This window comes from Gambusia affinis, linkage group LG01, assembly GCF_019740435.1.
Source record: "Gambusia affinis linkage group LG01, SWU_Gaff_1.0, whole genome shotgun sequence".
Classification (NCBI taxonomy): Eukaryota; Metazoa; Chordata; class Actinopteri; order Cyprinodontiformes; family Poeciliidae; genus Gambusia; species Gambusia affinis.
The window spans coordinates 32151941-32406773 of NC_057868.1; the positions used below are offsets into that span (position 1 = coordinate 32151941).

Below are 254833 nucleotides of genomic sequence, written 5' to 3' on the forward strand. Positions count from 1 at the left end.
TTTTCACCACCGGTATGCTTTTTATCTGTTCTGGTATGACCTGCCTAAGGTTCCCAAAATGCTTCTGTATGTAAAAATACTGAATTGTGGATTCTTGTTTTGTTTTTGTTTGTTTAGTTGTTTTGGTTGGTGCGATACTAAATGCTTCTGTGTTTAATGTGTCTGCCCTGCCACTTAGGGCATGCTCTTGTTTCCCTGCTTCGCCTTTTCAATGATCCTGGCATTGCCCTTGCACTCTTTACGATCGTAGATGAAGTTTCTGTGCACAAGATGTCCCTTCCCAGGAAAGTCGGAACTAAATGGCTGCTAACAGTCTAAAGACTGGGATCTTTTGGTTATAATGGCCCTAAAAATTCCATGGTTTCAAAATATTAACACACAAATGTTAAACATGCTCTATATGCTTTTATTTTAAAAACAAAAGCAACAATTATTCCTACTAATTGTAAAATAATAAGAATATATATTACATCTATAATTGGGGATGTCCCAATCCCGATGAAAGGTACGTTTGTATGGGTGTTTCTATGATTGTTTTTGTTTTTTTGGTTTTTTAATAATCCTTAATTATTTTTGAGTCCTTAATATAACATACATATTGATATCTAGTGTCGATCTATTGTCTGCAGTTACACTGTTTGATTTCCATGCCATTTTTATAATTAAGCCTAGTTAGTTCCACAAAACTTGAAAAACGATGCTAGTTTGCATGAAGTTATTTGTTGATCATTTCTGTTTAGCTTAGAAGCCTTTTTCGCCCAACGGTGTTCTGCTCACAATGGAGAACAATGGCATTACGTTTTCCAACTCCAAAAACAATATTTCTGAAGCAGGAGAACATTTTTTTCTAAGTTTGTCTTTTAACAATTCGCAGGAAACCCAAAGAAATGTTGGGGCAAGTAATTTCGAAACGAAGCGTAAAGATGCTAGTAGCTTAGCATTTAGCTAACTACGCCAGAAAAAAACAACAACAAACAAACAAAACTGGGTTTGCAAACATATGTATTAATTTGATAAAGCCTGAAGCAGGGACTAAATTGGCCGATGTCTGGTCTTATTGAGATTACCATAATTTTTTCAGCAAGTTTGAATTAGTTTGTCAATCTTCTGACTAGTAAATTGGATTTTGATCACCACTTGGTAATTTTGTCAGCTATATTTTGCCTTTCAGTTTTACTATATACATATATCTTTTTAAGAAAATTATTTACACTTTAAATATCTCTCCTTGAATATACAACTATCATAAAGCTATTTCTTTTCGAACAGATTATGTCCTCTAATTGTGGCATCCTCCCTAATTATTAGGTATGTTTATGTTATCTATCATATTTATTTTAATTTTACACTAACCTATGTGAAAATATGGGATAAACACTCGTAGCATATGGAGTATAACAAGATGGTAAATTTGTCAAGGTCTTTGCTCCAGTAGCAAACCAACTGTAGTTTCCCCACCATGGCTGAAAAACTACAAATGGCTACCTAAGGGAAAATAAAACTGGAGCTCAACAATATGTTGTGCTATAAACAGCCTCTGAAAACTCCAGTAACTCCAGACATTCATCTGGAATCTTAATGAATGGTCTTTAAATCTTAGGAAGAGTATGATGGAAACTTGTGTGGTTTTGAAACTGTGACTTTTTAAAACCTTGGTTTACTTTGATTCCCGAAAATGGCGTACAAGGAAGAACACAAGGATCCAAGCTATAGCAACTTGGGGGTTTTGGTTGCCTTTAAGAGCAATTTGTGTAACATTTGTGTGGCATTGTCAAGGGAGAAAAGGAAGAGCAGTGGAGTAATATACCAGCCTCTCATTAATCTATTTTAGAAGCAAAATATTTAAAAAAAGAGAGAAATGTACACTGTACTTAATTATGTGTCAGATTTTTAAGCTATTTTTATAAGGGGAGGAAAACTGTTCAAATTGACTGTTTAATATACACGTGTGAATATTTGTTTTGCATCCATGTTATGAGTTGTTTGGGATATTATTTTTAAATAGGATGACGCTTGCTGAATTAAGTGTATACACATTGTGGTATGAGTGTAAACTTTATATAACCTATTGGTTTATGTAAAATCATGGCCTTATTAGAGCAAGTTGTACTCTGTTGTATAACACTAAGCTGCAGATGTACATTGCAGCTTTCACAGCTACACATTTTTATAGTTACAATGAGGTGTTTTGTTTTTTTGGAGCAGGAGTTTAGGATGCGGATTTTTCCCAGTGAAAATGTAAAACCTTCCCCCTCACTCTGACACAAAACATTAAGTTTAATCTAAGGCGAATGATTCTTGCTTGATTTTGTTTCTTTTTGCGTTGTGTGCATTATGCACTACAATACTGCTGTTGGTGAAATACAAACTGGACTGCATTTTCATGATTGCTGAAAACTGAAACAGAAAGCAGCAAGGACAAATGTATGTGGAGCCTCTCAGTCCTCAACACTCATATATATATATAGATCTATATATATATATATATAAACTAAACATTAAAGAGGCACATTTCTTGTACTTTCTGAACTGTACCTAATTGTACCAGATTTCTTTTTTTAATTTGCAGCTTCTTTATAATGTTTTTGTATATTTTCCTTTTGAAATATGTCACTTCTGACCTTCTCTGAAAATATATATAGATAGATATAAATATATATTTATGCAAATTGTTGCTTATTTGTTTTTTGTTTTTTCCTGTCACTTTTTTTATTTCATGTTTGAATAAAGCTTTTGTTCACTATCCAAAACTTGAACGTATGTTTTTAGCAGAATTTTGTCTGATCTCTTCATCGGTCTCTATGGAAACTTGATGGGAAAAACACACAAAGTGCACAGAAAATTATGATGGCTGTGAACAATCATGTTTTTAAAACGGACCATTGAGGAAAATATATTTTATGCAGGAGACACTCTTGGAGCATTTGCTGGTATTTACAGGTTCACTTTGATAAACTAGAGAACATTTGAAAAGTACATATATTTTTTGCTTTTTGAGTTACACAGTTTGATATGTTAAAAGTGTTAATTCCTGCTAATTTTTATGTAAATTTTAAAATGTGAATCTAAACATAAGAACAAAACAAAAAATGTTCACACAAAAGTTTCGCCCTTCCTAAAGGCATGTATGTGTACTGTAGCATATGTATTCAGATTGATTCGGGTTCCTTTTGCATAAATTAATGTATTGTGTCTTTGATGTAATAACTCTGTTGTTAAAGCCCAGCTTGCTCTGAAAGTGGACTTCAGCTCATCTTCATTGTTGAGTCTGGTATCTCTCCTTTAAAAAAATTAATATTCCATAGATTATCTGTGGCGTTTAGGTCTGGTGAGTTTGCTTGGAAATCAATCAAAAGGCGTTGGTACCTTTGGAAACACTGGTAGACACCAAGTCCTGCTGGAAAATGAAATCAGCAGTTTTGAACCAAGTCCAGCATAATGACACACCACCCTAAACTATTACTGACTGCAGAACGTCTCACTGAACCCTGAATAACTTGTGAATTTGTCATTTCATCACTGATTCTTTCCCAAAGTATTAAAAAGACTTTGATTCACAGCACCTCCCCACACTGTGGTTATCCCTTGTCGCTTGTGTACTTTTTTCTTCCACTCAATTGTCCCTTTAATACACTTTGATTCATCCCTCTGGAAACATCTGCTGCTTTGGGAATGACCTTCTGTGACCTCTTTGTTGGACAGCTGTCAAGTTTGCAATCTTCCTCATGACTTTGTGGGGCTTAATTTACATAACGAAATTTCTCATTTATTCATTTTAAGCAATGTTTATGTTTTCAGAGTAGCTAAATGTTTGGTTTTTATTAACCCAGCCATAAATAACAGATATTTATCTTCAACACCTCAAAAGCGTAACATTTTACCAAGATTTTTTGTTCTAGTTTCTAGTGAAAATATCTTGGATAACTTGAAATAAGGCAAAATTAACTCATACATAACTTTTCAGTAAGCCATAGAAGATTGTTTTAAATAAATAATTCCCTAATATTTTAAGAAGTACTTAGTTTGAGTGGCAGATTACTTCACTTACAAGACATGTTTCCCATGTTATAGGTGAAATAACTAGTCATTTTTAATCAATATCAAGAAATTATTGATGTAAACCAAGCTTCAATATGTTTTGAAAATATATTTGTAAGTTAGTTTCTTTTATTTCATATGTAGATGCTAGACACTACACACTACACTACTTTTAATATGAATGTATGTAAAATATGGTTGCATTTACAAGTTTCACGTTTTCAGTAGATTTGCTGAAATATTTTTTTGATGCAGCCGTATTCCAGGATGTGTCGACCTTTGCCATGTATGTGGGATGGGTTTAAAAGGAATTGAGAAGGAAAAGTGGACAACCGTTTGTTTGTTTTACCTAAATACCACCAGGGGGCAACGCGGAGCTGCTTGCCTGAGGGACAGAGGCAGTCTGAGGGCATAGCTGCAAACAAACCTGCATTAATAAATCAGTACTCAGTGGCAGAAAGACAGAAACATTGTTTTATGAAGAAATATTTTGCTCATCACCCTCACACAGACAGACGGGATAAAGAAGCAACAACAATGGTCTGAAAAATATCTTAATCTGGATATAATCCTGTTTTTTAGGCAGAAAATCTACACCTTCCTGCTTTTTGACAGCTGGAGCATTGGAAATCTGACATCCATGAAGGCTGAAGAAGAATCACAGTACAGACAAGAGACACCTGCAGCTCCCAGCCCATGCATTGTGTTGTTTCAGACTAATGGCTTTTCTCCAGCCGATCAGACAGCTTGATGGATCAGAGGGAACCAGAGAGGCAGGCCGAAGCTCTGCAGGGTTAGCACAAGGACAGGAGTTCACTAACATGCTCTCCATCACTGCACAGGCACTCGCTGATGGCTGCATCTTAAACCCAAACATACAGTGCTGGAATATTCTCGAGGTGGTCCCAAAACGCAGGGGAAAAAAGTATAAAAAGCAGGGACCGAGTGAGACATTCTTCGTTTTCCCCCCTCCATCCAATGAGGATAAATGTCCCGCTGAATCGTCAGTATTATGTGTAATTTCCATATAAATTAGCTTCATTAAACTGGGAGTACTTTCTTGTTTAACGAAGCTCATTTGGAATTCTGTATTTAATAAGACATGTAATCCCAGACTTGCAGACTAATAGCCAACAATTAGCAGGACAGGAGCTTGTGTGTGTGAGAGTAGGGAGAGAAAGGGAGAGAGCGTTTAATCTCTCAGAAGTATTGTAGCCCTTCAGTGTTATTATCATTGATTGTCCCAAATAGGAAAATTGGACAGCAGCTGCTTTCCCAGTCTAGTTTATTTATGGTGATCCACCTAGCTTGAAGACATAAAAATGCTCAGAACCCTCCTGGTCATTTAAGGGGGAGCAGAAAAGGGAAGTGTGTGAGTGAGGTGTGCTGTAGAGCAGGTGCAGACTGATGAAAGGGGAGGGCGTAGATGGGATGAAAACATCTGGAAGGATCTAATGAGCATTAATGAAGAGTGGCCAAAATGATTTCTAAAGACAAAATATTAAGCCAATGCTTTGATGAGAATGTTGCTGAATAACAGAAACTGGGTGATGAGAGTTTTTAGACCCATGTTTGTTGGTTCCAGGAAATAAAACTCGTACATCACAGATAAGAAGCAGAAAGATGACAAAAGAGGCAATGTTTAGAGTTGTGGATAAAAACAAGGCTATAAAACCGTTTCTACCCGATGGCAATCATGGCACTAAATTTAAAGGCATAAGAACTTCTGCTCTTGACACCACTCTGTTAAAAATGTAAATTCTGTATACTCTGCGACACCTCCAGGCGCTGCAACCATCTTCTGATGTCTATTTATTTCTCGTTTTTTTCTTTATATTTTTATGTATGTATATTTACATTGTGTGTTGTGTCTGTGTATATAACCTGCACTCTAACTCGAGTCAAGCACGGTCTCAATCTCGTTGTAATCTGTTGATGACAATGACAAATAAATCTTATCTTATCTTATCTTATCTTATCTTATCTTATCTTAGTAAGAAATTAAAAGACACTCTTCAAATAACAGATATAAATACCTGTATCCCACTAGTAGTATACATACCCTGGAAATTGTTCAGATTATGTCACTTTGCAACAATGTTTTTATCAAATATATCAACACAAACTTGTGCATTAATAGTGCAGTGCAGGGAAAAGGAAACATGGTTTTCATTTTTATAAGTACAATTATTTTAAAAAACGAACATTTGAAACGATAAGCATGAATATCTATTTGTTTTTACACACCTACAGCAATAAATCTTTTCTGTACTTCAACTTTGACTGAACCATTTGAGTTTTACTATGATTTGATCAAAACCATACTCTTGTATCTCTGGTTGTGTATTTAAGATTGTTCAGACGGCAAAACTCCAGCTCAGCTCATTTCTACCGAAAACATCCTGAATCCAGCATGGAGAACTAGTTTTCCACTACAAATAGCTTTTAGCCTGCAAGTTTAAAAGTTACTATTTTGTCTCATCTAATCAAAACACCTTCTTAGTTGGTTCTTTAATTTTTTAAAGCATATTGCAGACAGCACTCTTGATAATTTTGTCTCATTGTTGACCTTCTTCTGTTTAGTTTATTCAATCTAAAACACTCGGACACACATTATAGTTGGTACAGACAAAAGTCCAACTACAAATCAAAGAAATTCAAAACAAAGTCAATCAAAAATAATTCATAAGTGTATAAATCAACTGGCTGAAACTACTCAGATTATATGTGTTAATGTGTTAATTAAATATACAATTTTGACTCTTCATAGCTTTAGTATATAAGAAAAATTAACAGAATATATAAACAATTAAATACAGACTAGAGAAGAAATATTTCATTTTATACTTAAATTCCCAATACAGACAAATTTGTGGAGTGCATGACTCCAAAATATTTGTTGATATAATTGTTAAAAGTTTACCAATTATGAATTTTGAAGGATGTTGTTTGCTTTGGTAAGTCAATTAAAGTTAAGAGGGACTAATTTCAAATTTACACCTCACTTTTCAGATTTTTAATTTGTAAAAAAACATGTTGAAAGCCATCAATTTCCTGTTACTTTACAGTGCCACCCTACTTAATGTTGTTCTATCAAATAAAATGCTAATAAAAGGGAATAAACCTGTCATTTTAATTTGACTAAAAATGTGAAAAAGTAACAAGTGTCAAGGGATATAAAGGAGAACAATAGAGAGGAGAATAATAGACAACAATAATTAAAGATTGTAAGTTTAAACAGCACTGCTTTTGTACAAAAGTTCATTTATTGCAAAATAACTGGAAATGACTCATTAAAATGCTAATTTCAATGTTTTTCAGAGCTGGATTTATGTGATGGGAAAGAAACATTAGCACTACCACAGAGCTTTGAGTTTTGGAAATATTCTTTACATGATGTGCTGAATAATTGTGAAGTAGAAGGAAAAAAAAATGGGGTTAAATTTATTTGTGAACCTCTGGGGGCTGAAATTTTCCCCATTTTTCTTTGCAAAACAGTTCAAACAGAGCTCAGTTTCCACTTGTTCAAACCATTTTTATACAGCATTTTGTTCTTAACTCAATACTTGGCCATCTCATTTGAATTTTTATTGAATAACACCTTTAAAAACAATCGTGCCCCAAAACAGACACAGAATGAATATATATTGAATGCCAGCAGATAAAAACAGATCAGATTATGCAAATGCACGATGCTGTTTTGTTAATCAGATCACCAAGAGGTTTTCATTGGCCTTTTCAATCTGATTTAACAATAAATCTTATAAAGCCAGATCAGCTCAGTCTGTTCTCATGCAGCTGGTTACAACCTGTTTTAAATCGTTGTTGAATAGCACACAAAGCTAATATTGGCCTGGAAGGAATGAAGATACTCCTGTCTTTCTGCTGTTTCTAGGGTTGTTTCTTAATAATATTCCTCTTTAAAGGACATTTCCTCTCTGGAATTGGACAAAATTACTTCTTATACTATTTCAGTGTTTTGAAATGGATCCATTCTCTCTAGCATTTGATAAACAGTTATTTTAAATACATCTCTGTTAATCCATAATTAACTTACAAACCATCAGCAGAACGTACATCCCAACTCCGGTGGGTTTCTATTTTCTACTGCATGCATAACTTTGTCATGTAGAATATAATATCCACTAAAGCAGTTATTAATCTGGTAGGTGATGCTGAATCGCTATCATTTTGAACATAACATAGAAATATGAACTACAACTCCATGATTATCTGAAGCTAACTATGATGAGCTAATGATGCTCTTTCTATACCAGCATGAAAAGGTGCAACAACAGGCTGTGGATCTGGAAGGTGAGCACTTAACAAGCACACACACATGTACGACAGCACGGTTCAGTCAATAAATGGGACAGCTGACAGCACCAGGTCACATGAATTTACACAGCCTCATCAATCTTTTTGTTGCCTAAACCCTCTTGGCACCCAGTTTGTGCATTGAGATGGTAAACACACCATCTTCCTTCCTCAGTCGTTGCATTTCCGTTCTGTTTTTTTTTTTTTTTTCTTTTTTCACAAATAGCAACTTTATGGTCCCCCGAGGCTTTCAGGCCAACAATTTAACAACTGCACCCATTTCTGCTTTAACTGCTTAATCATGTTGTATTGATTTTGCATTGCAGGATCCTGAGGGAAAAACAGAAATGAAGTTTGTCTGTAATTTGAACCCCTCCAGACTTCACGTCCACTGGGAGGGATATGCCTTTAAATCTCTGAGTGCCTTTAAATCTCGAGTAAAAACACACCCCACACCAGTTGCTTATGAAACATAATCAGTGAAACATTAATCAATATTTTGATGTCTAATGACACCTGACAATTGTTGATTTGTGCTCTACAACTTTGTATTTTGTGTGTGTGTTTTTATGATGTTTTAAAATTGTGCTATGCAAATAAATTTGATTCATTAATTGTTGATTTCCGGATTTAAGCTGCATTTCGCATTTGGACGATGCTCGCTATTGATCGGTTTCTTATTGACCAATTAATCGCACAAGGCAAGAATAGAAGTAAGCATTTATTTCCAACCAAAAATATCAATTTAAATTCATGGTAGCCTAATAAAATTTCTCTCAGGTCAATTTGAAGTTAATTTGAAAACTATTCAAAAATATTTATGAATGTCCATCCTAATGGACACCAGGAGTTGGAATAGCCTATATTAGTCATAGTGTTACCTTCTATAAGCATTTCAATGCTTTTTTTCCTGATTTCACAATAAGTTTTACTTTTTAAGTTTTTTAAAGCATAAGATCTCAGACTTCATTGAACTGCTTGTAAAACAAAATCTTTATTATTTTCACTTTAATTTCATGGTAAAGAGGAGTAAAACTCAGTTGGCTAATCAGCTGAAAAGAAATTCAGTTTGAATGGGTTAAAATGGGAGCCGAGCACATCACCTTAGTCATTAGTTGAGATATTGCAAATATTATTTTCCCATCTCTCCTACATTCATTCTGTGTATATTTTTTTATCCATGTCACCATTAAAAATGGGGCTTCAAATGATAATTTTAATAACAAACAGCTTAATTTAAAAAAAACAACAACAACAACTGTGGACTGATTTGTCAGGAAATTTGAAAAAAAAAAAAGTAATAAAACAAAAAAACAACATGAAGTTCTGTTCAAAAATGTCATCTGAGGTTCGATTTTGTTATGTTGTCACCTGAGGGCCACTGGAGAAACGCCTTGGGATGGAGACAGTTTTCTACAGGCCAAGCTAATGTTTTGAAATGTTGTGTTTTATCTTATTAGCAGCACAAAGCCAACCTGCTCTATGTCCTGTCTCATTATGAGAATAATTAGGCCTATATTTAGTCACACAGCTGACCATTCAAATTAACTCCGCATACAAATCTGCCGGTGCGCTCTGCATATGTTTCTGCACACATCCAAGCGTGAATGGGCGTGTGTGGGTGTGTGTGCGTGTGTGTATCCGTGCATGTTGGGAGATGTTCCACCTCCTTCCTGAAGGCTCGTCACTACCTGTTTCGAATTTTAAACAGCTTCCTCGTTCCTCTCACCTTCCCGCAGCTCTCTCTGCAGTCCTCTAGATTCTAATGGAAAAAATGTCTCCATAATAAAATATTTTCCACCCAAACAAAACACCGTCACACTGAATCCTGCCTTAGTGTCTAAAGGAATGAAAACAAACTGGATGAAATTAACTTTATTTTCACATTCAAGATGAAATATCTGATCATGGTGCTATTAACCATCCAAAATAAGCAAATGGAAACATTAGAATAAAGAAAACTGCAGAATGGCTCAAATATGAATAATTAAAAATATACAAAGAGAAACATTTATTTTGAGTTGTAAAAGCATCAGTAAACGATGCACTTTTTACAGATATTTGGAGGCTGAAAATTTATGAGGATGAATCTAAACACAACTGCTCAGATGACCTAACAACTCCAGTGCACACAAAAAACTTCAGATTTGACCTTTCAACTGCAAACCTGCTTTCCCTTCAAATGTCCTTTATGAGTGATCTTTTCTCTTCATTATTTAAATCACCATTTGAAAACTGCATTTTGTATTTACACGAGTTAAAACTAAAATTTGTTCAAGGATCTGAAACACAAGATTGAAAGAAAAGAAAAAAAAGATACAAAAATTAAGCGCTGATAAGAAATTTAGGTCTCTGTTCTATTAATGATTAGCTTTAAATGCCTCGGGATCTTTGACTAAAATGCTCATTTTCTTCCCCCTGTGAAATAATCCTGGCAAACAAATGTTGCTTCTTTTTATGTGGAAGTTCAAATGAAAGTGTCCTGACCCGTCAGAAATAATCCTTCAGAATGATTTCTGATAGGTCATGATTGATTAGTACTTAATTTAACGCAGCTTGAAAATGCTCCACAAGGAGCCAAAATAAGGAAAAGACAATCAGAAATATTTCTGTGGGGAGGCCTATAATAAGCTTACAGAGTTGATATTTCTTAAAATCAAAAGTTATAAGTGAAATAATCCGTAAAAGACTAATCAGTTTTTTAAAATTAATATCAAGGAATTATTTACTTAAATCAAACTCTTATATCTTGAAATGCTCCTTGTAGGTTAGTTTTGTCTAATTTTAAGTTTGCTAAAATATTTGTAAGAGAAACTCGAGCAAAAATACATTTTAAGTTATCGTGTTTTTTCAGTGTACTTTGGGGTGTTCTAATTTATTCCTCTCCAGAAATTAGATTTTGTTTCAATGTTCATTTCATTCATTTTTTTGCTATTTATTTCTCAGTCTAATTCAAATTTAGAAATTAAATACTAATTTGTCCAAATATATTAGAAAAACACAGATTGTCCAAAATGTTTCAAGTGGCTGTAAATCTGTGATCTATAACTAAACTAAATGTTGAAATTATTTATGGAAAACTCAACTATCATAAGCATGTGTAATGAAAATGTAGTTAGTCAGTTTGCATGTCGGCTTTGGGGTTTATTGTTTATATATTTCATTTATATAGCAGCCTTGTCAAAATCCATTGTCTTTGAGGTGACAGAAAAATTTGAGAGAAAATCCCCTAACAAGTAATATTAACAAACACTATTGTTGAAAGCACTCAACCATTCAGTAAATATTTAGCAGTGAAATTATTTAAAACAACAGGTTTCAGAAATGTCCCAGAAGAACCTTATTTTAGTGTTGCAATCAGGATTTTAGTGTTAGATCAAAGTGAGCTAAATGTCCATTTGAAAGATTTAAACCATCATGGTGTTTTGTACTTATAAACATCTTTGCCAAAAGTTTTCCTGTTAAAATTGTTTTGCCATGAAATAAAACCCAAAAGAAACAAAAAAGTAAAAAAATAAAATAAAAACATAAATAAATGAGTAAGACGCAGTAATTTGAAATAAAAGGATCAGATTTTGTTTAAGCCATTGCAGCACTGCTCCAGATGAAGAAACTTCATTTTCTTTTTTTGTTGTATGGTAGAAACTGTTCAACAGGAAGGCAAATAATTCACTTCATCATGATAAATAGAAAGGCTGGCTAATTAATTATGCAATGGTGTAATTGAATTTAGCACCAGATTCCCTTCTTTCCGCAGGTGATGGATTGACAGATCAGCAGTAATGCAAGCCTGTGGGGGTGAAGAAAGAGCTCAGCCTAACAGTGAACATCTCAGATTAGCACTTCACCTATTTTTCTAAGCTCGCCTACAGTTCAGACCTATTTATTGAGACAGAAACAAAAACAATCCTATGACAAGCAGCTGAACAATACTTCTTCCTCTAGTTTGGCGGTGCTTAGACTCAGAGATAAGAGCTACTGCTTCTCTGCATTCACAGGGTCAGTCGAGGTGGTTCAGAGTTTGATTACAATGCCACTGACCCTTGGCGGGGTTTTTTTCTGGACCCGTCCCACTGCGAGATGACCCCAAACCAGACCCAGAGCTCAGCTTTAATAACTTTTCTGACTGTAACTCCTCCAGTCAGATGCTGCTCTAAATGTTTCTAAAACTGCCTCCTCCGGGCAGGACCCAGAATCGTCAATTAATTAAAGGAATGATTAAAAATAAAACAATGTTTCTCCATCTCTTTGACAACTCCACTGAGTCTACTGTGGCTGATCAGAGGAGAACTGCAACCCAATGAAAAAATAATTTGCAAATGGATTTAAGGTTTGCATGTATTTGGTGCAACTCGCTTTGGGAATTTTGAAGAAATTCAGTAAGCAGCAAATGCAAAACAGCATTTTTTACATGAGATTTGTATAGAAGAGGAATAGCACCACTGAAAAAAAAGAAATTCAGACTTTTTCTCATAAATGTATTCGAGTCATTGTGGATAGAAGAAAAAGGAGAAGTGAATTTGGGCCAAAAAAGCTCAGACATTTTCTAGAAAAAACATGAAATTTCAGCAATTTCCAAAGTTTCCAAAAGTTAAATACTGTTTTTGTTTTTTATGGAAATCTTTTCTTCTTTTTTTCTATCTATTATGACCCAAATTAATGCACCACTGAAAAAGTTTGACTTTTCTCAAATTTTTGATTTCAAAAGATTAAAGTCAAAATCCTGAGAAAAAAGTGAATTTTTTTTCAGTAATCTATTCTTCACCTCTTCTCATGTCTTACTTATATCTCTTCATATAGCATAATAGCTTATGTCGTTATTCTATTTTAATGCTGTCCAGAAAATTTCAATATTAATTTTCCTTATCAGTGTTTTATGCGTCCAATGCACCACAAGACTCATACTTTACTTTTTCAAATAAGTCCTTCTTTCTTCCTCCTTGCCACACTTCAAGTTTTTTTTTCATTTCTTCACTTACTCGTGCGTCTTTAGCACATTTATATTTTCTTCTTTTAGGCAACAGATACGATTTCTTTCAATCTGTGTTCGTGTTCCTGCATCTTTTAAGACTTCTTCTAACTGTAACTCCACAATCCCATCATCTAGTCTCACTTCTCTCTCTGCATCCTCCTCTTGCTCAGTCTCAGTGTTATTGACACAGCAGGATCCCTTTCTGTATCTGTCACTTTCTTTCTTTTTTTTTTTTTTATCTGTCTGTGTATCTGCGCTGTTGTCTGTCTGGCGTCACCATGGCGACGGATTTCAGAGCTCTCCATCCCAGTTCATAGGCCACCATTGCTTGTCGTCGACCCTGCCAGCTTTCATATGGAGCCCACATATGGGTCTCATCCGTGAGAGATGCGTGGCCTGAAGAAGTCGCAGCCCCTCCGGGGAAACAGGACCAGTTCAGTAAAGGATACACGATGTGAAGTGACATTTAGTATTTGTCTGCAACAACGAGCAACTGGAGGGATATGTAACAAATACAAGCATGTGGTTCATATAACCGGATATTCACAGAGCAGAGAGGTAAACGTCAAGGTGGGTTTTAGGCAAGGATGTTTGATTCTTCAAAAAGAGCAAAAGGAGTTATGATTCACCATTTGATGACAACTATATCCTTGTCTAATTTGTTTTGTTAAATTTAAATGAGTGTTTAAGTATTATGTTGTGGACCCAACACAGAAACCACGACCTAATTAACGTAAAATAGTTTTTATTGACAAGAAATGTGAAAATGTCCAAGCAGGAACAGGGCAGCATCTCTGTCAGAGATCTTTGGCTTTCTGTCTTGGATTTTTGAACATTGAAATACTGGATTATTTAAAGTAAAGACGACAAGATAGAGGAGATTGTCCATTTACTGGGGATTGTTTCACCTGCAGGACTGGACAGAAACTGAAACTCCGTGTGCTGGCAACAGGGAGTGGTGAAGCCTTTGTGAGCCTTGCAAGGTTCAAGGATTGATCCCTGACACAGCCAGGCATGTGTTTCATCATGGTGAAGTTAAAGACCACATCGAGTTTATTGGTCTGGTAAATAGTCCAGGCCAGCAACAGAAAAAGGCATTGAGACCTGTTTTATTTTATTGTATCCCATAAAAATGCAGAGATATGATCAGAAAAGGCAGGAAGCAGGCAAAGGTGACAGTAAGAAGACGAAAAAATAGGTCAAGCATAAAATCGGGATACTTGACCAGTGATTGGCAATAGAAAATCTCACCCTAAAGGAGTAAAAAGTAAAGGTTTATGTAGACAGCAGCACAGGTGACAGCCATCAGCAATCAGCTGTCAACAAGTGTAGAAGGAGCAGAGCTACAGGTGAGAGCAAGAGCAAATCAGTAGGTAAAGGAAATATATGGAGGAGCAGCATGAATCATGGCAGGAAACAGGGAAATCATGACAAAAAGAGCATAAAACATCTAAAGTTCGACAGGCTTCACTTGCCTTAAGGTCAGTGTCCAAAATGAAAAAGTCTGAGCAACAATCCAAACATTATCAAGTGGTTTTGGCCCTAAACCTTTCCCACCCCTGGTAATGTTTCACAGAAAAAATGCATTAGTTTTTCCAGATATCTGGCTAGACGCTAGACCAAAGTCCAGGCTTGAAATGTAAATTTGTTTGGTGATCCTGAAAAAAAGTCCAAAACTCATCTTAAAGGCATTGTACAAGCATAGCTGAGTCTTTAAAAAAAATTTATATCTCCGCTACATTAAAAATAAAATAACATTGTATTCCCAAAATTGGTTTCAGAAAAGTTTTCACCCACACGTGATTGTTTTAAACATGCCAAACGCATAGGGGGTAGTGTAGCGCAAAACTAAAACCTACGTCAGCCAATCAGATTGCTTCAAAACAAACAGGACTTGTTCTTAGGAATTAAACATGGCGCCAGGAAGTTCATTTGAGTGGACATATATCTAGATCCTACTATAGATAAACTACTTGTAAGTATCATATTAGAGTATAAAGTTAATACGACACAAGACAACATCGACTGGGAATCATGTTAAAGGAACTTTATGGATTTATTGGTGAATTATTTGTTGCAGACTGTAATGTGCCAGACCACAAATCTCTGCTTTCGAATGTACAGACGCAAATACAAAAACGTAGTTTCCTCAAATCTCCACTTTGGTCAGCGTTTTTCTAAATAATTGATTTTGGTTATGTTAAACAGAGCTTTAGAGAGATGTAGAAATGCATAAAAAATGTACTTGTTTTCCCAGATATCCGGATGATGTTTGATGATTAGTAATGGAAAAAAAATATATAGAAAAAAGATATATGAGGGAAACTTTGCTGAGACTGTAAATGGGTGAGGAAATTAATTTCTGCCCAGGGACGCAAACAAACCTGAGCTGGCTCTGGTAATTTGTGTTCAGTCTTTATACGTTTATTTATCCAAACAACAGAAATGCAATCTAACTTGATTTAATTTAATTTAATGAAAAAAAAAACTTCAGAGAGCTGATTTATAGACTCCGTATATGTTCTTTGGTGAACAGATAAGACACCGAGCTACCATCCTCTCTTCAGTGGCTGACATTCGTCTGTAGGCTGCCAGACAGACGGTGCCTTTTCTGTCACCTCCTCCGCCTCCTCCTCCGGTCTGGTGGAGTCTCGTCTGTAGTCCGTTTCCGCGTTGAACCAGGCAGCAGGAAACTCTCTGCTCCTCATTTCCGAACTCGCTTCCCCAGAAGCCACCGCGCCTCCTCAACTTACAGACCTGGCTAAGGGCTCCGGGAGTGTTTCCCATTTAAACAAACAGTGCCGAAGATGGCGGAGAGTTAATGGTGTAAAGAAGAAATTATCGATCCGGGAGGGAGATAACGCTTTTCTCCAGGTAAGACCGCGCTGCGTGCTGGAAGACATTCAGCTAATTAAGCCGGACTTTGTTTGTGGTTTGCATGTCGACACAAGTCGGAAATGGACTGAGACGGGTCTCCAGTGGCGGTGCACACACACACACACACACATGCACGCACCTACACACAAACGCACACTGATAACTGGCCGGGCATCAGTGGGTTGCGGAGGGCACAGTGCACGGTCTCTCAGTGCATGACAGCAGGGAATCACCCCACTGATCTCTGCTCTGGGGTGCACGGTTGTTGTCACGTCTGTGTGACAGTCGGGGCTGCAAAACGAGTCGATGTGCAGCTTTTAATCAACTTAACTTGGCGGATCAAGCGGCTCCGTTTACGCGCAAGCTGCTGCTGGATCACAGTTGTGTTTCCAACATAGAGCTCAGGGAACACGGGGAAGTTTTTTTTTTTTCTTTTTAGGAGGAACAGCTCACTTTTTGTAACGTGGTTTCTGCACAGTTCAACACAGCGCATGGTTATATTCTAATCGTTTGGTCTCAAAGACTGGACAGTTACACCTTAACCTACCTCTGTCTTAACTTAAAGGAATTGAAACGCTGTTAATTTTTACTTGTATCGACCATGATTGCCCAGAGATCACCCTGCTGTTTTTACAGCTTTATTCCCGTGCATGGATGCAGGCGATGGTGACTGCTCTCGCTAGGACTGTATGTTATAAGAGCGGAGAGAAAAAAGTGCAGCGGTTCTGGGATGTGTCGTAACTGTGCACTGAATAACCGATGCATTGTCTTTAAATGTGTGCGTATGCGCACGTGTGTGTGTGTGTGTGTGTATGTAGCGGAAGAAAGAAGGATTTAGCAGTTTCTGCTCGCTGTTATAAAATGTGCCCGTGTGGGTCTGCAGGGGGCAGCAGCGTGGCCCTGTGCGATCCCGCTGCCCTGCGCCTCGTAAGGTTCAAGGTTTGATCCCTGACACAGCCAGGCATGTGTTGCTGTGTGTTTGTCTGCGTGCGCACACATGCTGGGAAAAAAAAGCCACCGTGTCCTTGAGCGTGACACCAGATCTTTACTACAGCACAGGTTTTCAGGGGATAATAGCAGTCTTCTTTTCAGTGTGTGTGAAAACACGGGTTGAATGGATGCAAGGCTGATGTGTGGACTGCAGGTGAGTGATAAGAGCTTGAGGTAATTGCAGTAAAATCCGTGAATAAGTTTAATAAGTCTGTTTAAGATTTTACTCAAAAGAAATAATTTGGAGCTGCGTCCAAATTTCCAGTACTGTCAACGCTTTCCCCATTTGTCACTCCATTTGAGCCCAACTCTGCTTTCTTTGTTTGATCACATTCTTCTGTTTCTTGCTCGCAAGTGTGCACACCTGTGATTTTTCACCTTATCATGCAAACCCCCAGAGTAAAATTAAATGACTTGTGCAACATTAATAAAAAAAAAAACATCATCCCCCCTTTTCTTTAGATAGCATCTGACTCAAAATGTGAAACAAATTTACTGGATAATTTCTTGTCATTTACCCTCACTAAATACATGTGAAAGAAAACCATTCAGTTGGAAAACACTTTAAATTAACTTTCAATTGTCCAAAAATCTCTTGACATATTTTGCCAAGACAATTGGTTGTAGGACTTAATAAGGTTTTGCTTCTTCCTATTCCTTTTCAAACTGGATATGAAACTTTTGTTTGTTTTCTTATTTATTTTATTTTTCCTCCAACATTTTCCTTGTTAAAAATTAATAAGGACTTATTTCATTTCTTGCTATGATGATTTATGTAGGTTTAAAATTAAGTATTTTAAAATCTGAATGTTTGGGGTAATGTGTCTCCCTCAATTTCTAAGTAAATCTGGGGAAAGTTATAACAAAACAAACATTTTAAATTTCACAAAAGTTTCTTGACTATTCTTTCTGCAAGTGGTCAAAGTTAGTATTAGTTAATTACCTAGCTAAATTAATGCTGCAAAAATAACATACACTGTATTCCTATTTACAGCATTGTATAAAATCTATGTATTACTATTTTAAAATCTACTTACAAGTAAAACAAACACCTGATAAATCTAGACATTCTGCTTTCCATGCTTTCCACATTTGTCCATATTTTTTTTCAACCAGAAAAATTTCCAAATACTCTATCCAAGTTTTTCTTTGTTGTAAGCAAGAAAATCCACAGGAATTCTGTTTCAGCCAGCTGATTGACAGTGTGCAGCAACATGTGGGGAGTTGCAGTTCTGCTCTATGTTCCAGGGAGTGGGATAACTCTCATTTCACTCTATTATTTTCTTAAAGTATGAGGATAACTTCTTTTTTTGGCATTGAAGCTAAGTTTTCTGTCACACCAGGATAATCTGGGCGACTCGGTTTAACAGTTTGACAAAATAAATTACATCTTCACTTGGTTTGATTCACTTTAGCATAACATTTTTAACTATTTCATACATTAACGTCAGCTACTAGGTTGACACAATATCGCAACAAGCTGCCCAGTATTAGCAGCAGGTAAGTATGGCAAGACATTATTAGATTTAGTCAAAAATGTGACATAATTTTTTTCTTTGGAAGGATTTCGTTTGACATCAATAAAATGTTTATTGTGGATAAGAAGAATATCATCATGGATAACCTTTTCTTTTTACCAGGAAGAGATGATAATAATTATTATGATAAACAGTTATTTAAAAATTTTAATATATTTTGTTCAAGATCCACCCTGGTTGTTGGATGTTAAAATGTTTTGCCTCATATCAGACAGAAATCTATAATCATTACTGTTTATATATATATATAAGATGAATGCAGCAGTATAGAGAAAAAGAGTTTGCTTGTTTTGTCTGCACTAGTTTTCTGATGGGCTTCCACTCCTGTCCAAAAGAAGAGGTGATCCAAAGCTGTTTAAAGTTGACCGAACATGAGTGTAAAAATGCCAAACTTACCTTCATATCTGCAACCAGTCTATGTCTAGTTAGAAGATCCAAGACTGTAATGCAGACATTGACTTCTTCTGTTTGTGATTATGAACCTAGATTTAAGGCATATGAAGAGATTAGTGTGCTCTCAGTGAAACTGCGGTGGAGATAATTTTATACAGTTATTCATTTAGAAAAATGATGACTTTAGTCCCTGCCTGCAGTCCTTACTGCCTGTTCTGCAAATCACTCCAGGCTGTTTTTATCAGTCTCAATGACATTGGGTTAAATTTAACTTTCACATATTTTGCCACCCTCTTTCTGGGTAAGTTTAGTGTTGCTCCTTTGATTTAAAAACGATACATTAATCATCACCAATACTAGTCGAAGTCACAGCATTGTGCTCTTCACCGACTTTCTGTCAGTTTTGCTGCTCTGCACACTCGCCTACAGCCCGGTCGCCAGGCCTTGAGGCTGGGTTGTGGAAACCTTGTGAGGGGTTTTCCTAAGTGGATGGAAGGACGGTGGTATTGATGATGTGGAGGAGGGTGACAGTGATGCATTATGTTTGGTGAATCGGGGTGGGGGAGAGAGGGACAAAGCTGAACTGGGGATGCTGGTGTCTGGGTCAGGCTCTGGGGTTCTGGAGATAAGACCTCATACACCAACAGGGTTGGTCCTGGTGTGTGTACTGGTAGGAGAAAGAGGGAGGATGTTTAAAATGCTGGGAGGAGACGGATCAGGCAGGGCGTCCTGCTGGATATCTGCCTGGCAGTTTTGTCCTTTGTGCCCATCCTGGTTGATCTTATTTCTCAAACCTTTGTCATTTCTCTTGTGGAATCATGAAGTTTCTGGGATCAGACGGTTTGCATGCTTTGCTGTGTAGACTTCTCCTCTCACTGTCCCCTGAATCCCGTTGAATGCAGCACAGTGAGTGGATCTGTTGTGCCGTTGTTATAGAGACCTCTTTCTCCATGTCAGGAAATGTTAAACAGGGAAATAATCTTTAGCAGGTTTCCCAGATTTCACGCATCTCTACTCCAGACTCTCACATCTTATTTGATTCTATATATCTATTTTTAAATCGCATTAAAATACCAAATTTTATTGTGTAACTTGATATTTCTGGAATTGCTACAGTTAGGGCTGCAAGTACAGCTAACAATCATTTTAGTCATCGTTTAATCTGTTGATAATAATAACAACGATTAGTCAGACAAAAAAACCTGGCAGATTTCCACAAACCTTTGTCATACAATGTTAGAAATAATTAAGAGATGCAAATAATTCATTTCTTTTTAAATAATAAAATAAACATTATACTGCCTAAAATGCAAATACAACATTCCTTTAATGAGTGCTTGATCATTTGTAGCGAAAGATGCATTGCAGCTAAAACATGCTTCTAATATCAACATGTGAAAAGATCAGCTCTTTCTGCTCGGCATCATTACAGTACAGGGCCGATCTGTTGAGTCTTTTTTAGATTAACTAATGAATAATTAGATATCAAAACGTGCTAGATAGATTATTTTTCTTTTACAGATTTTGAACCAGGTTAAGGTGAAGCTGTGCCACTTGATGTGTTCTGAGTACAATATATTTACAGAAAAAGTTTTTGTTATTTTAAATGCAAAATGTTTGTATTTTTTGTAAAGTTGTTGCTCTGAGTATGTTGTCCTTTTTTGAGTCTATATACTCCAGTTAACAACTTATTAATTTCTAGATTAGATGACGGATCATTTCCAGAATTGATTCACCACAATTAATTGTTTCCTAACAGCAATAGATGAGGAACTGAGTCACCATTAAGTCCAACAAACAAGAAAATTTGTGACTTGACTTTGACTGAAGGTCTGAGACTTGAGGTTTGCAAATTTAGGTGGAAATTAGCTGGTTAGACGTGTGATAAACTGAACTTCATATTAAAAATATGGGAACTGGATAGTGAATAATGGAAATACTTTGTGCTGTACATATGCTACAGAAAGTTATTTCATGTTTATTTTCTTTTTTTCAAATACAAGCATTTCTTATGTTTTCCAACATTTAAATCCACTTTTGTAATTTTCAAAAAACAAAACAAAAGAGCACTAGAGGAATTTAGTTTCCTGAAAAACAAAAACTTGTCCCAGAGTACTTGGGTTCTGTGCTGTTGTTCTCTGAATGTGCTTTCTAAAAGGCATAAAACTTGGAGCCTGAATGACTCTCACAGTAGAGGAGGAAACATCTTATAATCACTACAGACTGAGATTATTCTTATTCCAAAGAATTACTGAGGAGCATTATTTTAAAACCCTATTACAGCCGCGCACAGCTGTGGCTGCAACATGTGGTGGCTTTTCTCAGAGAGAGTTTGGGAGGAAAATCGGGATGCAGAAAAATATGTAAGCAAAGAATATGAAGGAATCACAAATTTTGTAGCAAGTTTTATAACAAGGCAATGACCTGGAGTTTAACCTCCAGTTATAATCTGATGTTTTTGTTATTCGGCTGCTATTAGCTCAATGCTTGATAAAGTTTGAGGCTTCTTTCCGGAGCTTGGAGCTAAAATGTGAAGTGGCACATTTTCCTGCTACTCTACTGAAGGTTGGCAGGCAGTTTAATGTGTAAGTTGAGTTTGCATTTATCGCCCAAATCAGCTCTTTTTTTGTTTTCTTGCTCTCTTGCTCACTTCTTAAAAGCATCTCTTGCCTATAAAATTACTTTAGTTTGTCCTCGCCTGAATTGTTTTTAATTTATCAACTAGAAGAGACGGAAGTGTCTCTTGAAATGCTAAATATTTAAATCGTGTGTTTATTTTATATGATGTGATAGATTTTTCCTCCATAGCTGGAGCTTTCTAAATATTTATACAATAATACTTTGTAATTTCTGTCCCTGTTACATGCATAATGCTGCTATTTATATTATGAGTAGTTTAAGTTGCATTGCAGCCCTGTGTGAGTTTGAGTCGGTGCTCCAGCTGCTGAACAAGAAGCTGTTGCCCTGTTCGAGTGAAGACAACACAGGAAGTGATGATAGTCTCACACAAACACCGTTTCTCAGCAAGGCTGATATTTTTCTTTCATCTATAATCTATGATGATGCAAAAAATATTCTGAAAAGTACAAGTCAATGCGAATACATGAAAAAAAAAGAAAAATAAAATTAACAAGTGGTTTATGATCCTAGCTTCTCTAATGTGTCGCATACAGCCATTTTACTTAGCCTCTTCTCAAAATGGGAACGATAAGAGAACATACAATTCAAGTAAGGCAGATGTATATTAATCTTTCCAAAGTAGTACATTAATGAGACTACAAGTGAATTGCAGCACAATTTCCAGTGTTAGATTATGCTGCTGCATAAAAGACGGTTCTTTTTAATAATGCAGTTTTATATGAGATGTCATTAGGTTTGTAGGATGTTTCCCAAAGGCACAAGAGGGTGTTAAATATTTAAATTTATGTGCATAGTAGTACACAATCAGCAGCATAGTTATTTTGTGAAGTGGTAGGTACCGGTTTTGATCAATTGTATGTGCGGAAAAGAAAAAGAGTTTTTATACAACACCCTAAAATATCTACACTGTTACAGTCTCGAAGGGTGTGATGTTTTAAAGGAGCTTATAAATTCATTGTCTTTTTTTTGGTTAGAAAAGAAAGAGGTCAGCTTGTGTTAAACAAAATGATAAGACCATAAACACGACAGAGGTTTTAGTGAATTCCTGCACGTCAAATGTGAAGCCTGTGAATTGCTAGTGGTTTAGCAAATAGGAAGAACCTATTCTCCCAAATAGGAAATATAAAAAGCATAATGTAAATATGTGATATGCCCTCTCTATGAACTCCTGCTTGGTTTGTCCCTGCGGGTGTACTGTGGAAACACGGTGGCTAATATAAAGGTGGTATCAGGCTTCCAATGCAGGGTTTACCAACATGTTGATTGTAATTATCCACTCGATCTTTAAAACCTTACTGGTGGGCTGCAGAGACACTTGGAAGACTTAGTGCACAGATGCGTTGTGACTAATGCTCCATTTGGCAGCACCTCTCTCTCACCTGTTTTTCTTGTGTCTATGGTCAGATTTTAGCCGGATCCTCTCAATAACTTGTTTTCCAAATATACAGATAATTGGTGACTTTTGCTGGCAATGAGCTTTCTGAGATTTATTTCACTGTTTGAGAGTAGAACAGTGAAATTGCCAAATTCATGGGAACTTGCCTGGATTAAGACGCAAGGTGGGCAATCAGAAGCAAACAACTTGAGAATGCTTGAGTTGATGAACCATAAAAATAAAAATTGTATCAATATGTTCAATGTTGAAGATATTTTTTGGCTGTTTTTAGCTGGTAGCTATGTTTTAAGCAATGACATGCAGTATTTTTCCTTGCCAAGTTGCATTAGATCAATGAATCCTATAGTCAGGGTTAAAAATAAAGTACACACACAGAATGCCATGCGCTATAGTCCACTTCCTGCTTTTGGAGCGATCTAAAGTCCACTTAGGATTTAGATATGCATTCAAACCGCACTAGAGTTCATTCCGACCAAGCCAAAGTCTAGGTTTATAAGAGAACCAGAGTTTAGACCACATCAGAGTTTAATTGTCTGTTCACACCTCCTCTATAAAACTGGATTTTACAGGCAAACAAGCTATAGTTTGATTAAATTGGACCAAGCAGAATCCAGCCTAAGACCATTATTACAGAGTTAAATTGTCTTCTATGACTATATATTTTTGTTTTTATGATGTGAAACTCTTTGAACTGCCTTGTTGCTGAAATGTGCTACACCATCTAATTGATTAAATTAGCTTTGCCATCATATTAGCAATTAGCATGACCAGCTTTACAAAAATACCAATCATCTTCATGTATATTCTTGCATTGATTATAATTTATCTTATAGAAAGCTTCAAGCCTAATATTTCATCTTGGAATGTTTGTCTGTTGAAGGCTAAATTAATTGAGTTTAAAATAACTTTCAAAATCTCTTAGACAGGTCTTTTAGATTGCAAAATGGTTAATAACAAATCAGCATAAAAACCTGAAAGAAAGAAATCCTTTTTCAGATAATGAGGACAAACAACCAAAAAACTCAGATCAAATGTCTGATCTGGTTCATCTTTTTGTTCATTCAAGGAAGAAAAACGTGCTAAATTTAGTTGATACCATTTATTTTGTCAGATTAAGTATTGAATGAAGTTTAAGGGGGAGGAGGCAGAAAAGATTAACTAAGTATTAAGGAAAGTTGGGGGGGGGGGGGGGTGAGAGGAGGCAAAAGGAGATGTGTGGGTTGAGCTGATGGGCTGTCAGAATCGTGCAGTGCATCCTCACTTTCTATTTCCTTTCTTTCTCCAAGAATGCCTCAGTGCAGCTCATGTCCTCTGCCGCCTTTTTTTTTTCTTTCCGAGAGCTATTTCCTCTGTGAGAGGAATGTCAAGTGCCCATCTCAATGCGCTTTTCTCTGTTTCGTTTTGTTTTGTAACTTGTGGCTCACTCTTGATTTCTGGCTCTTTCTCTTTACCACCGTCTTTGTCCTCTCAACTTGTCAGGGTTTTTTTTTTTTTTTCCCCCTCCGCCTCACAGTCAGCGGGTTGCCAGGACTGCACATGGCCAACTCGCATCAATTAGACTCAATTAGCTCATGTAAAACAAGCTAAATTGTCGCAGAAAGAGAAAAGCAGCTTGTAGCGCAGTTCCATGTGAGTCTATAAAGATTTGAAAGATGAAGGCGGTGATGAAGACCGAGTAAGAAGAAAAAAAAAAGAAGGAGGAGGGGGGAGGAGACGGAGAGAGTCGCTTTATTAACATCGTGGCACCCGCTAAAATTCAGGGAGTGCTGTTGCATCCAGCTGTTACTGGCTGCGCGAGGCTTCGTTGCCATGGCAACACAGCCCTGCGCGACTGCTCAAGGTCGTTCATCCAACTCTGAACCGAGCAGCAGCGCGCCACACATCGGATGTGCACTGAGAGAGAGGCAGCGAGGAAAACAGACGGGTAACTTCAAAGTGACCAATCAAAAGCACTTCAGTGACGGCGTGGTCGGTGGAACAATCTCAGATGTCGCTTCATCTGCCCTTTGACACTGTCACATGCACATGCAAGCACGCACTCACTCACACACACACACCACATGCACATTTACAGACAGACAGAGACAGACCAGTACTTTCCTCCATGAAGGAACAAATAACAACAACAACAATCGGACAAAAGAATCCCCGCCAGTCTTGAGACCGGTAGATTCTCCTTCCAGCTGATACAATATTTAGCTGGTCAGTGGGAGACGGAGGGATTCACTGGCTGGAAAAGATGTGAGCAGCAGTGCTTTTCTCTGTCTCTTCCTGTTTCTCATGGTGCATTGCTGTGAGGCTACCTGGGGCTTCTTCCACCTCCTCTCCTCTCTTCCACAGACAAATCTGCAGGAGCTTCTCCTGGGAGTTTGTTGGTGCGGCAGCTGCACACATTGTACCCTGAAAGCTTTTCTACAGTCTCTTTGTAAAGATCTTACACAATTATTACACGTAATACAGTGTGACCTCTGTGAGAGGGGTATTTTCAGCTTAATACCACTGCTAACAGGACATGCCTATACTGGTAATACTGGTATTTTCATGCTTTCAGAGTATGATGCTGGGCTACTGAAAACTGGTGCAATTTAGTTATTAGCATTGAATCAAATTGAAAACTACAATGCTTACTTTCTTCTTTAAAATGTTGTTAGACTAGCTAATGGTTGGGCAACAAATGGATAATATGTATTGCAACATGATCAATATGAAATAAGTAATTATTTCACTGAACTCCAATCCAGAGCCACACGGCATTCTGGGAGTTGTAGGCAAAGAAAAGACTTCAGCTGCTCAGTCAGTCAGGTTGGTGGCAGCAACTTGCTTGCTATTTGGTTACCTAGCAACAGCCTGTTGACTAAGTTGCGCAGCAGCAGTTTCATGTTTTATCTCATAGCTGCTCAAATGTAAAAATAATGGTGTGAAGGAAGAAAATGAGAAGAAAAACTCAAGAAGAAACTGTTGATAAAACAGGAAATGTCACCAGTTTGGCAGTATTTCAGATATTTTAAACAAAACTCTAATGTATAATTTTCTATATCAACTAACGTGAAAATATCTTGATTCATTTTTCAGCCATATCATCCAGTCATATGATAGCAATTTGTCTGTTACAATATTGTCCCTCATCGATCCATCATCTGCTCCAAACAGCATGTTGCTGAAAGTACCAAAAACTTTTAGACGTTTTTAAAATATATATACATATCAATCATGTAAATTATTTATAAGGAAATGATTCAAATGTGTGAATGGATGCATTTTTAGCTGGTGAGATTAAAGTTTCAGCATACAAGTGTAGCCTGCTGTCAAAGTCTGCTGCACATTCAGACGTTTCACAGTAGAAAAGCAGAAAATAAAAGATAAATTAGTTTCAGTTTTTTCTATAAAAAATCTAGAAGTGGTGGGAGTTTTATCTCAAATTGCTGGAGTAAAAACAACAGAGAAAACTTTGGACCCCTGTACAGGAACAACAAGAAGGCTAAGTTGAAGACAGCTGCTCTAGTTATTTCCTTTTTCATCCATCTGACTTGTAGCTTTAAAGGAAATGGAGATATCACCATCCTATTGACACAAGGAAGAATTAGGAAGCCAAATAATTTAATTTAAATAGTGTGAAGTCAAGTTTATTTAAAGAGCACATTTTCAGAAACAGGGAAATTAAGAGCTTCACATAATAAAATCAAAGCACACATCAGAATGAAATATATTTGCAGCAGAAATCTGTTTTCTAACATAATTATTAGCATTCCCATACATTCTCAAAATATTTTTTATTATAAACACAAAATAGAAACTCAAAATTGTTTGCTATATATCTAAATTTATGTGACATTTAACCTCCCAATTAAGGAATTTTCACCTAAGTTTTGACATTGCTAGCCCTGCTATTGTCACCTCTTTAGTGCCTCTATAAAGAACAGATACAAACCACAAGTTGTTGGCACAATTCAATGCAGAGCAGAGGATGGATAATATCAAAATAAAGAGCTAAAATGAGACGGCTCACTTAATCCCAGAACTAATATGGCCTTTTGTTGTTACTGAATATTTGAGATTTCATCTGAAATTATATTAAGATAAAATCATTTTCATCCTGGGTCTTCAGTAGCTGCTGAAGGAAGTCTTTCATTCTTGTTGTCCAGCCAATAGTTGGAACTGATATTTAATGTTTTCTATTATTATAAAGTAGTTTCTTGTGGTAATGAAAACTGAAGAAAAACTGGCACCATTTTAATTCAATTGCATTTACAGCTTGTAATAAAGTTGCTTTGATAAATAAAAATAAAAAGTAGTTTTTCCTGTGTGTGATTGAAATTGAATCTCTGAAAATAATAATAAAAAATCACGGATGTTAAAGTCTTGGGAAGCAGAAAGTTCTTTAAAAACCCAGCATGTTGTCATCCAGGTGCCGTTCAATGCCGGTACTCCCTCTGCTGCCAAATATTTGACCCATTATTTGTTTTTGAGATCTAATCTCCTGCACAGTGACCAATGTCACAGGGCTTGTAGAGTAAATATTCAGGAATCATCTGCATCGTAATGATTAACTTTGAAAGGGGCAGTTTGGAAAAGGCAAAAGTGTCAGTTTGTTTGATAGACAGCTAAGTACCACTTTGTTTCTTTTTGGATGTTTTGAGCAGGTATAAGCTGTAAGACAATAATATAAAAAAAATTAGACTTGTTCCAGATTGGTGCTTCATTGGTTAATGTAGGGTTAGGGTTGCTAAAATTGGGATGCAATATAACTAATCTACAAGTAATGTCTTACTTCAGTAAGTAAGTAATAGAGTTGCATCTGTTTTTATTACTGTTAAGGCATCTAAATGTTTTTAAAAGTCGTAGTTTTAAAAATTTCAGTCATTTTATTCTCACGATTTAAAGTAATTAGTGAGTGTAGACAATGGCTAGATAAAAAACAGTCTAATTTTTAGTTTATTTTTTCTGCATTCTGTTTAACTTTTCTGCATTAAATAAGAGCAAATAGATTATGGTAAACAGTCTTGTTTAAATTTTTGGTGTTAACACTGTAAAACTATTATCATTCTTTGCATGCTGACTCTACCTGATTTTCCTTCAAACAGAAGCATAGTAGGATTTTTTTTTAACTCTTATTGGCCGGTGACGTGATGCTGAAAGGCAGTTGTGTGTGAACAACTGTTTAAAAGTAAGAAAAACACAACGTGTCTGTGAGCACCATTCAGGAGGTCGGGGATAGTTTCACGTTTCCTCTTTGCTGTAATGTAATAGACGCTTGTTAAAGGCGTCCTTGCGATGGTGTGTTTCTAACAAGGAGAGTTCTGTTTTTCTTACTCGTTTTCCATTGTAGAAAAAAAAAATCTAGGCTCAGTTTATATGTTTTAAGGCTTCTCTCCTCGCTTAAACACTCGCACGCGCACACATGCGCAACATTTTATGGGGTAGGAGTTGAGGTAAATGTTACCAGCTGCAGCACAGCAAGCGAGGGGGCTTTAACTCTGCCTGAACCCAACTGTTACATGACCGCCTCCTCAACTTAATTCACTCTGGTCCAGCCTTCCCCCTCAGCCACCACATCCCTTCATAGCCAACGCAACACATGCCGGCGTGGACTTACAAATGTTTTCATATCGCTTGAACTAATTCTCTGTTTTGTCACGATACAACCACAAACTTAAATTTATTTCCTTGGATTTTGTTCCATTTATGGTTTGTGATAAATAAAATTTTCTGTCCATGCATTTGTCCAGCCATCGTCAAAAAGGACACATAGTTATCAAAATTTGTTGTGATGCAAAATCGTAAAGGGGTAGTGTTATGTAACGTCCAGGCTAGCACAATCAAGTAACTAAGTCAACTTCACTTGTTAAAAATGCTGTATATATGAAATACAACTTAGGAGAAATTTGACTGTATAATTTAATGCCTTGATTTGGGCCGCTGTCTCTTTAAGAAGCTCCTACTTTTCTGAAACTGCGCCTTCAGGAAGTCATCACAACAATGCTCCTCTGTTGCTCCTCTGTTAATCCTCTGACAATGTTTTTGCCAGCGTTTTAGTGAGAAGTGGCTCATATAAAGAGCTCAGCTGATGCATAGTTTCACCAGGAGTTTGCTAATTTCTGCTGGCTAGTCTGAAGGAGCTTAATGGGGGAGAGTGAAACTGCAGCTCTGAGGTGGAGTTGTTTCTCAAAGGCGATGCTAGGTCCAGCCAGACATTTTTCACAGCTAAAAAATGTGAAAGATTGAAGGATTTCTCAAACATGGATGAAATGGATGTATGTTTGTGACGACAGAATAACTTTTTAACAACATGTAGAGCTCAAAAAAGTTAACTTTCCATAATACTGCCCCTTTAAATGTTGTATGCATGTGTTTTCAGTCCAGTGTAACCCCTTTACTCCCAAATAAAACCCAATGCAGCCAGTTACCTTCAAAAGTCCAAAGGTTAGCAATTTAATCTCAGTAGAGACCGAGCTGTTCTGTGAAGAACACACACCCTCCCAATGACCAAGGAGCACTTTGCATTAAACTTTGGAAAAGTTTAATGCAAAGTTAGATAATAAAACTGGAACTCTATAGTTTTAAACATTGCACCAAATACTGTTTAATCCGTCATCTGGAAATAGTGTGGCACACTTGTCAGTCGAATAAGACATGGCTGTCTAGCTAAACTGTAAGGCTGGGTGAGCAGAAGATTAGTCACAGAAAGAACCAGCTCTGGAGGCGCTGCAGAGATCCACAGCTCAGGAAGGAATGCTTTTATTTCGATTCTGTTGTGATAACAATAAAAGTGATAAGAACTATTTACTTAAGTTAACTGTATGTCTGTGGCTGCATGCCACTGCCATCGTGACCTCGCAAACAAATGCTGCTCCTGAAAAACATTCCCACTTCTATCACGATTCCTTAAGATACCAGTCACATAAAGCAGTGTGACTTGTATCACTAAACTGAACACTAAAACTGCATTTAATCATATATTTAAAATTATTGGTATACTCTGAAAAAAAAAAAGAGTAAAATTAACAATCTCGTCAAAATGGACAGTTTTGGGGTACTGTAAGCATTATTAACTAGATAAATCAAAACTCTTTTAATTAGAAATTTCTCATGATAAGTGATAAATTATACAATAAACGCCAACACCACCAATAGCAATAAATTTGCGACATATTTTGAGCCGTATAAAGACACCAACATATCTCAGTGTTCGGCATGACGAGCAGCATTTGACGGGGAAGAAGCAACACAAGGTCCACCAGCCCACACCCTCTAACCAGGTGTGAACCAGTGTGCTGGTTGAGCAGGCTTTACGTTATTGGTTGTGTTTCTGCCTCCCTTTTGAGGTCACGATATTGGTGTTGTGACGACACCTGGAGCTTGTTCATCTGTACCTCCTGTCAAGCTTAGTTTGCTGTGCACTGCAACATTTAGCAGAAGCACTGAGCTTTCGTCGCCGCTTCGTTTGACTGCATGTACACAAAGTCAAATGAGACGCAGCAGCCAAGCTTCGCCTCCTTAAAACGGTTGTGCAACAGTTTTTGTTTTTTTTTTCTTTATTATTTTCTTGCTCAGCTGAAGGTCTGATTGAGGAGATCCTGATGTATTTCATCATGTGATGTGATGCGAGAGCCTGCAGGATCACACCGCAGATTTTGCTGGTGTCCAGAAGTGAGCGGGGTCACTGCCATTATGCCATGTGTTTCTCCCAAGCTCACAAGTGGAAATAAGCTCTCCACGCAGGGGCCCCAGCTCAGGCAGGGGGAGTGTCTTCAGTCGAATCAGCTTTTCCTCTATAAAACTTAACCCCTCTCATTTTCTCTCCCTCCCTCACAAAGAGTGGTAGTAAACAGTCTACAGCTCTCTATGGAGAAAATAGGCTGTAATTTGGTCACTGATTTGATTCAGTGTGAACCAACAATTGTGGTTTCTTTTGCAGTTCTTGTTATTCAGCATTAATCTTTTTTTAATAATCAAGTAAATCAGACCTTGCACTAAACCCCACATATCAGTTCAACCATTAAGAACGATGCACCGGATGAAATATCACCTCCTGTTGTTGCCCGCTCCGGTAACCAGGGTGAGCGCCTAGAATTTCAGGCACTTTCAAGCATTTGTTAGGGTTGCATGAACTGGGGCGCTCCCTGAAGTACGACATGCCTTTGAGGGATTTTACTCTTGTTGCTCTGCCAAGCACAACAATACCATGAAAATGGTGGGAAAAAAAGAAGAAAGAATGATGAAGTTTTTCCATCAGATAAAAACACCGTTGCTCCTTTCCTCAGCTGTTTATTTACATTCATATTGACTTTTATTAGGTCATATTGTTTAAGTAACTCACTTTAATTAAAATTTGTCGCCTAAATCCTGTATGTTGTTAAAGAATTAATTTGTAATGTGTGTTTTTAATTAGCAAACTTGGAAATTATTACTATTATTTTTTTTCAATCACAATTTTTGTTGCAGTAATCAATCACTGGACAGCTCTATTGCGGTTTAGTTTTTGCCTCAAGGCAACAATATCAAGATATAAGGATTTCACATCATAATATAATTATTGATTCCTTTTTTGGGGGCTGCACAGTGGCGCAGTTGGTAGAGCTGTTGCCTTGCAGCAAGAAGGTCCTGGGTTCAATTCCCGGCCCGGGGTCTTTCTGCATGGAGTTTGCATGTTCTCCCTGTGCATGGTGGGTTCTCTCCGGGTTCTCCGGCTTCCTCCCGCAGTCCAAAAACATGACTGTCAGGTTAATTGGTCTCTCTAAATTCTCCCTAGGTGTGAGTGAGTGTGTGTGAGTGGTTGTGTGTCCTGTATGTCTCTGTGTTGCCCTGCGACAGACTGGTGACCTGTCCAGGGTGAACCCCGCCTCTCGCCCGGAACGTAGCTGGAGATGAACCAGCAACCCTCCTGACCCCATTAGGAACAAGGGTGAACAGAAAATGGATGAATGGATTCCTTTTTTGTTTTAAATATCCAAATAATAGCCAAACTGGTGACATAACCTATCTTCTTTTATTCACAATTTTCTCTGAAGCTGTTGCTCTCATTCTCTGCCTTCACTCCACCCTGATCTCTTTTTTTTTATTTTTAAGCAGTTGCTGTCGCAAAATTAGAAACTTGTGAGGTGTACTGAGAAGTGTTTTCTGTGAAATCTGTGCACGCGCCATCATTTAGATGTCATAGTTGAGCGTACCGATTACCTACATTTCTAGTGACGGATTCTTTAATTTCCCACAATCCAAATGGATGCTAGCAAGTCTGGCGCCTCGCCTGGTTTGTTCTCCAGCAGGGCAACCACCGAACAACGATCAGTACTGCTTGTAGCGTGGCGGTCACACTACGCGTCCTTATTCCGACTGGTTGGACTGACTCAAAATGGTTTGATGTGAACATTGTTTTCTACTGAGCAGTTTTCTTTGCGAGTCTTGTCATCAAGTACAGCGTCGTAAAAATTTACCTTTGTGAGGACGTTTCCGGTCGACATTCGCATTGAATCTGCCTCAACTACGCGCAGAGTGGACTTAGAAATGTGTCAGAGTATGTCAGAGGCAACATGGAACTGCTGCTGCCCAAGTTACTCAACTGGTTGTTGCCGGGCAACCACTAAGATAGTCGCTGCTAGTGCAGAACTACAAAAGCAGCATCAGAAGAGTGTCCTGAGGTGTGAATGAAAAACAGGAGGCATTGCTTTTAGTTTTGGTGTGTATATATATTAAGTGATTTGAGTAAAAACAGATGACAGACAAGTCCATCTTGGATGGGTTCTGGTAGAAAATTGAACTTTCCCAACCAATCCCCATACCTGTATAAGTGATTTTATTTCATTCACTTATTATCATTGAGCTACAGCAGTTTGAGAGTTATAAACATGACTGGAAACTACAATAGGAAATAGTTCTCGGAGTGCTGAAACAAAAGAAAAGGAGATCGACCACCAATAGATTTCCAGAACTAGGAAATAGATTTTGCTGTCTGAAAAGAACCTACTGGTTGGAGTACTGACCCCTGTAAGCCATTGGGCTTTGTTTTTGTTGTATTGATTTATAGTAACTTTCTTTTAAACAAAGATGCTGTACTTTTGAAGGGGATATGGCTGAGCACTACTTACAGTACATGATGCAACAGTAAACTGACAAACCCACTTTGGAAACGTGTGCACACTTTACTGTTTTTTAGAAACTGTTTTTTTTTTTTTTTTTGTACATCTCAGTGACAGGTTTCCAGTAAAGGCATTGTGGTGAGTATGTTTTTGGGAGAGTGATTGTTCTGGGCTAAAAATCAAACCATTGCTAGTGCTAGACTTGGAGAAACGGAGGGACTGGAGAGAGGTGAACGTGAGGATGGTGGAAGTAGAGCTGTGAAACTACAAAAGGGCCGGAGAAAGGACAGAGATGAACAGAAGAAGCCCAAAGGGTTAAGCCAGGAAATGACAACAAGCCATTAATAATTTACCGGCAGGACACATCCAGTTCAACCACAGTCTGGTCAGTGGTGCCCAACTGTGGGAAGGCATGCAGAATGGTTCTAGCATAAAAAGCAGAATTTAATTTGCAAGAAGAGGAAGCATCATCAAAGAAGATCAGTTTGCTGAAAGACTGAACCTGATAAAATCTGCACAGCTTTGCACTTCGAGGATTTCATAATCCTCAAAACTTGTAGTGAGGAAAAAGCAACCTCTTTGTCATAACATTACAAATTAATATGCCATGAAGCAGCCTATGCAGGATGCAAGATCTATTGTACATCTGATGCCATGTGTGTAAAAATACTTGCCCACTTGTCAAGTATCTTTGATCTTAAATAAATGTGTGCAGCCTCAGCAAAACAGAATAACTGACGATATTAATAAAACTGGCTTAACATTTTTAAAGGCATTTTGTAACTGGAGCTTGTTTCAGCTTTGGAGGGATTACACTTCTCAGTTTCTCTGCAAATAATGTTTACTTTAGCAAGTTTGAACAGAGGCTTTGACCGCCTGCCAAAAGGTCAAATACAGAAGGAGCAGTTTGGCTCTCGCCACCATTTACCAGATCTTTCCTGAATGGAAAAAAATTGCTCAACTGAGTTTACAACAGAGAGTAACACCACAGTGAGACCAAATGTCATCACTGACTGAACCCCTACGCTCCAGGTTCACAATATTTTAACTGCACAACAATTTATGTTAGAGTAATTTGTTCATACAGATTCCTAAAGATGAACAGTTTTAGTCTTTGTATTCCTGTTGCTTTAGGGGTATTATTGCTCCTTTTTGACATGGCATTACTCATTGATGCACACTCTCGTATATTCAGCCTCGACAGCCCTAAACTAATTTGCGGCTGTTCTGCATTTAACCTTTGTCCTGACACACTTCAGCTGCTCAAAAGAGCAGAAATACAGCAAGAGGGGTCAAAGGTGGCAGGGTCGACTTGTTGCTCTCTGACAACTGTGACAAACATTGCACTGCTGGTAGTTTTTACATTCAATTAGATATAAGATGCTGTGATACGTATAATTTTGTTCACAAGCTCAATTTTTCTTACAGTTTACCTAATAGCTTTCTGCACAAAAGACCAGAGGTGACGAGGTGAGGGAAAAGAGAACAGTTTTTGATTGTATTGCCTCAGGAGGGGTTGGAGTTGAAAACAGCACATGTGGCTGACACGGAGTGCTTTTTCCATTTATTGTGTAGCCTCAAATCTATGGGTATCACTGCTTGAGGTGGGGAGGTTTCAAAGTGTGACTTTTAAGCTAGAGAAAGTTCGGCTGGTTTGAGAGTTTTGATCATTATTTGACCATTTTTACCTCTGAAGGCTTTAAACATTAAGAGGAAGCTCAGAAAGGAGGACATCATCACATCAATGTCTCCTTGAATGGGTTTGAAACCACGTTAGTTTCAACAGCATCCTGTTTTTTTCTGTTACATTTGATTTAGACTTTTCAGGTTTTACTTCTAAGATATCAAACAGTTACACCGACATTAAAAGGCGGCAAAATCTGAAACTGTGCAAGTTACTCAACTTGCCTAGGTTATCCAGCAGGTTGTTGCTAGGTAACCAAAGAATGAGTGAGTTGCTTGGTAACCAAAGAGCGAGTGAGTTAGTTGATGTCACCAACCTTGCTTAGCTGACTGAGAGGTTGAAAGGCTAAAGTTTTTCCTCTGCTGTTCGGTTCCGGATTGGATATCAGTGAATATTCTATAAATTGGATATTCTCTCAGATCGATTATCTATTGATATATTTATTGGGATATGTATTGCTATTGATTTATTGTCTTGTCCTTATAGGAGATATTCTACATTTGAAAGTAGAATATTTCTGCTGTAGAGCTTCTATAAATTGTTATATACAGCATGTGAGAACAGCTGAGTTTCTGGGCTATTGATTTGCTTTTGCTCTTTTATTTGGACCTATAGCACTTCGAAGTGCTTGTCCTTCATGTGCAGCTGTTGTAGTGGATGTATTTCACTTTGTGCCCGGAGAGCTGAGTGAAAAATCAGTGCCTGCGAGGCAAAAGTCCACCACAGGTGGAAGCAGGCCGTATATCTTGTCTCGTCTCGCCGTCTGCTTTGTCTAGTTTTTGTCTGAAGATTCACGGCGGCTGTTCCCTCTGAGGAAATGCGCTCTCATGCGCGCGCCTCTCAGCCAGGTGGATGTAGCCATAGTTGTGCTGCTGATGTGTGGAGAATAGAGCAGCGGGGAGCTTCTTCAGTAGCTGTTAATTAGTCAAACACACGATTAATATGCACTTCCTTGTCTCCTTACGAGCGGCTCGCAGCCGCTCTATGTGTCGTTGCCTGACATGATGCCCACTCTCTATTTGCAGTGCTGCCCCTCCCCTGCCTGATGCTATGATCTAACTGCAGCCTCCTCTCTCTGCACTGGCATGTGGATGAGCACACACACACACACACACACACACACACCCTCACAGGGCGCTTTGGCAGCATGTGGGGTGTGTCGCTTCTGTATTTACGTGTGTGTTGTTTGGAAGTGACCTTAACATGGACTCTGGCTTGCCCTGTGATGTAACATTTTGTTGGTTGTTTTTTTTATTATTATTTTATTGTGTTTTAGAAAAACTGCACATTTTCTCAGTATCCTTTCAAATAAACACTTTTCTTTATTCCTTTGTCTTCAAGTCTTTTCAAATAAACACAGGTACAGGTTTGCTCTGAAAAAAACAAATTTCCAAAGTGGTAAGAAAGGAGAGGATTGATTTAGAAGAAAAGGCGAGTTTCGGATCTTTCCAGTCACATTCTTGGAGTTGGTCAAAGTTCCCCCAGCACCAGGAGACGCGTTCTGATTGGCTGCTGAAAGGTGAAATTAAAACCACTGTAAACTTTTGACCTCGTAGGAGCCGTAGAGAGGAACGCCCATCGCTGTATCGAGAGCGATCATCCCCCTCCTCCTTCTCAGCACTACCTTCCTACCCCTTCTCCATCCTCCATCTTCTGCCTTGCTCCTCTTTTTACTCCCTGTTTGTTTGTCATCTGGTCTTGTTTTGCTCCCTTTCATTTCTTCCCCCCTTTTCTCTGGTTTTTATTCACTCTCTCTCTCCCTCCTCTTGATGAATTTGTGCCTTGCTTGCATATAGCCTGATGAGATAGGGAAGGAGGGAGGGAGGTACAGAGCAGGAAAGAGCAGGGGGAAGGGTATAGAGTGGGAGGAGATTGCCAGAGAAGGGGGGATGGGACGAGAGGACAGTGAGAGAGAGAGAGAGAGAGAGAGAGGGGAGTCAGCAGCAGAAGAAGAAGAAGACATGGGGAGAGAAGGGCAGGAGGAATGCAGGATTGTTGACTATGTTGTGCACAAACTGTGCTCTGTTAGAGGGGAAGAAAATCCAAAGAGGAGTGAATGTATAAATAGACATGTAACGGCAGCTCTGACTAAGATCTGCTGAGCAGTGGGGCGGGGAGAGCCCATTTTTACTGCTAATGGTTTCTCTCATTACACATCAAACGGACGGGGGTATGTGCGTATGAGTGTGCGTGTGCAGATGATTTTAAACGATTGTACGAGCCAAGTAAAGGAGCAGTCGAGTCGCTCGCTGCTTTGATGCCACGTGGGCAGACATACAGTCTTGCAGATGCGTTTTGTCAGCAGCTGTTTTGTAGCTGTACAGTGAGGTGAATTACTGTCTAATCCTCACTGCTGTTCACAAGCAGACACACCAGGGCCGACTGAAGATGCACACCGCGAGCAAAAATAGAGATGCAGGGACGTTTTATCGACTTTATACCTGCTGATGCAGATTTTTGATTTCCCTCTAAGATCTGTAATTGACAGTGTTCAAAATATTTATTTCTAGCCGTCATTTTAGGAATAAAGGCATTGCTCTCATGTGCAAAGTGTGTGTGTACTTGTTTAGCTACTTTATTTAGGACAATTTCTTGCATATTTACTGACCTTCTGAAGACCAATGGGCCTAAGGTGGACACTCTTGTGTAGGGTTAGGAGTTTGGATGCCAGTTTTTTGTTTGATTCTGATTTTGGCCGATACTGAGTATTTTTTATCGGAAATTTTTCTAAATATACCAAGAAAGTCACTGAGTTGGCAACAGCGGAGTGACTATCATTAACTGCAGACGTACAGACATGACTCATTCAGTGTCTCGCAGCAGAGCAAAAGAGGGCAGTGGCTGGTTTTTAGACCTTTGGTGAGGTCGATAAGATCTGTCGATAATCAGGAAATCGGCTGGCTGATTTATAGGTGCACCTCTAGTGGACACCCTTGTTTATGATTAGGAGTTACGTTTAGAGGAATAGGTGTGAATTAAGTTGCAAATTTTGAACTCTACTACCTACTAGTCTTCTATCGAAGATTTACACAATTATCACTTTTAGCATTTATAACTGCATCTTTGTGTGCTCCCAAGAGCCCATCCATCCATCCATCCATCCATCCATCGATTCATCCATCCATCCTCTTTACCAGTCCGTGCCCCATCTCTAGAAGTCCATTGCCAAAAGGCAGCAGCATTTTTGGGGGAAAGATGATTGAGCAGGTAGTTGGGGTTGAGAAGAAGTGCAAGATTCTTTGTCTTGAGCTAAGAGAGGAGACTCCAAGACCACATATACATATAAAGATGGATAAACGGATTGATGGATAGATAGACTACTGGATAGATAAATAGCAAGCTTTAAGTTTGTCCTGCCTCTCTAAACCATCTTTTCTCTTCTCCTTTTTTGACCCCTTTATTGCTTTACTAGGTAATTACTTCACCCAAGAGACAACCCATTAGATAAAACACACACATGCAAACACACACTGACATCCACACTCCCACCATGCATCCCATTAGGTAAGGAGCACCCCACAGGCACACGCCATCTTCAAGATAACAGGCGCCTCTAACAAACACTCGGGTCTACAAACATCTACGCAGAGCGTTTGGATGTGGGAACCCCTCCCCCTCTAATAGTAAGGAAGATTGATAAAGTCACAAACGATTACTCAACGTGTCGTTTAGCTCGTGCATCTTAAAATTTTCAAAGCAACCATAGTATGTTGTTGTTTAGTTGCTCTTGTTTCTGATTTCTGTGTAACTTTGGAGTGAGCAGCTACAGCTCTGCAAATGAGCCCATCTCTAAATGTGCGATAGATGTGAGCTGACAGTGATGTGCACGGAAGCCAATGGAAGTTGATTTGTGACTGTTCGTAATGAGATTGCGTTTTCCTGTGTGCTGTCTCCTGGTTTCAAGGTGTGTTTGCTGCTCTATGACCGATTGTGTGTGTTTGTTTGCGTGCGGTTATACATGTTGCCATGCAGTTTCCCCGCCTCTCCTGCATGTGCTTTTGTCTGTAGGAGTGATGGATGGCAGGCAGGCGGCTAATGTGATTTAGATGCTCAACCAGGAGTGTGTGTTTGTGTGCGAGTCCCATCCACGTGTGCGCAGATGAATTTGCAGTGTGTGTTTGTGTACCTGTCTCCAACCCTTTCGCTACTGTTTTATTCCTGATGCTTTGCAGTTCTTTGGACTTGGAGCAAATAAATAGATGGAGGAGGTTGCTTAGAGCCACTTCCTCTTTGTTAAAGCAAAAAACAAGTGAGAAGAGGAAGGTAGAGGTGGACAAGAAAATGGTATGCTCCCATCAAGATCTCACTTTAAATAGTAAAATAAAATCTGTGTTAAAAATGTTAGTAAGACTCAAACAGGCTTTTATGTCACCACTCTCAAATACTGCTAGAAGTGCTAGTTGGCCTACACAGACTTTAATATGTAGTCTTGTGGGGACCAACATCTTTTAAGTACTTTTGCTTGTATTTATTTTATACCATGCAGTTTTTTTCCCTGACTTTAGTGTAGGGGGGCTGTATTTCTCTCACACAGAACTAGTTTGGTGGCCATTTCTTTTAGTAAACTTATATAAACTTTGGAATAAGAGAATTGAGAAAAACTTTGCTGTAGTACAGTTCAGCCTTCCTGTTACTCCAGCTCAATTTACCCATTCCCCAAATCACTTAAGTGTTCATAGCAATGTCGCTTTTTGATCCTTCGTGTCGGGTCTTCCTATCATTGTGAAGCAGAATTCACCAAGCGTTGGCTTGTTCAGCCACTAATAGGGAACGTGAGCTGGGATTAGACTGTCGTAAGACAGGTTAGTTTTACCCTATTGATAATGTGTTGTTCCAATAGTAATTCTGCTCAGGTAAGTTTTCTTAAACATCAAGAAAACTTACCTTTCTCATATGAAATGGCAAAAGAGCAAAATGAGTAGCTCTATGTTGTAGCAGCATAGTTGTCAAATAGTTTTCATAAGATGCTTGCAACTTTATGCTTCCCCTGACTTCATTGTCAAACAACTTTCTGATGCTCCTGCCAAGTATGTTTTCATCTGGAGATGAAATGTTTGCTAAAGTGCTATAGACCAGAGTTGCCCAAGTCCAGTTCTGGAGAGCTGCAACTTTCTGATACTTACTTGCTCCAGCGCACCTGAATCAAATGACTGATTCATCACCATTCAGTCCTTCAGCTCTGAAGAGGCCTGGTAGTGAACCATTAATATGATTCAGGTGAATGTAAAAGTTGCAGGATGGTAGCTCTCCAGGACTGTGCTAAGTTAACACTAATGCTGTGTTGATACAGTTCATTGGTTCTGGTAGAGAACCGGTTCTCAATAGCTCAATTCCTTGGATTTGCTTTTAGCTACCCCTTTCATCAAGGCAGGGAAAAGTAACATGAGAGAAGTGAAAATAAATAACCTTTAAGCGGGTATTTTCCACAATTGGACTTAAAATATCCTTCCCGAAAAGGCAAAGTTGTCCGTACATTCTTATTTTTTAAGCCAGCTTTAATTTCGTCAGAATTGAATGGAACATGATGCATATTTTGAATGATTAGAGAATAAGGAATCTATTTCATAAGTGAGATCAATAATGGAATCTGTATCATTAAATTTTTATCAGTTTCTATCCCTATTGCAGACAAAGCCTCATATCCTATTTCATAAACTTCATAGCATTTTTGTGCTTCAGTGACATGAGATCATATTTAGTCTGAAGAGGTTAAAGCACCGATTATTTTTGAATGAATGTATGTTTTTACATAGTAGCTTGCAAATGTCTCTTAAAAGTCATAAAAACAGAAAGTAGTTTGTACTAGCTTGTTTGTATTGCATAGTAAAAACTGGTTGCACATCTGAAATGTTTGCACATCTGCCTTAAATTTCAATAAACATATAATATGTCTGGTTCAGTGTATCGAGCCCATAATGCAGTTTACTGCCTCTAAAGATAAAACAGTTTCTGGATCAAAGAGATTCTTACTGAGCCAATTTCATCCTTTAACTAAACAAAACACTTTATTTAGACCAAATTAACTTACATAAATGTGACAATTTTTCTGTATATATATATTTTTTTTAATCAAACAACCTAACAGATGAAAGATGGGCTTTTCCAGCAGTGGTTATATTTGCAGACAGGCCAGTAATGCAAAAATACAGTTACAAGACTTTAAGTCTAATAAAATTTGGTAATAAATCCAGCTTTTAGGTCAGTTTGTGAGTCTTTATGTAAGCTTGCACTGTTGTTTCCATCAACTAGCAGTTGGTTGTCGTTCTTTGTGTAGATTGTTGCCGTGGCAGCAGATTAATAATCAAGTTTGTGGTTAAACAGAAAAGGGGGTGACTTGTTCATTGCACTGTATGGCTTATTAAAGTCAACCACAACCATAAAACTGATATTGTTTATGTTTAATTAATTTAACAGGCCAATTAAAAGTAAAAGGAACTGATTTTTTTCAATTCTTTTTCAACCATATTAGGTTTGTTACTTTTTCATTTATTCGCTTTAATGACATGTTTTCAGCTTTCGTGCATGACCCTGTTTGTATAGTTAATTGTTACATTTCTAATAAAATGATATAGCAGTGTGTAAACCTGGCATAGTTGGTGAGCACCAGTGAGGTTTTCATCACGTTCACAAGATTTATTTCTGTACCGCAGTTTTCTTCTCACTTTAGCCGAAGTTGACAGATGAGTATGCCCGTGGCTTACTAGGCATTTGTTTTTAGAGAAGTTTAGTTTTTCTGTAACATTTGCAACACACTGGAATTCTCCTAGGTTTTTGTATTGTGTCTACAACTCTTTTTTTTCAGCTGCTGTAGCAAAATGTGTTTACAATTTAGCAAAACTCTTTAATGGTGACATTTTTAAGTTAGAAGAGATCCCCACTGTGGCCTTACAGCTGATCAGTGATGACACATAAAGTTACACAATTTTGAAAAACAAAAGACATTTACTGAATAACTATAAACTGTGTTAGTGCTGTCTATGGTATCTTGCAAAACCCATAATGTAGTTTCACCCATTTTTTTTCCCAATTTTGTCCCAATACCAGCTTTGCCCATACTTCTTTGCAAATGTCAATTTGATTTCAGTTCTGACTTTGACTGGGCCATTCTAACACACAAGATTGGATCTAAGCCATTTTATTAACCCTATGGCTTTATGTTTATGTTAGATTGGTCCTCCTGGGAAGTAATCTCAGTCTTAAGATTACTTCCCAGTAAACTGGGATTACTGGGAATTACTGTTAGATCCCTCTTGTGAGGGATCTAACATATTTCTCCCTGCATATGTTGCATTTTTCTTCCTATTAAAACAGCACTGTCATTGCATGATACTGCCACCTCCATGTTTGTTCCTGTATGCAAACAGGATTTCTTACTTTAACAAAGTTTTTGTTCTTGGCCAAATTTATGGAGCTCATGACTAATAGTTTTCACGTTAACTCACCAGAGGATCTCTGCAGCTCCTCCAGAGTTACCAGTGGCATCTTGATTACCATATTTTCTGGAGTGTAGGGCGCACCTTGCTTTAAACTGAATCCACAAAGTTTAAAAAAAAAAAAAAATGGAACTGTACAAAAATAAGCCGCTGGTATCTCCGCTGCTCTGGGTTTTCCACAAGGATGCATCCTTAATAAATCTGCTATTAAGGATGCAGCCCTCCGTCTCCAACGCTGGACCATGGATTTGTTCATGCCGAGCTTGCGTACAGTGGCTCTAGATCTGTACTGCCAGATCGATAGCCTTCAACTTGAAACCTGCATCATATGAACTTGTTCACGTAGTTTCCATTATGGGGGTATTAGTTTGAAAACATTTCTCCGTCGTGCCTGCTGCTAGCATGTAATTGTTCTAAATGAAAATTAGCGCTTTCCTCTTTGATTTCCAATTTTGACTTCCAGTGATTCACTTCCTGCTAACGAGCCCCCTGGTGGTTGAAGAAAAATCCACAGAAAAGCTGCACCGGGTTACAAGCCGCATGGTTCAAAGCGTGGGAAAAAAAGTAGCGGCTTATAGCCCAAAAAATACGGTACTTTTCTAAGTAATCAATAAATAAATAAATGCAGCTTAAAGTGTTTTACATCTTAAAAACATAAAAAATGTCATAAAACAGGGGTTTTCAAAGTATGAAAGGGTGAGCCCCCCTTCAAGGAGCTTAATGCCTGCTGCGCCTCCCCGTGAAGGGGGGCAGAGTTCTAAAAACTCCACCTTCAGCCCCGCTCTGGCCAAAACCAGTGATGGCATAGTTACTTTGAAAAAGTAACTTTAATCGGACTACTGATTACTCCTCGAAAAAGTAACTTAGTTATATTACTGACTACTTGATTTGGAAAGTAACTAAGTTACTTTCCAAGTCAAGTAGTAACTAACTGCAGGATTAAGTAACTTTTTAGTTACTTTCAGCAGCTGCTAACAACAACGCTCTGCCTCCTGTGAAAATCACATTGATCTTTGCCAATACTTAATTGTAAGTTATTTTATAATGGTAACATCAACAATGTGTCTCCACTGATAAGGTTGAACTGAAGAGGAGATTGTACAAAAATAAAAAACATGAGTAATTTGTGTGGTCCACTGTTGTCTGGAAAACTCTAAGAAGGATTTTAAAGCCCCCCTGCCTCCAGATTCTGCGTTACGCCCCTGCGTTTGATGTCGCAGCGCACAGAGCTCCTCCTGCAGCTCCACAGCTCAGATGGCTGCGACACTTACCGTAATATTAATAATTATAACGGTGCTAACTTGCCATTATAATCATTGCCAACTATGGACACGTTCATTCGTGGCTGTTTTCACGTTTATTGCGCTGTTCATATTGGTCTCGATGTTTGCAGTTTTCTGGAGCGCAACGCGAAGCTCGACGTCATTCAGAGGTAATATATTAACTTGACATTAACAAAGACTCAGCGGGACGGATCATCCAGGAAATGATGAACAGGGAGAGACTGACTAAAACTACCTTAATGACGGACAAATTCTGGGATTTATTATGAGTCTCTGCTTATTTCCAAGCCCAAATGAGAAACTTCACGCTCAAAAAGCGAGCCCAAAAGGCGCAACCCGCCACTCATTAAATTTTGCGACTTTTAAAAATGAAGCCCAAAGCCGCTTATAATAATCGGACTTGGCGACAGAAACTGAAAATAGTTCCAGTTTTCCACCAACAAAATCGCATCTCCCTCCCTTGTCTACATTTCCGTCGCATCGAGACGGCGGTCACGCGACAAGACGAGTAGAGGAAATACGATAAAAGAACAAAAGAACATAGAAACGCAAAAATGATATTGAAAAGTAACTGTAGTCTGACTACTGGATTTGAAATAGCAACGTTATATTATTCGTTACAGAAAAGTGGTCCGGCGTCAATGCGTTACTGACATCACTGGCCAAAACATCCTCTAAGGTGGGAAACATTTCCACTGATCCCCGCTCCACACGCGCACCCCACAGTACCAACTTTTTCCTAAATCCACAGAGTTGATCGTGTGCGTAAAAGACGTTTCTCTCACATCAGTAGACAGCAAGCAGATAGCTTTTCCGGTTTATTTTTTCCCTCGCACCGCGCCTCCCCTAAAGTGCTCTGGCGCCCCCCAGGGGAGGCGCGCCTCACACTTTGAAAACCGCCGTCATAAAACATCATACAGTCACCAATTATTAAACCAGTGACAAAAATTACATTTTGTCGAGTGCCATCATTAAAATCAACTCGCATCAAATATGTTGGTGATTGTTTCATTTATTATGGTTCAACAGCAACTCTGAACATGTTATTAGTCATGATTTAAAGGAACTCAGTGTTTTAGCTGTTCTGCTGTTTTCTGGACATTTGTTTCAGATTTGTGGATTACAGATTGTGCAGACCAGAACCAAAAGACTTGAGAGGTCTGGATGGTTGATACAACTGCAGATCTTTAATGTATTTTGGTGCTAAGCCATTCAGTGATTTACAAACCAACAACAGTATATTAATGTAAGAAAAATGTGCCAAAATAACAGATCAGTTGTTTTTTTTTGCTTGAGATTTATCCACCATCAGAGATTCGCTGCTGTATCTCTGCATATTATTTATTAGGGCTATAGGTAATAAAATGTTGCACTTGAATCCCTGGGTAAGGATGACTCATTCGCATACCTAAAACTCTTTTTTTAATGTAAATCTACTTATGATGGCAGCTAGCAGCCAAAGCTTTGCACCCTGGAAGCTTGGATGAGTTTGAGTTTTAGACCTGCTTGGTCTGTTTCTTCCTTGAGCCAGACAGACACTCTGCTTTTCTTCATCCGCCACCCCATCTCTTCCCTCTCTGGAGTGTGAAGTTTGACGCAGCAGCCTCTATTCTGTGATGGCAGTAATTGGTCTAAAGATGGACCTCACTCTCTCTCTGTCTCTGAGCTAAAGAAGCAATTTGTTTCCAACGAGTGAGTTTGTTTTCTGAGACACAAGGAACAATATGAAACCAAAGCAATATCTAACAGTAATGAAGGGCGGTTGTGTATGTATGCACGTGCAGGTGAGGCTTGCTCTTTTTGCTTCTTGTGAATAGCACTATTTGGTCTTCTGCAGGGTAGCTGAGAATATCTAGCTCCCCTCTTTGGTACCTCCTTGTCTGTGGAAGCAAGGGTTGCACTCAGACATATTTTTATTAGTCTCCACGGTCTGATTTGTTTAAGAGGAGGCAAGGTGCCAATATGTGGCTTAGCTCGTATTTTACTCCAATGTGTTCGCTGGGTTTGCTGGACGGGGGCTGAATGAGAGTCATCCAGAGTGCAAACACTTCCATACGATGTACTGTTAGGTTTTCCTCACTGTGCTGTTGTGTAAATGACTAGCAAATGGGATTTCTGCTAGATTAAAATCATTTCACAGAAAATAAACATGCAAAAGGTAAAATGAGGAAAAAGAGTAAAGGTCACTAAGAAACAAACTGTAACTGTGGATCAACTTTTAATGTCTGAAAACCTTTTAACCTTTTATGAGAACTGTGTTAATAACATTGTATTCATACCCAATGATGTTTTGCTCACACTCCACTTTCATTTTGTAGCCTCACAATAAGCAAACTTTATAGTATTTTATTGGGATTGTATTTGGTTAACCATTACAAAATAGCATGTAGTTGTACTTTCAATATTTTTCAACCTTGTCCATCTGGAAGGTGAACCTCTATTCCTGTCTTCGGTCTGCTGCTGCCTGTTTGCAGATTTTCTTCCAGCTGAACATCTTCCTTGATTCTTCTGAAAATCATTCCCATAGCATGATGCTCCCCCCACCATGTTTCACTCTGGTAACGCATGTTCAAGGTGATAAATAGTTTCTGTTTTTCATTTAATTAGCTTACAAGATAAAAAGTCAATTTTCTTCTCATATGACCAGATCTTCATAGTGCAACAAACCTAAAGGCATTTCACAGAACAACTACATTTATCCTGAAATTAAATTACTACCAAGTGGATTCTATTTATTTAGTAGGAAGGCATTTTATTTAGAATAGGACAAAAACTGCAAATGCACACCAAACTTCTCAAAATTGTATTTACAAAAGAAATATATCAAAAATGGTTACTAGGACTGCACAATGTCATGGTAACATGTCTTTAAAGATTTCATATTTTACCTCAATCCAGTCCTTTAACTACATTTTTCTGTTGGTAAACAGAAAATGAGTAAGTAATAGAAAACTAAAAGTGTATCAACATGAACTGACACATGATCTACTCAAAAGATGCAGCACCATCGCGTCCTTTTAGTAGCAAAACTATTAATTACAAAACAACCATAAATTAAAAGTATTGAAGGGACATAATGACTTCACCTTGGGCAAACACATCTATGCATCTAACAGCATGTTGTTATCACTTATCAAAAGCATAGAAACAACGTCTTAGTGGGTTTGCCTGCCTTATTTGGCTGCAAAATGCAAGATAGATACAATTTAATTTTACATTTAAATTTTGGATAATAAAAAAAATCTAAATAAAACACCAGAAACAACAGCTATTGCTTTTGTGCTTCTTACTCTTTGAAGAAAACAGTTGTCAGCTCTTTTCAAGGCTCAAGCTGACTTTCAATCCATCAATTTTTGATTCACACATTGTATCATTTCCAAAGGCTGCACACTCTTTGGAGATTTTCTTTTGCAGGATTGATTGTTTTTACCCAGCAACCCTGCAGTCGTTTGCTCTGCAGAGGGTGGGAATGATGCAGGCACCAAGGTTTAAGCAATGACATAGAGTTAACATAAAAACTCAAAGTTTCCGCTGAAATGGCAATCTAGTTTTTAAAAAAAAAAAAAGTTGTAAATAGCAGCCAACTTTTGTGTGACTCAGTTTGTTATGAGTCAGGAACAATTTCTGTGAGTGTGTCTCAGCAGCTCCAACTCAGTGACTGAAACACCCTCCAGTTAATAAATGATTTGCCTTACTAATAGTTTCTGCTTTAACGTATCCTTCTTACTTTTTCTGCCATCCTGGTTATTACAAATTCAAATATAACAAAAATCAGTTGATGATAAACTGTGACTTGAATTAGAAATAAATTATGTCACTCACACATGTATAATATTTGTCTCCAAGTTGCTTTCTGATTTTTAGTTTGGAACTTCTCACTGATGTTAACTACTCCGAAGAAAGTGTGATTAAAACGTTAAGGGGAAGCTCCTTAAAACTTAACTTAATTGCTAATGTTTTAAGCTAAACCTAATCAGATTTGATGGGGGATTTCAAAGGATTGGGTTTTCATAAGAGGATTTCATTCTGGATCAAATTCAACAAAGTCTTTCTTTAGTTAAAAGCTTCATAATTTTAACTGCTTTTGTTTTTCAATATTATTGTATAACACAAGCTCAAGTTATTTCTTTTTCTGAAGACTTGAGTTCAATCAGATGGGAAACCTGTTTACGTTTTGTCCTGACCAACATAAACTAAAGACTAAATCTGGATTTAGTCAGATTTAGTCAGAATTTTAATGCAATTAAAATTAATTAAAATTAATGTCAAATGGTGCATTAGGCAAGAAACGAGCTCAGTGTTCATCAATCCTTTAGAGGAAGCTAAATCTCATCCAACTTTTGTATAATTTTGAATATGTGATAAATTATTTGACCTTAGATGTTCTTAAAATTGGGGAAATATGCCAGGTAAACAACTAACAATAAATAACTAATACTAACTAATAAAATGCAAACAATAAATTAATCAAAAAGCCAACATTCAGCCTAATCTTCCTCATTTCATAAAATTTTATAGTTAAAATGGCAATTTGCAGTTAGGTGTAGCAATTGCCCTGCTCCTGATCTTTCAATCGTTGGTGTCACTGAAGAAATTCTGCCAGTTTGCTGTCATAAACCACTGTGCTAATGAGAAAATACATTGACTATGATTTTAAACAGATGCAACTGCTGCTGCTAATCTTTCTGATAAAGTTATGGAGTCCTTTCCAGATTATCTGGCCTTCATCATATAATAAAGTATTTCTAGAACTGGAAATGCTTAAAAAACAGACCCCATTTTTTCCGTGAGCGGATATCCCAGCAATGAGTTCATCTTGACATCAAACATCCCATAGCTAGAGTGCTGATTTTATATGCATTTGCTCAAGTACTGGGAATTAAATGTCATGAAATATATTTTGGAAAAATACCAAACACACTTGCTTTTTTGCAGCATTTTATTTTATAAGAACACAAAACCTCTGAGACAGTTTTTGTTGGACAGCCCTTATACAAAAGATTATTTCCTCTTTTTGGGGGTCTTCTTGCCTAAATCCTAATTCTGTTAGTGTAGTTCTTTGATTAAGTGTTTAAAACAGTAATTGAACCCGTTCGTTACCATCCATCCATTTTCTGTACACCCTTCATCCCTAATGGGGTCGGGAGGGTTGCTGGTGCCAATCTCCAGCTACGTTCTGGACGAGAGGCGGGGTTCACCCTGGACAGGTCACCAGTCTGTCGCAGGCCAACACAGAGACATACAGGACAAACAACCATTCATACACACACTCACACCTAGTGAGAATTTAGAGAGACCAATTAACCTGACAGTCATGTTTTTGGACTGTTGGAGGAAGCCGGAGAACCCGGAGAGAACCCACTCATGCACAGGGAGAACATGCAAACTCCATGCAGAAAGATCCCCGGCCGGGAATCGAACCCAGGACCTTCTTGCTGCAAGGCAAAGGTGCTTTTTTTTTTTTTTTGTGTATAAGTTGCTATGGCTGTGTTGGACCTAGGTTAGTGTCATACTTGAGACATTTTTAAGCGGTCTTCAGGGTTCCTGTGCAGTCTAAAAAAGTGTGGAAATATTTTTCACGTCTTTATCCCTGTCTCGTTGTGTCAATGTTGCATTTATCTATCTATTCATGGGCCTGTCCATCATCCATCAATCTATATATATTTCTGTCTGTCTGTCCGCTTGATCGCTGCTGAATCAGAACTCTGAGTGTTTCTTGAGTTTTGACTGGTACCGGTCTTGGGTGAGCTGTAAGGCAGTAAGATGTGACTTTCACAAAAGCTGAAGATTTTCTATCCACAACGACTCATCTGTTTGTCCTGAAGGCCATGGAAAGATTTCTTTGGAAACCTACCACCAAACTAAATCAGCTTCTCTGACAGTTTGAAATGCAGAAATGTCACTGAGATAAGATCTCTGCAGCACGTGAGTCTCTTTTTGCTGCTAATCAGCACAAGCTAACTAGTAGCTTCTGTTCAAGCAGTCACAGCCAAAATTGCACTTGAGGTCCATCTTTATTGGACCTTTAATTTGTGTTTTTACAACTGGAAGATGATTATATTGCTCAAGTGCGCTGGCAAAAGACAAGCCGATAGAAATTTATAGAATGCTGTCGGAGGTTTTATTCAGCTTTCTGGCTGTCAAGCGCAGGGAGACGATGAGAGAGGTTTCTAATACCAGAGCTGACTGTGAGAAGACCTTGGCGTCTGCGAACCGAACATTTCTCCATTGATTCACAATCTTAAGCTCATTCACACCGCTTTTATATTCAAGGCTTTATGCCGGTATGAGCAACCCCACATGCTGTTAACTATCATTTTATTCATTCCCACCTTTCATGGCTGTGTGAAAGTGAGCACAAAGAAGTGTAATAATCACACTAAAGGCACTAAAGGGCCTGCTCGTGCATGTCCCAAATTACAACCTTTTAACACGTGTAAAAACGAATCAGTTTGTTTGTCTTTATCAATGCAGATCTATAGATTCTCCCAACTTAAACAATGTTCTGTTGGCTCTATTTTCTACCCCTGCGATTAATAGGAAACGCATAATTTGCAATGGGGTCTTTGTTGGTTTGTGAGAGTACCATATATCACCTAAACTAGAGCACCCACTCTTCCTCCTCTTCTTCTTCCTCCTCCTTTCCCTTCCTGCCCACTAACCCACACATGCACACTCCCGACAGTCCCCATCTGCTCCCAATCAGGGGTGCAGCCAGCGGTCAGGCACGTGCTAACATATTCGCACACATAAACATACACACTGCAGTCACTCCAGGCATGAGATCAGCCATGCAAACATACATACACTTGAACTGGACTTAGAGATTTGGTTGTAAATGTGCCCTCCCTGCTGTGATGTTCTGCATGTCCGCTCAAGAAAAACAAAAGTTTACCTGAGTGCAGAACTTATTACAGTCAGGTATTTCTAGGAAAAGATTCTCCATTGGGAAATTTTACGGCATAACACTTTTTGTCATGATAATTAAAGAGCAATGAAGACTTAAAGTAATCAGATTAATCATGATAAAGCAATTATTCAGGCTTTCACATGATTTGGGTCTGTGCATTGAAATGACCAAAGAAGAAGTTAAATATTTAGATTCTGGCTAAAACCACCATTTTTTGTCTACATGTTCCAGTACTGTGGAGAGTTTAAAATGCTATGAACAAACCCACAGCATCACAGATCTTCTACTGTACATAACAGCTGACATGATTTACTTCTCCACATATTCACCCTCTATTGGGATAAACTGATCTAAACCTCTATTTGGAACAATGTCCCTGTAAAAGAACAAGAATGCTTTTAAACAGCAATTATCAAATCCTTCTGGTTTTCTCACTTGCAACCAAAACATAAATAAACCAGGTTTGGCCTTATTCTCATGTTTAAGTTCCAACTTTTGTGGAAAATGGGATGCAACTTAAGTACCCTCACTTGTTCACACAGCAGCCTCTCCCCAGAGGGAGTTATGGGAGTTTCTAAGCAAAAATCAATGTTCTTGAATTACTAATGTAAGTACTCCCACTTATTTGTTATATATATTTACCTAAATAGCTTATAGCAAAGTTTCCTATGGGTACTACTAATACTGTAACAATAATCAAATAATCTCATAAGAAGTTATAATGAGCTTGATAATTTCTATTCTGATAATTAATGGTTTTTGAAAGAAAATGTATTTATATGTTATTCATGGCTTAGGTTGTGTGTGTTTTTTATTTCTGTTTTATTTATTGTTTTTGATTGTTGTGTTTCATTTTGGATATATAAAATGTCTTCCAGTTCCAGTTTGAAATGTTCTTTACAAAGTTGAACTGTATTATTCTTCAAGTGAGGGTCATTATCAATATATTACTTGAACATTGTGTAAAATTAAATATCATTTATTGCAATAATTACTGGGACAAATTGTCATCAACCAAAATTTGTTACCATAACAAGCCTATATCTACCCATTGTCCTTATACCACAGTTTGAAGAACATGTGCATGTAACATGTAACATAACATATCATAACATGTTTTCTGTTTTAATGAGAAAAAACACAAGTTACCTTTATTTTATATATTTTAACTGTTAGTGGCACTAATAAATAGGCCTGTCACAATAATCAATAAAGTAATTAATTGCACGATAAATTAAAACAAGGTCAATAATTTGCATTTGCATGATTCATAATTTTTCTCTCTGTCCAACAAAAACTGTGTAAAAAGTCTTCAGTCTGGTGCTTTTGTCTCAGCTAGAGCTTTTTTCAAGGACAGTTTTGTTTACAGAGACTTCATAATTCACTTTATATGTATTTGTTTATTTTTTCTGAATATTTAAAATGTTCCAATGTTAAATATTTAGATCATTTTAATCTTTGACAATGTGTTCTTGTATTACAACTATATTACCTGAAAATGGTCTCACAACAACAATATTATTGTTTATCGCATTAACTTCTGGGACAATTTATCATCCAGAGAAATTTGTTATTGTGACACGCTTAATATTAAATGTATTCTACCTATTTTTACGCATTTTTCTCATAAGTTGGGTATAAGTGTAAAGGGTCGTGTAGTTAACTAATCCTGACCCTTACCTTGTGCTTTGGTGGCCATAATCCTTAAACCTGTACCTTAATCCTCAAAAAACTACATCATAGCTGCAGGAAAAGCAATTTAGTCCCCACATTCACAGAATGTCCCCAAAGTACGTATCATTGAGAGGCCTGGACCCCTTCATGACGTAAAAACCAACCAACACACACACACACACACACACGCACAAACATATTGATGCGCAAAGACTGATGAAGATGAGCGTTCCTGTTGGTGAGCTTCATGGATGACAGGGTGTCATGGAAACGCCCAGTGTTCTCATGGTTACGAACTGTTTACCTCTACGGAATAGTCTCTTGTGAATGTTCAGACAGAACACTTGAGCTACTGCAAAAACTCAGTCCAGCCAAAATACACAGGCGAACACACTCCGGTTCTTATCGGGATCTAAATAGGCACAAATTGGTCTGTTATATTCTACTGGGATTAGCGCTGCAATTTAACCTAATAGTTTGCCGGCGGGGTGGGGGGTTCTACTTTTGCTCTTGAATCCTTCACGCACGGATCTTTGACATTAAGTTCTTGAAGTTATCATTCCGCCTTTTCTGGATCTGTAAGGCTTGTTTTAGATGAAAAGATACAGAGGTGCTCTCTGTTGATTGACTGGTTTTTAAAAGTGCCTCTTTCAGGTTTCAGCTGTGTGGCTTCCTGTAAAAGTTGTGTCTCAGCGTCACTTTTTCTGTGTAGTTGTGCGTGTGTGGTCGGGCATTTTCGTCTGGTGAGTGGGAGTGGTCTGGGCATCAATGCAAATGAGCAGGAGCCACAGCGCGTGTGCTCTGCACTGGTAATGAAGACAAAAGTGCATACAGATGCTCTCTCATAGTTCCTTACTCATTAGGGAACTGACACAGCCTCTGTTTGGGTTTTTTAATGCTTCTGATTAATATGGCTGCTGCCAGTTATTTATTAATACTGCCATAATGAACTTACACTGGTGAGCGTGAGAGCTAAACTTTTCCTGCATGTTTTTCTTTTTTCTCTCCAGAGTCAATTGATCAACCCAGATAGGAGAACACCCTCAGAGTGAGGGGAGGGGGCCATCTGACCGTCTGTCATCTTGGCGCCATCACAAGGTGGGCTAACATCCTGTATGGTTGGCATGGAAACGGCCTGCTGGGTTTAGGATGAGCCGCTTGTCAGACTCAGTTTCTTGTTGTTGCCACATTCTTGCAACATCTTCCTGACCTGAACACTGAAATTCAGAGAACACTGCATGTTTTCTTATGCGGATGTTTTGTTGAGATGTTATTTGTTTTTGTTTTGTTTTTTTCTTGCATGTATGTTTAAGGTGTTAATCTTGGCTAGCAGAATAGCTTGCTCTAAAAAAAAAAAAAAAGCTGGTGGGTTTTGTGATAGGAAAGAAAAGAAAGAGAGTTGACTACTTTCAGACAGTCGAGAGAATGAGGAAGGAGGAGGAAGACAGCAAGGAGACAGAAGGAGAAATCAAATTATTCTTTGTGCTCTACCTGCCACAGAGGCTGTAGGAGAGCATTAATCTCCCCCCTCCCCCATCTCACCCTCAGTCTGCAGGTAACAACAACACACACACTACTGTACCCAGGCTTCACCAAACCACACTTTCTCTTTCGCTCATGTGCGTTCTCACACAAATGTTCCTGCAGACATGCTGCTGTTGCACAGGCAGCAGGAGTGACGGTGGGAGAGTTGAAGTTATTTGGAGTGGGGGAGGGCAGTGAGGAAGAGGAAAATGTGAAAGCACTAAGAGTTCGGGAGACGAGAGATGGAGTTTTCCTACAGCCACTGAAACTAAATTCACACAGCGTCTAAAACGTGTTCTTACAGTTTGAACGTTTTGAGAGGTTACAACTGCAAATTTTAATGAGATTTTATGTTGTAGAATAATACAGAATAGTACCTAATTGTTAATTAGAAGAAAAAAATGCTGAATAAATTTTTAAAAATGGATAAATAAGAACCTGAAAAACGTGGAGCGCATTTAGCCCATTTGAGCCGATCAGGTGGTGATACCAATTTTCAGTTTTATACATTAAAGTTGCAGTATATAACTTTTATAAAATATGTTATTTATATATTTGTTAAAACAGTTACCATGTCATGACAGTATAGAATGAGACAGAAAATCTGTGAAATGATCGATCTCCTCCACCACGTCCCTGTGCTGATATTTCTGTCTGAAGAAATGCACCAAAAAACAACCAATCAGAGCCAGGAGGCGGGACTTAGCGCTGTCAATCAATCTCACGAAAAACAAGTTAGTGTTACAGGAAAACTGTTTATCCACCATCATCCTTGGCTTTGCTAACTAGTCTTAGCATTAATGACTATGGCTATGCTAGCTGCAGCTTAGCAAAGAGCAAGTGGGAGGGGAAAATGGAGATGAGCAGTGCCAAACGGAATGGTGATTGATAGCGCTAAGACATTCCTCCTGGCTGTGATTGATTGTTTCTAATTAGCACTGGGAGAAGGCAGAGAAGCTCAGTTTTTTTATGCATTATCAGTTTTAACAAATATTTAAAAAATATGTTTTTTATAAAAGCTACATACTTCATCTTTAACAGACAGAAATGTTTTCTTATTCACCTTTGCAAAACAGACGAAGAGTGTCTCGAACAGCACATTTCATCTTTGGCATGACAAGCACATGAACTTTGATTGAACTGTTCTAATGACAATACTGAGCCACCTAACAGGTTTTCTTCACTTTCCTGTCCCTGTTTAAGAAAGGTTTTCAGCTTTTGGACGTTATTTAGGCTGTCATCTTTCTCTCACATATACTGTCTTGTCATTTCACATAGTATTCTGGCTAAAAAAATTCACATTTGCTTTTGTCTTATCAGGCCACCTTTTCCCCATGTTTGCTCTGTCTCCTGCATGAATCGAGGCAAAGTGCAAACAGAACCTCTTATGGCTTTCATTCAACAATGCTCTTCTTCTTTCTTCTTTTATAAAAGCCAGATTTGTGAAGCTCCACGGTCACCATGGGCTTCTTGGCTGCTTCTCGTTTTAAGGCTTTCCTCATCTGTCCTGTGAGTTAAGGCAGCCGACCGTGTCTTGGCAGGTTTGGAGTCGTACCATACTCTGTCCATCCTCATATGAAAGATTGAACAGTTCTGTGTGAGATGTTCAAAGCTTGCGATGTTGGTTTATAACCTAAATCTGCTTTAAATCTCCCTGGAGTTTTATCTTTTTTATCTTTGTTCTTCAGGATGCTGATTGTTCACTAATGTTCTCTAATAAATCTTCAAGGCTCTCAAGGCGATCTTGAATTTTTTTAATAAAATGATTGTTATTTAATGTGTAAGCAGTTTATCCCTCTGCCCCCACAAATCAATTGTATAACGTCGGGTGCATTCAAACCAGTCCTGCTCAGTCTGCTTTAATTAACTGCAGTTTTTTTGCCTATCAAGTCTGGTTCATTTGGGGAGACCTGAAAATAAAAGAAGAAAAGCAAACTCTGGTTCACCTACTAACCTTAGTTTCTGTTCGGTTGAAGTGAACTCTGGTGCAGTTTGAGTCCATATGTGAATGCCAAGTGGACCGGAGACTGCTCCAAAAGCAGAAAGTGAACTATAGTGCAGGGCATTCTGGTTAAATACAACCAAAGCACACCTAGCACTAACGTGTCTAGCGCTAACGGGAGAAATGATTCGTAGCTTTTTGCCAAAGACAAAAGAGAAATCCTACAGCTAAAATCTGACTGTACTCCATTTTTTTTCTCCATTTCATGAAGAATTAAGTTGCGCTCATGTCTTCTTCAAAGGTTTTCACGTTGATTTCTTCAGTGGTTCTTGGTGCAGCGCCACCACAGGTTAGGAGGGGAACAGGTGAAATGGTTTCAGTGTGAAAGCGAATCATACCAGATGAGAATGCAACAAATGTTGTAATTTGAAAGTCAGGTGTGAAAACATTCTCAAAGCTCCCAATTTTTATGACATTCATACTGATGATGAGTGTATGTAATCTTCTGACTGAGAACGTATTTAAATTTTCTTTTTCTGGTTTGATAAGTGGTTACCCTTAGCGACACGTCACCAGTGTGAGTTCACATGTCCAGACTGCGGCTGTGCGCCACTGTTTTGCCAACAGATGTTATAAAAGAGTGTCAGGCAGGCGGCTATTTGCATCACTTATCTAGTACAGTCCTTTCTCTCTCACTTTGTCACTTTACCTCTTCACCTTCCTGCCTTTTGTCAGCAGCAGCCTGCTCTGACCCTGCTGCATTCTCTGTTTTGTCAACTTTAATGAAGAGAATAAAAACGGCTCCATTCAGGAGTTTGATGCCTCCGAGCATCTCGGTTTCCTCATTTCAGTCAGCGGTGAAGCCGTCAAGCTGTTAAAACAGATCTTCATTTTTTAATTAAATTAAACTTTCTTTTATGAACTTGAGTTCTTTTGTGTTCCTCGAAGTGTAGGGGCCTGAATGAGGCGTTTTATGATCAGGGTGGGGATTCCCTAGAGGTTAATAATGATGTTCAAACAGGAATAATCCTTCCTTTGTTAATGAAGTTCATGACAGGTTGACTGTGGATCAAGGTGGCGGTAGTTGCTCATGTTTTCCTCGTCCGCCATCAGTAGCTCTCTGCTTCATATTCTTGTTTGTTGCATTGTTTCAGTCATCCCCCCACGTACGCCATGACTCACTTTGCTGTGGGAGTTCTGTCGTCTCTCAGCTGTGTTTTCTGTCTCCCCAAAACCATAGTTTTGCTTTTGCAGCCGCCGTTCATCCATTTTGATTCTGCTTTCTTAAAGTCTGTTAGCTTAGTGATAACAAACTTCACCAGTGATCTGCTGCAACGCGCAAAAACGTGACGACAGAAACAACCGCCTGAGGTGATAGAAGGAAACTGTCTCCGCTTGAATATTTGCTGTTTAGCATCCATTATATGAACATTCAATACTTTAGGATTAATCCTCACACATTTTAAAAAGCTTTTGGGTAAAATTATTGAAAGCATTCGCAAATTTTCTTTTATTGCGGCACTGGACGGATTTTGGGACTTTTTTGCCTTCATTTTGTTCAAACTTTAAAACAATAATCTCCCATTGCACATTCTTGATTGTCAAAACTTTAACATTCCAGATACTGGATTTTAATGCAAGAGAACTGAAGATAAGTTGGTGCCAAGTGATAATAGCTGTTGGGGATATTTAAGGACCATTTTACAACAAATAATAAATTACAGAACATTTACGTAGAAATGAAGCAACATGATTTAATTTCTGTAGAGTCTAAATCTAATCTCTGAAAACGCTGAAAGCTTTTATTCATCCTCCTCACTTGTGGCAAGATAAGCCTGGGTTCTTGTTGTTCTTGTAGTTGTAAACATTTTAGTGTCGCTTTGACTCTCAAGCTAAGGTTCCTGTCATAAACTGTCAAACAAATGTTTATATCGTCAAAAGATTACCTTAGTAAACAAAAAAAAAGTTTTCAAATGATGATTTTCATTATTAAGGGGGTAAAGCTGCTCAAAACATCCTGGCCAGGTGTGAGAAGGCACCTGAGAAGTTATGAATTGCTATTTTCTCACTTCCTGCCAGTCAATCAACGAACACTTTGCATGCACAGCATGGACAATATAAAGTGGTTTGCATAAATGTAAAGTAAGATAAAACGGATCAGACCTGAAGCCAACACTCAATCAACTTATGTAGCAGGACAATCATCTAAGCACACAAGCAAATCCACCTCCTAGTGGATATAAAATAAAGGTTTTCAAGTGGCCTAGTCAAAGTCAAGACTGAAATAAAACAACTCTTGGACCGGAATGATGTAAAAGACTCATTGAAAAAAATATTTATGGCACAACCAGTTATTAGGTTTAGAGATCTATTACCTTTTCACGTAAAAAAAAAAAAAATTGAAAGCAGATGTTTGTGTTTACCTCGATTGTCCATTGAAGTGAAAAATGTTTTTACAGCGCTGTATGCTTAGAAGAATAAATTTTATGTTAAAACAACATTTGAAAGCTAAAATGTTAAATAATAATTGGTTTTAATTGGTGGTGAGGAAAGTAAAAACTACTTTTTTCCCCACACTTAGGCATAAACCATGTTCATAAAGTTAGTAGATCAGAAAAACAGAAAATAAATAGGAATATGCTTCTAAAATTATACATTGACTCTCAATTAAGTGTCATTTTCATTAAAAATTACCAAATTTAAGTTATGGGCAGGTTAGGAAACATGAATTTTTAGGCCAAATGGGCAAAAAAAAAAAAAGCTCTTTTGAATAATTTGGAGTATGAGATTTATGAGGCAGTTATTTTAATTTGATCATTTTCTTCAGGTTTAACCTTTAACCTTTGGATTGTGAGCTTTAGCTGGACTCCGAGGGTCACTGTTTGGTTTGGATATTTTAGCTTTAAAAGTGGTGGTGACACATCGGTGTTGATCCAGTGATTCCTCTGACCTGGAAAATACACAAGTCACAGCGGAGGTCGTGACCCCAGGGGTCAAGATCAGGGTTGAGAGTCAGGTTAGAGTTCATGGTTCACTGTTCAGAGCCATTAAATACGCTCTAACCTTTTACAGGCTGGGAGTTGAGCTGTTGTCTTTCCTTACCATTAAAATCCTCACTTCTGCAACAGACTCCCTGAAAATAACCGAAAGTGTTAAAAACAAGTTTTGTGCTTAAATTTTAAATGTAGCATTTAAACGTCATTTGGACTTTTTATTCTTGGCCAGATTTCCAAAGAGCTTTTACCTCCTGTTGAGTTTTTATGTTGAATTTATAACAACAATAATAATTTTCAGTTTTGGACCATTTTATTTGAACTCTTTTATTTGATATCTGTGATTATTAATTTGTGGGGGGGGGTTGTGCACATTTACCTTTTTTGACATGTTTTAAGTGTTTTGGGTGGGAGGATCTCTTTTTAATCCTGTAAAACATTTTGTTTTGCACAACGTTGCATGAAAAGTGCCTTACAAATACGTTTGAATGGTTCAAGTCTCTAAAAGCAGCTCTCATCAAGACCTTTAGCGTTCTCGCTCCGCTTGATGCCTTTATTGAATCTCAACAATGTGATTAAACCTCCAAGCTCGCAGAAGAAGTCAATCTTATCCATTTAAGTGGCTCTTGTATCTCTCTTGTTTTTGCACTTAATTCCCACCAAGACCTTTTCCCCTTTCATTTCTGTTTTTACACCTCTGATGTCCTGCTGGCTGTGCTTCTTAGCATTTTTACCTCAGTTGACTCTCCTGTTTTTCTTACGTCGTCTAAGGATCTCAAAAAGAGAGAGATTTATTCTGAAAAGCAGCAGGTTTATATGCAGGATTGCACTTAGACAGAGCCAGTTTATGCAGAAGTTTGTTCAGCCCCATCAGAAAGCAACACCACACCCAAACAGGGACCCGTTTGGATTTTCTGTGACATAAATTTTCCATGCTGATGCTGGAAATTTCCTGAGGACATGGACGTGGGGTTTCTGAAGTCATTCAGCCATCTGAGGAAAACTTGGCACTTAGTAAAGTTTCCTTAACTCTTCTGTTGCGCTTATCCCAGCATGGCGCCACATATGTGGAGGGGTGTAAAATCAGGCAGATGATTTTAGTTTCACATGCATTTTGGATTCTTCCTTTTATTGCTGATCCAAACAAGCAGCTAAAGTATTCACCTCTCTTGAAATTATTCACATTTTCTCACACTAAAACCTCAACCTTCCATGGATTTTATGTGACAGACCAAAACAAAGTGGGAGGAAAATGATGCATGCTTTTCACATTTACATATCAACATCAGTTTTCGTATTTCGGTTTATTGGAAAATAGACAGCATTACAAAGACCAAAAAATAAAAATGAAAAGAAATAAGAAAAGCACAACAGACAGGGCAGGGAGAAAGTTTTCAAGCAGAATTAGGTTGTGAAAGTCTGTAAGCAGAAGATTTCCCCTCAGTCGTTCATGGAAATCCCCCACATGGTTTAGACCTACTGGGATTTGTAAGCTGCTGGCTTGGCAGCATCATGCTGTGGGAATGTTTTTGTCTGTTTGTTGTTTTTGGTCAGAGTTCATGAGGAACTGGACTGTGCCGAATAGGCCGGTCACGATAAAAAAAAATGTACTGGATAATAAATTGTTCCAGAAATTATTGTGATAAATGATAATATTGTAGTTTTGAGACAATTTTTGAGTGATATATTGATAATGGAATAATAATACAAGTTCGCCCTCTCGTTCACTTTTTGTGCTGGAACTGAAAGATAATATTTTTTATTTTTTTATTTTTTGCTGTTATCCTTACCTTTTTGTCTTTATTTTGGTTTTGTTGTTTTGTTTGTATTTTCTTCTAATTCAGAGCACTTTGAACTACCTTGTTGCTATATAAATAAGATTGCCTCACCTTACCTTACCACTCAAAGAAATTGAATGCAATTGAGCTCCACATTTTTCAGACTTTTATTTGGTCTACTAGATAAAAATCGCTGGTGGTTGTAACGCAAGAAGAAATCGAATGTATAATCAACCATCTCATGTTTAAAGGCTGCATCCTCCGTTTCTATTTACATTTTACTGTATTTGATCATTATTTCCCATTAGACCCAAACCTAGCCTAAAACATGTTAAACAAATAAAGTTCTACTTCTCCACCCTATCCGCCCACTCGATTTTTAAAATACCGTCTTCATGCCCATTCCTATTTTCCTCTTGCTGCCCTCGATTCTGCCATCACCCTCTCCTGTTTCCCCTCTGTGCTCATCTCACCCCCCACAGCGCTGCTGCATTGTACCAAGCGCAGCCCCCGCTGCACCCTCTGCCACCAGGCCCCAATGCCTGTAGCGTGTAATTGACTTTCTCCCCGTCCTGGAATAAGCGGGCGGCCCGCGCCAGGCTGGAGGTGACCCATTTCCCTGGGGCATTCAGCAGCCTCCTAATCAACCATTCTCTGGGGCAGCCTCATTCACTCTGCAATTAGAGCGGCTCCCCCTTTGAGAACTCCATCAATAGGCGAGTGGGCAGGCGGGCTTGATCGGTGCAAGAGCAAAGGCAGAGTTTTTACTCCAGCACTTTGAGTTCTCAATCCTCCCGACTTTGCGCCTCCTCCCTTTGCTGCTCGCCTTCTCGAGCGCTGGTTTTGTCTAATGGGGAGCAGCAGAGACAAACAGGTAGACGGGAAGCAAACCAGGGGTTTAAACAAGAGGTGATGCAGGCAGGTAGACAAAGACAGACAGCCAGTCTGATGGGAGGGACTCCAGGGAATGATTAAAGCAGAAATCTGAAAGAAACTTGTAGAGGAAGGAACGGGGCAACATTTTTGAGAACGCACAAGTATTCGCTTTTGTCACCATGCAAGAAAATGCTGTGTTTTTTTATTCAAGAACATCCACATGCATACATTCATGCAAGAAGGATGCAAACAATTTATCGACTTGCTTGCAATACTTTTGTGTGGTAACACAAACTAACAAAATTCTCAATGTTCCCTCTGTGGCTCCTGTGTTTATATTTTCCAAAGATGTCGGTTTAATTTTCTGTTTATTCAGACACAAAATAATGCTTTATTTTAATTCTGCATACTTTGAAAAATTCAACCCTCTTCAAAGGCAGTAAACCATCTTATTAATTAATTGTTAATTGTTTGATAAGGTCTATTCATAAATTGATAACTTGCATCCCTGATGCCTAATGGCTGGGAGTTTGTCCCAGAAAGAAAGGTGTGTTTCGGACCTTGTTGTCAACGAAGACAAACTCAATTACATAGCTTCTTGGGCTCCTCGGATCTCCCATGAAGGAGTCAGAGACGATGCTGCGTGATGATTAAATAACGGCCTGGCATCTCTCCCCTGTTGCTGGCCTGATTTGCCATGCGGCAGAGGCAGTCATCATGGATAACCATGTAATCAATGGAATGAAAAAGCTGCTCTGGCTGTGAAGGTTAAGAGGGGTACTGATGCGTTCAGCGCTCTCTGCACCGCACACGTGCATCTAAAACACACTCCAGACGCTCTGGATGCTCCACACCTCCCTCCTCCTCCTTTCACCTGCTCCCTGTTCCTCCTCTCTTTCTTTGGCATGCCTTTATCTCTCTCTCTTCCTCTCTCTCTGATTATCCCTCTGTTTTTTCTCCCCCTATGCTTCTGCTTTCCTGTCTTTCCTCCCTCCTACCTTTCCCCAGTGTCGGCTGCTGTCGCCGTGGCGAGGCAAGTGACCAATCAGCAGTCACTTTCTCACTCTGGCTTCTCCCTCCCTCGCTGATATCTTCCACTCCTTCTCTCTCCTCCTCTTTTTTACATCCCATCTGCATCTCTTCCCCACAACCTTTATCAGCTCACTTCCTGGAGACGAAGTGTGATGCATTATGGGAGAGAGACGCCTGTCTGACGGGGTTAGTTGTGCTTATCATCAGAGACACTGCTAATCCGGTGTGTGTGTGTGTGTGTGTGTGTGTGTGTGTGGACTGAACTGATGAACTCATGAATGCACAGGTCCACACACACCAAACATAACCTCACATTCTCCACTCAGCAGCAGCAGCAGGAGGAAGAGGAGGAGGATGCTGACGAGACATGTTTATGTTCGTCAGTCGCTACCAGGAGAATATGATTTGCATGATATAAGCATATTTCCCCCTTCTGTTTTTGCTTCTCCTGCTTCACAATCGTGCCTCTTTCTACATGACAACTGTCTTTCTTCCCTTCACAATTAGCAGAGTAACCCTGGCTAAACAGTGACCTTATAATCCCAGGCTCTGCTGTAATGTGTGTTGCTGTTTCGTCTTCCCCTCAGGTGCTGATATGTGCACACGATGAGCGGACTGGGGGACAACTCCATGGAGCCTCTGAGCTCGGAAAACCGCAAACGCAAACTGTCCACTTGCGACACGCCCGGTCTGGGGTAAGTTCATGGCGTCGGCACATGAGGAGGGGGGAACTGAAAGAAAGTGGGCTAGTGGGTCAGTCAGTGGTTGCTCGAGCCTGGACCCAGACATGAACAGAGTGAAGTCTGCTGTGATGGGGAGAAAACTCAACCAATGAGGAGACTTTAAGCTTCAAGCTGAGACAATGTGGCTGCACCGAAAGATTTCTGATTGGTTTTAAAGTGAGATGTTTCCAAAATACATGGATCTCACATTTTGGTTCTTCTTAATCAGGATTTTTTTCTTTTGTTAGCTATATCACACACTATTTCTTATTTTTAGATTACTTAATTATGGAAAGTATACATTATATTGCATAAATAGAAAACAGGGATTACCAACATTATATCTATCTCTTCTTTATTAACTAAGAACAATTGAGGGATTATTGTTTGATTTCTTCAAATTCAGATATTTGGTTTTCTATTATCTTTTTCCTTTCACAAACATAAAAAATAATACATAAATAAGTTTATTTTTGAGTATTTTCTCTGTCCTCTCAAACCCCCAGTCTCAAACCAGAGTCTGGTTCTGGTTCTGCCGAAGGTTTCTTCCTGTTAAAGTTTTGCCTCTTCACTGTCGCTACATGCATGCTGGGTACGACAAATTGATGTAAAGTCAACGACACAATGCAGCTCGTGCAGAAGGAATAAGTGCTGCAAGTCAGGGCCTTAATGCAATCTTTCCTAAGATACAAACTTTTTAACTACTTTGAATAAGTTGCTTTCTGTTCTCCTTGATAACTAGGATCAGTTGGAACGTGTGTTACTTAACAAAGAACCACAAGAAGACATTTGTTGTGAATTGGCGCTAAATAGATAAACTGAATTTAAATGAATTGCCTTTCTGTTGGGATGATGTCATGACACTCCAATTTTAGCTTCCTCAGCAACAGAGATGTCTTTGAAAATGAATGGCTTTATCCAGAGCTGGAAGCTGTAATCTGATTTTTATTTACCGCTTTTTGAGAAATGGCTTCTTCCTCTCTGAACGGCCTTTCAGTCCGTGTTGGTACAGGACTAATAGATAATGACACAACCTCAGCCAGTCTCCTAAAAAGATCTTTTTCTTCTTCTTTGGGGTTGACATGCACATTTTGAAGCAAGAAGAAGTGATTTCTAAAACACAGAGCTCCTCTCCTCGTGTTTATACTTGGATATTGTTTTAACAGATGGGACGTGGCTTCTGCAGGCATCTGGAATTTCAACCTGGAGGTGACCCAGATTTGTGGAGATCCACAGTCATCTTCCCTTTTTTTTTCTGATCTCATTTGATTTTCTCCTTGATGAGACAAAAAATAAGAAGCATGTTTCAGGTGTGCTGCCAATTAACTCAAATGTTGTTATATGAGAAGCATAAGATTTATAATAACTTTGTCTTAAATAATAAAAATTTGATGTAATGTCAGATTGGGAGGGGAACATTATTTATACGTGGTAATAAATCCTAGTAATTCCTACGACTTGTAAAATCATCTGCAATTGAGTGTATCTGGTTAGGTTTGTTTTTGTAAATGTTTTTGAGAGTTAAATTTACAAAATTAAGCCACTAATAAACATCAAACCCAGACTGACGTATTTTGACAAAGATATTTCCAAATACAAAATGTTAGAATTTCATAATTTTCTTCTGCCTCTATAATTTCCTCTCTGATTCATTCATTACATTTTTAGAGATATGTTCGGATCGCTGAAGAATGAAGAAATTCTGATTTGCTTTTGTTCCGTTTGTTCTCCAAAGAGCCGTTCAGATTCAATGGCGCCATTTATTTTCATTTCCTACTTTTAAGATGTTTACCTGTGTTGTTCACACATCTTGCCTCAAAAACAGAACAGAAACCTAAAGTTGCTAAAGGACAAGCTGGTTAGCTCTAACCTCTTCTCTTTTTGTGGATGCTATAAAAATGGAAATGACCACATCGACACCATCTAGAACGTAAAGCTTTTTCTCAAAGCAGGATAGGTTTACTGACTTTTGCATTCTGCTCTACTTTGAAGCAATCAGCTACTGCTTTCAGAGTTATGATTAAAGAAAATTGCAGCAATGGTTCAGTCTGGCTCCAATGCCTGTAACTGGTCTCCTGCAGGTGTGAGAGGAAGCGTCGGGAGCAGGAGAGCAAATACATCGAGGAGCTGGCCGAGCTGATCTCGGCCAACCTCAGCGACATCGACAGCTTCAACGTCAAACCGGACAAATGTGCCATCCTCAAAGAGACGGTGCGCCAGATCCGCCAGATCAAGGAGCAAGGTGAGCGGACGCCCACGTCTGGAATCATAAAGGCCGCACCAACACACACTCCTCTGAGCCCAGGTGCAAGGACAAATCAGCCATTCATCTCCCACAAATTTCACAGCTTTTCCTGTTTTGGGTGGCGTTTGCGTGCGTGTATGATCATGAACAGCTGTGTGTGGGCCTCGCCAGGGTCTGCCTAATTGGATGTTTGCAGGTAGACACATGGCTCTCCGTTCTTCAGATCGTCCAGGTAATCAGCTCTGCTGCAGCGGCTGTTCTCTCAGCTTCTGATCTGGTATGTTTCTGCTGTTTCCTGCAGCAGCCACATGGAAAAGCTGCCAGCTGCGACGTTTGCTTTGCAGATGCTCCATTAGGGAACAGATCAACACCACACACACACACCGATTTTCGCATTACAAGCACAAAGTTCAACATATTTTGTTTGAGTTTCATGTGACCAGAAAAATAGTGGAAAGAAAATTATACAATCAATTATGATTAAACAATTATTGAAATAACCGTCAACTAGTTTAGTAATCCATTAATCATTAATTGAACAAAAAACTGTATAAAATTATATAAATGTTGCATTACGATAAAAACACCTTTGTCTGTAAGTATGTTTTAGGTAAAACTCCACAAGGTGTATAATTTACTTATTCAAAACATTTGATTGATTATTTATTTGAAAGTTTAATAAACTTCTAATATTATATATAAAAGAAACACCTACGTGGTTAAATGACAGATCTGTATATTGTGCAATTTTCTTATCCAATTAATTGTCAGAATAATCGAGGGATTAACTGATTACTAAAATAATTGTTAGTTGCAGCCCTAAAAATAAGACCCTCTCTACACTGATACCCCTAAATTTACACAGCTCAGGTGGAAGAACCTGCAAACCAAACACCTTTCAGTCACCTACTCCATCATGAAACTTTTAAACAAAACCTAAGTTTGAACTCTGCAAGCATGAGATAGAAGATGCTCTGATATCCACATTGGCATACAAATCGTCGTTATTTCTGGGTAAAAGTGTGACCCTGAACTCACCATCCAGTGCTTTAGGAATGTTTTTCTCTGAGTTGATAGGTCTATGGATGGAGGTAAATGTAGGGCAGGGGGAACCTGTGAGAGGCTGCAAGCTTTCCACCACAACAGGGACCCTAAACATACAGTCAGAGCTGCAATTAAATGGTTTAGAAAGCCCGTCACACAGTCTTGGAATGCCAGTCGCTCTTTGTCCACTCAGACTTGCTCTATTTTGTAAAGAAAAATGGTAAAACTTTCAGTTTCTGGATGCAGAAAAAGCAATAAAGGGTCTCTAAAGTGACTACACTTTTAAGATTTTTTGTTGCAAAAACACAACTCTGCGTTAGTGTCTCTCATCAAATACCATTTGAAAATACACCGAACTCTCTTGTTAAAATGTGACAAAATGTGCAAAAGTCCCAGGAGTGTGAATATTTTTACGTGGCTCTGGATTGGAGCACGTGTGATATTTCCTTTCCACTCAGGCTGAACTACTGGGAGACAGCTCTGCTGATTTTTCTTGTTTCTATTGGGGCTCAGTCAGTCAGCGTCTTCAACCTCAACAGGAAGGGGAAGAGGCAACGGCCAGCCCTGACTGGCTGCTGACAGGTTGCCGTGGTTACAGGAAGTGATGACAGACATGACACTGGCGTTGAGGCTCTTCTGGCCACTCGATACCTGTTTGTTTCCCCGCCACGTGCTCTCTCAGCTGCTCAGTCTTCCTGTTTCTCTGAACTCCTTCGGTTCTTCTCTGGTTTCCTGAAATCGTGTCTCATCTGTCTAAATGCACGACGAGGCTGGCTCAGAGCATTTACCTCCCATGTTTCTTGTTGTTGTTTTTTTTTTTCCCCCTCCCCTCTCTGCTCATCGTACTGAACTTCACAATGCGTAGTTGTTTGTGGTAGCGTCCTCTTTTTTACCCCCTTTGTGTGGATTTCTGTGCCTCTTGGGAGCCAATCAGACAGAATAATTCCTGTAGTCAAGCAGCCGCTGCCTCGCTCTCACTCCAAAAGCCCACATTTACACAACAACCCAACCACTATTAGTTTTTCCCAGCATCGCTCCGGACCTTTCTCTTTCTTCCTTCCTCTTTTTGTCTTTATATATCCCCCCTGGATGCCCCTGCCTCCCTCCTTCTCTTGGTCCCAGCTCCATTAATTCAGGTGCCTCAGCTCCTGCCCCTGCACCATTACGGCTTCTTCCACAGCTCCTCTGGCTCTCTCCCACTCCCTCTCTCTCAGACAATCCCTCACAGTCTGACACTGAATATAAAGCATGAGGACAGCAGCTACCTGCTCCACATGCTCCTCTGACGGGCTCCCTGTAGAAACCTGCCTCTGTCCGTCTCCCTCCTCACCTGTAGTTTTAACCCCCACCTGCCTCCCCCCTCCTCCCTGCCTTTAAAAAAAGAAAGAAAGAAATTGGAAACTGTGGAAGCACTGCCTCCTGCTGGTCTATCTAGGTAGTAAAATGCTAAAGTTTTGGCTTTTTCAGGGTTTTTGTTTTTCTGGTTTTAAAGACATTCCTCTGCTTTCTTTCACACAGGAAAAGCTTCATCCAACGATGACGATGTCCAGAAATCAGACGTGTCGTCAACCGGTCAGGGGGTCATTGACAAGGACCACCTTGGGCCGCTTCTACTGCAGGTGAGTCCGGATTTGATCTATTGTGCTGCTGTTTTTATCTACTGGTGATGATAATGGTTGATCTCCTGTCTCTGCGCCAGCAGATTCTGTTTGGGTTGGGCATTTATCATATCCTTTATCATTTATCGGGATTAATTTCTTTTCATGATGGGAGTTTTGATTTATCATTGTCACTATAAATTCTAATTAATGATGTTTAATCCCCTGCAAAAACTGTCTGAGATTGTTAGTTTTAATATTTTTTGCACAGTTTGTTCATTTAGAGTATCAATAAATATCAATAAATTTGGAAATATGATTAAATGCAGTTACTGATATTTTACTGGTGTCTCAAAGTCATTACAAATGGAAATGGTTTTTTCCTTGCATTTCCATTTATATGGTTACCTAAAAAAGACATTATAAGAATTTCTTATCCTCACTTTCATCGTTGTCACAACAGTACCACAAAATATTGCGATAAAAATGTTTTGTGGTACGTATCACACGATCCCAGGCTCTGGACGGCTTCCTGTTTGTGGTGAACCGGGAGGGCAGCATCGTGTTCGTGTCCGACAACGTCACCCAGTACCTCCAGTACAAGCAGGAGGAGCTCATCAACACCAGCGTGTACAACATCCTGCATGAGGAGGACCGCGAAGAGTTTCACAAGAACCTGCCCAGGACCAACAGTGAGCAAACACACACACACACACACAATATCTGAATATGGGAGAATTTCATTCTGAATGCTTGGAAAATGTGTGTGGTGTGCCACAGGGGTGTGTGTTCGAATCAATTTTTTTCAGAATTTTTAGCCACTTTAACATCTAAAAAAATCTAAATTAATAGTTTCTGGGTAGAGTAAAGCAAAACATCTGACAAAGGTTGAAGATTTTTATGTAGAAAGCACCTAAAACGCAATTCCTGAGTGTGACAATCAATATCAAAGTTTGCTAGAAAACGTTAACAATTTTATATTGAGAAGAAAATGTATAATTTCCTTACGTTCTTTTCTTTGGTGTAGCCATCTATTCAAGTTATTGTGTAGAGGTTTGGGTAAACACTTACTACTGTACTTGTTGCAAAAAGAGCCGGAAGAATTATAATATACATAGTTAGATTTGAGAACGTCAACCAAAATCTAATCTGGTTTTGGATGAAAGGTGTGAAATTGTGGAACATTTTTAAGAAATTCTGGAATTCGCTCAGATTAAAATTATTATTGGAGATAATCTGGATGTTTGAAATAGGATTAAATCAGTGTGAGTGTCCTACTCAGTTTTACAGATGTAAATATATTGGATACTGGTGGCTGATTTGTTGTTTTATTTCATCTTCAATAAATCAAACGCTTCGCTGCTTACATTTTATTCTTACTCGGAAGTTAAAACCAGATGACATGTTCCAAGTTGATAAAACTTTGTGATCAAATTGCATGAAAATTCACGCTTCTCAGCTCCTCTTTCTAATGAGGAGCTCCTGGGAAGCACCAGAGCTGTTCATACACACATACACACCTGAAAAAACATACACTCGCTACGCGGATGCCCCCACCTACTCTTTGCTAATCAGGCAGAGCGTAGCGCAGCTGTCTGTCAAATTCAGTGGTCCAGACAGCGTAAAACAGGCCGGGCTCAATTCAGATCCCACTGCTACCACATAAGGGCTGAGTAACGCACCTCCTCACTCCCCTCTGCTTAATTCACCATGTGTTTCACCGTGATTTGCTCCTTAATATTGTACTTGAGTAAATTCACTTATTTACACCCCCTCATTATTCTCTGTATTGACGTGTAAATGACAGTGATGCATTTTTTAGGGAGCAGCGTGAGCGTGTAAGCCCATAAGTATGTGCACTATTTATAATGCCGATTAATTATGGATGTGTGTGTGCTCGGCTGACCCCGCTTCTCGATTAGCTCTGCAGTAACGTTCTCGAGCAGAAGTCGGCTCATCGACTTGGCCGCCTGCTTCCCTCTGCGCCCCGTCATTCATTCTCTCGCTTTTCCCCCTCTAACCATCCCTCTTTATGCACTTTTCCTCTCGCCGTCCCTGGTGCCTTCCTCAGCTCGCTCCTTCTCAGCCTCATCCATACTTAATATGGCTGCTTACTAAGATGAATATTGTGGCTATCCGTTTCTCAGGCTGCCTCCCTCTCTGCCGCTCCCACCTCTCTTTTTTTCTCTCTCTCTCTCTTTCTCCGTGTGTCTGCATTATCTTTTTGGCCCATGAATGAAATGCCTTCTCTGTGCACATTCCTGTGGGATGAACACATAGCACAGTGGTTACAGTTATACACACACTCAAACACTAAAACACAGATTGATGGTGAGATGTTGTTTTTACAGTTCGAACGGTATGTGCTCCATTACTGCTTGCTTTTTTTGTTGTCAACATTACACGTTTCAGATTTAACTAATCTTATTACACTGCAAAAACACAAAATCTTAGAGTATTTTCTTTCCAGTTTCTAGTTCAGATAAAGTAAGGTAAGGTAATTTTATTTATATAGCACATTTTCAGCAACAAGGCAATACAAAGTGCTTTACAGCAATTAAAATAAAATAACAAACCAAAGGAAAGAGTAAAGGAAGAAAAATAATCTAATGTTGATCTAAAGTATGTAAACTTAGTGCTCCTGTTCAGGGTTGCTAGATAAGTATAAGTAAATATCTTCTGGTCTAATTCCCTTTCTGGTTTGAAAGAAAAGGAGTCTAAAAAGTGATTGCTACATTAGTTTTTCTGGATTTTAAGTTTGATTTTAACCCCTGTTCTGGGTTGATAAATAAGTATAAGTAAGTATTCTATGGAGCTCCTAAGTATACTCTGAATTTGTAAAAGTAATTAGTACTCCACAGTTTCTAAGTAGTAATAAAAACTAAATGTTCCTGTCCACGGAGAATAAAACAAAACTAACTTACAAGTAACTTTTAAGCAAGATTCCTTAATTAATTCCTTAATATTGATGAAAAAAACTACTAGTTCCAGTGGCAGATTATTTCACCTGCATACATTTTTCCCCACATTATAGTATGCACATTGTACAATACTTTTTAAATCAATATTAGTGAAATATTTGCTTAATATTTGCTGAAAGGTCACTTGTAAGTAATCTCATTTCAAGTGAACTAAGATATTTCCACTAGAAACTATACAAGAAATGCTCTGTAAGATATTATGTTTTTGCTGTGTATGGTCCACCACAGACATTTGGAAAGTACCTGGACTTCTTGTTTGGGAAGCGTCCAGTTGGAAATGCTTTTGAGTTCACCACAATGCTGAGTAATGGAGTCTGGGTTTGACTAATTTATGACAACAGCGCTGCTGTTTTGTCAACTCTCACACAAGGCACACTTACTGTCTTTCAGATCGCTCGCTCCGATAAACTGCCCTCTACACCTGCCGAACAGAAACCTTTTGCCAGCTGATTTACTCTCCAGACGAAAAAAAAGATCACATTTTGAATGTTTTTTTTACTTCTATTTGGGTCTCAGCTGCTTCTAAAAACAAGCCAAGTGTTTAAAAAGAAACACTGTCCAGTCATTTTTTTTGGCAGTAGTGTGTTTTGCTGCTGGAAAATGAGCCTCTTCAAAAGCCTCCAGATTATTAAGTCGCATTCAACAGGCTCTGTGCCGTTACCTAGCAACCTCGGCCAAGCCCAGCCCGTCACCTAGCAACCCAAGCGAAACTCCAGCAGGTTTGATGATCTAGTTTTACTCTCTGTAAGCCCTGGATAATGGCGGCTGAAAAAGAAAAGTGTTTTATTGTTGACTCACCATCCGGAAACCATATCTGTCAAGTTCGACGAGTGTGCACTTTGAAGTCAGACGCTTGACATTTTACTCTAAAATGGCTCCAGGCGGATGTTAAGAGCAAACTCATCGGCATATGTTACCTTCAAACTCTTTCACGGTCTCCTGTTTATTTTTGTCTAAATAAATTTGTTTATAACGTCTATTTAACGTGACTCAACGTTTTTGCTGGATAGCTCAAAAGCGGGGAAATATTTTCAAATGGTAAAAATTATAACTAACTCGACAGTCCAACTTCCTCGCCGATCCTCTTCCAAGCAAGATCCTTTCTACTCCTGTCTCTGTAGTCATAACTTTATTTGTCGTAGATTATAGGACTAGAGCAAACAGTGACAATTAATTTATCCTCCATAGTTGTTTTTTTCTCGAGATCACGTTGGAAAATGCACCACTACGCCATGTAGTGGAGGCGCTCTGATTGGTCGATGGTCTGTCGAGTGGCGAAAGTTCAGACTTTCCAACTCCAGCGCTGGACTCATTGGTTGCACCAAAGGCTAGAAACGCTTGAAATACTTCAAATTGTGCAGTGCTCGACGCTCGAAACATGTTTGGCGTGAACGCACCATAAACGTTAAGTTGGGGGCGTGTCCTGCAGCAACTTATTTGGATTTAAAGTGACAAGAAGCTCCAAAATAGCTCGTTCTGACAGAACTGACCAGATTTAAATCTCATTATTTAAGAATGATTTTTGTGCAAAAAAAAAAAAAATGTAATGAACATGTCTTAGACCTCACCTAACGGTTTAGTCACCGTTAAAGGACACTTTGCTGTCGCTCTCTAAAGTTTGCCTCCTTTTCCTTCTCTCTGTGAAGGTGACCCCATCCAAAAGCGTTTGTGTGCATGTGGTTGTGTGCCGTGATGAGTAGTCAGAACCTAAATGAGGATAGATGGTGGCATGTCCCCGGCCTCGGCGGCTGCAGAGCCACTGAGACAGAGAAATATTGGAAATCGACGCCTTTGCTACATTAATCCCATGGTCCATTTAGCCAGCGGGAGAGGCTTTAGCTTCTCAGTTTTAGAGACACAATGCTTGTTTGTGGTGGTGTTTGTTTGTTTTGCTTTGCTTGTACAGTTGGATGCGAGCCATTGGTGATATTTAATTAAAGGCAGTCGGTTTACAGCTCCTGTGGTTTTCAGTCCCAGAAGCTTTGGGTTCATTCCTCTTAAGTAATCGTTTCTTGGTTCGCTTTGTATTTTTAGTAAATGGCGTGTCGTGGGGGAATGAGGCGACTCGACAGAAGAGTCACACCTTCACCTGCCGGATGCTGGTCAAATTTGGCCACGCCCACGGCCCAATGGAGGAGGGACCAGGAGGACCGCGCTACGAGACAATGCAGTGTTTTGCTCTCACGCAGCCCAAGGCCATGATCGAAGAGGGAGAAGGTAGGTGGAGGGACCAGTGATGGCCAAAAAATGGACAACTAGATCCAGAAATGTGTTCCTGCATGTGTGTGACATTGTCTTTCCTTTTAACAACTGCAACACACTTAGTTGGAAGCCTCACATTGAATATATTTGAAATAAAGTTCCAAAATCTACTGGATTATTATTTAAAATAAAAGATTTAATTAAAGGTTTACATATAATGTACTCCTTGGTTATGCCCTCTTTGTCATATTGCTCAGAAATATGGGAAATCCAAATAAAACAATTATCGACATACTTGTTAAGGAACACAAAAAAAACTATTGAGCTTATTACTGTAAAACATCTACTAGATCTTCCATTCAAAGTAATAAAAATCTTCCTTCTGGAAATCATAAATTATTTAAGTTAAAAGAGAGTAAATGTAAGCAAGTTAATTTTTAATATGCAAAAGAGAAAAGTAAAGCATACTTTGGAATGAACTGAATGATGATCTCAAGTTATGTGCTTTGCTTGGTGAGCTTTAAAAGACCCTTAAAATGTAAAATTCTAAAAACTAATATTCTTTCCCTCTCCTTCACTATTTATTTTTTTATTTAAACTTTTTTCTGACCTTGTTGTCTAGATGTAGAGTTCACAAATAGTAGCAAAGCAACAAACAAAAACCTTTTCTTTTAATTATCACACATACATTTAAGATTTAACATGTTATGTTGACAATGTGAAAGCTAAAACCGATGGTAGTCATCGTTAGTGAGCAGTGCAGCGCATCTGATGTCACGTTGCAATGCGTCTAAAATTACCTAATATTTCTTAAAGCAAAACATAAAATGAGATCATAAAAAAGATGAATAGAATCACTAGAAACACTTAATGGCGTATTTTCGGGATTTAAATTAAAAACCAGTATAGCTTGTTCCAGCATTTGTTTGTTAACTCCGTCTCTGCTCTCCTCTCCTCTGCAGACCTTCAGTCATGTATGATCTGCGTGGCCCGTCGGGTCACAGCCGTGGAGCGGACCGAGAGTTTCAACACCCGACACGAGCTGTCAGGTCAGGAGCTGGACTCTGACTGAGCGGCACGCTGCGTTGACTCGGTCACGAGTGGGTTTGACCCGTCCTCCCTGTGTCTCCCTGTGTCTCCCTGTGTCCGTCGTGTCTCAGGTAAACTGATTCAGATCGACCAGAGCTCCCTGCGAGCATCCATGCGTCCGGGCTGGGAGGATTTGTTGCGGCGCTGCATCCAGATGTTCCTTCAGCACAGCGACGGGCAGCCGTGGTCGCACAAGCGGCACTATCACGAGGGTGGGTTCGGACCTGGAACCTCACAGCTGCTGTCAACAACTGCAGCGCTTTTAATATTAATAATTAGAAAACTGGAGGTGCCAGCAAAGAGATAACTGGATTAAGTAGCGACACTGTTTGATTCCAAAGTTGTTTTTGTTTTGGCTTCATTCAGACAAAGCTGAGGGTGAACAAAAACTTCAGGTAGGCTAAAGAAAATGTGTTTGTTTTCACCTTTTAGGTTTTTCTCCTCCATCTCATGGAATAAGTTGCATCTAACTAAGGTCTCACTAACTTTACCATTTATGATCACAAATTTATATTACACATCACACGATGTGAGTTTTAGAGGAACTGTGTGCAGTGGTGGTTTTAAAAAAAAAGAAGCCTCAAAAATAACCAATATTGTAACTTTTTCAATTGCCAATTATGCTATAAAATATTGTATTCACCCATGAATCACAGGAAAACATAAGTGATAAGTTTTACTTGGAAAACAGTTGTGAACTCATAACCAGGTGGATGGCAGGTACTTTTTCTGTTTTAATATTTTTACTCTGCAGCTTTTAAAATATCAAGAAGGAAGCATAAACAGCAAAAAATTTCAAACATCAGCAAACCAATGTGGTGTGTTTACTGATTAGAAAAATACTTAATTTTTTTTCGCCAGCAATGAATAAAATTTGAGGGATTATTTTTGTTGCGATTTGTTCGCAGCTTTTCTCCAGGGTCATGCCGAGACGCCCCTGTACCGCTTCTCCCTGTCTGACGGCACCCCAGTTACAGCCCAGACCAAGAGCAAGCTGTACCGACACCCCATGAGCAACGAGCCGCAAGGATTCATCTCCACTCACCTGCTGCAGAGGTCAGAAAATCTGTAATCAAACATATAGCACACATACAGCTCTGGAAAAAAGTAAGAGACCACTTAAAATGATCCATTTCTCTGATTTTAGTCTTTATAGGTATATGTCTGAGTAAAATGAACATTGTTCTGTTATTCTATGAACTACTGAGAACATCCATCCATCCATCCATTTTCTGTTCACCCTTGTCCCTAATGGGGTTGGGAGGGTTGCTGGTGCCTCTCCAGCTACGTTCCGGCCGAGAGGACAGGTCACCCTGGACAGGTCGCCAGTCTGTCGCAGGGCAACACAGAGACATACAGGACAAACAACCATTCACACACACTCACACTGACACCTAGGGAGAATTTAGAGAGACCACTTAACCTGACAGTCATGTTTTTGTACCGTGGGAGGAAGCCGGAGAACCCGGAGAGAACCCACGCATGCACAGGGAGAACATGCAAACTCCATGCAGAAAGACCCCGGGCCGGGAATCGAACCCAGGACCTTCTTGCTGCAAGGCAACAGCTCTACCAACTGCGCCACTGTGCAGTCCAACTACTGAGAACATGTCTCTGAAAATCCAAGAAAAATTTTGTATTTATTTGCAGAAAATGAAGTCTGAAGCAGTGCTTACAGACCTCAAGTAATGCAAAGAAAAGTTCATATTGATTTAGAAACAACAATATCGAAGTTTTGACCCAGGAAGAGTTCAGGAATCGATATTTGGTGAAATAACCAGGAGGTTTTTAATGGAGTGCAGTGGTCTCTTCATTTTTACCAGAGCTGTACATACAGAGTACTTCTAGAGTGAGTTACATCGATTTGAATATATTTTTGGACAAAATGTACTTCTAGGAGTCTGTTTATTATGCTGGACTTTTTACTTTGACTTGAGTAATTTTTATATGAAGTCTCGCTATTCTTACTTGAGTAAAGTTTTTGGATCCTCCTCCAAAAACTTCACTTCATGATGAACGCGCTCGTTTTAACCAAAAAATTCACCGGGCACAGACACACACCTGCAGATTTTGTTAGTTTCATGGATTTTATATTGAAAAAAAATGTATTTAGAAAAATGTTTTGTTTGCTTGATTTTTGTTACAAGGCGACAAGACATTTCAACTTGAAATACGGGGGAAATGTCTTGTACCACGTTGGCGAAATATATAAAAAAAATAAACTGCAATAGACCTTCTTTCAAATGGTTCAGAAAGTGCAATCAGGAATATTAAATATAATTTAAAAATAAATAGAAAAGCATGATGTGGCTCAGAGCACCAATCACAGAATTAGACTGTTAAGATAAATGTTTGAATATGACTTGTTGATAACACTATATTTGAAGGGGTGTGAATGTTTGTGATTGTTTTTATCATAAAGTCTCACTCAGTAAGTAATGACACTTTTCATGCAACTTCTAAAGCAGTTTTACATTAAAAGTGTTATAATTTACAGAATCGCACTTCATGGTAACATCATAAACATTCATGTTTATGTCATGTCAGTCTTATTCACACTCCCTCAAATAAATGTTACTGAATAGTTTTATAATACTTGGTGCTCCACCCAAAGCTTAACCTCAAGGTTTTCATGGTTTTCCCATTTATCCAAACATTTTTGTTGTTTTTTTGTTTTTTTAACGTAGGGAACCCAATGGTTACCGCTCGGCACCAGGCGGCAACATGATGCCCAACAACATGAGGCAACAAGGGATGGGTAACGCCAACATGAACCCCCAGATGAACGTGAATGCAGGCGGCGGGATGGGGATGGGAGGAATGGGCGGCATGAACCGGGGCTTCGGCATGAGCGAGCAGAGCCACATGGGCCACATGGGTCCGATGGGAGGCGGCTCTGTGTACGGAGGGAACGGCGGAGGAGGAAGTGGTGGCGGAGGCCTGGGCAGCCGCATGATGCAGATGAATCAGATGAGCCAGATGAACCAGATGAATCAGGTGGGGCACATGAATCAGATGAGTCAGATGGGTCCCATGAATCACCCCGGGTCGGGCATGCAGCAGCACCCGCAGCAGCAGCACCCGCAGCAGCAGCCCCCGTTCCAGAGCGCCGGAGGCTTCGGGCTCAGTGGGATGAACAGTCCGTCAGGGAGCCCCAGGATGGGCGGCCCCCAGCAGGGACTGCTGATGTCCCCCCGGAACCGGGGAAGCCCAAAGATGGGGGCCAACCAGTTCTCACCTGGAGGTAGGATTTTTTTGTTCTTACTGATTTGAATTGTATCTCTTTAGTTTGGATTGGAAATAAAATAAGAATCAGACAGAAACTCACTTTTTTTTTATTCTAACCTTCCAAACATTTTCTTCTCCACACTTTTACACTGATGATGATTAAAAATGATATTGCTTCATCAAGTGAAACATTTTAACTTATAATATGGGAAAATGTCTGGTTCACTTATAAATAGTACTGTTTCATTAATATTAAGGGTTAATCGTTGACTTGAAATGATTTCGGACTGGAAGTAAAATAAGATACAGGCAGAAGTTCACTTTTTTTACACTGATTTTCATGCATCACCCTGATCCTGGAGGATTTTTAATATAAATTATACTCTTCACATACTAATGACAAGTAACAAATGACTTATCGCTTTACACTGAATTTTAAAATTATCATAATTTACCAAGAACCTGAAATTTGAATGCATTAAATTTGAAAAAGAGGAATTTTCACTGCAAAACCAAAATCTTACCAAGTATTATTGGCCTATTTTCTAATGCAAATGTCGTGTTACACTGGAAATACCACAAAACTAACCTACAAGTGACATTTTAGCAAGAAACAGGAGCTTGTTTTAAGTCAATAATTTCTTAATATTGATGAAAACGTGTAGTTATAAGTGAAATAATTTCCCATATCGTCAACTTTCAAAAAGTATTTTTTTTGTTTTTGCCAAACTCCCTAAAAAAATCAATTAGGCCAATATTTTAGGAACGTGACAATATTATAAGTTAAAGTGTGAGAAAAACAAACAGTAAAATGATAAACTAATAACATTGATGCATTTATAGTAGTGATAAAATTTGTAATCAAAATTAAAATTATTCAGAAAACTAAAAGTTGGCTTGCAGTTGATATTGAAAACCCTTTCCACACCCGTTCGATGCTTTGTGTCATCAGCATTACACATTTATCAGTTTACAACATAAAATATTACATATTATTAAGATACAAAAATAAACAACCCTGGTCTCGACACTGAACCGCGGGGAACCTCATAAACAACCTCCAAACAAATTATTATGGTAACTTAAACGCGTTTAAATTTCACTAGAAACAGTTTTACCTTCACGAAACATGATTTTGTTTTTTTCTTTGATAGTGCACTAACCCACATCTCTCTGCTGCAGGAATGCACTCTCCTATGAGCGGCCTCGGCGGTGGAGGAGCAGCCGGAGGCAACACCTGCACCTTCTCCAGCAGCTCTCTGAACGCTCTCCAAGCCATCAGCGAGGGAGTCGGGAGTTCGCTCCCCTCCACTCTGACGTCCCCCTCAGCTGCCCACAAACCAGACAGCTCTCCCAGCATCCATTCCTCCTCCCAGCCCAGTCATCAAGCTAAACCAGGACAAGATGGCTCCAAGAGTCCGGCTGGGGGCTTGGGGCCCGGACCCGGAGACCACCACCTCCCGGTGCACCACCACCACCACCATCAGCATCCTCAGGCGGAGAGTTCTGCAGAGCGACCGGACAGCCAGGCGGCTTCAGCAGCTAAAGAGTGTGGAGAAGCGAGCGGCGAGGCGGGGATGGCGGGCGCCGACCCCCCTCGGAGGCTGCCGGACAGCAAAGGACACAAGAAGTTGCTGCAGCTGTTGACTTCCCCAACCGAGGAGCTGGGAATCAGTGCAAGCGGACCTACGGGGCCCGCCGGACCTCCTCCACCGAACAGCAGCGGCGCTTCAGCGGGGTCGGACAGCAAGGAAGCCACTGGCGGGATGACCAGCCCTTCCTCCACAGGCGTCTCCTCCTCTTCCTCCGCCAGCGGCGGCGCGGGGCCGGCGGCCGGCCAGGGCGGCGCATCGGCCTCAGCTCACTACACCGGGTCGCTGCAGGAGAAGCACAAAATTCTCCACAAGCTTCTTCAGAACGGCAACACTCCGGATGAAGTCGCTAAGATCACAGCGGAGGCGACGGGGAAAGTGACGCTCGGAGGCCAGGAGGGCGGAGAAGGTGCAGCTGGAAGCTTGGCGGCCGGGTCGGGGCCTGGGTTGATTGCGGACCCCAAACAGGAGCAGCACAGCCCGAAGAAGGAGAAGACCCACGCTCTCCTCCACTATCTCCTCAACAAGGACGACTCCAAAGAACAAACGGACGTGAAGCCCAAACTTGAAGATCTAGAAGGGAAAGGTCTTCCTGGAGCCGGCGGCAGCGGCGGCCCTGCGGTGGAGCACGCTGAGAGCAAGATCAAATCAGAACCTCCTGATGATGTAAGAGCATATTTCTGTTAAATGATAATGACTTTTATAGATATTTGCAAAAATAAAAGCAACTGCTCTATTTTTATAATTTAGTTGCACAACCTGGAGTCTATTCTGGGCGATCTCAGGGGTTCAAGCTCCGACTTTTACCCTGATCAGACCGGAGGTGCCGGGGCAAACAACACAGGAAACAAACCACAGGGGTGCCTTGATGACGGCCTGCAGGGTAAGCGGTTCAAGCACTAAATAACCATGAGAAGTGACAGTTTCACACAGAGTGGGTGTTGTAACATCACATGTGATGATATCAAAACAAAATGCCACTGAAACTGCATCTGGCACCATCAGAGGCTGTCTTTTCGTATCGCTTTCTTCCTAAAGCAAATGTCATGTCTTTCTCAGCTGTGTCTTTTTGAAGCTGGTACTTTTATACCAATAAACTGAAAAAACCGACTTAACATAAATTGAAAGAGACGTCCAGCCCTGTTCTCTGCTTTATAATTGGTCCTACTGGAATACAGCATTTTAGTCTGAGAAAATTCTTGTTTGCAGATGTATATGTAATGTTGAAATGTGTTTTAAAATTGCATTGCTGCTCAGTTTACAGTACAGAAAATTCATTATGTCTTCCTTATCTGTATAAATAAGTGTGTGTAAATGCAGTAGTGTTAAAATGAGAGTGCATGTCACTATGTACGCCGTAAGTGTTCATATCCAATTTTTTGCCATGTTATAACAAGAAACCCCAATACATTTTATTGGAATTTTATTGATTCAAATCACAATCAGTTGTGTTAATCACACAACAGTGGAAGAAAAATGACACATTGAGACTTTTTTTTACCTAAAAAAGTCTCAAAAAGTGAGGCTTCAAATAAATCTCCAACTGTATTGAGGTATGTAATGCCACAGCATGACGCTGCCACCACCGTGTAGTGGGGATGATGTGTTCAGGGTCAGGTGCATTAGTTGTAAAGCCTGTTTTCGTTAGCTCAGTTATTTTCATTCAGTTAATTTTATATGATTTTATTCTAGCGGGGTTAAAATCCCCATTTTAAGACTTTTTCTAATTTCTAACAACATTCAAATGCTGTTTAGTATTCGCCTTCCACTTCACAATTTTGTATTACTTTTCTAGTTTATCTCCTACAAAAACAACAGAAAAGACCAACGTATTTGGTTTTAAGGTGAAAAAAATTGCAAGGATTAGGAATAGTTTTGCAAGATGTTGTATATATTTAATATTTAAGCAAGGTACAGTTTTTCTGAAAAGTTTTTTTCTCTTTCTTTGCTTGCTCTGTCCAGGGAGTCCAGTAATGGGTCCAGGACCTCGAGGGCCCTTCCAGAGGACCATGTCCTTGGATGGGAAGCCACTGGGTGGGCCTGGAGGAGCTGTAAGACGTCCGATGCTCATAAAGCAGGAGAACATGATGGGCAGCCCAGACAGCTTCCCAGGAAACATGGGTGTGTGTCTCAGCATATTTTTTCTTCATTGTTCCTTTGCCTTTCCCTCACTGGTATCTGCTCTCAGATTCAATAAACTGCGTTACACTTTTTGTAAACAACCACACACACACACACAGTCTTTTATTAATAAAAGTGTGGGGTCAAATAGATCTCCAAATATTTTGGGATAAGTCATAGCACAACATGATACTGGAACTCCAAATCCAACTACAGTTGGACTTACATTTTAGCGACCAGGACCAGAAAATCAATCGATGATTCCAACTAGGGATGCAAAAACAATTTATTGTTGTAGTTTAATCGCCAACCAGTAGAGGGGGCAGCACTGGTCATTCTTAAGCACAGCCCATTGATACAGAAATAAAGGTGGCGGGGCCTTACCAGAGCAGAAAATTGCTGAGCTGCATAACTTCAAGCAGCATCAACTTTTCAAACAAAAAAACAAAACAGAATAGTAGAGAAAGTGGCGAAAAAGAAACATGATGGCAATAAGCAAGGTTGATTGTGAGTTAAATAATGCGCTTCATGGAGTGAAGTTTTAACATTTTGTCAACAACAACCACAGACAATACTTCTGTTCATGGGGAATTAAGTATATCACATATTTTATTCTTTTAATTTCTTTTTTTTTCTGTTCAGCAACTTTCTGTTTTGTTCTATTTTATAAATACATTTAATAATGTGAGAAAACCACAATTTTCAGTTTATTCAGTCAGTGTTTAATACAACTGACATGAAATAATGAATTTGTGGGGGGTTTTTTATGGAAATATAGTCAGCCCTCTTGACACGAGAAAACTCAGGTTTTTAAGAAATGGACACATCAATTAATCATTAGTCAGTGGATAAGATCAGTCAACATTAGATTAACTCTTTAATCAATAACTTGCAATCCTGATTCCAACCAATGCTCTTCGGTCATTTGTGCATATCCAGGGCCAATGAATAGAGGCGCGGGACCCCAGAGGTCTCCCATGGGGAGTTCTGGGGACTGGAAGCCCCGTTCCAGCACCAGCCCTGTGAGTTCAGCAGGACATCCATCCATGATGCGCCCAGGCATGGAGTACAACAACGGGAAGAGCGTGATGTCAGGACCCATGGTCAGCCGCTCCAACAGCGTGCCGGGCAACAGGTCGATGCTGCAGCAGCAGCTCATGGATATGGGTACGCTGCTCAGACTATTGCCTTGTGGTGATGCTAAGTAAAAAACCTGAGAATTTGGAGAGATTCAAAAATGCAGAGAAACAACTTGGTATCCAACCCGGTGGCTCAGTGGTAAAGATCCATTTCTGGGTACTGAAACTTTTTGGAAACCTTCAACGTTTATTTCATATTAGTCAGAAACTGTTTCCACGGGTTAAAGGTGAAAGATAGAGTAGGAAAGTTAACAATAAAAGAGGGTGAAATTGTATGCACAGGCTCCAATAATCCATTTATGAATCATTTAGTATATCACAGTTTTCTCTTTGTTCTTGCATATTTTTGCAGAAATTGGACTTTCGTTGCAGAATTACCTACTAAAACCTCTGTTTCTTGCTCACCATTAACTTATTTTGTCTTTCTGTTCTGGTTTAGGAGGTTCTTCTGATATGGGCATGGGTATGAGTCCCTTCAGCCAGCAGGGCCAGCCCAGCCAGTCCCCATCCTGGCATGAACCCATGATGAACATGGAGGGAAACAGGTCTGTGGATCATTTATTATGAGCTGCATTGCTCATGATAATTTCGTAAATTGGAAATACAAAAATAAATTTGCTTAATGCAAACATGGCAATTTTAAAAACTAGGATAAGGTGGTTTATCAGCTGTATCAAAATTTGTGTATTTCGCCAAACTGCAACTTTTTTCACTTCAAAAACTGGCTGTTACTACTGGCGGAAATGACGAAGAAAACGACAGGAAGTGGTAGGAAGATGCTGATGCGACATGTTTGAGCAAACTTATTCACATGTGACTTTAATTGTGTTTCTAATTTGATGGAAACACCACAGTTACAAAATAATCTTTTTAAACTTTAGAGCACTATTTTAAAAAAAATTCGCACATATTTGCAATGTTTTAATTGAAGCTATAGTTTGCATTCATATCTAACTGACAGTCGTGACTCAAACCTTTTTATTTTTTTCTGTTTGCATGATGCAGACGCCAGTTTGGCAACCCCTTAGATGATCTTCTGGTCCCTCCCACCACCAGTGAGGGTCAGAGCGATGAGAGGGCGCTTCTGGACCAGCTGGATTCGCTGCTGAACAACACCGACGGCATCGCTCTGGAGGAGATAGACCGAGCTCTCGGTATCCCAGACCTTGTCAGCCAGGTAAGATGTCAGAAAGAGCCACACTCTGCAGCGTAGCGCTCCCTGAAAGTGCTGCAACAGAGGGAAAAGATTATTTGTCATAGTGCGAGTCTCGACAGACCATCATATTAATTTTTGCATTCGATATTTCAGTCATGACTCAGTGTGTCTAGGCTGTCGTCTCACTGAAGGGAGATAGATGAGCCTTAAGGAGTCCGTCTGTGCTGCTTAGAAAAAGGCAATTACCGAGCCGACCAGGCGGAGATGAATCAATTAAACTGAGAAGTTTGACAAACTTGTCTTTGTCCTCCTTGTCTTGTGTGCTGCAGACCCAGGGAGCAGAGCAGCAGCTGGAGCATTTTGGAGGACAGGACCCATCCATGCTGCTTGACCAAAAGCCTCTGTATGGATCAGCCTATCCCGGACCCCCTGCTATGCCGATGCAGTCTGGCTACGGAGGGAACCCCATGCAGGGGCAGGGACAGCAGCCCGGGTTTGGGCCCATGCTCTCCCCGATGGGCCAAGGCGGGAGCTTTCCCGGTATGGGTGGGATGGGGGGCATGGGGCATCCTCGAGCCAACATGATGCGACCCAGGATGATGAACACCAACAAGCCCATGAGGCTGCAGCTGCAGCAGCGGCTTCAGGGACAGCAGGTAGGACACCACACTGAACATACGCAACGATCAGTTACAGCTTTGGGAGATTTTGGTATAAGCTATTTTTTATTTATTGACTCCTTGAGACGTACCGTCTCAATTTCATGGGGCTCGTTAGAAAATAAAAAAACAAAACAATAATAGTTTTAAGGTGAAATCACCAACAAACAATTTATTTCCTAATTCTGGGTGTAGAAAAAAAGTAACTGATCTGCAAGTCTCAGGCTATGTTGTGAACTAAATGGGATTATGTTTTGTTTAAAAATAGTGGAAAATTAAAATGAGTACATTTAAAAGAAATTCGGTGTCAGTCAGTCTGGAAAATGGTGCAACAAAGATTATAATTATAATTTAGATTATTATTCAGGTTTGAATAAGTAGGAAGAAAGAAAGAAGAGCTTGAAAAATGTTCATCTATTTATCCATCTGTTTGTCTTTTCAACCATCCATGGTTTTATTTTTAAACAATGGATTAAATTGATTATTTTACAGGCTTTGCTGATCGTTTTTTGTTACACTTTTTTCCTGATTAAATCAGCAGACATTTTTTTAAATTATCCAATGTACATGGTTGTGCATTAAATTTTTGTTTTGTTTTTCTGTATTTAGTTGTACCATCGTGATTAGCTGCAACTATCCTGTCCCTGTATTCCGTAATCTATTTCTTAATTTTAGAGAAAAATATCTTTTACATTAGTCTTTAGGACTAATTAATTTTCAGAAAGTTTTAATATTTCTGTATGTTATTTCCTCTAATTTCTAATATTTATTTTTATTTCTTCTTGTCAAGTTTATGAATCAGACACGGCAGGGCATGGCGATGAAGATGGAGAACCCAGGAGGAAACCCTGGCATGAGGCCTGGCATGCAGCCTGGCATGGGAGGACAGGTAGATTATTGAAATTACTTTTGGAATATCTCAAACTAAAGACTATTTATGGTATTTTCACCAAAATCTAGGATAAATATGATTTCCACACGACAAACGTCTCCTTCAAAAGATTCAAATCTTCTTAAATGCGTGTAAAACATAACCAGAACTTCGGAGTAAACACAATATTGCATCTGCTTTGTGCAGCAGGGCTTCCTAAACGCTCAGATGATGGTTCAGCGTAACCGAGACGTTGTCAACTTGCACATGAGGAGGCAGCGCATGATGATGCTGATGCAGCAGCAACAGCAGCAGGCGGCAGCAGCCGCTGCAGCAGCTGCAGGGGGGTTCAGTCCGCCTCCGAACGTCACGGCCCCCGGGGGCATGGACAGCCCCATGGGGGGGCCAAACATGGGCCAGCCGGGACCGCAGCAGTTTGGCTACAGTGGGAGCTACGGTGAGTTCAGTGAATGCTGCTGCTCTCTTGTGGTGGATCTAAGCTTTGCAGCAAACTTTAGGTAAAATTAATTATTCACAGAGAACCCAGTGAGGTTAAATGTTATCTTTGGTGTCTGATGTTTGATATTTTCAGTGAGTAGAAGGAGAGAGCTGAAGGTTTAGGGTTTTTTTCAACAGGCGTGACCCAGCAAGGTGACCCCTCTTTTGGCCCATCAGGTGGAAGTCCGCCTAATACCATGATGCCAGGCCGCATGGGGCCTCAGAACCCCATGATGCAACAGCACTCACAGGGGGGGCCTATGTACCCAGGCGCTGATATGAAAGGCTGGTCACAGGGCGGCATGGGACGCAACAGGTACGACGCCATCACTTTGCCTGATGATTTTCAAAAGATAGTCCTGTAGACTTGGTTTGATTGGGGACCAAAACTGCAACGTTTTTTACATTTTCAGCTGGTGCAGCTTAATTTTTTACTGCACTATGATAACCAACCCAAACCCTTTGGAGAAACCTGATTAGCCCGTCATCTGTGCATCAAAAACCACCGAAGAAAACATGAATGCAACTTCTTCCGTCACAAAATGTAAACAAAAAGCTACAGCTCATCAGATTTGATGAGTTGTAGGATTTCTCTCATGTCTGGCAGAAAACCATAAGCCATTTCTCCCTCTATCGGCAGACTCGAGAGTTTGTTTTGCTTGTATTTACCCAGAATGCCTTTTGTTTCCTGCTTTTGGAGCGTTCTTTGGAGTTCACTGAGACCTAGATTGAGCACCTCCCCAATCAAACTGAACTTTCTAGACCAGTGGTGCCCAAAGTCGGTCCTGGATGGCCGCTGTCCTGCATGTTTTAGTTCTGTCCCTGGTTTAACGCACCTGGATCAAATAATGGCTCATTAGAAGACCTAAGAAGAACACTGGCTTGCTGAAAAGGTTGTTACTACCACCAGGGAGAGAACTAAAACGTGCAGGATGATGTCGAAGACCGACTTTGGGGACCCATGTTTTAGACAAACGAACTGTAGTTTTACAAAAGCGGACTAAACAGGGCTGGTGTGAATGCACCCCTACTTAAAACCTGTGTGTATTTTTTTTTTCTTTTTTATCTCCAGCTCATACCCTCAACAGCAGTTTGGGCCGCAGGCACCACTGGGTCAGCAGCAGTTCGGACAGCAGGGAAATCCCGGGCAGTACGGAGGCATGATGATGAACGGCGGCATGCCGGCCAGCGGAGGAGGCGGTCACATGGGACAGATGGGGATGAACCCAATGGTGATGGGGCGCATGCCTATGGGGCCAGATCAGGTATGTGCAGAGTGCGAGTCTCAATACTTAAAGAACATTTTTTTATGTTTATTCTGAGGATGGTTTACACATCTGAATGCATCTCAGGAGGATGTCAGCAAGAGGAGTGCCACAGGGATCTATTGTTGTCCCTCTGCTTTTCAAAACTAAAACATGCAAATAATATATTTTAATTTTAAATCAGTTTTAGCTTCACATACACTAAATGTGGCCAGAAAAAAAAAAACATCCTGGCTGGATAATATAACAATATTAACAAGCACATTTCTGTTTTCACACAGGAGCAAATAGATAAATAATATTTGTACTGTTAGTCTAATTCTGTTGTGAAACTCCATGGCAATTATTGCATGAAAAAAACTGCTAAAACCTGCATTTGTTATATTTTTATCTAAAAATGTTAGTTGGTTTGCTATGATTTTCAGCTAAAGTGTTTGTGGTTCTGGAGACACTTGTCTTCTTGGTCTCAATCTTTCTTAGCAAAGAGATCCATTTTATAAGCTTAGATAAAAATATTTTATTTGTTTTTTTTTTTTTTATTGTTCAAATATCTAATTTCTGTCTCTTTTTTTGCTACATCTCAGCATGACAATCATTTTTCTTCAGATACATGAATCAATAATCTTTGCTGCTTTACGATGAACTCTGCGTGTTTTTCTCGGTGGGTTTCTCTTTAAATGCTCTTGCTCTGCTCTCTTCCCCCTGATGATCCAGAAATACTGCTGATGGATGCGCCAGAAGCTTTTGTCTCACTGTGATCTCCACCCAGATTTGGCAGACGGCTTCTGCGCTGCAGTGTGTGTGGAAATAAACCAGGCGTGTTATGATCCTCCGTGTAGCGCCACATTCCCACCAGACGGGGGAGTGAACTTCCCTCTGGAATGATGGCCAGTCATGTCAAGCCTCACCGCCGGAGGAAAAGCAAGACAGACTGTCACATGAAAACACACAGCCTTCCTAAAAATCTGACAAACTGTTTATCCATCATGCACAGAGAGACGGACATGAATTTAATGTTCCTCCCTTCCTGAGAAGCCAGTGTTCCTCAGTATATCCTTTCATTGGACCAAACAGTAAAGCTACTTTATATGGACAAATGTATTTAAACAGCCTCTGTTTTGTCGAATGTATCATGAAGCTATATTCAGATGTAAAAATGTCGATTCTGAACTTTCCATCCGCCATCGCTCTGCTGCTCCCGTAGGATCCCTGCAGACACGACCAGCAGCGAAAGAGCCGTCGGGTTGTGAGGCTCACATGAATGTTATTGAGAAGTAGCACATCGTCTCGTTGTTCAGGATGCCGCTGAGTAGGATCGAACTAACCCGTTGGCTCGTTGCACTTTAAGGAAAGCCAACATCAAACGGATTGTGGCAATTTAGAGGCCTTTTTTCATGAATTACTAAATAGCCTCAGAAATTTCCTCTTTTTTTTTCTATTCACATTCTTTAAGGTTGGGTAAACTTTGCAGGTTTTGCTCCTCAGTGGGAACCAGAGAAGAGTTATGTTTATAAGAAGATGAATTAAGATTTTAAAATAGCTCCTAGAAGGGTAATTTTCCTAATGTTTTAGAGATTTTTGAAGTAATCTTTTTGCATTTTCATTATGACTATAAATTGAGATATTTCTTGACAAGTTTAAACCGCTTTATGAACCATGCTTGTTCCTCCGCAACTCATACGAAATGTGGATCCGTCCTCGAGGTTCCTTCTAGAAATATTAAAAAATTAAAACTACACATTCATCTAATAAAGATGCACAAAAGTCCCAGACTGTTTTACGCCTCACCAAGAGAAATCAGTGGTGAGCCAGTCAGAAGCTAAAATCTGATCTTTTAAAATTGTAACGATAAAAGCGAAAGCTCAGAGCTGCAAATCCAGTCCAGGTTGTTACTATAAACTAAGCTAATTATCTTCACAGAAGTTAGATCCGCTCACACTACAAAACAAAGTGCTAGATGATCGTATTGGACTCAGATATCGAGCAATAATCCTTCCTCCCGGTTTCCCTCTGAGGACAACACTGACACATTGTTCACCCAAAGATTGGTACTGCAGTATTAAGCTCGATGTCTTGTTTGGAACATTTTATTCCTCTTCTTTTCTGTAAATATTATCTGTAAATATGCTTCAAATGTACTATATATAAATATATTTATGCTTTTCTAGCTCACATACTGTTTTTTGCACAGATTGTAAGGCTTGCTATTTAAAGGTGTAATTTTCTTATTCTGTCATAGGTCAACTCTTCTTTTCAATACATTAATTGGGAGGAAACGCCTGTGTTTTTTGGAGCAGTACATGTACATTTCTTTGATATACTGCCATTTTCCCGCTGTGTGGAAGCACTTTTTTTATTTCTAATCCTTAAATCATGAACCTCTTCCTATTTTCCTAGAATGTAGTCCAAAGCATACAGGTGCTAGTAGGTTGTTACGCTTTTTTAAATAAGTTATTTTTCTTTTTAAAAAATAAGAATTATATGAAAAAAAAAAAAATGTCTGTACAGCAAAAGAAGTGACACATGATTGTGTTGTTCTGTGGGCCCAGATCTCTTGCCAGTCAATCCTCTCCTGAGGTGCTTCAGAAATCGGTTTTCAGTCATTTGGTAGTTTTAACTCAAATTCAGGCTACAAAAGGAGAAATTTGAATCATAGTTTTATCCATAAATCTCTTTTGTTATTTTGTCCTGTGGAGGTTTTTGTTGAGAAATCTACCTTTGAACACACGCTCAGTCCAAAGATTTCTGTTTGTCATCCTGCAGTGCATAGAAACAGCTCAGTAGGTTGTGTGTTTTCTTTTTACTGTTGCATATAATGTAAGGGGAGCAAAAGTTGCAATCCGTATAAAATACTCTGATCTGTTTGAAATAGAGTAGAGAGGTCGTCCGGTTCTGCTGAAGTGATTTAAATCTTTTTCTTTCTGTGAACCTTACAGCCAGTTGACTTTTATATGGTGCTTGCATTCATCAAGAATGTCCTTTTGAGTTGGAGAAGAGTTTTTATTCATGATCCGTGTTATTTGTATGTCAAAACAACTGGAATTGGCTGGAATTGTGGAAAAATAACTATTAAAAACAGGGAATGTTGCTCTTCTTTTGACGTCGCAGGAGCAAATTTGGAAAACACACAATCAAGATCACAGGATGTAAAATACTCTTGGGTTTTGTTTTCTTACCTTGTTTCTTGATGTTAATATTGATGTAAATACAAATTTATATTTAAACATTAAAATGTGTCTGGTGTGATTCCCCCCCACCCCCAAAAAAAACCCCACAAAATCTTACCAAATATTTTTTGTCTTGTTCCTACTGCAAATATCTTAGTTTACTTGAAATAACTCACAAGTAACCTTTAAGCAATAAAATAAAAATACAAGCTTGTTTAAAGTCAGTGAGTCAGTTCATGAAAAGTAGTAGGTCCAATAGCAAAATATTTCACCATATTGAGGAATCTATATTAAGGAATTTTTTACTTTAAGGGGAAGAGAAAAATTCACTTTTTGGATGTTTTTATCCTTCCATTTTGGTTTCTACGACTTCTAAAAATACCAAAGCACTTAAAAAAAAAAAACTCCTAGCCACTTTTTGGCAATAAGTTAATGTTTTTTGGTGTCTGGAAAACCTCCCAAATTCTGAAATGGACAACCAACGAGATTGAGTCACTGAATTGTTACCTAGCAACCTGAGTTGCCGTGCGTTTGGTCAGCTGGTTTTATCACTGTAAACGCTGTACAAAGAGAAGAGCTTTGTCACTGACTTTCCACCCAGAAATCACTTGCTGCATCACCTTTGGTTGTGCAGGAGGCTCTGCTTCTGCTTTTCAATGTAGTATGGCTGTATGTATAGCAATATAATATGTTTGCAGCCATTTTCACATGCAAGTGCAAACATTGAGTTTATGGGTGTGTATCCAGCATATTTGGCTATAAAGTAACAAGAGGCCCTAAAGTAGTTCATCCTGAAAGGAGCTCAAAAGAGGCAGAAGTGACCAGACTAAAATCTCATCATCTAAGAATAATTTTTTGCAACATATGTAGTGACCATGTTTTGTATGGACCTATCCCAACCTGCTCAAGGAAGCCTAATGGGTCACCTTTAAAACAAGCAAGTTAGTTTTGTCTTATTTAAAGCATACTAAGATATTTGAACTAGAAGCTGGATCAAAAATTGTTGGTAAGATTGTGTGTTTTTACAGTGTAGTGCTGTATGACCCTGTAACTTTTGTAACCATCCCTTTTTGGAGGAGAAACCTGCAAGAAAAAGGTCGTCTTGGCCAGGATTGAAAGGGACCATGAGTGTGTTTGAGTGGATGAGGGGCTATCAACATGTGAAGGGGATGAGAGTGTGAAAAAAGTCTGAGTCATTGTCCATGTTGTTGTCTGCAGCCTCACTTTCATCTCCTCATTTCCTGTCCCTCCTACATGTGAGATCCGCTCTCCTTTCTTGTATTTTCCCCCCTTAAAGGATCTTAGACCACTCTTCTGGACGTCTGTATTTAAAACTTATCCTTTGTTTTAAATACAGATGACGAAGGATTTTTTCATTTATTTATTTTGTTTTTCTGGCTGATATTGTTATTCATGGAAATGCCAGAATATGTGGAGGGAATTACAGATTAGGGTGACGGTAAGGAGGCCTTCCAGCTTTAGTCACTTGGAGTTTATCATTCAAAGTGACTCTATACAGAAACATGCAAAAGGCTGGTCAGATGGTTCACTGGGAACTTTGTTAGTGTTTGTTTCAAAGTCTCTATAGAAGATGCTAAATAAAAAAAATGTCTAAACGGAAAACACAGAATCCAAATTTAAAATCCTTCTGAAGAAATTATTCATCAGACTCAAAATTAAATATTTTTATACACATCTTTTCCAGCAATACCAATTTTCTCTGGTTTCTTCATCATTTCAATGCATTGAGGATATGAAATGTGTTTATCTTTGCAGAATATTTTCAGTGCTTCAAAATACTTCACACAAAAAGTGTGGAAATGTGTGTTTGGTTGATTTCTTTGTTCGTCTAATGAAGCTTGTTCACATTTAATCAGTCCAACTTTAACTTAAGTTCATATTGACAGAAATGAGACTAATACTTGTTAAGTAATGGAATGGCATCCCACAGCAATGTATGACCAGAATAGGAAGGTAGAGCCAGTTTATTATGGAGTTATTTTATTTTATTTTATTTTTTACATCATGTTGGACAGTTATTCCTTCTTCAAGATCATATCTGGAGTGTTGCTTCGATTCTGAGGAATCCTTGAAACTCCGCTATTAGCATTAGCTTCTTCTTAGAGCTGCTGTCTCCAGCCAACCCTCTTCCCACTCAGCTCCTCCAGACTAGCGGCAGCAGGAATTAGCAAACACCTGTTGGAACTGCGGGTCTTCAGAGCTCATTATACGATCAACTTCTCAGTGCAATGCTGGTAAGAACAATGGTAAATGGCATAATGGCTTCATAAAGAGACATAGATCCAATTTCAAGTTTCTTTTAAGACATGTTTGATATTAACAGCATTTTTTATATATATAACTGAAGGAAACATAGTTGTGCTGTAAAATGGCGCTATATGCCTGGAAAATACAAAATCCACCCCACTCTTTTAATAAATTATTTTCAGATCTTGTTATATCAATCATCCTGTACAGAAAATATCCACACAAAAAATGAGACAATGCCAGAAAAAGCTGGTATGCATTTTCCCTGCAAAGGCAGTCAATAAGTGACGTTACATAACATAAATAATATATATTTTCTGCTAAATACTTATTAAATCAGGTGAGTTGTTTGGTTCATTTAATGAACATGTATTTTTATGACTCTCTATCAAAGTGTTCAACAGTTCCGTGTTATGGTTTCAGTGGGGTGGGGGTTTCCTTTGTGCGCGTGCAGCGGAGGCAGGGTGGAGCTGAGGGCGGGATGCTCCGACTGGAACAGACGCACCGCCTGTCGATTGGACCAGAAGCGGAGAGAAGGAAAGCGCCGAGAGAGTCCGCCGGAGCTTAAAGACTTTGCATGGGATTTTTGTTGTTTTTTTTTTGTTTTGTTTTGTTTGTTTGTTTTCCTCTAGGACGGGAGGTTTGGAGGCACCTGTCCGCTTGAACCGCATTTCCCTACAAACTCCGAGCGAGGCTGAAGCATGGACGCGGTTTTACCCTCATTGTTACTATTAATATTATAGGAGGTTTGTGCGACCGCTGCGCGTAAAGTTATCCTTCCTTTCTCTCGTCTCGCTGCTTAGTTTTGGGTTTTCCACCGAGCTTTATGAGTTCGCCGCTGTTTCTGGGTCAGCTGCTCGGGGTCCCGCTAGAAATAATGCCCCCCACCATGGAGAAGGACACAACTTACACCAAGATCTTCGTCGGCGGGCTACCCTACCACACCAGCGACGCCTCACTTCGGAAATATTTCGAGACTTTCGGGGACATCGACGAGGCGGTGGTGATCACGGACAAGCAGACGGGGAAATCCAGAGGATACGGCTTTGTGAGTTGATATCTGTTTTCAGCCGGTATAAAAATGGCGCAGATTCACTTTGCTGACTGCAAACTGATTTCTTAAATAGTATCTCAGCTCCTGTCAGGGCCTCCTCCACACACACACGCACACACACGCACACCCATACACTGCCACTTTGTTTAAGCAACAGCCGCATGCAGCGTGTCAGATGCTGGCGGTCACATGCTGGCGGCATGAGGAGCAGGTTATTTCTTGAAAGTGTGTCATTAATTATCCCCGTCCTCCTAAACTATAAATGAGCCGCAGAAACACTCCTCTTTGTAACAAGCAGCTGCAGCTGTGGGCAGATGTCTCTGCAGGGGGGAGGAGGGAGTCTTCAGTCTCAGAGGTGTGACATGTCGGTTGGCTGTGCGAGATAAGGCTGCTGTAGTTTCATCATGACTTCCTCCTCCTCCACCCCATCTCTCTCTCTTTCTGCCAGATTTGGGTGTTTGTGAGTTACCGAAAGTGATAAAAGATGAGAAGGAGTTGTGGGTATTGCACTTCCTCTCTGTTGGGCTGATAATTTGTCTCTTAAAGGAGGAGTATTGTGTGAATTTGACTTTTTTTTAGCTTCATATCATGCTGAAATGTTATTCCCTCATACTTGGAGTGTTGCTTTTATTCGTTCATGAATGCTTGAGAAAACCTTGAATCTCATGGAGGTTTCAGCTCCTCCAGACTAGCGGCAGCAGCAGTTGGCAAACACCTGGTGGAACTGTTATAGAAACTACTTGTCAGTGCAAAAATGTTGTCAACAGCTTAATGGAGGAACATTGGTGGAAAGAGCAGGGGCTTCTTAAAGAGACAGAAACCTAATTTCAAGTCAAAGTTCTTTTAAGTCATGTTTGATATACATCGAACCCTCGATATAACACGGTTCACTTTTCACGGCTGCTTTGCAGAGTTTTTTGTGCAGTTTTATTTTGTTTCACAGTGCATTGTATTCTGCGTCCTGATTGGCTAAACCGTCTCCACGCTTCTTCTCCACCTGTGTGCCAATAATGTTACGGTATTCAAATATACGTAATACAACTTGGCAAATTTTGGCAAATATTTTTGCCCAGAAGAAAAAAGAGCGACAACAACTACCGATAACAATGTTCTTCTCTCAAAAAACACACCTGAACCACAGGCTTCAGGAAAAAAAAGACACTAGAGAGCGAAGTGAGGCCGCAACGTCACAGAGGAACGGTGAAATATGCGAGTCCCAATTCGTTCTACTGTACTTCGTATTGATGACTAAAATTATTATTTTACTGTAGTTTTTTGTAAGAAAGCGTTCCATTTGTTTAAAAAAAATGCATAGGCCTGAAACAGTTTTTGTTCTTTGGTTTCAATGTAGAGTATTTAATTATGCTGTACAATAATTGTAAAAAATAAAGGTAACTACTTCACGGATTTTGCACACAAGTTCTTTTTGGAACAAAACCCCCACGAAAAACAAGGGTTCACTGTAAAAAGTATTTTTAAAACAACTGAAGAAAGCATAATTACTTGATTGTGCTGTAAAATGATAGCATGTGTCAGAAAATTACATAATACTGCTCATCTAATAATTTAATGTGATTCTATTGGAATCACTTTTTACCAGTCGACAGTTTTGCATCATAGGGTTGAATTGGGATGTTTGTCTTTGAATCTCATCCTGACTTTATGACTGGATTGCAGTAAAATTAGAAAAATTGATTTGTGAAAATTGCAAAGTTGAACGTTTAAGTCATGTTTGAAATATATAGGATTTTTATAACAACTGAAGGCATCATAATTACTCGATTGTGCTGTAAAATGGAAAACATGTAATACTGCCCCTTTAAAATGTTCTGCAAAACCAAATCCTGGTTGGTTTTGGTATGTTTTTAGTTTCACTGCCCCACTTCGTGGTGGTAGAGTCATCTGCAGCTGTGGTTTATCTTGTATATGAACAGTAGCAGCTCTGTGGGTGTTTGTTAACCTTCATCGGCTCTCCCAGCTTCCATCTGTTCCCTCCTCAGCTCTCTCCCTCAAGGTAGATTCCTGTATCTCATCCTCCCACCCACCACAGATCAGCCCACGCCGGACCCGACGCCTGGCATCAAAATGCAGATTCCTCCTCTCATCAGGCAGGAAGGGGGTCCTGTTTTGATTTTACACAAAAACAAAAAGAGAGAGAATAAGAGGGACTGGATGATTTTCTGAACAGATAGGAGTCTAGTGGTTGTAAAACGTTTTCTGTTGGTTGCAACCACAACTTCAGTGTCAACGCAGGATTTTACCAACTGATGCAAATGATTCAAACACTTTCATTTTCACTAGAAATCTTAAAGGTGCGGCATGTATCTGTATTCAGGTCATGCTTTGCAAAAGCACCTTTAATGTAATTACAGCTCCAAGTCTTTTGCAGATATTTTTGCCCATCTTTCTTTGCCAAATTCCTCAATCTCAGTCATATAAGACTGATATTGTCTGTGATAATCATTAGGACGTTTTGCCACATATTCTCGTTAGTATAGACATACTATCTCATTGATATTCTTTGATCTAAACCAGGGATGTCCAATTGTTTTTGCACTGTGAACGAAAACAACCAAATTGAAAGCACTCTGTTGGGGCATCTTTTGCTACAATGAAAATGCTAAATAGTTTTATTATCAATCTTTGTTTTTAATGATTTAAACATGCAATATTTTTCATGAAACAAAGTAGGAAAGAATCATTTATTCAAAGTTAGTGAAGGTTTCTAATTTTTGTTTTATATTTTTTTGGTCTTGAAAATGTTTTTTAGTCTAATCTCATCAACAAAAATGAGAACATTTTTCACTTCAATAATATTCAAAATGAAAGTAAAAACATGGTTATTAAAAGAAATAAGACTTTCCAAACATTTTCCATGTATAGAAAGTTTTTATCTGTATAAGCTCCATTTTCACAGATCTAAACTGCTCATCAATTTATGCCGAGGGCCACAAATGGCCCCCTGACCTCATATTGGAAACCCCTGATATAAGCCATTCTGCTGCAGCTTTGTATGTTTAAAGTCGTCTTACTGAAACATGAACTTCTACCCATGTTTTAATTACAGGATGCAGGTTTTTTTCTATTTGTAGCTTCAGTAATCTTCCTTTTAACTCTGACCAGCTCCAGTGCATGCTGCTGCCACCACCGTGCTTCACCACAGGGGTGCTGTGTCAGGGTGTTAGTTCTCCACACTGCATTTTTAATTTACGCCAATTAAATCTGTCTTGGCCAAACTTTAAACGCTAATCAAGCTTTAGCCAAACTTTTAAACATGAATCCTTAAACTTGTCTCACAGCAGTGGCTGTTTTCTTGCCAGTCGTATATAAAAGTAAAATTTTTGGTTGTATCAGATTCTCCTGGTTGCAGCTCCTCCAGAGTTACCAAGGATCTTGTTGCTACTTCTCTGAATAATGTTTGCCCAATCTGTCTGCTCGATGGTTGACCTGTGAGATATTTAAAGTTCAGGTCATTTTTATTGTAGCTCAGAAGTTTTATAACCCTGTTCTGCTTTAAACTTCTCTACTACATTATCTCTGACCTGTTTCTTATTCCTGGTGCTGTTTATTTATTAATGTTCTCTTGCACAGTGTTTCCCAAAATTGCGATTGAGAATAAATAAGTGTGAAGTCTTAAGATCATCTTCAGAAATGAAACGAAATAATAAAAATCATTTCATCCTTTATGTTTATGCTGTAAATAGAAACAAGCAAAATAGTGGCTTCTGAAACCGTTTGTGTTGTCATTGTACCTTATGTAGTGACTCAGTAGAAATTCTGGTATACTTTACTGATAATTGAGGTTAAGAAAGTCTTCCAGAGTCACTTTTTGGGTCGGAAACTGAAAGATTTGAGAACCACTGATCTAATAAGGTTTGAGACCATCACAGATCGTCTGTTTTGATGCTGATTGGATTCTGCATCAGATCTTTTTAGGGGAATCAGAGTAAAGGGGGCTGAATACAAAGGCATGCTACATTTTTTAGCTTTCTTTCTCTTACAACAGATGTTGAAAACCAGTTATCCGATCTAATCTTAATTCATGAATGTTCACCACCTTGTGTTAATTTATCACTGGGGTCTGCAACCTGCGGCTCGCCTAACGTGTTTAAAAACAGCTCTCATAGCGCCATATTCAAATTTTAGCAGTTTTTCATGTAATAATTGCATTCACTTTCCACTATGGTAACATTAAAAGAACCAGGGAGTTGTACTGTGTCCATTTTTTTGTCATTACTTTGAAAATTTGCCAAACACGCAACATAAGAAAACTTATTTTTCTCTTTTTGGCAAACTTTTTCTTATTTAAAAAATCTTTTTTTTTCTTTTTTTTTTTTACTTTTTATAATAACATTTATTTCAGTAGATATTCTTTCACAAATCACAAGATGTATTTGGTCAAAAGGTCATTTATGGCTCTAGTGAGGCTTATTGATCTCTTTGGCGTCTTAAAGCTGCAGACCCCTGGTCAAATAAAATCCAAAGGAAATTCATTGAATTAAATGTATTTAATATAAAGTCACAGGCCCCCTTTTGTCTTCAGTGTGTGGCTTTAGAGAGTTTTCTGAACGGATATTGATCAGCATCATTGTTTGTAGGTGACCATGGTGGACAGGGCCGCAGCAGAGCGGGCGTGCAAAGACCCGAACCCCATCATCGACGGCAGGAAGGCCAACGTGAACCTGGCGTACCTTGGAGCAAAGCCTCGCAGCTCACAAACAAGTAAGATTACAGCTGAACACGCCTTATTTCATCTGCTGGTACAAATATATAACAAGTATAAATGCTTTTTATACAATGATGATCATTTAAAAAACAGACAACACCCTAATAAAAGCGGGACTGATTCTTTCCTCTTTATGACAGAAGTGTATTGGTAAATATCAGCTTGTCTAAATGAGCATGTTGTATATATTTGATCAAGTTAGTTTTTTAAATTCCTGCTGATTAAGGAATATTTAGGATACATTGGCAAAGATAGGAGATTTACGCTGACTAATATGAATATTCCTCTTCATAATTTCTCTGTATAAAGGGTTCACAAGATCATACAAACAATATTCTTATTTTCCTTCTGATTTAACACACATAAAAACATAACATTGGTTTGAAAATTGATTTTTGCATCCATATCAATCTGAGAATTTCGACAGAGTTTAGCACCTTTTTTCTCTGGTTTAAGATTGTAACATCATTTATGCATTAAAATCCCTCACTGTGCCTTTTATGCCATTACATCTTATCATATTTATTAGCTTCTCTTTGCTTTTGAATACCAAACCTTCTGTACAAGAGTGGCTGTAGTTTCACTTATCTGCATGATTAAAAAAAGGGAAAATACAGTCATTTTCTGTCAAATGCTGATATTTGGAGAAAATTAACTGCAAATATTAGGTAATATATATATTAAAAAATCACATATTTAGCAAACTAAAGGTAAAGAAAAGTAGCACATTTAACAGGCATCTTCTGTTTTTGTGATGGAATAATTTGAAGTAAATATTCAATGACAAAAACTACTGAAAACCTGAATTTGTTGTTATATCTCTAATTTAAAAACATTAGATGGTTCTCTATTATTTTCAGGGAACGTTTTTAAGAGTCGCTGTGGAAGATCCAAAGAGCCACTTGCGTTTCCGGACACTCAGGTTGCAGAGTCCGACTGCAGAGGCTGAAATAATGGGAAGATTCTTCTTCTCAAAATAACTAAAGCTCGGTCAGATTGGATGGAGAAAGTATATGAAGATCGGTTTTCCAGTCTGACTACAGATGCTCAGTCGGATTCATGTCTGCACTTTGAATGAGTCATTCTGATATCGTAATGTGCTTTGATCCAAACTCTCCTATTGTTGCTCCGGCTTTGTGTTTGGATTTGTTGTTCTGCTGGAACGTGAACCTCCGCCTCAGCCTCAGGTCTTTTGCAGCTTCTGACAGTTTTCTTCCTTCCAGTATTGTCCAATTTTTTCACAATTCACCTTCTTCACACATCACTTGATCAAATATTTGGCTTTTCTGGATTTTTTTTCCATAGTTCAGAGTGATGTCAGCCCGTCCAGAGCCGCCATCTTGTTTGACAAGCGTGTTTTATTCATTTGGAGTTTGAATTAATGACAAAATATAAGGGTCAGGCTAACATTTATTTATTTTAATTTGAAGACTAAGATCATAATAGTACAATAATTTAATTGTAATATTAGAAGAAGAAAGTAGTAATTTTATGAGAACTCCAACACAAATAAAAGGAACGTTTTTGTGTAAAGTTATTCATTGGTATAGGCTTTTAGTGCTTTGCAGAAATACTTAAACTTTTAACCAATAAAATTATTATCTGTAACAGAGACAATTTTGCAAACAATTGCAAACCAAGAAAGAATTGCATGAGCTGAGCTGTTTAAACCAAATCCTGCTACATTTATCAAAGCTTTTTTCCTCACTAAAACACATTTTCTGTTGTAATTTTGAGAAATTTTTTTAGGTATAATTGCATCTTTATTGTGCTAATATTTTGACTATGTTGTTGTAAATAAATGAAAAGTGTCATAGCCTGGCCCTAGCACATTTCTGTACAACTCACAGGAGGGACGATTGAGATAAAAGCCACTTTTTCAAAGTATTTTCTGTCATTTATAATTTCTTTCTTAGAAAAGAAAGCAAGAGGGTAAAAAATTGTTTAAAATTTAATCTGTTAGAGAAAGTCATATGTTTAATTTTCAAGCCATATCGCCCATCCCTATTAGAATCTGTGTATATTTAGGTTAGGCGGATAAAACTTGGTAAACCACAGGTATGCTTGCCACTCAGCTGATTATATCAGCTCATCTCCACCCTTACATTTGGTCTTTGTGTCAGCTTTCCTGACGCCATTTTTATTTTTTTCTAATCAGAGATGTCCACCACCGCACATGCTGCATGCTTTCCCTCTGAGGGCTGACCTCGAGAACCTCTTTCCTTTCGCCGCTTCTTTTGAAAAAATTGGCTTGAAAACAGTCAGGCGTAGGTGTGATTGACAAACAGTGGCGCCAACAACAACTGACTGTGTTGCCTTTATTCTGGAGCCCGGCACTGCGGCGCAACTCCCCGAGCATGCAGCTGAAGGGAGATGGCAGCGCTTGGTATTTTGTTATTGTGTTTCAGGGAGGCAGACAATGCCTAGAGAAAGAGGGGATGGGACCGTTACGGGGAAGAAATAACAGCATGTCTGTCTCGTCTTTGTCCTCCCAAAGAACGAAAACGTGCGCGTAAATATATGTTTGAACAAAAGAAATGGTGAAGTCATACAAGCATGGTAAAGAAAAACAGATTAACGGCGGAATGAAGAAAACAAGTTGCAGAGGAGGAGCAGAGAGGAGGAGGACAACTTTCTCCTTTCTTACTCATCCCCAATTGATTCCTGATGAAGTCTAGAGGCAACAAGGTCACAGATGTTTGTCAGAGAATGTTGTGCAACTCCATTTGTGTGACAGTAAATGTTGAGGGTGTAACAGTCTGTGATACCATTATAAGCATGCTAATATCTGAGCAAAACAAACAGAAACACTTCAAGGAAGAAAAGCAGTTCTCACTCTGGATGTCTGTGCTACCAGAAGCTATAAAACGTCCCCTCTGTCTTTCTCTTTGTCTTCCTGTGCAGCTCTTTCAGCTGGAGTTCACCAAGTCCTTCCCACGTGGGCTCAGCGGCAATACGGGTAAGACACAGAACAATCAATAAGGCTGTTTCCACCTCACTCTCTCTCTCTGATTCGTGACATTTGGATCGCTGCATCCTGCTGTGACTTGGGTTTTGGATACTGTGGCCCTGCAGTGCTGGAGAAAATAAACACTCAAAATAAATTATGTCTGTATAAACTCTAAATCGCCTATTGAGGACTGTGTCTATAAATATACTCTTGAACTGGATGCTTCTCTTTCTGGTCCATTAAATGCGTGAGAAGCTAAATTCTGAATTTCACACACATATTAGCTGAGCTTCACTGAAGCTGAGAGGAATTTAGTTAAACTCCCTCCTCTTTTTCCCATCGTACTCCTCTTCACTTGATGTGCACTGTTATTGATATTAAAACGTATCTTCTGAGGCCGAAAGAGACACAGGAAATATGCTTAGACACAGATAACCTTTAAATATCTTCATTCAACAGAAGTAGCATCATACTGTTGACAATAATAAGGAAAACATTAAGCTACATATGTTACATTGCTAATGTATACTCTGGCTTTTGTTTTTGAAAATAAGGCACAAATTTGGTATATAAAACAATCACCTGTTATGGTTTTGTAGATGTGCTAGCACTGGACGATATGGTTGAAAAACATATTGCAATACAAGGGTTTCATATCAGTCGATATCAATAATTATTGATTAGTTTTTTATTTGAAATATTTGAAATGCTGCCAAACTGGAGACATGGCCTTTCCTCTTTTAGCCACATTTTCCTTTCCAGCTATTTTTTTCATTTTCTCCTTTCACTTCAATTTGCTGTTTTTGTTTTTAAGCAGTTATTAAACTGCTGCTGCACAAGTTACTCAACAGGTTGTTGCTAGGTAACCAAACAAGGATTGCATTAGCTGTTGCTAAGTAACCAGAGATTCAGTGAGTTAGTTGATTCCACCAACTTAGTTTTCCTGTCTTTTCATTGGTTGGGAGTTACAAAAGGAGGTGCTACTCTTGATTTGTGCCATAAAAAAAACAGACATAATGGTATTAAGATGTGAATTTTATAAAGGGTGCTGCAATCATCTAATGAAAATATATTTAACTTAAAATAAATTTGGATGGTTCTAGATAGAAGATCATTTGAAATTTGTTAAAATTCAGGTGTAAAAGACAGAAACAGATGAAAAGAATATGAAACAGGAGACTTTGCAGCAAGGGCAAATTTACTACTCAACACGCTGTACGTGTTCTCTCGATAATAACAGTTTTGTTTTTAAACATTATTGCTCAAAACAAGGGTTGGTTTCATCAGACCAGAAAGCATTCTCCAATCAGGCTTTAGGGAGATTCAGCCATTGGACCCGGATGTTTAAGATTTGAGATTTCTCTTTAGAACTGAATTCTTCGTCAGTGTTGCTGCCAGCCTCTTGGTACCTTCCCTGACCAGTTTCAAGCTCATCTTTTGAATTGTTTTAATGAAGTTTCCAGTTTTTTTTAACGTTTTAGTCAACTGACACTTTCTCTAATTGCTGATTACTTTGTGTCATGGTTCATAAATAATACCGTTGAACTTTTTGTGCTTTTCTCTGGACTAACACCTTTGTACAGATGGCATCCATCAGATCATTGGTGATCATAAACATAGACAGGCTTTATTGTCATTTAACTGCACATTTAAAAAGTCTCTAATAATATTAAATAAATACATAAAATAATAAATAAAAAGCATGACAAATAGCTAAAATAAATAAATAATAATAAGTATACATGTAAGTGTCCAATATTTTCAGGAGCCATCGCAGCTGCATCGTCGGCATGACAACAGAACCGTTATGACAGTCATTGTTTTTGATCAGATTCAATGTATAAATTGATCTTAGATCAGGATACATTTTGATTCTTATTAACTGTTTTCACAGGGTTAGTTATTCCTTAGTTAATAAAGAAAGATGCTTTTGATACCTGAATCTTCCAGTTTTCAATTATTTGAAAAAATATCTCCCCTTCCGGCTTCCCACAGGCCGACATTCTGCAGCTACAAAAAAAAAGCCCATTAAAAACCAAAACTGTTGCGAGTGCTATTAATACTGCAGCCCTCAATTTGTGAATGAGGGATGAGGGAGTTTAAGCTGACCCAGATGGGCCTATGAATGAGTGATGAGATGAGGTGTGATAGAAAATCTTCCAGAACGAGGGCAGACATTTGAAACACAGCGGGGGGTTTTGGTCTTTTAATCTCTGCTTCCAGGAAGACTCGCGGTTTGACACCTCGCAGATGGAAACAAAGCAGGCAACAAACATCACCTGGTAGCTGAAACTAACAGACACACCCGTGAGGCGAACGCAGACTAGACACAGAAAAACCCCAGTTCAAGCATTTGGATTCTTTTCTATGGTGTCTAAATAATTTATCAAATACGTGGATTTGCTTTTAACTTTTAAAAAAAATGAAGTTAAGCGCAAGTTTTTCTATGTTGAAATAAAGTGAAAGTTTTGCTTTTAACGTTAATCTTTAAAGCTAATATTTATTATTAATTAGTCTTGGATTTTTATTTTGATCTACTGGAAACATCTACTAAATCTATAAGACAACTTTGTGTTTTATTTTTCTAACAGCTGGACAGTTTTGATAGAAACTTAACTGAATAAGCAGATAAACATTTCTACTGCATGAAAGAAAGTTTTTAAAGAACGCTCTGAAGATATTACTTCCACAGAGTGTGCGCCCATGGGCGCCAGATTATGTTTAACAAGCAGAGAAGCAGAAGTATAATTTTGGACTATCGTTCAGGTGCTTGTGTGTGCTTCTATGTATCTGACACTTTAACTGTTATGAAGGATGAAATGGTGAATGAAAAATAAGTTTTGAAATGATCAGCTAGCACTAGCGAGAGAGGCAGTGGTCTGTCTGTGAGATTAGTAACTAGAAGTGTTTTGTTCATTCCTAAAATTATTTTTTATGTAGTGTTCTCATGAAAAAGAAAAACATTTGTGCTTTTTTTGATAGAATTAAAGTACTGAGCTACTGAATGTAGTTCATTTCAGCTCTTCAGGGTCTTCTAGGGTTGTTGTGCCAAAAACAAATCATAAGCTTAGAGGAGGCATCACTCTTGCTGTGGCAGCTCTTAAAATGGATAATCACCAACTGAGCCACATCAGACTGGCTACATAACTGTCTGCTACACCACACGGGATGTTTATCTTAATTTGTGTTTATTTTAGCTTACTTTTTAATTGCATGATTGATTCTATGTCATTTTTAAAGCATTCATTGTTGTAGTTCTGTCATTTTACTAAACGTGTGTTAATTAAAAGTGCTTTTTAAATAAAGCCGGGTTGCATTAGATTGCATGGTCTTTCTTTCTCAGCTGAGGTTTCTGACCTACAACGAGTCACTAAGGTCTCCAAGCGATCAACACAGAATGTGAAACCTTTTGGTTTATATTTTTTTTTTTATCAAAACACTGTCTGCAAAGAAAAACTATCTATGGTTTGGCATCTAGCCCTTAAGTTTAAAGTGAAACATAATTATGTGAAGTAAATGTCTAGAGATGTGGAATTATGTTGGTCAGAACTGGAGCAAACTTTTTAACATCTAAAGAAATAAATTTAGATGTTAAACAATAAATAAATAAATACATAAATAAAGTTACAGTTTTTGTTATGAGTGGTCATTCAGGTAGAGCAGTCTCACCACAAAAAGCTTTTAAATCCCCCTGCAGTGTGCTGGTTTGATAAGTCTCTGATCACTCTTTATTTACATATTTCTAGATTTCACACCTAGAAGTGAATATAATTAAGAGCTGTAAGCCTGAACACAGTTTTAAAAAAGTAAAGTTGTGAACAGGATGGTTTATGTCCATTCTGCCAGGAAAGATTCACTGAATCAAATCAGATCTGAGATCATTTCAGGAAAATATTTCTGATTCTAGTCCTGATGTACTCTTCTTTCATCAGCTTAAGGATGATGTGGCTCAAATGCAAAGATGTAAAACAAGAGAATTTCTTAATTTCTTTTCTAATTGATTGCTTAGTCTCATGTATTATGTATTAAATTCAGTAATTTTCTTGTTGTTGATCTTATCATTTATTATGATTTGATTGGAGGTGAGCAGATTGTCTTCCAGTAGCCCAGCAGGATAACTACTTTTCTTTTTCTCAGCTTCTGTAAAGTTTATCAGTGTTGTTAAAATGAGCGGAATCCCCCTTTAATCAGACAACAGTTTTAATATTTGCATGTTTTCTTTCTTTTTAAAACGCAAATCTCTGAAATAGACGCCGAGCAATCAGTTTGTGTTTCACCGCAGCTTATTTATCTGTTGTGAAACAAGAAGTGAGACCAGAGCTTGCGACATTGGTAACCTCTAGAGGTCTTGGCGCTGCACAGCTGCATGAGGTATTGTCCTTTAAGAAGAAAAAACCCCCAATAATTTGTCAATTTAGATTTAATTCTGTCACTTCAGATGTTGTGTTATAAATTTAGGAAGTCAGTGGTTATTTTAGCGCTAAACTGATGGAAAGAGACATGAGCGAATATTGACGTTTTAAATTTGGTTAAGTAGATTTAAACTTTCACTTTGAATTCATGTTTAAATATGGAATCCTAAAACCTGTGACATAAAAAATAAATATCTTTTTTTGTCCTGCATGTGTAAAGGACACATCTGTCTCTGCTCAGATGTTTTTGCTCTGAGGCCGTGTGTGTCTTTGACATGATCAGTATGACTGCAGTCAGTTCACAGCTTTTGTTGGCAACATATTGGGGGTTTTTATGAGAGGCAAAAGTAAAAAAACACAGAGCTAAAGGTTCAAGCTAAGCAGTGCTGACAACAAAGAACAAAACAGCTTTATTGCCAGAATCATCCAATGGACTTATACTATTTTAAACTCTGCCTTTAGTGTATAAAATTTTGTAATATCTGCTTTTCATTTTGGATAAAAGTAGCGATATTGGACATTTTTATAATATTCCACCAGATTCACCCATTTTATAGACTTATTCTTTTGTATGTTTACATTTTTTATACAAAGAGGTGTCGATGATTAATTGTAGGACAGTACAAGGGTTAGGAAATTAGCGGGGAAATAATTTGTTTTCTGTATTTGACCTGTTAATTACACATAAAAGATGAGAAACAGACTTTGGCTGGTCCACTGGTGCATTTTTGCTAAAAAGAAACTTTGGGAGCTGCAACTAGGCCTGTCATGATAACAAATTTGGTCCCAAAAGTTATTGCAATAAACGATAATATTGTTTTGAGACCATTTTCAAGCAATATGATGGCCACTGCTTAATAATACAAGAACACGTTCACAGAAATCAATACATTTAAATTCTGATGAACATTCAACACTGTGACCTGAAGACATTTCAAATATCCAAAAATAAATAAACAAAAAAAAGAAATGAAAACAACTTATGAAGTCTCTGTAAACAAAATTGAGCTTTAAAAAAAGGGCTTGTTGAGACCAAATCTGAAGAGTTTTGTCATCTGAAAAAAGTACAAAATAATAAATCATGCAAATAGAAATTATTGAATTTGCTTTCACACAACTAATTTATGTATTGCTTATTGTGACAGGCCTAGCTGTAACAACAAACAAAATATAATTTTCAAGAGAAATTAAAAAATTGAATCTAGTCTGATTATTTAGGATACAAAAATATCTGGAGTTTAATAAGCTAATCAGATTTATTTCCATAAATTTCACAATAAACATAAACCCTATTTAAATGTGTCAGCAGCAATTTGGTTGCTTTCACCCCTTTTCTTCCACCAGTCTGCTCAGACAAACACTCAGAGTACAGACAGCAAATATCAAAGATAAACAAGGCACAGCTCTGTTTGCTGCCTCTGCGTATTTGCTCAAAGTTTTAAGAAGTCGGCGTCCGCCTCGACGCCAAATGTGCCTCTGAGATACAACTGAATCTGGGTGGTTCCAGTTTAAAGGAGCGACTGGAGGGAGGGTGCGTCTGTCGCCTGTGGTCGCCCGCTCGTCTGCCTGCAGAGACAAGGTTAACGCATTTCCTTAGCAGAAAGAAGGTTACCTTTTTTTTTTTTCAACAGGTTTTTTATGTTTCTATTTCTTGAGAGAAACTAAGAGAGGAAGGAGATGGATGTGTGGCGAGGCGTGTTTCAAATGGTGTGGAGCAGCTGGGGGAGGATTTCCTGTTGAAGCAGAGGAACTGGATGGGGTGACAGACTCGTAGCACACACCTGCGGCCGAGGGTCTTCAGTACAGCTCCGGAGCTGGTGATGGACACAATGCTGGAGCTCATTTTATAGAGTCATACCAAAACCCCAGTGCTCATATTTCTTCTTATTTTTTACAGTCACTCTCTGATTGTTCTCTCTGTTCCTTTCACCTATTTCTCTTCATCTAAAGTTATCATTTTCTCTTTGTTCAGGGCTTTGCGATAGATGGCAAACCCTCCGGTGGATTATTTTTTTTTTTCCCTCAGCTGGGGACCTAATTAGAGGAGGCCCTTCTGTTGGATGAAAAAATACAAAGTCTGAGAGAAAAAATCTGACAGTCAGAGCACAGCTGAAAGCTTTTCAAAATGCTCCTGTTGTCGTTCAGCTTTGAGCTTTTGTTCCTGTGAAGTGTGTCAAAGTGCTACATTCAGCTGCCACCTCTTTTTTTTCTATTTTCCTGTTAGAGCAATGACTGTATGCGAACAGTGTTGAAGATATACGTTGAATCAAATTTCCGTTGAAGATTTCAGGAAAATTTAAGGATTTTGTATATATCATGCACCTGCATGCAGATAAGGAACGGGGGAGAGAAAAGCAAAGGGGAACTAGAGAGTTTACAGCTAAGCACAGGGCCGGCAGAAACCTTTTTGGGGCCCTAAGCAGATTTTCATTTTGTGGGCCCCCATACCAACAGGCCAGCTCATAATTCCTCAGCTGTTCTAAGTGTGTAAAATACCTACTACAATTAGTAAGTATGTTAATTTAATTTGGATTTAAGTGTGATATATTATTTTAAATATTTGAAAGTAACAACAGCAGAAAAAACACTTAATTTAAATCAAATCAACCTAGGTATAATACCTTACATTTTATTTGTTTACTTATAATACACAAATATTTCTTTTATATAACTATAAAAAATAGATCGAAATCTTCATGTGTAATTGCATTTATTTAGCAATATCTATACGAACTAAATGTAAGTTTTAGTTTTACAACTATAAAATAGTGTGTATTATATATACACGCACATATACATATATATGTATGTATATTGTTATATGCTGATGCTAAGTAGTTAAAATAATGCATTTTATTATTAATTTATTATAATGTCGTGTTTTGCTATTGTGGGCCCCCTGGTGGCCCTTGAGGGCCCTAAGCAGCCGCATAACTCGCATATGTCGTGGGATGGCTCTGGTGACCAGTGTTTAAAAAAAGTGATACTGATGCAAAACAGAGTAAAAGTTGGTTAAAAACAAACTTTTCGGCTTTGTTTGTTGTATAGATCCATATGTTTTTTCCAGCTCTGGATGCTCTGCAGTGCATTTATTGGTTAAAGCTAAAGCTCACAGCTCCCCTGCACTTGAATAAGTCTTTTCAGTTTCAGGCCCTTGAAGGCATGTGATAGAACAGTCAATAGTTTTTGTCTGACATTAGTATAAAGCCCAGCCCTTTGGGCAGAGCGGCTGAATGGAAACCAACAGCTTGCAGGCAGATTTATATAAGGTGAAGGTCTGTGAGACATTTTTCCGATTCCGTCCAAATATTGAGTTGCTTGTGTCATTACTAGAATGACTGATGTACTTGAAGCAGAGAGGGGATCGCTCTCTGAGGAGATGGAGCTGGTAATCATCGCTGCTTCGAGGTTTTAACCTGTTATAGATGACCACTAAGGAAACTGCATCCACGTTTAAAAGAAAAACACAATGAACATCACTGAACATCATGTATTGGTTTGGACCAGGCATGAAAAATAAAATAAACACGCTCAGTTCAGATAGCTTTTACTGCGGCAGTGTGTCTGTTCTGCCTATTTTAACATCATTGAGCTTTAATAACTCATATATATGTGGTACTTATATGAGTTGTCTTAAATAAGAGTACTTATATACTATTTATTAGTATATAATAAATAGTATATAAGTACTAGTATATAGTACTTATATACTATTTATTAGATAGAACAGCCAATTAGATGGCTGTTAGAACAATTAGATAAAGCAGATAAAAAATAAATGTTCTTTTTTTATGCGTTTTTCTTGCAATTAAGTTGGCAATCTATGTACTTTTTATTTCGTCCAACAGAAAGAAATTGCAAAATTTCATGTTTATCTTTGTTTTAAATCCTAAAGATAGAAAGAAAATTTTCTATAACAGATATTTATCTGAACTTCTAGGTTTCTTTTTTTCGAAAAGTCGTGGCATTTTCAGTTCTAAAGTTTTATTTGGCTGGTCTATGAGTAAAACTGTCTCTCTATGTTGTAAAAGTTGCAGGCTTCTGATCTAACCTGATTGAAATTCAACTTTAATCCTTCACAGCATTGATATTATGAACACACTGACTGGAAAAACGTCAAATTTTGGAGCTATCAGACTGCACAGATCAAATTAAAAATTAGCTATTCAAATCAGTTTTAACCAATAAAAACGTGATCTCTTGTACAAATACTTAAAAAGGATCTGGGTTTTTAGAACATCAAGAGCAATTTTGGGGGTATGGGGTTATTACTCACTCGTTTATTACACCAACTGTGTAACATACCCTTCAGAGTTCAGTCTAAGGCGCACAGAAATCATCATGACTGAGTTGTGATATTATCCAGTAAACCCGTCTGTTGCGTTCCTTTTTCTCTGACTCACTGAAACAGGGATTGGTGATACAGACAGAAACGCCTGAACCGAGCGTCCGGCTCCGACGCCGTCCCACACTCCCTCAAGCCTCCGTGTGTTTATGAGGACGGAGGGTCATGAGTGTGCGTCTCTTCGACTGACTCACATCCCTCATGTGAGCGCTTAAAAGTGCGGCTGGCTCAAGGCGCGAGAGATACCGGCGCCGATCCTTCACCTCCGACGCAACCCTGACCTTCGCAGGGAAAAGGACAGAGGAATAAGCGGATGTTTTCACGTTTATTCTCTGTACTCATTGTTTGCTGTCTCTTTCATCCTACGCCTGGTTGGAGCGCGGACGGTGAGGGAGAGTGCTTTCTAGTGGAAGATGGCTGTGAGGGAGTAAAGTCCACAGAGGGGAGGGAGATGGGAGTCAGTGGAGGTTATTCTGCTCTCATGAGTCTGTTAGTGAACGTACACCCATGCAGCTGCGCCAATTAGTCCTGCCATGCTTGAACCCCCACTCATTCACCACACATCTCCTTCTAAGCTACTAAACTAACGACACACAACCTGAGACATGTGCATTACCGGCTTGCCTGTTCGCTCTCCCTGAACGTGATGAGTCTGAGCGTGCTTACATCTTCAGTGTGTGTGTGTGTGTGTGTTGGTGTATGAGTGTGTGTTTGACAGTCTGCAGTGATGTCAGGCCCAGGAAGGAGCGAGGCGAGTCAAAGCGAGGCACAGCTCCCTCCCTACGATAACGCTGTCACATCGGATCAGTCAGGCTGAAGCGCAGGCGGGCGGGCGGGCGGCCGCGGCAATGACACTGCACTTCTGCTCCGGGAGACGGGATTCAGAGAGGACAAGGAAGAGCTTTGTTTTGACTTCACATGTAGCTGGATGCTATTAGCTTGCAGCTTCTTGGGTCTGAGCTGCTCAGTATGTCCAATGTAACGGCACGGTTTCACAGTTTTATTCAAATTAAGTGTGTTTATCCTTGACTGAACATTTTCAAGTATTAAATACAAAGTTGGGTAATTAAAGAGTATTTAACAAAGTATTTAATTAACTATTATGAAATCCTAATAGAGAGGCACAGATAAGGGTTTAACTAACCAATGTTGATTTTAGGTCGGATTAGTGGATTACAATTTGGACTAATTTCATATATTATACTAAAAACTATAACACAAACACAAAAACTTACCAAGGATTTTGTCTTGTTTCTAGTGCAAATATTTTAGTACAATTTGAAAAAGACAAAACTAAATTACAAGTAACCTTCTTTGTAGATCTAGAAGCTTTCTAAGCCTTCTAGATCAGTCAGTACTATTTCCACTGACAGATTATTTCAAGACATGTTTCTAATGTTATTAGTGAAATAATCTGCTTTTTCAACATTAAGAAGGTATTGACTTAAAACAAGCTCCCATCTTGCAAAAAAGTTCCTTTTAAGTTACTTTTGTCTTATTTCAAGTGTACTTATTTACAGCTCTGGAGAAAACTACGAGCCCACTGCACCGAACACCATTAAAAACCTCCTGGTTATTCCTGCAAATATTGATTTCTGAACTCTTCCTGAGATAAAACATTAGTATTGTTGTTTCTAAATGAATATGATAAATAATTTCTTAGCATTATTTGAGGTCCGAAAGCACTGCATCTTTTTCATTATTTTGACCATTTCTCATTTTCTGCAAATAAATACTTTTTTTTTTTTTCTTGGAATTTCAGAGACATGTTGTCAGTAGTTCATGGAATAAAAGAGGAATGTTCATTTTACTCAAACATATAGCTATAAAAAGCAAAATCAGATAAACTGATCATTTTAATTGGTCTCTTAATGTTTGCCAGAGCTGGATTTGCACTAAAAACCAGACAAAAATCCTTGGTAACATTTTGTATTTTTGCTCTTTTTGTTCTCAACTGTTTGTGTTATAGTTTTTAGTATAATATATGATATCTGTCCAAATTGTAATCCACAGATCCAACCTAAAATTAGTATTCATTGGTTAAACCTTTACGTCATTACTGTTATAAAGTATCAGCTCCACTGGCAGATTATTTCACTTTGGGAAAATGACTTATTCCTGCTACTGGAACAGTACTTTTTAAGATCAATATTGAAGGAATTATTTACTTTTAAAAAGCTCCCATGTCCTGCTGAAAAGTTACTTGTAAGTTAGTTTGGTCTTATTTCAAGAGTGCAAAAATATCTGCCCTAGAAACTAAAAATACACTGTAAAACTGTGAGTTTTTGCTGTGAATTTATTCATCCCTTTGCAAATTCAGCTATAAAGTAACATTTTAGTTTGACCAACATGTCTCTTCTGACCTGAAGTAATATTTTTATTTTGGAGTGGCTCAGCTAAAGTCTTTAAAGATTAGGGTGATGGCAAAGAGGCCACCCAACTTCAAGAACCAAGAATTTTGTCAGCAAATGTAGCTAAAAAAAGACAAGTTCAGAATTATTTAAATCTAACGTCGAAGTGGAAAAGCTTTGCATTATAAGTCTTTCATGTCATTGTGGAGAAATTATTTTCTTGCTCTTTATACAAAATTGTTTCATTTCTTACATGACCCAACTTGGGCCGGGCTTTAGCTGTCACAAAGATGATCTATTTTTTATTTATTTTCCCTTTGGGGTTGATAAAGTATTTTGAACTGAGCTGAATCTCACTTTTGACTATAAAACACTTCAAAGGAGTTCATTATCATCTCAAATCTGGAACATTCGAAGCTCCTAAGGCTACAAAACAAACTCAATTCATCGCCCCTCTTTCACTGCACTCCACACTTGGAAATAGGTGTTTTTTGAGAGGAAAGAGGCTTTTGTCTTCAACCAAACACGTACTGCTTTAAAGTTTTGCTTTGTTTTTTTTTGGTTTTTTATAATTGAACTGTCAGTCACAATGGTATTTATCATACAAATTCATACCTGTAGCATCTGTAATGAATCTGTTTGGGGTTATTATTTCACACTTTCTAACGTTTTTCTGGGTATCGTTTCACCTGTTTTCCACTTGTAAATATTCTTTCTCATAGTAGAATAAGGGATCTCAAATGACTAAAATATTACACAAGATATAAAGGAGCAGCTGCTCCTTTTAAGGTCATTGCTAATGTTTTTTTTACTGTAAATTATCACACTAACTCTAGGAATATCTTTTAGCCTCAAATAAGGGGGCTAATACGCCATCTTGTCTTTTCCCAGAAACAGAAAACAAACATTGAAGAAAAAATGTTTTCTGCTGTGTTTAGAAACAAATACGATTTGAACTTTAGACATCTTTTTAACGTGGTCGCGCACAAACCACCATGATACGGGACTCCTCTAACTCTTAGAATGACTTTACCTTTGGTCTTGTATTTGATTGTTTTGCTTCACTTACATCATCAAAATTAAACACATTTCCTTATAGCTGGTTTTTGATTGGGACCCATCAGGATCAGAGGGGTTAAACGTGGAGTTATTTTTGGTTGAGTTTCTTTACGGGCTTCATGAGAGTGATGACAGGCACATTCTGGTGTGCGTCTGTGTGTTGTGAACACAGCAGAGTAGGTGAGAACGGGCCGAGACGCTGTGTTTGTTGTGAAAGCACACTTGATGGCTGCTCTGACTGTGTTTATGGGTAAGCACCTTTCACCTGCTCCCATTCAATGACAAACTTGCAGTCCCGATAACGGGAACGTCTGCAGGCGTGAAAAGGGAAACGCGAGGGTTGAGAACAGCCTCTGTCTGCTGTTAGCATTTTAACACCGCAGTGTAACCTAATTCTTCTGACATGATTGCTGTTGCTTTTGCCAGATGTAACTGAGGCAGTCTAGGTTAAGTGGGCAGCCTCAGGCAAGGGCATGAGTGAATACAGGAGGACAGTAGAGAGCTTTTTCTCTCATTGTTGAGTGTTGACGTTCTCATAAAGAGCAGCTACTGCTGCATTTTCTGCCTCTGAGTGCACATGGTTCAGAAACTAAAACACATTCAGTTCAGAAATGTATGAAATCATGTATAAATGTTTAATTTGGATTAAAGTAGGATTTGTTTTACGCTTTTTCAGTCAGCGTGCTAATTAAATGTAAACTCAGGGGAGAATATCTATTTTGAACCAAAAGATGAGAACCGCAATTAAGGGAGGAGGAAAACGCCTCTAACGAGATCATTGCTTTAGATATAATGAAAAGAACTTTCCATACAAAATGTAGCAACATTTATAAATATATAGAACCCAGCTGGGTCCAAATATCAATCAAATAGTTGTATTAATTTTACTACAATCCAGTCATATAGTTAGATTCAATTACAATATAGTTATTGTTTAATTCCAGTTGGCAAAAAGTAATTTATTTAGTGATTCCATGATAATTGCATTGAATCATTAACTGTGAAGTAATTCTGCAACCTGAGTGTTGTGAAGAGACAGTTTTTAATTTAGATAACTAAACACAGAAGTACGAAACCAGAAGCATTTTGTAGTTGGTGCATGAAGATGACACACCAATTGTTTAGAAATAAGACACAAAAACACGGCGGAAGAAATTCCTTACTGAGGAAAGACAAATAAAAGGAAAACATTACTGGCTCTGTCCATGAAGGAGAAAAACAGAGAAGTGCTGAGTCACTTTCTATGGAAAGAACAAGAAAAGCAGAGATTACAGAAAGAGAAACAAATACTTCCAGAAGAACAGATGCAAAGTTTTAACATTTAGGTAAGATTGTTTACAAAATGCCAATTCACAAACATATTTGGAAGAAACATATTAACACCCACTTATCTCTTAAAGTTGAGGAGAAGATTGTAATGTCTGTCACATTTCTGTGTACACAAACAGTTAAGGTTTTTGTCTTTTTGAGCTGCATTGTTCTTTTTAGGATTCAAAAATTCTTATTTTAAAACAAAAACAAAAATTCATAGTACACAAATTCAAAAATACTTCATTGATCCAAAAGGGAACTTAAGCATTGCAACTCATTAATTCAAATTCTTCAAAGAGTTATTGTACAGTGTAAAAAAAAACAAAAAAAAACATCTCTAATTTAATATAAAATACCGGTTGCTGTGGTTGCCAGAATTTTGCCGCATTTATACAATAAATACGGTAAAATTTTACCTTACTTATACAGTAATATTCTGGTGGTATTTTAATGTAAATTAGAAATGTGGGGTTTTTTTTAAGTCTAGATTGTAATGGCTTGGGGAGGAAAGATATCTTTTTCTGCAGAAGAACCGTTTGACTTTTGTCAGTAAATAATATAAAACAGACGGTACTCATCATCCTCAGAGCCTTCCTCGTTCATCCCTCAGCTCTAACCTGCTCCTCTGTCCCTGCAGGTTCACCCAGCAGTACGTCTACCCCCAGGCGTTCCTCCAGCCTGGCCTGCTGCTGCAGTCCCACCTGAGCCCCACCGCCACGGCCCTCACCTCCCCTTACCTGGAGTACAGCTCCGCCTACAGCCCCTACGCCCCGTCGGGATTGGAGCAGTACCCCTTCGTCCCCTCGCCGTCGCCCTCAACAGGCTACCTCAGCTACAGCTTCTCCCCGGGTACGCCGACGCCCACGCTCACCGCGCCTCCCACCCCTCCAGCGGCCATCCATCCTCCCCCGGCCGCGCTCACCGCCGTGTCCGCCACGCCACCGGCCTTCCTCCATTACCCCCTCCACCAGCCCGACCGGATGCAGTGAGCAGACCTGAGCAGCCAATCAAAACACTGCTGCTGATTGGAGGCTGGACCGGGTTTATAAAAAGGGCTTTTTGAGAGAACTCTCTTTCCTCGGTGTAACAGATAATGATCATCCTGCGTTGTCGTCAGCACACACTGTGAATGTTTTCCTGAACCGGCAGGACTCTGTTGTGATCTTTTAGATGCTTCTTCTGGGCAGGAGGGAACGTAACGTAAAGACAAAGAGAAATCCGTCTTTCTGCCATGTTGCTGCAGCTGCATTTTCTCCAAAGGTACTGCACTGAATTCTGGACTTCAGCCAATCTGAGAGCCAGGTTCTCTCTGAAACAGGGAGCCTGTTCCCTCTGCTTCAAGGTTACCTTTCTATCTGAGAGGACGGTTTCTCTCTGCACCCAACTTATCATTTTTATTATTCTCTCCTTTCAGCGACGAACAAAAAAAAGTTTATTGTAATCCCTCTTTGTTCCTGTTATCTACAGCTAGGAGGTTATAACATGAGCATCTTCACAGAATATGCAATTAGGATTACGAAGGATGAGTAAGAACAAGGTAGGCAACACTGGCATTTCGTTTTTGTTGTTTTTCTATTCCTACAGCATTACTCAGAGCACAATTCTGTCAGGATTTAAACACAACATTCATAAGATAATTTTTTTTTTTTTTTACTTCTTTTGTCTTCTGGACACATTTTCTGTTTCTTTCATTTTAGTGCCCTCCACAGCTATTAGCAGCTCTAGGGAAAAAAATGAAGAAGCTCAAGAACAATTAAGTTGAAAAAAATCCCACATTTAGAAAAAATAAATGTCAGACTTACTGTGACCTTTAAGTGCAACTGTAATATATATTTTTTTGTATCTTAACATTGTTAAACATTGTTTTTAAGTTGATCTGTGTCTCTTTTAGTCATATTCTAGTTCTTGTGAGTTAAATATGACACAAGAAAGCAACTAATACATCTTAGCCACTCTCCAAACAGGCCAGATAAATAGCTTTAAGAATTTAAATAAGTAAAAACTAAATTATTAATATGTAAAAATGCACCAATGTTAAGCATGGTGGAGGATGTGTGATGCTGGGGGTCTGTTTATCTCACATAAGCCCAGGGGACTTTGCTATAAGCATCAGATCATAAGGTCTTTCAAAAGCTGGGGCGTTCTAAATAAAAAATCTGGTTTACTCCCCCAGAAAACTGAAAGAGCTGAAAATACTTTTGGTCTAATTTCTAGTGTGAATATCTTAGTTCACTTGAAATAAGATAAAACTAATTTACAAGTAACTTTTTAGCAAGATATAGGAGCTGGTTTTAGGTCAATAATTCCTTAATATAGATGAAAAAGTACTTGTTCCATTGACAGATTATTTCATGTTTAATATGGAAAAATGTCATAATAAGGGAAATAATCTGCCAATGGAAATTGAACTTTTTCATCAATATTAAGAAATTATTATCTTAAAAAAAGCTCCCATATCTAGGTGAAAACTACGTTACAATCAGCGTTTCAGCTAGAAATAGGAGCCTTTGTCAATAATTCCTTAATATTAGACTTAAAAAGTATCAGGTGTGAGTGAAATAATCTGCCAGTGAAACAAGACATTTTTTCATATTAAAAGTGAAAATATCCACTGATGGATTATTTCACTTTTAACTAGTACTTTTTCATCATTGTTAAGGAATAATTGACTTAAAACAAGTTCCAGTTTCTTGCTTTCAAGGGTACTAAGAAACTAGTCAAATTATCTGGTAATGATATTGGTTGGCCAATATATGTGGAGGGCATTGAAACGTGTGTTTGAATGTTGGTAGCCTGTATGTGTGAATGGGACTCAGAGCGTTGCAGCATGCTGCAGAGCTCTCATCCAGCCTCTTGTACCATTGTCCAGTTTTTTTCTTTCTTTTTGCTATGTAATATAGACAGGTTCTTTAGCTAAGATAATGGAGTCTTCTGGTGTGGAAGACTGTGGTACCAATGTTAGTGGTCTAAACCAAGCCATATGTCAGATTTTAAACAAATATGCAAAATAAAAATGAATGTTTGATGTGGGTGGCTCTCGGTTTCTTAGTTCTCTGATAACTATGTGTGTTATTTACTGAAACTGTCGCAGCAGCCTAGAGATTCATGCATTATACATTGCAAATGTATAGTGCATGAACTTATACATTTGCACTATAGGTTTCTTATAATGCAAATGTAGGTGAATAGGTTTAAAATATATACTATATGTGTTTTACGGCATTCAATTTGTCAACAGTCTCATGTCATTATCAGACCAATAAATAGCTGGCATATGCTACAACAAAAATTGGAAAGCTGTAATTTTGCATTAGATCAAGTATTCGTGGGACTAGAATTAGAAGTAGAATCCAGCTTGCTGGACGCTTCTATATATCATGATTCTACACTGTTTTATAAAATCACTTTTCCTTCTTTAAGCTTTTGATTTAGTTGTTAACCGGTTTGTTGAGTCCTAGTTTATGTTTCCGCCTGGATGCCTGGTAATAAACCAATCATTGATTCAGGTGTATTAGAACAAGGATGCATCCAAAACTTTCAGGACATGAGATGCTATGTAATGTGACGCTAAATTAGTTATGTCTCTGAATTTTAGTTTGAATTTCAGAGCGTGTATGTTCCTAGTTAGCCTGTTTGCTTTACCTTACAAGAACCCACAATTTGATAAAAGCAAATATTAACTTACAGATGTACAGCCCTGGAAAAAAATTAAGGCCCATTGCAATGAACCCCATTGAAAAGCTCATAGTTATTCTACCAAATATTGATTCCTGAACTCTTCCTGAGTTAAAACATTAATATTTTTGTGTCTAAATGAATGTAAACTTGGTTTCTTTTCCTTATTTGAGGTATGAAGGCTCTGCATCTTTAGTTATTTTGACAATTTCTCGTTTTCTGTAAATAAATATTACATTTTTGCTTGGAATTTGGGAGACATGTTGTCAGTAGTTCATAGAATTAAAAAACAATGTTCATTCTACTCAAACATATACCTATAAAAAGTAAAATCGGAGAAAATTATTGTTCTAAGTGGTCTTTTCCAGAGCTGTAGATGTTATACAACTCTGGGAATATAAAATATATTACATTATATTAGCCTATTTTGCCTCATTCTGTTTTGAAACTAAATCTTAGGGAACTTTACAGGATCTCATTTGATTTTGGGGGAGTTATAAAAATGTTCTTTCTTTTTCCAAATTGGTCTGTCTGGCTGCTACTTACCTGAGAAATTATTTATTAAGACTACTGACAAACATAATATTTAAAAGAAACAAAAGGTTTTTCAATGTTTGAAATCAAACTCAAAATACTGTTTTAAGTTACGAGTTTTGACTGACGCCCTTTTCCAGCTGTAGATTATTCTCATCTTGGGCTCCTGGGACCTGGATTATGTGGCATCTACCCAAAATCACAGCTGCTTTAGGATTTAAAAAAAAAAGCCTCCCCTCTTTGTGAACATTAATTTAATATTTTCCAAAATAGTGTACCATAAACACCACTATTCGTATTTATTCTGTTTGAGGTCACTAAGTGCTTCTATTTCCTTTTTAAGGCTTTTTGTGTGTTGTTTGTGCCCTCTTCTGGTCATGGTCTGACATTGCAACTTAAACGCTCCCAAACATCCATTATGATGCCTTTGTAATTTTGGTTTGTGCACAACTTAAACGTGAAAAACCAACGCAAAGTGGAGAAAGGGAAAAGAAACATGGCCTATAATATTTTTAGTATGATAGCGTTTCCAAAGTGGTAGCTTTGTCATAGTTTTCACCTAATTCTGCTTTTTGAGGCTGGTGTATGTCCGGTTTTGGCTCATGGTACGATACCAAACATCTCTGGTATCGTACAAGAGGTGTGGTACCATCTTAAAGGGAAAGCTCTTGATTTTTGTCTAAGCCAAGTTTTGAGTCTCTCTGACCAGCACAAAGGTCACTAGAGCTTATTAAAACAAACATGCACATTTCCCCACTATTTTAACCTAAACTAAATATTTATTTTAGCTGTGTGGCTTCCAGGGACATCTGGGACTGGGTCTTGATTTTATCTTGATTCGTTATTTTGGTAAAGGGGGGTGATTACAAATGAAAAGTTTTCAGATTCTTATTTGTAGAAAAATTTATAAACCAGGTCTCGTTTATCTTAGCACTGACAATTATGAACAATTTCTTTTGTTGGTCTGTCACATAAAATACAGTGAAGTTTTATTTTCACGCTGTTTTGAAATGTACTTCAAATGCTTAAAAGTTGCAGGTTAAAAAAAGGAAAAAAATGAGCCAACATTTGTGTAAAGTTTAGATTTTTTATGTTTTTTTTTGTTGTTTTTTTTATTGAAACACCGTGAGCTCCCAGTACGAATCAGATAACTAAAAGAAGACCAAATGCCTGGGATACAACATCTGTTGTGGATTATGCTGGTTCAGAACAAAAAAAGCAGATGATTTATGTAAAAATTAATAAAATAGCAAATAACTGTGAGACAGCAAACAGGGTGGGGGAGGAGAAATGATCATGGCATGACAAACTGAACACAGGTAATGGTACAAAACAGATGAGCGGTTATGAAAATAAAAATAAGAACTGGATCTGCAAACTTGATCACACAAGTAAGCACATATACACACACTCATCTCCAAACACACACACACACTCTCTCGCTCTCAGTCTCTTTCACTCTCTTTCTCTCTAAAACACACACACACACCTACAGATAAAATGTGGTGATTGAAATGATTGAAACCCTGTTAAAATCAAACGTTTTTTGTTTGGTTTTTTTTACATCCACATCTTGTGTCTGAAGTGCAGGAAACAAAGAAAAAAAATAAGAGAGATAAGCTCGGATGAATACTGAAAAGCAAGCCCATCTTCACTGGTCTAACACAACCTAAAAATGACAGCGTTCCCGTCTCTGTCATATCCAAACCCAGTTCCCGCTTTACTCCCATCTCTATCATTCCCTCTCACCTTCATCCTGCTCCCGTCTCCCACTTTCTAACACCCTTCTCCCCTCACCGCGCGGTTTGATATCAGGCTTTTCTCACGCTTTTGCATCTTAGACGGCGGTGGAGAGTCGAGACAGCGAATAGTTCAGGCTTTGAAAAGCACAATGTCCAAGTGGAAGTACAGAAAGAGGACTGTGTGGGGGAGGGGGGCTGAGGAGTCTCGTTGTGTGCTGAGCTTGAAGGTGGTGAACCTACATTTTAGGATATCTGAGAACATTTTGGGTTAGTCTTGTACTGAGGAGCGTGTGAAGGCATGAGGTCGAGAGGGAACAGTTGAGGTGGGTGGGGGTCAGCGTCGCTCAGGGATTTGTCCCTCGTCCCCAGACTCCCAACATCGGAGAAACGGGGACTGGATCAGCTTATAAGGATTGCGTTTTGAGCTCGATGGGTTCCCCTCGAGTGTCCTGCTGAGTCTCGCTCTGGGGGGGTCGACTTCCCTTCAGTGTGGCCAGGCGCTCTGAGAGACCTCTCATACGGGGGAACAGTATGAAATCGTAAAAGATGGCACCCATGGCACCCCCGATCATAGGCCCAACCCAGTACACCTGCGGGAAATGACATACAAGTCATAAACGGTTGAGCTCTACACGATGCTATTCGCAGCTGTAGAGACACTTGAACGGCTCTGTTATTACATTTTAGGAGATTTTCAAATAAATTTTATCTAATCTTATTTTTGGATGACGGTGGATATATGTATCTGTTTAATTTGTTATTTTATTATTAGATAAGGTTTTGAGCTAGCTAGCTAGCTTTCTAGCTAACAAGGTATGGTAGCTAGCTAGAAATCTATCTATCTATCTATCTATCTATCTATCTATCTATCTATCTATCTATCTATCTATCTATCTATCTATCTATCTATCTATCTATCTATCTATCTATCTATCTATCTATCTATCTATCTATCTATCTATCTATCTATCTATCTATCTATCTATCTATCTATCTTTGTCATATTTTATAGTTTTGTGGTAAGGACTACAGTCATGATAATAATTATTTATTTCTTCTATTTTTAGGTAACTGTGTGGCTGTTACAGCAATTCTAGCTCCAGAAAAACAAAAACTGCTGTTTAAAAAACTTACCTATGTGCGATATGTTTCTTTAGGATACTAGTTACATAAAGTAGTGGGATTTGAATTACTAATCTGCACACATTAATTGCATTTAATCATATTTTCAATTTTTTTTGTAATTATTGATGCTCTCAATGAACAAACATTGGGGGAAAAATAGTGAAGCTAACAGTCACAGTAATACATAGAGTTTTGGTTAAACATCATTAATCAGAATTTAGCATGACATTGATAAATCAACATTCTTATAATAATAAATGGCAGTAAAGATATTACCCAGTGGTTGATAAAGTTTCTGAAGAGCACTGCAGGGGCAAAAGATCTGGCAGGGTTCATTCCAGCACCGGTGTAGTACATCTAAAACACAATTCGTGCATTTGTTAAAGATTTCCTATGTGCACAATTTTGCGATGCTTTTACCCTTATCCTGAAACTCTCACCCCCATGAGATGCCCAATAGTGACAGAGAAGCCGATGGAGAGGGCTGCTGATCCCATACGGCCATTTCTCCTCTCATCGGTCACAGCAAAGATACAGACAACAAGCTGGAAGGTGAGAAACACCTCCACTGTGGTGGCCATCCCCAGGCTCATACCAGGCTGCAGCTGGAGGCACAAAAATTAAGAGATGCAGCAAATGTTTGACCCATAGGATATTGAATGTTAAGCCTTGATATTTACCATGTTCATTGCCATGTTGCCTCTCATGTTCCCAGGTGTGACCCCGTACAGCACTGCAGCTCCCGCCACGGCGCCCAGGCACTGCGCGAAGATGTAAAAAAAGGCACGGAAAAACGACATCTGTGAACCGATAAGGTAGGCAAAGGTAACCGCGGGGTTGATGTGGCCGCCGCTGATGTGGCCAATGGATTGGATGAAGGTGGCGGCCGCCAGACCGAAGCACAGGGCCACGTGAAGGACGTGATAAGGTCCGGTGGTCCAGCGCAGGGCGGCACCCATGCCGAAAAATACAAAGAACATGGTCCCGAAGAACTCAGCGAAGACCGCCCGCCAAAAATTCATAGACCGAAACTCCCACATGATGTGTGATTGAAGTTCTTAGCCTAGAGAAGAGGAGTGTTGGTGAATCAAGAAAAGGTAATTTACCTTTTCAGTCCTTCATGAAACAGCTAAAACAACAAAAAATGTACTGTTTTAGTGTCAGCTGAAAAACAGCCGCTTTAAACGCAAATCTGGACTCTGCTGGTCTTTACCAAACTGTGCACTACGCTGGTAAAGTCAACTCAGCTGCTTGCCACCTCTCTCCACCTGTCGCAAAGACATAGGTGTGAGATGATGTGGGATGCGAGTACAGACCAAAGATGCTTAGATTCTTCAAAAGTAGGTGGGCATCAATGCTAACTGGGGGATTGTAAAGCACAGACGGGGATAGACGGATTCTCCAGTGGACCTTTTAGCCTCTGAGGGAGGGAAGTGGGCAAGTTGGGCGCTTTATAAAACCCCCTCCTGGGGCCCCAGGTGACGTAATAATCCCCCTATTGGGCTGAGGGCGGGGAGGTGGTGAGGTACTGCAGCGCTAAACATCCTAAATCAAACTAACTTAACCTCTTTTGTTGCTTCTCTTTTTACACCTCCACTAAAACCACCAAAGAGCCAAATCAGATGAAGTATATGTTAGAAAAACAAATCAAATCAGAAAACTGACAGGATCAAGAAGGGTTATTTTTGTATATTCAGATCAGAAGCGGAGCTGAACCTCCACTGGGAGCAACAGCTGAAACTCAGAGGAGAAGGTTTTCTTGAGGGCACATGTCATCTGTTGACATATCATAACTGTCAAAACGTGCAGATATAAATTCTGATGGACAAGGGCAGAAAGCACACACTTGTGCACAAAGAGACATGCATGCTTGTGTGCACACACGCACACACACACACACATGCATGCAGATAATACAGTTGGGGCCCCACACGGAAGCGCCCAAAGCTAACAGCGCTAACACTGAAATGCCTGACCCTGTGAAACCATTGTTTGCAACAAGCAAGGGCGCTACATATGCTCAGAGACAAGACAAAAATACAAATGCAGTGAAGTTCAGGGGAATGTTTGCAGCTTCACTTTGCCGTTATTTTAGAGACATTTAAACCATCGCTGAGGATTAAAAATGGTAACAAAATCTAAAAACTGTACTTGACTATCTGGGTTTTGGTTGATTCTGCTACAGCAAGAGACAGTTAGATGGAAAATGAACAACAGAAGCAAAAATAACCTAAAAATAACACACACCTAAAGATGAAATGTGATGATTGAAGTGATTGAAACCCTGTTAAAATCAAACAGCATTTAATAAAGAAAAGTGATTTGTGCAAAAAGGAAGCCAAGAAAGCTAACAGAGCTGCAAACCAGAAAGTCAACCAGAATCCCACCAGTTAATAACCAACGCATTGCTGGTTTCTGTGTTTGGCAGAAGACTTTGACTGATGACAGTGGAGTCTGCGTGTGTGTGTGTTTGTGTGTGTGTTTGTGTTGTAGAGACATGCTGATGGGGATAAGCGGCACTGAGTAACATCAGTGCTCACCAGAGCCGAGCAGCAGAGAGCCGTCGCCGTTAGAGTGTGTGTGTGTTGGCGGTGATGAATGCAGAACGCTGATCTTGTCGTTTTAACTGCCTTTTATACATGTCAGAAAGAACACACACAATGCTGGTCCTGTGGCAGATATTGTGCATTTTGTGCATGTGTGTGTGAACTCCTGTATGTAGTGTGTTGTAAAACTGCAAGCCTTTCTGAGTGTGTGTGCATATGTGCAACTAGAATGTACACAGTAAGAGCATTGCTCATTTATGGCAAGAGTTTTATTTAAAGATTTTACAATAATCGTCAACATTGACTTGTTTTAAAGGGTCGGTCATATGCAGTGTCTTACATACATTTTGCTTAAACATTTTCTCACGTAACAACCACAAACTTTTATGTATTCATGTAGCAAACCAGCACAAAGAATTTGTGAAGCAGAAGGAAAAGGATACATGTTTTTCAAATAGTTTCATAAATAAATCAAGTTCAGTTTGGATTATTTATATTTGGATCATTCATTAAAAAAGGCGGTGAAGTTCAGTTTGGTGAAAGGTTTTCTATCGAATCAGCAATCCCTCCTGAGCGATCACGTCGTCATTGAGTTGCATCACCTCGTTAACTCTGCAGCAATTCCTTATTCAAAGCGTGTATTTATCATCTGTGGAGGTTATTATCCCATAGGAGCATCTGAAAATTGACTTAAAAAGAACTAGTTCCTACTTGCAGACTTTTTCACTTTTGAACCAAGTTATTAGTAAAGAGTAATTTACCAATGGAACTGGTACTTTTTGATCAATTTTAAGAAATTATTGACTAAACAGTTACTTCTAAGTTAGTTTAGTCCTACCTCATTTGTACGTAAATATTTGCATTAGAACCTGATAAGATGTTGCATTTTTTTCAGTGTAATTTCAGCAACTGTGACTATTAGCTCTATCAGAAAGTAAAAAAGTAAAAGCAGACAATGTGTCTGGGAGAGTAAACTTAGAATCTGAGAGCAAGGTGCTCTGTTATTTTGGAAAAATCAGATCTCTAACATTCACTGATGCTCGATTCTTGAGGGTTTTTATGTGAAGAAGATTTTCACAAGCAACTAGATATAAAAGGTAAAGAGAATATTAAAAGCTTCCTCAGATTTATCAGAAATAAACTAAATAACTTAACACAAAACTATAACAAAAAAATAACTTTTTTATGCAACACAAATAACAGCAAAGTCCAGTCTTGTGATGATCAATATTCCAATGACAAAAGTGAATGAAATCAGATTTTTGGAGTTACTATTCATCATAAATGGTACTAGGAGAAGCCTCATATAAACAATTTAAAATGCAAAACATCCCAAATTGTTGCATCATTTTATAAAACCAGAGATGAGATATTTGGAAACGTGGGGACGTGCTTGAGCTGTTGTCCAAAGATGAACAACCATTTCTCTCTCTAGATGTGCAGATGTGGTAGAAATATACATCTTAAAGACTTGTAGCTGTTATTGCAATAAAAGCTGGTTCTGAAACCGTCTTGGAACCGCGCATCATTTTCTCTCCTCTTTACAATAATGCATTGCTTTGTGTTACATAATGGCTCAGTAAAAGAGTTAGATTTTTGTGTTTGTCATATGAAGCAAATCTGGAAATAAAAACAGCTAGTATCTTAACAGAAATTTGATCAATATCAGCATATACCGAGAAACAACAATTCTTAAAGGTTTTACAAAAACAAAACATTTAAACTGTGCTCATACTCCCATTGTTTCCATTTTAAATTACAAAGCTTAATCTGTTCTCCCTGTTGGACCACAACAGAGGTATGGAGGTCCATTTGCCTGTGAATAGCAGGCCGTATGAGAAGAGACAGACCTGGACGGACCGTTTGAGAGCATCACTGAACCCACAGCGCCGGCGAAGAGCCGCTTTAGCATTTCAAAGCGATCACAAACACGAGATGCATCTGGAACATCAGGCCGTTATTCAGCAGGATTCTATTTGTCCCTTTTTCATTTACATATTCTGATTATGTGAAAGAGAATACTGAACCTAGCGACATTAGCTTCCAGCCCCATACATGGCAATAAAGGCAGAACATATCCTGTGTCATATAAATGGTTTTATCTTTTTTTTATTGTGAAAATGAAAATAAATATGATTTATTTTTTGTAGCCTAGGAAGTTTTACGATTCTCAGTAAAAATGAGTCTAATGAAGAGGATGCTCTGGGTTTTCTTAATTTGATGTAAAAATCCCTTTTTCCACCATCATCTCCATTGAAGATTTTGAAATAAAATTAAGAAAATTACAAAAAGATTGTTGTTAACCAAAACAAGACGGTAATGGACAAATTCAAGGTCAAAGGACAAATTCTTCAAAGTCAAATTCAATAGAAAGTCTGATAAAATCTCCAATAACTTCGCCAAACTCTGAGTCAGAACCGCACAGCATTCTGGGGGTTGTAGGCAGAGGAAAGCCTTTTGTCGCTCAACCTCTCACTGCTAGATAAACAAGACTGGTGGCATCAACTAGCTCACTCGCTCTCTGGCTACCAAGCAACAACCTGTTGAGTAACCTGTGGTTGCCTAGCAACAACCTGTTGAGTAACTGCCACTACAGCAGATTAAGGTTTCACCACTTTGCCTCTAACTGCTTAAAAATAAAATAAAAAAATCTGTTGGGAAAAACAGGAAACGTCAGACCACCAGTTTGGCAGGATTTCAGATATTTAGAACAAAAAAAACTAATCAGTAATTATTGATATTGACTGATATGAAACTCTTATATTATGATAGCTGTTTTAAGCCAGCTATCATAATCAGATTTGTTTTTATTTATTACACAACACTCTTCAGATCATTAGTCTGATTTGTGGGTTTTTTTGGCACAGGACGTTTAAGGAGCTTAACCGTCGGTAACTCAGCTCCTGCCATCGCTCATCACCATCGAAGCCTGACTAAACCACCGTCCGTCTTCAGTTGCTTTCCTGTTTGTTGGCATGTTTGGCTCTCATGGCGTTCTGAGTCACTGTGGACAGAGACGAGCCGGTCATGCTGGCCGTCTCAACGATCTCAATGTCCTTGCAGGTCAAACAGGCCACCAGTTTCTGGCGAGAGGCGCTGCGGGCGAAGAAGAACTCATGGGACACTCCGGCCAGTAGAGCGCCGATGATCGGACCGATCCAGTACACCTGTAGATGGATGACAGAGTAGCAGAGCGTACCGCACCTGAGAAGGAGCTAAGGTTGATTTTCTGTGTAAACTGAACAAAATTCACAAATTTGTGTAATTGTACGATCATCGTCTGCACTATTCATGTTAGATTGCAATAAATCTTTGCTAATTATTTAATGACTCTTACTGCCTGTAGCACATTACATGCAACCTGTTCAATGCAGCATAAAAGGTTAAAGCAAAGAACAAAAATGTAGTTACTTATTGTAAATCATTTTTTACAAAGTTAGTATGAAGCATCTCCATGCTGCAGAGTGAAAAGTGTTTCTTACCCAGTGATTTTCCCAGAATCCAGTGATGATGGCTGGACCCAAGGAGCGTGCCGGGTTCATACTGGCACCAGAGAAACGAGCCTAACACACAGTTATTGTTGTTAATTGGTGGCGTGACGTGTTTATTTAATGGATAACATTTCTCAATTAAAACAAACTGAAATATAATATTTGTGTGCGATATTACAAATAATCTGAATGTGGTGTGTGAGACACCTGAGGAAAACCCCATTTGCAGTTTTTGAAAAGTGGTTCTGAATACAAATGCACTCCACACTTTTCAGATTGTTTTATAAAATATTCTGAAATGTATGCATTCTTTCCTTTCGGTTTTATAACAATGCGTTAGTTTTTGTTGTTCTATCTATTAAAATTCAACATTTTTTATGTAAACAAATATACCAGGAGTCTTGCTTTTTTTGTTTTTTTTACCCCTATTAACACTCCAGCAGTGTGAGAAAATCCAATGGCCAGATTTCCTGGTTCCACGCTCTCCTTCCGTCTCTGCTCCTCCACTGAGAAGACGGTGAAAACCATCTGAAAGGTGCACAGAACCTCGATGCACAGAGCCTGCGCTGCATTCAAATCTACAGGAACCTGAGTGTGATTTAAGAGGAATCGAGACAGAGGAAGCATTAAGAAGAAAAATATGAGAAACATTTAGCAGAAACTGAGTTACATTCTGCAAACTGACCCTGTTAACAAAGTGCTCTGCTGTGGCTTTGAGCGGCAGAGCCAGATAGAGGGCCGAGGCCCCTAAACAGGCCCCCAAACACTGAGCCACCATGTAAACGAGGGCCCGCAGAGCGTCCAGCTTCCGGGTGGCCAGCAAGGACAGCGTGACAGCCGGGTTCACCTGGTCAGACACACAGACACAAACTGCTTCTCTACTTTCAAATGAAATCAAATTCAGCATTTTTGAATTTCACCTCACTGTCGGCATTCACTACAAGATTTCACAAAGTGTGTTTTTTATTTCATGATTCTATATTTCTTTCAAAAACATGCATGTGTGTATGTCTAATTAATGGAAAATATTTTCTGCTTTCTTTTTTAAACAATTTCTATCCTGATATTGATTATTGTTACCTTCCTAAAATGATGTCCTAACAACAACAAAAACTCCACGTTTTTTTTTTTTTGCCATTTGATGATTTAGGTAAAAAAAATAAATAAATCAGATCATCATTTTAGGAAGGTGACAATACTGAAGCACTCAATCAATAAACCAGAAGCCAAAAGAGAAACTGCTATTATTTACTAACTGGTGTACTTTACGTCTAATTTTCTGCTTTTACCAACTTTTAATTTAATGGACAATTTCGTCACATTTATTCAACATCCTTTTGGCTGTTTTGTGGAACAATAATTTGTTCTTTAAATGTCGCTGTAATGTGTTCACCTGCGCTCCACTTATGTCTCCAAAGCAGTGTGCCAGTGCAACAATGACCGCACCCACTGCCACCGCTGGATACAGGGGCCCCCCGGGGACCTCGCCGGGCCCTGGAACAGAGGCGCCCAGCACGGCGCTCACTAACACCAGGGTGCCAAGCAGCTCTGCTAAGACGGCGCTCCAGAACTGCCGACTGCGGAGCTCCTCGGCAGAGAAAGGACACATGAACAAAGTTAGCTTGTATTTAGTCCTTCTATTCGATTTTTATGACTAAAATGAATCAAAACACGAAACTAAAATGTTGTTGAAAGTTAGAGGTTTGTAAATATGTGTTTGCTAAAATATTAGGGGGACTTTGAAATGTAAATATATGCAAAATTAAAGGATTTGCCAACAAGTTAACGTGTTTCTGCTAAGCATGATTTAGGTCTCGTTTATGACAAGAATAGAATAATGGCAAACATCTCCTAAAAAATAGGTTGACTAGGAGTGGGGTAATAATCAATTATAAAATGATAAACAAAGAATCATGCTATGATCTACAGTTTTACAACAAGATTTGATCAATTCAAAGTAAACAAAGTGTGGCCTGAGTTGTTTGGGTCATTTGTTGAGCACATCTGGTTTAGTTCCCCTAGAAAAACTGAGGAAAATAGAAAAGTGATTTAAAGTTTTGTTTTTTCAGCAAAAGCTGGTATTTATGTTTTAGAGAATGTCCATCATTGTGGCAAAATAAGAACAGGATTTCTCTCTTTTTGCTAATACATTTCTGTAATATTATGGCTATATTTTGTCTATATCTACATCTGTGATGTAGACAAAATAACATGGTTTTGAGTTTTCAGGACGCAGGACTTTCAAACCAAACGCAACGGAGAAATATTTTGCTTGTACTGCAGTTGGTACTCTAGGTTGATTTGAGGGAAAAACTAAGTGCCAAATTTTGGAATAATTTGAAAATCTTTGTTTAAAAGCAAACATGAATATATCAAAAACCTGAGATAAATTTGGTCAAATCAAGAAGAATTTGACCACCATGTCAACTTCAACATGTTATGGAGCTTCAACATAAACTGATAAATTACAAATTACTTCCAACTAATAAAACTAAATCATCATAAACAACCATTTTTATTGCAAATATACTTATGCAATAAAAGGGCTACTTTGTGTCGACGTCTCTTTCCAGGATTATAAAGAAAATGTACAACTTTCCTGTTGCTCATATCCAAGCATTAAATGAGAATCCTCACCTCCCGCCAGGTCATTTCAGATCCAGTGTTCGTTTCCCTCCGGCTCCTTGTTTATCTCTGTTTCTGTGTGTGGAGCTGTGGGGGTCTGAGGGCTTTGGGCTCTCATTAACTTGAGAGCTCTTTTGATGAGAACAGCCTCCTCCCTCTCCACCTCACGCTCTCCTTCTCCGCTGCACTCCAGGTCCTGCTCCACTTTCCTGCTGCTCGCGCACACACACACACACACACACACACACACACACACACAGAGCAAAGACGTCCCTTTGAGGTTGCATGTCTAACATCCTGTCCTCCAAAAATCAGCCAACAAATTAATCAACCTTATGCCTCGATAGAAATCTGCAGGGTTTCTCACATGCATGCAAAATGCCTCAGTAAATAAAATCAAAAAGATGGTTACAACTTCAAAATGTGCTGCATATGAAGGCGATGTATGTTCATTCTCAGTTGATACAATTTGTCAGCACTAAATATCGTCCCAAATTACTTAAACACATATACACACAATGCCAGATTAAAGCTTAAAAGCAACACATTTAGCCAAAAATCCACAAAACTAATTAAAAATTCTCCAACATAGTTTGGATTTAACACTTTGAACATAATTTAGACTTAATTTTTCTCTATATGTTTCCATTTATCTTTTAAGAGATTGCTTCTTTATATTTTGGCATTTTAATAAAAATATCAATAATAGTCACCTATCATAATAAAACACAATAAACACGACCCAGACAGCAGAGAATAACCCTTTTGAACATTAGTTACATTATATTTATTTACTTTATAACATTAGAAAATTTATCTTACAATCTGTTTCATTTGCATTTTCAACATTTACAAAAGCATCTTAAAACATTTCGCACACGTCACAGAACAATACTTTGGTCACTTTGAAAAAAGTGTCCTAACTTTTCCTCAGGTTAAAAAAAAAATCAAAATTAATCTTTAGTTATATTTTGTTTTGTTGTTTAGGTGCAACTAAATCACGTGCAGAGATTACACGTTGATATAAGAATAGTTAAAAATAACAGAATATTTAATAATCCATCCATTTTTTTCAAATAGCAATATCTCTAACTTCCCTCTGATTACATCAGCAGCACACAAAATCAAATGACTTTTAATATAAATTACACTTTCAAGTCTATAAAATTTACAAGGAACTGTTTCAATCTTAAGAGATGTCTACCTAAACCAAATGGATATTTGGCTTATAGTTTTGTTTCTTTTCTTATTTTATGCCAAGAATTTATTTTCTTCAGGAAGATGTACACCATTTAGCAAAAAGTTTGTTTTGTTTGTTTGTTTGTTTTATTTTTGTTGGGTTTTTTTTTTGTCAAACTGTGTTTGGTGTGAACTGGTCACCTAGAAACTGCCGCTCAGCATGACTTTCAAAACAGTAATAGCAGAAGGAGCCAATTAGTGAGCAGAAGTGAGGCGAACAAGAACAAACCTCATGCTTTGATTTCAAACCATCTGTTTCTTTAATATGCAGCATTTCTGTTTCAGATACGATCAATCCCTAAAACCTTTTTTAATCATTTCAAAAGGCCCGTTTTCGTCTCTCTACACGCTGCTTGTGAGGTATCCCTCCGATCACCATGGGGACCGCCTCTTTCATGATGCTGTTGCCATGGAGGCTCGTGAACTGCTGCATCTCTTTTCATTGTCCCTCTTTGATATCAACATACACTGCACTTCGATCAGATGATGCTGCAGGAACCGCTCTGGGTCCAAACCGAGCAAAGGGACAGAAATGACCGGTACATGATGGTGGTGGATTTCTGCTGGTCTGCCCCATTATGTCATGGATTACCCCCTCCTCACTGGGGCAACTGTGTGACTGTTATCCCCCCTTTTGTGGCGGTAAGCCCCAAATGTGCGGCTCTGGAACCCGCTGGCGTGAGGAGTTTTCAGGCCGCCTCACTCACCCAGAGTGCTGACACTGACACTATTTTCACACATACACTCGAAGTGCAAACTCAGGGCTTTGGGCTACAGAGCAACAGGGAATTAATACTGGATATAAGAAATGAATGTAAGATAAAAAGAAAAAGAAAAAAGAAAGAAAAACCTTGTTTTTCCCGATTTTGATTGTAGATTCATTAGTGAGTTTGAATCTGGAGCCTCCATCACAGTTGAGCAGCTGGAAGTGACAGCAGGATGTTTCCAGCACCATGTGCTCCAGACAGGACTTTTTATTTTCTGCAAAAAATATTTCATTTAAATAAAAATTTAAAAAACTGATGCTCCCAATATTTCTATGGGACACGAATAATTTTAACATTTTTCACGGTCAAGTTCAAGTTTAGTTTATAAAACATGGGAGGACAATGAACGTATTAATGAACACTGACTGTAAATAGATTATAGCCAGCTGACTAATTTCCATCACTAGTCCGATAAATAGTTCTCATGTGACATCACATTTTCGGGAACCTTGTAGCTGACAGCCTGTCATGATAGTTGCTATGGAATTGCTATGACAACAATAAACGAGCTAAAAGCTTAGACCTAGATTCCGCCTGGTTCATATCTAACAATATAAGTACAGAGCAACAGTCAAGTCTTATACCTTTAGATATTCTTTTTGTTCGTTTCAAAGCCATGGTTCATATATGCTTTTTGCTACTGCCTAACAAGATGGCGGTTCTGTGGCGCCGATCACTTCCGGTTCAGAATTGTGGGAACTGTGGAGCGTTGATGTTGAAGCACATAATAAATGCAGGGATAAAAATCACAGAACAAAACTATGGGAAAATAAATACTTTAATTATAAAATCGATATCTTTGCATATAATCAAGGTTGACATTTTAACTGGTTTTTACAAATGTTTTGCAAGCCCATGACCAAATTATGCAATATATTATGATGGATTAATCACTGCATCACAGTATAACTCACCACTTTCTGAAGTGAAATTATTTCCAGTAAATTGAAAATTAGAAATTAAATTGAATTCTTCTCACAAGATTTCACTTGTTCAAAAGAATTGTGAATCCAAGATAACCCCTAAACATTTGAACTGTTGTTCCATTTCTGGTTTTTCGTATTGGACAAAAATACTAGAACCATTGTAAGTATTTTCCCTTTTTGAGAAAAATGAAGTGTGTGAAGGTTTGAAATCAAAGTTAAAATTCTTGTTTGGACACAATCATGGCTGCCAAACAGCTAAAACCTGCATTCTTATTTTATCTTTATTTACATTTGGTTTCTGGTATCTGAATAGAATTAAAGTAAAAAAAAGAACCAAAGAAACAGCAGCAGAACAACTCCTCTCTACAAGATGTGTTTTTATTCAACTCACAGTACATTCTACAGATGCACACGTGTTACATCACCTTAATACAACAGAGTCCTGTAATACCTCCTCTTAAAAATGATGAATTGGTCCTAAAAATATAAAGAATCAAATTTAAAGTCACCAAAACTGTACATTATTAAAAATTCACTTAACACCACATTTGGTTGTCATGTCTTTTTTTTTTTTTTTTTTAAATACATTTTCTGAAAAAAGAAAAAAGGAAAAAAAAAAAAAAGTTCAGTGTAAGGAGCAAGTTTAAATAAACCCAGACTGTGGAGTCATCCTGTCACCTTCGTGGCAAACCAAGCGTGCAGCGTCATACGTTGGCCCCCAAAAAGGAATAACAATAATAAATCAATGAAAAGGAATGCAAGACAGAGGAAGAAGGCAGAAAAGCGCCCAGTATGTCAAAAATCAACTCTTGAGATATTCTACTCTTTAAAATGAAACTTCAGTCTGCTTTAAATCTTTTTATTTTTTTTTATCCGGTCTATAATGAGCTAAAAACAAAATGTGAGATTTAATTTAAACCCTGCTCCAGAGCAGGGCTTGCAGCTGCGGATTGGATGTGTAAAACATGCACAGACGCTCCTAAAACCTGCAACTGCCAACAGCAAAAACTTCCTCCTAGTGTCCAATCAGCACAGCCTATTTACAGGTGCGAGAACGCTTCTTGTTCGCAGAACGTTTTGCTCTTCGCAGCGACGTCTACGAATCTACAACTGACCGAATCTAAAAACCCTCCAGCTTCTGAGTGTTTCCTACGAGAGCAGCAGGTGAGGTTGTGGGTAAAATTACGTATACACTGGTGTCGAGTGTGTGTGGGCGTGCATGCGTGCGTGTATGTGTGTGTGACTTTAAGTGGAGGTTATACAACATCTACTGGTGACAGTCCAACAACAGATTCCTTTAAGTTTCACTGGCCATTTTTTTTTTTTTTTCATAAAATGTCTAAACATCTCTATTGGGTCGCCTGTACACATTCACTACGAGCTATTGCTATTAAATAATCCCAGCTATTGTAATCTTTATATATATTTATATATAGAATATATAATAAAAATATAGTGAGCCATTGAAAAAAATTACTCCTAGGCATAAGACCACGTTACATTACATTTCCAAACAACAGGTAAGAAATGCTCAGAAGAGTCTAGGTGCGTTCAGTCGTCGGGCGGCGCCGAGCAGGTCCGGGATAGGGTGACAAGGTCACACTCTGACCTTCAGTGCGAGTGTGGAGCCGGCCGAGCGGCCTGATGGGACGCGACCGGAGGAACACGAGAAGAGGGGCAGAGGTGGAGAGACGGGGGAACGGCGGTAGAAAAAGATTCGACCTGCCCAGGAAACGATAACAGACAAAGAGCCAAAACCTATACATATATACCTATACATGAGATAATACAGGAGGCCGGAGCAGGACTCCAGCCAGTCTTCGCAGCACTGGAGAGTGCAGCAACAGTCCACAGCGCCACCCTGAGGCCGATCCTGGCAGGCTCCTATTTGTCCTTGTTGGAGTAGAACTCCGCCCAGCGGCTCTCGAAGAAGCGCCTCATGGAGTGACCCGCCATGCCCACCTCCGACGTGTCCTCGTTGAACAGCTCGCAGTTGTTGAAGACCAGCTGAGCGTCGGCCGCAAACTCATCGCAGCTGCAGTAACTGGAGAGGAGAAGAAGAGATAAGGGTGAGGCGTGAACCAGGAAGAGTTGCAAGCAAATCCTTCATGTTCAAAGATTAATATCATTTTGGAAGAGCTACATACTCTGGCACATTTCAGTTAGAATATGATCATGTAGGGATGAAACAATCAGTTTAAAAGTGATGAAATGATCGTCAAATAACTTAGTTTGTCGATTAATCGTTAACTGGAGGATACAGATTCAAAAAAGGCAATTGGTTGAAAGATCAACACAATAAAAGCAGTAATCAAGTCAAAACAGTACAAAAAATATGTACATTTTGCATTTCAGACAAAAAACTCCATGTTGCACAATTTTAGCTTCACCTGATTCAAAGTTTGTTTTTTAAAAAACTATTATTTCAGTTAGATGCACCAGTATATTTTAGTTTTCCTCAATAAGCATTAAAAATGGCTGATTCTTCCAGGATTGAGGATGTTAACGCCACAAAAAAAATACATTATGTCAAATAAATTTCTATATTTATATTCAAGGGATATGCATCAATGGATGTTTTAGCAGCTTTAATAAAGGTGTGTCCCTTTTTTATTGAAATATTTTACCACTTCCTGATTTAGAAAAAGGAAGCAATGACAAAGAAACATTATTATCATTGGCGCCAATAATTTCAGGAAAAAAATATTTATATACATATCTTTATAGAAGTCGTAGATTATCCCCCTGGATTAACAGATTAATTAGTTTAAAAGCAAATGGAGCATTATGGGAATTTTTTCCCTTAAATTTGAACTTTTGAACTGTAATGAAGTCCTGTGTGTGAAAGAGTTCCTTCTCTTACGCTCCCTGCAGCAGTCTCTCTCTCATGGTGAGGAAGTCCATGGGGTTCTTGATGATGCGGCGGTAGCCCGGCACCAGTCGGGGGTTGACGGGCTCCAGGAACGGCCAGGCGTCTGCATGAGCCTCCATCTCCATCAGAATGATCCTGGCGGGAATTTGAGCCGACAATCACCAACTTGCATCATCAACATCATTTTAAAATCTAAAAGAAGAACTGGAATAATGTTTGAGGAATCTAGCTGGACTGAACAGTGACTCACTCGCAGAAGGTGAGGTCAGGTTGGTTGCGTGTCATTATGCGCCGGCGTTTGCTGCTGCTGCTGCTGCTGCCGCCTCCGTCTCCAGAGTAACGGGTAGACGAAGAAGATGAAGGCGCAGGGGTCTCCTTATGCCGCGTTGTCATGCCGCCGCTGCGTCTTTTTGTGGTCTCGTCCTCACTGCTGTCCTCTTCATACCTCCTCTTCTTCACCCTGGTGCGCTTTTTGGACGAGCTCAGCAACTCGCCTTCCATCTTAAACAAAAATAAATAAATAAATAAAAATCCAACATGTTAGAAACTAGACAATATGGCTGGATGTAGAAAAGGAAGGACATTTTCTGTTTCCAAATCACCTTAGGGACACAGGTTGGACAAAACCAATCTCCTTCTGGAACCTGGGTGATTTTGGGCTTCAGGCAGTACATGTGGCAACCGCGATCGCAGCCGTCACACAGCAGCAGGCACTCGTCGTTGTCCCCCTTCCTGCACACCTGGCAGGTCTACACAAAAACAAAAAAAGCTTAGAGTGATAATAATCTGCTAGATAATCTGCTAAAATATTCACATTTAATCACAGACTGAGAGCATTTTGTTAAAAATCCAGGTCATAGACCAACAAGATGTAATACACAGCTATAAAATGCAAAGAAACTTGTATATATATTTTTTAAGACTATTTCTGTTAGGACAATTATTCCTCATACTCTCCACAAACCTGAACCTTTAATGCACAGTTACAAGGAAAGTCAGAAGAGACCTGGGTTACCACATGATTTTCTTCACCAGTTGAATGAATCAAGTTTCCATCAACCTAAATGCCTCCATTGTCTTAATCTGTCACAATAAAACACGACTTCTCACCACTTTGGTGACCGATCTCTCCCAGGCGATGGCCTTCTCCAGCTGAAACACACAGAGGCAGAGCTGTGGCGCACTGCGGCAGCGATCCAGAGCCTGTCGCCACGTCCGCAGTCGAGACGTGATCTCACTCTCCAGACTGAAGCAGAAAACGGCCACAAATTAGTTACAACACGTCCGTCAGGCTGAAACTAATGATTATATTGGTGACAGATAAAAAAAAAAAAAAAAAAAAAAAAAAAAGGTCCATTCTGCAGATTTTTCATTTAACAACTTAAGCTTATTTTATGCAATATCAGAAATACTAAAAAAAAGATACATTTCTTTTTTAAAATCAACATTTTTCATCTAAAATGAAATTATATGGCATTCCTTTAGTGCCCATTTGATGATTTGTAACAAAGCATGTACTGCAGCTTAAAATAAACAGCCTAACATGAACATATGAAAAGCTCAGACATTTCTGCTTTCCAAATACGGTGAAGGGGTGATCTATTGATTTTCTTGTAATTTACTGATCAATAATTGAATAGCAAAAAAGGTGTTTAATAGGATTTTTGTTATTTTATTTTTTTTTAAGAATAATGCTGAAATTGTCATTTGAGGAGTTTTGGGTAAAGCAGATTTACAGGCAAGACTTTTTTTATCTTAAATATAAAATGTGTGTATTTTTTGTACAGTGTTGACATGTTGTTCTTTAAGAAAAAGGCCTTTTTTTTAACCATGTTTACTTTATTGATTAATTGATTACTAAATACACTGACTATTAGGAACTAGGGGCATGAAATCACAAGATCTTGAATCTTCGATCTCCTTCGATCTTGCATGCCAGGGAACATGATGATTTGTTTTATTTTTTTTTTCCCTGTTTTTACCTTTTGCCTGCTCTAAATAAACAATTAAAAGAATTAATTCATCACGTTTATTCCTATTGATTGTTTACACATGCCTCTAAACTCTTCTGTCATCTTGAACCGCTCCTCCCCACCTGAACACGTCTAGTGAGAGCTCCTCTCCGGGTGTCGGCGTGAGCGGCGCGAGGCGCATCACTTCCGACGGGTTCCAGAGCGGCTCCTTCAGGTAGCGCCTCTCGATGTTCCTCTCCAGGTTGGCGAGTCGCAGCACAGCCAGGTCCAGCGGGTGCGTGGCGATGCGGGGCAAACCGGACCACTCCTTCTTGGTCCGCACGATCCAGTCGTCGCGGGGGTCCGCGTCGTGCTCGTAGTACTGCAGGTCGTCACGGGTGGAGTCTGGGTCTGGGATGGTGTAAGGCTGGAAGGAGAGGAAACATTCACAGCACTTTATCAAGCATTTTCCAAGGAAAGTTTCCAGCACTTTGGAGATGAAAACGATACAGATTAACTTAAAAAAAAAAAAAAAAAAAAAACACACAAAAAACCTTTCAATTCACTGCTATTTTTTTATTACCGTTAAAGAGATAATTTTCTACACAGCAGGGACAATATACACTAAAATATAACAACATTGTATGTTTTGAAAATTTATTTTCATACACTCCCTGTACCCTTGTCTGGTGTGAGAACAAAAGACAAATTTAATTCAATTTCAATAACTAATGAACAAAATATAAGAACACCTTAATTTCAGTTACACAGATCAATAACTCATCAAGCCTTTAGGAACAGTAAATATTCATTACATTGAACAAATTGCTTTGTGTTAAGGTAAAGGCTTAAACGCAATATAAATAATAACTCGACTTTCTGTAAGGAGTATTTTGTCCTAAAAGCTTATCTGAACTTTATTACAGAACTTTGCAGATAGAATATCAAGCACTTTCAAGGACTTTATACAGAAATCAAGCACTTCCCAAACCTTGAAAACACCTTATTGAAATTCAAGCATTTTTAAGGATTTCAGACACCCACAGAAACCCTGGTATAAATACGGTAAGTTATTTTGGCTGAACATTTGAGAGCTCACCTGAAATTCAGTGACTGGTGTTTCTGTGCTGTTTTCAGCTTCGTTCAGAGCACCCTGAGGAAGAGCCTTAAAGAAAAACAATACGGTTACTAAAACACATCAACACTTTCACACAATTATTTCATTTTGTGTTTTTAGAAATCTCAACACATTTATGAACCATTTTAAAAAGTGAATCTCAGTTTTTCTTAAACCTTTAAATGTAGATCAGCAGCGATGACTCTCTGCTCCAGGTCCTCCACCCACTGGAGGGCGCTGACATCCACTTCCATCGCTTTCTCCTGCACCTGCCAGGGCTGCTGCAGCGCCTCCAGCAGCACGTCTTTGTCCTCCGTCTTCAGCTCAAACAGTGGATCTACGCAGAGAGGGCATGTGAGGCGAGAGGATTACACAACGACATAGCAACAGGTGTGCAGGGGGAAAACTAGGGAAAGGCGGACAGGATGGTGGTCTCACCGTTTATGGGTTTGGTGCACATCTCAGCTAAGCTCTCCATGTGTTTGGCCAAATGCTTGTGGAGAACTTTCTCTCGGATGCCGCGTGGGTGGAGCGCCTGCAGCGTGATGTACAGTTCCTCTGGATCCTTGATCCACCACCATCCTCGCACCATAGCTGGAAAGCAAATCAGAAAACACATCACACAACAGCAATTAAAGGGGATTTCAGAAAGGAAATCCCCTGCTAGACTGAGCAGAAATTCATTCCACACTTTTTTTTTTCCCCCACCAGGGGGTCTTTTTGTGGGCTCTAGTGTCCCTTATACAACAGTGGGCTGACAGGAAAGGGGGAAGGAGAGGGGGGAAGACATGCGGCAAATGTCGTCGGGTCCGGGAATCGAACCCGCGACGGCCGCGTCGAGGACTGAAGGCCTCCAAACTACCCTCTACGCCACCGGAGCACGCCCCCACACTTTTCACATTTGCATTTGTAAGACAATACAACAAGTATAGAAAACATGCAGTCTTCTCCTTCAACTCTACATTTTTTGACTTATTAGTGTTGGTCTATCTCATAAAATACAGTTTAAAATCTCACTAATGGTTTACAAAGTACTTACAGGTAAAAGTAAAAAATACTACATATCTGAGCTTCTTCAATGCTATAAACCAGGGGTCCCCAAAGTCGGTCCTGGAGGGCCGGCACCCTGCATGTTTTAGTTCTCTCCCTGGGGGTAGTAACAACCTCTTCAGCATGTCAATGTTCTTCTTAGGCCTTCTAACAAGCCATCATTTGATCCAGGTGCATTAAACCAGAGAGAGAACTAAAACATGCAGGAGGCCGGCCCTCCAGGACCGACCTTGGGGACCCCTGCTATAAAGCATTAAGACCTTTAATATCACCTGAATCAAACCAACACAGAACTAAACAGTTCTGTCCTCTCACCTGTTCTATTAAAACAAGATTTTTTATTTTTTATTTGCTGTTGCCTACTCTTAATCCTAGTTTTTAATTTATTTTATTTTTTTAAATCTGTTTAATCTAAATCTGTTTTGATGCATTTTATCTTAACTTCTATGATTAAGCACTTCCAATTGCCATCGCCTAAAAGGTGCTATGTAAATAAAGTTGGCTAAGAGTCCTATGGAAAACACTAAAGTAATAATGTCATAACATTCAAAGTGTTTGTACTTTTGAAGCAGCTTGTATATTTAACATTTGACAAACTATTCAACAGCCACGTTATTTTGCATAAAACAAACAACAAAAGCCCCAACATACATGCTGGTATGGGCTTCACCACCAGTTGTGTGAAGTATTGCTGCTCCAGTTCCTGGAACACGGCGTTTGGCGGGCGGCCGCGGCGTTTGGCCGCTGCGCCGCGGGGCCCCCTGCGGGCCGGACTGCTGCCTCTGCTGCCCCGCCTACGCCTCCGATTGGGCCGTCCAGGAGTAATTGGAGCAGCTGGAGGAGGAGCGATGGCAGATGGCGGAGGCGGAGATGCTGTGGGTGGAGCAGCAGGAGCCAGATCGGTGGGGGGACCATCCTGAGGTGCTGCTGGGGTCACGGGGTCAGCAGGAGTCAAAGTAGGCAGGAGCTGGTCATGCTAAAGAGGAGAGAGGGTTTGGTTTTAATATCGGCTCAGAGTATTAGCTGCTTTAGTAAGTGTTTGAGCAGCAGTGGCGAACCTCCATGAGCGGAGCAGCAAGCGCAGGCAGTGCACTCGGGATCTGAGGGAGGAGTTTGGGGGGGGAACCTGGTGACGCCAGCGTTTGGGGCTCGGTCAGAGAGTTATCATCACACGGCTGCTTGGGGAGAAGGTTGAACCATTGTCCGTGTTTCTCTGCCAGCTCTTTGACGCTCTCCTCTGAGCGGCCGCCTTCAGGAGCATCCCCCGCTGCCCCGGGGCCGCCACCGTTGGTCATGACGTCCTGCGACTGGCTCAGCCAGCTCTTGAATGCCGCCTGAGTGAGGTCCAGCAGGCCGCTGTTGGGCGACCCCGGCCCCTCCTCTCCCACAGACCTGACGCTGCTCCGACGCCGCCGGCGGATCTTCGCCGTGCGGAGGTGCAGCTCGACTTCCGGCTTGATTTTCCGGGGGCGACCACGGCCCCTCTGTGTGCTCATGAGGGACGCGGTGCCGGGAAGCGGGTCGTCTTCCACAGAGGCGGTCTGAGGTTGGCTCGGCGTGGCAGAGGACGGAGCAGAGGGTGAAGCGGGAGCGGGTGGAGAGGTTGGCACTGGGATCTCTTCGACTTTGGGCTCCTTTTTCAGGAATGTGACAGGAACCTCAGCAACAAAGACTTCTGCTGAAGCTGCAAGATGAAGGTGTAAAAAGTAAAGAAATTTAAGACTTTCTAAGATTTGAAGGCAAATATGAATGAAATTTAAGACCTGCATTGCCAAAGAAATGTACAAATTCATCCATGATGATAAGCACAAAAAAGCTAACTAGCTAGCTAGAATACAAAGTCTGCATGTGACTCAAACTTATACTTGACATGAGAAAAAAATACAAATATAATATATGAGATTCGTTCCGAGACAAAATTTAAGACCTGTGACCTAATTATTTACAGCCAAATTACTTTTTTCTAATGAATTGAAGAGACTTAAGGTCTTAATTTTAGATGCATGAATTCAGGGCTTTTTCAAAGTTTTTAAGGGTGCACAGACCGCATTAAGAAAACAAGAGTTAAATCTTAAAGGCACAGCGGAGCCTCAAACTCACTCAGCAGCTCCTCGGGTCCTTCAACCAGAACTCCTCCGAGGTGAGGAAGGGCCAAGTATCTGCGGCGGTACCGGTCCTGACCCAGCATGACGACCCGCATGGAATGAGACGACTGGAGCAGCTTTTTACGGAAAAACGCTTGACGCTGCAGAGGAGGAAGAAAAAGAAAATTTGATTTAGTCTTTTCCAAAACAAAAGAAGCCGTGTCTGAGCTGTATTAGGCTTACCTTAGTTAGCTTATCTATTTGCCTTTCAAGCTCTGGAATGCTGGCAGTGGTGGGGCTCTCACTCTGTAACAAAAAACAAACTGGATAACAATGGCGGCTGAGGTTTAACTCTTAAACACAAGAGCAGATACGCACATCGCTGAGTTTGGGTTCTTCTTTGCGTGCGCGCCTGCTTCCTCTCTCCAGGACCAAACCGCTCTCCTCCAGACTGAAGTTCTCCTCCTCGGCGACTCTGGCGCTGCGCCGCCTCTCCTCGAAGCACAGCTCCTCCTCAGAGCGTCCGGTGCGACGCGCCAGCACCGACTTCAGTCTGACGGGGACAATCCAAACATCAGCGACATAATTTAGTTTTTAATGGACATCTGGTAAAATCAGAGGACTCCACTTTTTAAGAATAAAATGGGGGGAGAGAGAGAAGTGATCATACTTGCGAAGTTTTCTCTCAATAATCCATTTATTCTTCCTGTATGTTGCCATGTTCTCCAACGTGTTGTCAATGTCACTGAAACACACAGAGTCAGCCATGTTATGATCAAAAAAACTAATACAAACATCCACGATCTGCATCCACAATCTAATTCTCAGCTTTTCCTTTAATTTCATTATGGATTTTCTCTAATCCACACAAGATCAAAAATATAAATTTGAACTTGAATATAATAAGAAGGCTCATTAGTATGTGGTCAAATGTCATTTATCAAGTCGACATTTTTGAAGCCTTCAAGGTTCCATCATAATTCTGGTTTCATATTTGACCAGAAATCCTGGTTTGCATCTCAACTGGTTGGATTCCTGCTATGGATTTCTGTTTCAAAGTCTATAAATATTCAACTTACTTTCCTAAGTGGACCATTACAGCTTTCACTATAATGCTCCAAATGCATTCGAAGTGAAAAAGAAAAAGAAAAAAAAAATAGGCTGAGGTGGAGTAAAATGTTAAAAGAAAAGAAAGAAATAAGATCACAGGAGAGAAAGAAAAACAACAAAATACAAGCAAACATCATAGAAGTCTGCTTCTACTCCTTCAGAAAGAGAGAGAAAAAAATAAAAGAGAACCAAGAAACCACAGCGACAAACAAAATATGTGAAGAGTAGATAGTGCTAATTAATACAAGATGTATTTAGTAGTAATCGCAGCCCCAGGACGTAGGCTGTTAATAGGGCGAGATGAGGATGTGGTTGAAGCAGAATAATATTAAACTTCTGGTATGGCCTTCACAAAGCATGGACCTGTTAAACTACTTTTAAAGCTAAATTACCTCTTCCAGTTCTGATAAGTGGTCCAATATTCAGTCAGAATTATGTTAATAAACTTGTTGATGACTACAAAAAGCTTGCAGCTTCTTGGTAAGTTCCTAAAGGACATTTTACCAAATGTTTTATGGGGTGCATGTAGTGGATTAGAGAAAACCCACAATAAATTCAAACTTGTAAATATATTTCTTATTTTTAAAATATAGAAAAAAAAACAGTATGAGTTGAGGTGAATTATTAAAACCTTAAAGCTAACATAACACCAGGCCAGGGAGGAAAGGAACTGAACTTGTGTTGGGTGTTATTAGAGCAGGAAGTTGCGCAGGCCTGACCTCGTCACAATGTTGCTGCTGTTCAGCTCCTCCACCAGGAAACCCAGGATGGCTGCCTTGGTGTCGGGAGGAAGGATGTGAAACGTTTTGGTCCTCAGCGTGTTGCACACTTCCGTCTCGTAGCCATGAGACTCCAAATAGATACGGAGAACTTCTGAGACTGTGTTGCGGGTCAGCTCCAAATCAACCAACTTCTCCCCAAGTATCTTCACAGACTATAAATTGGGATTAGAGTATATGAATTAAAACATGTTGGTGCTTGTTCATGTGTTGAAAATGCTTGTCTTGAAGTAGTTTACTCACCTGGTAGTAGGACGGAAGGCCTGGATCTTGAAGCACCGACTCCATCAGCTTTATAAGGAGGTCCTGGACTTCCCCCTGGCTGTCGCCCAGACCGAGCAGACCCTCCTGCAGGGTAGAGAGGCTGGGAATGTCCTTCGGCACATTGATGCCAATTATCTTTCCGTAGCCATGCAAGAACTCGACCACCGCCAGGCAATGCGCGAACGACGTTCCAGAAAGAACCAAACCGGGAATACGGCTCAGCTCCGGCAGAGGCTGGAGGACGTAGAGTTTTAAAAGTGTTTAAAAACTCAAAAGATTCAAAGAGTTCAGCTAAACCGGGCTCAGTGGAAACTCACTTTGTGATCAGTGAGACACATATCTTCTGTGGGCTTCTTCAGCTCCTCTGCGATCAGCTGTTGCCTCTTGCGTTCCTCCAGGCGTCTCTGTGCCTGCGCTCTCCGCTCCGCCGCCCTCTTCGCCGCCAGAGCGGCCTGCGCTGCTGCCTCTGCCTCCGCCTGGGCTTTAGCTAAGGCCTTGGCTTTGCTCCGGGCGCTGGTCACCCTGTTGCTCTGGACCACCTTCTCCTCAGACGGCTGCTGGGCGGGTGCGGCGGCTTCAACTTTGGCTGCTCTCCTGCGGCCGGGCTTTTTGGGTTCGGGAGCAGGTTCTGACTGCGTGAGCTGTGGAGCAGCTGGATCCGACGGCTCAGCAGTCCCTTCCAGAAGTTTGGCATCTTGCTCGAGCTACAAGCCAGAACAACAGAAAATATTGACGGGAAGCTGAAGTGACGCTCGTGACAAGAGGGCAAAATATTATTTAGTGTTACCTTGGCTTTCTTTTTCTCCTCTTTCATCTTCTTAATCTTTAAATCCTCCCTTCTCTTCATTCGTGCCTGCGACAGAGCAGCAGAAACAGAATAATGAGATCTGAACGGTTTAACGAGCCAACTGTGAAAGCAGCTAGGAGGTCATACCTTTCTTTTCATTTTCTTTTTGATTTTTGCTAGTTTCTCCTTTTCCTCCTCGGTGAGAGCTTCTGGAAATGCAGAAACACCAGAAAGTCACGTCTGCTCTCTTTTGAACGACTTGCATAATTGTTTTCTACGAGCCAAACACAAAAACTCGCTCACCCTTAGCCTCCAGACGATTTAGCAGCTTGGCGTCAACTTTGCTGAGAAGGTCGACGGCGTTGAATTTAGGAGGTCTACCCGGGCGACGGGCTTGTCCTGCCTTTGGGGCTCCAATCCGGCGAGGTTTCTCTTTGTCTGGATTCGGAGGTCGACCACGCCGACCGGTGATGGCCATGATCATCGATGGAACCTCCTCGTTAGCTAGCAGGACCCACTTCACACCCTGTGGCACATACACAACCATGTTATTTTGACTGCTCATTTTAGGGCTCAAATCGGATTAATCGATTTTTTCAATAGTCGATTAATAAACAAATTTTGTGTCAGATCCTGAGTATACAGACTCAAAAGAATGCCAATTTACTGAAAGAACACAGTGAGGGCTGCATTTATGCTAAAGATTAACAAAAACATACGTTTTGTTCACAGACTAGCTCAACTTTTGTCCGATTTACGTTCAAATCTTTCCACAGATTTTTGGTTAAACAGGTCTGGACTTTGACTGGGCCATTCTAACATGACTTAAGCTTTGATCCAAGTCATTTCATCATGGCTTTGGTTGCATGTTTTGAATCCTTGCTCTTTAGCAGAAAACCTCTGCCTCAGTTTTTAGTCTTTGTTATTTGCCTTCACAGAAAAGCTGCATTGATACAGAGATTAATTTACACAAAGGCGGACTTGACTTACTCCTGAGGTGACAACAGCAGGTAGCTGGTTCTACTGGTTGTATTTAGGGATATCAAAAAGGGACAGAATGGAAATGAACGCTGCACCATAGACTTTTTCTTATAATCATTTTTATTCTAGTTCACAATTATGTTCTGCTTCGCATTGGTCCATCACATAAAGATCCAATAAAATGAGAGAGAATTGAAAAAGCTCAAGAGATTTAAATACTTTTGCAAGGTATGATATAACCCAAAAAAGAAAACAAAAGTTTTACCTCTGAAGTTTCTCTTTCTTCATAAAAGTCTCCAACAGGCATGCGTGGGCTGAAGCTGAAGTGTTCTCTGGAGACCACGCCATCCGAGTGTTTCTTGAGGTACTGAGAGAGAATGATAAGGTTTGTCAATAAAGAAGAAAGTGGAAAATAAAGGCCACTAGGGAAAAACAGATGCAGAATTAAGACCCCAGAGGGATTTTGTTACAGAATTTTTTTAGATAATGTTTTCACATCTCTTATAATAATACTGTACATGGGAATGTTAAGAACAAGGGAACAATAATATTTATATTCAGATGATTTTAGTTTTTTAAGACCAGGAAAGCGCATATGTTTTTAAAAACACATGCGCTTTAAAAACAGCAAAAGTCACCTTGATAATTTCTGGAAACTGCTTCATCCTCCTTCCACATGGAGTGTAATACCAAGTTTCCCCTTTCATGCGGTTATCCATTTTCTTCACACGAATCTCCCTTTTCCACCTGAAAATTAAGAGAGCTTGGTGTAAATTTGGAGTAGCGTCATTTAGGAAACAGTTTCTACTCATAAGACATTTTTAATGCAACAAACAGGTAATGTTTACTACATAATGTTTACTTAAACAACTCCATAAAACAACTCAGATTTTCCAACTTATCCTAGGATTTAAAGGAAACTTCTGTAAAAATTGGATCGCTACCCGTGTTGAAGTGGGAACTGGACCTGCTCTTCTGTTGCCACCCGTCTTCTGTTCGATTCGCCTGTTTAAGGCAGAGAGCCCAATCAGAACCAAACTTGGAACCGAGCCACCTGATACAATACCTACAAATCTGTGAACTTGCTTCATTACCTGCAGTGGAGCTGTCATCGTTTTCATCAGCATCATCAGCAGTCGTCTCTGCATCTCGTTTCTGAGCTCCCACCGCGCTTCCGTCCTGGTCCTGTTTTCTGACCCGCTTCATCTTCTTGGGTTTCTGCACTGCTGTGCTCAGGGCGGAAGCGTTGGCCAGAACGGCGTTAATTGCAGCCGTTATTGGATCGACCTCCTGTGCGAGAGAGCCAGCCTCCACGGACACCTCCATCGTTTCTTTAACATTAACCTTGAGCATTTTCTTCCTCTTTCTGCCCACGGCTCCTATCTCTTTCATCCCTCCCTCTTCATCGGTCTTCATCTTCTGCGCTTTGGGTGTTCGAACCCGAGGCTTTCGCAAGTTCTCCTCAGGAGCTTAAGGAAACAAAACGTTTTTTATAGCATTGTCAACATTTACCATTTTTGCATATTCCATAAATTAATAAACAGGATGCTGTAGGTGACCTCAAGGTCTGCAAGAAGCTAACTTATATCAGCTCCATTATTTTTATTAGTAAAAATTAAAACAAAAAAGTTTCAGTTTGAATTATTAAAAAAGGTACTTTAATAAAATTTGTATTTTTCATGTTTTATTTTATATTTCACAAATTACACATTTTTATGCACACTTTCAAACAATGACCTAATTAATTTCACCTTTTTTCCCAGACAGGGTTAACTTGGTAAAAGGAAATCTGATGGTATCTTTGACGAGAAAATCAGAACATGGAATACCTGCAGTGGTAACCAGCACTGTCTTTGGAGTTCGAGGTCTGCGTCGTTTGCTTGTGGTCTTCAGAAGATCTCCTGCAGCTTCGCCGGTCGGCACGGTTACCGGTTGGAGAGGATGCACAGCGGCACTTTCTGCCGGCGTACTAAAGGCGACAAAGTTGTCCTCTCTCACTGTGAAACTCGGGGTTGTTGTGTCATCAGCGCTGCTCTTAATGTGTCCAGCCGAGTCTGGTGCATCATGTCCACTCGGTTCCCAGTCTCCTTCAGAATCTGAGACAAAAACAAAATCAAACTGTTTACAAAATTCACTTAACAACAGCATCCAAGTATATTGGAGATATAGTGTTCCTACACATTTTTATGTCAGATTTTTGTCTTTTTAACAGCAATTTTCAAAGTATGAATAGAAATGTTCACTTTGAATTTACAGCAAAAATCTAAGGATTTTAAATATATGAACAACAGAAAAAAAAGAACCGGAGTGGTGGACAAAGCAACCGATGAGACTAAAGCAAACTTTTCCATCCAAGACACAAAATTAAACTTTCCTAGAGCTGCAAAATATTTTTTCTAAATATGCACAACATAAAATGTTTAATTATGAACCTTTAATTTAAACTGAAATTTATTTTTATTTCCAGATTTTTGAACAAATTACTCCTCTTATGAAAGAAGAAAACATGTAGAATGAAACTAGCCTTTCTTAAAAATCAATATAGAAAGAGAAGATAGATCGGTAGCATCGTTTGAAGCCAGTTACTTTTAAAACTTGTTATAGATATTAAATCCACCCTCAGCACACTGAAACTAAACAAAATTGGTGTCAAATGTTTGCGCAGAAAACATTTTTGGTTGTACTGCTACAACTTTTACACAGAAAATTCAGAAATGTTTCAATGTACCTTGAGAAACTGGCTGAGACGAGTTGTTCACGTGGCTCGAGTCAGCAGCAGCGTCTCCGGTCTGACTGGTTGTATCTAAAGACGACTCCAGCATTGAACCTTCTGTAACCTGGCTGCTGTTTCTGGTCGCCTCCACCTCGGAGGTTTCCTCCTCCCTGGTCGACTCCCTGGTGTCATCTCTGGAGTCCTCCGCTGAGAAGCTGCCTTCTCCGGAGCTGTCAAACGTAGCAGACTGGTTCTCCTCAGCACAGGACGTGGTGTCCAGATGAGAGGCGTCAAACTGAGTAGAATCACCTAAAAACGAGGAATCGCCATCGATATGAGAGGTCTTTTCTAAGATGGAGCTGGCACAGAGTCTAGAGGGGGAGTCAAATGTTGCTTTGTCGTAAAAAGCAATTTCAGAGGAGTTGTCAAAGCCTTCTTCATTGGTTTGATGTTGTAACCTTGTGCATATGAGATGCGGGGGCTTTCCGATTGGAGTAGACGCCACAGGAGAGTCTGCTGCGTCTGACAGGATGCTGCTCTTCACTTCGTGCTTCTCTAAATCTGAAGCGTTTTGGGGATTTTGTTCAGACGTTTGTAACAATTTTCCTGGCGGATCAGTTGGAGATTTATACTGGTAGTCTTCCGGCTTCTTGGTTTCAACCGCAACCATGTGAGACTCAGTCCTTACTAGATCTGAATCCAGCTTGGATAGGCTCTCCTCTGGTTTTCCGTTCTTTTTATTTTCCACTTCCCTCTTCTCCTCACTGGGAGCATGACGCTCTGACATCAGAGTAGAAGATGGGAGGTTTGGAGAGTCAGAGTTTCCGACAGCTTTAGAAGACGTCCCCAACGGCGGAGGCATGTAAACCAAGGCAGGAGGGTTGGACAAAGGTGCAGTCCTGGAGGCTTGAGTGGTTAGAGGTAGGGTGAATGGAGGTCGGACTGGAGAGCCGGTTTGGGCTGTCACAGAGGGCGCTTTCACCAATTTTGGTGGCGTCAATGCTGCAAAAGCAGTGGAAAGACTTGTGTCGGCAGCTGGAGGAGTGTGTTTGCGATACTGGGATGTTGCTGAAGTTGGTTCAGAAAGTTTACTGCCAACTGAAGGGGTTCCTCCTGCAGACGCTGATAAACTGGGGACAGATAACATTGAAGGTGAAGACGCTGGAATCTTCAAAGATGTCACACTGGGAGATGAGGAATTTGTACTCAAAGATGAAGGAGCAGATATCAACCTTGGGGGAGCAGGTATGTCATGCTGACCTCCAAATGCATTGGCGACAGATGGCGGCAAAACTGGCTTGGACCCGTGAGACAACAGCAACGCTGGAGATGAAACTGTTGCCGATTGAGAAGTGATGGAGACGACGGCAGGAGGAGAAACACATGTAGGTGTAGAGACTGTAGGAGGAAGTACAGACTTGGTTTGATCAACTAAAAACTCGGATGAAGAAGAGACCAGAGGGCCCGAAGAAACTGTGCCAACAGACATGCTCTCACTCGACATGTTTGAATGAATCAGAGAGGAAGAGTGCCCCTGTGGCAGAAGCTTGAATCCTAGGGTAGATGTTTCCGACACTCGCAAAGTAGAAGACCTCAGGCCTTGGGCTACAATAGGAGGTGAGGAAATTTTTGAAGAAGCAGCAGAAGACGAAGGGAAGGGCACGTCCACATCACCGGATAACACTACCGGAGGTCCGGAGGCAGATGTTGGAGATCCAGATGAAGTAGAGACCCCTGGTGGAGTCGAAGTCTTCATATGAGACATCAAGGCCCCTGAACTTGATGCCGAAAGTGGAGAGGTTACATGCTGGAGATGTGAGGAAACGACTGCATCTCTGACAGAGGCAGTAACTTCTGGATACAGAGCTGCTGGTTGATCGGAATATTGACGATAATCGCTTTTAGGACTCGCATGAGGAGCAGAAGGTGTAAGCTGGTAGCTGTCAGTCTTTGGTGACCTCTGGACAATTGGTGGTTTTTCTCCGCCAATGTGGCTTGCATCAACTTCCTTAACAGCTTCCCGTGAAAACCCTAAAGGAGAAAAGAGTTAAAATATCAAAACTCAATCAAAAGTATTTATAAATGTACATTTAGTGCTTCATCTTAGTATGAACAACATCCTAGTATGCAGACACCGACAAGTTTGTTGAAAGATTTAGACAAAACCTCAACCTATAACTTGGTTACATTTGTTCAATGAGGGGGAAAAGGACATCACTTAGTCTCCTAAAATGTTTAACAAACGTCAAAGTCTTGTTTGCCTCTTATGCTCCATACTCTTCTCGGGTTTGTACTACAAGTTTTAAGTATTTGGACCGAGACAGCCATGAAAGAAGCTTGACTTTGTGCCTCAAGTGGAAGATCACATGATGACCCAATTTAGTTGTTTTTCTCCACTTCTCTTTTTATTACGACTGTCCTGGTGTCTTAAAATTTGAAGTTTTACAAGGCTGCCAGGGTCCTTCCAACATAAGCAGGTCTTAGGTCTTCCATATATTCTATATACAACATATACAACAGTGGGAATGAGGGGCTTTTCTGCATTTTCACCTTTTATCACCAAATCTCCTTGGGAGGTTGGTTGTTGAACATTTTCGAATTAGTCTTTTGATGGTATTAGTGAAGATTAGCAAATTGTACATGTTTATATTTGTAATCATAGGAGAAGAAAAACTCTTCTCATTATCTCTTACCATATGGTTAATTTTCTAAAATTTCAGAGTATGATTTTTCAACCTTTACAGAAGGCTTTTCACATCTTTATAAGATGTACAACCAAATATTGCTGTAAAAAATTACATTGTTTATCATGATACATTTCTTATAAGAATTTTGATTTATCATTGTCACAATAAATTCTAATCAATGATACTTACACCCCTAAAAAAATGCCCATATGATCAGGATTGTTATTTTTACTTTTTCTCTTCAATGTTTTTTCAATGAGAGTGTCACTGTATATTGATACATTTAAAAATACTACTAAATGTAGTTAGTTTTTGCAACTTAATGATACAAATCACACTTTCTAAAGAAGAGTATTATTAATGGAAATGTTTCTCAAGAGAAGTAGTTATGTTTGTAGCACTACACAGTTACCATAAAAAAAGCTAAAAATAGCTCTTATTGTCACTTTTACTGTTATCATAATAGTACCACAAGATGTTATGTTAAACCTTTAAGTCCACATCGCCCATGCCTCCTGTAAATAAAAAGGCTTCTCCCCAAAAACAAATAATCTGGATGACATTTTCCAAAAGCAAAACACTGACACCTGCTGGCAATATGTTCGTACTATCTCAATGCTTGACTGTTAAAAGCTGAAACTAACCTAATAATGCAATAGACTCACAAGTAAAGTTACAACTTAGCCCGTTTTAACTTCAAAATCACTGCATTTCCATTATAGCTTCTGTTAACATGGAAGTGCACGTTTTCAGCAGAGGTGACAATGTCAGTAATGGCAAAGCAGGAATAGAAACATATGACGAGCATGACTCATGTCCAGACATTAGAAGGAGGAAATAGATTGTAGACTAGGAAAGTTTGACTTGTCATCAAAATCAAAGACACAAAATGTCTTCAACCTTGAGGCGGCAATGACAACATGCAGCAGTGCAACATATCAAAATGAAGATCTGAGAAAGCAGCGAGAATATACCATCATAATTAGAAAAAGTCACCTGGCAGTGGAGAGGACATCCCTGCACTGCTAGTGTGGGGGCTGCGATCCCTGCTGAGACCTTTGGGTGACCCACTGTCCTGTATTGGTGGTGATACAACCGGTGTTGGCGACATCCCCACCGGCAGAGGACTGCTGCTGCTCCCTCTGCCCAAGCTGTGGTGCTGTGGGCTGCCGCGGGGTGGGGTGAAGTTCTGGGCAGCTGGGGGCATCATGCGAGTCTGGGATTGAGATTGCTGTGGCAGCTGCTGCTGGGGGGGCTGGTAGAAGGGCATCCCATTTGTCATCATACTGTAATGCTGCTGCTGCTGCTGCTGCTGCTGGTGGTGATGGTGAGGCTGATGGTGGGAGAGGAGGGGCTGCTGAGAAGGTTGATGGGGGGGTGGTTGTAAGGTCTGCTGCTGGTGATGTGGGGAAGGCGTAACGCCAGAATGAGACTGACTCTGGAAGCTCCCATACATGCTGGGGGAATTATAACTCATCTGCTGTTGGGTGGGGTTGCTCCTGTTCCAATACTGGCTGTTGCCTGTTAGAGGGACGTTTGTTTGGCTTGCGATGGGGGGCTGGTGGGACGCTTCCACGCCGCCATTCAGTTGGTACTGGCCATGGCTTTGGAAGTGGTGCTGTGACTGAGACTGTGGAATCCCAGGCGCCGGCTGCTTCTGGTGGACACCCTGCCCTGATGACGAGCCCATGCCAGGGCCATACTGAGGGAGCCCCCCCCACAGGTATTCGTAGCCAACGGCACCCTGGTGGTGGCCGCTCATGTGCGGGTAAGGAGCTGACGGGGGGTGGGAACCAGACACGCTTGACCCGTGTACAGTAGTGACGCCATTCACATTCATTTCGCCATTCAGATCTGTTAGAGAGCAGAAACAGCTTAAAAAAACTGCTCAAACAGGAAGACATGTTTATTCCTAAAAACAAATAAATTAAGAGGAGTTTAATTCAGTGTTGTGATCATTATTTCACATTATAGTTAATTAACCAGAAGTTCTAGATTTTACAATACATACAAACGGCACCAAGATTAAAAAAATTAGGGATCCACCATATTAACGTCAACATCGATATCAGATGATTTTAGTCTTTTTTTTAACATTTATTTATTTATTTAGGTTTATTTGATATAGACAGACACATTAACATATAAAAACTGAATAAAACTGCAGTTCAATGCTTGCATCATGGTTATTTTGGTGTAATTTGCAGCACTTATCCCTAAATAAGCTTTTCTACACAGTCTATATGTACATCAATATCGGCCCAATAAATAAAACTGAGCCGATATCAGCAACCGATATCCATTTCCATCTTATTCCCATTTGTTTTTACAGAGGGCAGGGGGAGGAGTTGGTCATGTGGTATTTATTTGGTCATGTGACAGTGATAGCAATGGACTGCAGGATTCTGGGAAGCTTAACTGAAGTAGTGTCAAAGTTTGTTTTTTTGAAGGTGTCAAAAGAACAATGAAATATATACAGTATAGGCAAATAATGGTTATCAGCCATTTCAGCAGTATATCAAATATTGGACCAATTTTTTATATTGGTGCTTCCCAAAAAAATAAAAAATATATATACTAATTTGCCTTTCTCTCAACAGTTATCTAAATATGCTTGTGGATTAACACAATGCCAAGATGGTATCTTGAAAGTTTTATGTGACCCTCTAGAGTGTACAGGGCCACATAGAATCTTATGGCAGACCAGATTTGGCCCCCAGACCTTGAGTTTGAAACACGTGCATTAAAGGCTGTAATACTCACTCTTCCCCTGCTGAGGAAAACTCATGGAGGACCCGTTAGTATAAAGAGAATCCCCTGAGGAGAGTTTCAGTCCTGAGTTTGTTGAGGTGCCATAGTTGAAATGGTTATTTGAGTCCATCTAAAAGAAATAAAAAATAATAACAAAATAAAATAGAATCACAACACTGGTCTGTGGTTGGTCCATTAAAATTCAAGAAATCACAAATAACCAGTTCTGTTTTGTTTCAGATAGCCTGGTTAAATGATTTTGTGACAGCATTTTGGGACCAACGGCAGCAACCGTTAAAATGTCGCAGCCAGCAGCAGCAGATGCCAGGCCCGAGCGAGTGTAATGGACAAGCCAAATATTACGGTAGGAGCTCATCATTACCGCTGATGAGGCGCTGCTAATACGGGCACAGATTAAAAACGTTCATTACAGGTAGAAACACAAGCACGAAACATGTTCAGGGCGCCAGTGGAGGGAGGCGAGGGGATAAACTAATAATGTATTGATATTTTAAAGAACCGTTGACAACAGCAGTGGCTGTTTACCAGTTTTCGATAGTCCTCCGGGATCTTGATTTCCTAATTCAACGAGGCCGTTGCAACAGCAGGCGCCGCGTTAGCTTAGCGCCCTCAAATGAACCAGCCACTACTTTAAAGCGCTGCCAGACGGCTGTGCTGGCCATTTTATCCTTAATGTTAGATTAAAGTGCGAGTCCGAAGGGTTCCCAGCTACTTTTTATTCGCGGAATATATAACAGAGAATATCAGCCTAGCACCCCCCAAGGTTATTTAGCTACATCATCACAAAAGAACAAAGCTAACAGAAAAAGCTAACTAATAGCATCCTTATCCGGAGTAAGTAGGCTGCGACGTTAGCAGGTACCATAACCACGCTGGTTTATCCCGTGGTGAATGCAAAAAATTCAAGCCGGTTTGTTAAAAATAAAAACGAACTCACAAAACTCGCGGATTAATAAACAGAGCCGTACTCCCTTTTGATGACGGGCTAACGTTAGCTAGCAGCCAGATGAAGTTACATTGTTTACGCACACAGACAATTTCTGCAGAGCATCATCATCCAACACCGCCACCATCCAAAGTTTCACCGATATTCCACTCAAAACAGGCCAACCTTTTTTCTGTTTAGTCGTTGGGTTCCGGAGGCGCCGACGGCTTTAAACCCCCTCCGTGTTAACGGGTAAGCGTGGGTGAAGATGACACAGCGATAAATTATAAACAACTATTCCCTAACCTTTGGGTTTTAAATTAGCAAACATGGCTGTTGAGGTCCGGTGCAGCCATGATCACAGAACGGAGTGAAGCTGGAGCCGCGTTAACGTCCCAACAATGAGGCGCACACATCCGGTAAAAGTACTTCAACAAAGTTCAAGACCCGTTTATACACGCAAAGCAGAAAAAATAAAAACAAAAAACAAATCCATTTAAATTATAGCCAACGGCACAAACTAATTCATCATTTAGTAAAAAAAAAAAAAAAAAAAAAACATTATTTGACTCAGCGAGTTAAATAATTGTGACTATAGAATAAATTAGTAAAATACAGTTGACAATTATTTCTAGCGTCTAACACACGTAGTAATCAACAATTGTTTTGTTGAATAGTTTCTATTTAAAATATTTACACTTCCAAAAAAATTTAATAATTATGTTTTCAATATCTAATTTATTATTTGAGCTCTAAACTTTTATTTTATTGCATTCGGGTGTGTAAACAGGAAGCTACATTATTACATCTTGTGGCATTTTCTCATAAATGGCAATCTATGAGGAAATCGGGCCTAAAGAGGAAGTATGCTAATATATTATTCTAGGCCTTAAATCCAGGTGCTTTCTAGGTCCTAGCGCCGATGGACTACGACTCAGAAAGCATCTTTCATTATGAGTACTACAAATTATTTTCAGGTAATTAGCACTATAAGTAGAATACATCTAGTTCAATTTAATAAAGTTGGTCTAGATTTACGTCCTAAAATATTTTATTAAGCACATTGGTAGCACATGAACCGATATGTGCTATCCAAATGTGCTCAAAGTAAACATTTGGTCAGGTGTAGTTTTAGAATTGACGTCATTTGGTTTAAAAATTTAAATCTCACTTTAAAGGTAGATAGAGGTGTATAGAAAGCATTTCTGAACATATTTTCAGCTGAGTATGTCTGGATTTAGACTGCAGTGAAGCATTTAACATGATCAAAACCACCGTCTTCAATGAATCTCCAGTATCAGACCTTATTGAGGAGTTATATTGTCCTCATTCCTACTGTACAGTTCAGCTGACCCACTGCTTTTCCGTATTCACAACCAGCTATTTGAGGCATTCTACAAATACCACTTAATTCTATAAATCCATAAATAAAAGTTGTTTCCCATACCTTTAGGAAAATTTTTCAAAATGGTAAGTCATCCTGTTTCACTCCACAACTTTGTTGCTCTATCCCAATATCCCAAACCAATACACTGACATTTGTGGTTGTAATGCATTCAACTTACAGAGAAAAAGGGCTTTCGTCAACAACTTAAGTTTTTTAATTCATTAAGAAAAGGTCCAACATAAACAGAGCTGTTATTTTCATAGCCAGAACCTGGCTTTACATCTGGCAAAAAAAAAAAATTATCTGATCAAATATCTTGTGTAAAGTCAAAAGCTAAAACTGAAAAAGAAAGACATCGATTCTTAAACTGTTTATTAGAAAGATGTAGACAGTAAAAAACAAAAAACATTTTCACTGTAATTGAATAGTACTTGCTTCTCCTTACATTTTCAACAGTGCAAATATGATTTGGTCATTACTTATTTTAGTTCCAACAATGTCCAAAAACCGTGAGGGAAGTATGGGTTAAAAAAGAATAATAATAATTAAAAAAAAACTGTAGGAGAGCAACAAACCAAATAATTTTGAGGCTTAACCAAACTTTAACAGCTGCAAAACACTTTAATTTGCCTCTTCTCAGATATATTATGAGTACTACAAATGTGAAAGCTAGATGATATAATAAGAGAGGAGCTTTTAATAAATTCATCCAATTGATGGAAACCAAGTTGTTGCAGTAGGTGACAACTGGAGAAAAGCAAGTCATCCTGTGATGGTTTTAGATTGATCCAGGTTTACAGACATTTAACAAGTGAAAGGGGGACATGTAAGCTGCAAGATCAAGCTACAGATACAGGCTTCCTGGAAAACTAAATTACAGCACATGGAAGTCTTTAAAGGACCCAATCAGTCAATGCATCTAATTCTTAAATCATGAGATACACTACACTAGGTCGACTACCTTTAAAATCACAACATCGCCTACAGGGGGGGTCCAATCATTTTCCAAGCAACTCATTTGAAAAACTGCAACTTTTAACATGTATTGCTCAGTTAGGTACAACTATTCAGTTTTTCCCCAACAAATAAAATGTGTGCTTAGTTGTAATATTTAACATTAAAACAAGATACCCCAAAACAGGTGCAGTACAGCAAATGGACATGGAGATAGCTGCTCTGTACAATACCATGCAAATCAACCTTAGGTAGACTGACTGGTCAAAGAGTTTGGAGCTGAGGCTATGGATTTAAATATGGCTACTGACTCATATGTACAGTTGGTTGTCACTGTCTTCAGTTTCAAGATATACATTTGTTAAGATTTCTCCCTCATCCTCCGTTCTTCCATCTTCTTTACAACACCTTACTCCAAGTCCGGCATTTCTGAAAGTAAAAAATAGGCATCACTGAATCCATGCAAAGAAAATTACTGCTCTGGTTGCTCTCTGTAGAAATATTCATGAATACTTACTCTCATCGTCACTATCTGCAGATTCATCCTATAGTTTAAAGACAAACAAAAACGGAAAGATCAGATTAAAGAGATAAACTTGACTGTTAGCTTAAGAAAGCTGTAATGTCCCTCCCACTGGACATTACAGGGGGAGGGGTTGCCGTACAGTGTCAGATTTACTCAACAAAAATGTCCATAACAGAAATAAAATTACTTCTAGATTCGTCACTAGTTGCTTTTTAGGAGAAAATATGGTTAAATAATGCAGCCAAGTCAATAAGTGGATCCATAAATCCATCTTCATTCATGGTAAAGCTCAGTGTTTCTCTTGATTATGTTTCCAGATGGCAGACTATGTCCTCAAACTTGCTACCACCCCCTTAAATAAGCCTTTTTTTATTCCAGTCATCCAACATATTGGTTCAAATGTTGTCTTTAGGATTGGTGCTTTGGTAGGTAAACGTAATCGGTAAGATTATAAAAGGAAAATGTTTTCTGTAAGTATTTTTTTGAAATCCAGATTTTTATTTGAAAATGAGAAAGAGGAAATAAAGTCTGAAAATCATACCGTTACTGGGCCTGAAGAAATACTACAAAAAATACTAAAATTTTCAAATTGCAAGGATTTATTGAGTATGAGTTTTGATAAGCAAGTTTATTTAAGTTCACTAAAGATTGAAAACCTAGTAAAGCATAAAAAGTAAAACAAAAATGTATTAAGTCTTACATCATCTGCACCATCTGCATCAACATCTAGATTATCCAGGTCATCCTCTCCTCCCATGTTCCGCATCATCTGCAACAATAAAGTCAATATTACATTCATTATTTTATTTTTGTTCAAACAAGCTAATGCTACCAACTTAAAAGCTATCTTAAAACTGTCATAACACCAAGATCAGTATTTCTGGTACAATTGTTTGCGAGATGATAAAAATATACACCATGTGTACTGCAAGTAAGGGTTAACACCAACAGCACAGGATAACCAAAAACACAGCCATATTGAAAAAGCATTTATTTAATAACATGTTTGTATTATTCTTGTATTTACTAAATTTACAAAAACTGCATGCAAGTGTCATCAAATTTGAAGGTCAACATTTGAGGGGTTTAATATAAGACTGTGAATGAGCTTTATTATTCAAACTGAATTGCATTAAAAAAATAACTTAATGGGACTAATTCATATGAAGGCACCACAAGCCTCAATGGAGGAATTTTCTTTTATGTTCCAACTCAATAGTAGTTCTCTCAAAGCGCTTACATTTGAGAATTGATCAAAGTTGCCCATCTCCTCGTCTGAGTCGTCTTCCCAGTCCTTCCAGTTGTTGAAGTCGACGCTGAGCCAAGACACCTGTAAACAAAGAAGACCAGTATTATTATCTTTGCCTTATGCCTGTTTAAAAAGATGGATATAAATATATAAGTAATAAAATTGATGTTTCTTTTATTCAACATCTCAAACCAATCTCATCCTCAGCCAGGGATTAGTTTTTTTATAGTAACTGCTGTAATGGTATTATGAATTTCAGCAAGTTGAAAATCACTAGTGCTCAAGTTTTTCCGTAAGAATGAACCTGCTTTATTCTCAGTGTTTCATGCATATTTAACCAACCTTAGCCTTCTCCTTTGTTAGTCTTGGCCACGCCTTCCCCGGTTGTGCTTTTCGCAGATAGCACAAGACCGAACGATCTGTGCGGCTATGTTTGGATTCCTGCAACAAGAGAATCAGAGACAGAGGGAGGAAAAAAAAAAAAAAACTTTTCATGAAACTTTTCAGCACTGTGTCTATTTATTGAATAAAGCTGTAACTTACATTTTCATCAATAGCTTCAAAAAGATCTATTTGGTTCTCCAATTTAACATTATCAGTTCCAGCAACACAGCTGTGGGAGAAATTTGCAAGGATAAAGTGATCAATTTTATCTTTGTGCATGAATTTAACAATAATATTGTTATACACCCAACTATATGGACACCTACCTGAATCCACACTTCATTTTATCAAAGTTAACTTTAACATCTTTGCTGTCGGCCACACAGAACTCTATAAAAACAGAATCCCTCCTGTCGTACCACTTAGCAGTTGCTGGAAGCCTGAAAGAATAAGAATACACATAGAGAAGGTTAAGACTTCTTATAATTGTTCAATGAGAAGCAAAAGGCACAGACGCACTAATCAGTTATCTGAATTGACTCAGACTGTTAAATAATCGGTTAAAAACTGAAATAAAAACTGATTTTTAACAACTTCCACCATTTTCAATTAAAGCGTCAAACGACATATGCTTTGTTACATCAACACAGATAGTGTTGCAATGCCTTAATTTTCAAAACCACAACTTCTACCAAAGAACCTGCAGAATATTTCTCTTGAGTGTTATAGACCTGAGAAAAAAAAAAATAAAACCCTAAGGAAATTGGTAACCTGCAGGCCGAAAGATTAAATGAAACTGGAAATTGGCATCAGCCAGGAAAAGCCTAGTCTGGGAATCTGCCATTTCAGATGAAACCAATCATGGTAAGTGGCATAAATCAAGTTTTGGTTAATTACAGTGCACACATTTAATTACAAAACCATATTTCATAACATTTAAGGGCTGGCCATCATTTTTATTAGGACTAAATAGTCACATCAGTGGTTTTTCTGCATCTAAATCACATCTCTTACAAAAAAAAATTCTTACTGATCTTCAGCTGGGAGAAAACCAAAATATATGCTAATGTGCAGTTGTAATGACAAATTCTCAATCGGGAAACACGGTTTTGGGAGTGTAATCTCATTAAAGTTCTCATTATTTTTAAGCTTTTTATCACACAGCAGAGGTAACTACAGACTACCTGTATCAACACACACCAAATGTTTTTGCTACTGATGTCTGTAAGAACAGATGGCCTTCAACAAGACCTTGTGTCAGGTTGCCACAGAGCCTCAAGTTACGGACTCTTCCCTGACAAAAGTAAAGTATTTGTGCATACTCAAGCATGACAAGTCTAATTAAGATCAGTCGTCCTCAATTATTTTTATTCATAAGCCTGACATGTTAGTCTTATTAAACTAATAATTCATTAAGTTATTGACTACTATAGAAAGGCTGGTGTTTCAACAAAAGGGAAACGTTTACATATGACAGCATAATTGTCATTACTCCGCTGATCCGACTGATTTAATGTTTTTATCATTGGGTTTCATGTTTCTGAATGATCTGGTCCAGCCTCAATTACACATTCTTTTAAATACTTAATCAATGACTGCCTTTTTGTCAATAAAAGAAGCAGTCAGGTCCTCACAAAAAACAAACAGACCCTTTATCTACACATTAAAAAAATATTATAAAATGGTGTTTAATTTAACTACTTAACAGCAACACAAAAAACAGACAGTTTTTAAAAAGTGCATTGAAAAGGAAGGAAAACCCTGATTACATGGTATAGGAGCTTCTTTTTTGTACACATGTTGAAACATTCAAGCTATCTGGGCTGTCATGGGTGTTTGAACCTCAATCTGGCTGAGATGGCCCTAAGCAATTATGAATACTTTTCAGGATATAAAAATGAACTTTTCTACTTGTATCCCTTTAAACCAGTGTTTCTCAATTCCAGTCCTCACACCCCCCTGCCCTGCATGTTTTAGGTGTTTCCTTTCTGCCACACACCTGGATTGAAACTTTGGGTGATTAACAGGCTCCTGCAGTACTTGGTGGCTGCAGAAGACCTCATGCAATCATTTGAATCAGCTGTTCTGGTGTAGAGGCACATCTAAAACATGCAGAGCAGGGCGGCCTGAGGACTGGAATTGAGAAGCACTGCTTTAAACAGTTACATGCATCTCCATTGTAGTAGGGTAGGCAGTCTGAACACCTTTTTAACCAAGTATTCTGACTGGTGAATATTTTTTATTTATATTTTGAGTTGACATTGGAACTCAAACATCGTCATGTAGTGCAACTCCACTCAAAATTAGCTAAAGAATGATCTGATACCTTTGATCAAATCTCTATATACATCCTGTTGCTTGACATAAACTAGTTCTATGGGTTTCATTTGTGCCAAAGGTAACTAAATTCCACGTGTTAATTCACATGGGGGCCATCTGTTTATTCTGAATACAAATAAAAGCATATGAACAAGGAATTTTTTTAAAATATACAAGTAAAAAGCACCAGAGCTATTAGCTGCCTGGTGTGATGTCATCAGAACCACGTGCACATAGACGCTTGCTTTTAAGAGGGATCATTTCTTTTAACCAATTAAAACTAAAAAGGAAAATTATACAACGAAATGTAATTCGATAGGAGGCAAACCATTTCTAAAGAGAGTTTGGTTAATTACACAGCTAAGTTTAGCTAGCAGCTTTAAGTTTCTGAGTATCTAACTGCTCTCTCTTAAAATAAAGTAGCAATTAAAGACTTGGATTTGCTATTAAAATCCATCAGATTTTCTGTTCAGCGGGAACATCCTGACTACTTCCACACCCCTGGTGCTAATCTAATGACTGACCCTTCCAGAAGTCTCAATGAGCACAGCTAGCTATGCTAACAAGGCTACTGTCCTCACTGAAACCATGCGGTGCCCCCGCAGAGCCCGCAAAAAATAGCCAACTTCCCGGTTTAACGGCGGGCTTACTGGATATTATTGTAACCGGACACTGCTAGCTTTTCACATGTCAGGTTAAAGTCAGGTTAACGTCAACAAGCTCTCAGTACATATAAGCAAGGCCAAACCTCCCGCCTTTGCAAAAGCATGTTATGAGGGCAGCGACACCAAAGCTACCGCACTTTCCACACGATGCCTCCTCCCGTTCACTCCCCACAACTTACATTTCTCGGCGTGAAGTGGGCTTCTTTATAGAAGATAAACCAGCCTTAGAAGAAAAATTATAATGCTTGTTTTCTTTTCTTTTTTTAAAAAAAAAGAAACCGCTGCTCACACACGACCCGGGCAAACGCCGCTAGCTTGTGGGATACACGCTGGATTTTCTTACGTACACTGGAATGAGAATAGCAGAACTGACGCAGTCGGAAGTGAAGTAGATGTTTCTAGAGCTTTCAGCCACAGCCGCCAATGATTGAGAGGCGGGGCGATTCACGGCGTAACCTGTAAAGTCCAAGTCATGCTCGCTATGCTTTCAGTGAAATACAGTTTGATAAATTATTTACGGACAGGAAAAATAAGTGTGTGCAAAATCAAGTAATATAATTTAAAACATTTAATTTCCATTTGGGATTAATAAAGTATTTGATTTTGAATGATCATATCTATTAATTTAAAGTGACTTGTTTTATTTTTCGCACAACAAAACTATCTCACGCGTATAACGACGTGCATTGCAGATAGAGGAAAAGAAAACATCAGGGCACTGACGTTAATCCAAGAAATGTTTAAGAAAAAACGTATGAACACCAAAGTCGAAACTTTGCGAGAAAAAAACGAAGAAATTTTCAGGATTTTTTATTTTTATTTCTGAGCTCTAAAAGACAAGATTTTGCAAGAACAAAAATTTTGAGAAAACATTTTTAAGAAATTCTATAGATAAAACGTATAAAAAGTCCGTAAAGTCGAACATTTTCGACTTTTTAAATTAGATTGAACTCAATTTTTGGGGGGAGTTTTTTGGAGCTCTACAATTTATTGGGATATCTTAACATTTTTAATATTTAGATTTTTGAAACTCAGAAATTTTACATTTTTCTTTGGACATTTGGAACTCATAAATTTCCAAGTTTGTTCTGGAAAATTTCTGAGATTATTCTTAAAATGCCTGAGTTTGGGCGGAAATGTACAAATTTATTCTATCTACAATTGCCCTAATGTTACTCACGTGGTTTAAAGATAACGCGTAAAACTGTAAGATTTGGTGAAAACGTAAGCAGTATTTTAAGACATTCTTACATGTGCCAGAAATTATAGATCAACACAAAGTATAACATGTTTGCTAGGCCAGAGGGGCCAGATTTTCCACCATGGCTCAATAACTTTGCCTGGAAATGATGATGTGGATATAAAAACCAAAATGCAGATTTTAGCTATTTTTTCATGGACTATATTTGCATTAAGTTTCCACAAGGAAATGACAAAAAGTACCATTATTACTCTTCCAATCTGTTTTACCATTGGAAATGGCAAAATGTTTTTGTTTTGTTTTGTTTTTAACATCACTTTCCATTTCAGCGTCCAAAGAAAATGTATCCACCCACTTTTTGATAAAGGATTTTTATTATTATTTATTTTAAAGACTAAAATAGAAATAAAGATTCTGGTTCTTTAAAATGACATTTCCTTTAATTAATACTGAAAGTTTATCTGGAAAAAAAGTCATGTGACATTTGCAGCTTTAAATTAGTTTTATAAAATGAAGATCTTTTTTTTAGGTCGTGTAAAACAATTTCAGGAAAAAAGAAAAAATATATATAGGAATAGTAGTCAAACACATAAAAAATTAACAATTCAGTTCTCTAGAGTTTTAGCTATTAATTTCTATCAAGTCATTAACTGATATGCACTGATATTACAATGCTATCAATTTGGCAAACCAAGACAGTGTTGTCATGACTGTAAGCCTCTGATAGGTTAATAAAACTCTTGTGGATTATACAAAATAAATACAATAAGATATTGGGAAGATAATTGCAGACCACTTCATATCTGGCTCCTTCCTGTGTAAAACCTTGTTTTGAATATCTAATAGAGAAGTTGACTTTTAATAGATAGACCTGTTATGAATTTGAATATTCATCCAAATATTCCCTTATCCAAAGTTCCCTTAGCAAATCTTGTTAAATTCTGTTTTGATTCCATTCTCAATTGATAGTAGTGGTTACTAATACACAGGGCCGGCCCAAGGAAAAAGCAACCTAAGCAGCCACTTAGGGCCCCAAGGCCACTAAGTGGCCCCTTCAGTGGAGCTGATTTTTTTTTTAAATTTTTTATATATAATAATTTCTATCATTATATCAAAAACACACAATATCACAATTAAGTGATTTGTTTTTACAATTATATATTTGATAGTGTAGAAATTATTATTTTATTGATAAAAAAGAATGAATAAATTGCTCTTGGGGGCCTCTGGTGGCTGCAGTAGGTCATACACGCTTTGCTGGTAACATGAGGTGCAGTGTAATGTGTGGTGAGCAAAACAATGTCTCAAGAAAAGTCAAGAGTAAGGTTTGTTGTAATGTAATGTAAAAGATTTGTAAAGCTGCTAATAGAAAATTAGTTTGATACCAACCTGGAACGGTCCAGTTCAATAGCCAAACATTTATGCTACGGTCTTTTTCCTGCTTGGCTGTCAAACCTCATACAGACAGATTTTTAACCTTTTGCTGATGAAGATTAGGGGATAAGATGGGCTTCACATGTAAGTATCAGCAGGTCACGATCCCCCAAAATTAAAGAAATGCGAGCCCAGAAATCAACTGGTCGATAAATCAGTTGGCCAATAAATGTGTCCTGTATTATACATGTATATAAGGTAAACAACACTGCCAGACATGCAATAAGGTTATAGCAGGTGTGTGAATGATCGGACTGCTGATTGCAGCCAGTTCACATTGTTAGCAGAACTAGAGGGCCCCAAAACCAAATTTCGCTTAGGGCCCCATGGAGGCTTGAGCCGGCCCTGCTAATACATTAATGAGTAGCTCCCAAGGAAGTAAAATCTTAATTGCTATATCAGTGTCGCTGTGGTAACTTTGTTGTACCAGTTGAGTGGGAGGCAAGAGACCATCAGCTTTTATTCCTCACTTTTGTGATCTTCATTTCAAAAACATTGGTGTGGGTAAAGCACAATCTGTCAGAAATAGGATTAAGACATGTGATGGGAACTACACAATCCTGCCTTTATTATGTAATCTTAAATTATGCATGAGTGTAAATACAAGGTGAAATGTGAGTACACCACGTTTTAATTCTATTGTTTTACATATCAGGACATTAAAAACCCATTTAGTCTTTATGGTGTAAATAAATAAGCCAATTACAGACAGAGGTGAATAAAACAGCAAACGACATAATATTTTGGGATGGTGTAATGTTACAGCTGCAACTCTTCCTGCTCATCACTCTGAAAATTTGACTTTTAAAGGCTTTATTACAACTACTTTGGATTCCATCATTGTGCAAGGACAAATAATTCACCAGTGGAAAAACAAAAGTACCAAGTCTTTTTTTTAAACATTCAATTAGGTGAAATTCCCCTCGTTTCCCCAAGAGTCTCAATAAATGCCAGATTTTAATTTCATCAAGCCACAACTTTATTTCCATCTTGGTATAAATTGTATAAATGAGCTCAGATTTAATCGGCAACCTTTCTTCAACTCTTTGTTGACAGGATCCCGTTACATCGTCAACTCCTGCAAAGCAACAAAAAACAAAAGGTCAGTATGAGATCAAAACACTGTTAAACAGCACTTCTAAGAGTTTCTCTCTTCTCAGGACAGAAATGTTGGCTTCAGTAGTCTCAGAAGAACGAAAGTCACTGTGTTAAATCATCACTGAAGAGTCATTCATTGCTGACTAAATCAATTTTCACCAATAAAAGTTTTGAATTCTCACCATAATAGCGTTGACAATGTCGTTGTTGTTGTTTTTCAGGGCGCGTACAGCCTTTGCCCGCGACACGTTGGCTTGTGACATGACGAGTTCGATATCCTTCACCTCGACTCCGGTCTCATCAACCTACATATAAAATTACAGTAACGTTGTGTTTTTCCCTCCCATATTTTCTTTACCACAAAACAGCATTAATTTAACACTGGAGAAAAACGACATCTTACCTCTTCCTCTTCGCTTTCCTCCTGTACTGTGGGCGTCTGTGTGTTGTCCTGGATCTTTGCTGTAGCTTCTCCCTGTACCTTGAACTTTTCTGCTGCAGCCAGCTGGGCTTGCTGAGAAAGATCTTCAATCTGTGGCACAGATGACATGAGAAAAAAAAAGAAAAAGAAAAAAGATTGTTACATGAGTAGGCTTCAACAGATTCACTATCAATATGACACCATTAGAGGCATTTATAAATAGCAGGCCTACTGTCATTCGGCAACATAATCAATGACTTTTATGATGGAAGTGTCAGTATTGATATTTTTAGTCAATCTTTTAGAGAGCATCCTAATTTGCCCAATTTCTTCTCCTCCATGTTTGTTTTATTTTCCTCCAAAATGAACATGGCATATACAGCGCATAACCACCAAATGAGCAAAGCTGTAACAGTCAGAAGTAAGCAGTGGCTGCTGTCATGTTCTGTGAACTGCAGCAGCAGAAGTGCCATGCATGACGGAGTAGCTTTTAAAGAGATATGAAAATTTTGATTTACTTTTTATTTTGTAGATGGAAAATTTATACTGAACTTAAAAAAAGTTGTTTGTTATATTATCACCTGAAAAAAAAATGCTTATGGAAATGTTTACACATTTCTTCATATGTAGACTGTATAGCTGACTAAATCCATTTTAATTAATGATGTCCAAATAAATAACTTGAACCCAATAAAAACTGAAAACGTATGTAAGTCGACAGTGAGTTTCAGTCTCCATTAATACTTATTAAGTTGATGCTTTGATACAAGCATATAAGTGAGGCCTATTTTTGATTATTTCCATCAAAATCCAATATTTGAAATGTTAATTACTTTGGCTTTTCGCTTGGTAAATCATGAGGGTTTTCTTTTTATTATAGTCTTGTCATGCTAAATTGAGCACATAATTCATAAAATTAATACTTAAAGTACAAATCTTTGCATATTATGTAGTGTATGCAATAAGACAAAAAAAATCTACTTTAAACAATTAGCTTCTTTAGATGATAAAACAAAATTGGTCTATAGGTTAATAAAAAATAGTGGTTATTATAAAGTGGTTTAGTTCTTGTTGAAGACACTGATGCTGGCCGGTTACCTTAGCTTCACCGAAGACGATGTATGTATCTGATGCAGGGCTCTTGTAGACGTCTGGTTTGGTGATGACGAACAAGATGTTCTTTGATTTGCGAATGGTGACCCTGGTGACCCCTGTTACCTGCCTGAGTCCAAGCTTTGACATTGCCTGCAATCATGTGGAATAGTGTTACAAATGTGGCAGAAATCCAGAAAAAGCTGTCTCCATTTGTACAAGGAGGGCATGATGATTACCTTTCGTGCCTTCTTTTCACTGCGGCTCTGTTTGGCTTTGCTTACAGGCTCTTCGTCTATTTCAGCAGCTGCTGCAAGCTATAAGAAATAAAAATTTTACAGATTAGGGCAGCATGGAAGTTAAGAGGAAATTAATACATTTTTAACATGAAAAACAAATCTCAGAACATAGAAGTGGCTTCAGTAAGCTCAGAAGAACGAAAGTCACTATGTTAATCATCATTGAAGAGTACAAGTCATGCCATCAGGTCAGGATGTTTAATTTAAACCGTGGTCAATACAAATAATATCCTTACCTGAGCTTGTTGTGTTTGTGTCTGTGCAGAGTCCTGTTCTTCCAGCTCAGGAACTGAGTCATCACTGTCTGACTCTGTGCCAGATCCTACAGAAACCAACAATACATTTATTTATAGGGTACCCCTTCAAACTGTTTTAGAAATAAGATGTAAAAATAAAAAATAGCAAACATTGTCAGTGGGTCTGAATTTTACTACAAAGGAGCCACAGATGAATAGATTCTGCACCAAACAATCTGAACATTTTAGTTAAGAGCCAAACCCATGTTTAATGGGTAATCTCTGTACCCAATACATCAACACTAACAAAAGGCCAAAAGAAACACAATGCTAAACTGCCAACAAAAAGCAAACTGCTGACACCGTCAACCCAAGTCAATGTAAACTTCCCACACTAGATAGTTGTTAAGGTGAATGACCCCATCTAAAAATCTTAGAACTTTCCAGAACATGGGGCTGGGAAACAGACAGCACAAAAATGAGAGAAAGAACAGATACCATTGTCGTCCTTGATCACAGACTCCATCTTGGCTTGGGTTTCAGCAGGTTTAGACGATATGACATGATTAGAGGGAGCAGTGCTGATTTTCTCAGCTTCAGGCTTGACAGGTGCAGGTTTTGCAACTGCCTCGGCAAAAGTAAGTTTACGTGGGGCTGGGGGCGGAACAATAGGCTCAACTGGAGCAGGTTTTGAGGGAACCTCAGCAGTTTGCTTGGTTTGTTTAGGTGCCTCATCAACCTTCGGTTTTGCTGGTTTAGGACTCTCAGTAGCGGGTTTAGGTGCTTCAGCAGCAGTTGGTTTGGCTTCTTTGAGCGCTTCGGCTGGTTTGGCCTGCTTTGTTTGGCCTGCACTGTCAGGAGCTGTTGCTTTGGCCAATGGAGAAGCCTCAGGTGTTTTAGGGGCATCTGCAGCCGCCTGCTTAGCCTGTTTGGGCGCCTCAGGGGCCGCCTGCTTAGCCTGTTTGGGCGCCTCGGGGGCCGCCTGCTTAGGCGCCTCGGGGGTTGTTGGCTTAGCCTGTTTGGGCGCCTCGGGGGCCGCCTGCTTAGCCTGTTTGGGCGCCTCGGGGGCCGCCTGCTTAGCCTGTTTGGGCGCCTCGGGGGCCGCCTGCTTAGCCTGTTTGGGCGCCTCGGGGGCCGCCTGCTTAGACTGTTTGGGCGCCTCGGGGGACGCCTGCTTAGCCTGTTTGGGCGCCTCGGGGGCCGCCTGCTTAGACTGTTTGGGCGCCTCGGGGGACGCCTGCTTAGCCTGTTTGGGCGCCTCGGGGGACGCCTGCTTAGACTGTTTGGGCGCCTCGGGGGACGCCTGCTTAGACTGTTTGGGCGCCTCGGGGGACGCCTGCTTGGCCTGTTTGGGCGCCTCGGGGGACGCCTGCTTGGCCTGTTTGGGCGCCTCGGGGGACGCCTGCTTGGCCTGTTTGGGCGCCTTGGGGGACGCCTGCTTAGCCGCCTCGGGGGCCGCCTGCTTGGCCTGTTTGGGCGCCTCGGGGGCCGCCTGCTTAGGCGCCTCGGGGGCCGCCTGTTTAGGCGCCTCGGGGGCCGCCTGCTTAGACTGTTTGGGCGCCTCGAGGGACACCTGCTTGGCCTGTTTGGGCGCCTCGGGGGCCACCAGTTTGGGCGCCTCAGGGGCCGCCTGCTTAACCTGTTTGGGCGCCTCGGGGGACGCCTGCTTAGCCTGTTTGGGCGCCTCGGGGGACGCCTGCTTAGACTGTTTGGGCGCCTCGGGGGACGCCTGCTTAGACTGTTTGGGCGCCTCGGGGGACGCCTGCTTGGCCTGTTTGGGCGCCTCGGGGGACGCCTGCTTGGCCTGTTTGGGCGCCTCGGGGGACGCCTGCTTGGCCTGTTTGGGCGCCTTGGGGGACGCCTGCTTAGCCGCCTCGGGGGCCGCCTGCTTGGCCTGTTTGGGCGCCTCGGGGGCCGCCTGCTTAGGCGCCTCGGGGGCCGCCTGTTTAGGCGCCTCGGGGGCCGCCTGCTTAGACTGTTTGGGCGCCTCGAGGGACACCTGCTTGGCCTGTTTGGGCGCCTCGGGGGCCACCAGTTTGGGCGCCTCAGGGGCCGCCTGCTTAACCTGTTTGGGCGCCTCGGGGGACGCCTGCTTAGCCTGTTTGGGCGCCTCGGGGGACGCCTGCTTAGCCTGTTTGGGCGCCTCGGGGGCCACCAGTTTGGGTGCCTCAGGGGCCGCCTGCTTAACCTGTTTGGGCGCCTCGGGGGACACCTGCTTGGCCTGTTTGGGCGCCTCGGGGGCCACCAGTTTGGGCGCCTCGGGGGACGCCTGCTTAGCCTGTTTGGGCGCCTCGGGGGACGCCTGCTTAGCCTGTTTGGGCGCCTCAGGGGACGCCTGCTTGGCCTGTTTGGGTGCCTCAGGGGACGCCTGCTTGGCCTGTTTGGGTGCCTCGGGGGCCACCATTTTGGGCGCCTCAGGGACCGCCTGCTTAGCCTGTTTGGGTGCCTCCTGTCTATCTTGTTTGGTAGCCTCAGGGCTCTCCCGCTTAGCCTGTTTGGGCACCTGCTTAGCATGTTTGGGTGCCTCGGGGGACACCTGCTTAGGGGCCTCAGCAGCCACCTGTTTGGCTTGTTTGGGTGCCTCAGCAGGCGGTTGCATGAGTGCCTCGGGGGCTGCCTGCTTAGCCTGTTTGGATGTCTCGGTTGCTGCCTGCTTGGCCACTTCCAGGGCTGGTCTAGGTGCCTCGGTGGAGGTGGCTTTGGCCTTCTTGGGTGCCTCGGTTGGTTTGACCAGTTGAGGAGTCTCAGAATCTGCTTTAGGTGCCTCAGCAAATATTGGTGTGGCTTGTTTGGGGACCTCAGCAGCTGTTGCCTTTAAGTCAACCGACTGAGCCTTATTAACTACCACAGCACCCTTTTCGGGTGCTTGTTTGGTAACCTCAGGAGGGGTTGACTTTACACCAGCATTTGGCTTGGAGACTTTAGGAGGTGAGGCCCTAATGTCCTCAATATGTTTAGGACCTGTGTTAGAGATCAATTTGGTTTCATCTGCTGGCTTCACAGCAGCAGCAGGTTTGTCTTGGCCAGTGTTGCCAGCAGACTTAATGACCTCCTGAGTTACAGTTTTCACTGGGGCTGTTGCCTTAGGAGCTTCAACAAGCAATGGTTTGGGTTCAGTACCCATCTTGGCTTTACTGACCTCTGGAGGAGCAGAAGTAGCCCCTTTAGGTCTAGGTTCAGAAGGAGACATAGCAGGCTTTGCGCTCTCTTTGGCAACAGGCGGTGCCGAGACCTGCATTTTACCAAGCTTCTCAGGTGGGATAAGTGGAGGAAGCTCATCATCAACCATAAGCAATACGGGTTTTGCAGAAGCAACCTTATCACCAGATTTTGGGGGGCTAGAAGCAATAGTATCCGAGAATGAAATTGGTGCTGCAACAGCAGGCTTTGGGGTGACTTTAAATGCAGGGGGTGGCTGAGATTTCGTCTCAACTGGGAAAGCTATAGCTTCAGTAGTCATAGATTTCTTCAAGTTAGGTTCCTCTGACGTTTCCTTTACGTCTGGGACTTTGTGATCTACCTGGACAGGAGCAGGCTCAAATGCCTCCCCTTTCTTAGCCTTTCCTTGTTTGCCAGCCTTAACCACTTTTGGGGCAGAACGATTGGCAGGGGAGCTACTGGCCGAAGAAGCCAAAGGTGATGCTAAAGGTGATGCCAAAGGTGACACCACGGGTGACCGGGGAATAGAGGAGGGAGTAGATTTGGGTGAAGTGGGTGAGGAAGAAGAGGCAGACATAGAGGAACGTTTTCTTCTGCCAGGTACAGCCTTTGGGGCAGAAGAACCCTGCCCACTCTTGGCATCTTTGCCTTTGGCCTTTGCAGGGCCAGAAGCTACCTGAGGTTGCTGGGTGGAAGCTGGGGCAGGAGGCGGAGCTGAACAGGAAAGAGATTCTTTTAAAATTGTATCCCAATAGTTCAAGAGGTAGGCATGCGGGTTGAACATTCACAAACCAAAAAGCACTATCGGGCTTCTGTTAGGAACAAAACAAAACCTCAACACATCTTCCAGAATTTTAATACAAGCCAGCACCACAAAACAAAAAGTGCCTTTTTCCACACAGAAACCTTGTCTGTATTACTATAGAAAATAGTTTGGAGAAATAAATTTGCATAACTAATAGAAGTCCCATAAAATACTGCACATCAAAAAATTCCACTCAAAGACTTGCATCTAAAAGTACTCATAATGACTTAGAAATATCAAGTAACTTATTGTAATAGTGTAAATGTTTTTACAATTCAGATTTATTACATTCTTTACTAAATTATGACAGGAAGAGGAAATAAAATGACATTATTATTAGCCTGCCACTGTACTTTTGGGATGTACAAATTAAGCATCAGAAACGGCAATAAAACTGTGAATATCAGGGAATTTATTCATTTGTGCTTGTGGTCTTGACAAACCTTAACTTCTTAAAACCTCAATGACTTCCCTGATTAAAGATCTGAGACTGATCTGTTCCTGCTGCTTCTAGTCTGTCTTTTTTAATGAGACCTCAACAACAGACAAGACAATTAAACCAGTTCTTACAATTACAGTTGGATGAAAAACTCCACATCTACAAAGAATGAGAACTAACTTACGCCACACAGAGCTGATTTAACTCCTTATAAATATTTTGTTGATTTATCAATAAGGGAAGCAAGCTAATGATACATTTCCTCTATTAAAGTAAGACCAATCATCTTTTTTGGACATTATATATTTCAGTATTGTAAAAAAATAAAGTTTTGCTCTTTTAAATGCAATAAAAAGTTTATTTCCAAACTCAAGAAATAATGCTAAATATTTATGCCATATTTGACAAATTAACTTATACCAAACACATATCCCTGGTAAATAAGTATTTAACTAGGGATTCATGCTTATTAATCCCTAGTTAAATAACTTTTAATACTAGTTAATAAGTATTAACCACATAGTGATATTTTTAAAGTCACTATATCTCCTGTTAATTGTTTTGCAGTCAAGTTGAAAACTTGATTGATCCTAAAACGAATCTATATCAACAAAAACTAACAATAAAGGCAGCCGATGATAAGTCTTCCTGTTGTGTAAAAGAATAGTCTCAAACTGCATGTAAAAAAAAAAAGATGGAAAAAACTGACATGGGTTTGGTTTTCATGGAGGATAAACCAACCTGAAGGATGATGGGTGGCTTCATATTTATCAGTCCTCTTCGTCTGAAAAGACTTTGATAGAAGGATAGGTGTGTTCATGTCAGAAATATCATTCTCAAGGACCACATCGGGATACATTTTATCCTCATCAGCTTGACCATCAAGTGAGGTCTTAGGTGAAACAATCCTCCCATCTTCATGTCCAGGACCAACATCTTCTCCTAATGCATCATCAGAAACTGGTTCGATATCTTGTGTGGATAATTTTTCAACCGCAGCAAAGCAATCATTTTGTTGGCCTTCAGCAGTAACCACATGCGGCCCCAAGAAAGCCAAAGGGGCCTCAGAAGGAGGGCCACATTCCTCAAGAGCTGCCCGACCAGCTGAAGCCTCAGCTGAGACAGCAGCCAGCCCTTGCTCTGGGACAGCTATGGCCTGAAAGCTGCTCACTTCTTGATTTATGGCTATACAGTTGGCTTGATCACAGAAAGCTTGAGTTTGTGTTTCTTCTGCCAGCCCTACTTCTTGAGCAGATATAGCTGTTACTGGAGGATTTTTACTCATTGTGGGAGGAAGAGGAGCATTCAAAACTCCAGGAGCTGATGAAGGAAGAGCAACAGAGATGACAGGAGGTACAAAAGGTAAGACTTCAGACCTCACAGAAGTAAATAAAGGGAAAATGTGCTCCACAAGAGAAAAGATGTGAATAAAAAACACCAACTTATTTGGTTTTGGAAAAACTAAAGGGTGAAGAAATGTCTTTGATGAACAGTGATGGTGTCCCAAACTCCATGCAGTGTTTCAGTGTGACAGCAGTGAAGACACGTTTTATTTTTAGGAAGTTTAGAAAAACTGACAAATATCACCCTTATTACTGTGATAAATTCCATACGGTCACTACTATATACTTTTCATCTTATAGTAAGATCCTTTATTTCTTACCACTTTTCTTCCCGTGACAATATTCCACATCTAGATATTTAATATAAATGCTTGAAAGCAGACAACCACTAATTAGAAGAGTTGCTCCACAACCTTGATGAATGACTGAAAAAAAATATTATGTAAAGGTCAAAACAGAGTCAAACAGAAGACGCCATCCTTAAATTAAGAGTTGTAGTAATTTCACATCGCTAAACTCACTTTTAATGATTCTTAGACTAAACACAAACTGATTTTATTCACATGTTAGAATATTGTTGGCTTAAAATGATTTTAAAAAGATTAACACTAGCTCCTTTTTAGGAGCTCAACTTCTTTGAATCCTATCTTGTACTCTTGGTTATCTTTCAGAGCTTTAAGAGGAGTTTAATTATATTCCAAGTTCGTTAGTGCCTTCAGAGAGTATTGTAGGTATACCTGCTATGTATTGTGGGTAAGGTGTGGCTGCATGTCTTGATAAAGTTTGTATAAATATGTATGTTATTTTTAAACAATAATATTCTATATGAAAGTGTTGCAGTTGTATATCACACATACGTTCCTGTTTCCGTTCTTATTTATTGTTCTGTGATATTTTTAAGTAATTCGTTTCGACAGATGGCGAGAAACGCAATTTTGTTTTCTCATGTGTCTAGCACATATTGACAATAAATAAAACTTTGATTTTTTATCAAAAAGCCTATTCTAAACTACAACATTTTAAAGTCACAGGTTTAACTAATCAAAATGCATAAGCAACCTAAATCTGCCAAAGAATCAAATCCACACACCAGATTGTTTTAACAAGCAGCAGTGTTACAACAATGTACCTCAATGTCAGTCATTCTGTGCAGAAACACAAACACCACTCAACATGCATTATGTGCCAAATCCAGTTAGCCAGTCCTTGTAATCACACTCTATTGTGAGTTTGAGTGAATGAAAGAGGGGTCCTGGATTACGCTTTACTCAAAATCCTAAAACGGACACATACTGTCACCAATCTCAGATCACATGAATGCTGTCAGCTTTTATATCAACACCTTATCCTGCAGAGTCTACTCCCTAAACCGAAAACGTACCAAAACACAATTCTCGATTCAAATCACATCCAAGCAGAAGCCATGCGCTGACAGATGTATAATTTATTTAAGATCCAACACCCCACTTTGCAAAAATGCAGAACAGCAGCGTGCAAAACTGAGAAGTCAAGCTGTACAAACCAGTCTCCGCTTGAGGCTGCTGCATCTCCTGCTCGGTGACTGGGACCGTTTCTGTTGCTTCGCCAGGCATGGTCGCTGGTAGGGAAAACAAAAACACAGGCTTTAAATTGTTTTTCAGCGTTCTGAAACCAAGTACTGCCTCTGTCGACACATAAAAATCTAAACGCAGAACTGCGGAGATCGGCTGGACAGATAACATAGAACAAACTTTAGCTTTGCGAGCCGTTTGTAATGCATTTAAGCAACACTAGCTACAGCTAATTGCCTGTTAGCCTCAATCGAAAGAAGACAGCTGCCAAAAACTATATATTGACATTTTTCCTCCTATTAGTCATGTTTATAGCAATCCAGGTGGTTGTCAATGATATTAAAACTAATACCTCGGGATAAACAAGTAACCGCGGCCCTGACAAACTGCTAGCAGTGTGTTTTACATCATGCTCCCCCATTTTGAGCCGGTAATCAGCGCTAACAGAGGCAGATTCTCGTTAAAGCGAGAGCTCTTATAGAGTAATAATTGTAACGGCTTAATGGTGAAACTTTAATCAAACAGACCAAACCTACTGCAAAGGCAGAAATGAGTGAAAAACAAGGGGATGTAGACGGATTGTTAGCGGAGAACTCACCGACTCAGGACGCTATTTCCAAGATGGCTGTGAGAGAGAACGCCTGACCTCAGGCTCAACGTAATATCCGGTGGAGAAACCGCTTCTGCATCCAGGTCAGCTAAAGCAACGGCGACCTCTGAATAATAACAATCATATCAATGATAGTGATCATTTTAAACAGTATGTCCAACTATCATAATTTTTAAGCACACACACAAACACATATATATGTAACGATAATAATTTCTCAGCTTTATAGTAAAAAGTAATCAAAAGTTTGTCGTATCTAGTTATATTAATTTAAGGAACTTTTTGGTAAAACAAACGTTTATTTCAGTATTTTAGAAAGTACTGTTACTCTTTTAATTTTACTACAGTAAAATTGAAAACTTGTTTCACAAGCTTTTTTCTTGTTTTTTTATGAGCCTGTTGTGCCAATTTGAGTAAAAAAATATAAGTACTATATATTTTACCTGAAGTATTTGTTTCATAAGTGTTATGTTGGAAAAAAAAGGTGATTTGAAAAAGTGTTTCTTCTGCTTTTGTATTTTTTTAGTCCTTGAAATACCAGAAGTTAACTTTATTTTAATTTTATCTGATATTTTTTAAATATTACACCGAATGTTATCAGTTGCTCATTTGTAAATTGCTCTTTTACCAAATACTTGTTTACTCTACTCTAAGTCATTTCTTGAAGTTACTCTTTACTTGTACTTGAGTAAAATATATATTAGTGCTACTCTTGAGCAAATATCTATTCCAAGTCCTAATGGATTTGGATGACATTTGAAAACATTTAGATTTACAGTTTTCTGCAGCGCGTCATGTTTTGATTGTTTGAGCACATTTGTACCTTATAAAATATATTAATGCTGGAAATATTACACAAAAGGTGAGTGCAACAATCAAAATAAAAAGGGAAAAAAATCTCAAACAAGGTTTACAACAACATATGAATTTAATTTCGCTGCATAGCAACAATTTGCTGCCATTTGACAAGAATTTTCTGCAATAAAGTCAGCTTTATTTGGATGTTTAAAACACAAATGTAACATGACTGAATATAAGGGCATCAAAACTGGTGTGATCAGATGGTATTGTCCAAAAATACGTTATCCCCACAAACTGAACCATAAGCACGGCTCCTCAGTTACATTGAGCAGTAGGGCAGAAATCGTGATTTCAGATTGACGATCCTGTTCAAAATTCCTTCTGAAGATCTAAAGAAAGAAGAAAACATAAAAACAAATCAAGAATAAAGTTCTTAAAAATGTGCATCACCTTTGTTTAACTCACCACTCTGTTGGAGAAGCTTTCCTTTCCATGAATCAACCATTCCAGCCAGAAACTCATCAAAGTACTTCACATACTTTGCCAAACTGGTTCGCTTGTAATCTGTAAGGAGACAATAGACGAAATCTACTTCAATTACAGCATCGAACCAGACAGAAGATCTGAGCAGTTAGGCCAATTTAATACTACAAAGAGGACACATTTTGTGACAACTTCATACAAAATGTATTTATGATTTATTTCGTCCCCCTTTGTCACCTCTGATTTTCCTCTTCTCTGTTGAGTCTTGTTCGTTTTCCTTCCCCTTCGTGACCTCTGACTTTGCTTCGTCCTCATCTGCCTTGGGTCGATCCAGCTCCTCACAGATCAGACTGAAAAATAAACCAATCAATAAAAGTTACACGTACAGTACATCAAAACAATTCCATTACTCACCTGATTGTGGGCACAGCAAAAGGATCAAACTTGTCCACGTCTTTTAGATCTATGGGAACAGAGATGCGCCCTGGACAAGCGAAGAGGTGAAATTAGAAAAACATTTCCTGGTGAAAACAGTTAGTGAGAGTTCATGCTCACCTGTTTTGGGATGAACACTGAAAGGGCTTTTCAGTAAATGGTTCACGCCTTTGCTGACGTTGACGTCCAGTCGAGGGTAGCAGTACTGCAGCATGATCTCCTTTTCAAAGTACTGCCGCTTTTTGGCAGTGGACTGGAGGAGGAACGATTATCAGTCAAAACCAATTTACAAACAAAATAAATAAAAATAAAATAAAATCATTATGAAGAAAGTCTAAATCCAGAGCAGCTGGAACGTTTTGTAAAGTACAAAATAAAATATGTTTAATGATGTTGAAGCCCTTCTTTAGCATACTGGGATTAGCATAGCATCCTTACAACCTGGTCAATCGTATTAATTCCCCACTTTTAATGCCAAAGTATCTCTGATTCACGGAGACATGGATGCCACTGGACCCCTGAATGTCTATGGTATCGGGATCTTACTACTGACTCCTTTAACTAGCAAGATAATGCCTGGATGGCTCCAACTCATATAGTGTTATTCAAGAGGTTGTAACCTTCACATTCGTAACAGACATCTCGTCACAGTAAGGTTAATTTGAAGGGTGTAAAAGACAGATATTTACTTAGTACCTAAAATCAACATATATATTTTTTAAATGAATCAAATTAACAGATTTTCAATATTTTTTGGGAAAAGACTTTGTATAAGACAACCATAACAACCAACCCGCTTCTTTTCAGCTTGGACTTCAATATGACGCCAGCGTCTCTCTGGGTTTCTCTCCTCCTGAAATATCTCCTGTAATTCTTTTTTAACATGTGACCAATTATGTTAAGGTCAAATTGTTATCACATTTTTTTTTTCTAATTTCAAGATACCTGACTAATAAATGTTTAATGATTTACCATGGGCATCATTGGAAAATTATGGTAACAGAAACGTAAAATTAATGTGCGGCCATATGCATATTAAAAATGGAAAGGATATCTTCTGGTACGAGAGCCAGGACTTTCTCTTCAGACTCCTTGCGTCCCAATATGTTCTGATCCTGTAGCGCGTATCGTGGAAAGTAGCGCTTCACCTCTGTTAAAGAATCTCTGTTAAGATTGCAAATGCAAATTGTTAAACACATAAAGCCACATAACCAAATAATAATCAAAAACAAGACAGTCACTTTAGAGACAAATGTCAAATCCCTTTACCTGATGAAAGGATGAATTGGATCTGTCAGCACCACTTTCTTCACTGTCTCTTCACCACCCTGTGAAACACAAATTAAAGTCAAAATGGACTTCTTGTCGCTACAGTCTTGATATTGGATAAGAACAGTAATCATTTTAGAAAGCTTCATGATTATCCTAGAAGTCATGTTTCTAACTAGGGATGGGACCCAATTGTGGAAGTTGTAGTAATCCAAAATGTGTTTTTATCTAATTCAAACAAAAATGCATACTTGAAAAACAACTGATAAATGGCACACACATTTCCTTGAATGAGATGTGTGCAAAATGGATGGTTTTACACAGTTTTCATGTCAATTTGTTTAACTTTTAAGACAAAAACATTCTAAGTTATCCATCTTTTTTTAACCAGTTCAAAACGTATGGATGTAAAAAAACAACTTCATTATGTCTCTAAAGGGGTCAGACTTTAAACACGGAACCTGGAGAAACCACAGAAAGCAACAACAGGCAAACAGATTTAATTATAGATGCATGGGTTGAAATGGATGGAAAGAATAATGGATCAATTAAAGATTAAACACAATAATGGACAAATTGATCGACCAACAAACGGGTAGACAGATGCATACAGACGGATTGATGGATGGATTTCAGAAAAGTCAACGTTTAGATAACCAAATCCTTTTACTCAGAGAATGAAGTCTTGAAATATAAATATTGTTCCATAATCTATTTTTTTATATTTATTCACACCTTAAAATCCAATTTTAACATTTTTGCAAATGAATCTTGTAAAGTGGACATTCGAAGTGTTGACATCCTCAAGCCTTACTTAAAGATTCCTACCTTGTTTATGTCTTATACATACTGCCTTTTATCAATTTTAGGTGGTTTCTTATGTATTCAATGTGATTTTCCACTTCAATGAGAAGTGAAACTGTTTTACCTTAACCAGGCTGAGATATTCTGCCACAGCGGACCGAGCGGCTGAAGAGAGTTTCCGGGCAGCTTCGTCACACACCCAGCAATGAACTCCTCTTCTGCCTGAATACACCCACAGCAAGTGGTGGAAACCAAAGTCCTCTGCAGAAAGAAAAAAACTAAATAAACTCAAGTGATTGTGAAGAAAATCAATAAAAGAAAACCTCTTAAAATAAATCAGCAGCATACGGCGAAGAGCTTTGTCCAAAATATGGATGGCGATGGTCATCAGTGTCCAGCACTTGGAGCAAATATCTGCTGCACTGAAATCAAGTTTTTAAAATGTTATTGATAGAGAGTATATTTTTGAACATGTGCAAACAGAGATCCTTAAAAAAAAAAAAAAAAAGTCAAATAATTTGTTTTACCTGCAGCAGCTTCGAACATCATCGTAATCCGTCATATCGATATCAAACACCAGCTCCTTCTCCAGAGCCTGGAAGCTGCCTGACTTCACTGTGTTGTGTTGATTAGGCTGCAGACGACAAACAGGAACGCTAACTTATCTTTAAACATGTTCAACAACACATGATCCAGAGAGGCACGCAACAGACTGCAAAGGTTTACCCTGTGACTGTACACCGCTCCGATGTCGATCTTGTACGGGTTCATTTTCTGCATTTCCTTCTCCATCTCGCTCTGTGAGCTGAACGACTGGTAGCGCACGTAGATGTCGTCTTTGAGCGTGAAGGAGAATTCCCGGTTCTGGAAGTAGTTCTTCTGCACTGAGGATGCAGAAAACGTAAGAGTCAGGGAAAGGAGGCAAACAAAACAAACGACATATTTCAACAGGGGTCTAGATAAAATTGACTCGATTGCTACAAAACACATTTGTGCAATTGCTTTGAATCTCCTCTAGTCTCGTAACGATTAATCAGATTAATTATTATTAATTGTTTATTCAAATAGTCGTCAATTAACTTACTAACTGATTAATCACACAGGTGAATACAGAGTACAAAAATAGTTTTCTGAAAGAGCAAGCCAAAACTATTCAAAAAATAAATACATTTTGCATTTCAGATGAAAAACCTTCTTTGTCTCTAAATACATTTAAATATTTGGCTTATTCCTGTTTCTCTTGTAATCTACATTGATCTCTTCTCTCTCTGTGTACTTTTTGTTCATCTACAGGATGGACACTCCTTTGGTTTGTTGTGACAAAGAAAAAGTTGAGAAAAGCAAAAAAAAAAATTGCCTATGCTATTTATTTTTAAAACAACCTAAATGAGTCTTAAAAACAAATCCCAAATAATCTCTTATTTAAACCTCATGAGCCGAATAGGCTTTATGTTAAAAATGTAACAATGTTATTTACAAATATCAGTTTTAAGTTTTTATGCCAGTGTCAAGTAAAATCACAAGTAATTTGTTACATATAAATTCAAAAATGTTATAAGGTCAAACTTTTTAAGCTTAAAATCTACCAGATTTAAAAAAAAATGTTGATTATGGTATTGAGCACCTCAATAGGGAACAGAGGAACACATTTTCTGCAGAAATCACATCCAGCTAGATCATCCACACATCATCCGGGTTCCTCCAGCTTCCTAACCCGGGTCTCTGCTCTCTTCCCCGGGTTTCTGCTCTCTTCCCCGGCCTGTTTGAGGACACTTACCTCCCCCGTAGTTCAGCCAGCGGTAATACTGAGCGAAGGGAAACAGGCGGCGATAGTAGAGCGGCAATAAGTCCGGCAAACACGCCGGATCGTAGTCTGAGGACGGCATTTTATCAGAAGTCTGAAGTTTACTTTAAATATAACCCTTCTAACTCTTACTGGCGATAGTTCAGCTTAATGAGAACAGCGCGGGAAACGTCTGAAACAGAAGAAGACCAATAACGTAAGGTCTGGACAAAGACGTCACCGGAACAAGGAAATGTGCTAATTTATAACCTCTTTCTCCAAATATATACTATAGCTATGTTGATATTTATCATTTCTATCAACTTTAAAACTAACAGAAATCTTAAGACATCTTAGAAATCTTGGGTGGCTAAAATTTTGGTTACAAACCAGAACCAGAAATAGCTGCTGGTGATGTCATGACGTTGACATGAAGGGTTTTTTTTCAACTCGGCCGACAACTACCGGGTGCGCTCCATTTGCTTTCTCGGCACAGCCGCCAGCTGCTTGGCGGTGCACTGACAAGACCATTTTTCGTGTGGCCATGGCGCGCATCAGTGTATAAATGGTGCAGATTTCAACAAAAGGCGGCCGTGATGCACAAAAAGAGAATATCACATTTAAAAGTGCAGGTTGTATACGTCAAGTTTCCTTCCTGACCCTGAAGATAGACACCAGTCCCTCTTCTCACCCTGTAAGGATAGGAGGGCAGTGACGTGCGGTCAGGGGAGGCAGGTGAGGCAGTGCCTCACCAGCCATCATGGAAAGAAAGAAAATATATAATCATAAAGTAATTTAAATTGTTATATTCATCCGGTGGTTTGTACTAAAAAATATTTATTTTTCATGTAGCTTCACCAATTTCGATTTTTATTTGTTCAAAATCGCTGAATTTTCTTATTTTCCCATTCAAATGCTTGGAAGCGATGCCGGTGAGGCAGCAGCGAGCTCTGCCTCACCTTGGATTGCGCAACCCCTGGCTCTGCGCTGGCTGCTAAGCGGAGAGAGCATGTTGCTGTACGGCGTCAATAAAATGGTTTAAACAAATTTAATATGTGAACTTATTTCCAATAATTTAGCTTATGTATATAATGTACAGTGCTTTTGTCACCAACTGTGTTTGTGTAACGTGTTTCGTGTAATGAGCGATTATAAACGGCAGAGAACAGGTTCGAGGTGAGGCAGGCAGTTCTCTTGCCTCATGGCAGGGGGCGCTCAAGATCCCAGACGTTCGTCTTGTTCACTCCTCAACTGCCGAGTAAGTGACAGCGAGCTAGGCTAAACGATTCGGGAAGCAAGTCAAGTGCAGCGGTAGATTATAATAGAGATAGTGATTTTTTTCCCTCTCGCTTATCCCGACTTTTGACATTTATTTTGTTTTGTTTTTTAAGGAAATGTGTGTTTTGTGAGCTACAGTCTGTATGTGTAAGGATGCAGAAGTGAAACATAACCTGTAAACTGCTGTCAATCTATGCATCTATTTGCAAATCTGATTCTGATGACGTCAGTGCCTCACCAGCTATGAACCTCACCGCACGTCACTGTAGGAGGGTACAGGACAATGGACAAAACAATCTCTCAAAATGAGCTACTTTTAATAATATAGTACCATGCATTTAACACACTTGAAGTCTTAAATTTTTATAGCTGTAAATAGCTTAATTAGGCTGTAGACATTTGTAATCCTGAATATATCATACCCAACCGTATTTTCAATCCAACGAGAGTTTGTTCTTCCACATTTATCCTAAACATGCATTTAATTAGGTCTCCTTGTCTGAAAACTGGCTTCTTTTTTCCTCTCTGTACAAATGTCTTCTTTGCAATACATTTCTATCCCTTGTGGAAATAAATCACTGCCTCAGTTAGGAAACACATTGTAATATAAAGATTTCTTGTCATGCTCTCCAGTTCAGTTTAAAGAATTGAACTTAGTATCAACATTTTTAAAGAACTTAAAAATTACGTGTTAATCCAGTAAAAGAATAATTTCTGATGGAACAAAATTCACTTAAATTTAAAAATATATATTTATGCAGCACAAGATGTAGGAAAATTTATTTTCTGTTGAATATTTCTTTATAAAAATGCTTCTTGGAAATACATGTGGTTGGGAGGGTGTAAAGCTTGTTTATTTGCCACATTTTAAAAGGAAAATGTGTTTGTTGGCAGAGATGTGGGTTGTCATCAGAATATTTCTCTTCTTTTCTGCACTTTGTGCTCTACACCTTCAGATGGCAGTGAAGCTTTACAGCAACATTTTAAATATTGCTACACTGAACCACATTGGATGTTAACGTGTTCCTGTCCTGCTAGAACTAATGCACCAATCTGCTGCATTCATGTGTGTTTTCGTCTTGTTCAAAAAGAATATGGAGCTGCAGAAAAACAGCACTACAGAAATCCAAGGATCTGCTGAAGGTGTTTGTAGTTTAAATTTGAGACAATCACTGATTTTCTTTTTTTTTTATTATGACAGAACATGGCACCACCCTTCCCCCATTTTTTGCCCTGACAGCTCATAGCTTCACATTGTTATGTCTTCTCCACTGTTTGTATTTTCTAAACCGAAGCGATGCTCTTCAGTGTGAAGGCTGAGAGCTGTGCAGTGGTGAGAGCTCTTGCTGGTTATTGTAGTTGTAATATTTAACAGCCACACCTTTTCTTTGTGCTGTTGCACATTAAATATGAACCTCTGTGATTTAATTTATTCTGTTTTATTCTCTTTTTGCCTTTGACTGTTGCAAATGAAAATAAAAAACAAATTGAGTAACACAGCATTACTAGTGGTTACTGTGAACTGGATGCTATTTTAATTATTCAGTGAAAACTTGAGTACATGTAATTACAAAGTGAGTGTTTAAGGGAAAATGTATTGGTGTCAGTTGTTTCTGCACAGCAAAACACTGTTTCATTTTTGCCTTTTAATGTACAGTGCTTTCTCCCCTTACAGGTTTGTTCTGGTTTTCCTTTATTGTCTCAAAAACAATTTCTAAATGAGGATCTACTAAAGGTAGAAAAGCAATTCAAACTGTCTGTATGTACAAAAATGATTGTTTCTGCTTTATAAATCATAAATATCTGTGATTAACCCCAGCTTTTGGAAGCTGAAGCTGAGTTCAGTTTTACAAGCCACATCCAGGACTAATTAATGACTGACTTGAAGAACCAAGAAATAATTTGAGCACAACCTGTCTGACAACATAAAACATGCTAGAAGATATTAAAACATAATGTAAAAGTATATCTCAAATTTGCCAAAAACATCTTAAAAATCACCTAAGGAATATTCTGTTGACGGAGGAGAAGAATGAGATATTTTTATCTTGTCACATATAGTGTAAAGATTACACAGCATTTCAAATAAAGAACATTGCCATAGTGAAACATGGTGGTGGCAGAGTGATAATGTGGGTCTTCTTTGCTGCGTCAAGAACTAGACAACTCTCCAGAATGAATGGAACCAAAACTTTGTGCTTTGTGAAGGAGAATAGACATGGCAAGGAGCATTTGCCCTCAGTTTATGACTTTAAGCTTAAGCACACTTGACAGATGCAATTGGGCAATCAAGGATTTGGAGTGGCCTAGTCAAACTCCAGACTTAAATCTAAAGAGAGTGCTGTGGTGTTACCTTAAAAAGCTTAGAAAAGCTTTATAGAAACCCATCACTGTGGCTGAATCAAAGCAAGTCTACAAGGAAGAAGGGCACAAAATGTGTGCAATAATTTAAGTGTTATTGAACATTATAGCAAACACTGGAGGAAAAAAATAGAAATAAAAACACACTTAATGGAAGCTGTTGTCACCCATGATGGCACAACCAGCCAGTACGTCTAATAGGGAGTTACTTTGTCACATGGTGTCACATTGAATTGGAAAACTTTTTTACTTTTAACATAATTATGACTTGAAAACAAAATGTTGTATTTTCTCAAATTGTCTCATAATTTGTTCATCCATCCATCCATTTTCTGTTCACCCTTGTCCCTAATGGGGTCAGGAGGGTTGATGGTGCCAATCTCCAGCTACGTTCCGGCTGAGATGACAGGTCACCCTGGACAGGTCGCCAGTCGGTCGCAGGGCAACACAGAGACATACAGGACACACAACCATTCACACACACACTCACACCTAGTGAGAATTTAGAGAGACCAATTAACCTGACAGTCATGTTTTTGGACTGTGGGAGGAAGCCGGAGAACCCGGAGAGAACCCAGCATGCACAGGGAGAACATGCAAACTCCATGCAGAAAGACCCCGGGCCGGGAATCGAACCCAGGACCTTCTTGCTGCAAGGCATAATTTGTTCATTTATCTTAAATGATAAAAAATAAAAATACATTAATAAGAGAAAGGTTCTATTTAGCAATACTTGCACATATTTGCAAGAAAAAGTAAAAGGTAGCCTTCCATGAAATTACTGAAGTAATACTAAAAACGTATTTGGTAAAAAATATTATCTAGTACTGAGTAACTAATCAAACTATTAATCTTCTAATATTTAAAAATTACACCATCAGAGTGGAAATTTTGTCAAAAAATCATCTAAGTAATAAAAAAATAAGAAGATCAGAAAAAATAAATTTTTCCCAAATTGGTTCATTTCAATATAAAACTTATGAAACTTTAACCAAAACTGACTTGTCTGTATGTCTTTGTTTGTTTTTCATTCTGTGAGCAGAGAATCCAGAAGATTTACTCAAGTAATAAAATTACTTTAGTAAAAGTAGAGAGTACAGCATGGTAAAATACTCCTACAAGTGCATTTTGTCAAAGAAGTTACTCAAGTAAATGTAATTGAGTAAATGTAATTAGTTATACCCAACTGGCACAGTGGTATTGCCACCATCTTTCACCTGTTAACATGCAAAAGCAGATGGTGTCTGGTGTGTTTCTGCTTTGTTTCAGTGGTGGACGGCCGCAGCTAAGAGGATCTAAACAGGAGCCATTAGCAGCATATTTCCACTTTATGATTGCACTTGTGTATTTTCTTTCATCATCTCCCAATTTACATAATGCAAGAGCTCTCAGACTCGTCTGACTTGAAATATGTAAATGAATTCACTTTGAGATCCATTAGATGTGAAGGATTTTCTGTCTGTTTTCCCCTTCTCAGACACACTTTTTAATGATATTTGGGATTTGCCTGATTTCAGGCTGAATTGTCGACTCAGCACGGCAAAGTGGGTGGATGAATGCAAAACGCTGAATTAACACCACTTGCTTTCTTCTGCTTTTTCCCACTTGTCCTGTGCTATCTTCTTATCTAAGGAGATTTGCAATTTACAGCATCAGTGACAAGTTAAAAGTAGAACTAAAAAAAAGTTAAATCCAGAAAATGACATAAGTGAAATATTTAAGATGACAGATAATGACAGCCAAAAATTCATTGTTTAGAAAATGTGAATATTACATACACTTGGTTACAAGATCACTACTTGACAGAAGATAGTCACTGACACCCTCCACAAGGAGAGTAAGCCTCAAAATGTCACTGCTAAGGAGGCTGCTTGTTCAGAAAGAACATTTATAAAAAGTTAAGTGGAAGGAAGAAGTGTGGTAAGAAAAAGTCCACCAGTATAGAATAATCTCAGCTGTGAGAGGATTGTCAAACGAGGAGTGAGGCTGGACATCAAGAGCTACTACAAACCAGACGTATCCTACACATGGGCTTTAAGTGTCGTACCTGGGCTGAGGAGACAAATATCTGCACTGTTCCTCTTTTCTTAGATGGAAATAAACTTTGCATTTCATTTGTAAATGAAAGTCGGAGTCTGCAGGAAACATGGACTCCACCTTACTTGAAGTCCAGTTTGAAACTTCCACAGCTCAGTGAATATTTGGGTTGCCATGGCATGTCAATGCAACCATATACCAAAAATTTTTTAGAGTACTTCATGTTTCCTTCTGCAGACAAACTTTATGGAGATGTTGATTTTATTTTCCAGCAGGACATGGCATCTGTTCACACATCTAAAGGTACCAAAAGCTGAATCCGTAACTATGATGTTCCTGACCTCCTGGCCAGATACATTTCCTGACCTAAACTCTATGATGTCTTTTCTAGAGGATGATGAGAGACACCAAACTCAAAAAGGCAGATCGCCTGAAGGCAGCCATTTTAAGACTTCATTACACCTCAGCAGAAGCACATCCATGCCACGCCGCATTGATGCAGTAATTCATCAATTACTGAATTAGTGAAAGATGCTGAACCAAATATTGAAAGCATAGAAATGGGTGTATTTTTCTGAAGCCTGGCAAGCCTGTTTAAAATATTTTTTTACAGATCTTATGTAATATTAAGATTTGCCTGAAGTTTGGCTTTTAATTATATTTAAGTCATCGAAGAGTCATTGAAATAGCAATAAGAACCTTTAAATATTTGTGCAATGAATCTCTCTCTCTCTCTCTCTCTCTCTCTCTCTCTCTCTATATATATATATATATATATATATATATATATATATATATATATATATATATATATATATATATATATATATCCACTCATATATATATGAGACCCTTTGTCTATATTTATGGGGTTCCATTTTTGGCAGATATTTTTGCCACCAATGGAATCCCACACTTCTAGAAGGTCTTGAAAAAAGTTGGGGTGGGGCGCATATGGCCCCCGGACCTTAGGTTTGACACGTGTTGTAGATCAAGACAAAAAAACAACTGTTCAGATAATAGATGTTGTCACATGCGATAACCAGACAGTAAAATTGCGGTTTACATCGAGGTGGCTTTGATTTTTCTCATATTTTTTAAATATGACAAATTTTCTACGCATTTGTAGCAATAAATGAGCAGAGTATTTCCCTGCGGCTGTTAGTGAGAAAGTGGGCATCTTCTCGTGCGCGGTCCTCGTGCACGACGCACTGCGCCGCTCTCATTGGCTGGCGCGACAACATAAAGTCCCGCTGCGTCTCCGGCTCCTTCACTGACTGAAACTAAACTGCTGCTGCTGCTCAGCTTCAGAAACACTCCACACTTTACCAGACTATCCCCAGTCGTTTCTCCTCCAGTTTTCCTCTGGGCTGCAGTCATAACGATGAAGGAGAGAAGACTCCCGCAGCCTTTTGTGGCCAGGTGTAAACTGGTCCTGGTTGGAGACGTTCAATGCGGTAAAACAGCGATGCTGCAAGTATTGGTGAAGGACTGCTATCCAGAGGTAAGACGCTGCTGCTCACATCTAAATCACTTGGATATATTAAGAAGCTTTTCTGTTTTTGCGTCCTTAGAGGTAGAAAAACTATCAGTATGTAATTATACGCTTTTATATAAAATTTGAATATTCCAACATTCTTGATTCCTTCTGATTAATCCTTGGATTTGATTGGATTGGAGACTACTTTAGTATGACATCAAGCTTATAGTAGGAGAAAGGTAGTTTAGTTAGAACAAAATTCTTACATTTTTGGAATATAGATTTTCCTGTAATAACTAATCCTCGTCAATAAGAAAATTAAAGAAATTATAATGATAAGAATTTAGCAACAGTGATTATTTTATTACAAAATCCACCAACTGCTTTAGAGTTACTGTAATCTAAAACGGAAACCTGCAACACTGTGAATATGTGATGAGAGTGGTTCCTAATCCCGTTCTCCATTCCTCCTCCTCCAGACTTACGTCCCCACTGTGTTTGAGAACTACACGGCTTGTCTGGAGCTTGAAGACCAGCGTGTTGAGCTCAGTCTGTGGGACACATCAGGTGAGATTCACAAGCTCTGATGCTATTTTCCTTTGCTAAATTTCCTGCAACCGGATGTGTTCTCCATCTTTGTTTAAAATTCTCCCCAGTCTGGTCAGGGCTGAGCAGTGAGTTCAGTCACAGAGCCGTATTGATGGGTTTATATCTGCAACATGTTTACTCTCCCAGTAAGCTCGGCCGGCCAGGAGCCGGGTAACGATTATGACTGTAAATAAAGCAAGGTCTCATTCTTTTGTTTGCTTGCAGTGCTATCTGTGCTGTTTACGCAGGCTTCACTATCTCTCTGCCTGTTTGTCTGTCCTGTTTGAATGCAGTTAAGCAGCTTTTTATTCAATGTGAAATCTTCTGAGGAATCTTGTCTGCAGACAATTTAGAGTCCGTAATGTTTGTAATCTAAATTATCTAATTGTTTCACTGCTTACATAAAATCTTTGGGTTAATCACTCCTGACAGAAAAGCCATAACATTGTAAAAATTACCCGAAGCTTAGATTTCTCGGATAAAGTAATAACTCATCAAGGATATAAAACTGTACAATCATATTAAACTATAGGAAACAAATTGTTTATTTATCCTTTTTTGCTTACAAGTAGAGTAGAGATGCAACAATCAATGCCAGAGATTTCAGGCATCATGTTAGTTCCATTTTACAGTATTCTCCCTGAATCCTGATATTTCTTTTAACATTTATGAAACAAAAGTACAAAACTAAATCTTTATCAGCCCTATCTGCAAGTTAAATGCTGAAAAATATTATTATTTTTTCCTGTTCATTAAATGCATCAAAACAAAAGAACGTATACAATTTTCTATCTATAGATTTAACATGCAATGTCATACACTTTAAAGCACTTTTTTGAGTTTAATTAAAGATTAGGAAGCAATGTTTTGATGCTTACATCACTAAATCAATTCTGTCAGTTTGTATTCAAAAGCACTACCTCTGTTCGTTACCCTTCAATGTGTATTTCCTCTCCTTAGGGAAAAACATCTGAATCTTTATTAAACTATTTAGTATATGTCTACAGCAGATATAATAAGATTTTTGAAGTTCTTAGTTCAATTGTGAGTACGGCAGTCGTGCACCAACTATGTAGTAATTTTGTTCCGAGTTGATGAAAGCACATTTTTCTAACCTCAACAATGAAAGAAATTGTTATCCTGGTCAAAAAAATATTTTTTCAATCTGTTTTGTTTATGCAAAGACTTAACTATGTGGTAACAATCTCTTTTGCCTGAGGTTAATCTAAAGAAAGAAAAAAAATCCCTCAGCATATATTAAATGACTACATGTGTTCTTGGATTGTTAAAAATAATTAAAACAAAAACAGTTTAATTGTGAAGCTAACCTGCAGATTAATTGATAATACAATCAGCCAGAACGGCTTTTAGGTTTCTGGTTCAACGTGTGAAAAGATAAACCGCATGCAGTCGCCGAGTCATCTAAGCACACAGAAGTCATTATGTAAATTAAATCGATAAGAAAAGCCACCAAGTGCAACAGCGGAGCTCTTTTGTAACAGTGCTGGCTGCAGCCTGAGGCTCGGTGTTCAGAGGAAGTCGAGTGGTGCCAGTTGGCCTTCAGAATGGTTGTTTCACAGGGGAGAGGGGGGATGCCTCGTCCATAGGGGGGTGGAGATCTGCAAGAGTGAAGCCAATCGTGGTTCTTGTGTGTGTGTGTGGGTGTGTGTGTGTGTGTTGTTGTTGTTGTGAACAGAAGGCACAAACGAGGGATACTGAGAGAAAACATGTGCTTGACCTCCATGCTTATGTAACCCAAAGCAGCACTGAGATAATTTGGGTTTGTACATTTGTCTCCCACAATGGAAAAACTTTCTTGACAGTCACCCATTCTGGAGGAATTGTTGCATAAGACTGATTTCCATTTGAATAAATAAATATAAACACACCTTCACTGCACTGTGCATAAATATCCATGTTCTCTTTACTTGTATGCCATACTGGTTTAGGTAAAGTCTTTTCAAAAATAAAGCTTTTACTATTAAATTAATAAATGTTTCTTTTAGCTCAAAAACAAATTCACTATCTCATTTTACAATCGCAACAGAGAGAGAGAGAGAAAAAAAAAATGCTTAAATTCTTTAATAGAAATTTGTGCTGTAACCAGCGGGTTGTCAGGTCAAAACCCTCTCTGTCCATCTCAGTTAATTCCTCTGTAAGACACTTCATTCACCTCGCCACCGTCAGTGTGTGAATGAATGACTAAAAGTACAGTAAGCCGCTTTGGAGTCCTCTGACTTGAAACGCCCTAAAATGCTGGCCATTTTGTCATTTGAGGAGAAGTTGGAATTGGAAATATAATGTCTATATTTGCTGGTCAGATCTTTATATTGATCACCTGTGGGCCAGCAACCCCATGTCAATATTAAGTAACAATTCTTACTCAGAAATAGGACAATTTTTATGTGAACCTCAAACTTTTTCTTATATAACTGTTATTTGTCTCATTTTGCATCTTGAGTGAAGGCGCGCCATTCACTTTTTTTGCCTTCCGCAGTAAACCAGACAGCTTGAACAGATCGGCTTCTGTTGCTCAGCTAAAAGCATTGTGCATCTTTGTGTGAGTGAGCATTATTTGTGTGTTCATGCGAGGTGGAGGGGCTAATGTGTGGGAGGCGGTAGGAGCAAGTTGTGTCCTCTTTAGATCTGTCTGCCTCCTCTTTCTCAAAGTCTTACATCACCTCGGATGGTTATATGAGACATGGATTTTGCTTTCCATAAACAGAACACAAAAGTATATTGATAGATACAACTTGTGTAACTCATCCTACTTAAGTCAACAGTAAAACCGGCTAAAAAAAACCTTGGGTGTAAAACATTACATTTCACCAGGATGCCCTGATTGTTCGTTGCTCCTGCTTGCAGAAGCATCTATTTCTGTCCTAATTACATTTCTTATATTTGCTTCTTGTGCACATTTGGCCCCCGAAGACAGGACGAGGAAATTGAAGCTTGCTGTGGTTGTGTAGGTAGTGATTAGGTGGCAGAGGGAAGACAATAGAGTGCGGACATCCTGCCAATTTGTTTTTAGCTCTGGAACTTGTTCTGTTTATAGAAATGCAAGCAGAATTTGTTTCCTTCATTCTTCTGTTTCACAATACCTGAGGGGGAATCCCAAGGCCAGCGAACACAACTAATATGATATACAGGTTTGAGTGATTGGTCTTGTTTTCAGTTAATTATCTGAGAAAACATTTTGACGTGTTATGCACCACTGTTGTTAAATATTTAATTTCTAGGTGTGAAGCCCAAGTCCTTGCAAAAATATGCATAGCCACTGATCTTTTTCACAAATTGTCACGTTAAATCCTCGTAAGTAATGGGTGTAATTGGCAACACTAATAATTGTAAACTGGGAGGAAATTTAAATTGAAATATTTCACCGAAACAAACAAAATTCAAAATCTGTGGCATTTTTATGTTCTATTCAGCCAGCTGCACCTGGATCTATATTTTGTACGTCTACCTTTTGCAACAAAGCCTTTAGGCTGTGTCTCTACAGGTTTTGTGCATCTAGAAACGAAATGTTTTTCCCACTCTGCAAGAAAGCACAAGCTCTGGCAGATAAGATAAATTTTGAAGTCTTAATGCAGATTTTCAATTGGACTTTGGTCTTGGACTTAAATGGACTTTGCTCTAAACCACTCTAACGTAGCTCTGGCTGTATGTTCAGGTTTGCAACCTTAGCACATGGTTCCAGGTTTTCTTCCAGTTTGCAAGGAGGAATGTATTGTGTGGCTTACTAAAAATTTAAAATATAAATTTAAATCACTTATAGAATGCTGGTTTAAAGCAGACAAAGGATATGTGCAGAGACTTGCTTTCCTTTTAGTAGTGTTAGATTTTCTCTTGTGTAGATACGAAGGAAGTGGTGGTGATAAATTACGGATGGATAATAAATCAATAACAATATATATTGTGATTGAGATTGTGATAGATAAGGTTGGTGGCAACAACTAACTCACTGACTCTTCGGTTACTTAGCAACAACTTGGCGCTGCAGCAGTTACAGGCTTTGCCTCTGTGCCTCATAACTACTTAAAAATTTTAAAACAGCATGGAGTAAAAATTGTGGTTAAAACAGAAAATGTTTTATTTATATCAGTACTTCAGATATTTAAAACAAAAATCCTAATCAATATTTATTCATATCAACTGATATGAAACGCATATATCATCGAGCCACATTATATTAATGATTTTATGTTGATTGTTACCATGTCAAACCTGCTATTCAGCAAAATAAAGGTTTGATCTGACTACTTGCTGCCCCTTTAGGCTCTCCATATTACGACAACGTCAGGCCCCTCTGCTACAGCGACTCAGACGCAGTGTTGCTATGCTTTGACATTAGCCGGCCGGACACAGTAGATGGTGCTCTGAAGAAGGTATGAGCAGCTGAAATTCCTGCCAGGTGGCATATTTGCTTTACTATCTACAGTAATGATAATTAATAATAATAAACCTGTTTGTTTTATTTGAAGTGGAAAGCAGAGATTCAGGACTTCTGTCCCAACACTCGAATCCTGCTCATAGGCTGTAAGACAGACCTGCGAACGGATGTGTGCACACGCATGGAGCTGTCCAATCAGAAACAGGCTCCAGTCTCCCATGAACAGGTGAGCTTTTATTGGTTCCCTTTTCCTTCTTAATGACTTTCTCAATTAGAGGTGGGCAATATGGACTTAAAGTTTTAATATGATATTTTGTTGCACTATTGTGATATTAATAAAAGTGACGAAAGAAAATGTATTACGTCTGTTTTAGGTTACTCTATAGCACAAATTCTGCTGTTGAAAAATATTCTTTTTGTAATATGCTTCACATTTCTTTAGCAAAGAGAAATGTCACAAGAAATGTGACTCATATAATTAATTAAACTTAAAATCTTCACTTAATTTCATTATACTTTCCAATTTATTGATATTTGTTGATGTTTTCATTGACCAAACAGTGGAGAAAATAGTAAAACTAACAAATCCAGCAAATAGGGACAGTTTAATATAAACATCTTTAATTGGGATTTCTCCTGACAACAATAAATCAAAATTATTATCATGGACATACAGACACACTGCACTTATGCTAACAAGAGAGTAGCTAAAATGCACAACATTAATTATGATAACAGTTGAAGCCGTAATACAAAACATGGAAAAGTTAGATTTAACATGAAACCTTGTTAAATTAATCTAAAATGTAATACTTGTAGAGAAAACACAGAAAGCTCCAGAAGCCAACAGGAAAAAGGGGGAGGAGCTGTCAGCTGCTGGCTGCCATGGTAACCACCAACTGTCAAACGCAGCATAATGTAACCTATGTAACAATAAACGTTAGGAAAAACAACGTTTTGATTAGATGAGATGAATTTGAAGAATACATAAACAAGTTTTGACAAAGTTTATAAATACTACATATAAAAAATACAATAAATTAACCCTTTTAGAATTTAGTTGTTTTTTGTTTTTTTCACACTTTATTAAAAATTGCTCCTCTTCATTTTGTAGGGTTCATCTTTGGCCAAGCAGCTCGGAGCTGAAGCTTATCTGGAGTGCTCGGCTTTTACTTCGGAAAAGAGCATCCACAGTGTTTTCCGTACCGCAGCTCTAGCCTGCATGAATAAACTGCAGCCTCCCAACAAACCCAGCCCGGTCCGCCGCCTCTCCAAAAGACTGCTACACCTTCCCAACAAAACAGACCTCCTTAGCAAGGACAAGTCCAAAAGTTGCTCCATCATGTGAACACAGCAAGAAGTGTGCTCGGAGTATGGGAAGAGAGGACAGTATTCTACCTGGTTCAGGCGGGGTTCAGGGTGTGCAAGGGAAAGAGAGCAATCATCGAGATTTTCACAAAACTTTTTACTCTTTTGCATCATCCTCCTCAAACTCCTGGCTGCCACAGTTTCCACAGAGAGAAACGATTCGAAGTGGAGTTTCATGATCCTGTACAAATGGAGAGTAACATGTTGCAGCCCCACATAAAGGTTGTTGTGAATCAGCTTAACAATGCTCCGTATCTTAGCTCGTCCATGAAGGAAGCATTGTATCCTCTCCATTAAAGTGATGAAATCCATTTAAAGCTCTGATAGCAGTGCCGTATCCCATCCATCTCTCTGTCCAGATGCCTTTTAAAGGTCACAGCATGGGCTGAGTGATGAGAACGTAAAATCTGAGAATGAAGCTGCATCTGCAGAAACCTAGCTGAGGAGATCTTAAAAAATTATTCCCCCACCAGAGCCCTCGCCGTAATATCTATTTTGAAATTAAAGTTGACAGCGGAACAAAAAAGATGACAAAAGGGAGGGGTTTGGCAAGCAGTGCGCTCATTTGCAGAAGGCAGTGGGAGGACAAAGTGAGTCCGTGAAGAAGTGCAATGTGATTCAGCACTATCATGAGCCGCAAGGTCGAAAAGGGTGAATGCATTTTGTTAAATACTTTCTACCTGTCTTCAGGAGGTTCTCTGCCATGCACCATCACCACACAAGTTCAGCAACCATAGCTATTTATTTTAGTGGAGTTACATGGAAGAATGATATTTCCAGACTGTTTAATGGGTTCAATTTTCATTTTGTTTATTTTTTCTTAGTCTTTTTTTTTTTATAGAAGAGACCAAGAAAAGAGGATTTTTTTGTGCTCCAAAATATCTATGGTTTATAAATACTCTTCCTCACGGACAACAAGGGAAACAATTGTTCAGCTTGGTTCTACAAATATCTGCTCATTACAGCCTACTGTCCTGAAACCTGGCCAGAAGACATCACACCAATGAATAATCAGTTAGCACCCCAAAATAAAACGAAACCTGATATATCTTTTTTTCTGCATGTTTTTTGCCTTTCATACTCCACAGAATGTAGGATCTTGTAGCAAAGAGCTGAAAGTAAACACAACAACATTGTGCCGTCCTCATCCATGACCTTCTTGTTCTTAAAGGGAAAGTTCAGAATTTTTGAAGCGGGCTTTAAAAGATTATGATTTGTGATTTCTGAAACCCTGCTAACACTTGAAAATTCAGCATGAGCCATAACAGCTGTTAGCCTTACTGTTATCTGCTAAAAATCTTGCTCTCATTCATAGCCTGAATTAACTGAAGACATGGAAACAGTCTTCTTCCCACTGTAACAACTTTAACACCAAAGAGTGTTGTTATTGTGGACTTGTTGTTATTAGGGACCTGGCTAAAAACATGGGTTATTACAAGATTTTTCCTCTTTAGATCTGATTATTCTCACAGCATCTTAATTTGTATGAATTTAGATTAGCTGATAACAGATGCTAAAGCTAATTGCTAGTCCAAACATAGCTAAGCACAAAACAGACTTCCACAGTCCTAAAATCTCTCCTCTAAGAAATGTTTAATTGGTTTGTGCAGATATCATTTTATAAACTTTTGAGTTGCTGTCAAATCTGCATTGATGGTTATTTATAGATGACCTATGGAAATAGAGAATGGAGTCAGTGTGCCATCATTTAGCTTCCCCGTGAAACGTGTACTGAGAACATTTTCCACTCAGAATAAATTATAAAAAAGTAATACAGTGCATAAAAAATAAACTAGTGAACAACCTCCATTTTCTACCTGTTTAAATAAACATAGGTTGTGTGTCCAAACACTCATGCAAATATCACAAGAATTTAAAGTTTAATAACATAGCATTGCATAAAACACAATGACATTTTTGTCATTGTGAGATTTTTAAGATAATAAAAGTTGGAAGTGCTACTCTGATTAGCTGTTTTCTATAGTCTCCAGGAGCAACGGTGGATGGTGAGAAAACTATGTACTTCAGGAAAAATATAAATTATTCAGAACCTTCTACAGAATCCCACTTCAAAAATGACTTTTTTTTCTGCCATTGTCATTTAGGTTTAAGAGTTTGAGCTGCATGCCTCTGTAAAGAGGAACCTCTAGCCTGATACCTTAAACTCTTTCAATTTGTGTAAATAAATTGCTCCTTTCTGGTTGCTAACATCCAGAGATTAACTGAAATAATAAAGACTTTCCTCAAATTTTTAAAACAAAACAAAAGATTTTCTTATACCTGCACTAATCTCAGCTCTGTTATGCAAAAATACAAACTTTGCCACCTCAATGCCCAATTAAGGCTTTATTCAACACAAACTTATAAAAACTCTGTATATTTAAGCTTACAGGACTAATTTGCACTCCCAAGAGAACAAAACACAAGTTGAATCCCTCGAACAGGCTGGTCCTGTATGTATTTTCCTTTCTCTCCAATCATTACGAAAAGTAGAAGATTTGATACTATTTTAAATTTTTTTTTTTGCTGGATGTTTTGCTTGTTGTTGTTTTCTCTGGAGTTGTGTTCACTGGCGTCTCCTGGCATTAAGCTGTTGACAGCTTGGCTAATGGAGGGCTTGATGATTTGTAGGTCTGCAGCAATGTGCACAGCGGTGGAATTTAATGCGTTGCCTAGCAACAGTGGGAGCAAGGGCCATGCCTATATCTCCGACGGAGAGGAGGGGTAATGTCTCAGAGAGAAGCGCGACTCACCTTTTCTTTGTAGCATTAGACGGAAGCCTCAGCAAAGGTGACGGCGGGACATATCAGGGAGAATCTGTGTCTTCAACATGATTTCTGGTTGGAACACCGCAAAAACACAAAATCTTACTGAGTAATTTTGGTCCAGTTTCTAGTGTAAATATCTTAGTCCACTTGAAATAAGACAAAACTAACTTACAAGTAACGTTTCATCGAGATATAGGACCTTGTTTTGAGTCAATAATTCCTTAATTTTGATGAACAAGTTCCAGTTTCATTGGCAGATAATTTTACTTGTCCAATGTCCAAGCATCAGCCAGTTTAAAAATAAATACAAAACTATGGATGCGTTCACGCTGCAGCCTGAAGTGACCCAATTCCGATTTTTTTTTTTTTTTTTTTTTTTATTACATAATGTGAGTTGTATCTGATCTTTTCATGACAATCTGAACAACACAGTTCGGATTCTTTTCGAATGCGACCCAGGCTGCTTGCGTATCCGATTCAAATATGACCTAATGTCCAGGTCACGTTCATCCCACCTGAACGTCACTGATACTCGACAAACGTCACTGTTCTGTGTCCTGATATGCGCAAGCGGGAAGAAAAACAACCATGACGGACTATATTGAGGATTAAGCTGTTATTATGCTGGTTCCGGTCGGACAACATCTTCAACTGTGTAAACTATGGTCCACCATAGTTCACCGGAAGTAATCACCGTTACTTCCGCAAACTGAGCACTTCTTCTTATGGCGGTTGGCAAAACACTGAACACGCTGACGTTATTGCGCCCTCTACTGTGCATGTGGGACACTTTCAGGTTGTTTGCCCGTTCACACTGGGAAAAAGTCAGATTTGACGAAAAATCAGAATTGGGTCACTTCTGGCTGCAGTGTGAACGTAACCTATGTTACTCACGTTATAGAGAGAACAATAGCTGTATGTCAGGTTGTTATTTACAATTGTCATTGCTACTATTAATATTATCTGTACATTTTCTTGTCTCTTGAGAATTAGTTTGTAACCGTTTTGTCTGTTGAGTCAGTAGGTAAAATATTTCATTAAATTGAGATAAGGGGATTAAATAAGTGTTGCTACTCCTTTTCAAACAGAAAGTAGTGGTGAACAAATTATTTTGTTCTTGTTTATGCATGCTCTTGCTCTCTTGGTTTTGTTTTATTTTTAAATAAATACAAAATACTTATGACATTGGAAAAATGTCTCGTTATAAGTGAAATGATCTGCCAATGGAACTGAAACTTTTTCATCAATATTGAGAAGTTTTTGACGTAAAACAAGCTCTTATATCTTGCTGAAAAGTTACGTAGGAGTTAATTTTGTTTTATTTCAAGTGTACTAAGGTATTTGCAATGGAAATTAGTCCAGAAATACTTGGCAAATGGTTCTGTTTTTGCAGTGAAAGGCCTCCTATACTTGTAGCAGTCATCTGCTTTAGACTGGAAGCAACACCAAGTTTTTAAATGTGAATCTTCAAGCTGTGCTGCAGTGCTTATTTAACCACTGACTTGGTATGTATCCCATACATCCCAAACTAGTTACGGTAATTATAATTACACCGTTTCACAGCTTCTCTTGCTCTTTTTCTTCCAGATTTGTTTTGTACATAATCTTCTTCATAGGGCTGTTTACTCCCACAGAGGAATGTTATTGAAGCAAAGCAACATGCTTGTATAAAGTCGCCTCTCATGGCTTAAATTATTGCCACAATCCTGTATTTGTTATTGTTATACCATCTTTAAAAGTTTCATTTAAGTAAATATGCCTGAATTTTGTTTACAAGTGTTACTTCTGTGATAAATCAATAAAAGACATATTATGAAATCAAGCCAATTTTATGTTAGAATGTTTATGTTCTGAGTTAAAAACACAAATTTCAATTAAAAATATATAAAAAGGACAAAAATAGGAAGTGTAGAAATCCCACATATATTCAAGACTTTTTATGTATGAAGAGTTGAGACATTAACTCTTCTGTAAGTTCAAAGTTCAAACTTATCAGAAACTATCAAAGTAGGGCAAAAGGTTATTTTGGGGATTTATTTGAACTCAAGGCTCTTATGAAGTGAGCGGCTGATAGCTTGGTGGCACACTGTCTGTGTTGACTTCAAGATGACTGATAATATATCTTCTTTTTCTCATCAAGGGCAAAGGATAATGGATGGAAGAAAATGCAAAGCATTCCTGGAGGAAAACTTGCTAAAGGCTTTCAAAAAACAAATTTAGACCGCAGCAGAAGTTTCCTTTTAGGAGGACAATTAACCAAACCATACAGCCAGAGCTACAGCATGACTTAGATTAAAATTGGCATTATTGGAAAGAACTTGAGCTATTTTAAAATAATAATAATAAGGGGTTTAAGTTTTGATGTGAAAAGTTGCTTGTTACAAAATGACATGGGCTTATGATACATGTTAGTTACATTATTTTGCAATCAATGCATCCATTTCCTCTCTGCTTTACAAAATATGGATTACTTTGCTATTACACAAAACCTTTCAAGTTTGTGGTTTTAACATGATCTTTCGTGAAAACATTTGAGGGGTGTGAACATTTTTGCAAGACATTTTACATAATGTTTATACAAAAAAATGAAAGATAAACAGCTAGCTGAATCCAAGTTGTTTTGTTTATGCTCAAATCCTGTTGTATGACTTTAATGCTGTGTAATGCATGTCTGTTTTCAGAATAAACCTTGAATAATTAAGCCTTTAATTGCTGTGTTGCATCTGAGGTAGAAAAGACTGCATAAAAATAGAAAAAATATATATAATGAAAACATAAAAGACAGGTATTCATGAAAGAATCCAATAGTTTCATTTATGCTTTGGAAAAAGAAGGGATGGAAAACTTTACTGTTTGGAGTGTCACAGTAAAACTTTCATCATTTTATCCAAAATGTTATAAAACTTTCCTTTCAGGTAAAGAATTCCCTTGATATTATGTTTCTGTTGCCTCTTTCTCTCTTTTTCCTCTTAGCCATCCATTATTTGCTCCGTCACAATGTTTGCTGTCTTTCCCAGACTTGCCAGATCTTTGCCGTTATCAGCTTGTCTCTGTTGGCTCTCCGATTAAACCATATAAATGAAGTGGCCTGAATGTTTGCCATTCCTGAGCTATCACACAGGATACAGCTTATCCGCTACCTTTACACAACAGCAGACAGGCCAGGTGTCGAAATTAGCAACTTTCAAATGTCATATTTGCTGCTGCGAGGCTGATTTTATACAGCTAAAGCAGAATGGCTGCTTGATTGTCTTTTGGATGAGCGGAGCTGTCTGTCCTATCTCTTTCTGCCTTTTATGATTCCCTGTTTCATTTAACAAGAACGTTACATGTCTCATCAAATCTGGTAGCCTTATGACAAACCTGTCGCTCCAGGGCGTGATTATGCAGTTTGGCACATCCATGGTAGATGTGGTGCCAGTCCTTTCACTGTCCTTTCACAAAAGCGTCTACTTTTTCAAGGTTTGTTCTGTCTTTTTCTTAATAATGTGGTGCTAAAATATTATTGGAAAACTGTCACAACAGATATAGCATAAATTAATCAGTATCTGAGTTTCTTAGCTTGTATAAAACAGGTTGAATGAATCTTTAAAAGCAATTCAGCTAAAAAGCATGAAGGTGAGCTTTTACAAATTTAAATATGTAGATATGATCTGCATACTCACGCTACTATGGCTAATCAATAAAAACACTTTAATAACTCCTTAATGTACTGTAATGTTGTTCCAAAAACATGAAACCCTCTTCTATTGTTGATAAAATGGTGGAAAAATATTTTGAATTGTTTTTGATCTTTACACTAATTGTTAAACAAATAGAAATAAATTGTGTAAGTGACTTAAAACAGAAAAAGTTTAGTCTGATTTGACATTAGGCTGAGAGAGGAAAAAAAGCTTCACTGTACTCAATTATCTTGTTTCAACTGTATGTATAGGAAAGATTATTACTGAATGGAGAACAGATGAGTGACATAATAATAGCATATACAAATGCAAAACGAACACAAACCTTAAAATTATGACTTGTAAACTAGTCATCAGAATAAACATTTTCTGCACGTTTTAGATTTGACCTCAATCTTGAGCTGAGGAGACAAGAGTTTAAGTTTTTTCAACCTGAAAACAATCTCACACTTTAGTTTTGGGTGACAAAACTGAACATGTTGGATATGTTTAATTGCCCATGTTGCTCATGTTGTCCAACTTGGGCAACTTGTTGGACAAAGTTTGGCAAAGATCTTGAATCAGTTTAAAATGATGCAAACAGGTCAGGATGATGTCTATGAAGAGTGTCAGCTTCTTTTGGTAAAGATAACATAAAACAATGTGTATCCCTTAAAGGTTCATTTTTTAAAACAAAATGTTGAATTTGACATCTACAGTAGGTTTTGACAATAAGCTCAAGCCTGAAATTTGGTCTGAACAGGACAAAGAAAACCTGAATTACTCTGACATGTTTGACATGAACCAACGACCAGGATTGTTCTGGATTGATCTTTGTCGACCTGACGTGTGTCCCCTCCTCTTAGCTAACATATTAGCCTCCAACAGAGAAGGTGGAAGTGCTGACATTCATAAAAAGAGGCACAGGTGAAAAAAAAGACTTCTGCCATCTGAAACCCCCTTGAAATTTAGACAAGAAGGTTGCTTTGTGGCATTTGTCACTGGCACGTAATCTCTTAATCTATCAGACAGGATGGTGCCGATAACCCACCACACACACTCGCGCAAACACATACAGTCATGTCACTTGTGGGGACTTCACATTGACTTTCATTAATTTCTACAGCCTAACCCTTACCATAATCCTAATCCTAACCTGAACCATCACATACCTAACCCTTACCTTAACCTTTACCCTAAACATAACCATCACAGAATTAAACCACTAACCCTAAAACAACAATTCCCCTCATGGGGACCAAGAAAATGTCCCCACAAGGAGCAATGGTCCCCATAACCCCAGATTGTAGACAGAAATAGGTTCCCAAAAGGATATAAAAACCTGGTACACAGCACACCCACCCACACACACACATACATACACACAAGAAGTAGGGTCACACATTCCCGCAATCAAGCCCTCAGACGTCCCTCACGCTGCAGCAGAAGCAGCAGAAAGAAGATGATGGGGGGTGGAGGGCTTGAAAAAGCTTTGCAGCCTGGCTGCTGGTGACGAGCGATCTGCAGCCTGACATATGGGTAGCGTTCCTTCATGCATCAGGCTCTGTCACAGCTGCTCTGACAGTGTTGTAACTCCTGTCTCTGTGTGCGAAATAGGAGTGCATGTCAATGAGTCAGCCAGGCGAGGGGGAGAGAAAATTAGAGTCGTCTTTGACTATCTGCCTCTATCTGCGGCTCAGTCAAAGGAACATCCACTCCATCGTGTCTTTCCATGTTTCTTTATTTCGATTCTTCAGCTCGTCTCATTGCTGATAATCCAGGTATTATTTGCAAGAGATAAATAGGAGCTTTTTTTGTTAAAAATGTGTTGTTAAATTGCTTATCTTGGAGGTACACCTGTTGCAATTAATCTGATGATAAATTTAAAGTAATTTCAATAATTTCCATTCTGATTCTTAATGTTTTTTGAAGAGCAGGTTTGTTTCTAGAGACATTGTAATCTACTTTATTTATGATCAGTTGTGTGTGGTTTTTATTTCCTTTTCATTTATTGGTTTCTGTGTTTTATTCTGGATATTTAAAACGTCTTCCAATTTCAGTGTGGAGTGTCCATCCATCCATTTTCTAACACCCTTGTCCCTAGTGGGGTCGGGAGGTGCTGGTGCCGATCTCCAGCTAATGATCCGGGCGAGAGGAGAGCAGTGTTACCTAAACTTTATTTTAGTTAATACTGCTATCAAAACTACACTACTATCATTTATTTTAAAATTTTGAAGAAATGTAAAAAATATGCTGAGAACTTGTAGAACAAATCCAGAAACTAATTTCAATCAGAAATAAATAATTAGTGTGTTTACTTATTTACTTGGCTAAATGTGAAATATTTTATAGGGTATGAATACTTTTGTAAGACACTTTACGTTTTCCATGAGCGATATGAGAGTGCGATCAATCTTCCTGTTCCAGGAAATGAAATAAAAAAGCAAATGTTTTCCAAAAAGGTCAAACAACATATCCTCTCAAAATACAAGCTGTCAAAGTCAAGTCATGTCATAATTTGTTTCTCTCGTCTTTTATCAAAAAAGGCCAGACGAAGAAAAAAAAAAGGAAAGCCAGACTGGCTGCCCCACAACTGCCAGAGAAATGATAAAAATCAGAGCTGAACCGCTCCGATTCAACAGGAGTTATTGATGCTGAAGTTTTGTTTCATAAGTTCATTCGCATATTTATGATTTTTTTTTTATTTCAAAGTTGCCCGAAGTGAGATCATCAGACAGCTGACAGACTGCTGGTTAGCCTTCTTCAGTCCTGCAGCCTGAGGACTTGTGTTAATACTGACTAAATTACGCTCTATCAACATCATCCTGCGATGCAAAAACGTGCCAGAAGTCAATGAGTGTGAGAGTAATATGTGTCACTGGGTCAGTTTAGCTTGGCACGGTCTAATTATCAGTTCATGTGTGTTTTTATAAAGTCTGTATTTGCAGCTAGAGGCATCCATGTGTGAATGTAATTTGGTGTATGATTGCGGCGCATGCTAAGCAGTTTATTTTGTACGCTCTGCAAATTTTCTTAGTTTTAATTGCAGCAAGGTGAGCCAGATTCTTACATGCTAAGAAGAGGATGGGGATGGACCCCCTTCCCCCATCATGTCCCTGCCAGAGTGGAATGAATTCCCTTGGTGGGTCTCAACTGCCCTGGTCCCAACCCCCCCTCCGCCTCCTCTTTCAACCTTTCTGCCAGAACCCCATATTTTATGGCTCTCCTCACCTTCCACAGATCTAACCTCCACCCCTTCCCTCATCCTGCACATGTGCCCTGCTTGGCACACCCTGAGGGCATGTCAAGAGTGAACGCTCTACAGCAGCTTAATTAGGCAACTATGCCTGGCATCCAGAAGTATGGAGAGGGGGGTAGGCGGTCCCAGTGCTGGGGGCAGCTGAGGTACGTCGGCATACGGGGTCGACTTTAGTTAGGATCTAAGGGATATGCTTTAGATAAAGGGTGTACAACTGGGGAACAGCTAAACCCCATCGTATCTGTATTAGCCAATGATCTGAATCCAGCTGAAGCCTGTTACTGGGGGCCAAACCTTTACTGTTGTTTGTTATTCAAACATGCTACAGCTACTTTGGTTGACTCCAAAAGAGCTGAATTATTTTTAAGCAACCCAGGATATTGTTTCCTACACAAACCTCACTTTAATCAGTCGCCAGCTGTTAGTGATCAGAGTGACGTAACAGATGACAATATCCAATGTTAGATGAAACAGTTCAACCTCTGGGCAAGCTGAAACACACTTAATTTATAGCAAAATATAAAAAAGTGCTTTTTTTTTTCTTTTCTTTTTTTTTTAGAAGACCAAGCTGCCCTGAATTTTGAATTGATCTTTCTCACTGCAGAATAAAGAAATGTTTCAAAGCCACACAGTTTTCAGCTTGCAACCCAACAAAAAAGACTCATTGGGTGAATTATCTGCTGAGTATACAGGACTTGACTACACTCAACAAATAAATAAAGAAGAACATAATGGAAAAGTTTGTTTATTTCCGCAACTCAAGTGACACACATTTTAAATACACACAGATAGAAATTTTCTACTTACAGGGAGTGAAAACAAAACATTTAACACCAATAAAAAACAGTTTTATAAAAGGTGTGTGATCTTGATAAAAAAAGTATGTTTAATACCTGCTTAAAGACTGTTTTTCTGACAATCTAATTTTAATCTGACCAACAAGCCTAATTTGAATTAATATTTTAACTTATTGAATATAGATTAATATTACTCTAATATAAGTTGCAGTTTTAACCTTTTGTTTTCTCCCCAGATCACACAGTCTTGTATTGTCTTTGTCTTGAAGTTTGACAAATGTGCAGCCAGAGTTAGTTTATTTTTTTTTTACATAAAAAGCTCAATAGTGTGAATTACTTTTTAGTTTTGATTAGAAATAATACTTGTGTTGCACCTTTAAAACCATTATGTTTTCTCATGCAATGATCATGGATTTTTATGCTCAGAATTAGTGTAAATTGTTATGCATATTTAAGTTATTCTAAAGTGATTTGGAGGATTTCCAGGGGCAATGTGTGAAGAAATCTCTTATCACCTAAAGGTTGCCCATTGTTTGCCAACATATCATTTATAAAACTCGTCCTGGTCCAACTTCAGAGAGTTTGATTGCTTTCTAAGAAAACAGAAGAAACTATAATAATACTGAGATGTGAAAGCTTTGACTGTATCCAGATTTCCTCAGACACTAAGATCAGTCGTACCTACTCACATTAAAAATGTGTTTTTGTTGCATCTTCTAGTTGAGCACCTTGCCATTATTGACTCCTCTTACACTAGTTTTTAACTTAAGTTTGCAGCATCTGTGTACCAGCTGAAACTTGGATCAGATTTGGTCATGCAATAAGATGAGTATCCCACAACCTCTTATTGCATGCAAAACACATGTTGTATGCAACATTATTGTATAACTTGTTGCATGCTCAAGAACCAGTTGCTGGGCTTCTTTTCCACTACTGTACAAGAACACATACTGTATGAAATAAACCTGTTGTGTAGCATTTATTTGCTCAGATGAAAACCCACAAACTAATGGAACGTATTATGTGCAGCAACACAGTCAGCCTTTTGTCCTTGTTGTCTTTTAGCAACAACGTGGGATGAAATCCTGTTAACTTTTTCAGTCTCACCAGTCTGTTATTTTCAACTTCAAGAGCTTTTCAATTTTTATGCACGTTTAACAATTGTTTTTTTCACCATTAGTTTTGATCATCTCCGCTGAAACAGTTCACCTTCAGAAGGGCTCCACAAATCTCCTTTGATCTGAGGATGGAAGGAAAGGAAGGTCCAGAATATGAATAAGTGATCGAGCCAATACTGACTCAAACACAGCAGCATCTAACATGTCTTTTATCTACATGCAGTAGCTTGTACACGTACACACACACACAGAGAGAAGATGCTGCTTTAAATTACAAGAAGAAGAAAAAAATGGATTCCTGGGAAGACAGCCGTTCTTGAATTTTAATCTGCTGCAAAGGATGGTGCTTGTGTGTACAGAGCAGACAGGGATATTTCATCATCATGGCTGCTGGTCTGCATTTCAACATAGTATTATGTTGTGTTTCATTTTTCAAACTCTGGGAATCCAGACAATGTTGGCATGAAATTATTTTTTGTTCTGAATTTTTGACGCACTTGTTAAATGCCACAATTTTGTTATCTTGTCAATTAATTAAGGTCAAAATTATTGAACACTTTTTTCTGTCCATCCAGAAATAACGCCATTATCAAGCTCTTGAATAAGTACGTGAAAATCGTGAGAAATTGCTATTTGTTGAAAGAAAGAAAAAGATAGAAGAAAGAAACAGAAGAAAGCAAGAAAAGAAGAACGGTCCTATATTGCAATTTATTGTCGCCACCTGGTGGCCAAATAGATAAATCTAGTTTAACGCATGATGTGTTTGGATAATTTAGAAAGACTGAAACAACAACAACAACAACAACAACAATAATTAATAATAATAATAATAATAACAGGCTTTTAAAGGGTTTCATGTTCACCTCTAAAGCATTCTTTCGTGCCAGTGTACAGTTTAAACATCAAAAAGGTATTAAACTTAGTGGTTGGATATATTTTCATATTAATGACATTAAAAACATTGTTCATCGCAGTAGTTGTTCTTTCTTATATTGATTTGGAGATCATGTTCAGTTTTTCTCTCATTGAAAGCTGTTAATTTGACCAAAATGACCTCCTGTCATTGGATAAAAACAACTGCTCAAAATTAATTGAGAAGTCGTGAAATCAACCCTTTTATATCAGTATGCCGTAGTCAATTTTTGACATCACAAAAAATCGGACAATGCGACTTCCAAGCACCACAAGCGCACGTCTATTTTTCCCCCTTTTTTAAAAAAGGCACTTAGACGTCCGTGTGCTAAACAACTGGGGTCCTTACAGAGCTTTTGCTTCGTGATGGACAATGTAGTTTTTACAAGAGATTGTCTCACTCTCTTAACAGCACCCTGGACTTCACATCCCAGAAACCTTTGCTCGTTCTGCTCGTGCAGAGCATTATGGCGTCTCCTTGAATCGTCGATAGATCGCTGGTGTTTTATTGACAAGCTGAATAACGAGAGTGTGAGTTTAGTTATAGCTAAACTATCCTGGTGGTTTTGGCTCTCTGCTCACAGCTGGAGGTAAAGTAGTCTCAGTTTTGTGCAGTTGAGTAGTTGTTTTTTTTGGGGGTATAATCTTCGTTTAGCCTTTAGCTAGCCAACGTCTGAGGGTTGACGTTATTACTACACAAGTAAAATTAGCAATTTTTTTCCGCCCATTGGAATTCTCGTTTGTTTAAATTTTGACCGCATCTTTATAATACTGCTTTTTTACATTGCAGTTTACAGTTTGTTGAAAGACATGCCCTAATACCAAACGAGATTGCAGAAAACATCTTCTGTCTGTAATCATACAGGAGACGTTATGCTATGATGTATTTATTGCTGAATGTAGTTGCGCTGTTTTGTGGCACTTTTGTAATTGCTTTATGTATTTTACCCGTTATCCTCTTGCTCAAATAAAGATTTATTTTAAATTATGAAAGGTCCACTTGTTACAAAGAACACAACCATTTTTTGACGAATTTTTATTATATAACATATAGGTCAAAAACTGACAGAAATCCGGAAATGTGTTTATAAATGTAGAAATCCAGAATAAACATCTGTTCAGGTATTTTCAGATGACTACGTTTCTGCCTTTACTTCTCCCGATGATATTTTTATAAAATATTATTCTAATTACTTTACTCCAGACTGCAAGGATAAGTTTTTGTTCAGAAGTCAGGAATGGAGATAAAGAACAATAAAGCAAAATAAAAAAAATCAGACTCTATTTGTTAAAAAAAAAGGTACTGAAAGATATATCTTCTAAATCTGGTCCTGGCTGTTTATTCTTCTGTTTCAGGGCTAAAGTGCATTGAAAAACCTTCACTCATGTTCTTGTGCCTTTTTTAACTTGCAGATGGCTGCTGACACAGACAGGAAGGATGCCGAATCATCAGGGAACAAAGACCGGGACAGGAAGCGGAGCCGTTCACGAGATCGGGATCGCAGAGGATCACCTTCACGTAAACGGCATCGTTCCCGTGAACGAAACCGCTCCAAATCTCCAGACAGGTGACTTTAGCTGAGGCACACAAACAAAACTTAAGTGGTTATGTACATGTGCTATGGATTGTTTGCTTCTTTCTAATTTGTGTTACAATAAAAAGGGATCGTCGTATGAAAGATAAGGACAGAGACAAGGACCGGGACAGAGACAAAGACAGAGACAGGAGCCGCAAAGACAGAGACAGCCATCGGCGCGATAAAGATCGCAGCAAGAGATCAAGGTATGAAAAACACAAATGTGAGACATCATGATCCTACTGTAAAAATATAAATACTTTTATAAAAAGATTTAGAAAATAAATGTAACTAAAAAATCCCGACAAAAATATGTGGTGTAATTGGTTTTCTTTGAATGACCATAACACACAAAATATATTTTTAAAGGAATTTCTTTAAAATATGATTACACATTCAAGGGAAATGTCTCCAATTCACTTAAATTCTATCATTTCTAAAGACCCAATCTCCGTCTAACCTTCATGACTTATTTTTTCTTTCATGAAAAAAACACCTAAAATCTTCCTCTGAAATTCAGCTTTTATTTTTATTTTACTGCTATTTCCAAATCTTGGTGTTGCTAATATTAAGATTTAAGAAATGCATCGACCAGTGCCTGATTTCATATTTGGCTGGTTCTAAATTAGAGATGATGAGCGTATGAAAGTTTTGTGCAAAATATCTAACTGTCACATTGCTATCTTTGTAGAAGCCTGTCACCAAAGTCAAGGGATAGCAAGTTAAAGAAGGAGAAGGGTATAAAAACAGAGGAAGAAGAAGATGACAAAAAGAAGAAGGAGAAGGTACGCTCTGGACTCGTGTTTTCATTTAGTTTATTTGTTCCGCAGATCTTATCTCATTTCTGATCACTGTTGTAAATCATGCTTCTGTCTGCAAGAATTTAATAACTGTCAAGCTGAATTACTGTAAGGAATTTAAAACTTGGCAAAGAAAAAGAAACAGTAGAAATGTAGTTATTCATGCACCATCTATGGACTGAGTGCTCTTTTCTTTAAAAGTGTTATTATTTATTTTATGTTGTTTATGTTTAGGTTCAGCCACTCTCTTTGGAGGAGCTTCTGGCCAAGAAAAAAGCAGAAGAGGAAGCCGAGGCAAAAGTGAGAATTTTCACTGCATATTTACTTTCTTTCAGAGATTTGATTTTTAATATTTTTCTTTAACTTTATCTGTTTTGTTTTTAGCCAAAGTTTCTGTCTCGAGCAGAGCGAGAAGCTGAGGCTATAAAGCGCAGAGAGCAGCAGGTGGAGGAAAGGAAAAAGATGCTGGACGAGGAAAGAAAGAAAAGACGGATGTTCCAGGACATTGGGAGAAAAATGCTAGGTTTGTTTCACATTCTAGCTTGAAAATATGTTAAGCTCTGGAAACATGTTTGTGAGACTTGATATCTGTTTCTCACAGAGGATCCCCAAGAAAGGGAAAGAAGGGAGCGCAGAGAGCGAATGGATCGAGAGAACAATGGGAATGATGAAGATGATGGGAGACAAAAACTCAGAGAGGAGAAAGACAAAAGCAAAGAGCTCCATGCCATCAAGGTTAGTTTCAAGAGACCAAACTCGAGAGAGGTCTGCAAGTAAATTATTTTAACTATTAAATTATTTAACATGACTCTCATGGTGAGTGCTGTACCATATTTAGGCTGGCCTTTAACAACAAAATCATCCTCCTCATTTGTTTTTTCAATATGTTGTATTATATGATATTGTTTTTATTGCTTTTCATTTTGAATCTGTTTTCTGTGTTTGTATACCTGAAATCAGTCCAGTTTAGGTTTTTTATTATTTTGATTAAAAATGAATGACATGCGTTCCTGTCCTATTGACTAAATATTGCATCAGCAAAAAAAACAAAACATGAAGATCTCAACAATTATTGCACTCCAAACAGTCCTTAGCAACATGAATATTGCGCATACTGATACTGCAATGGTGATTTAAATATATTGTGCAGATCTAGTTTCCATCAAAAGGGAGTCATTCTATTATTTAGTTCAGTATAACCTTTACGCCTTTTTTATTTAGAAAGATAAAGCCCAAAATGGTATTTATAAAGTACTTCTTTGCTTTCAAAAACAGAGACTAAAACCTAGAGTCTTTTAGATTTTCTGGGTCTAAAATGTGTTTATTTTTTTGCTAAGGTTCCATATTTTTACAGTAAACATGAATGTGAAATTAAAAATGATGATAAGCAGCATGCATGCTAATAGTTTAACCTAATTACAGGAACGATATCTGGGTGGAATCAAAAAACGCCGGAGAACTCGCCACCTGAACGACAGGAAGTTTGTATTCGAGTGGGATGCTTCTGAAGACACTTCAGTCGACTACAACCCGATGTTAGTGGATTATAAAGTTATCTAGAATGGGTTATTTAATTTTTTTTCCAGGTTTAAATATTAGATTTTAATCTCTCCCTGCAGCTACAAAGAGAAACATCAGGTGCAGCTTTACGGGCGCGGGTTCATCGCTGGCATCGACCTGAAGCAGCAGAAAAGAGAGCAGTCACGTTTCTACGGCGATCTGATGGAGAAGAGGCGTACGCTGGAAGAGAAGGAGCAGGAAGAGTGAGTATAATGATATGAAATGGTGTAATCTGTCTGGTTGAAGGAATCTCACATTGTTTTCCCAACAGGACGCGACTGAAGAAGGTGAGAAAGAAGGAAGCTAAGCAGCGCTGGGACGACCGGCACTGGTCCCAGAAGAAGCTGGATGAGATGACAGACAGAGACTGGCGAATCTTCAGGGAGGATTACAGCATCACCACCAAGGGAGGGAAGATCCCCAACCCCATCAGGAACTGGAAGGAGTATGAGCTGCCCGCTCACATCCTGGAAGTCATCGACAAATGCGGCTACAAAGTTTGTTCAAGTCCTTAATCCTGCTCTGATGTGTAACACTGGTTTCTGTAACGCTGACTGGTGTCTCCTGTAAACTTCAGGACCCAACACCCATTCAGAGGCAAGCCATTCCTATTGGCTTGCAGAACCGTGACATCATCGGCGTGGCTGAGACGGGTAGCGGCAAAACGGCTGCTTTCCTCATTCCTCTGCTGGTCTGGATTACCACTTTGCCGAAGATCGACAGGTAGCAGAAATAATCCTTCTTTATTCCTCAGTAACCCCTTCAATCCGCCTCCATCCTGCCGGTTACAGCGGTCTGCTCTGTGTGGCAGGATCGAAGACTCCGATCAGGGGCCTTACGCTGTGATTTTGGCTCCGACTCGTGAGTTGGCTCAGCAGATCGAAGAAGAAACCATCAAGTTCGGGAAACCGCTCGGCATCCGAACGGTGGCGGTGATCGGAGGAATCTCCAGAGAAGACCAGGGCTTCCGACTCAGGATGGGCTGTGAGGTGAAACATTAATACTTAATATCTGCCCTGACAAAGTACCAAAGCCACTATAACATTCAATCTTTAAAGTCAGAACTGTGTGAAATCAATTGAAGACAAAATAACTCGTCTGCTTAAGATGCAGACTTACTTTTGTAGTTTTCTCTGACATTGTAAGATAATTCTGCTTTCTCTTTCACCAGGTAGCGGAAACTTTTCGGTTCATAAACGTCTGAGTTTTTCCTCTTCTAACAGATCGTCATAGCAACGCCCGGTCGTCTCATAGACGTGCTGGAGAACCGCTACCTGGTGCTCGGCCGTTGCACCTACGTCGTCCTGGACGAAGCCGACCGTATGATCGACATGGGCTTCGAACCGGACGTCCAGAAGATTCTGGAGTACATCCCGGTGACCAATCAGAAACCAGACACCGACGAAGCCGAGGACCCGGAGAAGATGAAGATGAACTTTGAGTCGGGGAAACATAAATACAGACAAGTACGTGAATCTTTCTGCTCCACCCCGCCGCTGGCGCCAGGTGTTCTCTGAACTCTTTGATTGCGTCTTGCAGACCGTCATGTTCACCGCCACCATGCCTCCCTCTGTGGAGAGGCTGGCGAGGAGCTACCTGAGGCGCCCCGCTGTGGTTTACATCGGATCTGCAGGAAAACCCCACGAGAGAGTGGAGCAGAAGGTCCTGCTCATGTCAGAGGGAGAGAAGAGGTGAGAGACAAACCAGCACGACCTCCGAGGATTGCAGAAACCGCAGCCTGCTGAGCGCTTCCTTCTTTGTGCTGTGCAGGAAGAAGCTGCTGGAGGTCCTGGCGCACGGCTTCGAGCCGCCCATCATCATCTTCGTCAACCAGAAGAAGGGCTGCGATGTGCTGGCCAAGTCCCTGGAGAAGATGGGGGTGAGTTACTGTGAAACAGGCGGGCAGTTATCTGACTGTAGAAGAAGAAAACAGAGAAACTGGGAAAAAAACATCTGTTGCTGACTTTATCATCCATCCATCTGTTCATCCACCTGTCTGTCCGTCCATCCATCCATCCATCCATCCATCTGTTCATCCACCCGTCTGTCCGTCCATCCATCCATCCATTTAAAATGGATGGATGGATCCTTCCTTCATTCTGTCCGTCCATTTTTCTATTTATCTGTTCTATTTGTCTCTTGTTTTCCTTCCATCCATTTTTTCATTTGTCCATCTTTCTATTTGTTCTCCTTCCACCCTTCATTTTATTTATCCATCCATCTTTCTATTTGTCTCTTTCTATTCTTCCATCCATCTGTTCATCCATTCAGTTTGTGTTTTCAATTATAAATTTATTGATTTATTCGTGTATTGTAAATTTTTTCCATCTCTTCGTTTGTCCATCATCTTTTCATTTGTTTTCTGCCTCATTCTGTCAGATTTTTTTTCTCCATTTCCTAACGGTCTGTTTTTGTCGAATCTTTACATGAAGCCTTGTCAATGTAAATTGAATAAAATAAAAATTGGGGGGACGGTTACACTTTGAAATGTACAAGACAGAAGGAAGACTGAATAAATCTGAGTCTGGAATGTGAGCAATAAAATAAATAGGGACCCTGACTAGATGGTATAACAATGTAACACATGAACGTTCCTCCGTTGCTCTTCAGTACAATGCTTGCACGCTGCACGGAGGCAAAGGCCAGGAGCAGAGAGAGTTTGCACTTTCCAACCTCAAGGCTGGAGCCAAAGACATCCTGGTGGCCACAGACGTTGCTGGTCGAGGAATTGACATCCACGACGTCTCCATGGTCGTCAACTACGACATGGCAAAGAACATTGAAGGTGAGGAGGCCGCCTTGTTTCCAAAACAAGATATCTGTTACCAGAGTTGGGTAGTAACTAGTTACATTTACTCAGTGAGTAACCTTACTATGCTGTACTTTTATTATGATGTATTTCTACTCTAACTTGAGTAAAATTTTGGATTTTCTACCCACTGAATGAAAAACAAAATTCAAAAATTCACCAGACATTTACACAAACCTGCAGATTTTGTTAAAGTTTCATAAGTTTTTTTGTTTTTTTTTTTTATTGAAAGAAACTGATTTGAAAAAAATGATTTTTGCCTGATTTTATTTTTGTTACTTATCTGATTTATTGTCATTTTGGTTTTTAAAATACCAAAATTTCCACTTAACTTTATAATTCGGTCCGTCTGATTATGTCATTTTTGAACATTAAATACTTGATTATTTGAGCAGTTACTCAATATTTGAGTACCTGTAGATTTTTTATTTTTTTTTACCAAATAGTTTTTTACTCTTACTTGAGTAAAAATATAATAGATAATAATACTTTATTGATCCCCAAACAGGGAAAGAGGGAAATTTTGTTTGTCCCAGCATATCACACAATAAAAATTATAAATAAGTAATAAACAAAATAAACTTACGACAGTTCATAGGCGTGAGCAGTGATAGTCTTAAGGACACACACACAGTGCTCAGTATATTGCTAAATATATATCAGGCTTTCCCCCAGTGTATTGTAAGCCTGGCAGGCCACCAGGCTTTACTTCTGCCCCCAACAGACTAAGCTTTGTTTATTTAAGTCTTTTTAAAATGTTTGCGTTTTTTAAAGACTTTATAGTTGGTGTTCAAATGTTAATCTTCCTGTCTTCCAATAACACATAATTATCAAGTGATTTTTTAAAATTTCCTGTCAATTTGAAACATTTTTTAACTGGAAAAACACGACGATCCACTGGATGAATGAGCGCCCAACCACCAGGCTTGGCACGTTTTCTGGGAGAAACCTTGAGTATTCAACATTTAACATGCATAGCTCTAGAGACTTTGTGTGTATTATATGTTGAAGTAGTGCTGTTCTTACTTGAGTAACATTTTTGGGTTTTCTGCCCTCCTCTGTCTGTTACTTCTAAGAACAACACAAACATAACCACGTCTCACTTTTTCCCCCCAAAGACTACATCCATCGTATCGGTCGTACTGGTCGTGCTGGTAAGAGTGGTGTGGCCATGACGTTCCTGACCAAGGAGGACTCTGCGGTGTTCTATGACCTGAAGCAGGCCATCCTGGAGAGCCCGGTGTCCACCTGCCCTCCGGAGCTCACTAACCACCCAGACGCCCAACACAAACCTGGAACGATCCTGACCAAGAAGAGGCGCGAGGAGACCATCTTCGCCTGATTTATTGGTTTCAGTTTAATTTACCGAACACAGGACTTCAAGTTTATGCCTCCTTATCATGTATATTCATCTTCCCCTCTTTTACCTCCGTTTTGGTGTTTTATTTTTTTTTTTCAGCCCGTTTGTGGAAGAAAAGATTACTCTGTACCAAAAGGTGAACGGGTTGATGAATTTTACTTGCTAAATTTGTTTTCGAACCTGATGTACCATCAGTAACGTGGACCCAGGATTGCTGTACAAGTAAAAAAAAATTGATTAATAGCAGACAGTGTTGAGGATGCTGAGAACTAGGTGCCGTTTTTAGTGAATATTTGTTGTTATGATCTGGATCCTCTCCAGATTATAACACATAAGAGACCAATAACAGATTAAATGTTCATTTCTTATGATTTGGATGTGTCCCCTTTGTTCAAATCCATGTTTTAAACATTTGTATGACCTGACTACAGCATTTTTAAATGCCATTTGTTTCATAGGTAGGGCTGGAATAATTAATATATATAAACACACGATCAATATCAGATGATACGTCAGACAGATTTTTCAATAATTTCACTGAAATCCTCAAACCGCACAGCATTCTGGGGGATGTAGGCAGATTAAATGCTTCAGCTGCTCAGACCAACTAAGCTTCAAGGCTGGTGGTTCAAATGACTCACTCTCCTTGGTTCCTTAGCAACCCTTTGGTTACCTAGCAACGGACTGTTGAGTAACTTGGTCAGCAGCAGTTTAAAGTTCCCTCACTGTGCTTCATAACTGCTTAAAGATAGAAAACCATGGCGTAAAAGTGAGAACGGTGGATGAAACCAGAGAGATCTCACCACCAGTTTGGCAGCATGTTTAAAACAAAACACCTAATCAATAGTTATGTATCAATGTAAACAAAAAAGGTGTAGCTTCCAGCCTGATGATTAAAAAATAGACTATAAAACATATTAGTGGAACTTCTAGGAGCATTCTGTTGACAAAGTTCAATGTAATTATTGCGTGTGAAAACTGAAACTGCTAAAACCTGCATTTCTTGTTTTTCACTGTATAAATATAGTTTTTTACAAAAAAAGGAAAAACGTGATAGTATCTACTTAAATGGATATTTTCCACCTTATGTAGACAATTTATCAGTTTAGTCACAAAATAAACTGCTAATTTATCTCTTCTATAGCATCATCTATAACAGGGGTTTTCAAAGTATGAAAGGGTGAGCCCCCCCCCCCGCCCCGCCCCCCCCCCGGTCCACTGTTGTCTGGAAAACTCTAAGAAGGATTTTAAAGCCCCGCTCCACATGCGCACCCCACAGTACCAACTTTTCCTAAATCCACAGAGTTGATCGTGTGCGTAAAAGACGTTTCTCTCACATCGGTAGACGGCAAGCAGATAGCTTTTCCGGTTTACTTTTTCCCTCGCACCGCGCCTCCCCTAAAGTGCTCTGGCGCCCCCCAGGGGAGGCGCGCCTCACACTTTGAAAACCGCCGATCTATAATTAAAAAGTGGAAAACAGCTGAAATTACAAACAAGGCTGGATGAAAATGTTAGGAACGTAAATAAACTTTACTAATACTAGAAATATGTTTGGCAATATGCAATTGTTCGCAGTTAATCTTTATCGCATGATAAATTAAAAATGTCATTTTCCTACACTTGCTTTTCTTTGCAGCCATTCTACTTTTGAGAAGCTCATGTGTCTTTAACTTATTCATAATTTGAAGCGTTTTCTGGTCATTTCATGCTTTCAAGTTTAAAAAAAACACTTTTAAAAACAGAATTAAACAGAAGTTTGTGGTATTCAGCTTTATGTTTAAAGTATCAACAAGCCCCTACATTTAGTCTTCTTTTTCAATTCCAGCAACTTGCTTGTAAACTTTCTCCTTTGTATTATAAAACACACACAACTCAAACAATTAAAAGTACATAAAATGTCATGTTTATTTAGTTTAACTCATAGTTCACTTAGCATCGTAAATCTGTTTTCCAATAGAAAGCATTCTATACAGCTTCAGGCAGGAAATGTCTCACTCTTTACACCTTTTCTGTCTCTTTTGATAAACAGAAGGGAAGAGGCGTGTTGGGGTCACGCTAGCACGCTGTGGTGGTCTGGTGGATACATGGTTATATTTAGTGCAGTTATTGCATTACAAAGCAACCATCCCAAAAAACAAAGTAGTGCAATTTTTTTTTTTTCTACTCACACAAAAGAGGAAGTCCAGATGGTCTAAGGCGTTTAGAGTTTTTCAATGTTAGGCTTCATATTGCATACAGAATAAGACAGAAAATTAAATCAGAATCCTTGTAAAAATTGTGCTTCAAAATTGAAAAAGCTCAACTGCTTTTATCAGTTGCTAAATTGGTCCGCTTCAAAAAACATACTCCGCCAAAATATAATGAAAGTAGCTAATTGTTGCGCTAAGACATGCAGGACTCACTCATTTTGTCACAGCCTTCATCTGGGACTTTGTTTTATTTATTTTTTTCTGTGGAGTGATTTTAAAAGTGCAACCAGCAAATATTGTGTTGAAATCTCCTCATGTGGAGGCATTTGGAGAGGGAAACTAAATTTTCAGGGATTTGTAACTGCAGCAAGGAGTGAGTAGCCCCAAAGACAAGACTATCATCACTACAAGACGACGAGGAGTCAGAACTAATGCATTACTGAAATACTTAACCGTAAAAAGAAACGATCAGAAATTCATGCAACACTTGCATAGATTTTTTTCTTTTTCTATTTTAAACCATGCTGATTTTTTTTCTCTTTTAAATATACAGAACATTAAATAAATACCTCTGACACATGGAAGCAGTAAACGAGTAAACACTGACCCTGTGTAAGAACAGAGATAGATCGTCGCTCGTCAGTGTCACGTCAAACTAGTCGTTGGCTTGTGGACTGAAAACTGCGTGTAAGGAAGGCCAGGACTGCCAAAATATGTGACTATTTGTGTCTGATCTGTGGTGAAATGTTTGCACGTAAACACAATTGTTGACATAAAATTTTCACACAAGAACAATGTGAATAGAACATTTACCATTGCACAAACATATTTATAGCCTTAATTAAAAACGCCAAATGTTTTTGTCCCTCCTGGCTTTCCATACAGCATCAAACATGTGACTTTTTACTGTTTAAGTGTTGCTTGTGTGTTAGGTACATAATAAATTATGCCCAATGTGAAAACATTAACATGCAAGCATTACAAAAAAAAAAAAAAAAGTAGATATTTTTGGCTTTTCTGTCTTTCCATACAGCAGTATTAATATGAAAGGCAGATAGGGCCACAAACACTTTTTTTTTTTTTTTTTTTTGTCGTTGATGCATTGCTTCAATGTTGTTTCCACATGTAAACAATGCAACAAACAGCAGATAGGGCATGCAGCTCCACTCAAAAAGTCACAGGTTTTTGACTCTCCCGGCCTTCCGCACAGGAACAGACAGACACGGCATCATTGGTGCTACGAGTCTTCGAAGCCCGACGAGTTTGTAACGTGGAGTTGAGGACTTGACACCTGAGGATCCGCCTTGGTAAAAACCAGCCTTTAAAGACTGCGGTATTCACAGAAATGACGCCATGTTTTCCACAGAGGGTGCTATCTGTGCGGGAAGTGTGGATGCTACAATCAGTTAGCGTGCTACAATCGAATTACGTTGCGATTGGTCAGGTCAGAGAAACCAGGTGGTGCTGGAGGTGCAAAAGGCATGCGAGCTTACATTCGGTGAAGCATTGATTTCAAGAGGAGCTGCAGCTGGGCAGCAGCATGTGCTTGACATATGTGAATGAACTGATGTAAACAAACATTTTGGCAAATAATTTGTCCCCTGGAATACTCTGAACATTCCCTTCCTTGGTTGTATTTACATTCTGTTTGCCCATTTTTAGATTAATAGAGGTGTCAGTGATTGTGCAACAGCAAAGACAAGGGATGTCCAGAACATACTGCACTGTTGGTGACATATGAGGTGATACGTGTACAAATGGATGGCAAGAAATATCTGCCCATAGCCACAAAAATTAGACAAAGAAAGTAGCAATGAAACAAAACCAGGTGGCCATTCAGTATATACATCGTATTCAAATGCATTACAATTAACCCTAAATGGATAAAACACGGGACATTCCTACATTAGTTTATTCCATAAAGATCATTCACTTCCTGTACTGCCGTAATGTGCAAATCGTCTTGAAATAATTATACATGCAATAGTAAAGATAGTTAAAAGTCTTAGGAATTTTAAGGCCAGTATATGCGACATCCTACAATAGAGAAACCTTTAGGCAAAGCAGCTAACGTCTGAGTCTGCATTCAGCTGGTAGCCTGAAACCTTTCTGTTGCAGAGGTGGATAGCCCTGATGAATTTAACTGGAACTCTTTGACCCCGGAGAGACGAGCATTCATCTCGATTTACAGAAAATAGGAGCCTGGAGGAATAAGAACTAGATTACCGATTCACAATGACTGACTGTAAAGTAAAGAATTGGACTTTTGATACGTTTTTTTCCTTTTTTTTTTTTTTTTTCTAAATAATGTGTTTGGATCTGTGCATCAGCCGGGAGGGGGGCTCAGAGAGGAGGGGAGCAGTGTTGGCGGCCTGGAGGCCAGAAGGGGGCGCTGGTCCTAGTAGTTGTCTCGGGGCCAGGGGCGGCTGCGCTGGCGGTTGTTCCTCTGGTTGTGACCTTGCTGGGCTTCGCGCTGGAGCAGCCTGTCCTGTGATTCGTGCCCGTTGGCGCTGTGGTCGCTGCCTGGATGCCCTCGGTGGGAGGGGTACCTGTCCCTATATGAGCGCCCATGACAGGGGGAGGCGCAACCATCCTCTTCCTCCTCTTCCTCTTCTTCTTCCTCCTCCTCCTCCTCTTCATCCTCCTCAACCCCCGTGTGGCATGGGCTCCCCCTGCGGCCACGGGACAGCGAGTCGCTGGCCTCATCAGATGGCATGAGACTGTCCTGCTCCAACGGAGAGTGGGCTTCCTCAGCAGCTTCCTCCTCCTCCTCTTCCTCGCCCTCCAAGCCCACTGCGTCCCGCGGCTGTGTCTGGTTCTTGTTCTGCAGAATTGAGACGGTCATGAAGGAAGCTAGGAGGAAAAAGAGACTAAAGAAAACAAACACTTTTAAAGCTGCAGTATGTAACGTTTATAAAAAATAAAAAAAATGTTTTTTTTACGTATTTGTTGAAACTGTCACCAGGTCATGACAGTATAATATGAGACAGGCAATTTTTGAAAACAAAAAAAGAAATGCAAAAACAACCAATCAGAGCCAGGAGTGTCTTGGCGTTGTCAATCACCCTTGTGCTGCAAAGAAGCAACTTACCATTAGAGAAAAAACATTATTGGTGGCGATGCTAATGCTAATTAGCCTGAGCATTAATGGCAGGCTCTGCTAAGAGGTAGCAGAGAGCAAGGAGAGGGTGTGAGCAGCACATACACAAACCTGATTGACAGTGCTAAGGCCCTCCTCCTGGCTCTGATTGGTTGTTTCTGACAGAGCACTGTATGTCTTCAGTTAGCACTAGGAGAAGCCAAAGGAACTTGATTTTTTCCCACAAATTACTTGTCTCATCCATACTGTCACTTCATAGTGTTTTAATAAATACATAAAATATATATATATATTTTATTTTTTTACATAAAAGTTACACATTGCATCTTGAAAGCAGCTCAAAGGAATAGTTCCGATGTTTTTGGAGTAAGCTTAAGTTTGGGTTATCATTCTTAGTTCTCTAACCTGCAGCAGACGCTGCGTTGTATCACAGTGGATTTGTAGAAAAGTAAACAAATCTTCAAGCAAACATTTAATCTGATGGATCCTGGCACCACCACTCTCCTTCACTCCCCTTTTTCCAGAGTTCTGTTCTTAAAAACAACTCAAACTAAAGAATGAGAAGAGCTGTGTGGTGGGATAACGACTATATTTGAAGCTATTAATCATCCAGACTTTCACAAGAAGTTGCTGGTAAATTTGCTTCCAGTTTCTGACCCGAACATGTCTTATTACACAAAGTTATGTTGACTGGTGTTTTTGCAGGTTGTGAAAGCTGATGCGCCATTCAAGGCCTCACTGTTTTATTTCCTATGAACGCATCATGTATGTAATTGTTTGCATGCTGTTAATTTGTTTTAACATTATTGACATGAAACAAAGAAGCTGTAGATGTAAAATAAATATTTAAAAAATCCAGGTTTCAAAGTTTTTGCAAATGTTGCCACAGATCTTGTTTTTTTTATTTACTCAAATCATCTGAGTTCATGAACAAATCAATGGTGGGACAATGGCCTCTACAGCCTCTTATAAAAATGTAGTTCATTACATCTGCTATTGTTGTGTGCCATGAAAAGTTTTTAGCTGTTTTAAATTGCAATAATCAGCTAAGGCACTGGATCCATCTGACTAGCAGTTTGCATTTTACTGCTTTTCTAAAAATTCACTGCAATTCTGGCATCTTTCTACAACAGGAAAGGGGACCGTAACAGATAACTGCACATAACCTTACTTCAAAATATGAAATAAAAACAAAATAGCAACTTGAACAATCCCTTTAAGACTCAGATATCAGATAGAAGACAGGAATGTAAAGCACTAAAAATAAAGCAACGTTACGCTTTAACACCAGTCTGACATGTCAAAATGTCCCTTTGAAGGAGTTGCATTTTGCTGCAGTTGTTTCTCCTCTCCAGACCCAAAACTGAGGAGATGCAGATGAACATCCGCCATGCTGGAATTTTTAATGTTCGATTAAACATCTTTTCTGAACAATAAGGCTGTATTATTAGGAACAATGACAAAAAAAAAATAAAAAAATAAAAATCAAGCTAAAATTTACTACAATACTTTCAGTTTGAATAAAATAATAACTCTACGTCCCCTTGGAGACTGAAGTGTTATGACTTTGCAAGTTTTAGCCTTTATTAAAGCTGCCAGTACAATATATTGTATTGGCCACAGTCAGATTTGACCACTTCGGGTTTTATATTTGTACTTTCAGTCAAATAACTCGATAACTTCTGCTATGAATTCAAATTGAAACCATGAAAACAAACTATCACGGCATTGTTTTCATTACTTTGCTTCAAATTTTAATCAATTTACCACAATTTTAATTAAATGCATTCACCTTCACTAAAAAAAGAACAACTGGATAGTTCATTAGCTCTTCTACCAGATTATTCTTTCATAAATAATCCTGACGAACAAAAACAAATATTTCTTTCAATTCCTAAACATTCAAGCAAGACAGAACTTGCTGACGTATTATTGACTAAAAAGAATCCAAGTTTCCACAAACGACTTCAGTTCTCAGCAGTAAGCAGGAGATTCCAGTTCCCCATCGACTACACATGCATATGAACGATACTAAAACATATTCAGGGCACATCTAACGCATGAGTTATATTTTATTTTGTGGGACTTGTGTGCCCACCCTCTCGAATGCTGCCCTGGGCAACTGTCACAATGGCCGGGAAATTGTTAAATATTCTTTTCCATTTAAAAATATGTTTCTTTATATAAAGCTATAATAAAAATTAACTGTTATAGCAGGTAGTTCTTCTATCTGTTTTTTCCCCCGTTTGCAATAAAATAAAGTAACTGACTGAAAACAAACAGTGAGTCTATATTTTTATGTTTTTGAGAGACGTTGAGACCTGGTCAGTTTTTTTGAGTTTCTGTTTTAGCAGTGAACATGTCCATGAAATGGTAAATTATGAATGACTGAAAAAAAAAGAAATAAAAACTAAAACATGCAGCTCAAATTTAGATTTGCATTGGATTTTGTTTAAATGCACAATATGACCAACTAAAAAAAACAACAAATAAAAACTACGTAAATGTTTTTATTATCTCAAATACTTGTTGTAATCATAAACACTAAAATTTCATAAAATATGTAATTATATGCTAAGTTAAGCTGTTTATACAGTAGGTATGCAATGAATTAATCTTCTATTTTGACTGGAGGATTGTTTAAATTTAGTAGATAAGTAAACAGTTTTACGAAACCTGCACAATTTAAAACTGCATAGTTTTAAATGCTGTCACTGAGTGGTAAAATAGCTAATTAATCAGGTAACAAGCCATTTTTGTACTCCTTAACACGTTTTCATCCAGAATTAAGTGTTCAAAACAAAATCTTCTAATGCAAAATATAAGATTTGACTAAATTAAAAGCAATTCTACCAAATTTCTTTATCAGACAAAATTGGAAAGCGGTGAAATTTGGAACCAATATGTTGCCGTAGGATGAAAGAAATAAACCTGAGGTGCTCAAGGCTGGACAAGCCGCAACATTAGGCAGATTTTACTAAACATTTATTTTAGAAAGCTAAAGAAATTAAATTAAAATGTATGTATTTTCAGATTTTAGAACAAAGTGAATCATCTAACTTTTATAAAGTGATAGTGAGTGAGTGCTTTCCATAAACGTAAAGAAAGATAGGCAGCAAACTTAAAAATATTAAGTTACTTTTAAAAGCTTTTTGTCTTCAGTGGTAGATATTTTATCCAGATATTGCATAAATCCTAAAATAATCGCCCTGTATTATCACCTTTTTAAATTAAAAAACATCAACTTATTTGATTTAACTGAAGCCAAAGTTGAAGGACCAAAGAGCAACGAGTTGCATTAAACATTGATCACTTTTCTTTTAATGTTCACTGTGAGCAGGAAGAGCATTCACAACGCATGCTTGGAAAGGATAAAAACGCTGCAGAAAAAAATTAAATGATGGGAAATCATGTTGCTTTTATCTCAGTTATGACTTTGAAATGGGGCCTCACTACATTATGAATTCACCCTAGAAGCTTGTAAAACAGGAATTCACCTAAAACCATAAATTAAAGAACAAAATACATGGCGCAATTAAAAGGAAACAAGCAAACAAAAAACATTTCTGGCGAGATCTGAGTGAATAAAGCATGGTTCATTCACTGCCTCAGCCGCCGTGTTGTGTTCAGGTGTCAGGAGGTGTGTAAAAAGAAGGAGGAGGAGGAGGAGGAGGAGGGGTGCACATACATAACATATAAACCCCACTACTCACCCCATTGTGTAAGCGATCATTCAATTAATCCCTGTGTTTCAGAAAACTGCAAAAGTGTTAAGCAGGGATGAGCGAGAGGACAGACAGGACAACTTGAGACAAATCAAAACACATGAGTGAGTCTGAGATGGCAACACTCAGAAACACTCAGTAACATTCAGCTTCACAAGAGTCTTTAGCCAGGACTGAAAGGTGTGGATTTGGGCTGGTGGGCCTACCTGTAGACTGGAGATGGCGGAGGGCGGGGTCATCAGGCTCTGCTCCAGTAGCGGGTTCAGAGGGGTGTTTCCTGGCAGGTGAGTGGCGCGCCAGTAGACCTCCAGGTATTCGGCCAAATGCTCACAAGCATCCTCTAGCTGGTTCTCATCCAAAATGACATCAAACATATCCTGAAATAAAACACGTAACACTGTCTTTAACCCTTTACGACCCGAGTTTTAAATATCCGCCTCGATATTTTTGCTTATCGATATCTAGCAGTTATTTTCGCAATTTACCTTCTGCTAAAAGAGAGGCCCTCAGATTAATTTCACTCCCTGCTACGGCGGGGGTAAAATTACCGTAATAACCTAATTTTGGTTGGAAAGCGCAACATCTCCACTTTCAGAAACCGTTGGAATTCTTCAGACAGCGCAAAGTGTGGCGGAATTACGGTACTGCAAATCTGGCTGGACTGTCGCCGAACCGTTCAGTCCGGAAGGGTGTGGACAAGCCGCAACATTAGGCAGATTGTTGCCTAATGTCCATGGAAAATTTCCATGGATATTTTTCATGTCCATGGAAAATACATGTCCATGTATTTTCCATGGACATGGTGCCATTTTATAACACAATCAAGTAAATATGTCACCTTCAGTTGTTATAAAAATTATATATACATATATATATATTTTTTTTCATCAATTAACACCTTGAATTTGGGCCTCTGTCTCTTTAAGAACTCCCTCTCTTCACGAAACTCCACTTTCAGTAATTCATGGCATCGCTCCTCTATTAGCCCTTTAAAAATGTTTCTTTTACCAGCATTGCATTGAGAAGTAGCTCATATAAGCAGAACGGATTCCACTTAATTGCTGCTACCACTAGTCTGGAGGGGCTGAAACCCCCAATTTGTTGCCACAGGAGATTCAACGATTTCTCAAACATCCATGAAAGAATCAAATCAACTATCCAGGTATGTTTTAGATGAGGCAATAACATTATAACACGATGTAACGCTCAAATAAGTTGATTTTTCATAAAACTGCAGCTTTAAATGCGTTTTTCAATAATATTCTAATCATTTGATTGTGTCTGTGGCTCTCCAAAATGTCAAAACTCAACCTAGTTAGCTGCAGTAGAAACTTTTTTTCTTATAAAAACATTATTTCCCCTCCCAAACTCCAGATGTATAGCATTAGCTTAACGTGACTTCTTAGGGTCAAACAACCCATGGAAAAAATCTGAACCAAATATGTGCAGAAATGAGAGATTTTGTGTAGTTAATATAAAAACAAACAGTGCTGGTCAGAATCTGGGCACAAATCTGCTTGAACTGGTCCAGACTGTTTATTTTTTAAATTAAAACACCTCATTTAGGTATTTCAAATACCTAAATGAGGTGTTAGTCTGTTAGGTCTCAGAGGTTTCTCCTGACATCCTGATCCTCACTGGATAAATAACTTAATACATTTCTACTTTATGGACTCGAATCTTAAATGTATGGCTCTATCTTTACTTTTGGTTTGCATTTATCTTCCATGTATATATTGATATTAAAACTGGTGCAAAAGAGGTAATTAAGACATAAAAATTTTAAGACTCAAATGATGAGTATCTCCGTTAAACAGTAAGATCTGTCAGTTGCATTGGCTTTGACTCAAATAGAGGTAAATATGGATTAATACGTAATTGTTAGTAGTGATTAAAGTTACAAATTATGGATAAAAGGCTCCAGACTGAGCACTCACCGGGGGGCACTGAGAGAGTTTGTCTGCAGCCATCATCTGCACATTCAGGTGTTTGCTCTGAGACTTCCCCCTGGACTTGACCAGCCTCTGCAGCACCTGAGAGACGAAGCAGAAACCCTGTGAGGATCCTGAGAGGAAGAGGCAGCCTGAAGACAATGACGCAGAGCAGAACGAACCTTTGGCGAGGAAACCTTCACGTAGACGATGATGGGAGCGAGGGAAGTTTTAGCGAGCTGTGCGGGGTGGTTGATGGTGTCAGCGTCCAGAACGACCAGCTGCAGGGTTTTGGCAAGCTCAAATATCCTCTCAATCTCACTCTGAACCTCCGCTGCACAGATGAGACACATTTAGCGTCATAACTGAAGCAAAAAGGCTTTTTGTGCTGATGTTTGCTCTGTTACCGAGACTGGAGCGGGTGTTGGATCTCTCCATGATGGGTCTTTTGTTCAGGACAGATCTCTTTGCTAAGGACAGGTCGGCAGTAACGCGGGTGATGGAGATTCTGTAAATTCAGTTAATATAAATAAACATACAAAAGGATTTCGGACTCAAAACACTGTGAGAAATGTTACCGACCTTCCTTCAAATCTGTGTTTCAGAAAGTCAAACAGAGCTTTCTGCATCATGTCTGTCACCTAGAGGAAAGGACAAAAAACATACACTGACAGAAGAAGAATTGTATATTTTAAAACTGACTTTACAACTTTCCAGTTAATCCAGTAGGACCCATTTCTAAATGGGTCCATTTAAAGTGGACCCATTTAGAAAATGTTATGTTTTTCATTTGGATTTCTACTGCTTCTAGAAACAACACAAGAACTTCAGAATACATTATTTGGTAAAAAGTTAATGTTTTTTGGTGTTTGGAAAATGAGCCGTTTCAAAAACCTCCATATTGTTGAATCTCAGACTATGGGTTACACTGTAAAATGTAATAAGTTCACTTTACTTAAAAAAAGTTAGGAAACCGATTGCCTCAAAATCTTCAAGTAAAGTAGCTAATTCATTTTAAGGTGTTATTGCTATAAATAACTATGTTTAGACCACTCAGATAAAGGCAGTAAACCTGAGTGCCGTTAACTCAAAATCATTAATTGGGTTAACTGTAAAATATTCATTCAGACAACTCATGCAATGGCAGTAAACTTGAGTGCCATTAACTCAAAATCATTAGTAAAGTTGACTATAAAATGTCAATTATGACTACTTCAAATTGTGAGTTATGTCAATTAAGCAGTACTCATAAAAATAAGTTATGCTTACACGTTTAAGAGTTCACATTACTTGCAAAATATCAGGAAACCAATTGCCTTGATATGTTCAAGTAAGTTGAACCAAAAGTGTTAAGTTATTGGAACGAAGAGCCAACAGACAACAGTTTGAATGGAAGAAAATGTTTAATAATTAAACAAGTTTACCTTAAATACAAGGTTCTCAAGTGTGGTTACATACACACTAACCTGGAAACAAAGTTTTCCACAGACTTTTTTAAGGAAAAAAAATGACACGACTTTTTTTCTAGGGTAGCCTTCAATATAATATTGAATCCTTCAAATGGCCCTCAGTCTTTAAAACTTTGAGAATCCCTGCTTAAATGTCTTTGTTGACTGGTGTGAAACAAAAACTCAATTCTCAATACTAGAGCCTAACATTTATCATAACATTGATAAAGTAAATAATGAAGTAGTGAAGTGAAGTAATGTTTCTCCTCATTAACATAAAACCATTTAGTAGTCTGCAAGTGCAATGATGCTCTCTCCAACAAAAAAAGAATCAAACAAGAAATAAAAATCACTTTTCCAATAAGAGTAAAGGTATCAACGTTGATCCATAATGTCACATCACATTCACTCATTGCATCAGAAGATTTTTGAGTGATTGTATTTTTGGTTTTAGGGATTTATGTCCAAGTGAGAGAAGCACCCTTTGGATGAAGTCAAAGGTGTACTTCAGTTGTTGAGGGTACTCCAAATTCAAAGAATAAATAAGTCCAAAGAGCAAGCACATGGCATGTGGAAGATTCCCAAGATCATTCATGACAAGACTTCCTTCCAAAATGATGGCAGTACTTGAAGACTGGAGGTGCAGTGAGTCAGTGGAGGCCTGGCTGTCCTCAGGAATGATGGTCAGGATCCCAATGGGGGTGTGAGACACGTCTGGGTCTTCGCAGTCCTAACAACAATAGAAGCAACACCACAATTACATATCAACATAACACTTCTTTAGGGTGACCAGACGTCCTCTTTTTCCCGGACATGTCCTACTTTTCAGACCTAAAAATGTCCGGGGAATTTAAAAATCGTTAGGGATTTTGGTCAACTGCCTCAAAACACATTACATAGCTTACAGTGCATTGTGATTACATTGCCACTCCGTTCCACTACTCCATTCCAGGTTTCTTTGTATGGCAAAGAAATCGGTAGCACATGTACACACATGTGCTACCGATTTCTTGTGCTACCGCAGGTTCTACCCCCCCACCCCCCGTCTCCCCCATCTCCACCCCCCGTTGGCGATTCTACCCCCCCGCCAACAAAAGAATTAGTGTCCTCCTTTTCAGAAACCCAAATCTGGTGACCCTACATTTCTTCATCATGGCTGCTTCTCCTACAGTTTACAGCTGTCCCACCTATGGCAGTCTACTCATCATAAGCCTTCTATAACAGTACAGCGGCTTTTTTAACCCGCCAACATCTTTATCCTTATCCCTTTTCCTTTTTTTGCTTTGCGCCCCGGACAGCTTTTTTGCTCTGCCGCTCCATCTTGTTGCCACTAAATAAACATGATATTTTCGACTAACGTTAGTCCCAGGCATCGCTAAATCATTACACATAAAGTTAACCTCAAAACCTGGACTTACAAATGAATTATACGGCCGAGATAACGAATATAAGTTTGCTAAAAAACAGTGGGACTTACCGTGACCAAACTTAGCTGCAGCAACCGCCGTATTGTTGACAGTTTGGCGTTTCTTTCAAACACGTCGTCACTCGTCAGTGTCCAATGCGCATGTGCGTTCAACGAGAGCTGCCGAATGATGCCGAGTTTTTTGCTGGTTATGCAGATGCGTTTTGCTCACTCATAACTCCAAGTTCGGGTTACTTGCTGCTGATGAGTTTGATTACTTGCCTCAGTAGAAAGTTGTCTTTGCTAAGTTTAAGTTAGTATAGTCAACAGACTAAGCTGGAATGAGTTCAGGTCACTTTTCTTTTTGAGTACACTTTACTTTTACATTTTACAGTGTACCTAGCAACCCCAGCCCGTTACCTAGCAACCCAAGCAGAACTTCAGCATGTTTGGTCAGCTGGTTTCACCGCTGAAAAGACAAACGTTTTTGTTGTTGATAAAGCAACAAAACCACTTGTTGCATTCCTGTTGGTTGTGCAGGAGGCTCTACTTCTGCTTTTCAAAGATGTATGGTTGTATACTTAAACATCTGTTTGCAATGACTCATCCTTTTTTCAAACTAAATCCAGGAACATTGTTTTTAGTTCCAATCTTAATCTAATGATCCAAACAGTTCCAGCTGAATTTCTGGTATAATTTAACAAACTCCACATGTTCACCTTTGTGATTACATAGAAAAAGCTGCTGGAATCTAGATTGTGGTGAATGTTAGGAAAACTTTAGTTTTAAAATCATTTGGGGAAACTGGAACCCCGTGTTGAAAAGCTTTTCTGAGTAAGATTCGTAATTTCCAGTCTCAAATATTGTCCTGCTTACTCTCAAAGCTCTGAAAAAAATCCTACCTTTTTAAAATGTTCCCTCCTCCCTCAAAACTTTCTTTGCTCACATTGGATTCCTCATCTACATATCTTCTCTTCTCCTATTTATTTCCTTCGTGTCACAGAAAAACTCCCTCCTAAACTCAACTGGTGATTTTTGCCTTCAAGATCTGTTTTTCTCTCTTCAGGACCAAAGTACTAAATTCTGCCTAGCAACAATTCCAGCCAATAGAATAAAAGCTTTTGACTCTGTCTTGGGTTGCACTTGTTTTACGATATATGACAGCAAGCTTACCAGATGTTAACATTGTGGTTTACTCATTGCCAACAGATACATATGTTGTACTAATTTAAAACAATATGTCTTAAATTATACATTAATGGTACATTATTTTTATTTGCAAGCAGAAAGAACAAGCAGGATTAGCCTGCAATGGGAAGACGAAGCAGAACAATGCCAACAGGAAAAGAGAAAATCAGTGTGTTAAATTAAATCAAACTGCAGAAAACTAAGTTTTGAAGGAAATTTGAAACTGAAAATAAGGACTCCCTCTCTTAGATTCAAATTGTATTCTCAAAAGAAAGAAGATTTCCTTCACAGTCCACACATCAGCATCTATTTAAATCAAGAACTATCTGTTATTTGTTGTTTTTTGTTGAAGAAAAAACAGATTTTGGGGGTAAAATAAAAGAGAGGCTGACCTCATAGCCCTTCAGTGATGGTCCCACCAGGACCACCGGCCTCATAGAGGGCACCACGTCATAGGGAGGGACATGTTCCTGCCAGAAATAGGTAAAGACGGAGGAGCAACGAGAACAAATTTATTTATTTATTGTTACAGGACAAATAAAATAAGAAAAATCTCCTTTTTCACTCGCACAGTCTCGTATTCGGAAAAGGCCATGACCCTATAGTCTTTCGAAGTTAAATCCAACAATGTTAAATCCAGGTATTGTATAATCAATGTGCATAATTCAACTCCTCTTTGTCACTGGAAAGAGCCAAGACATACCTGTTTTTGCTTCTGTTTAGCTTGTGAAAACAGAAACATTAAACATTAAATGACAGTAAACCAAAAGAAGCTGCAGAAACTGTGTTCGTGAAATAAGAGGGGGCTGTAGTACTTACATTCACCTGCAGATGGCGGTGTGGTCCTCCAGCTTCCAGACACCATGTCCCCTAAACTTGAGGAGTTGCCTCCTGTTTTCCTGCAACAGCAGCAACATGCTGGCTCATAGTTCTCATTTTATTAAACAAAATCATGTTGGAAGTGCAAAAGCAAACATGTGATAACCTCTGACCTCTGTTTCTGCTCCTGTTTGAGCCTCATGGCCTCCAGTCGCAGAGGGCTGGGGATGAAGGCGATGTCCGCTCCTTCCTTCACTAACCGCCCGATCCACCAGTCATTGTTGTACTTCTGTTAGAGTCAGGAGGTCAAGGGTCAAATCAATCCATGGAGAGGGTTCATCAGCTTTAGCAGAGGGTCATAACTCACTTCTTTGATGTGCAGGAAGTCTTTGGCATCAAAATTAACTGCAGCTCCTTGGACAGGACAGTCCTCATCCAGAGCTCCGCAGTAATTCACATTTGTCTTTACGGCAAACGCTACAGGTTTGGACTGTGGAGCAAAAACCGACAAGAATATTCTTCAGTGATGGGAAATGCAGAACATCTGGGCTTACATATTCTAAAGCTGTTAAATACTGCTTAAACACTAAAATTAAACTTTAAAAATTATGCTTACGTACTCACAAAAGTATTTAAAAACTGTAAGGTGAAAATTGGGAAAGCAGATTATTAAAACTAAAGTTAAATTCATATCTAAATACCTTCAGGTCTCTGTGCATGCGGTGTTTTAAGTTAATAATTCCTTAATATTGATGAAAAAGTAGTAGTTTCACTGACAGATTATTTTATTTCTAACAGGATACGTTTCCCAGCTTATAAGTGAAACATGTATTTTTTTCATCAATATTAAGGAATTATTGATATGAAAAAAGCTCCGGCTTCTTCGTCAAAAATGTTTTCCAAGTTAGTTTTGTCTTATTTCGAGCGTGCTAAGATATTTTCTCTAGAAACTAGACAAAAAGTAGCTGGTAAGATTTTGTGTTTTTTCGCTGAAGGCAACTCAAAGTGCTTTACATGCCCATAAAACATCGAAGAAAAATATTACATTGCAGTGTTACTGTTAAGGAAAATCATAAAAAGTTGGAATCCAAACTAAAAGTAATCATGTTTCTTAAAAGTTTTCATGTTAATTTAAAATAACGTTTCAGCATTTTTTAAGTTTTCTGGAAGTTTCTTCCAGATTTGTGGTGCACAAAAACTGAATGCTGCTCCTCCATGTTTGGTTTGCTTGATCCAAAACACCTGAGAGGTCTGGATAGTTGATACAATGACAAAACATCTTTAATGTATTGTGATGCTAATCTGTTCCGTGATTTATAAACTAACAAATTATTTTAAAGTCTATTGCAGGAAACTTCCTGTCCTTCTAAACGTTGAAAAACAGAGAAAAAAAGTGCAAAAAATCCTGCAGGCTGAAGACGTAAATCTGCATGGCCTGCATATCAACACAATTCCTGAAACTGTGGGTTTATGTTCTGTTTTTTAAAACTAAAATGATCAGCATCGTTTTTTGTTAGCTGTGTGGAGGCGGCCGTGGTGTCGTACCTTAGCTCTGTCGAGCTGCTGCTGTGCCTGGCGTTCGGCTTCACGCCGATACGCCTCGCGGTCCTCCTCGGCTGACAGGTCTGAATCCGACGGTCTACTGGTATACGAATCAGCCGACCCCTGTCAGGACACCATCAGGTCGAGATTAATTCATTCTGCACATCTTCTGCTAAAACCTCCAAGGAGCAAAACTGAGTGCAGAAACACAGACCTGCTGTTTCTGCTGCTCTCATCTGTGTTGTCTTCTGCAGTCTGTCTGCATGCAGGTGTGCATGTAAATATGCGTGTGCATTCATGACCGAGTTCATGTGGGGATCTATGAAACAATGCACAGCTCTCCCACACCAGCTATCTTATGACAGACCAAATATAGCACAAAGGAAGCAATGCTTCCTCTTCTCTCCCGCTTGGCCCCAATCCATTCCAACATCCCCCTCAGTGCAGCACATACATCCTTTATTCCCCTGTTTATCCTCCAGAGACTTCTTCTCATTAGAGAAATACACACTGGTTATCATTTAACCGATTGCCTCAAAATCTTCAAGTAAAGTAACTAAAAATAACTATGTTTAGACCACTCAGATAAAGGCAGTAAACCTGAGTGCCGTTAACTCAAAATCATTAATTGGGTTAACTGTAAAATATTCATTCAGACAACTCATGCAATGGCAGTAAACTTGAGTGCCGTTAACTCAAAATCATTAGTAAAGTTGACTATAAAATGTCAATTATGACTACTTCAAATTGTGAGTTATGTCAATTAAGCAGTACTCATAAAAATAAGTTATGCTTACACGTTTAAGAGTTCACATTACTTGCAAAATATCAGGAAACCAATTGCCTTGATATGTTCAAGTAAGATGAACCAAAAGTGTTAAGTTATTGGAACGAAGAGCCAACAGACAACAGTTTGAATGGAAGAAAATGTTTAATAATTAAACAAGTTTACCTTAAATACAAGGTTCTCAAGTGTGGTTACATACACACTAACCTGGAAACAAAGTTTTCCATAGACTTTTTTTAGGGAAAAAAATGACACGACTTTTTTTCTAGGGTAGCCTTCAATCTAATATTGAATCCTTCAAATGGCCCTCAGTCTTTAAAACTTTGAGAATCCCTGCTTAAATGTCTTTGTTGACTGGTGTGAAACAAAAACTCAATTCTCAATACTAGAGCCTAACATTTATCATAACATTGATAAAGTAAATAGTGAAGTAGTGAAGTGAAGTAATGTTTCTCCTCATTAACATAAAACCATTTAGTAGTCTGCAAATGCAATGATGCTCTCTCCAACAAAAAAAGAATCAAACAAGAAATAAAAATCACTTTTCCAATAAGGGTAAAGGTATCAACGTTGATCCATAATGTCACATCACATTCACTCATTGCATCAGAAGATTTTTGAGTGATTGTATTTTTGGTTTTAGGGATTTATGTCCAAGTGACAGAAGCACCCTTTGGATGAAGTCAAAGGTGTACTTCAGTTGTTGAGGGTACTCCAAATTCAGAGTATAAATAAGTCCAAAGAGCACATGGCATGTGGAAGATTCCCAAGATCATTCATGACAAGACTTCCTTCCAAAATGATGGCAGTACTTGAAGACTGGAGGTGCAGTGAGTCAGTGGAGGCCTGCCTGTCCTCAGGAATGATGGTCAGGATCCCACTGGGGTGTGAGACACGCCTGGGTCTTCGCAGTCCTAACAACAATAAACACCACAATTACATATCAACATAACACTTCTTTAGGGTGACCAGACGCCCTTTTTTCCCGGACATGTCCTACTTTTCAGACCTAAAAATGTCCGGGGAATTTAAAATCGTCCGGGATTTTGGTCAACTGCCTCAAAACACATTACATAGCTTACAGTGCATTGTGATTACATTGCCACCTGCTCCACTACTCCATTCCAGGTTTCTTTAGAGGAGAAGAATCGGCAGCACATGTACACACATGTGCTACTGATTTTTGCTACCGCTGGTTCCCCCCGTTGGCGCATGTGTGTCCGCCGATTCTACCCCCCCGCCAACAAAAAAAGAAGTGTCCTCCTTTTCAGAAACCCAAATCTGGTGACCCTACACTTCTTCATCATGGCTGCTTCTCCTACAGTTTACAGCTGTCCCACCTATGGCAGTCTACTCATCATAAGCCTTCTATAACAGTACAGCGGCTTTTTTAACCCGTCAACATCTTTATCCTTATCCCTTTTCCTTTTTTTTGTTTTGCGCCCCGGACAGCTTTTTTGCTCTGCCGCTCCATCTTGTTGCCACTAAATAAACATGATATTTTCGACTAACGTTAGTCCCAGGCATCGCTAAATCATTACACATAAAGTTAACCTCAAAACCTGGACTTACAGATGAATTATACGGCCGAGATAACGAATATAAGTTTGCTAAAAAACAGTGGGACTTACCGTGACCAAACTTAGCTGCAGCAACCGCCGTATTGTTGACAGTTTGGCGTTTCTTTCAAACACGTCGTCACTCGTCAGTGTCCAATGCGCATGTGCGTTCAACGAGAGCTGCCGAATGATGCCGAGTTTTTTGCTGGTTATGCAGATGCGTTTTGCTCACTCATAACTCCAAGTTCGGGTTACTTGCTGCTGATGAGTTTGATTACTTGCCTCAGTAGAAAGTTGTCTTTGCTAAGTTTAAGTTAGTATAGTCAACAGACTAAGCTGGAATGAGTTCAGGTCACTTTTCTTTTTGAGTACACTTTACTTTTACATTTTACAGTGCAGAGACTTCTTCTCATTAGAGAAATACACACTGGTTATCATTTTTCAATGTAAGCAGTTTCAGAACACGTCCCAGGAATGGCTAGCATGTTAAGCTGAAAGCAAAAGACAGCAGAGTGCTAGCAGAGACACTTGCAGATTTGTTTTTCAGTAACTTTATGGTCATTACATGTTTCAGAAGATACATTTTAATCTCAGAGTTAAAACATAAAGTAGTTTTCAAACAATAATATTATTTATTAAGCAAAAGAAGCAATTCTCACCCAGTAATTGTAAGTAATTGTCATCTTTCAAATATCTGTTGCTTTTTCTTTTTTTAAATGGGTTGTCATTTTCAAAAACACATTCAGAAATGTTGACGTTTGTTTAAAAATATTTCCATCCCTAAAGGAAACACAGAAAACATCTGATTTTTACCTGTAAGTGACACTAAACATAAAACATTCACATTAAACCTCCATATGAAGTTAACGGCAAACACAGGAAAACAAGAACGGCGAACAGCAAAGTGGAAGTGGGGTCTTCTGCAGAGCTGCTGCAGTACCATCACAAACATATAACCCACCATTTCTTGTTGTGCATGATGTGTGTAACACCTTTTGAGTTATAAGCTGGGTTAGCGGTTGGGCTAAGTAAATGCATGAGGAAAATTTTGACTGGAATTTGTTTTGGAAAAATAAAATCTCTGTTCTGTGTGTGGATGCAGGGTGAAAACGGTTAAAAACTTTCACGTTTTAGAAAAAAACTTTCCTGTTTGGATAAGTTTGATTTCCCACATGATTTTGGAGAGCGGGATTCAATTTCACAAGCAGGACATAGGTGTGATTGGTGCCAGATATGTAGAATTAAGAAAGCATTTAAATACAGGAACTGTCTGACAACACGAAGTAGGCTAACAAATCTTAAAAGAGAGGCAGAACTTACCCTGACCCAAAGCGATTTCAGAACAAATGACAATAAACGTCATTGGCTCCTATCAGTCTGGGAAAGGCTACACAACCAAATCACAGTGAGATCACACTTGGTTCAGTTTATTCAACAATAAGAAATATAGACAGGAGAAAAATGGATTGACAAAACTGGAAATTTTTGAAGGCATGTATCCTGTTAAATCTGTTGCAAGATTAGCAGCACAGTCATACACAGGGGTGGGAGTGTGATGGTTCGGTCAAACTAGCATTTTCTGACAATAAGCTAATTTCTAAGAGGTTTTTACTTACTTTTAACAAGTTAATATGGACAGTTTTGTTTCCTCTACAAAATAAATCCTAGTCTGTGAGTTCAACATTTTGTATTCACTGAGGTCAGTGCGTCAAAAAAGCAGGAACAGAAAAATCTGGAAGGAGGTAAATACTTTTTCAGAGTCCTGAATCTGTCAGTGAGAAGAACTGCCACAGCAAAACCAAAATGAAATCAGCCCAGAATAAACTAAGAATATCACAGGAAGCCGGTAAAAATGTTCTTGGAAAGAAAAGACACATTTTTGTAGGGCTGAAACAATTAATTGGGTTAATTGTGATTAATCGATTACTGAAATGATCATCAACTAATTTAGTAATTGATTAATCGGTAACTGGAGTACACAGACTTACTTACTTAGTCAGAGCTGTACAAACAAAGGTAAACATTTTGCAAATAAAATACAAAATCTCACATTCAGTATCTTTTGCTGTTCAATTATCAATCGGTTAATCCAGGAACAGATCACCACTGTATTGATGTTAAGTCAAGCAGAAAGGACTGAGCTTTTCACATGTTGATGGTAGAAATATTTCCACTGTAGATGCATCCTTTGCTACATTTTTGGCAAGAGAATGTTTTTTAATGCATTTAAAAAAGGAAGTGAATTGCTTTTTTCCATCTTTTAACATTTTTCTAATATTTAAGAAAAAGGTGTCAAAATAATCAATAACTAAAATAATTGTGAGCTGCAGCTCTGCATTTGTCTAACACCTGAACAGTGTGGTACTATTTTCACCGAGAGTAAAGGCTCAGTGCTGGTCAACCATCTTGCCAACACGGATCCTCTAGAGGTCCAATTAACCAACATCTGCAAAGAAGTTCCCAAACAGAAACCAGAACCACCAACAACCTTCGCGTGGAACCCAAAACGAAGCGTTATTGACAGCAGCTCTGCGCGCGAACACCTCTCCTCGTTTCTTGTTTTTGGTCTGGCATCTATGTTAGATAACTAGATGTGATTTCTAGCACTCTGCGAGGCACCACTGCACCGGAGCCAGAGCAGCGCTGACAGAGAGGAAAGGAGGGTGAGCAGGAGAACGGAGAGGGAGAGAAAGATAAGAACAACATATAAAGGTACACCGAGAGGTCGGGAGGGCTGGAGTGACGGGAGAGAAGAGGGGATATAGGGGAGAAAAGAGGAAACCCCCAGGGACTGGATGAGATCCGAAAGGACAAACAAGAAAATGAAAATATGAGACGGACATATGAGGAAAAGTTGCATACCTGGCTGATTAGGAGCACGGCACTAGAGCCTGATGAAGACATGAATGTGAAATTTCTGACTGTAGCGGCGTCCCTGTCTTCACTGGGAACGCTCACAAACCCTCGCAGACATGAAAGCAGAATAAATGTGGCAGTGGGCGCAGAGTAGAGGCGTTACATTTAAGGTTTTTTACAGAACAGGAGGTGATTGCTGCTCTTTGTGTTTGGAGATGACAAAGGAAGCCTCTCCAGCCTGCTCTTTGGCCTCCTGTTTAATACAAACACGCTAAAAAACGCTTTGCCATGAAGAGTAGCAGGACATGAACACAAGGCCCATCTAGGAGAAGCTTCACTGCATTGCAGACTGCAACAACGAAAGCAGCATCTTCCTTTTTGTTTTTTATTTTTGTTTTTTAGGATATCTTGTTTTATTCCTGCTAACATCTCTGTCTGCAGGCTAAATTTAACTCTGCTCCTTCCTCCTCTGCCTCTGTGATTATTCTTCACGCGCTGCAACACTGATGGCCCCCACTCTGCAGGGTGGGGGCCAAGTGAAAAAAGAAAAAGTGTGTCACCCAGCTAGTTGAGCCCAGAGAGGGCCAAATCATCTGGCAGTCCAGCCAGCAGCTCCTCAACGAAGGAGCTCAAAGCTAAATATTTTAGGGTTTCTACAGAAATCTTAGTTTATTCTCTTTATCCCGTTAAAATTACAGTGTTTACACAAACAGAGAGCTGAAAAAAATCACTTAACAGAGTTCACAGAGACAACGAGAGACAGCCCAGTTAGCTGGCTGTTTAAGTTTTATTCTTAATCAACATGGTCCTTAAAGTTGCTCTAAAAACCGACCGGATCCTCGGCCCACTGCTGACAGATTTCAGTTTGTGTCTGAATCATCTGTTCTTACCAAAGCCATGTTTGGTGTTACACAGGGTTCTGCATTTGGGGTTATTCTGTTTACTTCACTGCAAAAACACAAAATATTACCAAGAATTATTTGGTCCACTTTCTGGTGCAAATATCTCAGCACACTTGAAATAAAACAAAACTAACTTAAATGAGACTTTTCAGCGAGAAATAAGTGAATAAGTCAAGACATGATGACACAATATGGGACAAATGTCTTTGTTTCACTGGCTGATAATTTCTTTTTCATTAATATTAGAAAATTATTAATTAAAAGAAGCTCCTATTTGTTGATAAAAAGTTCCTTGGTAGTTAGTTTTGTCTCATTTCAAGTGTAGCAACATGTTTGCACTGAAACTAGGCCACAAATACTTTTGTGATTTTGCAGTGTCTGTATGCATTTCACCAGAAAAATACTAGAAAACATGTACAGGTGAAGCTCCAATTAGGACGTTTTTCATACCATTTATCCTGATATTCTTATCATCATAGGAATTATGATTTATTGCTGTCACTAAATTCAAATTAATCATGTTTAAAACCCCACCAAGCTGTCCTTATTGTCAGGATTGACACTTTTAGTATTTTTTACACTGTCAGTTCAATGAGAGCATAAATAAATACCAAGAAACCTGAAAATAAATGAAGCACATTACAGATGGGAACGTTTTTCCAAGAGCGTATTTTGTGTTTGTGGGGCTAAAATTGCTGTGACACAGTCACAGTCATCTTACACTTACGTAAAAAAGAAGTAACAAATAGATCTTATCGTCGCATTTATTGTTGTCACAAACGTACCACAAAATATCCTGATGAAACTTTTACTCCAGCCCTAGTTTCACTGTTTTGATGATTCGTCTGTAAACCACGAGGAAACAAATCTGCTCATGAAGCCATAAGCTTTTCTAAGATATTTACTTTTATCTTTAGGAGCAAAGCAGCTTGATAAATTTGACTGGCAGCCAATCAGAAAGAAGAGCACTGCAAATAATTTCTCCTGGTGTGAGACAACAAAAGCTATTTCTACATCTTCAATAAGTCATTTTAACTTATGTTTTACAATAATGATTGAAAAACAGATTCCATTTCTAATTTTAAAAAAATAACAATTCTGATTTTAAAATGTCTTCCCTCCAACTTTCTGAACTTTCTGAAATCCTCTGGTTGCATAAGTAACAGCATCCTTCCATCCTCATTCAACTTCAGCTGAACTGTCTTAGTGCAGCAAAAATCTTAATTTTTTCACCAAGTCGTTTTTGCATAAATCTGCTGTAACTCAGAAAGAATTATTTAGTCCTTATTTATTCAAAATGTAAACTATCCTTAGATCTAAGCGACTGCGTGTGGACATGACGGATTGGTGAAATGTACAAGATGTATTCCTTTCTGTAACACATTTAATACAATTTTATGCAAGGATTTTTTTTAAAATAAACTCATTTATTCAATGTATTGAGGGAATTTTAGATCTCGGTCCCCAGGAACAGTGCCTAAGTAAGCAATAATGTATAAAAATGCATGTTTTTTAAAGAATAAAAAGCATTCCCTGCAGTATTTACTATTTATTCTCCAGCAAATCCAGGTTCCCATGTGTTTCTGGAAATGCTCAGAAAGACCCATTTATACTGTAAATATGCTCTACTGGTACAAAATACAACACAAACACTAAACGGTGACCCAAAAAAGACATTACAGTACTTCATCAGTCCAGATGCAGCATCTGCACCGACGGAGGTTCACTCACCTCAGCATGCTAGATGTTCACACTCAGCTTAGAAGTCTGGTCTATTTTTTTGTTTGAACCAATAATGCTTTTGTTATAGTTTCAACCAATAATATTTGAACTTCTATGCAGCCCTACAAGCTGCATAGAGCATTTTACTTCATTGAACGTTAACCAAGGCATGAGAAAACAAGAACGTTTTTGTTGTTTTCTCTAGTTTTTTTAAAGTAAAAAAATCCACAAATAGTAAAATACAGATGTAAATAAATATTATACCAGATCGTCTGCCAGGTTTGCTCCAGTGTGTTGTAGCAAGAAAGACAATATTTCTGTATTATTTTGAACACTACGCCATTTTTAAATTAATTTTAATTTCATTTCCATTTGGGATTAATAATACAGCATTTTTGAATTTTTATTTTGTCACCGCTCAAACATCTGCTGCATGATCAGATGACTTTAAAGCTACAAAATTAGCCTCCATTTCTGCAGGTTGGACAAAATCAAGTGAAACAACCACAATCAGGTTTGTGACCCCCAAAATCCCAAACCAAACATTCATCCCCCCCCAAAACATTAGCCATCAGCTTCTGTGTTAACAATCCACTGGACTCGATAGCACCATGCAATAAATCATTCTGTTAATATCAGTCGCGCTGTATGTGAAATCGATCAACCAAAGGCAGCAAGAGCCTGTGCAGAGCGCATGCAGCCGGACTGCAACCAGAAAGTAAAACAGGTGCAGGGAAGGAGGAAACAAAAGCCCCGCTGAAAGGAGGGGAGGGAGACCAGGTGATGGAAGACAACACGGGAATCTTTGACAGGAATACTTCATACTTACTCAGCTAATGATGATGCTGCTGCTGCTGCTGCTGCCGGTCCCTCCCTCTCTATACACTACCTGCTGGCTGCAGACGGACTGCGCTGTGTCCCGTTCCCTAAAAAGGGACGACCTGCACTGGTGTTGCAGAAACTGGCAACACCTTCTTTTCTATTCTTACCCCACATCCTCACATCACAACACAACAACCAACGCAGCATTTGCGTCACTTGATAAAACCCACCTCCTCAAATTTACATCACTCTCATTTATTATTCCGTGAGTCCGAGCGAACGTGAAAAGAATCGGGTGAAACTGCTGTTGCCATCGATGCCTCCCTTAAGATTTCTCCTCCTGCTCATGTCCTACATCTAACACATGTATCCATACAGTATCCTGCTGCAGAAATGAGTCATACTCCGCTGCTCCTCCATAGTCACACCCCACCCCTATCACAAGCAAGAAACTATCTGCTCTGTGTGTGAATGTTACTCTCTCTGTGTGAAAGCCTTTGTCAGTGGGAGCAGAAGGTGGTGTGTGTGTGTGTGTGTGGAGGTAAGATAATGATTGGAAAGACACTAGAGGAGCTTGTTTGAACACTGAACCCACACATCAGCATCACATCGGCCTTCGCCATGAATATTTGAAGCTGTACGACATTCCCTGGAAATCTGGAGGTTTTCATTAAGCTCCCACTCAAATCGGGATAAATAACGTCTGCTGCAGGAAACGCCCGCTCAGCACTTTTCCTATTCCACTTCACTGTTACACTGCTCCACATTCCCTATAACATAAAACAATAATAATAACACTGCCTTATATGAAACTGATGTATTTTTGTAATCAATTAATCAAATTTTATTTGTATAGCACATTTCAGCAGCATGGCATTTCAGAGTGCTTTACATCGTAACACACACAAAAACACAAAGTCATGCAACACAGAATCAACAATCAAAACATTAAATTAAGTCAAGTTCCATCATTAAATTAGTAATTGATTACGTTTCAAATAACTCTGAACAGGTGGGTTTTTAGTTGAGATTTAAAGGAAGTCAGTGTTTCAGCTGTTTTGCAGTTTTCTGGAAGTCTGTTCCAGATTTGCGGTGCATAGATGCTGAATGCTGCTTCTCCTCGTTTAAACGTTTCTTACATTCTCAGAAGAGCGTTTTGAATCTTAAGGCAGGTGTTATATACTGAGTTTGCACAATCATAAATTGAGTCTGTATTTTGCCATGATTAATTATTCTAAAAGCAGATTTGGATGAATTAAAGTCAAAATAAACGTGGTCAGACTTACTGAAGAAAATACAAAACAGTGTTTACTAAAAGACCAACATTTTCTGTTGTGCCTAACTTTTTGTAATCTCTTATATTTCTGTCCTAGTCAAAGATAAAATAGTCACCATGTCTGTAAATCGTCTTTGCTGGGGGACAAATCTGTCCTCTGCTTGAATTGCAGTTGGGGGCCGTAGAAAATCAACACAAACAACCTCCGGGCCGCACTTTGGAAACCCTGCGTTAACAGGTACCACTTCATAACGATTCTGGATCCGTTTAGCTTTACGGTTCTGAGTGTCATGAAAAACTTTCAAATGAACTTAAATTTCTTAACAAGCTGATGCGGATCCTTCTTGTAATCTCTTACTGTGGGTTTATGAACAATTCTCCAGGCTTTCTGAACACATTTCCAAGTTTTATTTGAAATATAAAACTGCTTTTTCAGTCCTGTTGTGTTCCTACACATAAGAGCTTAAAAATGAGCAAAATGACATTTTTGGGCTTAAAAAACTCTTCACACGGTGTCTGAAAGTCATGTTTTTGTAAAACAAGAAAGAAAAGACCTGAATAAAACCATCACTTAGAAACGGGCTTTCTGGGACTGGACTGATTCATCGAACAACCCATGCCTGTTTGGCCTTAATATTTAACTGAACAGAACTTGGATTAAGCATTAAACCAGGACAAAAGCAGCTGAAATACAGAATATATTTTATGTTTCTTTTGATCGTATCTGGATCATGTGATGTTTTTCCTCCCCATCTTTCAGGTTCATAAACTAAAATTGGGGCTAGATAAACCGGATGAAGTTGGTTAAAATGAGAAGGGTGACGCAGCTTCTATAAATCTGGTGGTGGAGACTTTTATGGCAGAATGTGTCAGCAGATCTGGTCCTCCATACACACACCCTCCGAAAAGAAGAAATTCATAACACAACAGTTTATGGATGTTTCAGACCAACTAGACAACTGAATTCATCAAACTCTTGTGGACAGAGGCGACAGATTGAATACACAAACAACATTTCAAAGTTTGGAATATACTTTATGATATAAACTTGTGCTAAAACTCTTGACAAATTGTCTCTGACGTGTCCAAACTTGACACAGTTAAACTCTGCTTATACTTTTATTTTATTTCATAGAGATTTTAGAGTAAATGGGGCTGAATATATTTGTACATCATACTTTTCACAGTTTTATTTGTTAAACATTTTCTTTCATCTCAAAATTATCCACTGCTTTGTTTTTGTCAACAGAATGAACCTCAGTAGAATACGCAAAACTTTCTGGTTTTAACGTGAAAAAAATTGTTTTTATTAAGAGACAGCATTGAAGAACATAAGAAAATATCTTAAATGTTTTGACTGCAAGGACTAAAACTATTTATATTTTTAGAAGACACCAATGAGAACATAATTCCTAGTTGTCTCTACATTCAGAGATTTTTAATAGCACTACTGCTGGGAAATTTTAAATAGTTAGGATCATTGCTAGGAAAAAACAAGAACCCTGGTCTGAAAAAGGACCGAAGTCTGACAAAAATGAGCTGCGGCTGAAGGAAGAAGTTAAAAGAAACTAAATGCAACAGATCACGTTTTGAGTAAATTACTTAAGTCTCAATAGACCAAGAAAGGTAAAACAAAAAGAATATTTGAGCTTCCAATACTCATTCAGTGTACAGTTTTCTTATTAAAATACCATCTGGCAGAAGACTATTTCTTGCATTAGCCACTAGATTCTTTCACTGAATGCAACTTGTCCTCTCTCACACATTGAGGAAAGTAGACTGCGATGATTTAGGTTGCACTTTATCACTTTGCAACATTAAACGACTGGACTCCAATATCAGATCTTTGATGGACTCTGAAAGCAGTTTAATTTGTTTAAAAAGGTCAGATCAAGTCAAATTCTTCTTCTAATCCAGGAGTGTCAAACTCATTTTCGTTTTGGGCCAAATCAAAATCATGAATGTTCTTAATGGGCCGGTTGGGTCAAATGCATCAATAAAACCTGTTAAAATATCAATGAATTCTTGACATTAAATATTACTGAACATATTTTCAGGCCCTCCAGGATTTTGTGACTCTTTTTGTGATTTTTTTGGCTATAAAAATCAAACAAATTTGGAAATATTTACAATATTTGTGGTTATTTATTACAGTAAACGTGATTTTTATTACTCGTTGTATAGATCATGGACTATAATCTGACATCAATGAAGATGGAAGCAGCTGTTTAGTACAAGTATAAAAGTTTTGAGAATTTTTGAGAAAAATCTGCAGTAAACTTCCAATTATTAGTGCAAAAAAGTGCAGAGGTTTGTTGATTTTTTGTGAATTTCCACAACATTTCTCAAGAAACTGGGGGGGGACTGATTGATACAATCTGGCAGTGAACAGATAAAAATGGCATTCATTAGATTGATGATATAATATCTAAGCTTACTTAGGGTTTAGTCTAGAATCTGTAGGGCCACATAAAACCCTGCAGTGGGCCGGATTTGGCCCACTGGCCTCGAGTTTGGCATGCGTTCTAAAGCGAGATGTGAACAAATATTTCTTCCAAAGCAAAGTTTCAGCCTGAATGTTATTTTAATCACAGCAGAAATCTTAAATAACACAAAAGCACCAAATTAGTTTTCTAAAAGTGTCTGACCTGAAATTAGTAATTAAAAAATTCTGGGCTGCGTTGGGATTTCAGAGCAACATTCCTGAATGTTCAAGCTTTTTGCTGCCCTCTACTGGCCACAAACAACACCTGCAACAGCAGACATTTCACATCCAGACCATTAAAACTCATTGCCGTTACATTAGAAATAAAAATTAGACGTACACACACACTCTGCTGGTTTTACTGGGACAATTTCCTTCACTCTGCTCTTAATAATTCAGGAAACTTTTACCTGTCGTTTGATGAAGCTGGATGTCGTGTCTGAGGACGTGCTGCCATCTGAGCGTTTGAAGCGACTCTTACGTTTAGGCAACTTCCTGGGCATCTGTGTAGAGAAGAAGAAATAAACTTTCAGCATATTAATCATACAGATGTGCGTTTCATTTGAGTCATTCCTAAAAAAATAACCACCATATTCATTATATAAGGACTTTACTGCACCATAGTGCTGGGAATTTTCTTTATTAACAATACATTTATTATGTTTTGCATAAAATAAATAGAAAGATCAATAGATAAAATGTCTAAATTAACACTTGTGATAGACTAAAAAAAGCAATAATTGGATGAAAAATTATTCAGTTTCTTGCTAAAGTTAATTTGAAGAGATACGTAACAATACAAAAGACCAGAAATGCGACAACAAATAATAAATACAGTTGAATGTGAAAGGATGTAAAAGCAAAACTGGCCAGAAGTTGCAAAAAGTAATGAAAAATAAGAAATAAACCAACTAATCTGCCTGAAGATTAAAAATAAAACACTACATTTTTCATAGGATACTGAAAATTACACAATTTAGTTGAATCCTATAATTTCTACAGTTTGTGAATTGCATTCAAAATAAAATGATGTCAATGAATTACAATATTTTTTGGTCTGAATTACTCTAAAAGACCAAAAGGACAAAACTTCAGTTGAATATTACCAGAAGAACCGTTTATTCTAAAGTTTAAAATAAGAAACAATATTTTTAAAAATACTGTCCCAAAATAATCATTTTCCTGCTGCAGACTCTCAAAAGAAACGGAGTAATAATATCATTTCCCTCAGGGCCGGCCCAAGCCTTTCTTGGGGCCCTAAGCAGATTTTTATTTGGGGCCCCCCAAACCAACAACAAGATGCTTCATCATTCCTAACACACCTGCTATCATTAGCATCTTTTGTGATTAGCTTACATCATACCAGTGTTTTGTGGTATTTAAATGTGTCATTTTAATTAGTTGAAACCAACATCACCTGATAAACACTAAATTTACAGTAAACAAGTTTAATATTTTATATTTTCCCAAAAGTGGCAACAGCGGGAAGAAATTAACCTACTCTTTGTCTAAACTATAAATATAACATGGACATTGCTGTAATTTTAAATGTATATTTAAATTACATCATGCTAGCTTGGTGCTCTGGGGCCCCCTGGTGGTGGGGGAACTTTAAGCAGCCATTTAACTCCGATACCCCGCAGCTGGTTCTTATTTAATCATTTCTACATGAAATTTAGACTTTGTATAGCTGCTGCTGCTGCATGTTGGACACAATGTGACAGTTTTCAAATAAATCTGAATGCCAAACTGAGCCCGAATATCAGATTCTGCTCTGGGCCCTATAAAATCTTAGGGCGGCCTGGAAGGCGCTGTGACAGTCTGTAACACACACCTTTTCTTGCAGGGTTTGTGGTTATTTTTGAGTCTTTCTCATCGGTTAAGTTTTAACCATGTATATTTCCAGCTGTACTTCGCCTAAATATGAACATTAATTAATGTAAATAAAACATATTTCAGATTTTGTCGTCGCGAAGACGCAGAGGTTTTTTTTTTTACCCCCTCCGAGTATTACATGAAGCGCCTCTGGTTTCAGGCTACAGGTTGCAGCTGGAGCCACGACCTGATTCAAAAAGCTGCAATCCCGTCATGTTGCTGCTGTGCTTTTCTGCGTGACTGTAGACGATGCGTGGCTATAGGAGGGGAAAAAAAAAAACCCCGCACAGAAATAAATAATAAAAGATCAATATGAAGGAAAGGCCTGGTGTGTGAGTTTGGACCAAAAAGCAGCAGGTCTGATCATTTTTTATTGTATTTTTTCAATGTGTGGGTGGATTAAAGCCTCCATGTCTGAGCCTGATGCTGTGGCTCAGGTGAAAAAATAAAATAAAATAAAACAAAATCTGCGGTTTTACTGAAAGATGAGGGGAGGAAAGAAGTACAAGACTGCCAAACCACGGCGCCTCAAACGGAACAACAAGTAGCATCTGACACGGTCTCTACCAGCAACCTGCCCGGAGAGGACGGAGCTGCAGTGAGTGAGTGGGTTTACCTGGAAATAATGCGACTGGGAGCCGGTTTCCACAGCAGACAGAGGGTCTACGGGCGATTTGGACATTTTGACTTGCACCATCTATTGAGAGCGCAGGGAAGCGGGCGGCACACAGACATGCGTTACTGGAGGAGGAAACAAGACGCACCAAATACATCTATATGCAGGAAGGAGAAGGGGAAAAAAACACTGGAAGGAAGGAAGAAGCGACCCGTAACATTCATGCAAAGCTAGGGGAAACAAACTATTTCCCTCTCTATGATAGAGTAAAAACAATCGTTACATCGGAGGGTAGAGAGACTGCAGCGAGCAGGAGAGACATCGGAGCTAAATTAAACCTTCAACGCCGAGGCGTCGGTCCTAACAGGTCCGTGCGTCGCTGAAGTTGGTGTCCGATTCGGAACCTTTTCGCTGTTTTTTTTAGGACTCAGCGCCTCTTACAAGATTAGAAACATGAACTGAACGAGTCTGTAATGCCTAATGAGATCTTTAAGAATATATTGTTTGGGATTTGTGAAGCATTAACTTCGTTAATAAAACTCAAAAGAGAGCAGTTTTAAAACTGTTGTGGAATTTTGTGCTTGAAACCCGGTTACGATTGAAACATGGGTTGATTCTGACAGATTATTTAGGTAATCTGTTATAATCTGTATTCCCGAACATGCGGATCCATTCCTTACTATCTCAAATATTACAAACATAAGAAGTAAAGAATAACATGAATTCAGTCCGAAAAGAGATGAAAAGGACCACAATTTATTTAATTTAAACTCAAGTCAAATTTAGTTCACCCAAAACAGTTTATCTTCCTCATGTTGTATGTTATTTGCGCAACGTTTCTTTCTATTGATGAAGATATAAAAAATTAAATATGGATTTTCTGGCAGCTTGAAGACTGTTTTATAAAGGTTTTGCTGGAATAATCTGGATTGTCTTTTTTACAATGCTGTTTTACAGTACATTTCCATCCTTTTTTCATAATTGAGCACACGTGATACAGGAATAAACATTTATTTGAAAAATAAAGCTACTGAAGATGGCAACTTTTACCACCTTTACAAGCAACATCTGGACTTAATTCTGACATCAAAACCATAACAATAATACAAGGAGTTTTCTTTTTGAGTAATTTGCGATTAAGCTACTTTGATTTTGTTTGCCATTTCCCAAAAATATAGATTGTTCAATCTTGTAAAAATGTTGGTCGATGTCTGAGCTCAAGTGTCTCATTGATGCCTCTTCGGAAGACGTTTCAAATTGCTTGTCATACTTTGATTAAAAACTATCACTCTAACTCGAAACTGAACCCGATCAAATGTAGATGAAATTCCTAAAAAGTGGTGAAATGTCCCTTTACTGATGATCCAGCAAAATCGGAAGTGACGATTCTGATGCCAACTTCAGCGTCCTCGGGTCCATACTAAGTGTTCGGTCCTGCTGGGGGTGTCCGGCTGCACAAACACAAAAAACACCAATTCATGGCAGCACAACACGGGATCACTATTTACATATCTGTCATAGAAACCCCTCGTACAGTCGAGTAGTTTGATTTGCTTATGGAAATAAAACTCAGCCTTCAAAATGGACAAAATGTTGACTGGTTGTTTCATAATGGGTTTCTGAGTTCTGTTTTTATCATCTAGAGCACTTTGAACTTTGCTGAAATATTCTGTACAAACAAACAAACACGATTTGACTTGACTCAGGCGTGTTGAGTCAAGCCAAGTTTATCAATACAGTATTTCAGCAAAAAAATAAATTGCAGCCGTAGTCGAAAATGACTTTACATAATAAAAACATAACGGAACATAAAACATTACATTGCAGTGGAGAAATAGCACCGAAAGAATATTTGTTTTATTTGACTTGAGATTTTGAACTTTTATGGGACTATACATTTCATTTTGCATCATGTTAGTTCAGTCAAGCTGCATCATACAGTCTCCATGGTAACCAGCTGTTTTAAAAATGTAGTTAATTTTCTACAAGTAATCAAATTATGTTAATCCAAGTAAATATATTAAGTTCATTAAGTTGTCATTTTACACAAATGTAAATAAATTTAGATTCAAAAACTTAATTTCAACTAAACTCCTTTAAATTGGAGCTCTACTTGCTTGTTTTTCAGTGAATGTTAGCTGATAGGTTCATGTAGTCTGTTACTTCCAACACTGTTTCAAGTTTTTCTCCAGAAATACACCGCAGGCATCATCCGGTCAGAAGGATTTATATGAGAAAATCTTTTTTTTTTTTTTTTTGAGGTTTTTATTCTCACTATACAAATATTTTGCAATCAAAAGTATTTCTGCTGTTTCCTGAACTGTTTTTGTTTCTCTCTTTCTTTGACTCTCAGCAGCTCGTTGATCAGAAAATGAAAAACCCAAAGCATCAATCCACAACTGAACATTATAAAGGAGCCGGATCCAATTTATATTTTCCTAAAAGCATGTTTTACGAATTCACAAGCAAACATAAAGGCAGTCAAAGTGGCAAAACTATTTTAAGTCGTCTTCCTGCATCAAACTCTTATCTTCGATTACTTGATACATAGTGGCCATAAAAAAGTCACAATAATGACCAGAAAATATGATCATGTGGTTTTGATGCAAAAACAAAACTCAACTTTTGATACTCAGGCATGTTTGTTGACCTAAGTTTGCCTTGTCTACTGTAACCGGCCCATATCTGTTTGTTCAGAGCTTCCAGTTTTATCACCTGACAGCTTCTGTAAACAGCTTTATCGTATCTGACACTAAATGACATAATCCTTAGAAACTAAACCATCAGTTTCCAAGAATTCAACTGTGACAACATGTTGTTTCTTTTTCAATACGCTTGTCTTTTTTTTTCCCCATACCAGATTTTGTAGAGTAAAGATTTTATATGTTTTGGATCATCCCTTCAGAGTTCTGCTCAGGTAAGAAATATGATTTGGGTTATTGTTTTCACTGCACAGTGGAAACATGGCAGGCCAGGCAGAAAGTTGTGGAGAAATCTAAGGTTGGAGTTTGTTAAAAAACAAACTCACAAAGCTCTGGTTGTCAGAAAATGACCAGACAAAAAGAGCAGCAGTAAAATAAGGAGCCAGTAACTCTGGAGAAGCTGCATAGATCCGTCCACGCAACAACTTCTACTTGTGCACTCCACAAATTTAGCAACGAAAAGAAGAAAGTAACCATTGAAAGACGGTCATACAAAACCATGTTTGGAGTTTACCAAATGTCAGGCAGAGCAAACGTGGAAGAAACTGTTCCAGTCAAATGAAACTAAAGCAAAGATTTTTTCCTTATGTGCATTACTGTATAGGTGCAGTGGAAGAAACTAGCAGTGCACATTATCCTGAACTTACCATTCCCTAAGCCCATTTAAGAAAATGGGCTTAGGGAATGGGGAATGAACAGAAAATCTCTGTTCACAAATGCCACCCATCCAATCTGACTGTGTTTGAAGTATTTTGTAATTTCAACCTGGAAGTGCAAAGCTAGTAGAGGCTCCCAGAAATTTGCAGCTTTAATTGCAGTGAAAGGTAGTTATTTAACTGATTTAAAATCCTAATAAAACACATTAAATCTTGTGATAAAGTGGTACAAATACGACTGCATGGCACTTTTACCTACAAAAGGCTTTCCATATGTCTTAGCAACTAAGAACATTTGGGGAAACAAGTGAAACTCTAGTTGGATTAACTTAGAAAATATAACTAAATAATACTGCATTGTTAAATTGTAAAGTTTTCCCCTAATTAACTGCAAGAATATGACTTACAAATGTAAAGTTTGCATTTATTTCAAACGCGATATTTCTGTCACTGAGATCGAGGCGCGACTGCGACCCCTGCTGGTTGTTCGTGTAACGCCAGTCAGCAAGAAAACAGCAGCATTTCCCTCCATCAGCGTTAAAACGGCTCCTCTAACGATTTCTTGAAAATGTCCCGTTTTATCTGTACTTCACGGTATAGAGAAGCCTATATCTATATAGAATATAGAGAAGCCCAACCAACACATGCAAATCTTATTGCATGTGTTGTTAACACACATGCAATAAAATTTGCCCCAATGAGGTCAAATGGGGTATTAAGTTTCTTGCGTTGCTGTTTTTGTTAGTATGATCCTCAATCTTTGATGTGCTGTTGGTAAACGCCCCATCAACACATGGATTGTAAAATATCATGAAATGCATTCTATCCCCCCCCCAAAAAAAGGAAAACAATGTTATTGTAGGCAACATCTAGAGAACAAGCTGGAGGTTTATGCACTTAAATATGTTGTGATGTAACAAAACAAAAAAGCAAGAAAAAGATAAAATATTAAATGAATAACAGCCAAAATATCTTTTGCATGAGTTTACATCGCTAAAACACTTTCAGTCAGTGCATGTAATGTCTTTATTGCTAATGTATTCACTTTCTATTAGATAAACATTTTCTATTTTATTCATTTATTTACATTTTGTGCAATTTTTTTGCTCAGTTGATTCTGTAAAATGCACAATTAGTGGCAGGAGGATGCAAGGAAGTAATTGTGGGATGTTTGTGGAACTGCAGCAGTAAAAATATTTGCAGTATCAGTACAGAAAATTATAAATGAATAAAATAGACTGTACCAGTAAAAGTATGGGTGCAGTAGCAACTGTCTATTGAGTTATAGCATTTACATGCATGATTGCTTCATTCAGCATGATTGCTTGATTTAATTTTATATGATATTGATCTTTTATAATAAAATATCACAATATAAGTATTTATAAAAGTAGTACAAATATCAAAATATTGTTACTTTGATATTTGATAATTATGATGATAGCTGAAATGATTAATCAAAATATTTTTGGGAAAAATTACAATTAATCTGGTTTAAATCTGACATTTTAACAATAAATAAGACATTTAAAAAAATAGCCAAAATAACATTTCAATATCCATTACAATACAATAAATCCTTAGTCCATCCATTCCACTGAACAGTAATGATGTTATTGTACTTTTAAACATTTTAGATATTAAATGTTTTAATTATAGGACTTGTTAAGCAGTTTCTTACATATTGCTGTTTAGTAAAATTGCAAACTGGAAGATATTACTGAGTACTTTTATATAAAATGTGCCCATATTTAACAAAGATTTTACAGAATACATCAGTATGTCATAAATAAATAATGCATTCACATATTTATGTGTACCATGATGAAATCGCTCACGTTGTACCGACTTTTATTGGAGAAAAATCTGAAACTTACTTTCCAGTAAAATCAGGCCTAAATCTTCGCGAAGACGATAGAAAAGGGTCAAGTTTATCACAGATGTGGTTAAAATAACAGACATCATCTGATCACTGAATGCAAGCTTTTCATTGTGGATCTTGCTGGACTCTCAGCTGGGGCATCGCTTCCCGCCTCTAGAGGGAGTACCGAGTGGGAATGAGTGGTGAGACTAGCAGCAGCAGCGCGCCTGGGCCGAACCGAGCTGCGTCAAAACAGCCGAAATCAGAGACCGACACACCGGAACTGAACCCGGTTTCAAAAAAAAAAAATAAATAAATAAAAATAATAATAATAATAATAATAATAAAAAAAAATATATATATATATAGCAACGAAAGCAAAGCAAACGGGGTAGGGAAATTTAAAAACTGAGGAAAAGAGAAACAAACTATCAGAGGAGTGTAAACTGTGTAAATATAGTTTTCAACGTCTTTCTTGCAGTTTTACGTATTTTTCTGACTGACTTCTGGCTCACATTGGTGAGATTTCATCATGGTTTTTATCATGTTATCTTGGTGATTTTAGCATCATACTTTTTTAAAATTTGTATTGGAGTAGAAAAATGTTTGTAAATTTACTGAAGGGATTTTTTAAAAACTTATAATAATAGCACTCACAACATTCAAGGCTAGATTGGATTTAATTATTCTTTATTTTGTGCACTTTGTGTTTGTTTACATTAATGTTTTATATTTAAATATAAACTCCTTTTGTAATATTTTTTACATTGGGCTCTGCCTACTTCATGTCAATTTGGGCATTTTGGGTCTTAATACCTGTAAATATGGATGAATGAATGAAAACTAAATTTTTCGGAGTCTCAATAAAACTATTAGCAGGGTCCTGCAGAAACCTTTTAAAGAGCAGGCGCTTCACATTTATAAGCAACAAAGATTAAGTCAAAATTTATTTATGCTGAATATTTTTATATAAAAAACTATTAGCCAAAGAACTACACAGAGTAAAATATCAAATCAAATGTAAAACATCAACCTTTGTAACTAACTTGATACGAGTTAAAAAAATTGTATTTTTGACATGATGCTGGCTTCACCCCATGCGGATCAAACCTCCTACAAACAGCGTTATAACGGCAGAGGTAGGGGAATTTATTTTGAGTAATACATTTTTTGAGTCAGTGTTTGTCTTATAAGCAAACAATAAAGTAAAGAGGACAGGCAAGAAAATTCTCCATCTTAACCTACATCAGGTCTGTAAAGTTATTTGCAAAAAATAACAGAGAAATCAAAATTTAAGCCAAAGTTTTTCTTGGCC

The 254833-nt window shown here is 38.8% G+C and overlaps 11 protein-coding genes and 2 non-coding genes across 41 annotated transcripts; 4 read left to right on the forward strand and 9 right to left on the reverse strand.

Moving 5' to 3' along the window:
• The first annotated feature begins 14684 nt into the window (after positions 1 to 14684).
• LOC122827738 (nuclear receptor coactivator 3-like) lies at positions 14685 to 90005 on the forward strand. 7 transcript variants are annotated; one of them, XM_044110674.1, is made up of 24 exons: positions 14694 to 14808; positions 15864 to 16201; positions 53229 to 53316; positions 62951 to 63058; positions 65167 to 65327; positions 67893 to 67993; positions 68490 to 68664; positions 72988 to 73170; positions 74118 to 74204; positions 74316 to 74456; positions 75153 to 75300; positions 76932 to 77488; positions 78655 to 79730; positions 79815 to 79947; positions 81027 to 81185; positions 82125 to 82352; positions 82764 to 82869; positions 83330 to 83501; positions 83810 to 84136; positions 84930 to 85028; positions 85218 to 85467; positions 85647 to 85824; positions 86581 to 86773; positions 87488 to 90005. In XM_044110674.1, exons 4-24 carry the CDS (start codon positions 62970 to 62972, stop codon positions 87497 to 87499), a joined length of 4575 nt encoding a protein of 1524 aa, XP_043966609.1. In that variant the 5' UTR covers positions 14694 to 14808; positions 15864 to 16201; positions 53229 to 53316; positions 62951 to 62969; the 3' UTR covers positions 87500 to 90005. The 7 variants fall into 7 exon arrangements, with proteins under 7 accessions (XP_043966619.1, XP_043966609.1, XP_043966662.1 ...); XM_044110727.1 differs by having other exon boundaries at positions 85686 to 85824; XM_044110717.1 differs by having other exon boundaries at positions 85221 to 85467.
• A 2659-nt stretch (positions 90006 to 92664) lies between these two features.
• rbm38 (RNA binding motif protein 38) lies at positions 92665 to 117441 on the forward strand. The gene is made up of 4 exons (XM_044110740.1): positions 92665 to 93256; positions 97861 to 97984; positions 100893 to 100947; positions 115054 to 117441. Exons 1-4 carry the CDS (start codon positions 93035 to 93037, stop codon positions 115403 to 115405), a joined length of 753 nt encoding a protein of 250 aa, XP_043966675.1. The 5' UTR covers positions 92665 to 93034; the 3' UTR covers positions 115406 to 117441.
• Positions 117442 to 119709: 2268 nt separating this feature from the next.
• On the reverse strand, positions 119710 to 122949 carry mipb (major intrinsic protein of lens fiber b). Its single transcript, XM_044114851.1, has 4 exons — positions 122173 to 122949; positions 121933 to 122097; positions 121769 to 121849; positions 119710 to 120957 (listed from the first exon to the last, which is right to left on the reverse strand). Exons 1-4 carry the CDS (start codon positions 122530 to 122532, stop codon positions 120772 to 120774), a joined length of 792 nt encoding a protein of 263 aa, XP_043970786.1. The 5' UTR covers positions 122533 to 122949; the 3' UTR covers positions 119710 to 120771.
• Positions 122950 to 123110: 161 nt separating this feature from the next.
• LOC122833778 (aquaporin AQPAe.a) lies at positions 123111 to 132614 on the reverse strand. Its single transcript, XM_044121650.1, is given in 9 exon segments — positions 123111 to 127205; positions 127521 to 127601; positions 127953 to 128117; positions 128215 to 128376; positions 128923 to 129117; positions 130167 to 130191; positions 130193 to 130366; positions 132244 to 132374; positions 132527 to 132614. Coding segments are annotated over 8 exon segments (1077 nt in total). The 5' UTR covers positions 132303 to 132374; positions 132527 to 132614; the 3' UTR covers positions 123111 to 126989.
• An 829-nt stretch (positions 132615 to 133443) lies between these two features.
• On the reverse strand, positions 133444 to 155601 carry baz2a (bromodomain adjacent to zinc finger domain, 2A). 4 transcript variants are annotated; one of them, XM_044114132.1, is made up of 31 exons: positions 155366 to 155587; positions 154246 to 154363; positions 152479 to 153336; positions 150347 to 150826; positions 148811 to 150250; positions 147912 to 148178; positions 147177 to 147551; positions 147027 to 147087; positions 146721 to 146829; positions 146348 to 146449; positions 145405 to 145627; positions 145249 to 145310; positions 145102 to 145167; positions 144632 to 145018; positions 144294 to 144548; positions 143991 to 144205; positions 142832 to 142906; positions 142540 to 142714; positions 142405 to 142467; positions 142178 to 142322; positions 141136 to 141761; positions 140729 to 141053; positions 139466 to 139621; positions 139204 to 139364; positions 139010 to 139075; positions 138054 to 138337; positions 137069 to 137204; positions 136561 to 136707; positions 136209 to 136459; positions 135950 to 136093; positions 133444 to 135130 (listed from the first exon to the last, which is right to left on the reverse strand). In XM_044114132.1, the coding sequence occupies exons 2-31, from the start codon at positions 154361 to 154363 to the stop codon at positions 134971 to 134973; spliced, it is 7932 nt and encodes a 2643-aa protein (XP_043970067.1). In that variant the 5' UTR covers positions 155366 to 155587; the 3' UTR covers positions 133444 to 134970. The 4 variants fall into 4 exon arrangements, with proteins under 4 accessions (XP_043970067.1, XP_043970049.1, XP_043970039.1 ...); XM_044114114.1 differs by having other exon boundaries at positions 148811 to 150826; positions 155486 to 155601; XM_044114104.1 differs by having other exon boundaries at positions 148811 to 150826.
• A 1320-nt stretch (positions 155602 to 156921) lies between these two features.
• ptges3b (prostaglandin E synthase 3b (cytosolic)) lies at positions 156922 to 163048 on the reverse strand. Of its 2 annotated transcripts, XM_044130156.1 has the most exons (8): positions 162843 to 163048; positions 160006 to 160119; positions 159839 to 159908; positions 159638 to 159736; positions 159287 to 159376; positions 158747 to 158815; positions 158038 to 158065; positions 156922 to 157949 (listed from the first exon to the last, which is right to left on the reverse strand). In XM_044130156.1, coding segments are annotated over exons 1-8 (492 nt in total). In that variant the 5' UTR covers positions 162845 to 163048; the 3' UTR covers positions 156922 to 157929. The 2 variants fall into 2 exon arrangements, with proteins under 2 accessions (XP_043986091.1, XP_043986081.1); XM_044130146.1 differs by lacking the exons at positions 156922 to 157949; positions 158038 to 158065 and having other exon boundaries at positions 158660 to 158815.
• A 3205-nt stretch (positions 163049 to 166253) lies between these two features.
• Positions 166254 to 176453, reverse strand: naca (nascent polypeptide associated complex subunit alpha). 14 transcript variants are annotated; one of them, XM_044130227.1, is made up of 11 exons: positions 176339 to 176453; positions 175713 to 175787; positions 170702 to 172317; positions 170318 to 170587; positions 168943 to 170260; positions 168445 to 168530; positions 168149 to 168226; positions 167916 to 168062; positions 166800 to 166928; positions 166579 to 166701; positions 166254 to 166376 (listed from the first exon to the last, which is right to left on the reverse strand). In XM_044130227.1, exons 2-11 carry the CDS (start codon positions 175780 to 175782, stop codon positions 166362 to 166364), a joined length of 3852 nt encoding a protein of 1283 aa, XP_043986162.1. In that variant the 5' UTR covers positions 175783 to 175787; positions 176339 to 176453; the 3' UTR covers positions 166254 to 166361. The 14 variants fall into 14 exon arrangements, with proteins under 14 accessions (XP_043986162.1, XP_043986135.1, XP_043986190.1 ...); XM_044130200.1 differs by having other exon boundaries at positions 170294 to 170587; XM_044130255.1 differs by having other exon boundaries at positions 168943 to 169867; positions 170195 to 170587.
• On the reverse strand, positions 166450 to 166524 carry LOC122840505. The gene has a single exon (XR_006372247.1). It is a non-coding gene; the product is annotated as a small nucleolar RNA SNORD59 (small nucleolar RNA).
• Positions 168305 to 168377, reverse strand: LOC122840511. The gene has a single exon (XR_006372248.1). It is a non-coding gene; the product is annotated as a small nucleolar RNA SNORD59 (small nucleolar RNA).
• An 806-nt stretch (positions 176454 to 177259) lies between the features above and the next one.
• On the reverse strand, positions 177260 to 198459 carry prim1 (DNA primase subunit 1). Of its 2 annotated transcripts, XM_044130319.1 has the most exons (14): positions 198371 to 198459; positions 198184 to 198267; positions 180869 to 181026; positions 180670 to 180776; positions 180491 to 180564; positions 180267 to 180403; positions 179339 to 179397; positions 179124 to 179233; positions 178863 to 178954; positions 178190 to 178322; positions 178049 to 178118; positions 177872 to 177984; positions 177617 to 177715; positions 177260 to 177540 (listed from the first exon to the last, which is right to left on the reverse strand). In XM_044130319.1, the coding sequence occupies exons 2-14, from the start codon at positions 198197 to 198199 to the stop codon at positions 177521 to 177523; spliced, it is 1188 nt and encodes a 395-aa protein (XP_043986254.1). In that variant the 5' UTR covers positions 198200 to 198267; positions 198371 to 198459; the 3' UTR covers positions 177260 to 177520. The 2 variants fall into 2 exon arrangements, with proteins under 2 accessions (XP_043986254.1, XP_043986245.1); XM_044130310.1 differs by lacking the exons at positions 198184 to 198267; positions 198371 to 198459 and adding an exon at positions 181920 to 182340.
• Positions 188880 to 198185, forward strand: rnd1a (Rho family GTPase 1a). Its single transcript, XM_044130332.1, has 5 exons — positions 188880 to 189105; positions 189561 to 189648; positions 193948 to 194057; positions 194154 to 194288; positions 195177 to 198185. Exons 1-5 carry the CDS (start codon positions 188986 to 188988, stop codon positions 195408 to 195410), a joined length of 687 nt encoding a protein of 228 aa, XP_043986267.1. The 5' UTR covers positions 188880 to 188985; the 3' UTR covers positions 195411 to 198185.
• A 9917-nt stretch (positions 198460 to 208376) lies between the features above and the next one.
• Positions 208377 to 216420, forward strand: ddx23 (DEAD (Asp-Glu-Ala-Asp) box polypeptide 23). 3 transcript variants are annotated; one of them, XM_044130346.1, is made up of 17 exons: positions 208377 to 208536; positions 209360 to 209514; positions 209610 to 209729; positions 210215 to 210308; positions 210558 to 210623; positions 210708 to 210846; positions 210925 to 211058; positions 211746 to 211858; positions 211943 to 212086; positions 212155 to 212380; positions 212461 to 212606; positions 212695 to 212872; positions 213107 to 213349; positions 213423 to 213574; positions 213654 to 213762; positions 214494 to 214668; positions 215811 to 216420. In XM_044130346.1, exons 2-17 carry the CDS (start codon positions 209360 to 209362, stop codon positions 216032 to 216034), a joined length of 2418 nt encoding a protein of 805 aa, XP_043986281.1. In that variant the 5' UTR covers positions 208377 to 208536; the 3' UTR covers positions 216035 to 216420. The 3 variants fall into 3 exon arrangements, with proteins under 3 accessions (XP_043986281.1, XP_043986290.1, XP_043986300.1); XM_044130355.1 differs by having other exon boundaries at positions 208381 to 208560; XM_044130365.1 differs by having other exon boundaries at positions 208406 to 208477.
• A 2753-nt stretch (positions 216421 to 219173) lies between these two features.
• On the reverse strand, positions 219174 to 248688 carry cacnb3a (calcium channel, voltage-dependent, beta 3a). 3 transcript variants are annotated; one of them, XM_044130391.1, is made up of 15 exons: positions 248583 to 248674; positions 248300 to 248424; positions 246219 to 246311; positions 233403 to 233522; positions 232225 to 232347; positions 232031 to 232146; positions 231858 to 231937; positions 231742 to 231761; positions 231431 to 231508; positions 227580 to 227638; positions 227405 to 227505; positions 227180 to 227331; positions 227004 to 227099; positions 225273 to 225443; positions 219174 to 221065 (listed from the first exon to the last, which is right to left on the reverse strand). In XM_044130391.1, the coding sequence occupies exons 2-15, from the start codon at positions 248378 to 248380 to the stop codon at positions 220640 to 220642; spliced, it is 1716 nt and encodes a 571-aa protein (XP_043986326.1). In that variant the 5' UTR covers positions 248381 to 248424; positions 248583 to 248674; the 3' UTR covers positions 219174 to 220639. The 3 variants fall into 3 exon arrangements, with proteins under 3 accessions (XP_043986326.1, XP_043986316.1, XP_043986336.1); XM_044130401.1 differs by adding an exon at positions 225055 to 225100 and having other exon boundaries at positions 220930 to 221065; positions 248300 to 248688; XM_044130381.1 differs by having other exon boundaries at positions 248300 to 248688.
• Positions 248689 to 254833: the final 6145 nt, after the last annotated feature.

Coding starts and splice junctions, on each gene's coding strand:
- LOC122827738 (XM_044110684.1), top strand. CDS start 62,970: ATGAGCGGACTGGGGGACAACTCCATGGAGCCTCTGAGCTCGGAAAAC. Junction 83,502..83,809: donor TCCCAGACCTTGTCAGCCAG/GTAAGATGTCAG, acceptor TGTGTGCTGCAG/ACCCAGGGAGCAGAGCAGCA. Junction 85,825..86,580: donor GGCGGCATGGGACGCAACAG/GTACGACGCCAT, acceptor TTTTATCTCCAG/CTCATACCCTCAACAGCAGT.
- rbm38 (XM_044110740.1), top strand. CDS start 93,035: ATGAGTTCGCCGCTGTTTCTGGGTCAGCTGCTCGGGGTCCCGCTAGAA. Junction 97,985..100,892: donor GCCTCGCAGCTCACAAACAA/GTAAGATTACAG, acceptor CTTCCTGTGCAG/CTCTTTCAGCTGGAGTTCAC. Junction 100,948..115,053: donor TGGGCTCAGCGGCAATACGG/GTAAGACACAGA, acceptor CTGTCCCTGCAG/GTTCACCCAGCAGTACGTCT.
- mipb (XM_044114851.1), bottom strand. CDS start 122,532: ATGTGGGAGTTTCGGTCTATGAATTTTTGGCGGGCGGTCTTCGCTGAG. Junction 122,098..122,172: donor GCAACATGGCAATGAACATG/GTAAATATCAAG, acceptor TTGTGCCTCCAG/CTGCAGCCTGGTATGAGCCT. Junction 121,850..121,932: donor CTATTGGGCATCTCATGGGG/GTGAGAGTTTCA, acceptor ATTGTGTTTTAG/ATGTACTACACCGGTGCTGG.
- baz2a (XM_044114114.1), bottom strand. CDS start 154,363: ATGGACTCAAATAACCATTTCAACTATGGCACCTCAACAAACTCAGGA. Junction 142,323..142,404: donor AAATAGATAAGCTAACTAAG/GTAAGCCTAATA, acceptor CCTCCTCTGCAG/CGTCAAGCGTTTTTCCGTAA. Junction 139,076..139,203: donor CTGCTGATCTACATTTAAAG/GTTTAAGAAAAA, acceptor TTTTTCTTTAAG/GCTCTTCCTCAGGGTGCTCT.
- ptges3b (XM_044130146.1), bottom strand. Junction 159,377..159,637: donor TAACAAAGGAGAAGGCTAAG/GTTGGTTAAATA, acceptor CTTTGTTTACAG/GTGTCTTGGCTCAGCGTCGA. Junction 158,816..159,286: donor ACTTTGATCAATTCTCAAAT/GTAAGCGCTTTG, acceptor TTATTGTTGCAG/ATGATGCGGAACATGGGAGG.
- naca (XM_044130171.1), bottom strand. CDS start 175,782: ATGCCTGGCGAAGCAACAGAAACGGTCCCAGTCACCGAGCAGGAGATG. Junction 172,318..175,712: donor GCAGCCTCAAGCGGAGACTG/GTTTGTACAGCT, acceptor TTTCCTGTTCAG/CTCCGCCTCCTGCCCCAGCT. Junction 170,588..170,701: donor CTAAGCAGGCGTCCCCCGAG/GCGCCCAAACTG, acceptor GTGGCCCCCGAG/GCGCCCAAACAGGCTAAGCA.
- prim1 (XM_044130310.1), bottom strand. CDS start 182,028: ATGCCGTCCTCAGACTACGATCCGGCGTGTTTGCCGGACTTATTGCCG. Junction 180,777..180,868: donor GAGCGGTGTACAGTCACAGG/GTAAACCTTTGC, acceptor TGTCGTCTGCAG/CCTAATCAACACAACACAGT. Junction 177,985..178,048: donor TTTGCTGTGCCCACAATCAG/GTGAGTAATGGA, acceptor TTTATTTTTCAG/TCTGATCTGTGAGGAGCTGG.
- rnd1a (XM_044130332.1), top strand. CDS start 188,986: ATGAAGGAGAGAAGACTCCCGCAGCCTTTTGTGGCCAGGTGTAAACTG. Junction 189,649..193,947: donor CAGTCTGTGGGACACATCAG/GTGAGATTCACA, acceptor CTGCCCCTTTAG/GCTCTCCATATTACGACAAC. Junction 194,289..195,176: donor CTCCAGTCTCCCATGAACAG/GTGAGCTTTTAT, acceptor TTCATTTTGTAG/GGTTCATCTTTGGCCAAGCA.
- ddx23 (XM_044130346.1), top strand. CDS start 209,360: ATGGCTGCTGACACAGACAGGAAGGATGCCGAATCATCAGGGAACAAA. Junction 209,515..209,609: donor CGCTCCAAATCTCCAGACAG/GTGACTTTAGCT, acceptor TACAATAAAAAG/GGATCGTCGTATGAAAGATA. Junction 211,859..211,942: donor TCAGTCGACTACAACCCGAT/GTTAGTGGATTA, acceptor CTCTCCCTGCAG/CTACAAAGAGAAACATCAGG.
- cacnb3a (XM_044130381.1), bottom strand. CDS start 248,380: ATGGTGCAAGTCAAAATGTCCAAATCGCCCGTAGACCCTCTGTCTGCT. Junction 233,523..246,218: donor CCAGCTTCATCAAACGACAG/GTAAAAGTTTCC, acceptor GTGTCCTGACAG/GGGTCGGCTGATTCGTATAC. Junction 227,639..231,430: donor CATCACTGAAGGGCTATGAG/GTCAGCCTCTCT, acceptor CCTTTCCTCTAG/GTGACAGACATGATGCAGAA.